We start from the raw sequence: 288,358 nt of genomic DNA on the forward strand, positions 1-288,358 counted from the left end.
CTCGTGGCATCCAGTATGCACACTTATCAATGGAGGAGATTATGGAGGAATTGAAGACGGCAATACATGAGATGAGGAAGCGCAGACCTCTATATAGACAACTCATAAAAGATAGAGGTATCCTGGCTAAGATAGTTCTGGATGACATAAGCATGGAAACTTGTCATCTTGAAAACTCAGTCATCAAAGGGGCATGTGCTGATCTATGGGGAAAAGAAAGTGGATATAAAGGTCTGGATGGCTTCATTACTGACAAGGAGACCCTTAATGAGGTCTTCACAGATCCAATCTCCCTGGGTGAAGTGCAGATGGCTAGGACAAGGCTAAAGAACAACACAGAAGCTGGAGTGGACTGTTTAAGCAATGAGGATGTAGTGAAATGGGATCCCACTGGAGAAAAATTGGCAAGATTATTTACAGCCATTTGGGCGGAAGGAAAAGTGCCTGAGATGTTCAAAGAGTACAGGACAACGCTAATAACGCAAACAAATGATGTGATTAAATGGAGGCCAACCGCCACCGGCTCAGTGCTCCTAAGACTCTTATCATCTGTCCTCACCCAGAGGATGATGGCAGCATGTCCAATAAGTGTGAGGCAAAAAGGATTTGCACACATTCCGGAATGTTCTGAGAACCTCATGATATTAGATGGTTTGATTAAAAGGAGCAGAAGAGAGGGTAAGCCTCTGGTGGTGACTTTCATCGATTTCACAAAAGCCTTTGACTCAGTGTCTCACAAACATCTGCTGGAAGTCTTGGAGCAACGGAAAGTTGATAAACATGTGATACAGTTTATTCAAGACTCGTATGAAGGCTGTCACACCACAATCTTGCTCAGGGGAGGTGAGGCCTGTAACACACAAATTAAAGTGGGAGTGAAGCAGGGCGACCCAATGTCCCCCATCTTGTTCAATCTGGCAATTGACCCACTGCTGGAAACCTTGGAGAGTGATGGGGTCGGAGTAAAAGTGGGGGACCAAGTAATCACTGCAATGGCCTTGGAAAAGGATCTCCTACTGTTAAGTGACTCTTGGAATGGGATGGCACATAACCTAAGAATTCTGAAGGTATTCTGTGATCAAACTGGACTAGAAGTCCAGAAAAGGAAATGTCATGGTTTCATGATGGAGAATATTGGAGGGAGATTCTCCACCAACGAATGCAAGAAGAGGAGCATAGATATGATCACACCTGGTGAATCAGAGCGAGACCTGGGAGTGCAAATCGGCCTACAGGCCATAATAACCCAGCCACGTCTGAGAGGGCAATGTCTGGAATGGATTAAGAAAATAGAAAATCAAATGTCAAATCTAAGACCTCACCAAAAACTCTCCTTACTGAGAGACTATGCAATGCCAAGGTTGATTTGTCAAGCAGATCATGGTATGGTGGCCATGAGGACCTTACACATTTTGGACACTATGATCAGAAAAGCCATTCGCCGATGGCTGCATCTGCCTCAAACTACAGCCAGTGGAATCATATATGCAAGTCATGCAGATGGTGGACTGCAAGTCCCCAGACTGTCACGTCTGATACCAACAAGACGGGCAGAAAGAATATACAAGTTGTTGAAAAGCGAAGATGAACGTACAAGAGCAATTTTAAAGCATATGATCGATCCCAACATGTTAGAAAAACTATGGATCAACACAGGGGGAGAAAAGGAAGACGCCCCAAACCCATCCGCGATCCTACAGGATGAACATCCACACGAGTGGAAAATACCTTGTGAGTGGGGGAAAAAAGAAGCAGAGTCCTGGGCAACATCGCAGGGTCAAGGAGAAGTGAGATGCTTCTTTAACAGCCCAGAGAGTAACACGTGGCTGAGAGACCCGGACCAAGTGGACTTCGGCAGGTATTTCCTAGTCGGTCTTCACCTGAGAGCTAACGCTTATTCCACCAAGGGCTTTAGAGCGAGAGGCGGGAACGCCGGGCAGAGCACCTGTGAGTTATGCGGATCGGGAAGTGAATCCCAATCGCACATACTGACCAGATGCCCCAATATGGTACCCATCCGTATACAAAGACACAACCAAGTCTCTGACATTCTGGCCACGGTGGCCACGCAACAGGGCTGGTCCGTTAAAAGGGAAATGAGCCTTGTGAACGAGAGAAACAAGATTGGTGTCCCGGATCTCATCTTTCTGAAGCAGAAGGACGCTCTCATCGTCGATGTGACGGTGAAATACGAGAAAAGCGAGAAGACTCTAAAGAAGGCGGCAAATGACAAACTCCAGAAATATATGCACTTTAGGAGTGCACTCAGGAAGATGATTGGGAAAGACCTGCACGTGGAAACATGGGGCTTTCCGATGGGTGCTAGAGGACTGTGGTACAAAGGGAACAGCAGGTTGCTCAAAAGACTTGGCGTCAGTGAGCAGAGGACGGAGGTGTTGTCTAGGGTCTTCAGCAGGACCACACTGTTGTTCTCTTCTGTAATCGTAAATGAATATGAAAGTCTGACAAAGTAGGACAAAGTCTTGGGTGTGGGGGACAGGCTGCCACTCACCTCAGCGACAAACTACTAATGAGAAGAGAAGCAAGCGAGAAAGAACGTTTTCCTTGCAATTGTAAACTAGGCATTTCACTCCCAATAGCAGCAAGCCATAAAGATTGCAGACATCCAGGGATCAACGATACAGTCTTCTCCTGGCGTGTTCCAATTGTAGCCTACTTTACAACTTCAAATGCATGAAGGACCCACAGTCCTTAAACAGCTATACATATGCGTATTACCTGTTTTAAATTGCAAAACGATCCATGTGGAGAGGGAGTGAAATCTGCTAGATTTTAATTTTTTTGTATCCACTTTTTTTTTTCTCCCATTTTCTATTTTTCTCCCATCCCAATTTCGTATCATCCAATTCAACCCTCCCCTGTCTCGAACGCTGTTTCTTGCCTCCCACAAGCCGGCTGCAATGTGGACTAAGTCATACATAGCACAAGTCCCCTCCGATACTCGAGGTAACAGCAGTCGCATCTTTTCACCTGCGCTGCGCGATCTTTCAGCGTCAGGGGTCTGCGCTTTGGAGGGGCGCCGCCCCCATCGCTTCCTGATTCTACTGCGCAGGCGCACCAACCGACCTGTGGGAGTCGCTGTCCACAACGCCCGATGCCCACCCATCAGTTTCCCACCCCCTAATACTGCCAATGTGTATTAGTACGGACAACCAGCTAAACTGAAAGCAATGTGGAGCGCTGGGCTCGAACAGGCGAACCCAGCGTCTCCAGTATTCGTGGTGAGCGCCTTGCCCACTGCACCACGTAGCCGCCCTTGCTAGATATCTTTTCAGTGCACATACAGAACGGACAGCTAGTGGACCATAAGGAGATATTCGCTGAATTTGACAAAGTGTATTGGATTACCATCCCTGATTGCACATTTTAAAGATCCCCTCCAGATTTTAAACACTTAAAAAAGTGTTATATATTGAATAATAATCTGTATAAATAGTTTCCACCAAATTGTTCAATAAACTACTGAAAATGGCTTAGCAGCATCTCTACACCTTTACCCTCATTGAGAATGCAAGTATCTATGAATATGCAAATTGGCAACACGCCTCCATTGATATTTACCAGGAATTACAAGTCAACAGCTTATATTCTTTCAAGATGTGTCAATACCTTCTCAGCTTTCTGTGTGTGCTGAAGCTAAAGGTGTCAAGTTACCACATATTGGACCATGAATGATAGGTTTTACCTATTAGTGACATCACACATGCAACTCAGATTTCTGGGAAGTACAGAGAAACTCTTCCCTCTCCAGGGGAGAAATGTTCTGCACAAATAACATTCTGTATAATCAAAGTTATGCCTCCAAGAGGAGTTAACCATAAAAAATTGTTTTATTTCTGAGTGGAGGTGATATTTAAGAATTCACATATGTTCTTCCTGTGCCCCCATGACAGTTCAGTCAGTATTATTGAATGCGCACCACTCTCCTAAAGCTAGGAATCAGAAAGAGGACCCCCCCCCCCCAATCAGGGATGTAACTGGAATGTATCAAATCTGCGGCTGCTCCATAGAAAATGAATGGGGCTCTGACATTGGGAGGCCATAACATTTTTGTGAGCTCTTACACACAAATGGGGTTTATATTCTACCAAGGTCTGAACCATTTAAGAGTTCACATAAACATTGTCTAGCCTCATGAAGTCGGAGCCCCTTTTGCAGCCCCAGATTTTTAATCCCAGTGACATCACGATTGGAGGGTTCTCTGATTACTAGCTTTTGGGAGGAGTTGTGCGTGTTCACAAATACTGACTGAACTGTTCTCGGGCACAGGAAGAACAAGTACATTCTTAAAATGGGTGGCATTCCCCTTTTAACACAATCTGTGCCAAGAACGAGTTAACTCGTTATTGCCCGCCATGCGTTCAGCGCCAACAAGTTAACTCGTTTTTGGGAGGGGGGGGGGGGGGGCACGATGTATGCATGAGGAGATATAATAATGATAATCTAGCGTTGATTTCAGGATGATTAGATAATCAGCCGAAAAATTACAATGTGATGACTGGATTACACTAAAATGCCTTTTTCTCGTCTTTTCCTGGAATTACTCAGAATCACCCAAACCATACTCGTATTCAAAACGGTATCAAACGGAAATGTACAGATGAAAAAACAATCTGTTTTGTGCATGTTGACTGGAAGCAACTCACTGACAATCGACGGGTGTATTAGACCCTATAATATAAGATATATTTTAAGCACTCGCAAATGTCGCAGTCTAAAACTATATCCATTGAATAAAGACCTGGCGCTGAAGGGGAATCAGCACCCCCTGCTGCTGGCGGTCAATGTGTTAAGCTGCACTTTAGTCTGTGCTTCCAGTAGAACTTTCCCTGGCCGTAGGTTTTGGTGAAAGTTACGATTAGGTTTAGCCACAATAAGTTTAGTATTCAATATATAAACCCACAGCTCTCTGAGATTGTACAGCAGTTTGCCTATATTTAATATAAAATCAACAAATGACCATCGGTCGGCTTTCAACATCTTTATGCTGTTTTCTGGTTTCAGCAAGCACAAAAGAAATCCATGCTACCAATTTACGACCTAGGAGCTAATTCTTCTTCCCGAAGCAACAGTTGTGATTGGAGGATTGAGAAAAGAGGGTGTGGTTTGAGATAGGTAAATTCTATGTCTCGGAAACCCAAGTAGTGAAGTTATCGTGGTTGAGCTTAACACTTTGAGGGCAGACGACGTGTTATGTCTGTATTTCATGCCCCCCGCTGAGTGCCGACGACGCGAATTGTCGTTTTATTTTTTTATTAGCGATCTGAATTCATATTTCATCAACCGAGTCTCCCGTTGGTACAGCAGCCCCTCTTGGAGCTCAGATGGGAAAATACCGCCCCCTATCGTCTATCCCTGTGTAACTGCAGGCCATTCGATTATACTGGTGGATGTGTGGTGGATGTGTGTGGGGGGAGCCTACTGGTTCCACTATGCTGGCGAGCCGTCTGATCAAGAGGCAAGTGATCGCGAGATGGAAATATGTATGGAATATATATTTACAGCAGCCAATAATCAATCAATAAACGTGATCGATATTTGGAATGGCGATCAGGAATTTGAATAATCTTTTTGGAGAACATCTGATCTAAGGTAAGGAATCTATGTTACCAGTCTTGGGGTAATCGGAGCTGTTTTGACCTATATCTCAGCGTGTCCCGTATGTGTGTGTGTGTGTGTAATGAGGAAATGAGGTAATCGATTTCTCAGCTCGCTTCTATAGCGTGCATAAGTACACATATACTATCGATAATCTAGCGTTTATTTGAAAACTATTCATAAATAGGCAGACAAATGACAACGTGTCTAGTGTATTCAAGAATATTCCAATAAATGCCGTTTATGAGGGAATCTTTCTATTTTCCGAAAATCTTCGAAAAAAACAATAGCTTTTCGAAATGCTATAAAAAGGATATGAACCGATTAAAAAAAACAATCCGTTTCGACAATGTTGACTGCAATCAAGTCATTGATAAGCGACGGGCAGATTAGACATAGCCATAATTTAAAACATAGATTATGTGTTTTTAACGCTAACATTGAAGTGGATGGCGGCATTCAAGGGGGTAAAAAGGAAAACACGGCCGGCATTGAAAGTGTTAAAGGGAAAATCCACCCTAAAATGGAATTAAACAATGTTATTTCTATAATGCTGTACAGCTCAGTTTCAGATTTGTGAAGATTGACACGTCTCTCCTTAAGCTGAACAGTAGAGAGACTAGACTGTAGTGATGACATCATCAAGAGACAAGTCCTGGAGCTACTTCATAGACGGTGAATAGTGGACATTTTAGGACACCATTACAGTACCCAGGGTGATCTAACTGGGATATATTGTAGGTACCTTTTCTGATTCAGGGCTGTAAGCCTTATGCTGAAATGAAACACATTTGGATGTAAAGGCTCAAACAAAAAGTTATTTGAGCCCACATGGACCGACTTCATGATGACATCACAAATGGAAAGTTTTGATTGCTGTGATTTCTAACATAGAGTTACAGTTGTCTGTGGTTATAGATTAGCTTAAAGGTGGGGTATGCAATTTCAGACAAATGAGCAAGAGTGAGCTTACATGTCCAGCAGAAATGGAGCGAGCTTATAAATATAAAACAAATAGTAAAAACGATATCTCAGCTTCTGATCGGCAGGTGCTTTTGCATAGTGTGTAGATTTCGACGAGAAACATGGTGGTGATGGTTTTCCGATGCGATCCCGGGAACACTACATGGCAGGTTTGTTTTTAATATTCAGGCCTGAAGAGCACAATGTAAATTCTGTTTTAGGCTGGATGTTCTCTTTAATTCTCACCAGTGGCTACAGAGAAAAAACGCCCACAACCATGGGGCGTTGGGCACCCCGGAGCTCAGTTTTGGGAAGAAAAATTACTTTTATAACATTTATTTGAAAATCCTCAGAAATATGCTGCCTTTAAACAAAGGTATAATCTGTAATGTTGTCAAACAGCAACCTCTAGACAAAAGAGCCCCGCTTGATATTGTGCTTTGTTTACTTTATTGTTTTGGTCTGATGTGTGAGTTGGAGTTTAGTAACTTATACTGTGAATTTCTCCAGACCTCTCTTGGTAGAGCCTGAGGTCTTGTCAGATCTTTAAGAGGATGACCTTCCCAGTATTTATTTGTGATGCTAAACCAGTCACCAGATAGCGTGAATGAATTACTGTTAATATTATGTATTTTATATGATGTATTAAAGTGTTATTGGGATTTGTTGTACACATGTATTAGTACTACTGTCATTTATGTTATAATCAAATGTTTGTTTAGATGTTTTATGATTCCAGGTAACATCTCTTTTTTTTTTAACAACACAACAATCAAAACAATACAAGACAATACTTCAACAATATTAACTACAATAATGATAAGACAATCAGAAATAATAAAAATAACAATAAATACAGTACAAAAACATACGGAATATACAAATTATAAATATATAAAATGTTATTATATTATTAAAGACACCACAAGGACAATTCCTCCACCACCAGGTAACATAAGGGACAACAGGTGGAAACTAGCCTTGGCTATAATCTGGCTTGTTTACAAGCTTCTTTTGTAATACATTGTAATACATAGGAATTTTTTTCCATTAACTTACACTGTCCCTTCGCAAATAAACATCAAATCACATAGTTCCAATGTTGAATGGTAAAAAGCTCGACAAACCCGCTAATGTTTCATCAGAGTGTCCTCTGCTATACTGTTGAGTCCTCCTTGGAAGCTCATACTATATTTCCCAGGTTGGAAGTCGTAAATACGACATGTCGCACATTCAACTGCTTTGGTCGGAAAATTGTAAATGACAATATGGATGTCATTTGAGGCACTCCTTAATCATGCAACGCATAAGTAGTCTATATTACACATGGCAAACGTAACTGATGTTTTAATACATTGTTTTTGAGCCAATCATTTACAGTATGTGACCTGAAGCATGTGTGTTATCAGTTTACCCCAAATGTAGGTGTCATGGAAAAATATCTCCCACTCATAATCCCTACTTTGTTAGGTTGTTCATGTGAACTTAAATCGTATATCCGACATGACCTGAAGTCGTTGGTTATTCCATCTCATACCAATATCCATGAATCAAAAACTAAATATTTTTGAAGCAGTGTGAACCAAACCAAGTCTAGAAGATACTTCATATAGCACATATTGTACACACAAAACTGAATTTATACGAACATGCCAACATTTTGGGAAATTAGCTTACCGTCTTTTCCAGAGAGAGACTAGATGGATACAAGTTTCCTCTCTGTGCATTCAGTAGAAAGCTATCTGGCTGCATGTTAGCCTAGCTTAGCACAATGAATGGAAGCAGACATGACCGGTTAGCCTAGGCATTGTCCAAGTCCAACTAACACCTCTCCCGAAGGCTAACCGGTCATGTCCGCTTCCATTCATTGTACTAAGCTAGGCTAACATGCAGCCAGATAGCTTTCTACTGAACGCACAGAGAGTAAACTGGTATATCTATCTTCTTGTCTCTCTCTGGAGAAGACTATAGCTAATTTCCCAAAATGTTGGCGTGTTCTTTTAAGGCTTTGCACATGCAAAAACACTGAAATGGTAACTTTCTTGGTAGCTCTTAAAATGTTTTTCTCCTGACAGTTTATATTGTGAAACAAAAAATATATATATACACGGCATAATGCAGCTTTAGGTTATCTCTAAGACTAAAGCTGTAATGGAATGCAATAAATAAAAATATGCACAAAATGCTGAGGTCAATATTGTTTTGAGTAGGAGTTTATTAAATGATGGGACTATAGATACAACGTTCACATTTGCTAGGTCATCATAATGTAACCACAGTGACTTCTGATGAAACAAAAGCAGTGACTTGCACAGACATCACATCTTTATACAAGAAATCCCCACGGATATGTCCTACATGTCAAAACAAACAAACATAATATATGTAAAAAAAAATAAGGAATGAAAAAAAAAAAATCTTTTCACAATATATAGACAAACTGTTCGTGGTGTTACTAATCTTGTAAGAAGTGGTGATGGTGGTTCAAATGTTCTTCAGTCAGAATGCCATCCTCTATACGGTGAGGGGGAGAAACATACATTAAACAGTGGGACCTGGATATGCATGACCAATACATGCCAAAATGACAATTACACAATTACAATCTTTCATACTAAAATCTAAATGTATGAACGTGTGCAAACCTTTTTTCTGCTGAGCCCGCAGAGCCGTCTTCAACACTTGAATGATGATCTTTCTGAGATCCTGTGCTTCTGATGATCCTGGGATATCTAGATCTCCAAACGAGGACTCCAGATAGGAGCTATCCACAACACTCTTCTTGCCCATGAAATGACCTTGTTTGAATAAAACAACATAATTTCAACCCGAACAATTCAGAAATTAATTAAAAGTCAAATCAGTTGGAGAAAGGAACGTAAATTTATCTTACCTGTCGCCCATAGATTCCCCCTCGGATTCACTTTGAACTTTGAAACTTTATTTCGGAGTTCAGTCAAATCTAGAGTCATTGAAGATGTCATGGCGATGTGCGAGATGAGAATAAATGACAGAAATCCTGTCCTGTAAATTTTTGCCAATGTGCCTCTCATCCCTTGCATGTATTGTGTGCAATTGGATGCTATAGTGAAAGCCTATTGGAATCTCTTCCCTCGGTCACTGCAGGCTGACAGTTATACTGAGAGGGGATGGGCTTAATATTCTAATGATATGAAGTCATTCATCATCAGTGGTTGCTACTATATGCAATGTACATCAGAATATACACCTTTTTACCTATTTATTACTAAAAGGTTTGCACTACATACCTAATTTTAGCATTTGTACTTTAGTTGTATATTGTATAATTTGTAGTGTTTGGTCTTTATTTATTTTTAACTATGAAGTACAATCCCAGGGGGCTCATACAGAACCAAGCATTTCACTATGTATGTACCTTATGTGACAAATAAAACTCAACTTGAACTTAAACTAGTGTGACTGCCATGTAACGATGACCATTACTTATTATCGACAAACATCCACCGGTTCCTCTACAGCCAGTGTTCAACATTTGAGATCAAACACTGAAGAGAGAGAACATAATCCAATGCTCCTATATTTATTTTAAACTATTTGATGTAGACAACAGCGAGGCACAAAGGCCACTGCATGCTGAATAGATGTGGCTTCAGAGAGGCTGCAAATCAAGGGTTCAGCTACTGGACACAATGCAGGTCCGTCGTTACTGTACAGACTATGAAAAGCTAGAGGCGTCTTTTGACAAGCATATAAAAACAACTGGTGTGAAAGTTATTTTAGCCGCTGCTGTGCAAAAATGAGGACAAAAGCTACAGGGAAATAAACGTCTTATAGAAATAGAAAGTTCACTTGCTAGTTAAGTCAATATGACTATATATAGTATATACTGTAAATATCATTCGTTCACTTGCTAGTTAAGTCAATATGACTATATATAGTATATACTGTAAATATCATTCCCCAAAAATAATTTATAAAATTGAACAATGTGGAAGATAATATACATTTTATAAACTCGTTTTTAGTTTTTGTTTACATTGCACTGTGATAATCAGCAACTAGTAAAAGCCATACAATGTTTTAACAATCACTGCCATATACCGTGGAGGTAGGAACTGGTATGTAATCCCATACAACAAAACAAAGCAACTGCTTAACAAATCAGGGCCTGTACTTAAGTATTTTAAAGAAGGAGCTCCAGGGTTCCTACACATCTTCCATTAGACAAATGACACACTTTTTAAAGAGATTGCAGATTTATATATTTGAACAAACAGTCTCTGGGAGTCAAGCGATTTGCAATACCGTGATGAATGTAGACAGACTATACCCAAAGCCCATCCCCAATACTTTTGACCGCCTGCAAATGGACAAAAACAACGTTCCCAAACATTCCAAAGCAGTGTGGGAACCCTGGGGCGCTGATCTGAGAACTGTGTGCATCTGATGTTGTGTTTCCATGGTAACGTAACCTGACCAGTGGTCCAAGATTAGTATTCTTGATGCTTTATGAATATGGGCCCTGGAGGCGATCGGATTTTTAACATGCAGTCGGACATGCCGTCAGCCTTCACTTGTACTTCACAACATCTGTTCTTCAATCTTCAAAATGTACCCTGGTCGTAATAGTGTCCTTTCACTCGCCTGAATAATACCTCGGACGTACGAGGCATTTTAAATACCGCTGCACAACACTTAACGTCTCACCCAATATTCATCACCAAACGCTTCCATTGAACTCATTCAACAACATATGAGAAATTACACAAATTCTGGGACACATGCAAGCCAGAATACAATACATACACAATAAACGCACAGTAATCTTTTTTAGATAGCATAAAAAAACTAAAGTAAAATAATAAAAGTGTGATATTTAAGGATTTAAAAGAAAGCCCTGTACTATGGATAGCTTAATTTTAGTATAGGCTATGCAAGGCAACTTGACACCTGTATTTGATCTCGATTTTCTTTTTTGGTTAACTGTATTCTATATGAATGCAAAATGATTGTTTCTACATAGACATCAAAATACATATTTAATAAATGATGACTATAAGCCTGTGTAAATACTGTGTAAAAACCAAGAAATGGGTATAAATTGCTGTACTGTCCCATCAGTACTATATCCTCCAACCTGAATCTTATTCAGGTAGCGTATACTGAGTTGGTCTAAGTAATGCTTAACATAAATTCAGACAATGAAGGCCATTAATGACAAAAGCAAAGTATACACCCCCCCCCCTTCTTTCATTACAATCAACACTAGACCTAAAAGAAAACATACATTCCTGAGTCTCGTTAGGATGGTTGGAAACATTAATGAACAAATTATTTGAAAAGTTTCTTAACGTGTGACTGGTTATGTCTCAAGGTCTCTTCAATAGGCATCAAATACAATACCAACATGGAAAAGTTCTAGGTTATATGAAAATAACTGGGATTTTTAGCACAGTCTTGTGGCGAATCTATAAATCGAATAAATTAGGGCTGATGTTGGAACTTTGATACCGGTATAGTTGCAAGAAACCCTTTTCAATACCTTTCTTTGTTTAATAAAGGCATATTTAAATATGCAATAAATTAATTTGTATAATCAAGATTATGGCAAATTAATAACTCAATGGAAATGGACAAAGTAGAAGAAAGTCAGAAATATGCAAGAGTCTTAACATTTTGAGCCTTTTTGATGCTTAATCAATATAGGATTGATGGGTATATCATTTTTCAATAACAAGCCCTAAGAGGCTCAAAGTCTGAATTGCTGTATATGACTGAATGGCTTGACACTTGACAGGCATTAAATGTATGTTGTTTAAAGGCCCAAATATTAAGTAGCACTTAAGTGCACAGATAAAACATCCTTAAAGGAGCATTACACCGATTTGTTTACGTTTATAGGTTGCATGTTTAAAGGGGAACTATGCCAAATTCATACATGTTATTCCTCTTGTCCAGAGTTTGAAAACATAGTGGACACAAACTCTCTCCCTAATGCTAAAACTCAAACTTGTGATGTCATCAAGTATGAGCTCTATAGAGCTGCTTCGTGGGAAAGATGTTATAGAATACATTGAGAACACCCAGGGCAAAGTTCCGTTTCAGAAGATAAGATATTTATTTTTTGATCCCCATGGGGACAATCGGGAAAATAACTACGATAGACTAAAGCTTATTTTGGTATAAAACTCCTACAAACGTTCAGTGGGTTGACAAAATCAATCGCCCGTTTATTGACCATGTAAGTGTCACAAAGCTCTGGTTGTTTTTCCCGCCTATGAAAATTAACTGTTTTTCTTTTAGTGTTCACCAGTACTTTTGTCTGTTAAATTGCATTCGGGTTGGTGCTTCCAAACCCACTGCCTTAGCAGATAGAGAAGGCAATATTAGAAGACCTTGTTAAGCTATAGGAGCAATTTATTTATTAACCTTAATTTTCTTATAGCTGCAGATCCTGGAGAGCATCTCTTAAGACTTTATACCTTTAATCCTATACGTTATTCACAAGTTTGAATCTTATTTCTCAGATGTCTGGCTTTGGGAGAGAGAGTAGTTTATGTTTGCAAACATTGACTGAAATGTGCATGGCCATGGAAATAACATTAGAATTTCATTTTGGTGTTCCCCCTTTAATTCTACAAAATTAGACATTACCTAAAATGTGGCCAAAATATTATTTTATTTTATGACCAGTCATGTTTCCGTACCTATATTAAACAGGTTTTCTTTTTATTTATATATAATTCTAGAGACTGCATTTCCTTTTGTTGAGCTTGTACTATTCAAATTTAAGTGGAATTCCCCTTTAATACTTATCACATACTGTATGAAAATGGATATACTGTAGCAGCTTTAAAGAGATTAACAAGTGGTTTTCACTACTCGAGAGACTCTCCTCGTGTCTGATGGGGGGGGGGGCTCAGTGTTTAATCACAGTCCGCGGATCACAGTGCACCCCCCGACAGTTTTGCCGCCTGCGAACGGTCCTTTTCATTGGCGTTCGGTACCGCACCGCTTCCCTCGCTCGCCTCCGCTGACCTCGCGGCTAGATTATCTAGCGCCTTCTTGCCGACCCTCTGTGCCTCCGTCCCCGTCTCCTCCTCGGGATCCTTGACTTTGTGTACGATGAAGAGGTGTCTGCTTAGGGAGGCCGCGGACGTGAAGCACAGTCCGCAGTGGCTACACTGAGGAGTGTTCTCGTCCGTCTTGTGCTGAGGTATGTGCTGCTGAAACAGTGCGTCGTCCTCCGTGGCGAAGCCGCACTTGGAACAACGGAACTGAGTTTTCAGGCGCTTGGCCGAGGAGATGTCTCGACCCGTGGTGTGGTTCTGCCCCCCTCCCGGGGTATCCATGGCGGATCTTTTTGAGGGAAGCCCCTGTTAAGAAAAGAAAATCAGCTTGCGAATGTTCACGTGTTTAAATAGGAATCACAAGTAGTGTCTTTATGACTGGTGTAACTGAATCCCTGAGATGAAGAACCACACAAGTGTGCTTTGAGGTTTTTGGACAATTGACCATATTCACACAAATATTCTTTACAAAATTGCTGCCGCGAAAATGGTAAATGGCGCATTTATATAGCGCTTTTATCCAAAGCGCTTTACTATTTTGCTCCTCACATTCACACACCGACAACCATCGGGAGCAATTAGGGGTTAAGTGTCTTAAGTGCTCAAGGACACTTTGACACACTCGCCCGGGAGGAGCGAGAATCTAACCGGGAACCTTCCGATTACCAGACGATTACTCTACCTCTTGAGCCACTGTTGCCCCATGTGAATGTGGTCAATAGTTGCAGGTGTAAAATAAATCCAAATAATTTAGGCCGTGTGAATGGGATACATCAGCCGAAAGTACTTAATCTCTACCGTCTTAACGAAAAAGTACACATCACTCCAATTTACCATCTTGAGATGAATAGACTTGAAAACATTTGTTCATCTGAAAACCTACAATAGACTTGCATGGTTCTTCATCTGAAGAATTTAATTATTTTCTTCTATGTAAAGATGTAATAAATAAAATTTAATTAGTTACCCCTCCCAAGGACTTGGATTCCCGTACGGTTGCTTTTGGCATTAGGCTCAAGTCAGGATTTTTTATTCCATGCATAAGACTGATGTGATTCTTCAACATCACACTTGCGGTGAATATCGTCTTTGAATCTGTGCAATACCTTTAAGAATAATAAAAGAAAGTTGTGAGGATTAGGTTATCATTTGAAATCAACAGCTTGCTTTAGTCAAATCAGTTGCTTGAAATTTTCTGGTTCCCCCGCAATATTTCCACATTAAAATGCTCAAGGTGTTCACAAGGTGTTTTCTGGTTCTGCTTCTCGAGGCCAGTTTACCTGCAACACTGTAGCGACACTCTTCATTTGACAGTCACTTTTTAACTGGGAGACACGTCGCCACGAGGACTGCAATAGTGCAATTGCTAAACTACAACAGAATAAATCACTGCAAAGAGGGAACTGTTTTGAAGCTGGTGGCAGGAACCAAAGTGAGTATGTGATTTAATTTGTCATGTAAAAGAGTTGGTGAATGAGAGAGAGATGGGGATGCAGGCCTGTGTGTGCGAGGCACAGAATTCTTTGGTGTAAGATGGGAAGGGGGGGGGGGGCAGGCCTGCTTGTGTCAGTAGCCTATGTATAATTCTTGATATGAGGTCATTCTAATAATACATGAACCCTAAATAGAAAGAAACTTGGACTCAACAGAAACACAGAAAATGTCACAAATTGTATTGTAAATCCTGGTGGTTCTGAATAGATTTTTTTTTTTTTATCTTTTTAAATACTATGAAATTCTTACCAACAAGTATATGATTTCTTATTTCCATTATGGTCATTGCGAATATGTCTTCTCAAACTGGTTGAAGAGTTGAAAGACCTCTCACACTGTCGACATGGATACCTCTTCAGTGACTGTGGGGTAGAAAACATATACAGTAGACCATATTGTGACACAATATCGAAATATCGATTATTAAAATATATCGCGATAATTATCGTTATCGTTATATCGCCCAGCCCTACACGAACGGAATCTGCATGTCAAAAAGACTGGTATGGTCCTTTAACAGGACCGTCTGCAGTGATGAGGCAATAATGGATACCATTCAGTAAAGTAATAGATGTGACTAATACTAACGGTTTGAGACTCTGTATTGGTACAAATGGGGCTTCAGTGCATCTCGAGTGTATACAGATTTAATGTGCATTCCAGGATTGTGTTGTTATTTTTTAGATTACAAGAACAGAATTGTGACAAAGATGTGAACTGGAGGGGATATTTATAGTTGAACAAATATATACATATATGTGTGTGTGTGTGTGTGTGTGTGTGTTTGTGTATGTATTTGGAAATTACTTAAATGAAAGACTAAAAGTAATTTGTACTGCATGCAAAACAATTTTAAGTTTTGGCCTAATCCTGCATGTGACCTGCATAAATAAGCCTGGCTGTAAAGAGGAGTCTTGTGTGGTTCCATTGAGACCATTTTCATTCCGATATCTTGAGGTGAGAAATCAAGGGACCCCTTTAAAAATGGCCCGTGGGACTTTCCTCCCATCAAATTTAAACTAACTTTAAATAGCTTAACTTTTAAGCAGAGTATACCCCATTTGCATTCCAGGATTGTGTTGTTATTTTTTAGATTACAAGAACAGAATTGTGACAAAGATGTGAACTGGAGGGGATATTTATAGTTGAACAAATATATACATATATGTGTGTGTGTGTGTGTGTGTGTGTGTGTGTGTGTTTGTGTATGTATTTGGAAATTACTTAAATGAAAGACTAAAAGTAATTTGTACTGCATGCAAAACTATTTTAAGTTTTGGCCTAATCCTGCATGTGACCTGCATAAATAAGCCTGGCTGTAAAGAGGAGTCTTGTGTGGTTCCATTGAGACCATTTTCATTCCGATATCTTGAGGTGAGAAATCAAGGGACCCCTTTAAAAATGGCCCGTGGGACTTTCCTCCCATCAAATTTAAACTAACTTTAAATAGCTTAACTTTTAAGCAGAGTATACCCCATTTGCCAGTGAGCTAGCATGACCTGGCTCATACCGTTAGATTCCTCAAGGTCTCTTGTTTCATATGAAGAAATGAGCCCTTTAACCCTTTCACTGCCACACTACAGCAGGTTAACCCTTTACTATCACACTACCGACGGGTTAACCTGCTGTCGTGTGGCAGTGAGGGTTAACCTTCTGTGTATTGTCGCAGTGAAAGGGTTAAAGACGTATAATCAACTGACGGGATATTGGTAACATTCAGTCAGGTCTAAAAATATTTGGACATCAACGCAATCCTCAGACTTTCAGCTTTGAGGGTATTTACATCCAAATCAGGTGAATGGTGTAGTAATTACAACAATTTGTGCCTCCCCCTTAACACTTTGAGTGCCAGCCACGGCATAATTCGTTATTTCATGCCAACCGTTGAGTGCCAGCCGACGAGATATGCCGTTTTTAAATCGTTATTTTTTTTTATTAGCGATTTCCATTCATATTTCATCAATCTAGCCTCACATTACCAGTGGGGATCTGTCTGAACTCGAATAGGGAAAATACCGCCCCCTATCGTCTCCCGGATGGTAATGCACGCATTGGAATGGACTAAATGAAAATGGATGAGAAAAGAAAAATCCGGAATCCACATTTTACTTCTCAGGCAAGTAACGCGAGCCGATCAGACTCATTGTGGTCCCTCAGAACAGCGTGGAATATATATTTCCAGTACAGGGCTCTACAGTGCGACCAAATTGCTCGCATATGCCCCTAAAAATATTTGGATGCGAACGGTAAAAATCAATTACGCGCACGCTGTGCGAATACAGATTATAGCCTCTCGTCTTTTTTTTCCTCCGCTGCGAGATCGTTAAAAAACTACAAGTCCCACATTGCACTCAAGCCAACGGTCCAATCACAGTAGAGTGAAGTGACTGGTTTCATGGGAAATAAAGCAAATGACCAATCGGAAGCTCTCATTTTTCTTGTTTACTTCCTGAAACTCCGATCAGGGCTCTCGTTTTCCGAGACACCAACTTATTATAGTCGCTCTCTTACCAATAGCAATAGATTTTAGAACACCTAGATTTATCGATAGCAATAGTAATATAACGTTAATGCAACAAAACGAATGCCTTGCTTTGTTAATCATAACGTTGATGCAGTAGCGTATGTCGGTGTGTTGGCTGTAACGGACATGCCAATAACATAACGTGTACACATTAAAATTGCGATAATCTATTCTAACATTTTCAAATCGATGCAGTTGAATTTCCCCCTTAGGATCGATGCATTGTTACACCCCTACACCAAAGTCACTGGCCCACTGTGTATCTGTGTGTATAATAACTTGGCTAGCGTTATCAACAGCAGAGGTGGGCAATGGGTCCAGCTGCAGCGCCGGAGTGCAAGCGATGTGATGTAATTGGCAGACTCGACTGTCAATCAATGGTCTACCTGACACGCAAACTCAAACAATGTTTCTGTACTGGAGGTGTGATTGATTGATTGATTGAAAACTTTATTAACAGATTGCAGAATGGGTACAATACAGTACAGCTCAATACACACAATTGTTAAGGGGATGCAGACCAGAGAAAGACTTTCGTCTTGTTTACATCAGGGTCCCCCATTTCAATTAATCAGGAAAGTGTACAGTAGGAAAGTGTACAGTATTTCAATAGGCAACCCTGAAAGGATTATTTTTCTAGAAGAGCAACACAGCCAAAACATAAGCATTGTATGCATAAAAGGGGCTAAAGTTAAGTGACTGAACCTTTTGTAGCAGTAGTTTGATTTGATAGTTTATTTGATAGGGACAGCACATGTTAATGAACATCAAGTACAAAATACAAAATGTAAACATGCAGGGTTGTAGCAAGAGCTAATTTACACACATGCACGCACAGTACAAATATACATTTATTTTTGAAAAAAAAATTAACTCTGTTACTTGAAATATTTTCACTGTGCTCCTAAATATTTTTGGGTGCTCCTAAATTTCTTTGTGTGCTCCTAAATTTTTTCATTTAGGAGCACCTGTGCCCCTAGTGAAAAAGGTTAGCGTAGAGCCCTGCAGTACCCAGCGTTGGATCAATAAACGCGATCAATATTTGTAATGGCGATCAGGAATTGGAATAATCTTTTTGGAGAACATCTGATCTCAGGTAAGGAATCTATTTTACCAGTATTGGGATAATCAGAGCTATTTTCACCTATATATCAGCGTGTGCCATGTGTGTATGTGTGTGTGTGCGATCAGGAAATAAGAGAATCGATTTTCAGCCCGCTTCTATAGCGTGCAAGTACACATACTATCGATAATCTAGCGTTTATTTGAAAACGATTCATAAATAGGCCGATTTTTCAAATGTTTGCGCCCTCGAACGGCGTGTCGTCCATGAGCGCGGACTCGAGCATATCGCAGTCGGCCTCACCCAAATGCCAGCCGGTCATGCCCCTATATCCAGACAACGTCATCCGCCACCGACTCCGCTGCCTGGAGTGTAACAAGCAGTTGTCCGACTACAGAGCGCTTGCGGGCCATTGTGAAATTGAGAAAATCAATGTCAAATGTCCAAATATTTACATGCCGGTAACGTACATGCCGATACCGATATAATCGGTTGCTCACCTTTCCGTGCTTCCTCTTCATGTGAGAAACGTAGGCATCTCGGTCAGGGAACCACTGGAGACACTCCCCGCACGTCCAGGTAGTGGGCTTTACCCTGGGCTTACTGCCCTGGTCCACCTTCTTCCTGGGAGGATCTACGTGTTTGACGGGACTATGAACCTTTGACTGTTGGGCTGATGAAGTAGCGTCTTGGTGCTGAGAGCTCTTATCTGTCGGCTGACTGTTCCTTTCTGTCTCTGCTCTGAAGATTCCACCGTGGGCACTCTACAGAACAGACGAGGTCATTAGCGAGATGAAAGGGGGGGGGTTACACTTATGCTCTATTTGAAATGAAAAAGGGCCGATACGGTTCAAACAAAACTCACAAATCCACAATATCTATCCAGCCAAACGGGTCACTCACAGTGGGTTCATTTTAAAATGACATAAAGGACCTATATCCGTATTCAGTCATACACATGATGTTTTCACAGAAAGGACAAGCGAGGCCAACCTTGAAGTGCTGCATTAACAGATGCTTTTGGGGGAAAACTGAGTTGCACTCTGGACACTTGAACACACAAGTGACACGCTTGTTGGCACTCTGATGGAAGTGTTGAAACAGTAGCTGCTTTTTCTTGAACACCGTCTCACACGAACACTTAAAGATTAACCTGTAACACAAAGAAAACCATCAAAACAGTAAAAAAAAAAAAAAAAAGGATCATGCAGATGAGATCTTTGAACGTAAAACATTAAACAGGGATTCCTCCGCAGATTCACAAGTGGTTAACTTACTGGGGGGCTGTTTTGCTAGCATTGTGCTTATTCTTCATATGAGTATCGCAGCCATCGGTAGACTTGAAAGCGACGGGACAGATGGAGCACTTGTAGAAGACCTCGCAGTGTTTCTCCTCGATGTGATTCTTTTGACCGTGAATCGTCTTGAAGACCGTCTCGCAGTGAAGACACCTGGAGGACAAGGGAACAGTCTTTTCAGTCACACTTTACACTAGATCTCCCAGGGGGCCAGAGCGCCGCCTACTTAACGAGGCCTGCCGTTTAACCCTTTCACTACCACACTAGACGGTTCACCCCATCACTACCACACTACAGACGGTTAACTATTTCATTACCACACCACAGACTGTTAACCCTTTCACTACAGACGGTTAACGTTAAATAAATGTTAGGGTTAATGACTTACTTGTACCCGGCCTTGCGCGAGTAGTGCAGGCAGTTTTCCTTCACATGCTTCTGGATGTCCGCGGAGCGACTCAGCGCCCCGCACTCGGGGCAGCAGTAAGGGGACTTGTGTGCATGAATGCGTTGGTGGGCCTTGAAGCTGCACTTGTTGGATAGCAACATTGAGCACACCTTACATATCTAGATATGACAAAAGAACACAAAACCATAAATTCATACCTGCATATAATCCTTTTGACATATCTGTAGATACTATATCTATATATGTACATATCCCTTACCTACTCTTACCGGTTACGCTGCCGGCCAGTATGACTACTACCATAGTGTCTTTATACCTGTAACATTAATACAACTCTGTACATACATCTGATTGGCACTATACTCAGTAGTACAAATTTATATATTTTATAGTTTAATCACCTGTACATTATATAATACTATTTCACTTTATATTATATTACTGTGTGCACTCTGGTTGGATGCCAAACTTCGTTGTACTGTACTTGTGCTGTATAATGACTGAATAAATGTGAATCTCACCAGTCCTTCCATGTCCTCCGAGGATCTCTGGTAATGGCCCGCAAGCGCTCTGTAGTCGGACAACTGCTTGTTACACTCCAGGCAGCGGAGTCGGTGGCGGATGACGTTGTCTGGATATAGGGGCATGACCGGCTGGCATTTGGGTGAGGCCGACGGCGAGATGCTCGAGTCCGCGCTCATGGACGACTCGCCGTTCGAGGGCGCAAACATTTGATCCTGCGCTATGGGCTTCATGTAGAGCTGCGTGCACTGCATCACCACGCCGCTGTTCTTGTGCTCCCGCGCGTGCGCCAGCAAGGCGCACTTGTTGAAGAACACGATAGTCTTCGCACAGTGCGTGCACGCCACTTCGATGTGAACGCTCCTCCGGCCGTAGTGATAGACGAGGCTCCTCTCCACCCCGAAGGAGTCCCCGCACTCGAGGCAGCAGAAGCCGCGCGGCGGGAGGTGGATGTCGCTCTCGGGCGGTGGGCTCAGGTTGGGCACGTACGTAGGCACAGGGTTGGCGTTGTTCAACAGTCTGCTCAAGGTTCCCGCCGCCGTGTTGGGAACGGAGGCGCGCGGCTGTGGTGGGGTCGCCGTGTGGGGAACGGAGGCGCGCGGCTGTGGTGGGGTCGCCATGTTGGAAACGGAGGCGCGCGGCTGTGGCGGGGTCGCCGTGTTGGGAACGGAGGCGCGCGGCTGTGGCGGGGTCGCCGGCTTCACCTGATGCACCAGAGGGACGGTGCTGCACACCGTAGGGGGCGGGGGCGTGTGCTGATGGGAGGCGGGGCTCGCTGCGACTGTAGCACTAGCAGCGACACTGTGAGGGACCAGGTTCAGGTTCGCTAAGTGCATTGCTTTAGGAAGGAGGTTTGTATTTGTTGCGGGGGCTGTTTGGGCCGGCGTAATTCTCTTCGATTTTTGCCCTTGCTGTACAAGGGGTCTTTTGACGGGACCGCTAAGATTGTGAAAAACCGCGGGGGATTGCATTGTGCCCGGCTTCCTGGAGTGTCCTTCCGATTTGCTGTGCGAACTCTTCGACGAATGAGGACCCACGGGAGTCGTTTTAATAGGCGTACCAGCACTAATATCACCGGCCACAGTTTGAGATTGATGGGGAGACATATTACAGTAAGAATCCTCGCTAATAATACTCTGGGAAGGAGAGGACTCGCAGGTAGACTGGACGTCGTCGGTCTCCGAGTCGGGCAACACGCTGGTGACCGTGCGCTTGATTTGCCCTGACACGGTTTTGATGGTTTTAATTCTGACCCTTGGTATGGCTGGGGGCGAGCCTGCCGGCATTGCGGGGGAGGCTTTGCCACTACTGTCACTGCAGATGCTCACTGGGCTGTCTGAGGGTTTCATTAGCCGTCTCACGGCTTCCAGGGGACTCCTGGGACTACATGGGGATATAGGCACCTTGGGAGTGGGACCCACCTTCATACAGTCACTCAGAACCACCGATGGTTCTCTGGCATGATACAGCACAGGGAGATCCTTTCGAGAATTCAGAGCCACTAGCGCCTCAAGACAAGAAGATAACTTAGATGTCCGAGATTCGACATATGGATGAGAGGTGGGCATGTTAGGCTTGGCCGCTGTATTGGTGTTGCCCTCAATACTGTTGTGATGATCGTTTAGCGGGGGCAATGTACCGTTCTCACAATCCGCTTTATCCTTCTGGTCATCGGTGCAACTTTCAGTCTGCTCCTCCGTCATCACATTTTCCGCAGTGACGGGTTCTGCTTTGCCCTTTAGAGCATTTCCAGGAGTGTCACATTCATCTGGGGATTCGTCAAATATACTGGGCGACACTTTTTTCTGATTGTCTGAAATCGAAGGTCCCACCAACATAGAGGCGTCAGGGAAGTAGAGTCTATTTAGTCTTGGACATGCATCAACTTGGCTACTTTGAGTGTCTTCCGACTCGGGACTAGATATGGGACTAAATTGGGGAAATGACTGGGAGAAGGTCGGAGTACCTTCTGGCTTTTGCTGAACGGGTGACCCTCCTAAAAGTTCTCGTGAGCCGTCCCCATTCAATGTAGACACAAAGGGTTTGGAGAAGCCACTGTTTGTCAACTGATTGGAGTCAGCGGAGGTCTCCGGTCCCCTGAACCCATTCTGCAATGGCGGTTCTGAGTGTAGGCCATCACCCAGACCTTCCAAAGACTCCTGGCGACTCGTGTTCTTCACAATAACACTTACAACAGGAATGTCCGCCGCGCCGACAGCTTGGTGGACCAATAAGCTGTCGTCCAGACATATCGTGTGTTTCAGCTGGCCCTCTGTCTCCTCATGATTCTCCTGGGTGGGCTCTTTATCCAACCCTGTGGCATCTGGGATGTCAAAGGCAGCTAGAAGATCATCAAAATCTGGGGTTTTCATGTCACCCATGTTTGGACGGTATCAAAAACCTGAAAGCAGGAAAATAGCTATAATCAGTCACCTTATATTTTCAGTTAATTGTTACATATTGTGGGCACTGTAGGTTTAGCTTAACAATGATGACAACACGTTCAAACCGATGGGCGACTGGCAGCTAGCGTTAGTTGTATTGGCTAGCTTTAGCTAGGCTGTTAGCTGAAAGCAACCAACGTTCACCGCTACCTTCAGTTATGTCGCTAGTTGGACTGACTAACGTTACACGGAAAAGTAACTTAAATCAACCAAAACTAGTTGTCTAGTCTACGACCGGTGGCCAAAATCCTCCAAGGCCTCGCTTCTGGAGCAGAGTTGTTTTGGTGTGATATCACTGGTGACACATTAGCCGGAACGTTAGCTATTACGAGTTAGCAAGCTTGCTATCGTTGTTAAGTCAACGCTGGTAAATAACGCCGGAGTTTATCTAGCTAGTAAATTTACGTCACTATGCAACCTTACCATCTGATCCAGCTGCGGTGGGCAACTGGAATAAATTCGGTTTTGCGTATTTAGCTCGCCAGCTATTGTTGACTACAACTGCCGTTTTGAGCTAACATACTACTAGCTTCGTCTTTTTCCTACCTAGCTAGCTGGCCAGTAGTCACGCCCCTTCCTGCTGACTGTCACAACCAACCCGGCCCCGCCCCCCGGCGCCCACTGCCACAAGTAGAGGCAACAAGGTTTGTTATCTCATGTTCATTCATTCAACCAATCAACCTTTATTTAACTCTCAGGAATGCATCGAGGGTGGGCCCTCATTTTCAATGATGCCGAGTTTACTTTAGGCAATAAAAAAAACACAATACTACATATTACAAAGAAAAACAATACAATTAGGCAACAATAAAATTGGAGGGTTTGTGATCATTGTTTTAAATGGCCCATTAGAGAATTGTTGAGGCACTATACATTCCATTGATTGATTGATTGAAATTTGTATTAACAGATTGCAGAATGGGTACAATACAGTACGGCTCAATACACACAATTGTTAAGGGGTTGCAGACCAGAGAAAGACTTTCGTCTTGTTTACATCAGGGTCCCCCATTTTCAATTCATCAAGACATTTATGACATACAGATATACAGTACTGTTACATCCAGACATTTATGACATACAAGATATACAAATATACAGTACTGTTTATTTACAGACAGAATGAAAATGGGGGACCCTGATGTAAATAAGACAAACATCTTTCTCTGGTCTGCATCCCCTTTACAATTGTGTGTATTGAGCCGTACTGTATTGTACCCATTCTGCAATCTGTTAAATAAAGTTTTCATTCATTCATTCATTCATTCATTCATTCATTCATTCATTCATTCATTCATTCATTCATTCATTCATTCATTCATTCATTCATTCATTCATTCATCCATTCAGAGTTTCTAAAAGAGAATATACACACATTCAGACTGTGCTCACAGGACTTTATAGGGGCACTATATCAAAAACAATGCTGATTTGTTTAGCACATAATCTCACACACATCCAAAAACTCTAAGCAGTTTTGCACACATTAATTTAGTTTGACAGTTGAGAGTAAATTAGTTTGAATATGGCCATCAGTAATGTCATCAGGGACATTGATTCCCTGTGGTGTGTTAATTACAGCACCATGAATTAACACAACACAAGGATTCAGTCTCCCAGATGACACCACTAATGGCCATATTCAAACAAATGTATTCTTATTAACTGTCAAACTAAATTAATTATGTGCTAAATTAATCAGCATTGTTTTTTGGTGAAGTGCCCCTTTAAGCACAAGGCAATCATAATGAGCTGGGGTCCAAAGTTCCAATCTAGCATCATTGCGATATACTGTATAGGTTGAAGTTTACTGACAATGGCCTTAGATGAACTTCTAGAGAAGACCAACCCATACCTTATCATACAGGATACAGTAAATAAATTCATTTCTTGATGAATTGAAAATGGGGGACGTAAACAAGACGAACGTCTTTTTCTGAATTAAATTAACATCAATGTAATTTCAAACAGGACCAAATTAATGCCTCCCCCCTATTCATTATATTGTCAAAGGGGCGTACATTAGTGCAATATGTTTGGTCTACAGCCTAAAAAGGCTGAGATAGTAACATTTTCTTATATGTTTGCTTTACATAGTATGCTTTATGTTGCTTTACATGCTAAAAAAAAGTGATAATTATTAATTGTATTTCTCTAAGCAGCCAATGTCCAAGTGCATTAAACTGGTAATTATTTTTGTTTGCAATAATTTTTGATAAAAGTTAGTTATATTGTCCATTTTTAGATGTGTGAGAGTAAAAGTAAAAGACGATGTGTTTTCTGACTATACTGTAAATGTGTGAAAACCGTGAATGTATATCAACTCTGGTAATTGTGTACATTAAGCCAAAGTGTGATAAGCTTTTTCCATTAGTGAATGTTCACATTTAGCAGATTTACCCTGGGAAATGTATAGCCTACAAATGTCTGTTAATGTACATTTGCCATCAGGTTTTTACCCCCACATTATCGGTCTGCATATGAAAGAGATTTAAAATAGAACAAGTGTTAGTTTTATTTAATGTATTATAATGTATACCATATATGCTTCATCCATTTCTGCACAGTATCATAGACCGCAGGTTCTCATCCTTTCTCATGTCAACAACCTCCAAATGGTTTGGCCACGGACCCTCATTTGATAAGATTTTGTCTCAGGGCCCCCCCCCCCCATCTTGAATAGATTAGATAAAAATGTATGTCATTATACAGCACAAGTTTGGCATGCAACCAGAGTGCAAATGTAACAGTAAAGTGCAATAGTAATATACAATGTACAGGTGATTAAACCATGGGTATAAAATATATAAATGAGTACTACTGGGTAATATTAATATATACAGTGATACAAGACAGTATGGTATAGTATATCATACTCAGCATGAATGAATGAATGAATGAATGAATGAATGAATGAATGAATGAATGAATGAATGAATGGATGAATGAATGGATGAATGAATGAATGAATGAATGAATGAATGAATGAATGAAAACTTTATTTAACAGATTGCAGAATGGGTACAATACAGTATGGCTCAATAACAGCGTAACTACGAGTAGGTAAGGGATATGATATGTGCAGGTATGTACAGACAGATGTGGATTGATATATATATACGATAAGAATAAATATATACGGTATATTATGGTATATACAGCATTACATGCTATCATACAGAGTTATAGGAGTTGAACCCTTCCCCACACCCCACATTGAAAACCATTAAACATTTCATAGAGGTAAACAGCCTACTCGACCACAAGTCTTGTCCCATCAAATGCTAAATAATTTTGGGGAATGAACCCATAACAGTCAGTGAACCTACGTTTAATGTTAAGCAGCAACATCTATCAATTGGGTCGTTAACATCTGTTCATGTATTTCAGAGTTCCCTGACACTGACTGAATGTTCGGTCGAAACGGATGAGCCCATACTTTTCATCCACAATGACTGTTTTCTCAGCCCATTACAGATGGACTGAAGCCTCGTTGAGTTTTATTAACCTCATATTATTTCCATTTCCCACAACTGTGTCAGACAATCTGAGATGTTTTCTGTCTGACAATATTAGATTTGAATAGCAATGTGCAGAACAAATAGCCGCCATTAGATGCACAGATACATCGCTGCTCTAAGATTTGGTTTTAAATTGTCCCAAACACAGGGTATTTTCTCTGTAATACTTATTGTAAGAGCTCATTTGGCTCATTCATAAATGGTAAAAAATGGTAAATGGTGCATTTATATAGTGCTTTTATCCTCACATTCACCCATTCACCCACACATCCACACACCGATGGCAGAGGCAACAATGCAAGGTGCCAACCATGTACATCGGGAGCAGTTAGGGGTTAAGTGTCTTGCTCTCCTGAGCCACTGTCACTTATCAATGGGAAAAGGCTTTTTTGGAGCATATCACATTTTTTCAAACATTGTACTAAGCCAAAGAACCAGATAGAACACAAGAATAATTCCCTGATTGTATACCTTATACCTTTATACTGTGGTATAAGTTAACAAATAGGCCTATTCAAACATAAATGTGTGGTTTGAATAACCCTAAACTTGGGGGATATGAATTCATCAGCTAACATAGTCAAGACAAGTATTAATTACAGGATTTACAGTATAGTACAATACTGGCATCTTGTGTACACAAAGTAAATAGCAGTTTTCCTCCCTTAATTTCCATAAGGGGATTTACTGTCTACCTCCTTTTAGGTCAAATTGATCAACAGGGGAGGACAATGATTGATTGATTGAAAACGTTATTAACAGATTGCAGAATGGGTACAAATACGGCTCAATACAAACAATTGTTAAGGGGATGCAGACCAGAAAAAGGCTTTCGTCTTGTTTACATCAGGGTCCCCCATTTTCAATTCATCAAGACATTTATGACATACAGATATAGTACTGTTTCATCAAGACATTTATGACATGCAAGACATACAAATATACTGCTTACGAGAAAGAGATAATAATTTTTTTTAAACATTCGAAGGGGAAGAAACTGTGTACATTGGGGGGGGGGGGGGGGGGGGTAGATGAAAGCCTTCTATTTCATAGAATTAAATCTCTCTGTTCAACAAATATAAGTTTACACCTCCCTGAGGCCTGAATGCATGTTCTATATAGATATGGAATATGCAAGGCTTGCCTTTTTCGACAATTTATGTCATACACTGGAAGTAAGCAAGGCATGCGTTTCCCCATAACTAATAAACTTCCAGTCATAAACTGGGCGGGAAAACACATTAACCTGCTGCAGATTAATCAACTGTGTATGCTCTTACATGCACGTAGAGACACAAAGTCAGCTATGTGTAAGCAACTTGTCTTGGTGACAAAACACCACGTCTTATCTGTTGTGTGGCTGCGTAAGCACAGTATATTCACTGTAGCCCAGATTGCCTCTAATCAAGTACAGTATTACTTTATCAGATTAATTACAACTAAATGTATCATGTTGCTTGGGTCAAGATTAAGAACACCCTGAGACATTGCAGAACGTTCTCAGTTAATTACTGATAAGATCTCTCACGGAGAGCAGAATATATTCTCCTGCCCACAGTATTTTACAACACAGCACTTGTCCCCCGGAGTAAGAGGACGCACAATGAGTAAGCTATTGGCTATACTGTTCCTTCAATTGATCTTTTTGTGTTGCTGCTTTGAACTGCTGTTTTTGTGCACCATGATAAGCGTGAGGACATTGTGGACTTATGTTTAGCCCACGGTGCTTTCATCTCACAGACAAAATACAGCCACCGTTTGTGTCTCTGCTGGGCTTTCCTAATTGTGGTACAGTAGCCAAAACACTTGTGAACATTGATTCTCTTTTTCAGCGGAAGCTAATACCCAACTCAAAGTTGTGACAGAGGCCAGTGGACATGGCGTGGACAATCTGGCTTTTGAAATGCAGGTATATATGAATTAAATAATTTGTTATTGAAATACTACAGTGTGGCAGTCTGAACAAAACCGATTTATTTTCTTAGGAGGATAACATTTCTAACATTTCTGACGTGGACAGCATCCAAAATGAGAAGTCTAAAAGAGGATTGGGATCATGCTTGAGGTGCGTCGATTTACAAGTGATTAAACACAAATGGAAACATAGTAGTTGCACATTAGTGCTGTTCCATGATTCCAGGTTTCCTGTAAAAACATGTGGATTAAATGCAACACGATTTCATTGTGTTTCTTCTTCTATTGTGTTTCAGAAAAAGAAAGTATAAGCTACATCTAGCTATATAGCTTACATGCAGTGTGCCCTATAGGCCCCTAACATGACAATGATTTATTTAGGATTTGACTGGAGGGTAAATGTTTCAAACCCAGATGATGTGTATTTTTGTATTTGTATTTATTTATTAACACAGAGTTAAACAAAAGTAAAAATAAAATAAAAAATACATAATAACCATATTGTGAAGGAGAAGTTAGAAGCCTATAGAGGCGTATCGAGAACTTCCCCTGTTTTGTAAAATCAAAACATATATATTATTTAAAAAATACCAGTAATACATTCAAAAGATATGTGTTAACACAAACATACATACACACAGTACATAATAATACATAACCACCCACCTGCCTACAAACATATCCACATAACCAAATGCATACCTACATGTATGACCTATTTATCTATCTACTACTTTTGGATATGAGCATTTTTTTGTAGTTTACTTTAAAAATAAGCAGAGATGGATATTTCCTCAGCATAGGATCAGCTGCATTCCAAAGATTGGACCCTCTATACCTCACTGAGAACTGAAGTACCACAATAAGGTATATGCATGTCCCTGGACTGACGTGTAACATATGAATGAACATCTGAATTAAAAGAAAAAAAACGATTAAAACCATTTGGTAGATTGTGATGATCATAAATGCATTTGTACACAAATATACATATACAGTATGTAAAGAATTAACCTCAGACACAGTCAGAATGTTTAGTTTCTTGAAAAGAGGAGCAGATGGTTCAAATCGATCTGAGAGGGTTGCCAGTCTAACAAATCTTTTTTGAAGTAAAATTATTTTTTGAAGATGAGATGAATGAGTGCTAGCCCATATTATGTTACAATAAGATAAGGAAAGATCAGACTATAATACAGGATTAAAAAACAACTTCTATTTATCAATGAACACACCTTCCTAATTATACTGACTTCATTGCTTTTTTACAAACATGATCAATGTGTTTTTTTCCAATTGAGTTTATCATCAACTAAGATCCCTACAAACTTTGTTGAAGTTACTTGTTTGATTTCGGTGTCGCTGATTAATAGCTTTGCCTCCTTTTTCAAATCACTTTTACGTTTATTACAAAATACAATAAAATTAGATTTTTCTACATTTAACGATAGCTTATTAGTCTGGAACCAATCTGAGACACAAGATAAACCATCATTGGCTTCCCTAATTAATACTGAAAAATTCTCATGTGACATTATAATGTTGGTGTCATCAGCAAACAAGATCGAGAATACTCTAGGAACAATGATTGTTTGTAATACACAGTGGGACCTAAACACTCATTTGATCTGCCCTTCAGCCAGGTCTTCAAGCCGCTTACAGCAACAGAGGATTACATTAAGGCTCACTCCCAAACGTTCAAACACATTGTGTTGGGGATACTCGGAGCAGGTGATTTCCTTTTTAATTAAGTCCAAACATTTGTTTTATTTTTCCTGTCGAACTTTGTACTGGACTGCGTACACCGGTGGCTCACACGTGTACTGTAGCTCACTAGTCGTTTGTTTATTCATGAAGCAAGATAGGCCTATAACGAAACAGAAATTATGAGCAAATTTATACTTTCGTCACCACATCATTTTTTAAGTCTTCTTGGAGATCACTTATTCGGATGTTTATCTGTTGCACTTTGTTATCAGGTTATGTGGCATACTTCATCACTGCCTGTGTGCTGGACTTCCAGAGGGCCATTGCTCTAGTAATCTTGACCAGTTTGGCAGTCGTCTCCCAAATCTATGATCTGGTGAAGAAATACCAGGGAGAAAGTATCAGCCAGTGCTTCCAACCTGCTCTAAGATTCTTCAAATCCAACCTGAGCTGGATAAAATGGTAAGTAAATGAGTGGCATTGGTTTTTATCTGGCGATCAATCGAGATTGATTGATTGATTGATTGATTGATTGATTGATTGATTGATTGATTGAAAAACTTTATTAACAGATTGCAGAATGGGTACAATACAGTACAGCTCAATACAACAACTGCTAGAGGATGAAGACCAGAAAAATACTTTCGTCTTGTTTACATAAGAGTCCTCCATTTTCAATTTAACAAAACATTTAGAGACATACAAATATACAGTACTATGTAAGAAAGAGAGAACATAATAAAAATAGAAAACAAAAGGAGAATTTTTTTTACATTAGAGGTGACTGGGGTTAGGTGGGAGGCGGGGGTGGTGACATTTACCGGGGCCATTTTCGAATTGCAGCCACCCGTAGGTGCTCTTTGAGAGCGGTTTTGAAGGAGGGTAGGGATTCACATTCCTTTACGACTGTTGGTAGGGCGTTCCACATTATTGTGGCGTAGTTGCGAAACAAGTTGAATCCCTTGTTTATAGATACCGGTAACAGCGGGGTGGGACCTTAAAGGAACATGCCAACATTTTGGGAAATTAGCTTATCGTCTTCTCCAGAGAGAAACAAGAAGATAGATACCCGTTTCCTATGTGCGTTCAGTAGAAAGCTATCTGGCTGCACGTTAGCCTAGCTTAGCACAATGAATGGAAGCGGACAGTGCCGGTTAGCCTTCAGCAGAGGTGTTTGTTGGACAATGCCTAGGCTAACCGGCACTGTCTGCTTCCATTCATTGTGCTGTGCTAGGCTAACGTCCAGCCATAGCTTTCTACTGAATGCACAGAGAGGAAACTGGTATCTATCTAACACAATTAACTTTTTACAGAAGGGATTGTGGCTATGTCTTTTTATCATCCCATAAATCAGAAAATTCTGTCTACAGTCATAAAAAAAAAATTTAGCCAGGTTTTTTGGTATAAAAATTGTGTATGTACTAAAAACCAGGCTGTGAACGATATATCAACAAACCCCTCTGTAAAAAGAAGCAGGATATAGATAGGAAGAAATGTGGAAAGTATGGTGTATGTAGGTGCTAGGGAAATAGATAATTTCATCTCTCAAATGTGTGCGTCATAGCAGCATGGGAGATGGGGGAGGTACAGGTATGGGCAGGGTAATAGAAATACATAAATATATGCAATACAATTTGATCTGAATAAAAATATATGAGAAAAAGAAACAGTGTAAACAATATAATTAACTCTGAATATATATATATATATAAAAACTAAAAGGAGAATACCTTCAAGAGAAAGAAGGGGCCGCACACTCCTCAGGACTGGTTTTTGCTTTTTTATTGTTGCACAACGCGTTTCGCTATCTGCTTCCTCAGGTGCTATATATATATGGGGGCGACAGTGGCTCGGAGATAGAGCAGTCGTCTGGCAATCTGGAGGTTCCCAGTTCGATTCCCGCTCCTCCCGGGCAGCGTGTCGATGTGTCCTTGAGCAAGACACTTAACCCCTAATTTCTCCCGATGAGCAGGTTGGCACCTTGCATGGTTGCCTCCGCCATCGCTGTGTGAATGTGTGAGTGAATGGGTAAAAATGTGAGGAACAAATTGTAAAGCACTTTGGATAAAAGCGTTATATAAAAATGCAGCCATTTATATATAACAGTGTAACAGTGTAAGCAAAGATGCAGATGAGGGTCTGTATGCCCCATCGGTTATATTATATGTTACAACAAATATAGGCATGATATACATCATACGTTGTAGTTCGTGCAGGTTTTGGTGGTTAAGAGTCAGACACACTTAGTGGTCAGACATTCCTAATAGTTCCCGAATTCTGCAGCCGTTAGTTCTCTGGCTGCTGGCAGCAGTCCATGCCCATGGTTGTGGAGCCTGATGGCCGCTGGCACGAAGGACTGGCCGATGTGGTTAGTAGAGTGTCGGGGGTATGAGTTTGTGGCTGAACATGTTCCTCATCTTGGCTAGCTCCTCACAGAGGGTTCTTCAGGATAGTGGCCAGCTTCCTTCTCATCCTCCTCTCTGCCACCACCTCTAGTTTGACCAGCTCAACTCCCACCACGTAGCTAGCCTTCCTCACCAGCTTGTTCAGTTTGTTAGTGTCCCTTGAGTTGATGTAGCCAGCAAAAAACAGTAGCTGGCTGCTACAGACTAGTAAAACAACTGAAGCAGCATATCTTATCTTATCTACTAGCGTTCAGTTTTTAGCTTGACAAGAGCTTCCTACACAGCATCAAAGGAATGTTGAAGGTTTGATTGATTGATTGATTGAAACGTTTATTAACAGATTGCAGAATGGGTACAGTACAGTACAGCTCAATACATACAATTGTTAAGGGGATGCAGACCAGAGAAAGACTTTCGTCTTGTTTACATCAGGGTTTAATCAGGGTCCCCCATTTTCAATTCATCATAACATATATGACATACATAACATACAGATAGACAGTACTGCTACATCTATACATTTATGACATATCAGATTTGCAAATACAGTACTGTTTGTGTCACAAAAAGTGTCCAGAAAAAGAGTGTATATACATTTGACGTAGAAACTGTACATTGGGGAGGTTTGGTGGGTGGGGTGGGGTTGGGTAGGTGGGTGGGGGCTGTACATTGGAGGTGGGGGGGGGACACTGTACACTGTACATTGGAATACTGACAAAGCCATACTTGGTCATTTACTGTACAACTGGGTTAGGACATTTGTAGGGGCCAGTTTTGAATTGCAGTCTCCCGTAGGTGTTCTTTGAGAGTGTTTTTGAAAGTGGGTAGTGGGTTATCCATGGCTAGCTGAGCAGAGTCATAAATGCAATACATTATAGTATCATCTGTATACATATGGGTTTGACAACCAACATAGAAACTATATTAGTTAATATAAATAGTGAAGAGGACACGACCGAGAATTGAACCTTGTGGCACTCCCTTTAGTTATTGGAATTAGAATTCAGGGGTTTTCCACCCGTCTGTTATGTTGGTGTCTACTGTACTGACGGCAGTGCTTTGCGCTCTGTATAGGGTTTTCATCCTAGTGGTGGTGGGTCTGCTGGTGACCTGGCTAGTCCTGGACACAAGCAAACGCCCGGAGCAGCTCATCTCATTCGGGGGCGTCTGCATGTTTGTCCTCCTCCTGTTCATCTTTTCAGCGCACAGGACCGCGGTGAGTTTCGCATCGAGCCCTATTCCAACACCAGGTCCCTCAGGTCAGCCGATCAGAGGCTCCTGACAGCCCGGAGGTCTAACCTTAAGCTCAGGGGGGGGGGGGCCGTGCCTTTGCTGTCGCAGCCCCTGAACTGTGGAACAGCATCCCAACCTCCATTAGGCTTGCCCCCTCGACAGATGCCTTCAAGTCTAGACTCAAAATCCACTTCTAACAATTAGAATTTCCCGATTTACACTGACTCATGCCCTGTTTGCTTGTGTGTCCTCCTGTATAACTGAGATGTGATTGTTGTATATGTGTTGTCTAGATGTATGTGTATCTACCCTCTGTACAGCACTTTGGTTGACATTAGGGCTGATCCCGATTAGTCGAATAGTCGACTAATCGATTGAAATGCGCCGTAGTCGACTGCCAACCTCTTAGTCGAAAGCAAAAGAAAAAAGTATAATATTTTTTTTTTATAATTCTTTCCAAAAGCAAAGAGGCATAGAAGCGTGGCTAACGCTAATGGCGTGCATACCAGAGAGGCTAACTGCCTAAGAAAACGGGCACAGAGGCACTGAAAGAGGATTTCACCCATCTAATGAACACACTAGACTAGACAAATATCAAGATGTATCCATCAGTGGACCAATTGCATGCTTCCACAGAGGACAAGAAGCCTTCAGTCGACTCCTTCAGACATTAAGCACCCCCCACAGGCCCAAATGGAATGATACAAAAAAATAATATATATATTTATAATTATTTTATTTAATTTCTTTGCATTCTGGGGGGGGGGGGGGGGGGGGGTAGTCGACTATCAGTTGACTATCGGCACATTTTGGCCAATCAAAGTCAACTATACAGGCTTAAATGTGCTCTATAAATAAATCTGATTGATTGATTGATTGATTGATTGCTTGAGCGTCGGTCACTCAATCTCCCGGCGCATGCGCAAGTGAGTTCTTCTTCTTCATGCCACCTGTGTTCGACACGTGGTGTGCTCCGGCTTTATCTGCCCCGTTATCGCTGTCTGTTTTCTCTAGACTTTGGATTATCTCTTGGCCTTGGGTCTCTCTCAATTTAAGGTCCACAAAAGGTGCTTCCTGTCAATGACTCACATTTTTATTGGAGACCCCTCGTTATGCAATTTTGCCTTGTGTGCATTTCCCCCCCTCACGGTCCGCTCTCCACAGGTGGCCTGGAGGACTGTCTTCTGGGGCCTCGGCTTGCAGTTCTGCATCGGCCTGTTTGTCATTCGAACAGAGCTGGGACTCACAGCTTTCAAGTGGCTTGGAGACCAAGTGCAGGTACTGTTGTTACTATAACTGTTCTATTCTCCACCCATCGATCATCCATAGCAACACTACTATCACTGACATCCAAGAAGGGGGATCCTCCCTTGAACAGCCCTTCTAAGGTTTCTCTCCTCCACATTGCCTGTGTGGTGCTTTTTTCCTATTGCTAGGTTTTTAGTGCGTTTTTCCTTACCTTCGCTGGGGTATGTCTGGGAGTGTTGCATTTATTTATTTTACATTTATTTTGGATTTCATGGTGTTTTTTTTTCTTCTTGATTTATTGTGATGTCTCTTCTTGACTTGTTTAAAGAAGACTTGTCCGGCCCATGGGGACATTAACTTGTGATTGCGGGCTTTACAAATACATTTGATTTGATTTAGTTGTATAAACTCCTCCTAACTACCAAGAGGACATTATCCGTTAACTGTGGATGTCTGCTTATCTTTAGAGCCCCGTTACTGTAAGATCCAGCCTTATTAGTGGTCCATGTCATAACTGAATTAGTGGCAATTATGCACAAACTGATACTGTATAATCTGTGACAAATACACTCACAGGCCTATAATCTCTTACCATCTACAGTGGCCCGCCGTCTGCCAACTGATTGTATAGCTAATCACCCCTAAGGGCATAATTCAAGCAGTAATTGTCATTGTAAAATAACAAATGTATGAATAAATGCATGTCATAGATTAATGTTTCTGACTATAATATTTCTATTCTGGTTTATTATTTCAGATATTCCTGAACTACACCAAAGCTGGGTCGGAATTTGTTTTCGGAGAGCTGATCGCAAACATTTTTGCATTCCAAGTCAGTACACAGTAATTTGTTATGCCGTAAAACCATGTTTGCTAATCGAGATGATCTGTGGTCAGAATTGAACGTGTTCTTTATTTCCGATTACTTCCTCAGGCTTTGCCCATCGTCGTATTCTTCAGCAGTGTGATGTCAGTACTGTACTATCTTGGAATAATGCAGTGGCTCATTGTGAAGGTAAATCACAAAACATTCAACTCCCTACCTACCACGCATTAGGTTCGAGCGTGTACTACATACCACTCCTGCGGTGTGCCATGACAAAGAGCCATGTGTTTCTAACCAGGTAAAGTTTCAAGTTTCAAGTTTCAAGTTTCTTTAATAGTTGTCATACAGTCTACAGAAGTACAGAATACTTTTATACAAAATGCTTCTTACTGTTACGCTCCAGAGACTGTGCTAGACAAGATAAGTATGAAATAAAATAGTATAGCATGTAAAATAGAAGTAAAAATAGAGGTCACAGTGTTCAGTATAGACATATGTACAATGTTCGATGCAGTTGTCACCACCAGATCTCTGGTTATTGTCATGTTATTACACAATAATCACCCTGTAATCTATGTACTGTGTAGTAAATTCCTACAGAATCCTACAATAATCTAAGGTTATTGTAGTACAGGACAAATGGGATTGCTTATCTGGAAGGAGGAGGAAGGGATCATGTTGATAGAATTGTTGGTCTCTTCATCTGACTTAAAGCAGATGAAGAAATAAACGTGTAGCCAGACAAAGCATGAACTATAGTCAAAATTTATTTGAGCCAGAGGCCAAGGTGAATAAGAAGTTGCCTTTTGCATCCAAAAGATTATCAGAAAACATTAACAGGGCTGCCGTGTACAGAAATCACAATAAGGTTTGCATTCTCAAACCCCAATATGTACAGAAACAGTCCCTCGTTAACATAATTTGAACATACATTGACAATACTGTAAGCCCTTTTTGTATGTAAGTAAGCCTGGTTTCTAAGCTAAGTTTACATTACATTCTAACCAAACAGGGTGTGTCCATTTCGGCTTACTTACATACAACAGCACAGCAGCAGTCTCTCGATGGTGGGGAGCGGGGAGCACGCAGATCGGGGTTGGGATCTGGGCCCCAGTCTAACACTTTGTCGCCCCTTATATCTTATCATTTCTAGCCAATAATAGCACATTTTACTAATATGGTCCTCCAATCCGGCTGGTTCTTCTGGAGGTTGGGTCTTGTCCCACGGGTGGGGGCTGGTGTGATGTCATCTGGTGGGGTGGTGTGAATAGCCCCCTCCTTTGGGCCATAGCTTCTCATGTTTGGACAGAGAGGGGGCCTGCCTATGGCCCCCGTCGTCGTCGTCCTCCCGGGAACAGAAGGGCCTATTACCATACAGAGTGTAATCACCCTTCCTTTCATGTGACATTCTAAATGGTAGTATTCTTTGTAAGTTACCTACACCAACCTTTATTTACCAGATAATATAACAGTGTTAAATATACCAGGATTTAGATTGAGTCCCCATTTCATCTGTGGGGTGCAACTTATTTACATAGTCTTTGTTGTCTCCTGATTACATTAGCCTGAGGGGGCTTTATGACCTGTAACTGTTCTCAGTCTGCTTATGAGAGGGGGTTGGTGTAGAATGTCTGTTTTTCCTACATTATGACTCTCTAATTATTCACACCTATTAATTATGAAATTCAACGTCAATACTACCACACTGCAAAGTAATTTTTTACTATTATTACTTTTCTTCACTGTTTTCATTGATTTAAGATCAATATCTGTCAATATCTGAAATGAAGGAGAATAATCCCGCCCCAAAAACCCACTAATCTTCATACTGTCTTCTACTATGCTAATGTAACTTTGCTACTATGCACTCAACACTGCAGCGCCCAAGTTTCAACACTGTTTGATGAACATTACATTGTACCCTTCCTGCTGACTTGTCGTACAGAACTTGTAAGTCGCTTTGGATAAAAGTGTAAGCATTAGGTTGAAACGTGTACTGTGTACATACCACTCCTGATGTGTGCCATGACAAAGAGCCATATGTTTCTGTCCACACAGATCTCATGGGTCATGCAGATAACGATGGGAACCTCACCCACTGAGACCTTGAGTGTTGCAGGCAACATATTTGTCGGACAGGTACAGTATACCAGACTAGACTTGACGTGCCCTTGATCTTAGTCTGGAAAGTACTCTGGCAATAGCTGCTTTCACAACTCAATAAGCTTGATTAAAAACATTTAATTACATTTTTTTTAACACTTACAATACAGAAGAATGATAATATCGTCATCCATAATGACTACTGCAAAATATAAAACATATTATATACTTATACTTATATACTAAGTATATACTGTACTTACGTAACTTGTGGAAGAATGCTGATATACATTTAAGTAATGAGTCATTTGCTTTTGGTTTAAAAAAATAAGGTTACAAATGTGAATAATTCTTATTTTGTTATTATTATTATTATTATTATTATTATTATTATTATTATTATTATTATTATTATTATTATTATTATTATTATTATTATTATTATTATTATTATTATTATTATTATTATTATTATTATTATTATTATTATTATTATTATTATTATTATTATTATTATTATTATTATTATTATTATTATTATTATTATTATTATTGTTGTTGTGAAGGGCCAGATTAAACTGAGAATCTACCTTTATTGTTTGATATACTTTGTATATTATTTATATATATACACGGAATATCCCTTTACCTGCGTTCAAACCAGAGTAATATTCGCTCTCCTATTGGACAGCGCCCCCAGGCGCCAGCGCGCAAGCCCCCAACGGCAGGTTCAAAGACAAGTGCAGGCATGTCGGAACATGCCCGGAGTCAGCGTAGTGATACCAGACAAGGACTGAGGTTGGGACTAGATATTCACTTAAGTATAAATACAGCGCAAGGTGCGCACACCGTGCTTAGCTTAGCTTCGTGTCTTCATTCAGTACCTTACCCACCTTCACCACGAGTCAACGTGCAGTGAAGTGAGCAACCTTGCGTCTAACAGAGCATTGAGAACCGCGTGCGAATAGAATGGTAAAAGTGTCAGAGTTTAATGAAGTAACGTTGAGTTCGACTTAATCTAATGTGAAGTGAATAATCGTTCATTTATTGTATATCGTGCGGCCACAGTTCGTTCGTGTGTAGCATTACCCAGCGGTTCGTCGTGTATTTAGCTAGTGTACTTAACCAGGGTGTGTGGCCTAAATACGTCGCCCACACCTGAAGAGTCCTAGGCGGAGAACCGTTGGACATGTACACAGGAGAATCGACGTCGGCGATTGCAGAACCATTACTGGTTGGATTATATTGATTTGGAACGTGGTACCCGGAGAGCATCGTTGATTTCCACTATCGTTTGGGATTCAACCTCGTGAGGATTACAACTCGGGCCGGCCTCGTGGACGGAGGCTGGCTAGCTGTCATCAATGCTGTCGAGCATTTGGATTACAATTATTACTTTGCTGCTGATCAAGGGATTTACAAGGACCGACTCCTGTACCTGGAGTCTCTTTATTCCTCATTGAATCAGACGGAGTACCCGAACATTCCTCTACCCTCCAGGCCTTACACCCCCGGAGGGAACCCATTGTCTCCAGGCGGTACCAGTGTTGCCCTATCTAGTTGCTACTATACGACAGGTGGTGTCAACTTAGACCCATCGTAGGATTCCTGCTATTCTTAGTGACTCATGCTATTGACTGACTTTACGTATATTCTTCGCCATACAAGCGCGACCCTAATTCTCATTCTGTAACCTAACGTTGCCTAATAATAATAAATTACCCTCAAATACTATTTCTTTGTCAATGCCGTGTTATTGTGGGTGTTCACCATCTATATTTGATGTACTGTCTGGCTAGTAATTAAAGTACATAACTAGCAGTGGTTTAATCTATCACAATCTTTAATACAGTCAGGGTTTTGTAACCCCTCAGTTACAATTATTATTATTATTTTCTTTTATTTTTATTTTTTTTATTATTGCAAAACAAAAATTATTAAAAGTCAGTACTCAACACATAATGCATAATGAAACTAACAGACAAGGTGGCTAAAATGATATGCAAGTACAGAAACAGAAAACAAACAAAAAAGTCTATAATAATATTTTAACGTATATAGTGTATATCCAACGAAATTACCAATTATACAAATGCCTTATACAGGATATACCACTAATACCTATTTTCTAAAACCCTACACACATATGCTCCAGCTCGAACCCCCCCCTCCCGGACCCCTCCTTGGATAGTACCTCCATTATCCCTCACTCTAACCAGACACTACCATTATAAGCTAGCTTTTATTCTCTCCACCACTTCTAACCACATTGACATTTTGGATTCGTTGAGACCCAGAATTCTTGCTGTAGATATTTCTTGATAAATCACATCGAGATATGTAAGAGACCAAACCTTCCTGCACATTTTTTCCGGTTGAAACCAGCGTGATGCGATCAGTTTTTTTTAATTATTATTATTATTATTATTATTATTATTATTATTATTATTATTATTATTATTATTATTATTATTATTATTATTATTATTATTATTATTATTATTATTATTATTATTATTATTATTATTATTATTATTATTCCTTTTTTTATTTACATTTGTTAAGAATATAGGACAGGCATGTATAGGCATTATACTTTTGCCGGTACCTTTTCAGTCACTGCCAAAATCAAAGACTGTTTGATGATTGTGTATTATTGTATTGTGTGTGATGACTGAATACAACTACTACTACTACTACTACTACTACTACTACTACTACTACTACTACTACTACTACTACTACTACTACTACTACTACTACTACTACTACTACTACTACTACTACTACTACTACTACTACTACTACTATTACTATTACTATTACTATTACTATTACTACTACTACTATTACTATTACTATTACTACTACTACTACTATTACTACTACTATTACTATTACTACTACTATTACTACTACTACTACTACTACTATTGAGCCGTACTGTATTGTACCCATTCTGCAATCTGTTAAATAAAGTTTTCATTCATTCATTCATTCACTACTACTACTATAGAATAATTCAATCAAATTCCTTGTTTCTTTCTTCACAATATCTTGTCACTTGCCCTCAGACTGAGGCCCCGCTGCTGATCCGCCCCTATCTGAAGGACATGACCAGATCTGAGGTCCATGCTGTTATGACTGGTGGATTTGCCACCATTGCAGGGAGCGTCATGGGAGCATTCATTTCATTCGGGGTGAGACTTGAGACTTTAGGCTCTCCGGGGCACATTACACAAGTATATCACGCGTCGAATGCACACCACACACCACAGTGAATACTGATGGAAATAGCACTGTAGGCCTAATGCTAAACCATCTTGCCACATCATCACACCTTTCATTTTATTTATTTTATTTTATTTAACCAGGCAGGTTACAATGACAGCCTGGCGAGAGGACAAAAGGGCCTCTCAAAGGTTAACAGGAAAGAAAATAATAATAATAATAATAATAATAATAATAATAATAATAATAATAATAATAATAATAATAATAATAACTAGAAAAGAGACAGATGAATTTCTTAGACACAGGGAGAAAATGTCCATAGGCTATAGTGAAGAAAGTCCTCCCGACATGTACATTGGGCCTCATGCATGAAGCGATATAAGAACAGATTTTGTTCTAGCATTTCCTCTTACTTTGTTCTTACCTGGGATTCAGCAAAGTTTTCTTATTGTTGCTTTTCTCTCAGGCAAGAACAAATTATAAGAGTGGTCGAGAGCACTCTTACTGAAATAAGAAATTCGTACCCAAAATAAAAATAAAATAAAAAAGCATACCATTGGTTAATTGCCCCCAAATACTTTTCAATAATAATAATAATTATTATTATTATAACTTATTGCATGCGTTCTGTCTGAAATGGATATTGCTGTTAGAACAGTTATGCTCTGGCCGCCCAGGCCATTGATTGATTGAAGATTTTATTAACAGATTGCAGAATGGGTACAATACAGTACAGCTCAATACACACAATTGTTAAGGGGAGGCAGACCAGAGAAAGACTTTCGTCTTGTTTACATCAGGGTCCCCCATTTTCAATTCATAATGACATTTATGACATACACAACATACAGATATACAGATATATATCATGACATTTATGACATGACAGATATGCAGTACTGTATACGTAGCATAGAACGCATATTTAGAGATAGTCTATATCAGTGGTTCCCAAATTCTGTTTTATGCGGACCACTAGATTGTTATCAAGAACATTTGCGGACCACCTCGTATGCAAACAGTAAAACATAAATAAATAAACAACTGACTTTGACCTGCGTTCCGTTCTCATAATGGATTTGAGAGAGATGTGTCATCCAGTCTGACTTGGAGCACGCACTGTACTATGCGCACTGACAGTCATCAGGCTATAGATGCGGAGATATTCAGACTCTAGATCTATTTGCAGAGCCAGATGAGTGGCAACCTGTGCGATTGGCTCTTGACAAGGCACAGTCGTTCAGTATTGAAAAAGCCTACAGTACTTTGCTGGAACGATTCACTGTGCACGTATGTATACAGTACGTGTGTATGCGCGCACTGCGGGAGGTGGCCAGAAGCGGCAATTAGCCAACTACTATTGATGAGAATGGCGCTGCTCCGACCGGCTGCCTTTCTGTTCGCTCCGTCGAGACTGTGCTTACTTTTGTTAATATTTATAGTTTTAAGAGTTTTGTCTGTACCAACAGTAGGTGCATTTAATGTGTATGACCGTCAGTCACTTATAGACATCGGATTACGGGAAACTTACCGATTGGATTACTCACTGGATCAGCTTTCCGAACCGCAACAATGGCCTGAGGAGATTCTCAGGAAAATGGGACCAGATCCCAGGAACAAAGGAACCAGACGGCGTGGGAAGAGAGCTGGGATCCGTAACAGGCTGAGATCCAGACGCCACCGAACGCCATTACCCAGTATATTGCTAGCCAATGTACAATCAATTGACAATAAACTGGACGATATCCGAGCAAGGATTCAATACCAAAGAGACGTCAGAGACTGCAACGTTCTCTGCTTCACCGAGACGTGGCTGGCGCCGGACGTTCCAGACCACGCTATCCAACCGGCCGAACACTTCTTTATCCACCGCAAGGATCGTACAGCAGAGTCCGGCAAACAACGTGGAGGAGGTATCGCCTTCATGTTTAACAACAATTGGAGCGATCCAACTAACGTGAAGGAATTATCCAACCACTGCTGCCCAGACCTGGAATATATAACCATCAAGTGTCGTCCTTTCTTCCTCCCGAGGGAGTTAACGGCGATCATCCTTGTAGGAGTGTATATTCCACCGCAAGCCAGTAACAACGTCGCGCTCTCCAGACTCCACGACGAGGTAAATAGAATACAAGCGGCGAACGTTAACGCCGCCATTTTAGTGCTGGGTGATTTCAATAGCGCCAATCTGAGAAAGGTATTACCTGACTTCTATCAGCATGTGACTTGCAACACCAGAGGCGGTAACATCCTAGATCACTGTTACACGCAATTTAAAGGTGGCTACAAGGCTCATTCTGCTAGTGGCTTTGGTAAATCAGATCACGCGTCCATTTTTCTTTCACCAAAGTACAAACAGAGAATCAAAAGTACTCCTGTAGTCTCGCTAGAGGTGCAGAAATGGGATTTGACGTCAGAGGAGACGCTCCAGGCTGCGTTTGACTGCACAGACTGGAACGTGTTCCGCGACACAGATAACATTAATGTCTACACGGAGACAGTGCTGGACTATGTTTGTACTTTGGTGGAAGAAACAATCCCCACTACCAAAATGAGAGTTTACCCAAATCAAAAACCCTGGGTAGACAAATCCGTCCGTGAAGCTCTGAGAGAGCGCACCAAAGCATACAACGACGGCCTAGTGGCAGGCAACATGAATGACCACAAGGTGGCGCGATACAACGTAAGGAGGACAGTGACAGAGGCCAAACGGCGCTACAGGGATAAAATTGAACTCCAGTTTGAACAAGCTGACTCTAGAGCTATGTGGCAGGGGCTCAAAACGATGACAGACTACAAAGGCGCCTCCCTCAAACTGAACAGTGACATCTCCTTAGCAAATGACCTCAATACCTTCTATGCGAGGTTTGATGCTGGTAATAACAACACCAGCCCACAAGCCACGGCAATGGGGGGGGGGGGGTCGGCTGCTGATGGAGACGCAGTGTTCAGGGTAACAGAGCATGAGGTGAGGCGGACCTTTAAAAAAGTGAATATCAGGAAGGCAGCAGGTCCGGACGGCATCCCCGGCCGCGTCCTAAAAGTCTGTGCCGACCAACTGGCCCCAGTATTCACTGACATATTTAACCTGTCCTTAGAACAGGCTGTCATCCCCACCTGCCTGAAGAAGTCCACTATTATCCCTGTACCCAAAAAATCCAAGCCTGCTTGCCTCAACGACTACCGCCCTGTAGCTCTCACCTCCATAGCCATGAAGTGCTTTGAGAAGCTAGTAAAGGGCTACATCTGCTCCTCCCTCCCCATCAACATGGACCCCCTGCAATTTGCATACCGCCCCAACAGGTCCACGGAGGACGCCATAGCCCATGTGCTGCACACAGCAGCATCACACCTGGACAAGAGGCAGGGGAACTATGTGAGAATGCTATTCATCGACTACAGCTCGGCATTCAATACCATAGTCCCCTCCATACTCATAGCCAAGCTCAGGGACCTGGGCTTGAACTATGACCTCTGCCAGTGGGTCTTGGCCTTCCTGACTGGCAGACCCCAGGTGGTGAGAGCAGGCAACTGCACCTCCTCATCCATCACCCTCAACATAGGGGCCCCCCAGGGCTGTGTTCTGAGTCCCCTCCTCTACTCCCTGTACACACACGACTGTGTGGCTCAGCGGAGTAGCAATACAATCATCAAATTTGCTGACGACACAGTGGTGGTGGGCCTGATCTCTGCCAACGATGAGAGGGCCTACCTGGAAGAGGTCAAGGTCTTGGCGGGATGGTGCCAGGAAAACAGCCTCTCCCTGAACGTCAGCAAAACAAAGGAGATGATTGTGGACTTCAGGAGGTCGGGGGTCAAGGACTACAGCCCCCTCAGCATCGACGGGGCACCGGTTGAGAGAGTCAACAGCTTTAAGTACCTCGGAGCCTACATATCCGAGGACTTGACATGGACCACACACATTGACAGTGTTGTGAAGAAGGCACGACAACGCCTCTACTTCCTCAGGCGCCTAAGGAAGTTCCAAGTCAGTCAGAAGATCCTTAAGAACTTCTACTCATGTACAATAGAGAGCATCTTGACTGGCAACATCACCTCCTGGTTTGGGAATAGCACTGCACAAGACCGAAGCAGACTACAAAGAGTGACACGTTCAGCCGAACGCACAATTGGAGGGGGGCTCCCCACCCTCCAGAACATTTACAACAAGCGTTGCAAGGGCAAGGCTAAGAGAATCATTAAAGACTCCAGTCACCCGAACAACTGCCTCTTTGAACTGCTGCGGTCAGGCAAGCGATACCGGAGTCTCAAGGCGAGCACAGAAAGACTCAGAAGAAGCTTCTATCCCCAGGCCATCAGGCTGCTAAACGAACAATGAACACTACACAACAACAACCACCAAACGCACATAGCACACACATCCACACGCACACACTCACTTTAAACAAACACACTGTAGCACCCACTCCACACACTTTATAGCACACACCCACTTTAAACAAACACACTGTAGCACCCACTCCCCACACTTTATATTTATTGATGAAGGATTGCACTACAACTCGTACACCTTACTGTACCTAAATTGTACCTCATCCCATTTCTGCTTTGCACTATATAGTACTGTACATTAGTACACTGCATAGTATTGTATATTATATGGTAACTCAGAACATTGTACATATGTCTATACCGAACACTGTGACCTCATTTTCTTCTTCTAAATTACATGCTATACTATGTTATTTGATACTATCTTGTCTAGCACAGTCTCTGGAGCGTAACAGTAAGAAGCATTTTGTATGAAAGTATTCTGTACTTCTGTATGACAACTATTAAAGAAACTTGAAACTATTATATTACTACTATATTAATACAGTCTATTCCACTATATAGCTATAGGTGTTATGGTTTGTAACCGACCTCAAACGCAACGGCACAGACAGGGAGTTCAGAGTTAGCCAAATGCTAGGGCGTATTTATTTACAGAGTAAAAAAAAGGGTAAAGTACAATTCTCAAACAAACAGGGAGAATGCCTTCGGCAGAGTCATCTGCCGCTCTGCAGAATCCTCCTGGAGATAGTGGTGGGGAATTGGCATGTGACGTTGCAGCGGCTCTGCAGATACTCCCAGCTTTTACTCTAGGTGGAAATGGAGAGAGAGAGAGAGAGATATCAGAAACAGTCCAACGAAACACAGAGGCAGTGTGGTTCCCTCCTCCCTAGCTGGGTCCAGAACCACTTGACAGTGACAGTCTTCAGTGTTCCCCACAACACACAATTTAGCTGAGTTAGTGCAACAAAACGAAGTCTTCAGTGTCTCTTCTAAAACACACAATCAGAATAATCCAGAACCAATTGACAGTGACAGTCTTCAGTGTTCCCCACAACACACAACTTAGCTGAGTCAGTGCAAACAAAACGAAGTCTTCAGTGTCTCTTCTAAAACACACAATCAGAAATATCCAGAGGGGTTTGGTTCCACTCACCCAAGCGCAACGCGTAAAGCGGGCAAAACGAGGCGCAGCTCCAAACGGGGAACAAGGTTCTCAACAGCGGTTCTCCACAGAAAGGTCCTGGAGAGAAAGTAGACCAGGAACAGCAACGGGGAAAAAACAGGCAAATTCAGTTGTATTCCAGAACGACCCGACAACGATAGAAGGAAGGTCCCGGTATATAAAGCCCTCTGGGGCGCTAATCACAAACTATGACAGCTGCGTGATGAAAGTGGCAATCGCTCAAAAAGCGTGTGGCGGGGAATGCACCAATCAGCACCATACCTCAGGAGAGCGTGTGGCGGGGAACCAACCAAACCTCACAGTACCCCCCCCTCCATGTGAGCCACCCGGCGTCCAGCCCGACCCGGCTCGCCCGGATGGGCACGATGGAAGTCGGTGATCAGGCCGGGATCCACGATGAGCTGGCGGGAGACCCAGCTCCGTTCCTCCGGGCCGTACCCCTCCCAGTCCACCAGGTACTGGAACCCCCGACCCCGCCGTCGAACGCCCATCAACCGGCGGACCTGCCACTGGGGGTGACCGTCCACCATCACGGGAGGAGGTGGTTCCGGAGCAGGAGGCATCAGGGGACTGAGAGAGACAGGCTTAACCCGGGACACATGGAAAACGGGGTGAATGTGCATGGACGCAGGAAGCTTAAGACTCACCGCCGCCGGACTGAGTACCTTCAGAACCTCAAAAGGACCGACGAACCGGGGGTTAAGCTTCTTGGCCGAGGACCGAAGCGGAAGGTCCCTTGCGGAAAGCCACACCCTCTGCCCAGGGTGGTACGTCGGCGCAGGGACCCGGCGCCGGTCAGCCCCACGACTGGCGCGCTCCGATGACCGGAGCAGCGCAGTCCTGGTGATCTCCCAGACCCGACGGCACCGGTTGAGGTGGTCCTGTACGGAGGGAACTGCCACCTCCGACTCCTGTGCAGGGAAAATAGGGGGTTGGTAGCCCAGGGATACCTCAAAAGGTGAGAGGCCGGTGGCGGAACTGACCATGGAGTTGATGGAGTACTCGACCCAGGGAAGGAAACGGCTCCAAGAAGCGGGTTTCTCGGCAGCCACACACCGAAGAGCAGACTCCACACTCTGGTTCATCCTCTCCGTTTGTCCGTTAGTCTGGGGATGATAACCAGAGGAAAGACTGACCGTTGCCCCCAATCCCTTGCAAAAAGCCCGCCATACCTGGGAAGTGAACTGGGGCCCCCGGTCCGAGACGACGTCCTGGGGAAACCCATGGAGGCGAAACACGTGGCGTGTCAGGAGGTCCGCCGTCTCGGCCGCCGAGGGAAGCTTGGGAAGGGCCACGAGGTGAACCCCCTTGCTGAACCGATCCACCACGGTCAGTAGGCACGTGTTCCCCTGGGAAGAAGGAAGACCCGTGACGAAGTCCAACGCCACATGGGACCAAGGGCGGCTCGGAATGGGAAGCGGCTGCAATAGCCCGGAGGGTGCCTGGTGGGAGGCCTTGCTGCGGGCGCAGACTGCACAGGCCAGTACGAACTCCTTGACGTCGTTCCTCATGGTGGGCCACCAGAATCGACGAGCCAGGAAGGAGAACGTGCGATGAACGCCTGGGTGGCAGGCGAACCGGCTGGTATGGCCCCACTGGAGGACCCGGGACCGGACTGAGTCGGGGACGAAGAGACGATGAACCGGTACATTGCCTGGAGCGCGATGGAAGCGTAGGGCACGCCTTACCACCCCCTCGATGCCCAAGGTGACTACTCCTACCACCCTGGCCTCTGGGAGGATGGGAGTCGGGTCCTCAGTGGTTGGAGCCCCCTTGGAGTGTAACCGGGACAGGGAGTCGGCCTTCGTGTTGCGGGAACCAGGGCGAAACGTCAGCGAGAAGTCAAACCGACTGAGGAAGCTGGCCCATCTTGCCTGCCGGCCGTTGAGGCGCTTGGAAGCACGGATGTACGTCAGGTTCTTGTGGTCCGTCCAAATGGTAAATGGCTCCTCGACCCCCTCTAGCCAATGACGCCACTCCTCCAAGGCAGCCACAACCGCCAGCAGCTCCCGATTGCCGATGTCGTAGTTCCTCTCGGCAGGGAGGAAACGACGCGAGTAGAAGGCGCACGGATGTACCTTCTGGTCCGTTGCTGACCGCTGGGATAAGATAGCTCCTAGTCCAGTATCCGAGGCGTCCACCTCTACGATGAACTGTCTCTTGGGGTCTGGATGGAGCAAGATCGGGGCGGAAGTGAACCTCTTCTTGAGGGAGCGGAACGCAGCACACGCCGCTGAGGACCAGTCGAACGGCAGGGCGGGAGAGGTCAGCCTGGTAAGCGGTTCCGCCACCTGACTGTAGTTCCGGATGAATCTTCGGTAGAAGTTGGCGAACCCGAGGAAGCTCTGTAACTCCTTCCGAGAGGTGGGTTCCGGCCACTCCTCCACGGCCCGGATCTTGCAAGGGTCAGCTCGGGTCAAGCCTCTCTCCACGATGAAGCCCAGGTAATCGACGGAGTCGGAATGGAATCGGCACTTCTCTGCCTTGACGAAGAGCCGATTGTGGAGGAGGCGCTCCAGCACACGGCGGACATGCTGGATGTGTTCCTCGAGGGTCTTGGAGAAAATGAGGATGTCGTCTAGGTATACTACCACAAACTCCTCCAGCATGTCACGAAGGACGTCGTTCATGAGCGCCTGGAATACCGCCGGAGCGTTGGTGAGGCCGAACGGCATTACCAGGTACTCGTAGTGGCCCCTGGGAGTCTTGAAGGCGGTCTTCCACTCATCGCCCTCTCGGATACGGACCAGATGGTAGGCACTCCGGAGGTCCAGCTTGGTAAAGACGGTAGCCTGGGTGAGAGGCTCGAAGGTGGAGTTCATGAGAGGAAGAGGGTACTTGTTCTTAATGGTGATCTCGTTGAGCTGGCGATAGTCGATGCAGGGTCGAAGGTCTCCGTCCTTCTTCCCAACAAAGAAGAAACCGGCCGCCACAGGGGAGGAGGAAGGCCGAATGAGTCCTGCTTCCAAGGACTCAGAGATATATTGATCCATCGCTGCCTTCTCAGGGACGGTCAGACTGTAGAGGCGGCTGCCGGGAAGGGGAGCCCCTGAGCGGAGGTCGATGGCACAGTCGTAAGGCCGGTGAGGCGGAAGGGCCTGAGCCCTGGACTTACTGAAAACCTCCTCGAGGTCGTGGTACTCGGGGGGTATGGTCGAGAGGTCCGGAGGCGGCTCACAAACGGATCTCCGGGGCGAGGGACAGGACGCCGCCTGAAGACACTGGGCATGACAGGAGGAGCTCCACCCCCTGATGGTACCGGAGGACCAGGCGATGTGGGGCTCGTGCAGCGCGAGCCAGGGCCGGCCCAGGACTACTGGGACAAGAGGGGATCTGGTGATAAAAAACTGGAGTCTCTCAACGTGGTTACCAGCAATGGTGAGCAGGACAGGACAGGTGCGTTGAGTGATGTCAGCCAGGCAGTGTTGGTCCAATGCGAACACCTCCAATGGCCTCACGAGGTCCTCTAGTGGAATGTTGGCCCGGGTAGCAAACTCGAAGTCTAGGAAACTCTCGTCAGCACCCGAGTCAATGAGTGCCTCCACCGTGGCCCGTTGGTCCGCCCAGGCCAGGGTGACGCTCATCAGACGGCTAGGTGGTGCACGGCTCTGGGAACGAGAAAAACGGCTCACCAGGATCTCCCGGGGTCCCGGCGAGCCTGGTCTTTTGGCCGGGTGGGGCAGTTGGCGATACGGTGTCCATCCCGACCGCAGTAGAGGCAAAGGCCGGACCTGAACCTCGCCTCCCGTTCAGCTTGGCTAAGATGTGAACGTCCCAGCTGCATGGGTTCCTCCCCGGGCACCGAACGGGAGGGGAAGGAACCACCAGTTGTGTAGGGAGCAGGGCGGACCGCAGTACCGTCACGAGTATGGGGGGTCTGGGGAACCTCTGGAGGTCCCGGTCGGGTTCTCTCCTGGAGGCGTCCGTCGATGCGAATGGCGAGGCTGAATAGGTCTTCGAGGGACTCAGGTTCCTCACAGGTTTGATTGATTGTTTGAAAACTTTATTAACAGATTGCAGAATGGGTACAATACAGTACAGCTCAATACACACAATTGTTAAGGGGATGCAGACCAGAGAAAGACTTTCGTCTTGTTTACATCAGGGTCCCCCATTTTCAATTCATCAGGACATATATGACATACATGACATACAGATAGTCAGTACTGCTACATCTATACATTTATGACATACCAGATTTGCAAATACAGTACTGTTTGTGATACAGAAGGAGTCAAGAAAAGGGAGTATATACATTTGACGTAGAAACTGTACATTGGAGGAGGTTGGGTGGGGGGGGTTGGGTACATTGGGATATTGACAACCATACTGGGTCATTTACATTGGAGGTGGTTGGGGGGGGGGGGAGACACACTGTATAAACAAGCAAAACTGTACATTGAGGGGGGGGGGAGGAGACACTGTACAAACAAACAAAATTGTACATTGGACTATTGACAAAACCATACTAGGTAAATGACTGTACATTGGAGGGGGTTGGGTTAGGATATTTACAGGGGCCAGTTTTGAATTGCAGTCTCCCGTAGGTGTCCCTTGAGAGAGGTTTTGAAAGTGGGTAGTGATCCACATTCCTTTACAGCTTTGGGTAGGGCGTTCCACATTGATGTGGCATAATTGCGAAACGTGTTTAGTCCCTTATTTGAGCCGAATCTGGGTTTAACATGATTTGTGGAGCTCCCTCTGGTGTTGTGATCGTGGTATTCACTGACCTTTGGGAAGTATTTTGACATGTACATGGGTACCTTGGTCGTGTAGTGTATCTTGTAGACCAGGCCCATTGCAAGTTGCTGTACTCTGTCGTCTACTCTAAGCCATCCTAGGTTGTCAAAGTGGGCAGGGGTGAGGTGGGTTCTAGGAGTAAGGTCAAGCAGTAGTCTGACCAGTTTGTTTTGAGATGTTTGTAATTTTGTTTTTAGCGCCTTTGAGGTGCTTTGGTACCATGAGGTGCAAGCATAGTCGTAGTACCCCTGAATGAGTGCTCCTGCCAGAGTCTTCAGGGTATTCTTGTTTACCAGAGAGGAGATCCGGTACAAGAATCGAGTTCGTTGGTTGACTTTTTTTATTACATTGGATGCCATTTTGTCACAGGAGAGATTAGCCTCTAGGATGGAACCCAGGTAGGTAATTTCATCTTTCCTTGTGACAATATTGTCACCCACTGTAACTGAGAAGCCGTCGGTCTTGCTGAGTTTGTTATTTGAACCGAAGCGAGCTGGTCCCTGACAGCGTCGTTGAGCCCCCTCATGAAGGTGAGACGAAGCGCTTGATCGTTCCAACCGCTCTCCGTTGCCGCCAGTCTGAACTCCAGCACGTAGTCGGTGACCCCGCCACTGCCCTGCCGGAAGGTGCCCAACCGAGCTCCAGGGTCCTGGCCACGGGCTGGGTGGTGGAAAACCCTGCGGAGCTCAGCCACGAAGTCTGGGTAGGAAAAACAGAAATCAGCCCCCATTGCCCAGGAGGCAGTAACCCACTGGGCTGCCGGGCCTGAGAGCAGGTTAGTCATGTAAGCCACTCGGGCTCCCCTTGAAGTGAATCGGCTGGGTTGATGACGAAAAACCAACTCACATTGCATGATGAATGTGGCACACTCCTCGAAGTTAAGTTTCAAGTTTCTTTAATAGTTGTCATACAGAAGTACAGAATACTTTCATACAAAATGCTTCTTACTGTTACGCTCCAGAGACTGTGCTAGACAAGATAGTATCAAATAACATAGTATAGCATGTAATTTAGAAGTAGAAAATGAGGTCACAGTGTTCAGTATAGACATATGTACAATGTTCAATGCAGAATAGACGTAACTGAGTTACCATATAATATACAATACTATGCAGTGTACTAATGTACAGTACTATATAGTGCAAAGCAGAAATGGGATGAGGTACAATTTAGGTACAATTTACAGTAAGGTGTACGAGTTGTAGTGCAATCCTTCATCAATAAATATAAAGTGTGGGGAGTGGGTGCTACAGTGTGTTTGTTTAAAGTGAGTGTGTGCTATAAAGTGTGTGGAGTGGGTGCTACAGTGTGTTTGTTTAAAGTGAGTGTGTGCGTGTGGATGTGTGTGCTATGTGCGTTTGATGGTTGTTGTTGTGTAGTGTTCATTGTTCGTTTAGCAGCCTGATGGCCTGGGGATAGAAGCTTCTTCTGAGTCTTTCTGTGCTCGCCTTGAGACTCCGGTATCGCTTGCCTGACCGCAGCAGTTCAAAGAGGCAGTTGTTCGGGTGACTGGAGTCTTTAATGATTCTCTTAGCCTTGCCCCTGCAACGCTTGTTGTAAATGTTCTGGAGGGTGGGGAGCCCCCCTCCAATTGTGCGTTCGGCTGAACGTGTCACTCTTTGTAGTCTGCTTCGGTCTTGTGCAGTGCTATTCCCAAACCAGGAGGTGATGTTGCCAGTCAGGATGCTCTCTATTGTACATGAGTAGAAGTTCTTAAGGATCTTCTGACTGACTTGGAACTTCCTTAGGCGCCTGAGGAAGTAGAGGCGTTGTCGTGCCTTCTTCACAACACTGTCAATGTGTGTGGTCCATGTCAAGTCCTCGGATATGTAGGCTCCGAGGTACTTAAAGCTGTTGACTCTCTCAACCGGTGCCCCGTCGATGCTGAGGGGGCTGTAGTCCTTGACCCCCGACCTCCTGAAGTCCACAATCATCTCCTTTGTTTTGCTGACGTTCAGGGAGAGGCTGTTTTCCTGGCACCATCCCGCCAGGACCTTGACCTCTTCCAGGTAGGCCCTCTCGTCGTTGGCAGAGATCAGGCCCACCACCACTGTGTCGTCAGCAAATTTGATGATTGTATTGCTACTCCGCTGAGCCACACAGTCGTGTGTGTACAGGGAGTAGAGGAGGGGACTCAGAACACAGCCCTGGGGGGCCCCTATGTTGAGGGTGATGGATGAGGAGGTGCAGTTGCCTGCTCTCAGTTACCATTGAACAACCGTGGTTCGGAGAGACGGGGCTCCCGAGGTGCGGGATCGGGAGGCGCGGGGCCTGCCACGGCTGCGGGTGATGCTCCGGCCGAGGCTCCTGTAGTAGTTGGGGTTACAAGCAAGGTGTTAACGGCTTCACTCAGCGCTTGTAATTGATGGAGAATATTAGTCTGCTGATCACCCTGGGCTGTCTGCAGGCTAGCCAGAGAGCCAAGGGACTCCTGAATAGGCAGGACCTGGTCTCGGAGCTCCTGTACAGCAGCCGCAGCCGCACCTAGCTGTAGGCTGTGGTCGTTGGTTAACTCAATCTGGACCGCCAACGCTGTTCTGACCCTGTCTGTGTCGGCTGAGGTCGTCATGGTCGGGTCGTAATGTTATGGTTTGTAACCGACCTCAAACGCAACGGCACAGACAGGGAGTTCAGAGTTAGCCAAATGCTAGGGCGTATTTATTTACAGAGTAAAAAAAAGGGTAAAGTACAATTCTCAAACAAACAGGGAGAATGCCTTCGGCAGAGTCATCTGCCGCTCTGCAGAATCCTCCTGGAGATAGTGGTGGGGAATTGGCATGTGACGTTGCAGCGGCTCTGCTGATACTCCCAGCTTTTACTCAAGTTGGAAAACGGAGAGAGAGAGAGAGATATCAGAAACAGTCCAACGAAACACAGAGGCAGTGTGGTTCCCTCCTCCCTAGCTGGGTCCAGAACCACTTGACAGTGACAGTCTTCAGTGTTCCCCACAACACACAATTTAGCTGAGTTAGTGCAACAAAACGAAGTCTTCAGTGTCTCTTCTAAAACACACAATCAGAATAATCCAGAACCAATTGACAGTGACAGTCTTCAGTGTTCCCCACAACACACAACTTAGCTGAGTCAGTGCAAACAAAACGAAGTCTTCAGTGTCTCTTCTAAAACACACAATCAGAAATATCCAGAGGGGTTTGGTTCCACTCACCCAAGCGCAACGCGTAAAGCGGGCAAAACGAGGCGCAGCTCCAAACGGGGAACAAGGTTCTCAACAGCGGTTCTCCACAGAAAGGTCCTGGAGAGAAAGTAGACCAGGAACAGCAACGGGGAAAAAACAGGCAAATGCAGTTGTATTCCAGAACGACCCGACAACGATAGAAGGAAGGTCCCGGTATAAAGCCCTCTGGGGCGCTAATCACAAACTATGACAGCTGCGTGATGAAAGTGGCAATCGCTCAAAAAGCGTGTGGCGGGGAATGCACCAATCAGCACCATACCTCAGGAGAGCGTGTGGCGGGGAACCAACCAAACCTCACAATAGGTGCTGTATGATGACAATACATTTGATTCCTATCTAATTTTGATCCATCGCAAAGCGCTCCAGCGCTTGAATAGGGCCGGGGGATCTGCTCATACAATGCAGACCCACGGCTCTCGTATTATAATGAGCCTGCGATGCGTGTCTCTGTACGCGCATCCAGTTTAGAATGAGTGGGATTCACCATTCAAAAAACCTGGGTAAGAACAGATTTGGACTTTAAGAAAGGCTTGATGAATGTGGCGGTGGCTTTTCTTATTGTTCTCTTAACAGACAGGTAACCAAGAATATAAGAAAAATAATAAGAGAGTATTGTTGAATGAGGCCCATTGTCTTCTTGATTGACCTTTCTCAAACCGCCCTCTTTTCTTGATCCTCCAATCACAACTCTTGCTTCCCTCTGACAAACTTTGTCCTGACCTAGAGAAGCAACAGTTGTAATTGGAGGATCAAGAAAAGAAGACAGGGTTTGAGATAGGTCAATTGCAAATAAAGCTTATTCTAAGGACCGAAACGTTGTATATCAAATAAAGTTTATTGCAGGTAAGCAGACAAGTGAGAATGAGTTCTCCCTCTCTAAGGTAAACCTTGTGACCACCGATCTCTGGTTATTTTCATGTTATAATCAATGTACTGCAAAGTCTTTTTTTTATATATATATATTTTTTTACTATTATTACTTTTCTTCATTGTTTTCATTCCTGTCAATATCTGAAAAAAAAACACTAACCTTTGTACTGTCTTCTACTACCATGTGATTTCCCACTAAATAATCTTCCTTGCCTATATCACTACTATGCTAATGTGCCTTTACTACTATGCACTCAACACTGCAGCACCCAAGTTTCAACACTGTTGGATGAACATTGTTACTCAGCTGAAAGAGTTGTACCCTTCCTGCTGACTTGTCGTACAGAACTTGTAAGTCTCTCTGGATAAAAGTGTTGGCTAAATGACTTAATGTAAATGTAAATGGGAGACGGAAGCTTTGACCATCTTTTATCATCACACAGACAGTAGTAGCAGGTTTTGTCCCATTTATCGCTCGACTTGAATCTATCATCGCAACTCGGACATGACGGAAATGGTACTTCTCCCCCGATGCTCGACAGATCGACGCGTCCTCCCTGATATCGGCCTCTGTGATGGCCGCTCCCTGTGCCCTGGCCATCGCCAAGCTGTCGTACCCCGAGACCGAGGAGAGCAAGTTCAAGTCGGAGAAGGAGATCAAAATAGCTTGTGGGTACGTAAAGGATCCTTCTCCGTCACTTCTCCTGTCGGAATCAGAATCAGAATCAGAAAGTAGTTTACATGGGGCGGCTAAGTGGCACAGTGGGCAAGGCGCTCGCCACTAACGCAGGAGATGCTGGGTTCGAGCCCAGCTCTCTGCGTTGCTACCAGCTTGGCTGGTCATTCATACTAACACAATTGGCAGTGTTAGGGGTGGGAAAGCTGGTGGGTGGGGATTGGACGTTGTGGACAGTGACTCCTACAGGTCGGTTGGTGCGCCTGTACAGCAGAATCAGGAAGTAACGGGGGCACCGTGAGCCTCCCACGCGTTACTCCTCGCCGCTGAGAGATCGCGCTGTGCAGGTGAAAAGAAGCGACAGCTGCCTCCTCGTGTACCGGAGGGGACACGTGATGCAAGGCTTGGTCCTCACTGCAGTCGACCAGTGGGAGGCATAGTCTAGCAACATTCGAGACAGGGGAGGGAAGAATTGAAGGGAGAATTGGCGAGGCGAAATTGGGATGGGAAAAAAAATAAAAAATGTCCCCCCCAAAAATTCAAAGAAAGTAGTTTACACAAGGAATTTGATCTGGTCGTTTGGTGCGACATTAGCAGACAGACAATTAAGGTAGAATAAGATAAAAGGTAGAATAAAATAAAATGGAATATAAACTAAATTAAAATAGAATATAATGTAATTATAAAATAAAACAGGCCAGGGCTGTGCAATTGTATGAACAGTGTATGAATAAGTAAGATGCGTTTTGAGTGTATATACAAATATAGTCCTCAGCCCCTGCATTGGCTTTGTGGCCTTTGAGTTTTTCATGAAGTTCCTTTAACTGCTGCATATACTGTGTATATATATGTTACATTTGCACTCTGGTTGGATGACAAACTTATTTTTGTTGTAGTGTACCTGTACCTGTATAATGACAATACATTTGAATCTAATTGAATCTAACTCTGCAGCGATGAACAGAACATTTTGGAAGCTGCTAGCAGCGGAGCATCTACATCAATAGGCCTGGTCGCCAACATAGCCGCCAACTTGATAGCCTTTCTGGCTATCCTCGAGTTCATAAATGCAGCCCTGAGGTGGCTTGGTGGCATGGTGGGCTACCCTACAATCTCATTTGAGGTACGCTCTACTAAGACATCCCACATGACATTTCCTCAACTTACATCCTGTTCGAGTGAAATGTGACATTTTGACGACGCTATACTGTATGGTGATTATTAATTTACTGTACACTTATCTCAAAACCACTGACGCTACATGGCAAAGCTAGAGGAACAGACACACATAGACAAAAATACATATATATTACTACATAAGACTACAGTACACGCATGCATGCACACGGACACACACACACACCTATAAACATAATGCAAATACACATATATTGCCATGAAACAGGGAACACACACACATGCACACATACGCAACACATGTAAAATGACTGTAATGTGATGGAATTATTGTATGATCATGTAAATAATGTCACTATTAATTATGTGCTCATTTGAACTAATGTACTTTGCATTAGCCAACCCAGGGACAGGGGTTGCAAATTAGCCTTGGCTAGAAATCCTACATGCAATGTATCTGTATCTACAATGTTTTCGTATACATGGTCTGTGACAAATAAATAAATAAATAAACAAACAAACAAACAAACAAATAAATAAACAAACAAACAAACAAATAAATAAATAAATAAATAAATAAATAAATAAATAAATAAATAAATAAATAAATAAATAAATAAATAAATAAATAAATAAATAAATAAATAAATAAATAAATAAATAAATAAATAAATAAATAAATAAATAAATAATAAATAATAAATAAATAAATAAATAAATAAATAAATAAATAAATAAATAAATAAATAAATAAATAAATAAATAAATAAATAAATAAATAAATAAATAAATAAATAAATAAATAAATAAATAGTATATCTCTTTGTGGCCGCAGATGATCTGCTCTTACGTGTTCATGCCGGTGGCTTTCATGATGGGGATACCGTTCGATGAGTGTTTCACGGTGGCAGAGCTTCTCGGCACCAAGCTGTTCCTCAACGAGTTCCTGGCCTACGAGAAGCTGTCGGAGCTGCAGACCAACAGGGTCAACGGACTGGACGAAGTTATCGGAGGTGAAAGGCAATGGCTCTCTGTGAGTAAAGCTTCCTGCACCATGGCCAACATTTGCGCTAGCTATGCTAGACCCGTATAGCCACATAACTAGAGTATGTGAAGAAATACAGTAACAGTATAAATCCCTGTATATCTTCCTGTACATTCCTGCACATTTCACTGTAAATGTTTACTGTATATTACTGTATCTTTGGACTGTATATTTTAGAATGTATCTACATATTTTAGAATGTATATCTCTGACCGTGTACTCTTATTCTTATTCTAGATTTTTTACTACCTGAATGTTCATTGTGAGCGATCTGTGGTGCTGAATTTCCCTCGGGATCAATAAAGTACTTCTATTCCATTCTATTCTAAAAGGGTTGTTGTTCTTACAGGTCCGATCCGAAATCATCTGCACTTACGCTCTTTGCGGGTTTGCCAACTTCAGCTCAATGGGCATCGTCATAGGAGGCCTGTGTGAGTATCATCTTACAGCAGTCAAGTCAAGTCAAGTCAGTTTTATTTGTATAGCACATTTCCAGGCAGCGGCAGCTGACACCAAAGTGCTTCACAAGCAAGTTGATGAAAACAAATTAGTGTGAGGCAAGGTATAAGATTAAAAGAAAGAAAAAAAAACATAGCAAAGCAATGAAAGCAACAAAAACAAACAGTATGGTGCAAGATATAGGATTAAAAACATAATAAAGCAATGAAAGTAATAAAAACTGGTAGGACACAGTAAAACAAAGAGGATAGAAGGGCCAGGGGTCTAGTGGTGGTTAAGTAGGGGGGAAGGCCAAGGAGAACAGGTAGGTTTTCAAGAGTGATTTAAAAGCCTGTACGGTCTGGGCAGTCCGTACGCTGAGCAGTCCTTGCCTTGTCCCATGGCGCTTGCCTCCACTGTATGCTCTTATATGAAAACTATATGTCCTTGATCAGGAGAAAGACGTTTGACTAATGGGTCTTTCTTGTATCAAAGCCTCTATATGTCCATCCAGAAGAGCCGACATTGCCTCGATAGTGATAAGAGCGCTGTTCACCGGGACTTGTGTATCTCTCATTAATGCTTGCGTTGCAGGTAAGTGCTTTTAAATGTACAAATATATCTTTTTATATATGGGGCAGCGGGTGGCCTAATGGTTAGAGAAGCGGGTTTGTGACCGGAGGGTCGCTGGTTTGATCCCCTGGACCGGCAGGAAAAAATCTGGGCTGGGGAAGTGAATTAATAACTCTCTCCCATACCCTTAACACCAACCGCTGAAGTGCCCTTGAGCAAGGCACTTAACCCTCAACTGCTCCAGTGGAGTTGCCCAGTGGCCAACGGTGGCAGACTGTGGTTGTACTGGGCAGCTCCCAGGTGTGAATGGAACTGTGTGAATGTGAAGCAGGGCGTTCCTGAAAAAGAGCATCCGTGCTCAGAGAACCTACCCTGGGTAAATAAAGGTTAATAAATAATAAAAAATCTGTGCTAAAACTTAATTATGTATTGCAGGGTGTTTTTATTTATTTTCCTATATTTATTACTGTGTAACTGTGACTTCTTTCTCAGGCATTCTCTACGTTCCTACCCTCGACTGTGTGGATGTGTTCAGGACATCTGTTTTCAATGCCACAGGCCTGAACATTCAAACCTGCTGTCATGACCTCTTTGGAAGGTAAGTTTTGGATTTGTATGTAAAAAGAAAAAAAAGAAAAGGGAGTCTAAGACCAGTATACACAATTGTAGGCTGAATTTATACAGGCCAAAAATAAAATCTTATTTGAACCCTTTCTGGTAAAAGTGGGATCCAGTTTGTCTCCATGTGGTTAAATTAGATTCTATGTTCCATCGTCCTCCGTTTAGACGGCTATACAAAGATCAGCGGAGAAGGGTGCAGTTATAGGGGAATTCCAGACGTTTTACAAATGCACACGTGTTACTCCTGTCCCAACACACCACTCTCCTGAAGCCAGAAATCAGAGAGACAACCCTGGAATGTGTGACATCACCTTGATATGTAAGATCTGTGGCGGCTCCATAGACAGTGAGTGGGGTGTTGATTTTTGTGGAGCCATGAAATGTTTGTGTGTGAGGTCCTACACCCAAACAAGCTTTCAATTCTGTCCCAGTCCTGTTAGTAATACTACAGCATGAACCTCATTCGGGTACATTTCATGGCTCCACAAACTCAATGGCCCATTCATTGACTGTCCAAGCAGCTCCAGATTTGACATCCAGGTGACAAATCCAAGGGTCCTCTCTGGCTTCAGGAGAGGCAGATGGGTCACAGATATTGACTGAACTCTCCTGGAGAACAGGAAGAATGTCAGATCTTAAAAGAACATGCCAACATTGTGGGGAAATTATGCTTACCATCTTCTTACCTTGTTTTCAGTAGAAAGCTATCCTAGCTTAGCACAAATGAATGGAAGCGGATACATGATACAGACCAGCTATAGCTTAGAACTCTGGGAAAGGTGTTTTTGGCCAACAGTTAGGCTAGCTAGCTGGTCCATATGCTTGCAGCTAGATAGCTTTCTACTGAACGCACAGAGAGGAAATTGGTATCTATCTCCTTGTCTAATGCTGGAGAAGACGGTAAGTTTCCCATAATGTTGGCATGTTCCTTTAAATTTGGAGGCATTCAAAGTTGGTTACATTTCTCTTGATGATGTGCTGTTCCTGAATTTCCCCAAGGGGATCAATAAAGGAATATCTTATCTTCTTAGCCCATTTTGCCCAGTCTTAACATGAAGCAATATTCCTTTACAGCGCTGTGAAGAATGAGACCATCTCATTTGAAGGCTCATGGGAAACAGTGGCAAATGCCACTCTATATTTCACTCAATGTTGTGATCTATTTGATGTGCCAGTTTGTAAATAGATTTTCAATGCCACCAATTGACACAATTTACTTTCATGTATGTATATGAATGTATATTATATATATAAACCAATGTGTTATTCAATTGTTTCCATGAATGTACTTCTGTCAATAATATGCAATACTAATGTAAAAATGTATAGACAACGCAGAACTTGTTTGTCTTTTATATTCTATAATCCATATTGTACATTTCTTAATATATTGCCTTTTATTCAAGGGATTTCAAAAAGTAAAAGCGCATACCTCATGAAATATTCAGATTAACCTTCTGATGAATGTAAATGTTTTTAACTGGGAAATCTAAATGAATAAAATGTATTTTTTTTGGTAATAATTCTGTTTACAATAACACAACTGTGGAAGAATAAATGAAATCTGAGAATAAAAATGTATATCATCCTTGGACAATGTTTGACACTTTTATTTTACAAAATGCAGCTGGCACATATCAAACACAATGACAAGTGACATTACACACGGTCAAAGCACACCTTTCTTTCTCTTTTTCACTCATCAGTCACTCAGTCACTCAGTCACTCAGTCACTCAGTCAGTCACTCAGTCACTCACTCACTCACTCACTCACTCACTCACTCACTCACTCACTCACTCACTCACTCACTCACTCACTCACTCACTCACTCACTCACTCACTCACTCACTCATTCACTCACTCACTCACTCACTTACTCACAAATTATTTCATTCTTGGTACACACAAAAATAACTAGAGAATTAAAATGTTCACACCACGCCTCAACATTAGTATTTTCATCAATATCTTTTCCTAATTTATCTAATAATAATAATAATAATAATAATAATAATAATAATAATAATAATAATAATAATAATAATAATAATAATCTTTATTTATTATTATTATTATTCATTTATCTATTGTTCAGTTTAATTACATTACGGCCAAAATGTTTGTTTCTTTTCACCAATAAATGAACCTCTGTGTCGGAGGGCAGGACAAAGAAACATAACTTGTAATAATTACAAATGAAAACTTTTATGGAGTAAAAAGGATTTGGATATTTGATTTTTGAAAAGATTCTGAGCTGTCTTAACTATTGTCAACGAAGCATCTTCTGATTATTGTCACATTTTGACAGCAGTGTTAAATGGCTTTGAGAATAAGTAAAACTGGTTGCTATGGATTTGAATGGTCTGGTTCCCATTCCCTTACAGCACTTAACACCCACTGAACACTGGCATAAAACCTTTTTGGAGTTCTTTAAAAGAGACTTAAGATCAATAGGCTTCTAAGAAACCTTCAACCTGCTCTTTTAATATCCACTGCTCAATGTCTTTAGTCTACAGGTCCATGGGTCAGGTCCAAACTAACTGACCTCAGTTGGGGAAAATTGGTGAAACTCATTCAGAAGATCTTAATTAGGAGAACTTGCTAATTGAATGGCAATAAGCTTATGCATTCAAAAGTTGATGCGTTTCTTTTCGTAAGCCCCTTACGTCTAATCGATAATAAGGTCTTTACCAGTTACAGCATGTTAAACAACACATTCCTAACCGTTGAGAGACTGAGGTAAGGGGATTGCTGTGCTGTTTAAGCATGTGCACCTGTTCTTCTACAATGAACAGATAGTGTACATAAAGTCTTTTGATAACTACTGAAAAAAGTGTTGGCAAAAAAGTGCACACAAAAATTCCTGACAAGACATACAAATTATGTTGTAATTCAATAACACGTGCATAACTTCACTGCGTAGCTTTCTGACGTACTGCATAACCACTAAGTCTCAACCATATTTAATAATACAAATTTAGTTCCCCAGTCTTTTATGCCCTAGTTGTACTGCACATCACAGATGTACATAGTAGATAAGGCACTCCTTGTAGATATACAGTAGGTACATCATACTGGAGCTCTTCTGTGGGTGAGATGATGCACGTCTATCATTCGTCCATTATAATGGTTTCAATCATAGCAATGGTAAATGGGCTGCATTTATATAGCACTTTTATCCAAAGCGCTTTACAACTTATGCCTCACATTCACCCATTCACTCACGCACCGATGGCGGAGGCGACCATGCAAGGTGCCAACCTGCTCACCGGGAACAGTTAGGGGTTAAGTGTCTGGCTCAGGGACACTTCGACACGCTACCGGGAGGAGAGACGGAATCGAACCTGGGACCTTCCGATTACCAGACGACCGCTCTCTACCTCCTGAGCCACTGTCGCCACGTAGCGCTGGCTCTTCATTTGAAGAGATAAGACCGCACCAGGCTCTAGACCTAGAACCTTGACCTCTGTGCTTTACACATAGTACTGAGTGGTAAGCCTACTGTTCTAAGAACCGGCTCGCTAAGGGGATAGAGCGTAAGCGGAGCGAGAGTAGGAAGTCTTACAGTAATAAGAGAAATTGGGAAATTCACAGTAAACTTACATAACAACCCAGGCGCATACCCACTCACTGATCTGCTCCCTCTCCAACGTCCCCCCCTCCTTCACGTCATAGGTATGCTTACCCTGGCATTTTGTTATATGTTGTTCAAGGCTCTGCTGGCTTTTGTAACTTGAAAAAGAAAAACCTTAAAAAGGTGAAAAAAGTCGTAAAATCGTGAGAGTTTGTTTGAAACACAGGTAGCTGGTTTGGTAAGTCCTTCCTTTTCTACCTCATCTGGTCAACCGGAGTCTCTGCGGTCTTGGTTTTGTTGTCCTCCGTCTCTTCAGTCTTTCTGGGCACCTTCGGGCTGGAGCCCACCTTCTTGGACATCTGAGGGCTGTTCGCTCCTTTCTTCTGCAGCTGGGGGCTGAAGGAGCCCGTGCTGTACCTGCGGTTCATAAGGGGGCTCCTGGAGCCTTTTATCTTGCCGGGCTGCTGCAAACTGTCCATGGTCTTCAGGGTGCGCAGGTCGAGAAGCCCGCAGTAGTAGTTGCACTGGTGATGGGTCAGGAACTGTTCAAATACCTCGGGAGAGCCGTCCTCTGTAAGACCTTGATACCTGAAATACAGAGGACGTTGTTAGAATGAGACCATGATATAAATATACAACATACATATGTATATGTGCAACATACAGCCGGCAGCGTGGCTACATGGGTAGAACTCCGGATTCATGATCGGAAGATCACCGGTTCGAGCCCCGGTCGAGGCCGTTGTCAGAAAGTGGTATTGTTGTCCAGCAGGGATCACTCTGTCCTCTGGACATGTCAGTAACAATGGCCCTGTTACGGTGATAGAGAGACGTACGGCTGCGAGTGCTGTCCTTCGGATGAGACTCCTCCGACTGAATTCGGTTGTTAAAGAACCCTGGGCGTCTATCGCAAAGAGTAGGGAGTTCCCCGACATTCCTGGCCAAATTCCCAATCAGGTCTCTGACATCAAGGCCACCTTAATCATCCCTCCCACCCCTTAATTGGCTGACATCAATCCCTGTCTCCTGAGCCTTTCATCCATTGTGTAGTGTGATGTGTGCCTGGTGCCAGTGTATGGCAGCCATTGAGCCTGCATAGCCCAAGGAGAAAAGTGCTATATAAATGCAATGATCAGTCATTCATTCATTCACAACTTTAACATTTAAATACAAACCCCTTCGACTTGGTCACAACTCGAACATTAGTGATCTTTGCTTCAATACCTACAAAAAACAAAAGAAACACAGAAAAGCATTAACCATTGCATATAACCACTGACCGGTTCAGTCTTCTTATTATAGATATCTTTCTTGGTCCCTTCAGATAACCCCCTTTGATTCTTACCCTCCATCTGAGTGACCAGCAAGTTGCCGTGAGTCCACTGATGAATCCAGTGTTGGAAGGTGCAGCATTTCTGGTCCACCTCAGAGACGGCTCTGCTCACCAGCCTGCGCTTGCCGTCCATGGTGCAGTACTTCCGGTAGATGCCGTCCACATCGGTCTCCACAGTGGCATAGGGCACCGAGTTGGCAGGACGGTACATCAGGTACTGCGGAATTATTCTGTGGGTGTTGCATGAAACCAAATCAGAATCAGAAATCAGAAAGGTCTTTATTGCCAAGTAGTTTACACATACAAGGAATTTGATTTGGTAATTTTTGATGCGACATTAACGGACAGACTTTTACGATAGAATAAAATAATAAGGTACAGTAGAATAAAATAAAATGGAATATAAACTAAATTAAAATAGAAGCACAATAGAATAGAATAGAATTATAAAATAAAATGGGCCAGGGCTGTACAATTGTGCACAGTGTGGTCAAGTACATACACTAAATATAATCAAAATAATAAACAATACAGTGGGATGGAATATTTAGCAGGGATATGCAATTGAGCAGTAATGTGGAAAAAGTATGAACAGTGAAGTATGAACAAGTATGAAGAGTTTTGATTGTATATACAAATTTACAAATAAATATATAAATATAGCCACAAGCGGCAATCAATGGGTTTCAAACCAATATTGATCATTAAGATTGCAATTATAAGTTCACACACATGGTTCAGCAGTCTTATGAAACATGTCCTGCAAGTTTTGTAATGTTTGAATAAGAAAACGTTGAAATATAATCTGATTTGCGTTATTCAACACACATTTTGTATATTTGTAGTGCCCCCTAGTGGTCGATTTGAATGGGATTTTCAGGGTATGTTTTAGGTAGTTAACTGGACATACCCTGCTGATTTGATGATGATTGACCATTCTCTTCGGTTCAAATAACAAACTCAGCAAGACCGACGGCTTCTCAGTTACAGTGGGTTCCATCCTAGAGGCAAATATTTCCTGTGACAAAATGGCATCCAATGTAATAAAAAAAAGTCAACCAACGAACTCGATTCTTGTACCGGATCTCCTCACTGGTAAACAAGAATACCCTGAAGACTCTGGCAGGAGCACTCATTCAAGGGTACTACGACTATGCTTGCACCTCATGGTACCAAAGCACCTCAAAGGCGCTAAAAACAAAATTACAAACATCTCAAAACAAACTGGTCAGACTACTGCTTGACCTTATTCCTAGAACCCACCTCACCCCTGCCCACTTTGACAACCTAGGGTGGCTTAGAGTAGACGACAGAGTACAGCAACTTGCAATGGGCCTGGTCTACAAGATACACTACACAACCAAGGTACCCATGTATATGTCAAAATACTTCCCAAAGGTCAGTGAATACCACGATCACAACACCAGAGGGAGCTCCACAAATCATGTTCAACCCAGATTCGGCTCAAACAAGGGACTAAACACGTTTTGCAATTATGCCACATCAATGTGGAATGCCCTACCCAAAGCTGTAAAGGAATGTGAATCACTACCCACTTTCAAAAGCACTCTCAAAGAACACCTACGGGAGACTGCAATTCGAAACTGGCCCCTGTAAATGTCCTAACACAACCCCCTCCAATGTACAGTAAATGACCAAGTATGGTTTTGTCAATATTCCAATGTACAGTTTTGCTTGTACAGTTGTACAGTTTATGTGCTCAGCCATACCTTTTGAAATTCATTGGTTAATATCTTAAAAACTAAAAAAAGATTTAAACAAGCCTCATAAGACAGTTGATAGGCTTGATGCAATAATGATCCATGGCAAATATGGTCATAATTTGACTTACAGTTTAGGAGGAGATGTCAATAATGTGTTGCCACTCCCATTTGTGCATTTGTAGTGCCCCCTAGTGGTCAATTTCAATGCATTTTTGGGCATTATTCCTGGTTCTTATCTGGATATAACCTGCAATTCTCGCGATGATTGGCCTAATGGTTGTTGACTTGCATTATGTACTTAGCCACACCTTTTTGAAGTTAATTGGTTAATATCTTCAAAACTAAAAAGGATATCAACAATCCTTATACTCGAGACGGCTGGGTGGCGCAGCGGACATTGCGCTCGTCACCAACACAAGAGACACCGGGTTCGACTCCGGCTGTCGGCGTTGCCTCCGGCTTGGGCCGGCCGTCATATTAACTCAATTGGCAGAGTTAGCGGGTGGAAGTCGATGGGTGGTAATCTGGACGTTGTGGACAGCGACTCCTACAGGTCGGTTAGGGACGCCTGCGCAGCAGAGACAGGAAAATGGCGGGGGTAGTGTGAGCCTCCCACACGTTACACCTCGCCGAATGAGTCCGCGCTGGCAGGTGAAAAGATGTGACAGGCTGCCTCCACATGTATCGGAGGGGACATGTGATGCAAGGCTTCTATCCTCCCTATAACCGACCAGTGGGGGGCATATGCGAGCAACGTTCAAGACAGGGGAGGGGAGAATTGGCACGGCTAAATTAGGATGGGAGAAGAAATTGAAAAAGAGGAGAAAAAGTGGATACAAATAAAAAATCCTTATACTCATTTTAATAAGCTTCATCCAATAAGGATCCACAGCTAATTTGGTAGTAATCGGACCTACAGTTTAGGATGAGATGTCAAAAATGTGTTTTACATCAAATCCAAGATGGCTGAAAATCCAATATGGCAGACTTTATGTGTCCTTGAGGCAAATTTGTAGAGGGCAGAGAGATGGATGTCTGCATCATGTTTCGTGTAAATCGGACTCATGGTGTAGGAGTTCTGACCTTTCAACGTAAAACATTTTAACCTAAATTACAGCCCCCATTTAGGCCAATTGGGGTCATATTTGTTGGAAAGCATTTACACACAACTTCCAACCAATGGGTCAAAGTTCATGTTGCTACCATTTACCATCTCACGGGAATTTGCAAAAGCATTTGTGAAGGAGAAAAAAGAAGAAATTCACACAAAAACAATATGGTTTCTGCACTTTGTGTTTGAAACCCTAACCAGAGAACAAGCATGTTCTCAAAGCAGTTCAGTTCACTGTGGCTGTTCTGGGATCAGTTGTGTTACTTACTCTAGCACCAGGCCAAAGCAGTTCAGTTCACTGTGGCTGTTCTGGGATCAGTTGTGTTACTTACTCTAGCACCAGGCCAAAGCAGTTCCGTTCACTGTGGCTGTTCTGGGATCAGTTGTGTTACTTACTCTAGCACCAGGCCAAAGCAGTTCAGTTCACTGTGGCTGTTCTGGGATCAGTTGTGTTACTTACTCTAGCACCAGGCCAAAGCAGTTCAGTTCACTGTGGCTGTTCTGGGATCAGTTGTGTTACTTACTCTAGCACCAGGCCAAAGTTGTCAATAGCCCTCGCTTCTGCGGTGAAGATTTTACAGTACTCCCGAATCATGTTTTGGACTTTGCACTCCTGGCAAAACAAAAGGGGTTGGAAATAATGTAAATATACAAAAGCAAAGACCCAAAACAACTCACCACGGCTCAGCTGGATGCTTCCTGTGCATCAACAGAGGACATTGTCAAAGTATTACATCACAACCTGCTTAATGGCTTGGTGTTAAACAAATCTGTTTATTCAAGTATGACAAAGTACACCTGCCTCTGTGTTGCAACACTGTAAAATATACTGTATATAATATACATATATCCATCCATCTGTCTGAATATACATGTATATAATCCTTCTATATACCTACTTATACACCTGCATATAACCCATATAACTGTATGATAGCATGTACAATAATGCTGTATATACCGTATATATATTTATTCTTACTGTATATCATATACTGTATACATATCCCTTACCTACTCTTACTAGTTAGGCTGCTGGCCAGTATGACTTACTACCATAGTGTCTTTAGTCTGTATCACTGTACATATTAATACTACAACTCTGTACTCTGTAACTCTGATTAGCACTCTCTACTCAGTAGTACTGATGTATATATTTTATACCCAGTTTAATCACCTGTATATTGTATATTACTATTGCACTTTACTGTTATATTTGCACTGGATGCCAAACTCCTTTTCGTCGTACTGTACTTGTGCTGTATGATGACAATACATTTTAATCAAATCTAATCTAAGATAAAAAGAGGTCTCCCGCAGCGTTGCATTGAAAACGTGCAATGGAACCACTACTCACTTGCTTGGTGATTTCAAGGTTTCTCTCTGTGAGGTTACTCTCCGCTTTGGTCCCGTAAGCGATGGGGTTTTTAATCTTCATGATGCATGTGGCTCCGGACTCATAGACGGGGTCCAGCCCGTAGATGACCTTGACCCTGCTGGCCTTGTGTGAGCAGCCCTCCCCGAGGTGCGAATGCTCCGTGATGACGCGGCCAAAGAACTTTTCGCCCCAGCAGCCGGTGTTTGCCAGGCCTTTGGAGAACAGCAGCGGGGTCATCTCTATTTCCTCCCCGACTATAAGGGACAGAGAGAAATGTACAGCCCCCAGATTAACAATATTTACATTTACATTTAGTAATTTAGCTGATGCTTTTATCCAACGCGATTTACAGATTGTGAACAAGGTCACCAGGAAGGGTACCTTGTACCTTGTCCTTTATACCGGCAGCCATCAGGCTCTACAACAAAGGGCTTGGGCGGTCTGCTGCCAGAACTATCACTGCCACAACTCGGGACTTGAGAACTCACATCACCATACTGACTATCTTGTATTTTGCACTAGAGACTAATATCACTGGACTCTCATCACTGGACTATCTTGTGTTTGTACTTTTTTTTTATATATTATATTGTATTTATATCTATACTTTAAGTGTACCTATAATGTATATAGGAGTGTGAAGCTAAAGGCACTAAAAACAAGATTACAAACATCACAAAACAAACTGGTCAGACTACTGCTTGACCTTACTCCTAAAACCCACCTCACCCCTGCCCATTTTGACAACCTAGGATGGCGTAGGTCTAGAGTAGACGACAGAGTACAGCAACTTGCAATGGGCCTGGTCTACAAGATACACTACACCACTAAGGTACCCATGTACATGTCGAAATACTTCCCAAAGGTCAGTGAATACCACGACCACAACACCAGAGGGAGTTCCACAAATCATGTTCAACCCAGATTCGGCACAAACAAGGGTCTAAACACGTTTCGCAATTATGCCACATCAATGTGGAACACCCAGCCGTAAAATAAATGTGAATCCCTACCCACCTTCAAAACCGCTCTTTGAGAGCACCTACGGGAGGCTGCAATTCTAAACTGGCCCCCGTAAATGTCCAAACCCCTAATCCCACCCACCCACCCCCTTCTAATGTACAGTTTCCTCCCCCTCGTATGTATATATTTTCTGTTAGGATCTCTGTTTAACAGTACTGTATATTTGCATATCTTGTATGTCACAAATGTAACAGTACTGTATACCTGTATGTCATAAATGTCATGATATATATCTGTATGTTGCGTATGTCATTAATGTCATTATGAATTGAAAATGGGGGACCCTGATGTAAACAAGACGAAAGTCTTTCTCTGGTCTGCATCCCCTTAACAATTCTTTCTGTGTGGAGTTTGCATGTTCTCCCCGTGCTCGCAAGGGTTTCCCCCCCGATAAGATAAACCCAATGGAAAAACATGCACAACAATAGATCGCTAACGCTGTGGCGTCCTTGACGAAGACGGACAGGAGCACTTGGATTGGTCCCCTGGCGCGGCTCACGTTGACGCCTGTCTGCTCCCGGCTGCCCTTGGGGGGGAAGGACGACGGGATGGGTTAATCGCAGATACGAATTGCATGCATGCATCGCATGTGTGCCGATTGATGACCTCTGAGCAGGTCCTAAATTATTATTATTATTATTATTGTGTGAATTGAGCCGTACTGTATTGTACTCATTCTGCAATATGTTAATAAAGTTTTCAATCAATCAATCAAAAGCATCCCCCACCCTGTATCCCCCCCCCATGCTGCTTTGACACCCGAATTTCCCCAAGGGGATCAATAAAGGATCATCTTATCTTATCTTACATCTCTGGCAGCTAAGGGTCAGTGGCATTGTTCATTCCCCAAGGGGATCATTGGAATATCTTATCTTATATTATCAAATAGTATCAAGCTTGAGTGTTACACTAGGGCCGATTTCGTTTTCAGTTTTCAGTTTCAGTTTCGTTTTTCAGAACGCTACGTAATGGCAGGCAAGTTAGACATCGTTTTGTCTCCTGACCACAGAGTGATGTATATACATGTCGTACAATGCCAAAGCAGTAGGTGGCGATGTAGTTCAAACATGAAGGCCATTTTCAACCAATCAGAAAGGTTGAACGAGTCACTCCACATCCTGCTCAAAATCTCAGAAAAGCCACTATCTTTATACCTCGCATGAGCCATTTAGCTACATAGCATTTATTTTTCTGCAAGAAATAAAGTGCAATAAACAAAAACAGATACATTCACTGTGTGTTCTGCCTCATTTGTTGATGATTTGTTGATGAAACAAAACTAACATAAACACAATTGACCACCAAGAGTGGATTTTAGTCTCACAAAAATATCGCAGATTTTGTTAGCTTACGTGCTAACGTGATTGGGATATGCCATTATAACAGTATAGCATTGTGGCTAGCAGGGTAGTAACGTTAATGCTAGCAGAATGAATGGATGTAAACTGTATTTAACAGATTGCAGAATGGGTACAATACAATACGGCCCAATACAAACAATTGTTATGGGAATGCAAACTGTTGCTTGGACTGGGCTCTTTTCTTGACAACACGTTGGTAGCCGCAGCTACTTGGGACATCTCTGCTGTAAACACTGGAAATAACTAATGGACGGAGTCGAGGTCCAGCCAGGGTAGAATTTGGCGTCGGTCTCTTCTGCGCATGGGCATTGGGCAGAACGGCTCCGTATCCGGCTTGCGCAAATTACATGGCACCATTGTCGGCGAGTTTCGGCGAGTTTTGAAAACGAAAACACCCTTTCAGCGTTGCCACTAGAAAAACGTGTTTTCCTGCCAAAACTGTGTTTCTTTTTAACTTGGACATGCAAACGTAATCATTCGGAAATAGAACGTTGCTGTTATATAGCATACGGTCGTCGCGCCTCGCTCCTGCCATTATGAGATAACTCTTATCTCCTAGCACCTACTGTGCTCATGAACAAACAATTTGCACCCATGCACCTGACCAGGCCACGCCCCAGCGTCCTCCTATAAGACGCCGGACATGGTCACACTCTACCTTCCTCTTTTTTGTTTCCAACATGGACGCTGCAGTGCACTCCATGAACTAGTTATGAAATGCTGAGAGAAATTACACAATATTGGGTTTTCGCCGGAGATTCACCAGCCCCTGGAATCTTCTCGGCACATCCTAACAGCGCATCAGGACTGTCTTGGGGTTTCCTCGTCTCGTGACAGCGGATCGAGGGACGTCGCGTGGCGGCTAGCTGTCGGGCTAGGTCGCGCACAGGTGGTGGGGGAGGTGTTCAGTGGGGGAGCTTTTTTCACCCAGTGTGATGTCAGCTTCCCCCGTATCAAACCGGCCCTTTCTGTCGGGGTTCCCCCTTGGGTGCGATTGCCTTGTTGGTAGTGTCAGGGTGCGGTATCCCAGCTCCACGAGACGCCCTGCTCGCGCGGTTGGCGAGTCCTGGGTTGGCAACGCAAAGTGGGACCGGGCCGCCTATCTACGGTTTCTGGCAGACCAGCGCCAAGTGGCGGCGGCTGCGCTTGGGATTATCATCACATATGGCTACAGCCATATGTCGCGGTGGATGGAGAGAACGCTGAGGCGGAGACTTGTGTTTACACCACCCCACCCGTTTTCAGGTTTGGTACATACCCTATTGTCGGGGTCAACAGCAGTGACAGCTCTGACCAACGCGATCCAATCTCTGTGGGCGAAGCAAGCCATCGTCGTGGTCCCAAAGGAGGACGCGATGCATGGCGTTTCCTCCCGGTATTCTCTGGTGCCCGAGAAATCGGGGGGGGGGGTGTGTCAGACCCATACTGGACCTGTCCCATGGAAGGTTCTCCTCCATAGACCTGTAGGATGCGTATTCGCATCCCGATCTTCCATCCTAGGGCTTACCTACGCTTCTTTTGCAGGGCTTAGCGTACGAGTACCAGAGGCTGCCGTTCGGCTACTCTCTGGCTCCCTGCATCTTCACCAAGTGCGTGGAGACCGCGCTGGGGCCTCTGCGTCATCGGGGGTTACGAATTGTATTCTGCCCTGGACAACGTTCTGGTCCTTGGCCGGTCAGGGTAGATCGCCAGGTCTCATACGAGGCAGGTGGTGTCTCACCAGCTGTTTTGCTGTAGACTGGAAGTAGAGTTCTCCTCTTCCCAGTCAACGGGTGGAGTTCTCGGTGTGCTCGGGAGGTTCCGTCCTAGGATGGTTACGGCGCTGTCCGTGATGCGCCTGCTGCTGGGGTCCCTCTTGGCCTCCTCTTCATGAGGAGGATGCAGAGGTGGTTTTTTCCAGTATGGAAATGGACCCGGTGTGAGACATATGGAAGCGGCTGAAGGTTCCCATGTCAGTACTGGGGGACCTCGTCTTCTGGGGAGTGTCTGGTGCCCTCACCTGCGGGGTCCCCTTGGGCAGCAGGCTATCACACGTCACGGTCTTCACCGACGCCTCCCTCATGGGATGGGGAGGGGGGACGTGTCGGACCAACGCAGTAGGGGGCAGCTGCCATGCTGCCCGGTCTGCGCTACATTCAATGTGTTGGGATTGAAGGCAGTCCTTCTGTTCCTCAAACGGCTCGACCACCTTGTGGTGGGCAAGCGTGTTTTGGTCAGGATGGACAACACGATGTCAGCGTCGTATATTGTCAGACAGGGAGGAGTGCGCTCCCCCTGTCTGCACCGGGCGGCGGTCGGGCTCTGGCTATGGGCGTTCTCCATCTGCTCTGCCTGAGGGCTCTCCACATCCCCGACAGGGTGAATGTGGGTGCAGGTGTGATGTTGCGGGCGGTCCTCACCCTGACGAGTGGGGACTACTCAGGACTACGCAGGTCTGGGACCGATTCCGTGGCCGTCCGGGATTCTGTACGCTTTCCCCCCCCTTACACCTGATAGCTCAGCTGTTGGGGCGGGTATGTCGGGAGCGCGGGACTTGGCCCTGGTCGTGCCGGAGCTCAGCTGTGTGGTCCCCGGCCCTGATTCAGCTCTTGGTGGCCCCGCCGTGGCCTGTTCCGTGGTCACCGCGGGCCCTCTCTCAGGCATGCGTAACTCTGTTCTGCCTTCCTGTTCTGGGGCAGCCTCTAGGCTTGGCTGCTGACAGTGTGAATCTGGTGGGGATGCGTCTTGACTATTCTGTGGTTAATGCTATCCGGTACGCGCATGCTCCGTCCTCTACCGCGGCTTACGCTGGGGAGTGGCGTATGGTCGAGTGTGGGGGCGGAACGTTGTTCAGCCACCCTCTCGTGGGACGTTCTTGCTTGGCGCTCTGCGTCTCAAGCCTGTGGAACGTTCTCTGTCTCCGAGTGGGACCTCCAACTGGTCCTGGGCCGGTTGTCGGAGGCCCCGTTTGAGCCTCTTGAGCAGGCGCCATTGGATCTGCTGTGTTGAAGACCGTGTTCTTTTTGGCCATCACCTCCGCTAAACGCGTGGGTGAGCTGTGTGCTCTCTCGGTCTATTCGGGCCAATAGCCGTGCGACTCTGAGGCCTAATCCAGTCTTCGTGCCAAAGAATATCCGGAGCTCTTTTCGCTTCAGGGATATTGTGATTCAGGCGTTTCATCAGCCTCCTCACGCTAGTGGGTTAGAGGCGAGCCTTCATCTGTCGTGTCCTGTCCGTGGTTCAAGTCAAGTCAAGTCAAGTCAAGAGTTTTAATTGTCACGGCATACAGGTATACAATGAAATGCGGGTGGTCTTGCCCGCAACGATGTGCAATACAGTGGTACATATAATAGAATCAAAAGAAGAAACAACATTGTGCAGTAACAGGTAGCAGGTAACATGGAGTGACATCTCGGTATCTGTACATAGTTATTTACAGCGCATGTGTGACATGCTAGTTAGCTTTGGTAGTGCAATACACTGTTCCTGTTATTCTAATTTAAAGTGTCCTTTCCTTTGGCCATAAGTGTGCGTGTGTGCGACATGAGTGTGTGCCCGCTCATGTTAAAGTGTTAAGTGGCTGCTCGTGTGTGAGCGTGCACAGTGTGCGTGTCGTGTGTGTGTTCATGTGTGCTTGTGTGTGGACAGTTCAATGTTCTGAGCACTCAATGTACATTGTTCATGGCTCTGATGGCCTGGGGGAAGAAGCTGAGCCTAAGCCGCTCTGTCCTAGTAGCTGGGATTTGCAGGCGTCTGCCTGACCTCAGCAGCTGAAACAGGCTGTTATTGTTATTGGTTGGGGGTTTGCCTCAGTTGGACGCAGGATCTCAGGGCTGCCGATCAACTGTTGTTTGTTACGGTGGCCCTCGCGCAGGTAAGGCACTGTCCAAGCAGCGCCTGTCACATTGGTTGTGTGAGGGCATTGCCCTTTGCTACACGTTGGCTGGACAGGTCCCCCCTGGGGGTGTCAGGGCGCACTCCACTCGTGGAGTGGCGGCTTCTGCCGCCTTGTTAGGGGGGGCCTCGGTGGAGGACATCTGTGCTGCGGCCTCCTGGTCCTCCCCGGGTCCCTTCGTTAAGTTTACCTCATGGACATGACAGGCGGTTCTGAGGTCTGGGACCTCCCCTGCGTCCCGCCAGTCGGTGGGCTAGCAGGAGTGTGTGGGTGTGTGCCACGGGGTGCTGTGTCACACGTGGTCCCGCCTGTACTGTGCGTTTTTAGGGGTCCCTGGTTCCCTCTTTTTGCGCACTTTGGTGGAGTTGACTGCCTCCCCCCCTTCGTTAGGACGGGCGGGTGGACGGGACTCCCCTCCTCCCTGGTAGTGGGGCTTACGGGCCCTCAGGGGGTACACTTGTCGGGTCACACGTCTGCTCTGCCCCATATCTCATAATGGCAGGAGCGAGACGCGATGACCAGTATGCTATATAACGAAAGGTTATCCTATAACCTAGTTATATGAATACTGGCAGAGCGTCTCGCTCTCAGCGCCCTGAGGTCCCTTGGTTGGGTTTTCAATGTTGGAAACCTTTTTTTTTTCTTTTTTTTTTGGAAGGTATAGTGTGACCATGTCCGGCGTCTTATAGGAGGACGCTGGGGCGTGGCCTGGTCAGGTGCATGGGTGCAAATTGTTTGTTCATGAGCACAGTAGGTGCTAGTAGATAAGCGTTATCTCATAATGGCAGGAGCGAGACGCTCTGCCAGTATTCATATAACTAGGTTATAGGATAGCCTTTCGTTTTACACCAGTGTAACCATGGTCGTATAGACATACTGTATTAGCATGATAGGTAGTAGTATAAGTATAGTAGCATAGTATACTATACTATCACTTCTCTTGTCAGTCCCTGCATTGGCTTTGTGGCCCTTGAGTTTTTCATGTTTCTTTAACTGTTGTATACCGTGGAGTGTGTATATATATATATATATATTTTTTTTTATCCACTTTTTCTCCAATTTTTTCTATATTTTCTCCCATCCCAATTTCGTATAATCCAATTCAACCCTCCCCTGTCACGAACGCTGTTTCTTGCCTCCCACAAGCCGGCTGCAATGTGGACTAAGTCATACATAGCACAAGTCCCCTCCGGTACTTGAGGTAACAGCAGTCGCATCTTTTCACCTGCGCAGCTCGATCTCTCAGTGGCGAGGAGTAACGCGTGGGAGGCTCACGCTGCCCCCGACACTTCCTGATTCTACTGCGCAGGCGCACCAACCGACCTGTAGGAGTCGCTGTCCACCACGCCCGATCCCCACCCATCAGTTTCCCACCCCCTAATACGGCCAATGTGTATTAGTATGAACGACCAGCTAAACTGAAAGCAATGTGGAGCGCTGGGCTCGAACAGGCAAGCCCAGCGTCTCCGTCATTCGTGGCGAATGCCTTGCCCACTACGCCACGTAGCCGCCATTATATATATATAATATATATATATATATATATATATATATATATATATATATATATATATATATATATATATATATATATATATATATATATATATATATATATATATATATATATATATATATATATACATACATACATACAGGTGCAGCTCAATGAATTAGAATATTGTGGAAAAGTTCATTTATTTCAGTGATTAAATTCAAAAAGCGAAACTCTCATAGATTATAGATTCATTACACACAAAGTGAAATATTTCAAGCCTTTATTTGTTTTAATTTACATGTTTATATTACATAAGTCCAATAAAAATAATATATATATTTTTTTAATATAGAAATGTCAGCCTACTGAAAAGTATGTTCACTCAGTACTTAGTTGGGGCTCCTTGTGCACAAATTACTGCATCAATGCGGCAAAATAAATGGACTTTTCCATGATATTCTAATTAATTGAGCTGCACCTGTGTGTGTCTGTACCAGTGGAGGTTATTGCATGACAACTAGTGAGGCAGTACTTCACTAGTATTTTACAGACAAAAATATATATTACTATTAATATACATATACATATATATATTTTTTTTTATTATTATTTTATTTAATCTTTTTATTATTATTATAATGTTTTTATTAGAAATGTTTTCCTCTGTGAACAATGCCAGTGAATTTGAACAAAATCAATGCCAGCGAATTTTTTTTTTTTCAAAAATGTCCAAGTGACAGCTCTGAGCTCTCTGACCTGACTGCAGTAATGGCCAGCTGTCAATCACTTACTGCAAAAAAAGTTGCACAGGTTGGGCTTAAGAATATAATTATCCAATCAAAATAGGCTATTTGAGTTTAAAAAAGCCGGGTAGTGAGATGGAGCGCACTTGATTGATTGGCGTTCCACATTGTCTGTCAACCCTTGAAATCCAATCAGAGATTGGCCCCAGCTAAACCTACGGACCTGCAGCTAGACCCTATTGACTGTGGCGTCCAATAACCATCTAATGTTCTAGATTTTTCTGTCATCATCTCACCACTGAGACTGACTGTGTGCAATTTGCCTTGAAAGAGACTGACATCGAGAATAAGATCTATATTCAATTGTTCATCAACTTATTGTGCATTGTTTGATGATATATATTTTTTTCTATCTCAGTTGAAGTAGTGTAGTTGACGTGGACGTGCCGGCTTGGACTGTCTGTAAGCTAACTTGTTGTAGCTAACGTAGCTAAAGTGCTACCACCGCAGCTACCAGGGTGGAGTGTTTTGTTACCTGCCCAAGAGGGCTTACCGGAGGGCTACCACCGCAGCTACCAGGGTGGAGTGTTTTGTTACCTGCCCAAGAGGGCTTACCGGAGGGCTACCACCGCAGCTACCAGGGTGGAGTGTTTTGTTACCTGCCCAAGAGGGCTTACCGGAGGGCTACCACTGCAGCTACCAGGGTGGAGTGTTTTGTTACCTGCCCAAGAGGGCTTACCGGAGGGCTACCACCGCAGCTACCAGGGTGGAGTGTTTTGTTACCTGCCCAAGAGGGCTTACCGGAGGGCTACCACCGCAGCTACCAGGGTGGAGTGTTTTGTTACCTTTTTACATATCTGTAGATACTATATGTACATATCCTAACCTACTCTTACTATGCTGCTGCCCCCCCCCCTTCATATTAGCAACCTCTGTGTAGTTGCATTGAGAACTCATCACTCTCATCTAAAATAAAATGGGGCTGATATAATACAAACAGTATCTCCGTGCCCGGGAGACGTACTGTACCTTCCAACTCGTCTTTTAGAAGGATCCCGGACAGAACTGTAAAATAGAAAATGTCCAGATTGTCAGATATGAATGATCACGTGGGTTGATCATAATTCAGAGTTCAATTATGATTTTGACAGGTATGGTTTACCGTCTATGCTGAGGAGGTAGTCGGTGGAGTCAGTCCCAAATTCGTTCTTGATGGTGCAGCCGTACACCCCGCAGTCCTCAGTCGACGCTTGGACAATAGCCAACGCCATCTGGCTTTCATCTCCCCCGCTGGAGGAGGAGGAGGAGGAGGAGAAGAAGAAGAAGAAGAAGAAGAAGAAGAAGAAGAAGAAGAAGAAGAAGAAGAAGAAGAAGAAGAAGAAGATACCCACAAGCTCACCTCAGTCGTTTCCTACTTCAACGTTGGCCCACTAGAGGGCAGTGTGGGACAGACTGTAGAGACGCGTGAGTGTGTGAGGAAGTATTCTGCTGACACAGCAGCCATTAGCACAAATATAGACTTTAATGCCCCCCGGCGATGGCGAAATAGTGTCTCTGTCTGGCCACGGCTTCACCTCTCTGTGTCACAGCTGTGGGGTTCATAGTCACATGAGCGGGCCAGCCCAGCACCACAGTGAGAACGAGGGAAGGACACCGGTGTGGGATGCACTCTGTGGCCCAGTTAAAGCCTAGCTCATCCTCACAACATTATTGTTTCATATTTAGAACCCATCTATCTTAACCAGTCACGCCGTGTGTGTCTGTGTGTGTGTGTGTGTGTGTGTGTGTGTGTGTGTGTGTGTGTGTGTGTGTGTGTGTGTGTGTGCGTGCGTGATAGTGGATTACATCAGATTGAACATAAATGTATTTTCTACGGTCAGGCTGTATTACAGACTAGTCATCCTAATGTTGTGGGATTAGCTGAGGATTTACCTTCTTTTCACCTCCAATATCTCCTCTTCATCCCTGAACCACTTGATGCTGGAGTCGCTGAGCACGTTAAAGAACTGGCACCACAGCTTCAGGTGTCCTGAGGTGTCTGGGAAGGGCTCTCCCCTGATCTTACGGATAACCTGAGGAGCTGGTGGTGGTGGGCGAGAGAGAGAGAGAGTGGGAGAGAGAGAGAGAGAGAGAGAGAGAGAGAGAGAGAGAGAGAGAGAGAGAGAGAGAGAGAGAGAGAGAGAGAGAGAGGGGCCCAGCAGGGAGCACAAGGTAAATATATACTGTAATGGAGCTTGGACACTTTCTAACGTTTCCACGTCCTAACGTTTCCACTTCCTCAAGCTCCAGTGGCCTACTTGTTAGCGATTCACGCCTTTGAACTTTGACAGGACACCACCTTTACAACTTCAAGATGACTTGTGAGACAAACTTAGTCAATGGTAAAAATAATAATAATAAGGTCAAGGTTGAATGTATGAAACCTCAGATAACCACGACACAGATTTAGAATTCACGATGTCTGCTTTACCTTTGAATGGGTCCAGCTTCTCCTTCTCAGCAGGCTTCTCCTCGGGCTTGGTGCTGGCTGAGTCCTCTGTGGAGGTCTCCTCCACAATTTTGGGCACGTCCAGAGTGACCTTTCTGCGGCTCAGCAGAGGCGAGCGTTTCTCCATCGCTGGGGTCTGTACAGTGGGGGGTTGCAGCAGAGTGGCCCTTCGAGCCTGGCTGGGTGACATGACGGGTTTCTCCTGCCTCTCTTCTGGTGGGGTCTGTACAGTAGGGGGTTGCAGCAGAGCGGCCCTTCGAGCCTGGCTGGGTGACATGACGGGTTTCTCCTGCCTCTCCTCTGGTGGGGTCTGTTGCATCGTGGGGGGTTGGAGCAGAGCGGCCCTTCGAGCCTGGCTGGGTGACATGACAGGTTTCTCCTGCCTCTCCTCTGGTGGGGTCTGTTGTATCGTGTGGGGTTGGAGCAGAGCGGCCCTTCGAGCCTGGCTGGGTGACATGAAGGGGTTCTCCTGCCTCTCCTCTGGTGGGGTCTGTTGTATCGTGGGGGGTTGGAGCAGAGTGGCCCTTCGAGTCTGGCTGGGTGACATGACGGGTTTCTCCTGCCTCTCCTCTGGTGTAGTCTGTACGGTGGGGGGTTGGAGTAGCACAGCCCTTCGAGCCTGGCTGGGTGACATGACGGGTTTCTCCTGCCTCTCCTCTGGTGGGGTCTGTTGTATCGTGGGGGGTTGGAGCAGAGCGGCCCTTCGAGCCTGGCTGGGTGACATGACAGGTTTCTCCTGCCTCTCCTCTGGTGGGGTCTGTTGTATCGTGGGGGGTTGGAGCAGAGCGGCCCTTCGAGCCTGGCTGGGTGACATGACAGGTTTCTCCTGCCTCTCCTCTGGTGGGGTCTGTTGTATCGTGGGGGGTTGGAGCAGAGCGGCCCTCCGAGCCTGGCTGGGTGACATGAAGGGGTTCTCCTGCCTCTCCCCTGGAGGGGACTGTTGTCCAGCAGGGCCCTGTAGCAATGCTGCCCTCCGAGCCTGGCTGGGTGACATGAAGGGGTTCTCCTGCCTCTCCCCTGGAGGGGACTGTTGTCCAGCAGGGCCCTGTAGCAATGCTGCCCTCCGAGCCTGGCTGGGTGACATGAAGGGGTTCTCCTGCCTCTCCCCTGGAGGGGACTGTTGTCCAGCAGGGCCCTGTAGCAATGCTGCCCTCCGAGCCTGGCTGGGTGACATGAAGGGGTTCTCCTGCCTCTCCCCTGGAGGGGACTGTTGTCCAGCAGGGCCCTGTAGCAATGCTGCCCTCCGAGCCTGGCTGGGTGACATGAAGGGGTTCTCCTGCCTCTCCCCTGGAGGGGACTGTTGTCCAGCAGGGCCCTGTAGCAATGCTGCCCTCCGAGCCTGGCTGGGTGACATAAAGGGGTTCTCCTGCCTCTCCCCTGGAGGGGACTGTTGTCCAGCAGGGCCCTGTAGCAATGCTGCCCTCCGAGCCTGGCTGGGTGACATGAAGGGGTTCTCCTTCTTCCCTTGGATGTCCAGGGCCCCAGTGCCAACACCCGCTCCCTCTCCCTCCTCTGCTTTAACTTTGGGGATAAAGATCTTACGGCGAGCCCCAGAGGCCAATTCCTCAGGCGTGGCAGAACGGATAAGCGAGAGACTGTCTTTCCGTTTCAGACGAGGGCTGCTCTCACAAGAGAGAGAGGACGTCGGTGTCGATCCTCCACTCAGTTCGTCCCCTGTCTTGTCGCTCTGGGAGTCACCCACGGTGATAGCAGGAACAGCCATCGCAGTGTCCGATCCAGGAGCGGCTTTAGACAGGAACCTGCGGAGACTGCCTGGACTCATTGCAGGAGATGTAGGGGGTTTAACGCCCAATGAAATGGAGGTTTTGTCTCTTTGGAGTCCCTCAACAGTTATATCAGACTCTTTGATCGGTTTCACCTTTTCAGCTTCAGTAATAGTGATTTCTTCAGTCGGTTTACCCAATGAGAGCGCATCTGTGGTTATCTCAGGCGTTCTATTTAACATAGAGGGGTTGCTGTCTGTAATATTGTGCCTCAGTGCTTCTGGGTTCTGGGTTCCCCTCAGCATGGCAACTAACGGTTCTGTTTCTTTTTGAGTCGGCAGTTCGATTTCAGGGGGGCTATCGTCACAGATGATCGAGATGGGTGGCACCACAAACAAAGGCACTTCCTGTGCTTCATCGAGCTGTGGTGTATCTATGACAAGGGGCTTTACAAATACACGAACATCCTCCTTGAGTTTGTTATCATCAGCGCAGGAAACATCTATAATAGGAACCGATGCATAGCTCGTCCGCGGGGCCTGCGGGGCCCGTCGTCGGGTGGTTTGCTTATTCGGCTGCTCTCCACTACGTGTTACCGTCTTGTCATCTGGTTGCGCAATGTCCTGTACTTGCTCTGTCGGCGGAAGGATCTCTCCGTTCTGCACCCCTCTCCGTGGGAGTGTGAAGCCTCCAGTCACCGGAGAGATTGCCACGCCGTGGTATGAGAGCATCTCTTCCGGCACCTCGATTGCGTCACCCCTCTGCAAAATGGGAGGCTCTGATTTTGGTTTGAGTGCAGAGATAGCTAGAGGCCGCACAGGCTCTATATCAGGTTCCATGATTTCAATTTTTGGTATTATCATTTGTTCATTCACCCTTGGAATCTGTTTTTCTGGAACATTCTGTATTGTCCCACCCATGTTGAAGATACCCGTATCTGGGTTTGGCTTTTTAGCGGGTTCCCTACACACACTGACACGGCACCCCTCACACTGTGTCTCTGAGCGGCTCTTTGATTCATCGACTGCTGTTGTCACCAGAGCCTGGCTCTTTTCCTCTGTTTTAAACTCTCTCTCTGCACTAAGGGTCGACGCCTCGTTCCCCTCCGAGGTCTCTGTCCCGTCTCCGGTGCTCTCTAAGCTTTCAACCGCCTGCTCTTGTGTTTTCAGTTCTTCAGGTGAACTGACTTCTATGTTTTCCTGAACAGAAGAAGCAAACGCCACTTGTAACACACCTCCCATTCCCTGTCCTTCCAGAGATTCCTCTTTTGTGTCGAGATCACGGCCCTCTGCGCTTCCCGCCACCATGGGACTGCATTCTTGTGTTATTTTTAGGCCATCCTTCTCTAAATTCTCTGGGACAAGAGCGGCAGACGACTCCACATTTCTCTCCCGAAGACAAGGAGTCGACTTTGCCTCTGTCTTTAAACGACTTCCCTCTTTGTGATCCGTTACCACGGCGTCTTCATCCATTATTAAAATAACGGGCACCTGTTTTGGTGTTTTAGAATCACATGTTTCTATTCTCCCTTCCAAAGAAGGTGTTTCTAATTCGGTGACCCTATTTATATCTGTCTGAGGATGTGTCTCTGATTTCACTTCAGCTTTCTCCCTCCTCCCCAGGTAATCAGGAGAGTTATTCTCTTGTATCTCAATGTCTCTTTCGTTGCCCGTCTCGCCAATATGCGCGTCTTTCCCTCGCAAAGTTTTAGTTGTTACACCGTTGAAGCCCTCGTCCTCTATTGCTGAGACAACGCTAAGAGGGGGAATCGGGCCACCGCTCAGACCGGTGAAGATGGCTGTCGGGGCTTCCCCACTGGCGACTCGGCTCTGTGGCGAGCCAGATTGATTGTGTATGAGCGAAGGCTGCGTGTCATCTGTTGCGGCCTGGTGTTCTGGCTCTGGCAAGACCACCAGCGCACTCCGCTCTTTCTGGGGCACAGCGACCGCTCGAGTATCAGCCACCAACTGAGAGTCTTCTTCTGCAACCTTGGGGGCGAAAAAACAAAGAAAAGATTTTAGTGCTAGATTGCATTCACACCTCACCTCATTCTCACGCGCACACGCGCGCACACGCGCACACACACACACACACACACACACACACACACACACACACACACACACACACACACACACACACACACACACACACACACACACACACACACACACACACACACACACACACACACACACACACACACACACACACACACACACACACACACACACACACACACACTCATTGTGTTTGTATTCACTAATAAACTCCATGAATTAAAATCAACAATTAACTGCATACAAGTTAAACACATTTTCTTGTTTAATCACACTGCGTAAGGGACGTCACCTGAATTGTCAGGGGGGTTGGAGGTACTGTTTGACCGGTTCTATGAAAACTGGGGAATTCCCACATGCTTAAAACAGGTGTGCTGCTTACTGAACGCTGACCGATTGAGCTTGTATCTCTTGGCAGGGGACCACGGAGTCATTCCACAGATATGACTAACTCTCCGAGTTATCTGCGGTGCACATGTTCCCGAAAAAAATAAACTGTGTTGAGAAGGAGGGACATATCTGACTTCAGGGCTTAAACGGTATAGCAACGTTCTTCTGCAGTAGTCATACGTCATACTCGGTGCCGGTGGGTCGACGTGGAACCTGAAGACCCAGTCGGGTTGAATGTTGATGTGAATATATAAAGGTATATTTTGGAGCATCGTGCGTAGGTTCTACATAATTTTTCGTCTTCAGAAATAACATACAGTAGCAACAATGATGTAACTGAGAAAATCTTCATATTTATATTTACTGCATATATACAGTATATATCCATATCTGTCTGAATATACCGGCATACAATCCTTCTATATACACCTGCATATAACGCATATAATTCTGTATGATGGCATGTACAATAATGCTGTATATACCGTATTTCTTACCGTATATATATATATATATATATTATATACGTATATATTAGAGCTGGGCTGTTAACGGCGTTAACGTGCTGCGTTAACGTGATACTAGTATCACGCGATAATATAATTGACACAGTTCATATAAAAAAAAGAAAAAAGAAAAAAAAACTCCCCCCCCCCCCTTTTCCCCCCCCTTTATTTACCCAGGGTAGGTTCGCTGAGCACAGATGCTCTTTTTCAGGAACGCCCTGCTTCACATTCACACAGTTCCATTCACACCTGGGAGCTGCCCAGTACAACCACAGTTGACACCATTGGCCACTGAGCAACTCCACTGGAGCAGTTGATTTGCATTGGCAGGGTTTGGCCCTGTCTGGCACCCAACGGGAAAAATATTATAGGCACTATAAGTAGACACTACATAAAACAAGCTGGTCTGCCTGAGTGACTGGTGGAAGAAGGAGAAATAGAGATTGGACTGATTGAGTCAAGCCATGTCACATAGTTCAAGTTTGAAATGCTTCTTTCTGTTTTGCTCCTGAGAGTGTGCTAGATACTGTACTGTACTGGTAATATTATTTATTTGTGTTAACTTCTGAATAAAACAACTTATTAAACACAAGTACATCTTATTGAACATTATTTTGATATTTCATTACCAATTATCATAGCAAAACAGCTTTTTCAAACAGTCTGTAATGCATTTTGGAAACGGGAGATGGGCTCATGGTGTAATGGGCCACCTGGCCTGAGAAACATAAGGAGGAAAGAAAAAGTAAGGACTTACTTCTGGTCATTATTTGGGTAGAACACACATATTTTGAATGCCTTTGGCAGATTTTTTTTATAGCCATTTTAATCTAGATTAATCTAGATTAAATCCAGGATTGCAGATAGATTAATCTAGATTAAAAAAATTTATCTATGCCCACCTCTAGTATATATACACATCTGTCTGTACATACTGTACCTGCTAATCCTTTTTAAATATCTGTAAATAATCTATCTATATCTGTACATATCCCTTACCTACTCTTACTAGTTACGCTGCTGGCCAGTATGATTTACTACCATACTGTCTTTATACCTTGTTGAAGTCAGAGATTCTGTGTAGGATTGTTAGTAACTGTCTATAACTGCACATATGGCTGTTTACACTAGTAACTGTTTAGTTGCATATATATCTGTTTCCACTAGAGGGCGCTCTAGGCGGAGCCACTCAGGTACACCACCTTGTGACGAGTATAAAAGAAAATGTATCCACCCACTTCCTTCTCTCCCCCATGTCTCTCAGTAAGAGAAGACCTATAGTGACTGCTGCTTAACATGTGATTAAATAAACCACGCCAGTTTGGGCTCAAGATAGAAACCATGCCTCTTGACCACATTATTGTCACCCTATAGCCGAATTCTGTTAACATACCTGTACCTGTATTTATATATTTTATACTATTACTTTTTATCATGTCTATTCTATTTTATTATCTATTCTATTTTATTATTCTATTTTATTATTTGTATTTTGTGCGTCGAATGCTACCAAGTACTAGAATACTTAAGTAAAGGAACTCTGTACTTCTTCCACCACCAGTGGTCGACTTGTTGTCATTAAAGATAGGCCTCCGTGTCTCCAACTGTGAAGGTGGAGTCCCTGCGTGCCGCCTCGTGACCTCGTGTTTGGACAGAGGAGACGCTCGCGGGAAAAACTGAAGTTGCAGCTTTTAATGGAGGGAAACCGGTGTCACATTCAGTCTAAAAATGGAGCTGCGTTCAGAACTCCTGTTTTAACAGAAGTCCCGCCCTGGTAAGCGAACAATGCTCTCGAGTTCCTCCAACCGGTGCCTTAAAAGGCCAACATTAAAAGCACAATCAGTGATCCAAAATAGAAGGAAATGGGTCCAAATAAAAAAATTATTCCTTTATTGATCCCCTTGTTAATAAATAAATAAAATAGCCCTAGTTAGCCATGATTACCTTCTCTGGGCGATTGACTCTCTATAAAATGACTAATACTAGACAATAGGTTAAAAAAAAAGTTTGTTTAATTGTATTTGCTGTGTTTTTTGTTGTTGTAAAAGGTTTGTTTACGTTGGTAACGTTGGAGTGTAATAGACCTAGGCTATACTCTGCTTCATGACAAGTTCCAGAAAGCGTATTCTCACCTACAAATCAACCTCTTCAAGGATGTGTGAGAATAGACCCCACATTGAAAGAAAAAGCCTGGACCGGACCTTTTAAACCATCACAACAGGAAACAGAGAGTTGCAGTTCCACATTATGGTAGATATCTGTCCACAAAGCCATCGCTCGCTGGGGCACGTGCGCTATGTGTGAACAGGAGGGGGGGGGGGGGTCAACCCCCGTTGTACATGTGTTCTTTTAATCCAACACAAACACACCGGGCAGCTCCTCCAGTGGTTAACGCAGTCACACACACACACACACACACACACACACACACACACACACACACACACACACACACACACACACACACACACACACACACACACACACACACACACACACACACACACACACACACACACACACACACACACACACTAGAAATGTTCAATCAACTCAATTTGAATAATTCATATAATAATTCTGTAACTACTTACAATAAGCAATAGTAAGTAATCTACTTCCACCGGGCAAACAGACGGACAGACTCTAAATGATCAAGCACCTTAAGTGACTTACACTTCGACTGCTGCTACTTAGACTGTAGAATAATTCATTTAAATGATCTTTACCTTGTTAAAAACATATACCTTGTATTGTATAGTTTGTATAGATCGTTATGTATTGTTGTTTACAAATCTACTACGGTTGAGGAGCCGGGAAAAAACGAGCATCTGATGTTTTTCTGAATGTATGTACATTTAACAAAGCTGTGACAATAAAATAATCTGAATCTGAATCTGATATACGTTGTATGCAAGCAGTGTTGTATGTAAGGAGAGAAGGTTAGAGCCGGCCCCCGTGGCCTTCAACACACATACGGTTAAGGCACTGCCACTTATTCTGTGGCATCTCTAATCGTAAAATGGCTGACCCTGTGTTCTGACCCTTCCCTGGTGAAATGCATACATGTATGAGGGATTTGCGCAAGAGACAATTTCCTTAAAGGGAAACAAAATCACCCCATTTCACACTCACTGAAATCTGTCCATTTAAAACGTCAAAATGTGCTTGATTATACGTGATTATGAGAGACGTGACTTGCATTGGCATCTGTTTCTGTATTGAGGCCATTATTGATGATCTTCCACCCTACATCCCTTCATTACTGGACTGGAACTCTTGACCTTATCATACTCGCTCTGGTGATTGGCTTACATTTAAGGTTCCTAGAGTTTGCACTGAATTAGGAAAATCTGCTTTTAGCTTCTGTGCCCCAGAAACGTGGGATATTTTGCAATGCACTTTAAAACTAAATTCATTAGTATCTATTGGTCAGTTTAAATATTTAATAGCAAACCACTTCACCACAGTCTGCAGTTGTTTTTAATTATTTAAAATGTTTAATTGATTGACTTTCTGTTTCTATATTGTTTTATTTTTTTCATTGTAAGTGAGAGCTTTCTCTTGATGATCCTTCGAGATTAAATAAAGATTGAACGAATGAATGAATGATTATACAGTAGAACCCCAATAGAATTGCTCAGCCAAATAGGATCACACTGCGGAGTGAAACACACAGCAAAGCAAAAACAATATTCAAATAATACGTGTTCAATTGCTGACATGCAACTAAAAGCCACTATAAAAGCTACTAAAAACTGCATTAATCTAGTTTAGTTTTTTCGCACTAGCTCAATCAACTGTCTTTCCTAAGCAATGTGTATTGTTAGACTGTACACACTCTTTCAAAAAATGTCTTATGTACCCCAGTTGCTATTGCATGTACATATGTGTTTTATTACACATATATGTACATACATACCAACTATTCGCCTGTTTTATTCTCCACCCATCAATCATCCAAAACAACACTATTATCACAACATCCAAGTAGGGGGATCCCCCCTTGAACGGCCCTTCTAAGGTTTCTCTCCTTTAATTGCCTGTGGTGCTTTTTTCCTATTGCTAGAGTTTTTCCTTAACTTCGCTGGGGTATGTCTGGGAGTGTTGCATTTATTTATTTTACATTTATTTTACATTTATTTGGATCTCATGGTGGGTTTCTGTTCTTGATTTATTGTGATTTTCCTTCTTGACTTGTGAAGACTTGTCCAGCCCATGGAGACATTACCTTGTGATTTCGGGCTTTACAAATACATTTGATTTGATTTACACTGAAATGGGAATAATCTTTTTACAGTGTAGGCCAAAGCTCTAGCACAGTATCCACGTCGCTGGCATCACACCACTGGCAACGTTGTATGACGTTGACGGATGTATCTTATTCCAAAGAGACGAAGCGTCACAATGGATTGCGTGAAAGGAAGTGATAGAACGAAACCCCCTATTAGTAAACGACAGGAGTTCCTCCATGGTGGAGCAGTAGACACTCAGGGTCACAGGATTAAATGGGACACAGCCGATGCGACCTCAAAGACCGTCCTAGGGTGACAGTCGAGACCTTAAGAAACACCTATCGGCTTACTTAGTGAACGATCACGACTTTGCACAATCCCCATTACTCATGAAACAACAACAACACCAACGGCAAATACGCTGTCAAGTGATTCTACGAAAGGAAAGGCTTCCGCCCCTCCATTCTGGATGAGAAAGAGGTTTATTTTTAGATATGGGTGTGTGGGTGGGGGGGTGGGTTAAGGAATGTGGTCAATGTGAAAAGGTCCTTCTGCTTCACCTACTTCAAGCTTCTCCTTACCGTTGGTCACTATACCCACTGTCCGCGCGGTTGTTTGTTATATTAGGCCCACTTGTAGCATGTGTTTAATCACTATCTCTAACAGCAGACCCATCACAAGCACTGTTCTAAATATACCTTTAGTGAGGTATGTAGATGAGACACTCACACAATGCACCCACCTACAGTAGTACGCCAATGTTCTGCGCACATTGTCCTACACACACATGCACACACACACGCACACACTGTATTGTGTAAGGTGTTGCTCTTGAGTGACACTGACGCACTGAAACCCCCACTCTCATCTGTCCAGATAGCATAACAGACCCTGGCTGACTCGCTTAGCCTCTCTGATATAGTCTTTAAAGGGATAGTGTGTTCTATCAAACCCGTAATGTGGCCGTTGTAGCACAAATATAAAAGCACATTGCATCGTCAGTCTTCTTAAACTAATAGGTCTCAATCATTGTTTATTATCTACCACATTCTGTAAGAGGAACATGTGTCACAGTTTGCACAGTTTGGGACAGTGGGCCTGAAGTAACTCTTGTCATTGACATACAAATGTACAATATATAAATAACCCTCATCACTGTGTGGCCGATAGTCCCTGTCTGAACAACCAGGAACCACTCACCTCGCTGAGTGCCGGAGGCCCAGGCATGGATGCTGCCTCCTTGGCGCCACTTCTGACCTCCATGACCTCCATGACCTCCATGGCCTCCTCTTCCCCCTGCTCTGTGGACTCAGCAGCCCTCTCGGATGGCGGCTTGTGAGTCGGAGGGAGGCCTTCTGTGTGCAAAACGTTAACTCTGCGCTTGTTTCCTCGCGTTTTCAAGCGCTCCGGTGTCACTGGCGGTCCGTCTGCGACCGCCATGGCCCGCTGTGGTCTGCCCACATCCATGGGCGTGACCTCTCCCGCAAGATGCTCGGACACCTCTTCCGGCTCACGCAGCGCGTGATGGCGGGACGGCGGCGGTGAGGGTCCCGCCGAGACCGCGTCATCGGGGTGATCTGCCTCTCTCTCCCCGTGCCTCCTGTGGTCGTGCGAGTCCTTCTTGTGTTTCCCGAAGAAGAAGTCTTTGACCGAGTGGAGCACCGAGGAGATGGACATGTTATGGTGGTCGTGATCCTTATCTGAGGCGTGGGTCTTGTTCGACGATGCCGCCGCCTGCCTTTGTTTATCTTTCTCCATACTCAATTCTCTCTCTCTGACTTTCTCTTTCTCGCGCCTCCCCGCGAGTGCCCAGTCTTTCTCTTTTTCCTCCCTTTCCGGCTCTCGTTCTCTCTCCTTACCGGCGTCGGCGATAGACGCGTACCTCTCTGCGGGGTTCTTTTCCTGCAGAATCCCTGCACTCCCTGAGTGCTGTTTCTCTTCCTGCAGAGTCCCTGAACGCTGTTTCTCTTCCTGCAGAGTCCCAGAGTACTGTTTCTCTTCCTGCAGAATCCCTGAGTGCTGTTTCTCTTCCTGCAGAGTCCCAGAGGGCTGTTTCTCCTCAGCTGTCTGGAGGGCCTCCGCGAGAAACTGAGCCAAACCGAATCCGCCATCATAAGAGTTTTCACCCCCGTTTCCCATTGCGTTGCTCCTGCCGCTGTTGCTGCTGCGTCGGCTGCTGCCGCTGCTGCTAACCCCGGCATCCAAGCCGTTGAAGATCCTGACCTTCTTGGCCGAGGTCTCGGTGGACGGAGACTCCTTAGGAGCAATGTCCATCTTCTCCGCCTCGTTGTCTGCGGGCGTCACAGAGTTGGCTTGGCTTTCTTCAGCGTTGGGTTCCACGACAGCGGCGACGGCGGCCCCTGGCTGCTCAACAGCCTCGGGCTCCTGGACCGCCAGCATCTCCTCTTGTGGCGGGACGGGCCTCATCCTCAGGGAGCGCTCAGGGCTTCCTCTGGCCGGCTCTCTGCCCTTCCTCTTGCTCTCCTCCAGCTCTCTCTTCTTGTTCTCCGCCTTCTGCTTCAGCTTGGCGAAGAACCGCTGGTGGATCATGAACTCGCTCATGGTGCCCACCTCCAGGACCCCCGAGCAGGACACAATGCCCTTGCTGTTGCTTGCCGAGACCTGGTAGATGGCTGCGTCATCCAAGGTGCAGCTGGGAAGAGTAAGAATCACACACGCATTAATCTCAGATCCATCTAAATGGTAAATTTATATCAACAGCTTTTATCCAAAGTGCTTTACAATTTGTTCCTCACATTTTACCCATTCACACACCGATGGTGGAGGCAACCATGCAAGGTGCCAACCTGCTCATCGGGAGCAATTAGGGGTTAAGTGTCTTGCTCAATGACACTTCGTCACGCTGCCCGGGAGGGGCAGGAATCGAACATCCGGATTACCAGACGACTGCTCTACCTCCAGACCACTGTTGCCCCCATCTACCACCTCTACTGTGATGTACAGTAGGTCAACATGATTAGCTAAATTAAATCATATTGTTCGCTTTAATTCACCAACACGGTGGCCTATTCTTGTCTGGGAAATGAGCTAGTACTGTAGTACTATTGCCGCACATACTTGTAAAGATGAAGGGTGTGCGTCTTTTCATTGCGTCGGATTTCATATTTTGGGAGTCCACAGTAGCGGTCCATCTCCATATCGTCTTTATACCACTTGAGTTCTGGAGTTGGGTAACCTATAAAGACAGATGAAACACATTATAAACAGCAAAATGATGAACACTACATACATTCCCCTCATTCATTCATCAATTTAGTTAGGTATTAAATTAGGTGTGTATGAAAAAATGTGTGTGCATATAGTGTGTACAGTTAAGTATTCTTAGTTATCTCAAACAGTTGATTATTGTATATTGGAGCTTGTCTTTTAAAAGGTTTTGGAACAAAGATGTTTCAGGGTGTTGCGTCATGTTTGCGGTGTGTGAGACAGGAAGTCTGCTGTTTAAATAATGTTATTTGTCATCGTTATGAAATTGCTGATGCCATACAACTTTCTCATCATACCAGTGGTCTCATTAACCAGACACAGCTTACAGTGTGTAACACAATTCACAATGTGTGTGTGTGTGTGTGTGTGTGTGTGTGTGTGTGTGTGTGTGTGTGTGTGTGTGTGTGTGTGTGTGTGTGTGTGTGTGTGTGTGTGTGTGTGTGTGTGTGTGTGTGTGTGTGTGTGTGTGTGTGTGTGTGTGAGACTGCATACAGCAGGAATGTATTGTATACCACTGGTATGACTGTGTTTGGCGAGTGTGAGGTTGTTTGTTTCACTGTATTTCTTCCATCTTGAGCACGGTTGCACCGAAGGAAATTCACATCAATGTTGTTGACATGGCAGTTAATCATCAAATGTAATTTAATTTAATCAGACTGAAGTAAATCGAGTCGAATTTAACTTAAATGATGAAATACCACTTTGTGAGGAAAACACAGAAAACATAGTGCGTTATTCCCAATCAAACATTTCAAGATGACCAATGTTATCAGTTTCTCTCAGTGATCGCCCACCTTCCAAACTGACACGGAATAACAGGCTCCTTCCTCCCTGTCCTTATATAGAAACCCACATCCTGTCTAATCCAGCCGCCTCTCACCACAAGACTCTGTGAAAGCATTCCGTCACGTGTGAGACAAGCAGAGACATGCAGGTGACGAACACACTCGTCCGTTGTTGTACTACGATGCCCACCTGACACCACGCAGCTGAACTTGACGTTGCAGGTCTCCGACACGGCCTTTGATTTCAGGGTGGTATCGAAGGAGGGCTGTATGTCCTCGGTCAGCTGGGCCATAACGCTGCATAATGTGCTCCTGGAGGGGAAGACATCGCTGCTTTAAACAGGTTTCATCAAGCATTGTTATTGGGAAAGGATAATGTTTCAGATTCAGTGTCATTTGAGGAACAGCTTCTTTTCACATCCGATTTATCATGGTTATATTTCATACTGGCTCCGCGTCTTGCTCGCCTATTCTACCTATTGGACTATAATCGCGTGCCTATTGTACTTGCTGAAAAAAACAATCATACACCTTACATCTACCATAGCCACGCCTGCCTCCGGTCACATATATGCCGGATGCAGTGGCCATGCTCGCCCTTCCTCGCGTTTTCACGCGAACCGGCTGCTCATACGCTCCCACAGCAGTGAAGACTCGATTTAGTTGTTAGTTAGAGATGAAAGGAAAGAAGAAAGAGAAGGATACTCCATCGAAGTCCTTTTCAGGACTCTCCCAGCGCATTCGGAAAGAGAAGCGCTTGGTGTCCGCTGCTCGTCACAGAGTTTCTTCAGACCGGCGATTCCTCTCCAGAAGATTGCTGAAGGGGGACAGCGAGCGGCGGTCGGTGGAAGGCTCGAGCTCAAGGTAAGCAGCGGGCAGCCTGTAAAGTTGAAGCCTCCGTTTGGCGTGCTGGGGCTAATTACCCCGGCCCCACAGAGAGAGCCTTTTTCGGGCCAGGGGGAGGACCTGTGTGTCTCCCCTGGGGTGTCCCCGCCTAGCCAGACTGGGGACCCCGAATTCTATTCCCCGTTTGGCACGCTGGGGCTAATTACCCCAGCCCCGCGGGATGTATACGTGGAGGAGCGCAGACAGCAGTCAATGTTACTGCTTGTCTTGCCCAGTATTATGGCTTTTACCGCCTCACACAAGGAAAAAGAGCTTGACCAGCAGCAAAGAGCACCGCTCCACTCGACACACTGGGGCAATCAGGGCAACACGTGGGTAATGTTTCATTTTTGATTAAATATTAAATAATATTTGGCAATATAAGTTCTGTTCGGTTGAATGGCATTACCCATTTGTTAAAATAAGATGATAAGATGTTATTCTTATGCTTAACTGAGAGTGTGCCCGACAGACCCCAGGTGTGTGCCCAAAGACAAAATGTGCATGGTTACATGAGGCTGTCTGAAGGGGGAAAAACCTCGAAAAGGTTTTTTTTCTTATATCAAGACAAAACCTGGCGTTGGATATGATGACAAGCGAAGCCTCCCCAGGTGTGCTGAGAGACCTGTGTGTCTTTTTAGGTGTGTCACCATCTGTGGAGATGGGGGACCCCGTCTCCGATTCCTCGCCCGGCGTGTTGGGCCTAACAACCCCGACCCCGCGAGATGTGTCCCTGGAGGAGGAGAGACAGCAATCCAAGCTTCGTTTCATCTTCCCCAGGCTGATGGCAGTGGCGGCCGCATCCAACCTGGGCGTTATCCTGGACTCCACCCTTTCCTACCAAGCCCATGTCAGTTCTGTCACCAAATCCGCCTTCTTCCACCTCAGAAACATATCCAGACACCGACCATCACTTTCCGACTACACAGCTGAGACCCTCATCCATGCCTTTGTAACCTCCCGCCTGGACTACTGCAACGGGGTCCTGTCCGGGGTCCCAAGCAAAACCCTGGTAGGCTCCAGTATGTTCAAAATTCAGCTGCCAGGGTTCTAACCCGCACCAAACCCTGGCAGCACATCACCCCCACCCAGAGGTGCAGTCGTAATATGGGCGGAGGCCAAACGGTATCCTATTATTATGCAAAGTCTAGGCACTTATCACCTAGACTTTGCATAATAATAGGATGTGCGCACTTCGAAGCCCAAACGCCGTTTGACCGCGGTTGCCCAGCACTGCACCACTGCCCCCACCCTCATCCACCTCCACTGGCTCCCCATCAAATCCTGCATCACCTACAAAACCCTCCTGCTCACCTACAAATCCCTTCACGCTCTGGCACCTCAGTACCTCACTGACCTCCTCCACCCCTACACTCAGTCACGGTCCCTACGATCCACAGACACTGGTCAGCTCTCCTTCCCTCGAACCAGACTGCGGACCTTCGGGGACAGAGCTTTCAGTGTGGCAGCTCCCACCCTCTGGAACTCCCTCCCCGCAGAACTCCGCACCGCCCCAACTCTGGACTCATTCAAAAACTGCTCAAAACCCACCTCTTCAACTCGGCCTTTAACCCCTAATCTCTCACTTTATATGTATATGTTGTGTCTGTCCACTGTCTGTTACTTTGTTATTCCCCCCCCCCCCCTATGTAAAGCGACCTTGGGTCTCTTGAAAGGCGCTATATAAAATTAAGTTATTATTATTATTATTATTATTATTATTATTATTATTCTTATTATTATTATTATTATTATTATTATTATTATTATTATTATTATTATTATTATTATTATTATTATTATTATTATTATTATTATTATTATTATTATTATTATTATTATTATTATTATTATTATTATTATTATTATTATTATGCCCTTTACGTGTGGGTCCCACCCCGTCAGGATGACCTGACGTCATGTTCAGCGTCAGAGTGGATATTACCATATCTTGCTTGTCGCAGGGGGGTTCCCCGTACCCTTCAACTTGAGTTGTGGCATGTGTGGGACCTGCCCAACCCCGGCTTAGCCATCCGGGGTAACTACGTGTGCACTCCCCTAGTTGGGACTAAGGCCCTAACAAGTGGCAGTGGCGTTTGGGGCACTCGTAATTTGGATGGTAGTAATACCGTCACAGTCACAGGGTCCCAGTTTTAAGTTAATTCGTTAAACTGTGGGTTTTCGAGCTGCTTAGCTAGGGTCTCCAGCATATGCTGTTAAACAAAAGTAGACCTAGCTCTTTGGGGTAAACAAACGTTGTCCCCTCTCAAGAGGCGGATACAACGATGGGTGTTTTCCCAGGTTCTGTAAGGAAAACCTATGTCAAGGTCCCAGTGAGGGGCAAGCTACTTGGAAAATGTAGTAAGCTACACTACCAGTTACTCTTGATTAAATATAGCTCAACTACAACGGAAGCTATCCCCAGAGAAATGTAGCAAGCTACACTACAAGCAACATGGCAAAAATAGCTAGCTACATCGGCACTACTTTTTTTTTATTCTTTTTTCTTATCAACTTCATGATCAAGTTTCCACCAAACAAATAGGCAGGCAAAAAATGCTCAGTTTGATTGTTTATTATAAAACGAACTGAAACTGGAAACAAGCCCTCTGTCTGGCTTTTTGTGTCATCCTTTTAACATGTACTTGTACTATTAATGTACCTTGCGGTACCATGTACAAAATGTTAATAAAGTATGAGGAAAAAACTGTGGAAACGTAATAAATAAAAGGCAGTGAAACAATAATCAAATAAACACCAAATCGCTGCTGGCGGGACAAAACCTCATAACTCCAAAAACCCAACTTTTCAGCAGATGAAAAAAACGAACACAGATTTGAGGGTGAATAGAGTTAGGAGGTTTAGACAGATGATCGGTTTAATGCTTTCCCATTGTTTAAACTTTGTAAAACCCACACACACACACACACACATATGGAGGATGATCTACGGAGTTGATTTATATAAAAAAAATATATGTAAAAATGGAGTTATGAGGTTTTGTCCCGCCAGCAGCGAATATACTATCTCTATTGGAATGGAGACTTTTCAGCACAGGATAAATTAGGGATGGGCATTTTACAAAGAAAATCAAGATCGATTGATCACATGATGTACTCGAGTACTCTTGGATTACTCGTGGAGGAAAACGCTGTACAAAATAAACATCTTTTCCGGTGTTTTAGACTTTGCTCTTTTATTTTTAAACCCCCCGACCGAAAGTATTGTTGTTATCCTAGCGGAACCTATGAGCGGACAACTTGTGTTGTCCGGTTCTGTGTTTTTGAGCTAATGTTGAGATTGTTGGTGAACAACTAACTTTAGGTTAGTTTTAACGTTAGCTACTAATGTTGGATGCAGCTACTACAGGCAATCGACGATGAGGAGGAAGGGTCAAAGCCGTATATAATAGAATAGTCCTGTGGTGCGTAGGCACGACAGGGCAACTCGAAACTACCTGTTGTATTAAATTAATTGATGTTTAACTTGTCCCTGTGTCCAGTCCTTTGACTAGCCCCACCTGTTCATTGTAAACAATGATGCATGTAATTGTATTAACGTTAATGTGTGTTGTAGCTATGTTATACATTCTGAATGGCATTAACGTTAGTTGGGTACTGTCATTGTATTTAGTTGGTTAGCTATTTAGCTAATGTTGATAGCATTGAATTGCATCAACGCTAGATCTTTAATCTTTATTTAGCAGTCCAGTTTCTCCGGGCAGTAGCGTATAGCGTTTGTTCACGCTACATCACTACTTGGGTCTAAAAATAGCTACACTACAAAGAACGCTACAAGCCGGGGCGGCTACGATGGGGACACAGGACTCATCCTGGCCGCACCGGACCGGATCAGTCTAGCCTAGTGTCCACCAGGCGACAGTCGTTCTCTGCTCTTGCTAAGGAATCTGTCAGCCTGAAGGCCCTCTGCATTCCCGGGAGGCTCTATGTGGCTTGGCTCGTCAGACGTAGCCCAGAGACTCCAACGAGGAAATAACGGGGCATACAGGGGGCCATTGCGGAGCTGATTTCGCCATGGAGCTGCTTTCGAGCAATCAGTCCCTCTAGCGCCCCCTGTGGTTTACGGTCAGGCGGGGGGCCTGGTACACCAGTTTTAAAGCGGGCGGTTACGTTGGGGACACAGGATTTATCCGGGTGGCGCCAGACCGGACAGGCCCATTGGTTCCCCGTTCCAATCCAATGCCTAAGGGCTCCACCAGGGTCTATGCCCATGGTCTCAGGAGCCCTCTCTCCTGCATGTGGTAAGTGGACTGGTCGCTGATAGGTTGAATATGGAACAAATAGGTATTGATGCTGATACCATTAGCGGGGTGCGCACGCTCCACCCACGGCCGCGGTTCAAGCAGGCTGTGAAGAGTGGTGGCGGGCTGAGGATTTGGACCTGAGGTCATGTCCTCTAGACTCGGTTCTATCCTTCCATAGGGAAACAGTCAATCTTGCTGTTCCTATGTCCCCATGTCATAAGCTTCGAGGGCGCAACCTCTATTCTGCCGTTTTTTTTGCTGGGCGCACAGCATCTCAAGTCTGTTCAAACGTGATTTGTCCCCTAACCGGGACCTCCAATTAGCCCTGGTTAGGCTATTGGGTGTCTTTTAAAGGTCCTGTGTCTTATAAATGGCCTTTTCCAGTGTTTATCATTGTTTTCTAGCAATGGGGGTTTGTATCAATGGGGTCTGTGTCTCTAATTCTCATTTTGGCTAATCAGTCTAGTCTCGAGTTCACAAGATCCTCCCTCACTCAACTAAGCCATTCTGATTTGACTGTTTTGCTGACGTGAGTAAGGCACTGGTTGTTGTCACCGCCCACAATCAACAATTCGCAAATCAAAACAGAGCGAGTGGTATCGAATCCCAGTCTCAGCATTGCCTTCGGCTTGGGCCGGCCGTCGTACTGGCTCATTTGGCAGAGTCAGTGGGTGGAAGTCGATGGGTAGGGATTGGACGTTGTGGACAGCGACCCCTACAGGTTGGTTGGGAGACGCCTGCACAGCAGAGACAGGAAGTGGCGAGGGTAGTGTGAGCCTCCCATGCGTTACACCTCGCCAATGAGAATCTGCGCTGACAGGCGAAAAGATGTGACAGGCTGCCTCCTCGTGTGCCGGAGGGAACACGTGATGCAAGGCTTCTATCCTCTCTACAACCGACCAGTGGGGGGCATAGTTGAGCAACGTTCAAGACAGGGTAGGGGAGAATTGGATACACGAAATTGGGATGGGAGAAAAATTGAAAATAAGGAGAAAAAGTGGATAAAAAAAAAAACAGAGCGAGTGGAATTACTTCCTCAAACGGGTTGACGTGCGCGGGTGCCGACAGAGACAGCAGAGAACGAGCGAGAGAGAGAGGGAGAGAGAGGGAGAGGGAGAGAGAGGGAGAGGGAGAGAGATAGAGATAGAGAGAGAGAGAGGGACATAAGCATTTACACACAACCTCCCGACCACGCGCGGAAGTGTGTGTGTAAATGTGTGTGCGTGTAACGGGGAAGCCCGTGGGTATGTCCACAGTCACGGAAACAGGTGTGTTGACGAGTGACTGTGGCAGTGCGGGCTGGTAAATTAAACTCACTTCCCCATAACAGGGTTAACAGACGCATAGGTACGGTAGTTAGGAGTGAATTCACTTCTTAGTGCAGCGGCCTGTGTCGTCGCCCGCGGACGCGGGAGCCCCCTGTTCGACTCCCCCTCGGGACATTCTCATTTAACATCAAACACAACGCAGACCAGTATGATCCGTCACATGCGCACGGGGATGGAGCTTCTCCACTCGCATATCACTGTCAAAATATCATTGCGCACGCTCCCACGATCCGTGCAATAATATTCACAGGGGTATATATGGTCATTTGAAACAAGTTACCAATGCATTGTCCCGTGGGATTATGCCCCCACGTGGCGAAATTAATTAGTATCCCCCTCAATCTCTCTATATCTCTCTCTGTCTGTGGGTGACTGTCACTCAAAGCGCTTATGGGCGGAGCCCAGCCCAAAACAGCTTGAAATCTTGAAAAGTGGAAAAATGCTGCTTTAGAGTACTTGATTAGAAATACAAAACAATGAATAAAAAAAATAAAAAACTTTACAGATGTGTTCCATAGACTCACAGGAATTGTGTAAAGTTGCCCAAATAGTGAAAGGAATAGCAATGCATGTCCCCTTTAAACCTCTCGAGCGTAAGCTATTGGAGCAGCTGTCTTTCAAAGACTGCATGTCTCCTGGCCATTACCTCCGCTAGACGAGCAGGTGGGTTATACGCTCGCTCGGGTTGACCAGAGAACCTGTTTATATACAGGGGATATTACTCTGGTCAAGCCTGTTAAAACTTAAAATGTGATTTGTCCCCTAACCGGGACCTCCAATTAGCCCTGGTTAGGCTATTGGGTGTCTCTTAAACCTCTCGAGCGTAAGCTATTGGAGCAGCTGTCTTTCAAAGACTGCATGTCTCCTGGCCATTACCTCCGCTAGACGAGCAGGTGAGTTATACGCTCGTTCGGGTCAACCAGAGTACCTGTTTATATACAGGGGATATTACTGTGGACCAGCCTTTGTGCCAAAAATGTCCCTCTTATCGCTCCGGGGCTATGGTGCTAGGGCCGTTCCACCCTCCCCCTCACGCAAGTGAGGTGGAAGACAGCCTCCACCTATTTTTCCTATGCCGTGCGCTGGTGATATGACGCACATAGGACCTCGGGGCTGCCAGTCAACTGTTCGTTAGAATGTCATGGTGGCCCTGATGGAGGTGAGGCGCTGTCAGAAACGCCTGTCACACTAGTCGTACTAGGGCAGTCGCCCTCTGTTACACCTTGGCTGGACAGGTTTCCCCCGCGGGCATCAGGGCACATTCCACCCGTTTGGGTGGCAGCCTCTGCTGCCCTGCTTAGAGGGTCTCAGACATTTGCGCTACGGCTTCATGGTCCTCCCCGAACCTTTCGTCAGGTTCTATCTCATGGACATGACTGAGAGCTCTGTCTCTCATGCAGTCCTTAGTGCTGGGACCTCTTCTGCATCCCGCCCCTAAGCGGGCTAGCAGGGATGTGTGGTGATGTGGATCGTTGGTTGATTACGCACGGTCTACTCACGTGCGTTCTAGGGAAGCTGTGCCCTATTATGCATAGTATCGGAGTCCTATCTTCCTGCTCCTCGTTAGGACGAGTGTGGGGATATGACCCTCTCCGCTTTGATGGTCGTAAGGGACCTCAGGGGGTACATGTATCAGGGCTACGTGCCTTGCTCCGCCCATTAGTTTAAGTTCAAGTTTGTTTATTAATTGTCATAGTGAAATACAGAATACTTTATCATGAAATGCTTTTTTCTGAATGAGCTCCTGAGAGTGTGCTAGATAAAAATAGATAAAAAGTATAAAATAGAAAAAGTCAAAAGTACATAAAATAAAGTGTTCAGTCAATATACATATATACAATATACAATACAGAGTAAAAATAGTAACAGTGAGGTACAATGCAGAAATGGGATGAGGTACAAACTTAGGGTAAGGTGCAATGAGGTATGAATTGTAGTGCAAATCTCTTTACTAATAAATATAAAGTGTGTTAAAGTGTCTAAAGTGAGTAAAGTGGGTTTATTTATGTTTATTTAAAGTGAGTGTGTACGTGTGGATGTGTGTGCTGTGAGTGTATTTGATGGTTTGTTACATAGTGTCATTGTCATTGAGCATCCTGATGGCCTGGGGATAGAAGCTCCTTCTGAGTCTCTCTGTACTGGCCATGAGACCCCGGTATCGCTTGCCTGACCGCAGCTGTTCAAAGAGACTTGTTTGGGTGACTAGAGTCTTTGATTATTCTCTTAGCCGTGGCCCTGCAACGCTTGTTGTAAATGTCCTCGAGAGTGAGAAGCCCACCTCCAATTGTGCGTTCGGCTGAAAGGGCCACTCTCTGTAGTCTGCTACGGTCTTGTGCGGTGCTATTCCCAAACCAGGAGGTGATGTCACCAGTCAGGATGCAATCTATTGTGCACAAATAGAAGTTCTTGAGGATCTTCTGACTCACTTTGAACTTCCTTAGGCGCCTAAGGAAGTAGAGGCGTTGCCGTGCCTTCTTCACTACAGTGTCAATGTGTGTGGTCCATGTCAAGTCCTCGGATATGTGGACTCCGAGGTACTTAAAACTGTTCACTCTCTCGACCGGTGCCCATTAGTCCAATAGGCGAGCAAGACGCGGAGCCAGTATGAAATATAACGAAGGTTATCCTATGAAACCTAGTTATATGATTACTGGCAAAGCGTCTTGCTTTTCGGCCCTGAGGACCCTTGGCTGTTTTCACGTGAAATTCAGACTCGGATGGGCGAGCATGGCCACTGCATCCGGCATATATGCGGCTGGAGGCAGGCGTGGCTATGGTAGATGTAAGGTGTATGATTGTTTTTTTCAGCGAGTGCAATAGGCACGCGAGTATAGTCCAATAGGCGAGCAAGGCGCTTTGCCAGTAATCATATAACTAGGGTTATAACTAAGATAACCTTCATTATCCATTTTAGAATGATCTCATTCAACTGTAATTGAACCCTTTATATGAAGAACCGTGTGTGTCCATTTTACATTTTGAGATGAGCAATGCTTTCAAATCTCGTAAAGACCGCAGGTGTGAATATCATTCCTGAATATCACAATTCCTGAATTTCCCCAAGGGGATCAATAAAGGAATATCTTATCTTATCTCCAAAGTGGGGGTTTTCTGCATTCACAAGTCACGTCTAAAGTTCACACTCCAAATGATTTAAAGGGGCACTCTAAACCGTTTTGCACACATTGGGTTATTGCGAGCTAATGAGTTTCAATATCTCCTCCAGTGATGTCATTAGAAGACAGTGAATCCTTGTAATTACAGCTCAATGTAGATGAGAAAATAAGAGGACTGCAATGGGCATTGCTATTTTTTAATCTACATCATTTAATTGAGCTGTAATTAACACAACTCAATGTCCTCTGATGACATCACTGGAGGAGATATGCAAACGCATTAACTCTCAATAACCTCAATAACTGCCAAACAAAATAAATGTGCGCAAAACAGTTTTGAGCCTTGGGATATGTGTGAGATTATGTGCATAATAGATCTATGTTGTTTTTTTGGTGAAGTGCCCCTTTACGTTGATCATATGACTGTAAAGTGCATGGCTGCTCAAACCAATTGTAAATGGACTTGCATGGTTCTCCATCTGAAAGCCTAAATTAGTGGAAAGGGGAAAAGGATGTTAATGAGAATTAATAATAGTGGGGAAAAAGATTTAATTATGTTCTCCTGATTGGAAAGTGTGAGAGAAGAGAGAGAGAGAAGTTGAATATTATTGTCAATATTCATCAGTAACAGCATCACCAACATCAGTAAAAAAAAATAAAAAAAGAAGAAGAAAATCAGGATACTGTGAACAACATCACTTACGTTATTGTTAAAACGTGTTTTGCTTGTTTCATTCTCGGGTGAAACCGGGATGGGTTATTAAGATGTTAGTCGGGAAGAACGTACAAAAGTGAAGTTTACCTCGCTGGCTTGTAGTGAGAATACCTTGAATAGCTATTCAAAGAGGAGGCAGATGAAGGAACTAGTCAGTCACGTCAGCATTTGCAATTTAGGCCTAGAACCCAGCTTTCCTTGTGAGGTCGACATGTTCATGTACTCAGGCACTGGCAGAGGTGCGGTGGGCAGCCCGCAGGTTCCAACATCCACCTGTCTCCAAAAATATAATAGGTTCTCTTACAGAAAGATTAATAGATTCTATTTTAATAATAAAAAAAAAACTTATTTTAGTTCTTATGATAGCCTCCACATTTGTAACAGAGCCAGACAAAATGTATGCGTTGGACATATCTCCATTATTGTTATGATAGCCTAGTTAACAATATGTTAACAGATATTATATGGTTTTGATTGACAACAGGCCTCTCTGTCCACATGAATGATTTAGAGCATGTCTTTCAAATCTAGTTACTGTTAAAAACTTAATTCACAGTTTGTGATTGTGCGTGTGCGTCTGAGTGTAAGTGTATTTGTACATGTGTTTACCATCTGTGAGCATGTCAATATTTCATGGTTTAGGATTAAACAGCTGAGTGATATTCCTCGACCTTACAAACCAAGAATCTGACCTGCTGGCCCTATACTGTACCGCACAAACACCATTGAATTATCTACACTCTATTTAACAAGAGGTGAAGTACCGTGGGCTACTGTACACATGGAACAATTGTATTTTGTAGTGTTTGGCCTTATTCTTCTTACTTTTTACTGTATTGATTGATTGATTGATTGATTGAAAATTGTATTAATAGATTGCAGAATGGGCACAATACAGTACGGCTCAATACATACAATTGTTAAGGGGATGCAGACCAGAGAAAGACCTTCGTCTTGTTTACATCAGGGTCCCCCATTTTCAATTCATGATGACATTTATGACACACATACATATGTCACAATCACAATCTCAGGGGGCTCATACAGCACCAATCATTTAACTGTAAAAATGTACATGTACATTATGTGTGACAAATAAAACAAAACATGAAACTTGACTTGAACAAAGAGAAAGCTGTGTAGCCTACCGGTTCTCAGGCCTGACATTGGATAGGTAAGTATTGCGGGTCTCTGAGCGGCCAATGGAAGGGCTGCTCTCCTCGTCGTTGAAGCTGCTTGTCCTCCCATTGCCAGAGAAGGACCGAGCCATTGGCCTTCTGGAAGTCATTGTCCAATGGAGCACAAAACAGTAACTTCCAAAAGGAAATAAATGTTGACAGAGAATCTACCGGTCCTCGGTTGAAAAAAAGAACAGCTGGTGTCAGAGCTCAGTGCCCCAGTTTACGGTTGAAATGTGTTACTGGTGTAAAAGCCACTGAGGAGGGGGGGAAAAGAGAAAACAATTAAGAAAAACATTTCATTTTAAGTTGTTGAAAAAATAAATCCACTTTATCAGGAGTTAACAATCACAGCATTCAAACAAGCTGGTCAGAGCCACGGTTTGACCAGGCAAAAGTACAGTACTTGGCTACTTGCATTGGAGAGCAAGTTATAAATAGGATCGGCTATCGGGCTGTTAAGGGGGCTGTTTGTTAGTCGTCAAACACAACTCTGAGATGTTCCGTTTATTATTAAGACGTTAATGTAGAATTCAAATACACGTTAAAAATAAAACAAATGGGACTGAACTTACCATTGAGATGTTTTCCTGTGCACCTTTGGAGAACTGAGTCCCAGAGGCAAGTCCCTGCAATTGTCAATCATAGACATGCATGTGCTGCCAACAGGCCCCTATTTATAGCAGACCTACAAATAGGTGCAAGTGCACATCACATTTTCCAAAACTAGTCCTCTAGCAAAACTAAGACGCCTAAAAGCAAAAGGCGAAAATAAACCAAAAATGTAGATTTCGAATTAAAACGTATTGCTATAATTAATTAATAATAATAAAATAAAAAAAGATCACGTTCATACCCGAAACGTCTCACTGCTGTCCTGTCTAGACTCTCTCTCTCAATCTTGGGGACACACATGGTCACTTGGTCAGTGATGGACCATGTGTTCAGATGTGTTTTGTTCATGGTGTTGTTGGTGACGGGCGGCCTGTGCTCTATAGCTGGTAAGGACAACCCCCCCCCCCCCCCCCCCCCCCCCCCCCCCCATATTGCCACACAGGGTCATAGCGGCTCAGTTGAGGGGAGGCTGCAAAGCTGTGGAATTGCTACACATTTCAAACCAGTTAGACAAAAACAGCTGTCCCCTTCACATAGTATGACTAATCATTTTAGCCTGACAGTCCAAAGAACCGTTGTAACACAATATCTAATCGCCTCTTATATATTTTGTAGTTTAAACACCGGTACATTGCATATTGCTGTTGCGCTTTACTGCATTATTTGCAACACTGGTTGGATGCCATACTTATTTTCGTTATACTGTACTTGCTGTATGATGACAATACATTTGAATCGTATCGATTATAATCTAATCTAATTTCTTGTTGATTTATGCCAGTATGCCTATATGAGGGATAAATTGCTGACCATACAGATACATTTAATAATCTGCTTTATAAGAGGTAAAGCCTTTATAAATGGGGGACCCTGATGTAAACAAGACGAAAGTCTTTCTCTGGTCTGCAATCCCTTAACAATTGTGTGTATTGAGCCGTACTATATTGTACCCATTATGCAATCTGTTAATAAATCCAATCAATCAATCAATCAATCAATCAATCAATCAATCAATCAATCAATCAATAGGCTTTACCCATATAGCAACTCATATTGGCCCAATCGACTCTCACTTTGTACAATAATAAAACAAAAGAAGCATATTAATGCTATGCTGTTGGCAAAAGTGTAGACATACTGTAGCAGTTTACCCTACAGTAGCCCACCTGATATGGGACGAGAAAGAACTTTCGCTTGCTCAATTACCGTAATAGACGTAGCCTCGCTCTATAATATTTGTTTACTTCCATTGCTTCATATGCCTGTATGGATTTTTTTTGCTTCGTTTTTTACAATAAACGTTTTGTAAACTGAGTGTTATAATACAATACATAGGATGTAACTACACATTATCATCATCAAGTAGTAGTGGGTGTTTCTGATTCTAATGAACGAGGGAAAAGCTCCCATATTATAAACGTTACGGTAATGTGGGTGTGCGCGTTATTGTTACGGGAAAGGGTTGTCATTTCATGTCATGGGCTCTCAGTTTGACTGAAATAAAGTAGGTAAGATTGCCTGAGAGAAATATTTTCTGTGACAGAGGTTCGACTGCAACTGTATAGCAGGTATGTACTAAAACCTTAGTTTTGTCGTCATTTTGACACGTTCTTTTTCTTCCCATTGCTGCCACGATAGAAAATTAGGCAGCAGTAATTGAACCGACTTTTTTTTTGCAACGAAAAAAAACGCCGAATAGATAGACATCGAATGTAACGTTAGGCTTACAGGCTGCTAATTTATCTGAATATCACTATTCCCTGTTAGGTGATAATTGGCTAAGGAAGTGGTCAGAAAATACATAATTCATTGTATAGGAAACCGTTATTTATTTATTTTATTTATGTATTTATTTAATTAGTAATGGATCATACTTCTACATTTGATAATATATGTATATGGCCTGTTGTTGATAGATTTGTTCAGCTACTGTATCTGATGCTGCCCAATGCAGCGATGACTGAATCTCCCACCCAAATCTTTCGAATTATGATCAGAGGTAAGTAGCGATGTTACATTTTCACCAACCATCAGAATATAGCCTAACTAACTTTTGAACCAAACATGAACATTTTGATCCAAGTTTCATAGCAATAACTTATATTGTGTATTTTACATAGCCTAACCTACATTTTAATATAATATATGATATGTATATATGAATATAAACCACTTGGCTGGTCAAGTAACCTATATATCTCTACAGGTAAAGTGTAACAGACAGTATACTATCTACAGGGTTATAGTAACAGTTGTGTTACAGAATTATATGCACATTGTGTGCAAAGACATACATGTGCAGGTTGGTGCAAAAAAGGCATATGTTCACAGATTTGCAAGGATAAAGATAGATATATGCATACAGTGCAGTCCGTCTCAAGTCTGAGTACAGTGAAGCATTGGACTTGAAATGGAACAATGAAAGAGCAGACATTCAGCTTTAATTTTACGGTGTTTACATCCATATCGAGTGAACTGTGTAGGAATCTTATACACAGTCCCTCCATTTTAGGGGACCAAATGTGATTGTTGAAATGAATATACATTTGAGATAAAGTCTTCATATTTAAAGGTGCACTATGTAGTGAAAGTGTTAACCTTCTGTAGTGTGGTAGTGAAAGCGTTAACCCTGGTAGTGGACGGGTTAACCTTCTTATGTTAAATCCAATGTGCTGGAGACAGTACATTACCCAAAACAACAAAAACATGTTTCACTGCACTCAGACCTATACGGAATGCACTGTATACGAAAACTAGAACACTGCACATGTTTTGAGTTGTGTGCAAGAGTAGCAGTTTTAACTTTAATTATTCTCTCATTTCAGAAATCACCATAGTGCAGCACCCTGTGTCTGTCTGTGTGCCGGTGAACCACAGGGTGACTCTGAGTGTCCGGGCAGAGGGAACGGCCGCTCTGAGCTACCAGTGGTTTACCGCTGATGAAGAGGAGGTATGTCTTTGTTGAACACCCGATGACTGGCAGACCAGTCCCTGTTGAGTCCCACCAAGATTCTTCACAGTTTTTAAAATATACATACATTCAGAAAAATGTAGTAGATTTGTAAACATAGTACACAACGTATTATTCTATCTATACAAACTATAACTATAAGCTACTACAAATATAAACGAAATAAGCTATAAACTATAAACTACACTATAAAACTAAACATAATACACAACGTATATTCTATCTATACAAACTGCTTTGCTAACTGTATAATATGCTATAAACTATAAACTAAACTAAACTATAGACTAAATATAATACACAATGTATATTCTATCTATACAAATGTATACAATACAAGGTATATGTTAGCAGCAGTGTGTGCGTGTAATAAGTGTGCTTGTGTGGTGTGTAAGTTACTAAGGTGCTTTTGTGTGTATGGTTGTCCAGGTTGTGTGATGTTTTTGTTTTTTCTTTCTTAAAGGAACACGCCAACATTTTGGGAAATTAGCTTATCGTCTTCTACAGAGAGAGACAAGAGGATAGATACCAGTTTCCTCTCTGTGTTCAGTAGAAAGCTATATGGCTGCACGTTAGCCTAGCTTAGCACAATTAATGGAAGTGGACATGGCCGGTTAGCCTAGGCATTGTCCAACTAACACCTCTCCCAAAGGCTAACCGGCACTGTCCGCTTCCATTCATTGTGCTAAGCTAGGCTAACGTGCAGCCAGATAGCTTTCTACTGAATGCACAGAGAGGAAACTGGTATCTATCTTCTTGTCTCTCTCTGGAGAAGGCGATAAGCTAATTTCCCAAAATGTTGGCGTGTTCCTTTAAAAAAGAAAAATGCAACTAACTGTCGTCGCTGGGTGTCTCTGTTTTTACCGATCGATGAATGTCCCCAAGGTGCCGGGTGCCACTCGAGCGGACCTGCCGGTCAGAGCCCAGAGAACTCAACTCTACGTGTGTCGAGTGAACGACCAGTTCTGCAACTGTGTCTTCAGTGAGTGGGTCAAAGTGAAAGTCCTGGACATTGTCAAACCAGGTACGAAATCTTCCCGCTGTCATTCTGTAAAATAAATAATCTGTGGAATCACAACACAGTGTGGAATTTCTACCCTTAGAACAAACGTATTGTTTTTTATGCATGATGTGGGCATATTTGTGTGACGTAGTCCTTTGGTTATAATGTATTCCATTAAGATAAGATAAGATATTCCTTTATTGATCCCCTTGGGGAAATCCGGGCGTCATAGCAGCATGGGGGAGGGGAGGTACAGGTATGGGCAGGGTAATAGTAGAAAGACACAAATATAGGCAATAGAATTATATCTGAATATAAAAATATGAGAAGAAATAAACAGTGTAAACAATATAATTAACTCTGGCATGCGTGTGGCGAGAGCTTGTATGGAACGTACAAGAATTTCAATTGGCAAGCAAGTGCAGCCGCCAGTTCAGTGTTGCTATGTGTGTTTTTTTTCTAGTATGGTTGTGAGATTGGTATTAAACTTAGCTCTAAGTCGTATTAAAAGGTCTTAAATTGAAACTTTCAGATACCCTGATAACATTATGGTAAATGGTAATAGCTGCATTTACAATTTTATATACCTCACATTCACACAGTCACTCACACCGATGGCGGAGGCGACCGTGCAAGGTGCCGACCTGCTTGCGTGTATCGCTTCCGCAACGGAATTCGGTTTCCTGGTTCCTCTGATTGGCCGCGACCCCCACGTGACCCGCCCCCCTATCCACCGCTCTGCCGCTGCCGCGCGCGGCAGAGAGCGGCCGCGGACTCGCTCGCTTCCTCAATTTATACGCATGGAAGTATTGACTGAATGAATGAATGAATGAATGAAAACTTTATTTAACAGATTGCAGAATGGGTACAATACAGTACGGCTCAATACACACAATTGTTAAGGGGATGCAGACCTGAGAAAGACGTTTGTCTTGTTTACATCAGGGTCGCCCATTTTCAATTCATATAGAACGATGCGATATTTTATTTGTTTGTCATGACAAACCAATTACATAATCCAACATATGTGTAAAGGCACAACATATTCCAGTTAACGGTATCTTTTTTTAATGATTTGTTACGGGGCAATCAATACTTCCATGCATTCGGGACCTCCATGTTTGGGGGTATTCATCAGACAAATCGGATGCGGGGATTCGGCTCCCATCAGGCGGGCAAGAACTGCAGGTTTTCAGCCTCTCCCCTCTCTCCTGGAGCTTAAGGGGGAGCTTAGTATTCCTGCCGCGGAGGAGGTGGCTACAACATCAACACACAGTGGGTAAATCGCGATTTTTTTATTTGTTTGTCATGACAAACCAATTACATAATCCAACATATGTGTAAAGGCACAACATATTCCAGTTAACGGTATATTTTTTTAATGATTTGTTACGGCGTAGTCGTTCTATATGAATTGAAAATGGGGGACCCTGATGTAAACAAGACAAACGTCTTTCTCAGGTCTGCATCCCCTTAACAATTGTGTGTATTGAGCCGTACTGTATTGTACCCATTCTGCAATCTGTTAAATAAAGTTTTCATTCATTCATTCATTCATTCAGTCAATACTTCCATGCGTATAAATTGAGGAAGCGAGCGAGTCCGCGGCCGCTCTCTGCCGCGCGCGGCAGCGGCAGAGCGGTGGATAGGGGGGCGGGTCACGTGGGGGTCGCGGCCAATCAGAGGAACCAGGAAACCGAATTCCGTTGCGGAAGCGATACACGCGACCTGCTCATCAGGAGCAGTTAGGGGGTTAAATATCTTGCTCAAGGACACTTCGGCACACTGCCAGGAGGAGCGGGAATCGAACCGGGAACGTTCCGATTACCAAACGACTGCTCTACCTCCTGAGCCACTGTCGTACCCCCCCCGCATTAAGTTCAACGCAAAGCAAATGCTTTCTAGCCATGAGCAAGACGTACAGCAGCTTATTCTCTGACGAAGGCCATATGGTAAATGGACTAAATGGACACATGAGGCCAACACGTTGGTGAAATTAACCCTTTCACCACCACACTATCAGAATGGTTAACCCTTCTGTAGTGTGGTAGTGAAAGGGTTAACCTTCTGTAGTGTGGTAGTGAAAGGTGTAGTGAAAGGTTAAGCTTCTGTAGTGTGGTAGTGAAAGGGTTAATAGGTGGAATTGAAATTGGTCAACTCCGTCTTAGATGATATAAACAGTATCTTTCAGGTAAGAATTACTAGACCATCATGGGTTCGAGTCCCTATGATCATAAATCACAAAAGCTAAAGTTAAAAGGATGTGTATCAGTGATAATCAAACCGTAAACAAAGAGGCCTATTAATTAAGATGTTAGATCCTAATATGAAAAACTGTGTGATTTAATGTTCTATGCCTTGCTTTGACTTTGTCCATTTTGCTGCTGTCTATTTCATGCTTATTTTATGTCTGCACTTTATGCATTGCTCTTGATCTGCCAATTTTGTGCACATCATTAAGCCTAAGTCTTTCTTTGCTGCTGTGAAGCACTTTGAGCTGTAATTCTTGTATGAAAGGTGCTATACAATGTGTCCCTTTCCGTGGGTTTCAATGCTCCTCTCTTCCCCAACAGCCTCAGGTCTCCCAGGAGGACTGTGGGGGGGCGAGCCTCACATCGCCATCAACCCCAAACCCCAGACCATCCGGCAGGGGGGGAAACTAGCTCTCCACTGCTCCGCCTTCGGAATGCCCGCCCCGCGCTACCAGTGGTACAGGAACGGACAACCGCTACAGGGCAAGGCTACCAACATGCTGCAGGTGAGGACGAGAATCCACCCTTTTTGGCCCTGATGGCAGGACGGTTGAATGCGCCCTGCCCTGGGTTCACTCCGTCCTCTTAACTGGCCGAGGGCCAAACATAATCAATTCCCCAGCCTCATATCTTAGGATGGATTTAGACAAATAAATGTGGTTAATATTCTACCAGAGGCTTAATTTGAAGTTAGGTGATTTACAGTATGTGCACTGACTTAGTCAGTAAAACAAAAAATTATGGGAATGTGTTCCATTGTATTCCTCATAGGTGGACCATGCGACGGCGGACCATCGAGGGTCGTACCTCTGTTCTGTGTCTAATGTACTAGAAGAGAGGTGGACGGAACCTGTCGATGTTGACATAGGTAAATAAAAGTGACGTCATCGTGACACACACCACTAAGATACCTCATTGATCTTTTATCAACTGTCGCTTTAATCAATGGCATAGCAAGCCTTATAAACCTAACTCTACTTAACTTAACCCTAGCCTTAACCTCACTGGAGACATCACGCCCCACCCTAACCTAATATAGAGATGAGATAGAGAGATTATTTTGTGATAACTGGTTTTCAAAGATAACCAGCGCAGGGTATTAAAAAGTCTTAAATTGATAATTCTCTGTTTAAGGCCTTAAAAGGTATTTAAAAGTCTTAAATTCCATTTGCACAGGTATTCAATTTGGGGGGGGGGGGGGGGGGGGGGGGCAGCAGCCCGGCTGTTGGGAGATGAAATCATATTAGATACATGAAATGGCGAGAGTGTGTGCGCAGCCGTCAGTTCAGAATCGCTGTGTGTTTTTTTTGTGTATGGTCGTGAAATTGGTATAAAATGTAGCTCTAAGGGGTATTAAAAAGGTCTTAAAAAGTCATGACACACACCACTGAGATACCTCGCAATCTTTTATCCACTGTTGCTTTAATTGGTGGCATAGCGAGACATGCTGGGTTTCTTCCATCCAACAAATAATTTCCTACATTTTCATTGAGATCCATGTTTACCACTGAATTTACCTATCTCAAGCCCCTTTTCTTGATCCTCCAATCACAACCGTTGCTTCCCTCGGAGCTTGAGGTCAATTCTCCCACGGATTTAGTAGTCGGGCATGTATTGCTTCCATTCTGCAGAGGATTCTTGGTACTTTCCCCGTTTATTTAGAAAACAGGAAGTAGTGAGACACTGTTTACTCAGAGACATAGACAAATGACAGGAGAGTTAAAGTGAAACTATAAATCTAGCAAGGTTTCTCCTTCTTTCTCTTCATTAGATTAGATTAAAATGTATTGTCCTTATACAGCACAAGTACAGTACAACAGAAAGAGGGTTAGCATCCAACCAGAGTGCAAATGTAACAGTAAAGTACAATAGTATATTATACAATTTGCAGGTGATTAAACTGGGTATAAAATATATAAGTACTACTGAGTGTAGTGCTAATTAGATGTATGTACAGAGTTGTAGTATAACATTATTGTACATGCTATCATACAGAACTATGGGTTATATGCAGGTGTACAAGTAAGCATATAGAGGGATTATATGCAGGTATATTCATATGACCTATATTTTAGTTTGTACATAAAATAAAAAACAAAACAAACAGACAACAGATATTATATACTGTGTTTAATTGTGTTCAAAAGTGACCCCTAGACTTTATCATTTACATTACATTTACATTTGTCATTTAGCTGACGCAAAGAGACTTACACATTTTGTACAACAAGTCACCAGGAAGGGTACAACTCTTTCAGCTGAATAACAATGTTCGTCAAACATTCTTGAAACTTGGGTGCTATAGTCTTGAGTGCATAGTCTTCTTCTTCTTGGCCCCTTAACTCCAAGCGGAGCATAGGCCATCGACGACTCTTCTCCATCCAGCACGGCTTTGGGCTGTCTTCTCCGCCTCTCCCCAGCTGGTACCACGTCTCTTCAGCTCTGCCTCAGTGTCCCGCCTCCAGCTGTTTTTGGGCCTTCCTCTCTTCCGCTTCCCCTGGGGATTCCATGTCAGGGCCTGGCGTGTGATGGTACAGTAGCTGCTGGTTTATGCAATGTGTGACCAATCCATCCCCACTTCCATCTCCGGATCTGGCTCTCTACTGGGTCCTGGCTCCCTCTCTGCCACAGCTCCTTATTGCTGACTTTATCCGGCCACCTGATTCTGAAGATGCGCCTCTGACAGCTGTTTATGAATTTCTGGATCTTCTGCCATAGAACCATAGAGAAGGACGCTTTTAAATAACATTGGAGTTGAAGATGCGCACCTTCGTTGGTGTAGAAGCTATTTCCCTTGTGGCCCAGATGTTCTTCAGGATAATGAAGGCTGTTCTAGCTTTGCCTACCCTGGCAGTGACATCGCTGTCTGTGCCACCCTGCTTATCGATAATGCTGCCAAGGTAGGTGAAGGAGTCGACTTCTTTGATGGGTCTGTCATCTATGGTGACAGGTATGGTGGTCGGGGTGTTAATCCACATCAGTTTAGTCTTCTCCTTGTTTATCCTGAGGCCTGTTCCAAGGGATGTTGTTGATAGCTGGGTGGTCTCGTCCTGCATGTGCTTATGGTTGTGTGACAGGAGGGCCAGATCGTCAGCAAAATCCAGGTCATCGAGTTGTGCCCAGAGGGTCCACTGTATGCCGTCTTTCCTTCCTATTGTGGTGGTCTTCATTATCCAGTCGATAACAAGGAGAAACAGGAAGGGCGACAGTAGATATCCCTGCCGAACTCCAGTCTTGACCTAAAAACTGTCTGACATCTGGCCTGCATGTAAGACCCTGCAGGACATTCCCTGGTAGGTGTTCTGGACCAGGGAGATGATCTTTTCAGGGACACCATAGTGCCTCATTAGCTTTCACAGGGTCGCTCTGTCCACGCTATCAAATGCATCAAATTGATGAAATTGATTTAGAGGGAGGAGTTCCATTCTATTGATTGTTCTACTATGATGCGTATTAGTGATGCACCGATGTGAAAATTGTGGCCGATACCGATAACCGATATTAATATTGCTGTTCTGGCCGATACCGATATTTACCGATGTCGATATCTCTGTATAGAAAACACTTTTTTATGATAATCATATAAAGAGCTATTTTCCAAAACGCATACTTTTTTTTACTTTTGTAACTTATTTTCAGAAATTACTGATATTTTGAAACTATTTAAGGCCAAAACATGTAAAAAGAAAAAAGAAAGATTTAAAAAAAAAAAAAAAAAAAAATAGTTTTTTTTTTTTTTTTTTTTTTTTTTTAATATCGGCCCTATCTTGATATCGGACCGATACCGATGTGTAAAAAAACGGCCATATCGGCCGATATTATATCGGCGGCCGATATATCGTGCATCACTAATGCGTATGGTGGCATTCTGATCAGTACAGGATCTATTACTCCGGAAGCCTGCCAGAGTAAGCAGGTCTTGAAGCAGGGGATCAACTGCTGTTTTCATTCTCTCCAGTAGAATTCTGTTCAGGACTTTGCCTGGTACTGAGAGCATGATTCCCCTGTAGTTGTTACAGCTGGTGAGGTCTCCACCGTCTCCTTTTTTTGGGAATTTTGATGATCGTTCCCTCCCTCCAGTTCTCCGGTACTTTCTCTGCCTCCCATACTTTGGTGAAGAGGCTGTGGAGCATGTCCGTGGTGGTTGTTAGGTCAGCCTTGATTGCCTCTGCTGGTATTCCATCCGGCCCTGCTGCTTTTCCTGTCTTCAATGCCTTGATAGCCTTTCTGATCTCTGCCTTGCTGGGTTTCTCACAGTTTATTGGCAGAACTGTGTCTGCTGGTGGTATGTCTGGTCTTTCTACTGGGTCAGGTTGATTCAGGACTTCTTTGAAGTGTTCGGCCCATCTTCTCTGCTGGTCCTGAATGGTAGCAATTGGGTTTCCTTGTTTATCCTTCACTGGCTTGTCTGTCTGATGGAACTTGCCTGCTAGCTTCCTGGAGATCATGTAGAGGTCCTTATGAAGCGGCACGTGGTGTAGTGGTTAACACTGTCGCCTCACAGCAAGAAGGTCCAGGGTTCGATTCCCGCTCCGGGGCCAGGTTTCCATGATGCCAGTTACCCAGGTGGGGTATCTCCCAGGCCTTTCTGTGTGGAGTTTGCATGTTCTCCCCGTGCTCGCAAGGGTTTCCCCCCGATAAGATAAACCCAATGGAAAAACATGCACAACAACAGATCGCTAACGCTTTTGCGTCCTTGATGAAGACGGGCAGGAGCACTTGGATTGGTCCCCGGGGCGCGGCTCACGTCGGCGCCTTATCTGCTCCCGGCTGCCCATGGGGCGAAGGACGACGGGATGGGTCAAGTGCAGAGACTCAATCGCATTAGGCGACACAAGAAAATTGCATGTGTGTGTTCCTGTGTGTGTGTGCCGCCCATCGCATGTGTGTGTCGTTTGCATGCCAAATAAAGACTTCCTAAGTCCTGCATTATTATATATGATCTCCAGGAAGCTAGCAGGCAAGTATATTATATTCCTGTGCTACAGCTGTTTCTGCCTGTTGGGCCAGGTTGTCTATGTGGGCCCTTTTGTCCTTTCTAATACTTTTCTTTACCTCTTTGTTAACCTGTGTGTACTGTTGAGTGCATAGTAGTAAAGACATATTAGCATAGTAGGTAGTAGTATAGGCAAGGAAGATTATTTAGTGGCAAAGTGTATGATAGTAAAAGACAGTACGAAGGTTATTATTATTATTATTACTAAAAATGCATGAAACATCATGATGTGTTTTACCTCCTTGGTCTAAACTTCCTTCTCTCATGTCTTTTAGTGCCATCAGACCAGCTTCCTCCCCCGACACCCACAGGTATACTTCAACGGAAATAAAATACAGCGTCAGACTATTTTGAGAATGCGCTCGTTTTGTTATTGTGTACCGTGCAGAACGGAAAACCGCTTTGCGTCAGTATTTCCCCTGCGTTACTATAATTAGAATTCCATGTTTTTGTCTTTCAATCCAGCGACCGACAAGGTGGCCCTGCTGATTGGAAACCTGAACTACTCCCACCACCCCGGCCTGATGGCCCCGACCATGGACGTCCACGAGCTGGCCAACCTGCTGCAGCAGCTGGGCTTCAGGGTGGTGTCGCTCCTGGACCTCACCAGGGAGGAGATGCTGGCCGCCATCGAGAAGTTCATCCACTTGCTGGACAAGGGAGTGTATGGTGAGTGTGCAGTGTTTCATTTTCATCTTATTGGTTAGGCGCAGGGTTTGTGACCCGGAAGGTCGCCGGTTCGATCCCCCGGACTGGCAGGAAAAATCTGAGCGGAAATGAATGAGCAAGGCACTTAACTAACTGCTCCAGTGGAGTTGCTCAGTGGCCAACAGTGTCAGACTGTGGTTGTACTGGGCAGCTTCTAGTGGTCAACAGTGTCAGACTGTGGTTGTACTGGGCAGCTCCTAGTGGTCAACAGTGTCAGACTGTGGTTGTACTGGGCAGCTCCCAGGTGTGAATGGAACTGTGTTAATGTGAAGCAGGGTGTTACTGAAAAATAGCATTATGGGCTCAGAACCTACCCTGGGTAAATAAACTAAATAAACTTATGAGACACACAAAGTTACCCTCATTTACAGTGACAACTAGCTTTAGTAGTTTTGTTTTATTTGTCACATATAAGGTACATGTACAATAGTGAAATGCTTGGTTCTGTATGAGCCCCCTGAGATTGTGCTTCATACAGTAAAGTTAAAGTTACAGTTAAAGAATAAAGACCAAACACTATACAAAATAATATACAATATACAAAACTAAAAATGTACAAAATGCAAAAACAAAACAGGACACAGTTAACAGTACATACATATAGGCACAAGACATTTTATTTAATTTCAAACCTTTATTTAAGGGGCATCATAGCAAAATGCAGATTTACCCTGTTCAGAGCAAACTCGGGGGACCAACCACTTAACTGTCACCGGGTCCTATAGGACCCGTTTTGCACTTGCGGCACTTAAGGCGATCCAATGCTTTTATGCCAATGAACCAATACATTGCTTGAAAGCTAAGATTGTCACTGTTCGATTGATACCCTACTCAAGGTATTAGGTGCTTGCATAAAATAAATAATTTTAATAATATATATTTTTATTATATATTTTTTATTATTATATATATATATATATATATATATATATATATTTTTTTTTATAAATAATGTGTAACTATGTGTAACCTTTCATTAGAGCCTGATATTTTTAATGTACGTTGAAGCGTTCAAGAGTTATAGCGTTTGGAGACAGGGTCTCCAAGTGGCCATTTATTTTTTTATTGCTGGGAAGGTCAGGGTCTAAATGTATATATGTTCCAGTTTGATGTACTGTGTAGAGCTTCAATACACTCTATACCAATCACAAATACCACCAACCTGGTTGTGTGGCAATACATTTATCTTGTATCTTGTATCTTGTATCTTGTATCTTGTATCTTGTATTTGGGAGACTCCAAGTGGCCATTTTGGAAAAACGCATTGACATACCATTATAATTTCTGTAGTATTGTTATCAACTTTGGACCTGTACTAGATAAGGCTTTAGGCTATGGACCCATTGTGGTTTCCAGGTCATACCTATCAGCTGGAACCTGTAAGAGGTTCTGTTTGCAAGATAATTCAAATGGGAGTAAAAAAATAAACTTACAAACTTAACTTAACTCCTTTTCTTTCATTTAGAATTCATGTCTTTTGAATTATTTGTATGCACGTAGAAGATATGTATGCACATATGTAGGTGTGCATGTTTGTATGAAGGTATGCATGTTGTGTACATATGTGTGCGAAGATATGTATGCACATATGTATGTGTTGCGTGTGTATGTGTATATATGCATGTTGAATGTTTCTGTGTGCGTATGTGCATGTGCATATGTATGTGCGTGTACCTATTTGTACATATACCTATGTATTTCTGTATGCACTGATATCATTGTCCATCCGATCTCTCTCTCTCTCTCTTTCTCTCCCCCCCCCCCCCATCTATATTCTCATCTTTTGGCTAGGGAGTTGTGGTTATTGTTAGGCTACTCACCCAAAATCCTTGGACCTATGTGGTTAAGGTTAAATGGGCTGGGTGGTTCTGTATCGTTAGTGGCTTAGCTTGGCATCGCCTTCTGCACTATCTCGCGTACGTGCACGCGTACTGAATAAACCACAAATGTACCTCTAATACCAGTATTAGTCTGACCACACCCCTCATCAGCTTACCTTCATAAGCAGGTGTGTGGTCACCTGCTCTCCTCCTTCTCGCTTTCACCACAAGGAAGAGGTGCCTCGGTAGATCCCCACACTTGACACCATGATGGAAGAAATTGGATTAGGAACAGCTTGGGAAACAAGGATACGTTGACATCATATCTTTATTTTCTCTCTCACTATTTTCGAGAAAATACGGCGATATTGTCTTCGTACTGGAGTGTCTAGAAGATGATGATCATTCTACAAACCCTCCACCGGTTTTCGTATTGGGAGCACGCCGCTGCATGCTTCTCAACTGCAGTTCCTTGCTGTGTTTGTTGGGGTGAAACCTGTCAGGCCACAGCTGAACTGTCGGACATGCCGCTGTTGTGAGGAGCGGTGCGTTCCAGGTTGGGTGAGTAGTGTTTGCTGGCGGGCTCCACTTGTCTGTTAGTGCTATGGGGGCTACTAGACAAAGTTTATGGAAACCGGCCCCAGGCTAGGGTCCTTTGTTTAGCCGTCTAGGCGACAGAAGGCCTTGGTCTGGCGACCATTATAGTTTTAACTAGTGGGCCGCGACCATTGACACTGGTGATCCCTGTGTGTTCTGGACGAGTGGATTCTCTCTGTCACCGTGTTAAGACCCCATCTTTCATATCCAAATGAGAGTATTCCTTCACGAGGGGATATGTGCATGTAATGTGCGATAGCGGCAGATTCATGTTCAAAGTCAGCTATACAGGCCAGTTGGTACTGTGCTGATTCCGCCGGACGTGTTAATGTCACCGTTGTGAAGCGGTGTTGACGTCTTGTTTTCTCTTTTCTCTTAAAAAGTGAGGAGGGTTCAGAACGGCGGCCTGTCTGGGTGAGTGTTATGTCATTGTTTACATGTTCATAGCTTACGGTTAGCCGGTCGGTGGCCTGGCGCGGGGTAGCTTGGCTTCTCGCGCGCCGCCGGGAGCTCGCTCCTGATCGCGTGCGTCGTAGATCGGCGTCTCGCGAGCGGAAGCGATAGCACCCGAACGGTTGGAGCAGCCGTTAGCTTGATGCTATTCTGTTGAACGTGCTTTGATTTTTAACATGTTTTACACTCTTGACCACGACGTCATCCTTGACAGGGGATGTTCGTCAACCCTGCCTGAGCCTAGACGGGGATTGCGTCAACAAAGAGGGCTGTGTTCTACGGTGGCTTGTGACTGCACTTCGCTGATCTGCGTTCCGGGCAGGTACGGGGTTGGCCAGACCCTCATAACACGTCTTCTGGTTTTACCTTGCTAAATGTATTGTGAATGACGGTGTTTTTTCCCAAAACGTGTGTTGTTGCAATGCATTTGAGATACGTTGCGGGTTGTGTGTGAGCTGTTTTTGTCACTGGCAGTAGCTTCTCCGTGCAGGTCGTGATGTATTGATCTGGTTGTTGTGTGAGAAACATCATGGTGTTTATGTGTACCGTGTACTCACTACTAAGGCAACTAACCTATGAAGCTATGCTTGGTGACGAGTGAGTAAAAGAATGTTCTTTCTCAGACTGTAATGACAATGGACAGTGAGTTCACACATTAACAGGTTTTCCTGTTTTAACTGGCCGTATTGAGGGTAAAATAGGAGGATTGTGTTTTTCCCCCCCCGGTTCCCTGGGGACTTTATCACCTCCTATCAGACATGTTGTGCATTAATTGTGTCTTTTGTGTGGTAGGGATACGATGTAACTCTCAGCTTGATTGCTGAGGTTGTGCTAAATCTGCTGGAGAAACTTATTTCCTAAAGGGAAATTGGTTTGGTTGCTGTCATGTGTGCTTAGCAAGGCCTGTGGTCGATACTAATCAAGAATGATGTATTCTCTCATTGTGATGATGATGGGTTGTGTGTGTCATGTGACCTACAACTGGGTTGTACTGGCCACAGAAGCACATGTGTATGTTGGACCGGGGTTCTTAGAGCCCTCTCTATTCTGTGTTTTTCCTTAGTAAAAATCAGATAGCAGGTTAGCTCGTGCGCTGTGTGGAGCTGTGAAACGCTTCATAGAGCTGACTATGACTGTGTCATATTCTCTTTTTGTCGTTACGTCGTATCATGGGTGTGGGGTCGTAAAGGGGTGAACTGGTAACCTTTCCTCTCCCCATTGTTCTGTCGGTCAGGGGTACACCCCCTGTCCTTCAAGGTTCCCGTCACGTGGCGGTTCGGCACGTTACGGGGGGGGGGGGGGGGGGGGGGGGAGGGAGTTCCTGGTCCCACGGCCTGGTATATTGGGCGTGTGCACCGCAGGAATTCCCCCGCCATAGAGTACGTCACCGTGCGCGTCTCTGTTGGTAGGACTTCCGTGTGCTGTTCAGGTCCATGTGATGGATCTGTTTTCAGGGGGGGTGGTCAGGGCTCCTCCTCACCAAGCGCCTACTCAGGCCTTCTGTGAGTTCGGACTCCTTCTTCCATGTGATCCATGTGAGGAAGCCTCCATCAGAGTACAGAGCCTTCCTCCTCAGATTGTCAAAGTGAGTGGACCCTCTAGAAGGGTCCTTTTCTATTGTATGTATATTCGATTCAATTCGTTTATTGAGTGTGTATGGGTTCGGTGCCTCTTCCCCGGAGGCCCTAAAACCAGTTTTTTACATGGCTCAAGGTGCAATATATTCTTTTCAATCTGTACAGCTCACGTGGGAAGTCTCTCTGGGGATCCCCGTCTCTTTCCTATGGGAGGGTGGTGGGATGTAAAAATGTGAACATTTTTTACCCCGGCTGTGTAGACTGGGATACATACTGTTGATGCTTCCTTCTTTCTATTCCAGAAGTGTTGGAGTTAGGGAGTGTCACACCCCTCTTGTCGTTCCCCTGGGCGCCTTGGGGATTCAATGACAGGTCTAAATAGCCTGTTCATTGATGGGGGTGTGTCCCGACGCACGTATAGTGCTAGCTCGCTGTAAACAGGCGATTGACTGGCACGCCTTAGTTGCTTGTGGTTGAAACAGCGTTTTTATAAAGCAACTGAGATGGGGGTTTTTCCTCTTCCGGCGACCACATCCCATGACCTGGGTGGGTTGTCGACGGATCCTCGTTCATGTCTGGGGGATGATGACGGGATGGATCTGAACATATGTAGTGGGGTCTCACGCCCTTGGGGTGGGCCACCAGGCGCGGTTCGTCCCGACGTCTGGGTGGCGCCTTCTTTTCATGTTAAGATCAACACGCATATCTGCCCTTCTCCTGGAGTAGGCATGTCGGCGTGGTTAGGGCACGGGACTGGTTCTGGTCACGCTGGTCCAGATCAGTTGAACCCGTTGTCCGCCGGGGATGCAGATCTGCTGTTCTGGTACCCTGAGGGACTTGGGCTTTTTTCAGGGGGAAAAATGCCAGGTCGGTCTGGGTGTCACAGGGTTAAGCGCTATGGAGACCCTGGTTGGGTATGTTTTTACTCAGCACTGTCGTCATGGCTTACAGCCATGCCATTCTGTACGCGCTCGATCTCGTCGGATCTCGGCCGCTACACAGGTTGGTCCTGGTTAGTACTTGGTTGGGAGACCGCCGGGGAATACCAGGTACGGTGTGCTTAGGGGCTGGTTCTCCATTGTTTTTCGCTCCTCTCTCACGCATGGCGAAGAGGGGCCTGTGGGGGTGGTTTTTTGACCTCCTCTGGTGACCCTGTGCTTCCCGTACCGCCAGGCCCGGTCCGAAGTGATGTTTGCGACCCGTAGGCCTGGGTTAACCCTTTTTGGAAACTGAAACGCTTGTACTGCGGTATAGCCGGTGTATACCCGCAGGTGTGTTTTGGAGTTTTTTCTTGAGGGGTTATAGGAACAACCACCGCATTGGGTAACACCGAGGTGGTTGATTCCCTGGTGTGTTGGAGCAGTGTCAACTCCCGGGTTCACCGGTTGAGGGTGCCCCTGCACGTTCATGACGTCTGCCAATCGTGTCAGCCTTCTCTGCCTCGACCCCTCTGGGTGGGGGTTGTTAAATGGAGGCTTGGTCATGCAACACCGCCAGCTTACGCTCCTTCCGCCGGGGCGGCTGTGTTCAGCTGTCCCCTCTGGCGCCTGTCTCGTCCGCAGTCTCCAGGCTAGGGTTAACAGCCTGTTGCCTGGTTTTTCCCCGGTGCGCTGCCTGCTTCCGTTGGTTAACCTTTTTTGTGTGCTTACGGCCATGCTGACTGCCTATTCTGCAGGGTCAGTGTGCCAGGCGGTGTACTATTGGGGGGACGGGGCCCGCTCGGCTTACTGGCCTGGTTGGTTCCGCCTGGGAATACCAGGTGCAGTAACTGAGGGGCCTTTGTCCGAATACGCTGGCGATGTGGGGGGCGGGGCACTACGTGCCCACCTGGTGGGGTCTTGATGCTGGCATCATGGACTTCTCCGGGCCCCCATTCCAGGGAGTCCAGTCCTTTTGGTGGGTCTGGGTCTTCCTTCGTGCTCCGCTGCTACGGCCTTGCCACGGGGTTGGGTTTGCCCTTGACCCCGTGATTCTGGGGGCAGTAACGAGGTTGTTCCTCCGTTCGTTCCCGGGTGGCATGCGGGTTGTGCGTGTGTGTAGTCGTGGGTCAAGCCACGGTCTGCTCACCCTGTGCGTTGAGTTGCTTGAGTGCCTCTTCGCACGGTCGGGTCCGTCGCCCTCCCGTGACGTCCCTAATAGGGGGGCTACCCTCCATTAGGGGGGGTCGGGGGGGCTCGGCCCTCCCTGTTCTGATGGTTTTGGGGGGCTGTCAGCGGGGTGTATTTGTCAGCCAAGTGGCTCCGCTTGGCCTCCCTTGTGCAGAAGGCGATGCCAAGCTAAGCCACTAACGATACAGAACGTTAGGTTATGACTATAACCAAGTTCTGTTAGTTAGGGGCGATGCTTGGCATCGGACGCCGCTGCAGCCCTTGTCCTCACCTTGTGGTGAAAGCTTGGGAAGGAGGAGAGCAGGTGACCACACACCTGCTTATGAAGGTAAGCTGATGAGGGGTGTGGTCAGACTAATACTGGTATTAGAGGTACATTTGTGGTTTATTCAGTACGCGTGCACGTACGCGAGATAGTGCAGAAGGCGATGCCAAGCATCGCCCCTAACTAACAGAACTTGGTTATAGTCATAACCTAACGTTCTGTGTTGGTTGTTTTGATATTGTCTGTCTGTGTCTTGTCTGTTCGTCTTGTCTTGTCTTGTCTTGTTATGTCTTGTCTTGTTATGTCCTGCCATGTTCAGTATAATCGATGTTACTCATGAGATGTGGTTTATGTTGTCTTGTTCATATATTATTAATATGGGTTCTATTTGCAAGCATAGCAAATTTTTTCCTGTGGAACAGTGATTGTTGTTGGATTAATGATGGAACAGATTTAAACACTAAATATCAATCTGGATAGCGCAAAAGGAATTAAAATCATACATTTGAATATTAGGAGCCTTGTACATAAAATTGACCTACTTAGGGTATGGGTTGAACTGCACAAACCTCATGTAATTACTCTATCAGAAACCTGGCTTACCAACAATATATCCAATAATGAAATAAAATTAACTAACTATACTCTATACAGAGCTGACAGGGGCACAAGGGCTGGTGGTGTTGCCACATATGTCATATCCAATCTTGTCTCTGAGATAACGGTGCCTACAATTGAGCCTTTACATTTTGAGAGCATTTTCATTAAGATATTTTTCCATAAGAACAAGTCCTTAACCATTGGAAACATTTATAGACCTCCTTCATCTCCTGCTGAATCATTCAACTGCATTATTTCCACCATAAATTCTATCAAAGAAAAACATGAACTTATAATACTTGGTGATTTCAATAAGAATTGGTTGGACAAATCCTGTAATAAAGTTAAAAACATAATCCGAAATGTGAACCTAACTCAGCTAATTGACGAGCCTACTCGGGTCACTCCCACATGTCAAACACTACTTGACTGGATATTGGTCTCACATCCAAATAGGTTTTCTAATTCAGGGACCATGTCAGACTGCTTTAGTGACCACCACATTGTATTCTGCATCTGGAAAATTAAACTACCCAAACTTCCACCCAAATTTATAAAAATTAGGCAATACAAGAAAATGAATACTGATCAATTTATTAATGACCTGCTTTTAGTCAATTGGGACCGGTACCAAATCATTTCAAAACCTCAAGACGCCTGGAATTTCTTGCACTCAGAACTTACAAAAATTATCGATCACCATGCACCTTTCAAAACCATGAAGGTTAAGGGCATTCATCTTCCTTGGGTCACATCTGATTTAATTCATATATTCAAGCAGAGAGATGAGGCCTGGGCCTCATTTCGCAGGACAAAAGATCCTGAGGAATGGGAAAAATATAGATTGTTGAGAAATAAAAGTAAAACTATGACTAGAAATGCCAAATCCAATTACTATAAAGATTCTCTCACTCAGGATTTTAAAAATCCTAAACAATTTTGGAAAAATATAAAAAAATTAACAAATGCACCAGATAAAACTCTTCGTAACAATCAGCTAAAAGTAAATAACATAATACTACACGATCCTCTTTCAGTTGCTCAAGCTTTTAACCATCATTTCTCCTCTGTCTGTACTCCAACAACACCTGATCATTTATCTGTACCATTTAATACACCACCTTGTCACAGCTCCTTCTACTTCAGGAAAATCACACCAATTGAAGTTCTCAATACTATTAATGATCTCAAAGTGAGCAGCAGCCCTGGATTAGATGGCATTGAAAACAAATTTCTCAGACTAGCTTCACATATTCTGATGTATCCACTCTGTGATCTGTTTAATATGTCTCTATCTACTTATGAAATGCCCTCAATTTGGAAATGCTCACGTATCACTCCGTTGCACAAAACCGGCAGTGAACTGGATCCTAACAATTACAGACCCATTTCCATAATCTGCTCTATAGCAAAGATTTTTGAAAAATTAATCTACAAACAACTTTCCGACTATCTCACCAAACACAATATTTTATCTCCTTACCAGTCTGGTTTTCGTTCAGATCATTCCACAACTACTGCTTTATTAAAACTCACGAATGACATACTATATGCATCTGATAACAGCAAAATTACAGGAGCAATTTTTATTGATTTAACGAAAGCATTTGATCTAGTCGATCACTATCTTCTCTTGGACAAATTATATTCTATTGGTCTTTCCCGTAATGCTCTACTGTGGTTCAACTCCTACCTACATAACAGAAAACATTGTGTTTCAATACAAGGTAACAACTCAAGTTTAACTGTGCAGCAATGAGGTGTGCCACAAGGCTCAACTTTAGGTCCACTTTTGTTTTCTATTTTCATCAATGACCTTCCTTTAATTTTTTCTGAATGTAGTGTTCAACTCTACGCAGATGATACCGTTTTTTACACATCACAAACTAACTTGCCAAAAATACAGTCAATTTTACAATCAAACTTTAATGGTCTTCAATTCTGGCTTTCAGCTAACAAATTAATCCTCAATAAAACCAAAACCTATGCAATGCTCTTCGGTACTTCTCAAAATATTAAATCTAAAACAATAAATCTACCTTATAATATTACTTGTCATGATAGTTCATCACTGCGTAGAGTAGAACACTTCAAATACCTTGGTGTATGGCTTGATCAACAACTATCTTTCAAATGTCATATAGATAACATCATCAGGAAAATTAACTTTAGCATGGGTGTTCTTTACCGCAATAGAAATAGTTTTACATTTACGGTCCGAAAAAAACTAATCTCACAACTCATACTACCCATAATGCTGATATAGTATATATGATTGCAGCCAAAACTACCCTTGTTACGCTTAACACCATTTACAATCGTATATGCAGATTTGTTCTTGGCTGTTCATACAACACTCATCACTGTATCATGTATGAAAATCTCAACTTCCCTTCTCCCACAATAAGAAGGCAACAACATTGGTTACAGTTTATTTTTAAATGTATTTACTTTAATTATCCTCATTACCTTGTATATGGTACCTTTCACTTCTAATTATCAACTTCGTCATTGTACTCAACACTTTTTTTCTTTTCCAAAAACCTTTAAATCAGCTGGTAAAAAATCTTTTATGTTTAAAGCTCCATCCGACTGGAACAATCTACCTGTCCACATCCGATCAACATCATCTTTTAAATTGTTTAAAAATATGTTGTCCTCTCATGGTGAGACTATCTGCCTATGCTTTGCTTTGGACCTCAATAGAATAATATTAGATAGATTAAACATAGCTGGTGTTACAATTCATGTTCTTGTCGTTGTGTTGTTGTTGCTGTTATACTGTTGTATGCTTTTTATCTTTGGATTACTTTATTTTCTTGGCTGGCGTTGCTTACTCTGTTGTTTTGTTGTTTTTGTTTCTGTTTTGTTTTGTCTAGTTTTTTGTTGTTTGTTGTTTTTGTTATATATTATTGTCAAATAACTCTGTATTGTCTTTGCGGACCCCCTTGAAAACGAGATGGTTTCATCTCAAGGGGTTATTCCCAATAAAGAAATTTCAACATAACTTAAAAATTTCAAACACACTCAGAGTGATTCCTCCTGTTGTGGATGAAAATTCAGAATGTTTCCTTTCAAAATAGACCAGACTCATGCATGTGCTATAAGTATAAAGGATAATAAATTGCTGATTACTTTGGGTATGCAATTTTCAGGTGTTTTCTGAAAAATGTGCCCGTCAGTTAAGTAGTTTTAAGGACCAGCGAAATAAGAATAAACAATTAAAATCAGACAATTACTGTACAACACACAGTGGTCGGAGATCATACTTTTTAAACGCAGCGAGAGAAGGAAGAACCCCCGAACTTTAGGGTCAGTTGGAGGGCAAATTGGAGGAACCCTAAGAACCAGCCAGTCATTTGAATGTGTAGAATAGGTTCACAATGTCTAGAACAGGGGTCTCAAACTCAATTTACTTGGGGGCCGCTGGTCGCTGGAGGTAGAGTCTGGGTGAGGCTGGGCCGCATCAAATATTCCACAAAAAAGGGGGTTCAAGTATTCCAAAGAAAAGTATAACTGATCCAATCTTCTCAATCTTTAGCAATAACATTTCAGAACATGAACAGTTCTTCAGAACATGAACGGTTCTTCAGGACATAGGCTTCTCAGTGGTGTCAGTGGACAGCTATGGAAATGCACTGTGCATTTTTTTATTCTATCACAAAGCTGTTTAATCAAATCACCAGCCAGTATTTCAGTTATTCTGGTTGCTGTGCTATCTGAGGGGGATTTGCTTTTGTTTGCCTTCAAACATAGTCTCCATCACTTCAGTCATACATTATTTTATTATGTATGCATCAGAGAATGGCTTCTTGTGTTTAGCCAAAACCCATGCCACTGTGTGAGGACTTTGTTGCTTTTTCTCGTTGTGACATAGATTTAACAATAATTCTGCTTGCAGCTCGATATGATGATTTCATTCCATTTATTTTTGTGGTTCTTAGCACTGAATTTTGAGGAAAGGTTGTATCAAAATAACTGTTTGTTTCGTAGTGGCGTTTCAAATTGCCACTCTTCACAAGAGCTACCATTTCTTGGCATATTAGGCACATTGGTTTGGTGCTGGGAGGATGCACGCATATTTTTCAGTCCATTCACCTTTGAATTGCAGCGATTTTCACTGTCAACTTTTCTTTTACTGGCCATCTTTGAACATGCCACATTTTTCTACTAGCTGCCTGCTGGCGAAACTAGGCTACTAGCTACATTTATCTCACAGAGATAAAACTGGGAACGAGGTTACTAGCTACAGTACCTGCAGATTAGACTACCTGTAGATGCGCTGTCAACTCTCGCTCTGACTCGAACCGTTGAAAGAGACAACACGCATTCCGTGAAGACCCGCCATACTCTGATTCGCAGACTGTGGGTGGGGGGGAAACGCTGACGGGACGCTGAATGTGATTGGACTCAGACAGTGGAGCAGTGCTTGCAGAGGAGATAGCGGAGAATTTTGAGGATGCCTGCCATATGCACTGGATGACAGGATATATTTTCCTTCCACTTTACTTGGTATCACTCCGGAATCACGTTTCAACCAAGTCACTAACGTAATGTTGCTGTCATGAGCCTGCGCTATGGTAGCCTTAGCCTACAAGTGATAAAATAAATAAAACTTCCAACTCGCGTAACGACTTGGCAAAAAGTTGCACGCGGGCCGCACTAGGGCTGTCTTAAATACTTCGAAGCTTCGAAGCTTTGTTCGATGGGCATGGGATTCGAATATGAAAAGAAAATTCGATTATTAACACTTTGTATGCCACGCCGGGTTTTCCTTTTTACCCCCTTGATGCCACCATCCACTCCCAATGTTAACGTTAATATCGCCTAATCTATGTTTTAAATTATGGCTATGTGTCTAATCTGCCCGTCGCTTATCAAAGACTCATTTTCCAGTCAACATTGGCAAGGTAAATTGTATTTTTATCGCTTCATTTCCGTTTGATAGCATTTTGAAAATCACCTGTTTTCCGGGGAAAAACAACCCATGCCTATGATAATCGCCTTTTACTGGATTATTCCAGAACGTTGTCATTTGTCGGCCTATTTATGAATCGTTTTCAAATAAACGCTAGATGATTGATAGTATGTGTGCGCACGCACGTTCGTGCCGCGCGCTGATAATAGCTGCTCTCATTTCCTGATCGCTTTTACAGTCAAAACAGCTATATCACATATCACATAAACGCTTATATCTCTGTGAAAACGAGTCTGATTATCCTAACACTGATAACATAGATTCTTTACCTGAGGTCAGATGGTATCCAAATGGTTTATTCCAATTTCCGATCGCCATTCGAAAAAATCGATAAATGTATTGATCCATCGTGTGTACAGTATAACCCATATTCGCCGTGGCTCAGAGGCTCCAGAATGAACTCTGGTAGACCCCGGCTGCATCAGTGAGAAGTAAAATGTGGAGTCAGAAATCCGTTCTCCCATTCACTTTCATTGAGTCCATTCCAAAAGGGTGATTTACCATCTGGGAGACGATAGGGGGCGCTTTTTTCACATCTGATCGCCGGCGGTCCCTGGATCTCCAACGGTAGGCTCGCGTGATGCAATATGATTTCAGATCGCTAATAATTTTTTTTATAAAAAACACCCGAGAATAGCCGGGACGTGGCATTCAACGGTCGGGTCGTAAACCCGAGAAAAGCCGTGAGTGGCGCTCAAAGTGTTAAAAAAAAATATATATATATATGATTTTTTTTTATTTATAAATTTTTTGTGCAAAATCAACTCTGCCTTTCTTTGTTAACTACTGTACAACAAGCAATGCTGTTTGTTATTTAAGATGAGGTCGGACTCGGCACTGACAGATTTGTGTTCATTGTGCTGCTTTTATAAAGCCTCAAATGACGGCTTACAATATTTCATGAAAGCAAAGTGTTTTGTTTGTCTAACATTTAAAAAGGTTTAAACTTTACAGCACTGACAAAGTTGAACAAAGTGCTGTACAAGTCCCACAACATAGTTTTTTTTAAAAACTTTGATGTCAAGTAGGGGGCCGCAAAATATCATCCAGCGGGCCCCAATTGGCCCGCGGGCCGCGAGTTTGAGACCCCTGGTCTAGAATGTTGTGTACATATTTTTTTTTACTAAGGATTTTAGATTTTCTTTTTAAAATGTTAGATAAGGAAAGACAACAAAATGCCATAGGATTATAGAAAGGTTTCTTTGAATCTTCAACATTCCAGACCAGGTTCCTCTGAGCTTCTTTTGATCTGTTGATCTGGGCCCCGTTCCCCGTACCTGGATAACTGAGTTAGCCGGATAACTTTAACTGGATAACTGAGTTAGCCGGACTTTCCGGTTCCCCGTACCTGGATTTTCCAAATCACCATGACAACAGATCCAAAAGTTTGAGCCTGGTCGAAAGCAGAGTTTAAGTTCAAGTTAGCCTGAACCATCGCCACGCCCCCGCAAAGAAGTGACAGCCCGTTTCCTGAAATTATTCCCACAGTCTACGATCTGCATTATACCATTCTGAATTACGTTTTTGTGCTCCATTCTTCCAGAGGGGGCTTTTGAAATGTAAAATAGACCCAAAATGCTGATACTAAATTCACTTTGTCCTAAATAATGCACGTTATATATACCGTGGCGCTCGCTCGTGCGATGTACACATTATGTGGTTATTTTAATTGTAACTGGGATTAAGATGTCTGATGAGATGCGCTGTTTGACGGATTTGAGAAATTGAATGAGCCGTTGACGTCACATTAATGAATGAGGATAAAGAGATAAAACTTCCTTCAAAACAAATAATATTCTAAACACGGGTCTCTCGTTCATTAATGTATAAACAATGAATTTATCCCATCTGGCACAGTGGCTCAGCGGTAGTGCTCAATCCTGGCAACCCGGCGACCGGGGTTCGAATCCCCGTCTTTCCAATATACATTTTTGGAATATAATATTAATGATTATACGCAAAGGTAGCATAGTTTTAAGTTAAAATATTATAAATCTACATGCATTGAGGATGTCATTCTTTATATAGCTCTCAACGTGCACCAAATTGAATTATTCCTATATTGCAAAAAGAAGGAGACGACTGGGTCTCGAACCCCGGTCGTCTGCGTGAAAGTCAGAAGAACAACCCGTTAGACCACAGAAGATAAGTAAAAGATCGACCATACATCAATCAATGGGTAAGGGAGCCGTATCGTTATTCTGTATGACAGTTTTACTAATTATTTTCGCTAGCAAGATCTCATTTGATTATTCAATCCAGCAGGCAAGTTTAAAGAAATATAATCTGATTGATTGAGGTAATGAGGGACTTGAAATTAGCCTATAGATAACGCATTTAACTTGTCGGCGAGGCGATTGAGCCGTACTGCATTATGTTAATAAAGTTCTAAATCAATTAATCAATCAATGCCGCTAGAGAATCAGATTCTCTGCTATCGATACGTGCTGGCTTTTCAACTGAAGCGGCCGCGCGCATTTAGCCTGGGTCGCAAGTCTGGCTTGAGTTAACGAGACTGAATCCACCTTCGAGGAACAGGAAAATCCCGGCTTCAAACATCGGGTTAACTGAAGCTGGATAATGACATCTTGATCGACTTAGTTGAACCAGGTACAAGAAACAGGGCCCTGTTGATCGCGGGTCATGACCTCATGCGGCTAGCAAGAAGAAACCCTGCGTGTGTCTCAGTTCAGATCTGTGGCTGAGTGGAAGATAAGGCGCAGGAAGAAGAAGCGTGGACCCCACCTTCTGTTTAACCAGAGCTTGATCCTGTACACGCTTCACTATACATAGCTGTTTCTGAAGGCCTGCATCACTGTGGCACATTTATTTACCATCTGCAACGAGTGTTTAGCACCAGAGAGCTGTCAGCAGCAACTCCCCTTATCCCTCTAATACTGTTGCCCTCAGGAAACAAACCATATTTTTGGCCCTGACACTGCCCCTTTAATAATAATAATAATAATAATAATAATACTAATAATTGTTATTATATATCGTATATATATATATATATATATATATATATATATATATATATATATATATATATATATATATATATATATATATATATATATATATATATATATATATATATATATTTAATTATTATTATTTTTACAATATTACCAGATTGTCCAATAAAACCAGGGGCTGAAGTGGGTGTGGGCTTTTGTCTGGGGGTGGAGCAGGAAGCAAAGCCACATGTGACACAGTGTCAGCAAAATATGAGATAAATATCACTTCTCTACGTAACTTAGTAGAAAGAATATGTGAATGTGCATGGATATGTGAAGAAGCATAATCGTCGCTGGCGGAAGAAAACCTCGTAACTCCAAAAACCCAACTTTTCAGGAGATGAACGAAACTAACACAGATTTGAGGGTGAATAGAGTTACGAGGTTTAGACAGATGATCGGTTTAAACTTTGTAAAACCACACACACATGGAGGATGATCTACTGAGTTGATTTATAAAAAATATATATATATATAAATAAAAAATGGAGTTACAAGGTTTTCTTCCGCCATCGACGATATTTGTTTCGTTTAAATATGTTTTTAGTTTGTATTTATATACTAAAACTGTTTTTTCATCCATTGCCTCAGGGCAACATAGGCTTTATTAACATTAGGGGGGTTGTTTTATGATTGATAATATTATCAGGGACCCACAAGCTCTCAAAAGATTTTGTGAAATACTTCCCCCCCCTAAAATAAAAAGGCATGCCATGGAGGGTTCATTTGGTGTCTGAGGGGGAAAAAAACATAATTACCAACATGTTGTGAATTTGTTGTGGAAAATAAAGAACTATTGTATTAAAGCAGCAGTTACATTAGTCATATTTAGTCATTAGCTTTAGGTTGTTGATGTCACACAATTTAGTTTAGTTTAGTAATTGTTTTTGCTTTATTTCGTCTTTATGTGAGGGACAGCTGTCTATTTCATCTTCCTGTGAGGGACAGCTGTCAATCACTGTGGTTAATTGCCTCATGGTAGGGCAGGTGTGTGGGCTTGATTGTACCTGATTCAGTGCAGCTGTGACTATGGTAGCTGATCAATTTCCTTTTGTGTTGGCTATCCTTCCGATCAGGCTTTTTTATATTAAAGTGTAGCACTGATCTCTGCCCTATTTAGCCTTTCTCTGTAGCCATTCTGGTTTTAGGCTACCGGCTTATTTACTGTAGAACTTTATTTTCTAGTAGCTGAGCCTTTTATTGTGCCGTGTTTCTTTTTATAACAGTTTTCTTTTGTTTCCGTTTGAACTGTCATTACTCCACTACTACACATAAACTCCCTTAGTGGAGGTTTATTGTTATTTAGGTTATTTGTATGAACTACGTTATTAGGAGGTGCCTTTGTGGCTTATTTCAGTTGTTCTACATCTTTATGAGTGTTGTCCTGTTTTTTGGACTTGATTTATTTTCTTAAAATACTCATTTTGAGGCTTCCACCTCAAACACTTTGTTATAGGTTATTTTTTGTTGTTTACTTTCCCCCTTCTCCTTAATATCTGGGCCCCGTTCCATGTACGTGGTTCAACTAAGTCGATCAACATGTCCATTATCCAGCTTCAGTTAACCCGATGTTCGAAGCCGGGATTTTCCTGTTTCACAAACCTGGATTCAGTCTCGTTAACTCAAGCCAGACTTGAGAGTCAGGCTAGATGCGCGCTCCCGTTTTAGGTGGAAAGCCAGCACGTATCGATGGCAGAGACCCTGATTCTCAACGGCATTGATTGATTAATTGATTTAAGACTTTATTGACAGATTGCAATAGGCTCAATCGCCTCGCCGACAAGTTAAATGCGTTATCTATAGGCTAATTCTAAGTCCATCATTACCTCAATCAATCAGATTATATTTCTTTAAACTTGCCTGCTGGATTGAATAATCAAATGAGATCTTGCTAGCGAAAATAACTAGTTAACTGTTATACAGAATTACAAGACGGCTTTCTTGCCCATTGAATGATGTATAGTCAATCTTTTACTTATCTACTCTGTGGTGTAACGGGTTGTTCTTTTGACTTCCACACGGACGACCCGGGTTCAAGACCGGGGTCCTTCTTTTTGCAATATAGGAATAATTCAATTTGGTGCACGTTGAGAGCTATATAAAGAATGACATCCTCAATGCATGTAGATTTATAATATTTTAACTTAAAACCAGGCTACTTTGGCGTATAATCATTAATATTATATTCAAAAAAATCATATTGGAAACTCCGGGATTAGAACCCGGGTCGCAAGATTGGGAGTCTTGAGCACTACCGCTGGGCCACTGTGCCAGATGGGATAAATTCATTGTTTATACATTAATGAACGAGAGACCCGTGTTTAGAATATTCCTTATTTTGAATGACGTTTTATTTCTTTATCCTCATTCATTCATGTGACGTCAACGGCTCATTCAATTTCTCAAATCCGTCAAACAGCGCATCTCATCAGACATCTTAATCCCAGTTACAATTAAAATAACCACATTTTTGTGTACATCGCACGAGCGAGCGCCACCGTCGCCACGGTATATATAACGTGCATTATTTAGGACAAAGTGAATTTAATATCAGCATTTTGGGTCTATTTTACATTTCAAAAGCCCCCTCTGGAAGAATGGAGCACAAAAACGTAATTCAGAATGGTATAATGCAGATCGTAGACTGTGGGAATAGTTTCAGGAAACGAGCTGTCACTTCTTTGCGGGGGCGTGGCTCTGCGTGATCGGGCTAACTTGAACTTGAACTCTGCTTTCGAGCAGGCTCAAACTTTTGGATATGTTGTCATGGTGATTTGGGAAATCCACGTACATGAAATCGGAAAGTCAGGCTAACACAGTTATCCAGCTAAAGTTATCCGGCTAACTCGGTTATCCCGGTACATGGAACGGGGCCCTGCTTAGCAGTTTAGTGGTTATTCGTTATACTCACAAGTTTAGTTTAGTTTAGTTTATTAGGATCCCCAATTAGCTACAGCATTGCAGTAGCTATCCCTGGGGTCCACAAATAAAAACGTCCATTGTAACTGTACAACATAATACTTACATCATAACATATAACATAACCATTATTATTATTATTATTATTATTATTATTATTATTATTATTATTATTATTATTATTATTATTAAACATGACAAAGGACTAGTACACACACACACACACACACACACACACACACACACACACATACAGTAATACTTAATAATATGTAATGTTACAATTAGGACCAGGGGCGTATCTAGACCCAGCACTCTACTGGGGCACAGGGGGGCACAGAAGTATATGAAGCTAAATATTTTTTTGCCGGTTTTTTGGGCGAAAATGGGTGGATTTTGTAACTATTTTTTTTTTTTTTACTTTATTTCGGTTTTAGGGTTAGGTTAGGGTTATGTTATTTAATTATTTTGGGGAGCCAGCCCCCCAAACTCCTGAAATGCATAGAAATCTATGAAATAAATAAAACAATCTGACATTTATATTAAAAAGAGCTAGCCCCCCAAACCCCTAAAATACATAGAAATCTATGCATTTTGGAACAGTTACTATATATATAGTCAAGAAAGCATTTAGTCATACTTAAAGTTTAAAGTGCTTTACTTGCATTGAACATTGAACATTGAGGAGACATTATTAGAAAGCACAATGTATGTTTCCATAGTAACGCAGATGACACACAATTGTACATCTCCGCTGAACCAAATGATCACACAGCTATAAACTTCATTTCCGCCTGTCTCTTAGCAATAAACAAATGGATGACGAACAACTTCCTAAAATTAAATGAGGGCAAAACTGAAATCCTACTAGTCGGTCCTATAACAAAAAGAGAAATGTTACAGAGTAATATGGGGCAACTTACTCCTTGGATCAAACCCGAAGTTACAAGTAAGTAACCTACACTGGCTTCCGGTAACATTTAGAATTGATTTCAAGGTCCTCCTCCTTATATACAAAGTATAAACATTGCGATCATCTACTACTGGTCTATTGAAGGTTCCAAGCCACAGTCTAAAGAAAATCGGGGATGCAGCCTTTGCTAACTATGCACCAAAGTTTATATTTTAGCTTATTTTCAGAAATAAGCTAAAAACGTACCTCTTCACCATAGCCTTCTAATACACCCCGCTGTTGATTGTACTGTAGCACTTTACTCTGGCCATTCTATTGCATAATTTTACTATCTATTCTATTCTATTATTGCACTGTATTATTGGTGTGCAAACCAGTCAACTTACAAAAAAGAGCCTGTTGGAGGATTTCAACAAGATAAATGCGACAACAGTGCAAAATATTTCACCATAATATTTCAAAGCGAAGTAAAAAATATTATAATAATGATTTGATCATGTTAAAAAAGGGAAAATAAAAAACATTTGTTAAATTTTTTATTTATTTTTTTATTTTATTTTTCTATCAGTGGGGCACAGATGATCATCAGTAGGGCACGTGCCCTACTGATAGTGGTCTAAATACGCCGATGATTAGGACAAAGGAGTAGAGACTTGGACTAGTACACACACACACACACACACACACACACACACACACACACACACACACACACACACACACACGAGACGAGCTCCAATATACAATAATCAACTATGTGAAATAGCTAAGAATACTTTACTGTACTATATGCCCACACATTTGTTCATACACACTCACAGCTCATGGTATAATCACACAGTGAAATAGGTCATGAAAGAACCACACAGCTTTGTGAAAGTGATATTCTCTGTCATTACCAAAAAACTAAACATGCATTGTGTAGGCTTTTGAAACGAGGACTAGCAGGTCAGTGACCTTTCCATGAGCTCACAACGTTTCTCGTTAGGGACTTCAGCTTGCCCTGCGGTTCCACTTCCCAGAGTCTTTCTTATTTACTCATTTATGTCCTCCCTGGGTAATTACAATCGGTTAAAGGAACACACCAACATTTTTGGAAATTAGCTTACCGTCTTCTGCAGAGAGAGACAAGAAGATAGATACCAGTTTCCTCTCTGTGCGTTCAGTAGAAAACTATCTGGCTGCATGTTAGCCTAGCTTAGCACAATGAATGGAAGCGGACATGGCCGGTTAGCCTTTGGGAGAGGTGTTAGTTAGATAATGCCTAGGCTAATCGGCCATGTCCGCTTCCATTCATTGTGCTAAGCTAGGCTAACGTGCAGCCAGATAGCTTTCTACTGAACGCACAGAGAGAAAACTGGTATCTATCTTCTTGTCTCTCTCTGGAGAAGATGATAAGTACATTTTCCCAAATGTTGGCGTGTTCTTTTAATGGTACTGTAATAAGAGCCATAAATTGTGTATATACTGTGCATGTTCCCTTTTTGCATGATAACTAAACGTGTATTTTATCATCCATCACAGGCCTTTTCTACTATGCAGGCCATGGCTACGAGTGCTCCGGGAGGAACTACCTGGTGGCCGTGGACGCTCCACAGCCGTACCGCCCAGAGGACTGTGTGTGCGTGCAGAGGGTCATGCTCAGCATGCAGCAGAGAGGGGCCGCTCTGAGCGTCATCCTGCTGGACACCTGCAGGAAGTGGTAGGTGTCACGATGAACGTGTCTATCTTCCAAGTTTGAAGTTGTCAAGTGTAGTTTTATTTGTCACGTATAAAGTACATGTACATTACAGTGAAATGCTTGGTTCTGTATGAGCCCACTGAAGGGCTAGATCCACAAAGAATAGATTGCACGGTGCTAGTTGCACCCTACTTACAATTCATTATGAATTGAAAATGGGGGACCCTGGTGTAAACAAGACAAACGTCTTTCTCTGGTCTGCATCCCATTAACAATTGTGTGTATTGAGCCTTACTGTATTGTACTCATTCTGCAATCTGTTAATACAATTTTCAATCAATCAAATTAGATTGATTGAAACTTTTATTAACAGATTGTAGAATGGGTAGAATACAGTAAGGCTCAATTCACAAAATTTTGTTTTTGAAAAAAAGAAAAGTTTGATGTTTTACTCAAAACTGTACTCCTGATTTATTTGATCCTTTAAGGCTTTTTTAAATCTCCCCTGAGAAGTACACAACGTCAACCCACCACTAAGGCTATTCCATAATTTAACTCCCAAAATTTAAACACATCTAGCTTTTACATTAGTTCTTACCTTTTTACATGTTTTAAGAATACATAACCCTCTTAAATTATACTTTCCTTTTCTTGGTTTAAAGAGACATTGAATACAAACTGGTAGGCTTTACTCTTAGCATGAACAATTATTTTCAAGGTTTTTATGTACACCATATCTACAAATTTTAATGTGCAGGAATTTATGAATAATGGATTTGTCGATTCAAGGTAACTAGCTTTGTTTATTATTCTAATAGCTCTTTTCTGTAGTTTAATATAGGATCTATATTTGTTTTATAAATATTCCCCCAGACCTCAACACAATATGACATGTATGGCACAACAAGTGAAAAATACAATATATGTTTTGTACAGAATGCCAACAGATTTGGCTAATTTACCTTTGATATATTATGTGGCTTCCAATCACACCTAAGAATTTTGTTTCATATACTCTTTTAATTTCAGTTCCATTTAAATGACGGGTTACGTTTTTTTGTATTTTAAATTTGTATTGTCTGGTATGATGTTGACTATAATTTATGCTGTAGTTTCACTGATCGCTTCAGTGTTGAGAAACTTTGTTTGTTTACATGCTCTGTGCTGCATCCTCTCACAGGCTCCAATCCAACCCAATGAGGGAGGAGTTTTAGCCTTCAATACATGTCCTTTTAAAACCACAATACATGTCCTTTTAAAGCCATGATACATGTCCTTTATAAACCACAATACATGTCCTTTTAAAGCCATGATACATGTCCTTTATAAACCACAATACATGTCCTTTTAAAACCACAATACATGTCCCTTTAAAGCCATGATACATGTCCTTTATAAACCACAATACATGTCCTTTTAAAACCACAATACATGTCCCTTTAAAGCCATGATACATGTCCTTTATAAACCATGATCCATGTCATTTTAAAGCCTTGATAAATGTCCTTTTAAAACCATGATCCATGTCCTTTTTAAAACCATGACACATTAATTTTAAAACCATGATCCATGTCATTGTAAAACCATGATACATGTGCTTTTCCAAAACAGGAAGCTCACAGTATAATCGGATGTGTCTTCACATTTTCTACTGAGGAATGAGTTTTATATTTATATCAAATTTGCCCAGTTACATGCCAAGTTTATCGACACTAAAGCGATCAGTGAAATTGACCTATCTATAGTCTACTAGTCAATGTCATGCCAGACAATATTAGAGCCTGGGTTAAATAAAAGTGAACACGTCATTAAATTACTATATCTTTTTTTGTTTTATGTAATTTTTCCCTCCTTTTTTTCTTTTTCAAGGTACAACCAGGACTGCATACCATCAGACATCATGCCCCTGGAGCCCGTTGGCAATACTGTTTATGGATATGCCACGTATGTACAGCACGATAACTAATGAGTTTTCCACAAATCACTAATCAATCTATCCTAATGCAATGGTTATGTGTAAGGTTCAAGGGTGTGGTTGATTTATGAGCACAGATATTCACAATATAAATAAAATAGAAAATAATAAAACAAAAAAGAGAACTTTTTAGTTTTGTATATTGATTGATTGATTGATGTTTTTTATTTTTGTGTCTTACATACAGATGTATGCCCAGCCCATATGGGCTTACAAGACACATAAACAATAAGTACTTAACACTATGATCGCCGTGGACGAGTTTACACGTCATTCCTAGCCATGCTCATTCTGCCTAAGACGCCGTAACTCGTCTTTGATGTCAATATTTCAAAAATCTGTCATCGAAATCATATTTCCTTTCCGGAGCCCTGAGACACACTGCAAAGCTCCACTCAATTCTCTAGCGGTTCAAGAGCGCCATCTGGTGGCCGATCGGCAGATCGCCAACCGGAAATTAACCTTTGAACCGGTAGTGCTCATCCATATGTGGTCCGGGCACTCGCTATCGTTAGAGAGACTCCGTATTGACACAGTGAACATCGATCGGTGCAAATAACTCGAAAAAACAACATGATTTGGACGTATATACTATTATACAACCTGGAAATGGATCAGGCATTTCTCCATCCCATAATAGAAAAAATTCTGTTCCACGCTCATCTGCCAGCGGCGCGAGGAAGCCACGGTAAGATTCAGCGTTATTTTCTAACGTCTTCTATACTAACTGATCTGATGAACATATGACCCACTCTGGATGAATCATCTAAGGCTGCCCACGGAATTATAAACTTCTAGAACCACGTCCAGTTGAAATTTTTTATCTCGCACAGATTCCTACCAAACTGTATTTGATCATCAATATAATGCATTTAGGGCTATAAATCACGTTCTGAAGAAAGCTGCAGAAAACGATAAAAACATACTTATACTTTAGACCATATTTTAGTATTAATATGTGAATGAAAAAGTTTAACGTTGCTACACCCTGAACAATACATATAGGACATTGAATGGGCCATAATAATGGCAATTTAGCAATAGAATTTAAAAAGTTATAGCCCTGCAAAGAAGGGGAACTTCTCCATAGACAAATAGAGCTGGCGAGGGATGGTAAATTATGAATTTAACCCATGGCGATTAAAGTGTTAACAATAAGTATATAGACCAAGATGGCCACAAAAAAGAAAACAAAAGAAAACATAACATAACAAGCTGTAAACAATGTACTGTACTTCAAAGAGACAAAGAGGAATTCATATAAAATTTAATTATATAGGATATAATGTGTTTTGTCTCAAATGCCATGCTTTCTCCAAAAATCCTGCAAAACTGAAAATCTCCTCCACAAAAAACAAACTCAACATACAACTCTCAGACTGCCAAAACAAATCCGGATTTACAAATTGAATTTTCTCAAATAAAACCCTCCTCAAGTTGGTGTAAAAGGGGCAGTGAAAAACTAAATGAAATTCATCCTCCACCACTCCCAGATCACAGAGAACACACAACCGCTCCTCCTCAGGTGTACCTTGGAATCTACCCACTTCCACAGCCAATGGCAGGGTGCCAGACCTTAACTGGGCACACAGAGACCTCTGTCTTCTCTTTAAATTTAACATTACATAAGGTTCAGTAAAAAAAATCATCTTTAATTTCAACATATTTTCTAAGTTTCCACCTTCCACTTATCCTGATGGATTGTTGATAATTTTGTTTTAATTATGTGAACCTTACACTGCAGATTGTTCGTAAAAATCATACAGAAGAACAAATCATTGGGCCTCATTCAACAATACTCTCTTATTATTTTTCTTATATTCTTGCTTACCTGTCTGTTAAGAGAACAATAAGAAAAGCCACCGCCACATTCATCAAGCCGTTCTTAACGTCGAAATCTGTGTGTACCCAGGAGATTTGCATGATGAATCCCACTCATTGTTAAACTCAAAAGCGTGTTCGCGCAAAATTCATTTGCATACAGACACGCCCACCATCTCCTTATAAGGCGAATGAGGCGTGTGTAAAACAGCCGTGGTTCGGCATCTGATCTAACCTCGTTCCCAGTCTTATCCCTGTCTGATATTCAACAGGAAGCGATTTGCGATCTCAAAATGACTCACACACACACACACGTCTCACGACTTGCGACTCAGTGCATGTGTGTGCGTTCCTGTGGGTCGCTCATCGCATGTGTGTGTGTGTGTTAATCTGATGACAAATAAAGACTTATACTTGTACTTATACGTATACATACTGTATAGTGCGAAATAAATCGTTTGAGCAAAGTAGGCTTTGTCAATACTGAACGACTGGCTGCATGCTTGTCAAGAACCAATCGCGGCACGCAGTATACTGATATATATGCCGCTGATCCATATGCTCTCTCCTTTCAGAACCTATAGGTTCGGAAATACCGGATCTGTCACCTGTCATCTCTCTCTGAAATGTCCGTGGCTAAAACTCAGAGTGCGCTCAGAACTTTAGGTGTGGAGCAGAGTTTTGATTGATTGATTGAAAATGTTATTAACATATTGCAGAATGGGTACAATACAGTACAGCTCAATACACACAATTGTTAAGGGGATGCAGACCAGAGAAAGACTTTCGTCTTGTTTACATCAGGGTCCCCCATTTTCAATTCATCATAACATATATGACATACAGATAGACAGTACTGCTACATCTATACAGAGAAGAGAAGAGAGAAGAGGAGAGGAGAGGTTGTAAATATGCGTTATATGCGTACGGCCTGGGCAGCCAGCATCTAACTTTTTTTTTTTTTTTTTTTTCTTTTTTTTTTTAACTTTATTTTTTAGCGTTTATCGCTTTTCTGGTCAAGCATGACCGACAGTTGTAGGGTGAAACGGGAGAGAGAGCAGGGGGAGACATTCGGCAAATGACGGCGAGTCCGGGAATCGAACTCGGAGTCAACCAGATCCGTGACGCAGCACGGAGTCCCGCGACGCAGCGCGGTAACATGGTGTGCTACTGGAGCACCCCACATCTAACTGTTCTAACAGCAATATATAATCCATTTCAGAAGCAGAACGCACGCAATAAGTTATAATAATTATTATTATTATTGAAAAGTTCTGGGTTTATAAAGTCGTATTTGGGGGTACTGTATTTGGGGGCAATTGACCAATGGTTTGCTTTCAACCCATGAACTCCTTCCTCTCTCACCATTTTATATATATTTTTTTATTTTATCTACTAAAACTGTATTGTATTATATTGTTTGTTTTGTAAAGTGTCTTTGAGAATTAGGAAAAGTGCTATATAAATCTTATGTATTATTATTATTATGAATGGTAGGCTTTTTTAAATGTTTCTCATCTGGGTAAGAATTTCTTATCTGGGTAAGAGTGCTCTCGACCACTCTTAGAATTTGGTCTTGCCTCAGAGAAAAGCAACAATAAGAAAACATTGCTGAATCCTACGTAAGAACAAAATAAGAGGAAATGCTAGTTAAGAACTAAATCTGTTCTTATATCGCTTCATGAATGAGGCCCATTGACATCTCGCTTGACCAGAGATCAGTGTGCTCTGTCCCAGTTAAATATCCTTTTAGTCACCCTATCATCTGGCAGCTGGACCAGGCGGTTCCATAACCTAACAATTTCAAATTCTTTCTTGACCAAACATCAGTCCCAACCCATGTCCCCTTCTATAGCCCCTTTTGCTGTATATTTATGGACTCCCAAGAAGTATCTCATGGCACGGTTCTGGATAGCATTACATTCAGGTGCATCATCAAAACCCCATACTCCAGCAACATAAAATAAAATGGAACCAACCATTGAATCATATAGTTGTGTAAATGTTGAAAACCCAAAGTCAGTGCACACTTTCATTTTACTCAACCCATCCCCTAGTGTATACATTTGTCTCAAGTTTCAAGTTTAAGTTTCAAGTTTCTTTAATAGTTGTCATACAGAAGTACAGAATACTTTTATACAAAATGCTTCTTTCTGTTACGCTCCAGAGTCTGTGCTAGACAAAAGATAAGTATGAAATAAAATAGTATAGCATGTAAAAATAGAAGTCGCGTACATAGACACAGTGTTCAGTATATACATATGTACAATGTTCGATGCAGAATAGAAGTAACTGAGTTACCATACAATATACTATGCAATATACTAATATACAATACTATAGTGCAAAGCAGAAATGGGATGAGGTACAATTTAGGTACAATTTACAGTAAGGTGTACTGAGGTATGGGTTGTAGTGCAAATCCTTTACCAATCAATATAAAGTGTGTTTAGGTGCTCTAAAGTGTGGAGAGTGGGTACTGCTGTGTTGTTTGTTTAACGTGAGTGTGTGCGTGTGGATGTGTGTGTTGTGAGTGCATTTGATGGTTGTTGCATAGTGTTATTGTTCATTGAGCAACCTGATGGCCTGGGGATAGAAGCTTCTTCTGAGTCTTTCTGTGCTTGCCATGAGACTCCGGTATCGCTTGCCTGACCGCAGCAGTTCAAAGAGGCAGTTGTTTGGGTGGCTGGAGTCCTTGATGATTCTCTTAGCCTTACCCCTGCACCGCTTGTTGTAAATGTTCTGGAGAGTGGGAAGCCCCCCTCCAATTGTGCGTTCGGCTGAACGTGCCACTCTCTGTAGTCTGCTACGGTCTTGTGCGGTGCTATTCCCAAACCAGGAGGTGATATTGCCAGTCAGGATGCTCTCTATTGTACATGAGTAGAAGTTCTTAAGGATCTTCTGATTGACTTGTAACTTCCTTAGGCGCCTGAGGAAGTAGAGGCGTTGTCGTGCCTTCTTCACAACACTGTCAATGTGTGTGGTCCATGTCAAGTCCTCGGATATGTGGGCTCCGAGGTACTTAAAACTGTTCACTCTCTCAACCGGTGCCCCGTCGATGCTGAGGGGGCTGTAGTCCCTGACCCCCGACCTCCTAAAGTCCACAATCATCTCCTTTGTTTTGCTGACGTTCAGGGAGAGGCTGTTCTCCTGGCACCATCCCGCCAGGACCTTGACCTCTTCCAGGTAGGCCCTCTCGTCGTTTGCAGAGATCAGGCCCACCACTACTGTGTCGTCAGCAAATTTGATGATTGTGTTGTTGTTCCGCTGAGCCACACAGTCATGTGTGTACAGGGAGTAGAGGAGGGGACTCAGAACACAGCCCTGCGGGGCCCCTATGTTGAGGGTGATGGATGAGGAGGTGCAGTTGCCTGCTCTCACCACCTGGGGTCTGCCCGTCAGGAAGTCCAAGACCCACTGGCAGAGGTCATAGTTCAAGCCCAGGTCCCTGAGCTTGGCTATGAGTTTGGAGGGGACTATGGTATTGAATGCTGAGCTGTAGTCGATGAATAGCATTCTCACATAGTTCCTCTGCCTCTTGTCCAGGTGTGAAAAAGATTTTATTTATTTTGCTGCTGTCTATTTTATGCAAATGTTATGCTTATTTTATGTCTGCTCTTTATGCATTGCTCTTGATCTGCAAATTTTTTGCACATTTTATGCCTGTCTTTTTTTTCTTTTTACTGCTGTGAAGCACTGAGCTGTAATTCCTGTATGAAAGGTGTCTGTGTTCCATTGTGTAAAACCTCATAGATTCACAGGGATGTAAACCACTTGTCTTTCCAGATGTGAAGATGCAGAGGCTTTCGAGGTCCAGGATGGAGGCAAAAGCACTGGGATCTTTACCAAGTACCTGAACAAGCACATCCTACAGTCTGAAAAGGTCACCCACATCTTGGAGCAGGTTTCTGAAGGTCAGTGTCCCAAAGAGGGCTATGGTTTTGTTTTTTTCTCTTACCTGTTTAAACTGGACTTTGAAGAAGTCTTTATTCATAGCACACATTGCAACGTAGTCATGCAGTGACTCACATAGGAAACAAACACATGCACATGCACATCTCGGTTTCTGGAGGGAAAACCCTTGCGAGCACGGGGGAGAGCAAGGCCCGGGAGATACCCCTCCTGGGTACCTGGCAATCTGGCAACCTGGTCCGCAGGCAGGAAATCGAACCCAGGATCTTCTTGCCGTGAAGCGACAGTGTAAACCACTACACCACCATAACACTGAGGAATCTTTCCACGAATGATGATGTTTCATGCCCTGCCAACGAGTTCTTATTAAAGCATACCTGCATTCTTTGGACCAGGCTGTGATTTCATAGACCTGTTCAGACCCGGCATTAAAATCCGATCCGGGTGATCCGATCACAAGTGGCCCGGCTCGAAATATGTCTGTCTCCTCGTGTGTCTCTCGAGTGATTGAGGCTCCTAACGGCGCATGTGAATTAGATGCAATAGTGTTTCCACTATATTTTACAAGGTTACTGTGATATCCGTTTTTTCTAATTTAGAGAAACTACTGTACACGACTTTTCAAATGCTTCCAGACAGTGAGAATGGAGGGGCATCACATTAAATAAACTGCTGGCATCAGTTATGATTTTCATTATAAAACACTATGTATCTCTCTCTTTCTTTCTCTCTTTGTTTGTTTGTTTGTTTGTTTGTTTCTTTCTTTCTTTCTTTCTTTCTTTCTTTCTTTCTTTCTTTCTTTCTTTCTTTCTTTCTTTCTTTCTTTCTTTCTTTCTTTCTTTCTTTCTTTCTTTCTTTCTTTCTTTCTTTCTTTCTTTCCTTCTCTCTCTCTCTATCAACTACTGTCACGTTTTGAAATTAATAAGGAGGCAAGATCATCCGCACACAAAATGCATGGATATATGGGGGCAGGCTATACTCATGATCAGATCACCCAGATCGGATCTTAATGCCAGTGTCTGAACAGGGAGCGTGTGTCAGGATTGAACTGGTAGTTTTAGCAAAAATAACCCGAAGTGCAAAATGCAGAAATACACGTCTGTTGTATAGGTAGATTTCAACGATGTATAGCCTTTCTTTTTACCCCTAAAAGGGGCAGTGAGGGCAGTGATTTCTTGCTGTAAGTCTTGCCTGGTTCCATCAGCTGCCGTCCAGATGTAAGGTAAACATGTTGTTGTTTGTTCTTCCGCCGCTCAGACCACATGTTGACATCTCGCCTCTCATTGGCTACTCTCCCTCGGTGTTGTTAGTGCAGGTGACTCTGACAGGGCAGGGGGGTGTGGGAGGAGTTACTGTGCCTACACAGGGCCTGGGGCGTGGGAGGAGTTACCGTGCCTACACAGGGCCTGGGGCGTGGGAGGAGTTACCGTGCCTACACAGGGCCCGCAGGTGGCTCTGACGGGGCAGGGGGGTGTGGGAGGAGCTACCGTGCCTACACAGGGCCCGCAGGTGGCTCTGACGGGGCAGGGGGGTGTGGGAGGAGCTACCGTGCCTACACAGGGCCCGCAGGTGGCTCTGACGGGGCAGGGGGGTGTGGGAGGAGCTACCGTGCCTACACAGGGCCCGCAGGTGGCTCTGACTGGGCAGGGTGGTGTGGGAGGAGTTACCGTGCCTACACAGGGCCTGCCAGGCGTGTGTTTCGTTGTTTGACAGGTCTGTCTGGTAACATGATTTCGTGGGGCAGTTACTGCATTAGCATGTGACCTCATTCTGTGGAAATTCACACTGCTGGCTGGAGAAGCGGCAGGAAACCTGAGAGCTGCAGAGTCTGGGACAGCTGCTCGGCCGTTTGTCCCCCCCCCACCCCCCGTCCTGTCCCCGTCCTGCCACAGCACTCATGGGATCACTCACTAGTCAACACGGTGAGTCTGGTGCCCCGGTGACGACACGGTGGGTGTAGATCTGTATTAAAGGTGACTGACAAATGAACCGTGGCAACTAACATTAGGCTTTGTCTCGTTCTGCCTCCTCGCGTATAGATACACTGTGGGGCGCAGTGTGAGAGCTAGTGTCAGTGGCATTGCGAAAGAGAGTGTTTCACATGCAGCAGTAGTGAAATGTTTATTTCAAATGTGTTGTTGGTGTTTTTAAGATATCGTTTAATCACAATGAGCGACAATATGGACAGCGACTTTGTTGGCCTTTGATCTGTGTCCATCTTATCCGGGGGCGTGTTTAGAGATGAAAGAAGGGTTGTTGTTGATGACCTGCTGTCCACTCGATCTAACAGGAACACACAGTGAAGACATGCTTGACGCTTGCTTAAAATATTACCGAAGCCAGATCTACCGCCGCTACCCAGGGCTTTGATTATGGTTTCAGGGTATCAGTTTCCTCTTCTCCTCTGGTCAATCTCTGGCCATCCTATTAACCTTCTCCTGACAGTTCTCACTCTTGTATTTATTTAACTCACAAATACTCGAGCTGCGAATAATTACTTGACACTCTTTAAAAGAAAAATAACATTAAACGCCTTTCACGTTGCTATACAGATATGGCCTCACCAATTCCTGGGGAAGTATTATTAATCTGTGCTTCTCATGTGTCCTTCCCCCAGATCTAGGCAGAGATCCTCTGGTCACGGGCAAGCAGGCGGTGGAGATCAAACACACACTAAAGGAGCCTCGCTCCCTCTCGGACCCGGTCAGAACCACTGGCCACACCAGGGAGCTGCGTCAGCGAGACGCCTGCTGGAGACAGGCCAACGGTAAGCTGAGGAGAAGCACCACAAATGCCCTAAACCTGCTCCGTGCTGCCCCGCGGTCGGCTGCCATGGCCTAAACGGTGTCTGTGAATGTCGGGTCGTGTCGTAGTTACTGGGTCAGAGCGGCGGCGGAGAATGGAGTGCATGTTCCATCGCCATGGCGATGACCCCCCCTCGTCCGCGTGGGCACCCGGGCCGTGATTACGCAATGTCACCTTGTGGACCGCGCCGTCCGCAAGGAGCATGAAGCGGGTTTTAATGTCTCCCAAGCCTCTCACTGCTTGCTTTTATGCTAAGTATTAATAAATGACGATAGCATCTAATCCAACTGATGTGAATTGATTGTATGTTTAGTAAGCAGAACGTTGGGGCTGTCCTCGATGAAAGACATCCTTTGTCGACTATAGTCATAGAACGTTGTCGACTAATAGTCATAGAACTTTGTCGACTAATAGTCATAGAACTTTGTCGACACTAGTTGTCGACTAATAGTCATAGAACGTTGTCGACTAATAGTCATAGAACTTTGTTGACTAATAGTCATAGAACTTTGTCGACTAATAATCATAGAACTTTGTCGACTAATAATCATAGAACTTTGTCGACTAATAGTCATAGAGCTTTGTCGACTAATAGTCATAGAACTTTGTAGTCATAGAACGTTGTCGACTAATAGTCATAGAACGTTGTCAATTAATAGTCATAGAAAGTTGTCGACTAATAATCATAGAACTTTGTAGACTAATCGATTTGTTGATTTATTCGACAAATCCATTATTGTTACTAAATTGTGTTTCCTACAGTATGCAAAAGGACCTCTTTAAATCCAGTCCTTACAGAAGTGCCTATAGCTCATTCAGCATGGAATCTAACTCTATGATCAAGAACAACTAACAAAGTATTGGTCAACGGTGACCAAATCAACCCATTGGTGGAATAACTGACTGAACACGGGGGCAGCCCAAGAACTACTCTGGATGATCTTTTAGCTGACCACATTAGGAAAGTGTTTTCCCCTCGAGGAAAGCGTCAACATAATATGATATTATGTCATCACCTCAGAGAGAGGAAGGAGGAAGCCCTGTACTCTTTGCTCTTCCCTCACGTCTCTCCCCAGCTGTGTTTCTTTTGCACGATAGAGGCACCACCATCATCACAAGAATCATGTCATCGTTACTGCTAAAGAGAATGGGGGAACTGGTTCATTTTGCTGACTGGGTTATGTGTTTCCCTCTTCTTCTTTTAAAACATTCAAACTTCCCCATAATGTTTTGACTTTTTTGCAATTATTGTGTCCTCGTCGTGGTGATTCATCTCAGAATCTCCTCCAGACCAGATGAAAGATAATTCTGTAGCTGAAACACCCTGGTGTTATTAATAAATTAATTAGGTTAAAGGTCCCGTGTCTTATAAATGGCCTTTTCCAGTGTTTAGCATTGTTTCCTAGCAATGGGGGATTATATCAATGTGGTCTGTGTCTCTAATTATCATTTTGACTCATCAGTCTAGTCTCGAGTTCACAAGATCTTCCCTCACTCAACTAAGCCATTCTGATTTGACTGTTGTGTTTAGCTGATGTGAATAAGGCACTGGTTGTAGTCACCGCCCACAATCAACAATTCGCTCAACAACAGAGCGAGTGGAATTACTTCCTCAAACAGAGGGTGCCGACAGACAGCAGAGAACGAGCAAGCAAGAGAGAGATAGAGAAGGAGAGAGAGAGATAGAGAGAGAGGGACACACACAACCTCCCGACCGCGCGGGAGTGTGTGTAAATGTGTGTGTGCGCGGGGATGGAGCTTCTCCCCCGCAGTCGGGAGCACTCGCATATCACTGTCAAAATATCGTTGCGCACGCTCCCACGCGCACGCCCATATTCCGATCCGTGCAATAATATTCACAGGGGTATATATTGTCATTTGAAACAAGTTACCAATGCATTGTCCTGGGGATTATGCCCCCCCCCCCGCGGTGAAATTAATTAGTATCCCCCTCAATCTTTCTATCTCTCTCTGTCTGCCAGTTAGGGTGACCAGATCCCAATAAACCAAATGTGGGACAAATGGTATGTTTGTGAGGGACAATGTGGGACCCCCCCCCCCCCCCCCCCCCAGTGCATCCCCCTCCCCTTTTTTTGGTGGACTGTCCCTGTCGCCTCCTTCAAGGCTCATCCACCACTGTCCTCATTAAAATTACCACAAGCCTAATATGTTTTGCCCTTATTCATATTTTCTTTTTTTCCCCTTTTGTCTCTAATGGGTGTTAAGTACTCAAAATAAATAAAATTACCACCCAGACTTACTATCACTTATGATTATAGGTCTGGACCCGCAGTCTTATCACACGCGCACACACACACACACACACACACACACACACACACACACACAGCTCTCCCCCCTCTCTCTTACTCTGCCCCCCACAGATTCTGGACTAACCCCCTCTGACACACAAAGTAAAGTGTCTGTGTCACACACACAGACACACACTGCCACTTTACTTTACTGCCATTAATTAGTTTATTTATTTAGTGTACATCATATTAGTTTACTGCCATATCCATCATCTCACTGCCACTTTACTGCCATTATTGTATTATTGTATTTTACTGCCATTATTTATTATTCAAATGAAAATGGAGAAAAACAAAAACCACCATATGCTGTGATATATACAAAGATGCTTTAACTGCTTATAATAAAACCATCCGCTTAGCAAGGAAAGATTACTTCTCTAAAATCTAAATTCTCTAAAATTCTCCCAGATGCCTTTAAAACAGCAGTTGTAAAGCCATTACTAAAAAAAACTAACTTGGATAGTAATGAAATGGCAAATTATCGTCCAATATCCAACCTAAAGTACTTGAAAAGATAGTTTCAGTTCAAATAAATTCCTTTCTTGAAGAAAACAACATCTTAGAAGAATTTCAGTCAGGATTCAGAAAATATCATAGCACCGAAACTGCCCTCACCAAAATAATCAGTGACCTCAGACTAAACTCTGACGAGAATAAGATCTCCATCCTTATCCTGTTAGATCTCAGTGCAGCATTTGATACAATCGATCACGATATTCTAATCGATCGTCTTGAAAACCATGTCGGTTTCTCAGAACATGTGCTGGGCTGGTTTAAAACATACATCTTACTTAAACCCTTTTGCTCTTTGGGGAGCATAGGTCATTCATGAAATCTCTCCAGCTGGTTCGGTGTTGGGCGATTTTCTCTGCTTCCTTCCATGATGTTCTTTCTTCCTTGAGATCCGCCTCGACAGACCTTCTCCAGCTGTTTCTGGGTCTTCCTGGCTTTCTCTTCCCCTGTGGGTTCCAGGTTAAGGCCTGCCTGGTTGTGTTGGAGGATGGTTTTCTCAGGGTGTGTCCAATCCAGCCCCATTTCCTGCGTTTGATTAGGGTTTCAAGTGGTTCTTGTTGAGTGGTTTGCCAGAGCTGTTCGTTTGTGATGGTGTTTGGCCAGTAGATTCCCAGGATGTGTCGTAAACATCTGTTTATGAAGGTTTGCAGTTTGTTTGAGGTTGCTTTTGTTGTTCTCCATGTTTCTGCTCCGTATAATAGAACTGATTTGACATTGGTGTTGAAGATGCGGAGTTTGGTCTTTGTGGAGATGTGGTTTGAATTCCATGTTTGCTTCAGTATTAAAAATGCTGTTCTTGCCTTCCCTATTCTTGCTTTGATGTCTTTGTCGCTACCTCCGTCCTTCCCCATGATGCTTCCCAGGTATGTGAAGGTGTCCACCTTGTACGGCCTCTTCTAAATTGTGGTTCATCTTCATCGCCTTTGTTTTTGCTTTATTGATGTGTAGTCCTGTGGTAGCTGCAATTGTGGCAAGTTTTGTGAGTTTGGTCTGCATTTGTGTTTGTGTGTGTGAGAGGAGGACTATGTCGTCGGCAAAGTCTAAATCCTCTAATTGAGACCACATTGTCCACTGAATGCCCAGATTTTGTACGGCTGTGGTTTGTTTCATGATCCAGTCGACTGCCAGAAGAAAGAGGAAAGGGGACAGTAGGCAGCCCTGTCTGACTCCTGTCTCTACTGTAAAGCTGTCTGTGAGCTGGCCGTTGTGTATTACTCTGCAGGATGATTGTAGGTACAGCTGTTGGATGATGGTTATGAACTTTGTTGGGATACCGTAATGTGCCATGAGTTTCCATATAGTGTCTCTGTCTAGACTGTCGAATGCTTTGTGGAAGTCGATGAATGTGAGGTGGAGAGATGTGTTCCATTCCAGGGTCTGTTCTATGATAATGCGGAGGGTGGCAATGTGATCTGTACATGATCTGTCCTGTCGGAAACCTGCTTGTTCTTCTCGGAATTCTTTCTCCACTTCTTTGGACAGTCTTTCCAGGATGATCCTGCTCAAAATCTTCCCTGGCACAGATGTGAGCATGATGCCCCTGTAGTTGTTACAGTCCTTCAGGTTGCCTTTTTTGGGGAGCTTCACCAGGTATCCCTCTGCCCAGTCGCTTGGCACCTTTTCTTCATCCCAGATCTGTCCAAAGAGTTTGTGGAGTAGTGTTGTTGCCATTTCTGGGTCTGCTTTTATGGCCTCTGGGGGTATTCCGTCAGGTCCTGGTGCTTTATTGTTTTTCAGTTTTTGAATGGCCTTTTTTATTTCTTGTTTATTGGGCTTGTTGGTATTGACCGGTAGGGAGTGTACCGCTGGATGTATGTTGGCTAGGGCTGTCGGTTTGGGTCTGTTCAGTATGTCTCTGAAATGTTCTGCCCATCTCTTCAGCTGAGCCTCTTGCTTTGTGAGTGTTTTTCCTTCTTTGTCTAATATTGGTCTGTCCGGAGTTTTGCGTTTATTAGCCAGTTTCCTTGTGATGTCGTAGAGTTCCTTCATGTTGTGTTGAGCTGCTGCTTCTTCTGCTTGAGTTGCCAGGTTGTTGATGAATTGTTTTTTGTCGTTCTTGATGCTCCTTTTTACCCGCTTGTCTGCCGTGGTGTAGTCTTGTTGTGCTTTTACTTTTGCAGCTCTTGTGCGACTATTGTTGAGAGTGTCTTTGGCTTGTTTGCGAGTCTGAATTTTCTGTAGTGTTTCTCCTGTCATCCACTCCTTGTGGTGCCTTGTCTTCCTCCCACATGTGTCCTCACATGTCTACGTCCATGCCCTCTTCATGTTCTGCCAACGTTCATCGATGGATTGATGTTCTTCCAGTTGGCTCAGGGGGTGGAACCGGTTTGAGAGACTGATTTTAAATTTCTCTCTGGTGTTCTGATCTTGGAGGAGGCTGACATTGTACCTTGTACTGACTTTTTTTGCAGTGTTGGTGAATTTCTTGAGTTTTAACCGGAGAGTTCCTATCAGGAGGTGGTGATCTGTAGCTGCATCGGCTCCTCTTTTCACTCTGACGTCTTGGAGGGATCTCCTGAATTTCTGTCTGATGCATATATGGTCAATCTGGTTCTCTGTTTTGTGGTCCAGTGAAATCCATGTGGCTTTATGAACTCTTTTGTGCGGAAAGACGCTGCCTCCTATGACCAGGTTATGAAATGCGCAGAAGTCTGTGAATTGTTCACCATTGTTGTTCATTTCCCCTAGACCATGTTTGCCCATTATTTGCTCTTTTCCTGTGTTGTCTTGTCCTATTTTTGCGTTGAAGTCTCCTGTCAGGATGATGATGTCTTTCTTTTTCTGCCGGTTGATGACTTGCTGTAGTATATCGTAGAAATGATCTTTTGCTTGCTGTTCTGCCTCGTTAGTGGGTGCGTAGCATTGTATGATTGTGATTTTTTTTTTTTGCTTTTGGTGAAAAATCTAGCTGTGATGATGCGTGCCCCTCCTGGAACCATCACCTTATCGCGGTGGAGAGGTTTGCGTGTCTTTATGATCCTGAGAGCTATGTTGTCTGGAGCCTAGTGCTCCTGGTAGGGTCACCCATGACAAACTGGTCTCGGGTGAGGGAACAGACGAAGAATGGTCCAACCACTGCCCAGTGGGCCTGAGAGGGCAAAGGGCTAAGGGAGCAATACCCTGACAAAAAAGCACCTCTAGGTGGGCCAATCACCCGCTTAGCGGAACAAAACGATTACAGAAACATTCATGGAAAATACACAGCGAAGTTTGGACGTGGAAGGTGTCTCTCCCCAGACAAGTATGGTGCTGGACAACTCAAGCCGAAAGGACGTTGCCCAGCTGATCCCCCTTCTCACAACTAAACACATTACAAAGATCGGCTCCTGGAACATTCGAACAATGTACCAAGCCGGTAAAGCCGCCCAGATAGCATCGGAAATGAAACAGTACAACCTTTCTTTAATAGGACTCAGTGAAACAAGATGGACTCAATCAGGAAAAGCACAACTTTCAAGTGGAGAAACAATAATATACTCAGGTCATGAGCAAGACAATGCCCCACACACAGAGGGAGTAGGACTCATGCTCTCAAGAGAAGCAGCTAGGTCCCTCATGGAGTGGGAGGCAATAAAAACATACATCAGAGGGAGGAAATTCTATGTTAAACTAGGAGATCACATGTCTGATATATACGACAACAACTATGGAGTTGCACAAGGGAGTTGCTTAGCAGGGGCGTTTCTAGGGTTAGAAAACATTGGGGGCTTCAGAAATACGCAATTTTAGAGTAATTAGAGATGAATACTGAATAACTAGAATCATTAGAGGTTCTCAAAGTGAGGTCCAGGTCCATGAGAGGGATCTGGGCAGTCCCCATATAAAATTCAAAGTTAACGGGACCAAATCATCAGTTTCTTATTTATTTAGCCAGATAAAACATTGATCTGGTCCAAGAAGCCCCAACAGGAGTACAAATATACATATATACATATACTGTACATACATACACATATACACCAATAACAAAATAAAAACACAGTTAAGAATCATACACATAAGCAAATAAACAAACAAACAAACATATGCACAGCCTATGTACAAAATAAATAAACAGTTCATCTCTAGTCTTTAGTTTTCTTCAATTGCATAAACACTCAAATCAAAAGTATTACACAATTATCAAAAACTTACACTCAAGGAGCAAAATATAGGCCCAGCTTTGCACCCCTACAATGTCAGCCTCACTTTTTGCAAAACAATACACACAGTGATTTGCAAAACACTAAACACACTTGCATTACATTAGACACAGAATGTCAAAATACCACACATATGAGCCAATTGGTTAAACACAGCCATCAGATGCACAAACACACCATTGCTTAATTGTAGATACACAATCAGGTTTAAGCACTATAAAAATGCAGCAGGTGAGTTCACCTGTCTTCAACCAAAATGGAAGGAGAGTGAAGTACTGTACACAGAGAACGTGAAAATATACAATACATTCACCAAACACTACACAAGACAACCAATGATGCAGACTGATGAAAATATACATTTTCTCCCATTTTCCCAAATCAGTCAACATGTCAACATGGAGAATCACAACAAAAAATTATCTTGCCAGATCCAGCTAGGCAAAGAGATAATGTCTAGTATTTTCTGTTTAAATTAAAAAAAAATTAACCTGTACTGGATACAGTATTTTATATTTATCTGATATTTGCTGAGCTTACAGTGTTATGCACATAGTAGCATGAAAACTGGGACATGTATTGTTGTGATTCTCCATGTTGAAATGTTGACTGATTTGGTTATATGGAGAGAACATTTATATTTTCATCAGTCTGCATCATTGATTTGGGTATATGGAGAGAAAATGTAATTTTTTTCATCAGTCTGCATCATTGATTTGGGTATATGTAGATAAATAAATTATATTTTCATCAGTCTACAGCATTGGTCTTGTGTAGTGTTTGGTGAATTTATTGTATATTTGCACATTCTCTGCGTACTTCACTTACAGTACTCTAATCACTGAGAAGTAGAATTGCTAAATGTGTTTTAGGTTAAGCACAGCAGTGTGTGTAACTGGTTCAAACAGAATCAAGTCATTATGTAACGTGTGTTTCATATGGTAACAAAATTAGTGTATGGTTTTGACAAGTGTTTAATTTAGCAAAGGATCTGAGGTGTTCTGATAATTGTGTGTGTGGTTGTGCTAATTGTGTGTTTTGAAACACCGGGCCCCGTTTTCAAAATCATGCTTAGGCAATCGAAAAAAAACTATTGTGTGTTTCATTATATACATATGTTTCAGTCTTCTCATAAAAAAATATTAGATTTTTGGGTCTTTTCCTGCCTTTGGTCCGCTTTGCATTCACATCTCAAATGAACCGCAGCAGGGTTCACTTGCAAGAGTGAATGAGCTTTCACACCACCCCAAACCAACCGGACTATCCGAGGTTCGATTAAAGCTTATTATAGGACACTGGACATGGGTATGGATGGCTCCAGGTGCTGCTGCGTTAAAGTGCACATCTTCAATATCTGTACTATTTAAAAGCACAGTGCAGGACACACTCAAAGGTTATCGCACCTCAGAGATGGCAGTGGACATGTATGACAGGACAAAGGCCATATGTAATGGCCTTTGGATTGAGGAACATACTACCAGCCAAAGGAGGAAGCAGAAAAGGATGGACGAGTATGTAGTTGAGTCATCTTGTGGCACAAGCTCAGACCTCAGCTCAGGAGATCAGCTGAGACAGAGACTGTCGACAGAATGCTGCAAGAGCTTGAGAGCAGGTTCTCATGAGTTGGATAACAACTTATGAGAGGCATACAGGCATGTTATCCAGCCTCAGACCAGGGCCCCGTTCCATGTACGTGGTTCAACTAAGTCGATCAACATGTCCATTATCCAGCTTCAGTTAACCCGATGTTCGAAGCCGGGATTTTCCTGTTTCACAAACCTGGATTCAGTCTCGTTAACTCAAGCCAGACTTGAGAGTCAGGCTAGATGCGCGCTCCCGTTTTAGGTGGAAAGCCAGCACGTATCGATGGCAGAGACCCTGATTCTCAACGGCATTGATTGATTAATTGATTTAAGACTTTATTGACAGATTGCAATAGGCTCAATCGCCTCGCCGACAAGTTAAATGCGTTATCTATAGGCTAATTCTAAGTCCATCATTACCTCAATCAATCAGATTATATTTCTTTAAACTTGCCTGCTGGATTGAATAATCAAATGAGATCTTGCTAGCGAAAATAACTAGTTAACTGTTATACAGAATTACGAGACGGCTTTCTTGCCCATTGATTGATGTATAGTCAATCTTTTACTTATCTACTCTGTGGTGTAACGGGTTGTTCTTTTGACTTCCACACGGACGACCGGGGTTCAAGACCGGGGTCCTTCTTTTTGCAATATAGGAATAATTCAATTTGGTGCACGTTGAGAGCTATATAAAGAATGACATCCTCAATGCATGTAGATTTATAATATTTTAACTTAAAACCAGGCTACTTTGGCGTATAATCATTAATATTATATTCAAAAAAATCATATTGGAAACTCCGGGATTAGAACCCGGGTCGCAAGATTGGGAGTCTTGAGCACTACCGCTGGGCCACTGTGCCAGATGGGATAAATTCATTGTTTATACATTAATGAACGAGAGACCCGTGTTTAGAATATTCCTTATTTTGAATGACGTTTTATTTCTTTATCCTCATTCATTCATGTGACGTCAACGGCTCATTCAATTTCTCAAATCCGTCAAACAGCGCATCTCATCAGACATCTTAATCCCAGTTACAATTAAAATAACCACATTTTTGTGTACATCGCACGAGCGAGCGCCACCGTCGCCACGGTATATATAACGTGCATTATTTAGGACAAAGTGAATTTAATATCAGCATTTTGGGTCTACTTTACATTTCAAAAGCCCCCTCTGGAAGAATGGAGCACAAAAACGTAATTCAGAATGGTATAATGCAGATCGTAGACTGTGGGAATAGTTTCAGGAAACGAGCTGTCACTTCTTTGCGGGGGCGTGGCTCTGCGTGATCGGGCTAACTTGAACTTGAACTCTGCTTTCGAGCAGGCTCAAACTTTTGGATATGTTGTCATGGTGATTTGGGAAATCCACGTACATGAAATCGGAAAGTCAGGCTAACACAGTTATCCAGCTAAAGTTATCCGGCTAACTCGGTTATCCCGGTACATGGAACGGGGCCCAGTTTCTCTCAGTGGAATTGCTGCAACCCCTCACCACACATTACAATATCCAACTATTGCCAGAGGAGATCACAGTTGCAAAGTGTTTCCTGGTCAGGACAGGCAGAGATGCAGTCCCTACTATCCAAAGTGTCTTTTCCCTCCTGGATGATAATAATAATAATAATAATAATAATAATAATAATAATAATAATAATAATAATAATAATAATAATAATAATAATAATAATAATAATAATAATGCATTTGATTTATAAGGCGCCTTTCAGGACACTAAAAAAAAGTCCACAAATTGGTGAATGAAAGAATTATACGATCAAATGAAAACTACTTACTAAAAATGTTTAAAAGTACTAAAAACCAACAAAAAATACCAAACACTAACAAACATTCAGCACAGACAATGGGGATGCTGACATTTTTTTTTTAGATCCGGGGCTAGGAGAAAAACATCCGGGGCTAAAGCCCCGGAAGCCCAGGGCTAACGACGCCACTGTTGCTTAGGTCCTTTACTCTTCTCCCTTTACATGTTACCGCTGGGTGATATCATCAGAGAACATAATGTAGATTTCCATAGCTATGCGGATGATACACAACTGTACATATCTGCTGAACCAAATGATACAGCGATTAGCTCCATTACAGACTGCTTACTGGCAATAAATAAATGGATGAGTAAGAACTTCCTGAAACTAAACGAGAACAAAACTGAAATTCTAATTATCGGCTCCAAAACTAAAAAAGAAACATTAATAAAGAACCTGGGGGGACTAACCCCTTGGATCAAATCTGAGGTCACTAGTCTTGGGGTTATCATAGATTCAGAACTGAACTTCAATTCTCATATTAGCAAAGTGACGAAAACATCGTTCTTCCATCTCAGAAATATAGCAAAAGTACGACCATTTATTAATCAGAACGATGCTGAGAAGCTAATTCATGCATTCATATCTAGCCGGTTAGACTACTGTAATGCACTTTTCACAGGTCTCCCTAAGAAAACCACAGAGAGGCTTCAGCTAATCCAAAACTCTGCAGCCCGACTGCTAACTAGAACCAAAAGGAGAGAGCACATTAGTCCAGTCTTAGCTGCTTTACACTGGCTTCCTGTAACATTTAGAATTGACTTTAAGGTCCTTCTCCTTACATACAAAGCTCTAAATGGACAGGGACCTAGCTACATCGCCAACACTCTAATAAATTACACACCAGCAAGAACACTGCGATCATCAGCTGCTGGACTACTAGAGGCTCCCAGAAGCAGTCAAAAGAGGATCGGTAATGCAGCCTTTATCAACTATGCCCCAAAACTATGGAACAAACTACCCCAAAACATCAGGGAAGCCAACTCGCTAGACATCTTTAAAAGACAGCTTAAAATCTCTTTGCGCAGGCATTTCACTGATAGATATCTGCTACCACCTAGTGGCAAGAGGAAACATCAGGGATATCCTGACACAACTTGTATTTACCTGCACTATTCTTACCCTGCCTACTCTTGTACACTGCCTATCAAATTCATGTGTCGGTTATTGCACTTTTTACTTCTTACTGATGACTATTTTTAAACTGAATCATTTTAAAGGGGAACTATTTTACTATTTCTTTCACTATTTGGGCACTTTTACACAATTCCTGTGAGTCTATGGAACACCTCTGTAATATATATATATTTTTTATTCATTGTTTTGTATTTCTAATCAAGTCCTCAAAAACAGCATTTTTCTACCTCAAGATCTCGAGCTGTTTTGAGCCTGGGCTCCTAAACCACTGCGCCGGGCCGGCCCCGCCTGAACATTAACATGCAGCGGTGTCTTTATGACATCACATATAGGGCACATTTTCAAATGACTCAGTTCAGTGAGGGTGAATATTGTGAGAGGAGAATTGGAAGAATGCGCCAATATGAGAATTTTGAGACATAGATCATATTAATATAAGTTCACATAGCTAGGAAACAATGCTAAACACTCAAAAAGGCCATTTATAAGATAGTTCCCCTTTAAACTATTTTTATTATTTGCTAGATCCAAATGTGAAACACTGTGATTATTTGTATTAATGAATAGAGAGCCTATTAGGATGCTAGATCCTAATGTGAAACACTGTGATTTGCCATATCTTGCTATGCTCGCTCATGCCTGTATTTTTTTATGTCCGTTCTATTTTATAATTTTTTGACTATTTTTAAACTGAATCATTTTAAACTATTTTTACTATTTGTGTTACTGAAAACTGTAAGCGGAGAGCCTATTGGGATGCTAGATCCTAATGTGAAACACATGTGATTTGCCATACCTTGCTACCTGTCTATCTTTTTATGCTCGCTTATGCCTGTATTTTTTACTGTTGTGAAGCACTTTGAACTGCAACCCCTGTATGAAAAGTGCTATACAAATAAAGTTATTATTATTATTATTATTATTATTATTATTATTATTATTATTATTATTATTATTATTATTATTATTATTATTATTATTATTATTATTATTATTATTATTATTATTATTATTATTATTATTATTATTATTATTATTCATACTTACTATGTACCACTGCTGCTAAAAGTGTTGCACTAAGTTCTCGTTTACCTCTATTTACATTCACTCATACATTCACTTTTTTTAGCTACTGTCTACATTGTATATAGTCCTGTATACTGTCCATATGTTACTTTATAGTGTACTATGTTACTTTATGTTTATAGTGTACTATATGTTACTTTATGTTTATATTAGATCTTGTTCTTTATATACAACGTGGGAAGGGGGAAATGCAATTTAATTTATCTGTATGTCTTGCACATTACGAGAGGTGACAATAAAGCTGACTTTGACTTTTGACTAACAAAAGTAACTCACCAAAACAACTCACAAGCCCAGGGATTCACACTGGCACTACTGCAGTGATGAGAGCAGGAACAGTAATGGCACAATAATAAAGTACAGAATACAATTATCTTCCACCTGCACTGATTTGGGGGGGGGGGGGGGGGGTGGTTACCGGTTACATGAACGGCTACTCGCATCTTATTTATTGCTATCATTAGTTTTCAATCTAAACCCTTTGGGATTGCTTTCCCCTTTTCAAACTTGGACCAAGCGCTATTCTCTCGTGCTGAGCAGCGGAGATACTGTAACAGCAGTGTGTGGACCTGATCTGATCCGTAGCGCGCGTGTATCCCTTGCCTGGGTTCGTTGCGCCAGGCTCGAACGGATCCTCCGCGCGCAACAGCGTTAGGACTTGTTGTCATGTCGCCAGGATGCCCAGGATGCGGTGTCACTCGCGGTCAGATACTAGTAACGTTACGGGACGCATAGAGGTTCTTCACTTTGGCTGGGGGGGGGGGGGGGGGGCGTTAGTGCGGATGACAACCAATCATGCGGGACATGGTCTCAATTTGCATGACGCGTGAAAAGAGACAGAAATGCTGTGCAATCACGCGCAATGCGTGACGTCTGGTCACCCTACTGCCAGTCGCAGACTGTGGGTGACTGTCACTCAAAGCGCTTATGGGCGGAGCCCAGCACAAAACAGCTTGAAATCTTGAAGTGGAAAAATTTTGCTTTAGAGTACTTGATTAACCCATTCTCCGCCAATCACGTGTTAAGGCGGGTTTCTCCGCCATGCGTAAGGCGTGTTTGAGATCAATATTTCATATTTTTGTCATGGTATTCATATTTCACCCACGGAGTCTTGGCTGATGCTGTCTGAGCCATCACAACTCTGCAACGCTTCAATACCGCCACCTGGTGGCCGGTCGTCGAGTTGCCAAAACCGGAAGTGCCCATTGGAGCTCGGTCCGTCCCCTATTTTCGTCCGGCCACTCGTTTATCGTCCCGGGGCTCAATACAGACACTGTGGATATGGATCTTTGCCATAACTCAATAATCAACATGATTTGGAAGTGTATTAGTAATATACAAACCGGAAATGGATCGCATCGATCAACATCCCATAATTGGGATCTGTTTGCTCCACTCTCATCTCCCAACGCTACGAGGAGACTGACCTGAGTTTCAGCGCTTTTCTTTATCATTTTCGATACAAACTACTCTGATCAATATATCACCCATACTACATAAATCATTTAACGTCGGTCATTGAATTATAAACGACCCCCCCCCCCCCCCCTCCGTTCACCCGCAGATGATCAGTCATGTCGTTTAGGACCATGTACAGTTGACATTTTTTATATAGCATGGATCGGTATCAAACTGCATTTGATAATCTAATATATGCATTTATGCCTATATCTCACGTTCTATGAAATACTGCAGAAAACGATAAAAACATATTTATACTCTAGACGGTATTTTAGTATGAATGTGTGAATGAAAAAGTAAAATGTTCCTACATCCGATAGATACAAAAATAATAATCACAAATGTACATATTCAAGGCAAGCTCACACAAAATCCAAAATCAACGACCGAAAAAAAGGAATAGGCTGAAGCACATGCTTATTTTTGCCTATCCTTTACAAATTCTTAAAAAATAAATATATTTTCATATAAGAAAGAAAAACTTAAAATATGCTGCAAGAAATAATTCTTTGAAAGAAAAAACAAATGTTTGATGTTTACTCAAAACTGTACTCCTGAAATATTTGATCATTTTAAGGCTTTTTTAAATCTCCCCTGAGAAGTAATAATAATAATAATTCATTGTATTTATAAAGCGCTTCTCAGGAACCCGAAGTCGCTGACATTAGGTGGGGAAAACAAAGAAACAAAAGGAACATAAGACCACAGGGAAACAGGGAAAACAGCATGATACACAGAAAACATAAGGCCACAGTAACAAAGATCAAAACAGGTTGGAGGGGTTAAGGTTGGGGAAGGTTGAAGGCTAGGGCGAACAGGTGGGTTTTGAGGCGGGATTTGAAGGTGGAGAGTGTGGGGGAGTCTCTGATGGTCTGAGGGAGGGAGTTCCAGGGTCGAAAAATTATTTCCAAGGTTTTTATGTACACCATATCTACAAATTGAACTACTCTTTTCACCATATCTACAAATGTAACTACTCTTTTCTGTAGTTTAATAATAGGATTAGGGGTGCACGATATTGATTTTTTGACCCCGATATCGACATCGATAACTTTCTGCTCCTCCAGGTCGATACCGATACCAATAACCGATAATATATATATATTTATTGTATTATAATATTTTTTTTTTTAAATGTATATTCCTGTAGTTTGACCTAACTAGATTTATCATGACATGAGCGTTACTACTATGAACAAAACAAAGCCAAGAGAGCAGTTTTGACTCTTCAAATAAAGTGACCATATTTCTTTTTCCAAATAAATATAATTTGAGTCAATCACAAATTTCACAATCCGTCAATGTCATTAACAATTTGTTTCCCTGAACAATGAGTGAACTAAAAACCAACAAGTATTGTGCTTTGTCAGCAGATAAAACATTTGACGCTATAGGAGAGGAGACTGTTGATTACTTAGCATTTATAGGACAGCACGCCTCAAAAAGAATTAAATAAACCAAACAAAGTTAACATCACAGGTCCATATGTCCGCGGTGAAACTTATGTGCTGTGCATCTTTGTCTATCAGAGTATGAAGGAGTAAGGCGATCTCATCATACTTGGCTTGTAAACACTCCTCTGCTAAGTGACGGCGGAAATTATTAACCTGGGCTCTAAATGACGAAGTAGCCGACAGAATCCTTTGTCTTCGACGAGGGAAACGGGCTGGTCGTCAAGTGCCATCATTTCTGTGATCAAGTTAGAGATCGCTTGAGCCCTTGAGTCATCTCTGTCAAACGTATTTAATTTTGCAAACGTCTCGTCAATAGGTACAAGCCCCGCCGGTTCCTTTGCAGCTGGCTTTGGATTTGCAGCAGCTTTAGCTGCTCGCGCGTCATCGTCGGATTTTAATACACCATCGTAGCGGTGGTGATGTTTCAGGTGACTTATTAGGTTGGATGTGTTATAGCTTGTTGCCCTTTTCCCTCCTCGTGGAACTTCTGCATTTGTTACAAATAGCAAGCAAACTGTTTTCCTCTGAAACTTTGAAAAAGTCCCACACTACCGACGCCATATTTGTTTACTATCCGTGCTGCTTCTGAAAGTTACGTGACTACGTCACAGCCATGGCATGAGAAAGGGAGCGCTGGATTTGTGAAAAACTCCCTCTTCCTAAACCACACGCTATCAGTCGTACCACAGTACTGGCAAAACGGGAGGAGCCTACAGAAAAAGAAACGCCCTTCATCCCAATCCACCCACACCGGATTTCTTTTAACCAAAAAGTGTATTATATATTATCGGAGCTATCAATAATTGTATCGGGTTTATCGGGATGACGTCATAATTGCTGATATCGGCCAGATAATTATCGTGCATCCCTAAATAGGATCTATATTTGTTTTATAAACATTCCCCCAGACCTCAACACAATATGACATGTATGGCACAACAAGTGAAAAATACAATATGCAAACATTTCTGATTTAACAGCTCCCTTGTTTTGTACAGAATGCCAACAGATTTGGCTAATTTACCTTTGATATATTGTATATGTGGCTTCCAACAGAGTTTGTGATCTATAATCACACCTAAGAATTTTGTTGCATACTCTTTCAATTTCAGTTCCATTTAAATTCAGTTTGGTAGGAACACCACCAAATACCATACATTTAGTTTTGTTTTCATTAAGAGACAACTTATTCCTATCAAACCATTTCTTTAACTTTATCAATTCCCTTTCTACTGTTTTCAATAATTATTTTATGTCATCCCCTGAACAAAGTAAATTAGTATCATCAGCAAACGTAAACATTTTCAAAATATTCGATACTGTAAAAATGTCATTTAAATAAAGTATAAATTACTTTCATGTATTCATGACTATTACTGATGACAGACATCACTTTCGGCCCTTGGCCCTCCATGTCGAAAGGTTTGGACAGTCTGGCTGTATTGGGAATTACTGTATATTTTCATATATAGGCATAAGGAACAGCACGTTTCAAATCCATTATCACTGGTCTCAACCGCCTCTCAGAAATTCTCTTTTGGTGTGTTGAAGAACTTCTCTTCTCTTTGTACATCCCCCTGTCTCTTCAGAGCTACCGTGTCAGAAGCGTCTGGCATTTCCTTGTGGAGTGGAGGTGGAGCTCAGCTTCTCTGCACTGTTCTCCAACGTCATGGTGGCCTTTGCTATCGTGAAAACTACAGGCCCCAGAGCCCAGGACTGCACGGTCACTTTGAGAAGCACACCTGTAAGTATCTCTATTCCTACTCGGAACTGTCCAACCTGCTCTCTGAATGCAGGCACCTGCTATCTCATAGGAAGTGTTACGTGTGCTAAACTATAACACGAGGCTATAGAAAGGAGCAGGGACGTGCACAGGACTTTAGAGGGGCAGGTGCTCAAAGGCTGAAAAGGGCACTATACCTGTGTGTGTTATAACCGAGCGCGCATAGCGCGCAAGCCAGATTTTTTATATGCTTTTTGGGGGGTTTTGGTGATCAAATATTAAAAAAAAAGAAAAAAATATATAATAATCAGTGCAGGAGCTCACTTATCCTTGAAAGACACTTTTATCACTGACTTAAAAGGCCCATACAGTACATCTCCATAAATGTTCAAGGGGGAGGGAATAAGTGCTTACCCTACAGACCAAGAAGTGCTGTATATTCTGTATTGTTTAATATAAATGCATTTTTTATTCCAATCCCGATTTGTATTTGAGATTCCCAAATCCCATCGGACTTGACTTCTTCGTGTCCCTCAGTGAGTGTAATACCAGCATTCAACTGTATGCGCCACAGCGTTTTCTATCATCATCACCACCCACGCTATGCATAAAATATATAGGTATATATATAGGTATATATATATAGAGGCACGCTGAGGAGGCCGTGCAAACTGCAATGGAATATGGGGCATCTCTCTCTCTCTTTACCTAATATTTTGATTCTATCCTGACATTTTTCAGTTGGAAGGGCAGTCTATATGCGCAACTTGTAAAAAAAAATATTTGTTTTATTTTATTTTTAAAGGGCACTTTTTTTACGAGGCTCAAAAGCACCCCTTGGGCTCTATGTGTGCACGTGCCTGGAAAGGAGCCAAGTAGGTCTAGTTATTGTCTACTTGGGCTTATAGGACAGAAAGACCAGTCGATGTTGGTGGGTCTGCAGGATGTCCAAATTAATTTATTGTTATAGCACCACTGATATGAACAATTGCCTGGTGATATACTGTAGATTTAGTACATGGTCTACAGTGTTGACCTTCACTACCACACTACAAAGGGTTTACACTTTCACTACTACACTACAAAGGGTTAACGCGTTCACTACCACACTACAAAGGGTTAACGCTTTCACTACCACACTACAAAGGGTTAACGCGTTCACTACCACACTACAAATGGTTAACGCTTTCACTACCACCCTACAAAGGGTAACGCTTTCACTACCACACTACAAAGGGTTAACACTTTCACTACCACACTACAAATGGTTAACGCTTTCACTACCACACTACAAAAGGTTAACCCTTTCACTACCACACTACATAGAATAGAATAGAATAGATCTTTATTGTCATTGTTACAGTTGTTACAACGAAATTTAAAAAGGTTAACCTTCTATGGTGTGGTAGTGAAACCACTAACTTCCATCCATGTTTATATGTAATTCCATAACTGCTTAGGGATCAAATCAAAACAAGCCGTTCAGATGTTTACCAATTCATTACCAAGCTTCACATCCGTGAGGAGATCTAGCCCATATTTAGACTTCCAGGTCAACCGGTTGAAGACAAGTGAGAATGTACATAGATATATAGATATATTATATAATGAGAATGTAAACGTGAAGCAGGAAGTTTAGTCTCTGTTCTCAGGAATCACCAATTGTTGGGAGCACACTGCCATCTGGTGGCGGTCCTCGGTACCTGTCACAGAGGTATAATTTATCTTGCATTGTAGTAGTAATACAGTACACTGCACTACATAAATGTATATGGAGTAGAATAGATAACTAGGGAGACTAGCTATACTTCCACATGTTATGTCTAATGTTCTGATGGTATTAAAAATGATTACAGATGAAAGCAATGACTTATTTCCTCCCGTCGCTCCTCTGAACCCCCAGGTGATGGAGGACATATTCTCTGGCCCTGGCAGGTCAGACAAGATGGACTCTCTGCTCTTCAACAACTCGGATAATGCTAACTGTAACCTGCGACTGTGCGGCCTTCAGAAACTACAGGTATGTTAACCATAACCATAACGTAGGTGTTAGGGACGGGGGAATGAATGAATGAATGAATGAATGAATGAATGAATGAATGAATGAATTAATTAATTAATTAATTAATTAAGTAATTAATTAATTAATTAATTAATTAATGAAAACTTTATTTAACAGATTGCAGAATGGGTACAATACAGTACGGCTCAATACACACAATTGTTAAGGGGATGCAGACCAGAGAAAGACGTTTGTCTTGTTTACATCAGGGTCCCCCATTTTCAATTCATAGTGACATTTATGACATACACAACATACATGACATCATGACATTTATGGCATAGGGACATACATGACATACAGGTATATAGTACTGTTACATTTGTGATATATATGATTATGCAAATATACAGTACTGTTACCCATAGATCCTGACAGAGAGTATATACATATGATGGGGAGGAGACTGTACCTTAGGAGGGGTTGGGTGGGTGGGAGAGAAATATACATACGGTGGGGAGAGAATATATACTTGCGGTGGGGAGGAGACTGTCTATTAGGAGGGGGTGGGGGTGGGGGGGGTTTGGACATTTACAGTGGCCAGTTTCGAATTGCAGCCTCCCGTAGGTGCTCTTTTAGAGCGGTTTTGAATGGGTACCATTCACATTTGAACCAATACCAGTACCAGTACCAGTTCGGTATCAGTACCCAACGGTACAGAGTCCAAACTTCTCAATTTCAACATTGTTATTTATTTAGAACATTTAGAACAATTATTTATTGTTGTAACACACCACACAAAATAAATTCCATGATCATGTATTGTGTAAAATGTTAAATATCAACATTATCTGGCCATCCTCAGTAAATATTATCAAACTCCTGTGACCTCGTCTGATATTTCCAAAGACCCAAGAGACGGGACAGTAATATATATATTTGTGGAAAAGGCTCCCTGTTGTCTAGTAATATTACACTAAACATGTAAAGGTACCGAAATTGTATTGATCTAGCGTGAATCAGTACTCTGTAGTACTTTCGGTCAGTACCCTTAAAAGTACAGAGTTCGGGTACATGACAGTATGTGTTAACCTATCATTCATCCTATGGTTTTTTATTTTTTTTGTATTTAATTTTTTTATAATTTTTTAAACATAACATAAAATTAGACACACAAGCATTAACAGTAAACATCCAATGTAAATCACCATTTGAATCAATATAAATGTAGTTTACGAGATATATACCTAATACTTGCTATCTAATACAATACATACATATGCTCTTGCTCGCTCTCCCCCCCCCGGACCCCCACTTGGATAATCCATCCATTTTCATTTGTTTCTAACCAGGCACTACAATTCATATGCTAGCTTTTATTCTCTCCACCACTTCTAACCAGATTGCAATGTTGGTTTCACTGACACCTCAAATTCTTGCTGTAGATATTTCTAGATAAATCACATCGAGATAGGTAAGAACCCATACCTTCCGGCACATTTTATCCGGTTGAATCCATCGTGATGCTATATCCTATGGTTTTCTATAACAAAGACGGACACTACACTGAGTCAAATGCAGACTGGTGTTGTTACTCTTACAGTAGATCAAGTTTTGTTTTATCTGTCACATATAAGGTACATAATAGTATAGTGTATAGTGAAATGAGTGTTTAAAGTGAGAGTGTGTTCGTGTGGAAGTTGTGTGCAATGAATGTAGAATGGATGAATTACGTTACATTGATCAGATTGATTAGATACATAGATTCCCGTCTGTAATGTAGGTCCATAGGTCCACTGATGATGCAGTCTCCCAAGTACTGCACAGCACCCTCTCTCACCTAGACCGCCAGAAGGGGGGCTATGTGAGACTGTTGTTCATTGACTACAGCTCAGCGTTCAACACCATAGTCCCCACCAGACTGGTGGACAAGCTGATCGAGCTGGGTCTGAGCTCTGCCCTGAGCGCCTGGATCCTGGACTTTCTGAGTGAAAGGCCCCAGGCGGTCAGGGTGGGGGGTCAGACCTCCAACACCATCACCCTGAGCATCGGGTCCCCCCAGGGCTGTGTTCTGAGCCCCCTGCTGTACTCACTATACACACACATGACTGTGTGGCCAAGTTCAGCTCCAACTCCATAGTGAAGTTTGCGGACGACACAGTGGTAGTGGGGCTGATCTCGGACAATGACGAGAAGGCCTACCGGGAGGAGGTTGAGGTAATGGAACGCTGGTGCCAGGACAACAGCCTGCTCCTGAACATTGGTAAAACCAAGGAGCTGATCATGGATTTTAGGAGAAGACAGCAGGGGACACACACACCACTGAGGATAAACTGGGCTACCATGGACAGGGTGAGTAGCTTCAAGTACCTGGGGGTCCACATCTCAGAGAATCTGACATGGACAACACACATAGACTCGGTAGTAAAAAAGGCGAAGCAGCGCCTCTACCACCTGAGACAGTTAAGGAAGTTCAGAGTATCTGGGAAGATACTCCAGTCCTTCTACTCCGGAGCTGTAGAGAGCATCTTGACTGGAAACATCACTGCCTAGTATGGAAACAGCACGGCACAGGACAAGAAGGCCCTACAGAGAGTGGTACGCTCAGCCGAGCGTACCACAGGTATTGCACTACCACCCCTGCAGGTCCTATATAACAAGAGGTGCAAATCCAGAGCCTGCAGAATAATGAAAGACCCTCACCACCCCAACAACAGCCTGTTCAAGCTGCTGCGGTCAGGCAAACACCTGCGAACACCAGCAACTAGGACAGAGAGACTTCGGCTCAGCTTCTTCCCCCAGGCCATCAGAGCCTTGAACACTGAACTCTCCACACACAAGCACACATGAGCACACACACAACACACACACTGTACACGCTCACACACTAGCAGCCACTTTAACATGAGCACACACACACTCATGCTGCACACGCTCACACTTATGGACACTTTACAGAAGGAAAGGTCACTTTAAGAATAGTATAGTATAACTTGAGATTGTATAATATGATTTGATTTTATTTTTATTTAGTACATACAATTGTATACAATAGTATAAAAACAAGGGGTACAAGGATAACATGTGAAAGTCTGTCGACTTGTTTCCAACATGGTCCCAAGAAGAATACAATAAATCACAAAGAAAGAGTTATGAAGATAAAATAGATACAACAAGTAGATAAAATAGACAACACAATTTTCTGAACAGTATAGCATTGTATAGCAGTGTACATAAAGACCCAGTGCCTCATCCGTAGCTAACAGTGTATTGCACTATCACAGGACCTAGCATGTCCTACCATGCTCTGTAAAAACTCATGTACATATACCGATATGCCCTACTTTGATTACTTGTATTATTGCACAATGTCGTTCTATTGGATTCTTATTATATTATTATTATTGTATTATGCACAATCGTTGCGGGCAAGACCCCCCGCATTTCATTGTATACTTGTATGCCGTGACAAATAAAACTCTTGACTTGACTCTTGACTTGACTTGAATGTGATACATCAATAATGTGAATTCCTGTTTTGGATCTTTTTCTCAGGGGTCGCTGCTGATCGAGGTGGACCTACACTACACTCACACGGACAGTGTGCTGCGCCTCAAAGAGACCCAGCAGCTGGACATAGGAAAGCCTTTGGTGGCGTCCTGCCAACTGTCCAAGAGGAAACCCACAGGGACGGTCAAGAGACGAGAAGGGACCCCGGCTCAGAGCGCGGGAGACGTCCCGAGCGGCAAGCAGCCTCCACGTCAGGAGCACGGCGGTCCCTTCACAAGGAAGGCAGAGTGTGTGTCTAAGATGACCGCTGCCAGGGGCAACGAACCCGAGGAGAACGACGAGACGGAGCTTCACGGCTTCACCCGCTTGTTAAACCTGCTGTCCCTCAAATAGACTCCATTTCACATCCAGATCACTGTACATACTGTGTATATTACATGTTGTAAATTTCTTAAATTTTTTTATCACTGTAATTATGTAATATTTAGTCATTATTCAATTGACCATGTTCATGTGGCGGCCATTTTGTCATGCTCAGCCCAACCTGAGCGGCGTTTATACTTTCCGTAGCCGCATTTCTGCAGGACGCTCTCTGATTGGCCGACGTCAGTTTCTACACTGGTTAGGCTTAGGCACTCTTTCGAAGTTGGTTAAGGTTAGAGTTTGTCTTAGAGCGTGACGGCAAGTTCTTTCGACGGTTAAGCTTAGGCACTCTTTAGAAGTTGGTTAAGGTTAGAGTTTGTCTTAGAGCATGGCGATAGAACGCCAGGTAGTTTGCAGGCTGTTCGACGCAGAAATGGGCAAAGACACAGCTCGTCACGCGATTGGGCAAACATGTCAGTGGCCAATCGGAGAGCGTCAGTCAGTGGCCAATCAGAGAGCGTCCTGCAGAAATGCGGCTACGGAAAGTATAGACGCACCTGAGCGTGACATAAGAGCAAAATGGCTGCCATGTGAAAAGGGTAAATTGGGGTTTGTTTGTACAACATTCCTTCTAATAATTATATTTTCTGTGAATGGGCGACTTGATTGACTGACTACGAGAGTGTGTCGGGGTGCTTATGTACCGGTATGTGTTTGTTGTTGGTGGCGGTGCACTCTTATGTATGATGGTGCACTCTTTTTTTTTTTTTTTAGTTTTTCTATTTTTCCTCCCATCCCAATTCCACTGTGCCAATTCTCCCCTCCCCTGTCTTGAACGTTGCTCGCATATGCCCCCCACTGGCCGGTTGTAGGGAGGATAGAAGCCTTGCATCACGTGTCCCCTCCGATACACAAGGAGACAGCCTGTCACATCTTTTCACCTGCCAGCGCGGACTCTCATTGGCGAGGTGTAACGTGTGGGAGGCTCACACTACCCCCGCCATTTCCTATCTCTGCTGTGCAGGCGTCCCCAACCGACCTGTAGGAGTCGCTGTCCACAACGTCCAGATTACCACCCATCGACTTCCACCCGCTAACTCTGCCAATTGAGTTAGTATGACGGCTGGCCCAAGCCGGAGGCAACGCCGACAGCCGGAGTTGAACCCGGTGTCTCTTGCGTTGGTGACGAGCGCAATGTCCGCTGCGCCACCCAGCCGCCCCATGATGGTGCACTCTTATGTATTATGGTTCACTCTTAAGTATGATGATTCACTCTTATGGTGCACTGTTATGTATGATGATGCACACTCATGTATGATGGTGCACTCTTATGTATGATGATGCACACTCATGTATTATGGTGCACTCTTATGTATGATGGTGCACTCTTACGTATTATGGTGCACTCTTATGTATGATGGTGCACTCTTACGTATTATGGTGCACTCTTTTTTTTTTTTTTAAACTGAAATTTTTATTGAACATTTATAGACAAACAACACAACATATACAATAACATCAACAACACTATTAAACAGACATAAATAATAAAGAAAAAATGTAATACCCAAAAAGACGGAAAAAAAAATTATTGACTTAAGCAAATATTCACATACATAAATAATGAAGTGGAAAAAACATAAAACAATTGTCATATCTTAAACAAAAATAAAATAGAAAACATTAAGTGTGTGACATGGGTTCAGAGACCCTCCTTGAACCTCTTTCCTCCTTTACCCTTCGCCCTCTTGTGTTTCATTTGTTCCTTCCTTTGTGATGTCGTTTTCGTTCCCCTTATAATCCTCCCACTTTCCCCATCTTTCCCCAAATTTCTCTTCCTGTAGCCTCAGCATGAATGAATGACCTTTATTTATATAGCACCCTTCACAGCACGAATGCACAGGGTGCTTTACACTACAGCTTAATATAAAAACATAATAAAACAAATCAGAAATAAATGACAACAAACAAACAGCAGTTAAAAACAGTGAAACCAGATAGAAAAAGTAGAATAAAAGAATTTGGATAAAATCATGAGTCACAAATTAAAACAAAACTATAGAACAGTGAGGGCAAGAAAAGGCGCCTATGTATGATCAAAAGCCTGCCTGAACAAATGTGTTTTGTTGTTTTTTTCTCAGCATGTGTGTTATTCTCTCCATATCCTGTATCTCCTCTACTATTCCTACCCATTGTGCTATTGTCGGTGGGTCTTTGTACCACAGTCTCGTTATTGCTTTTCTGGCCGATATCAACATTATCTTTATTAAATACTTGTCCCCCCCTTGTATTCCCTCGTGTGTCAGGTCCCCTAAGTAAAGCACCAGTCCCGTTTGTGGTAACCCGTATCCTAATATTCTGATCATTGCCTCCCCTATCTCCTCCCAATACCCCTTCAGCTTCTGATATCCCCAGAATATGTGTGTGTGGTTTGCCCCCTCCTTCCCACACATCCTCCAGCATGCCCTTTGTGTTGGTGCATATTTTCCCTTCAACTCTGGGGTTATAAAGAATCTGATTATGTTTTTCCATCCAAATTCTTTCCATATCCTCGATCCTGTTGTTGAATGTTGTACCTCGCATATGTTACCCCATTCCTTCTCTGTTATTCCTATCTCTAGTTCTCTCTCCCATTTCTCCCTTATGTAATCGGTCGTGTGTCCCTTGCTGTTCATTATAGCCCGGTATATTGCTGATATTACTCTTCCATGCCCCCCTTCGTATGCCCATATTATCATCTTGATTATTCCATTCTGTTCTTCGTCTTTGGCCCCCCTTATTTCTTTGTTGTAGTAGTCTCTAACCTGTAGATATCTGAAGTGGTCCCTGTTTTCTAGTCCAAATTTCTCCTTTAATTTTTGTAGTGTTTGCATTTCCCCCTTCTCTATCATTTTGCATATCGCTGTTGCCCCCCCCCCCCCCCCCCCCCCCCTCTCCCACCTTCTGAATCCATGGTCCAACCTCCCTGGTTTGAATCTCTTGTCATGTGCTACCCATCTTAGAACCCCTGACTGCTTCTCCAATTTGTGTGTTTTTACTACTCTGTTCCATATGGTCAAGGTGCATTTGGTGATTGGATCTAACAGTCCCTCTTTTTCTTTGAATAGTTCCCTATCTCCCACCAGAGCTTGTATCTTGTATCCCTCCCCTTCTTTTTCAATGTCTTTCCATCTTGCCTCATATCTGTCGTTACACCAGCACGTCACTGCTCTCAGTTGTGCTGCATAATAATAATCTTGTAGGCTGGGTACTGCCATCCCTCCCTCTTCCTTTGGTAGTTGTAGTGTTTTATATCTGACCCGTGGTCTTCTCCCCGCCCATATGAACCTCGATATCAGTCTGTCCCACTCCCTGAATTGATTCTGTGGTATTTGTATCGGTAGTGACTGGAACAGGTCAGCTCACACTGTCGAATGCTTCTTCTGCATCTAGGCTAATCAGTACCGCACTACCACCTTGTTTTTGCATTTCCTCCACTATGTGTAATGTCTTTCTCACGTTGTCCTGTGTCTGTCTCCCTTTAATAAATCCAGTTTGATCTTCATCTATAATGTCTGGCATAAACGTCTCGAATCTCTTTGATATTATTGATGTATACATCTTGTAATCCACGTTGAGTATGGACACAGGTCTGAAACTACTACATAATTCTCTATCCTTCCCTTCCTTCGGTATCGTGGTGATTACGGCTTCCTTCCACAAGGGGGGCATTTTGCCCTCTTCCATCGTGTGTCTGAATGCCGCCCCTAACATGGGTGTTAATTCTGTTCTAAATGTCTTGTAGAATTCCGATGGGAATCCGTCGCTCCCCGGAGATTTGTTGTTTTTAGCTCTACTAATTGCCTCTTCCAGTTCCCGTTCCGTAATTATTTTATTTAATTCTTCATTCTGTTCTTTCCCTATCGATGGTAACTCTAGCTTCTCCAGATAAGCTTCTATTTCCTCTTCTCCCGCTGCCTTTGGCTGTGTGTATAGTTTCTCATAGTATTCTCTAAATGCCCTCTCTATTTCAGCTGGGTCCCTCAATATTTCATTAGTCTTTGTATACATTATTGTGTGTATCGTGTTTAACTTCTGTTGCGTCCTGATTCTCCTAGCCAACAGTCTGGTCGCTTTTGGACCCGTTTGTTTCATAAACCTCGCTTTCTTTTCTATTTCCGTCAATAATTCCCTATTTATCCTGGCCTTTACTTATTTGATTTCTCCGAGCGTTTCCTGTTCTTTTGATATCGGGTGTCTCCCCTCTAGATCCTTCAGCTTCCCTATCATATGTCTCCGTTCTGGCTTTCTTCAGCATTGCTGTCTTCTCCATCAATTTCCCCCTTATCACCACCTTCAGTGTGTCCCATAGAATGTTCGGGTTTACCGCCCGTTGTCATTTTCCTCCTTATACCTGGCTATCTCCTCCTTGATCTGACTCACCACCCCCTTGTTATTTAGTATTCCTACATTTAGTCTCCAGATCGTGTTCCTCCGTCTCCCTTCTAGATCTACTGTCAGATATATGGCGCTGTGATCCGATATGTCCGCTACTCCTATTCTGCTCTCCCGTACCCTATAACTGTCCCCTGTCATCATCAAAAAATAGTCTATTCTCGCATATGTCACGTGTGGGTGTGAGTAATGTGTGTATTCCCTGTCCATGGCGTGCATCCCCCTCCAAACGTCTGTAATTCCCATTTCCGTCATTTGAATATTCATATATCTGCTGATCTGTGGCCATCTTTTCCTAGTACTCGTGGTGTCTAAGTCGTGATTCAGTACCACATTAAAATCTCCCGCGCATATCAATATCCCTTCTAGTTCCATCACTATCATATCAAAAATGGTCTCATATAAATTCCTCTCACTCTCTGGGGGTGCATAAACATTCACTAACGTAACCATTTGACCCTCCATTTTCCCCTTCACCAGAACAAATCTCCCCTCCTTGTCTCTTACTTCTTTGATCAATTCAAATTTGACTGTGTTCTTGATTAACGTGGCTACTCCTCTCCTCAGGGTCCGTTTAAAGGAACTATAGTATGCATTTTCATTTCCAAATCTTTTCAGTTTCTCATGATCCTGTGCTATCAAATGTGTCTCCTGCAAAAAAATCACTTGCATCTCACTTTTTTTACATTTCAACATCACTTTGCCCCTCTTTATCGGATTATTCATTCCATTAACGTTTAACGACATCATTTTTATACCTTTAACCTTTGTCATCTTTCTTCTTCTTTCGTCTGTCATTCCCCCCCATGTCACACTTATTTCCCCCTCCGGTTGTAGCCTCCGCTCTCTTCACCGAATACATATAATGATTACCATAAATAAAAAACATAAACTCTACATAAAGTGCTCCCAAGGCGTTCGGGGGGTCCCTGTGTCCCCCCCTGTCCCCTGCTGGTGGGTGAGGAGTAACTGCTCTCCTAGTGAGAGGCCTCCTCCTGACGGCTTGGGGGTCTGAAACCCTTGCCCCCAACCGCTCGTCGTATTTGTCCAGCCTTCTTGCTGTTTTTAGTGCTGTCGAGCTCCTCGTCAAAAGCGCGCTGTGTCTTTCTTTCTGTCCCAAGATCCCCATTTCCTAGGTCTCTCTCAATGTGGCTCACATGTTCCAATGTCCCTCCTTCCTCCCAAACAAACGTGTGGCGTCCTCTGTGTACCCCTCTTACTCTCTTTTCCTCCCCTTTATTTTCTATGTGATGTTTATTTATCCCCTTAATTCCTTCCAACTGTGTTACTCGCAGCGTGTGTCTATGTATTTGTTTCTTTATGGTGCACTCTTATGTATTATGGTGCACTCTTATGTATTATGGTGCACTCTTATGTACTGTATGATGGTGCACTCTTATGTACTGTATGATGGTGCACTCTTATGTACTGTACTGTATGATGACGCACTCTTATGTACTGTATGATGATGCACTATCGCTTTTCTGGTCAAGCATGACCGACAGAAACAGGTTGAAATGGGATGTAGAGCAGGGGAAGACATTCTGAGAAATGACGGCGGGTCCGGGAATCGAACTCGTGTCCCCCAGATCCGTGACGAGCACGGTTTTCCCCGACGCAGAAATAGCGCCAAGATATGCGGTGAGCTACGGGAGCTCCCGATGATGCACTCTTACGTATGATGGTGCACTCTTATGTATGATGGTGCACTCTTACGTATTATGGTGCACTCTTATGTATGATGGTGCACTCTTATGTACTGTATGATGGTGCACTCTTACGTATTATGGTGCTCTCTTATGTATGATGGTGCACTCTTATGTACTGTATGATGGTGCACTCTTATGTAATATGGTGCACTCTTATGTATGTTGGTGCACTCTTATGTATGTTGGTGCACTCTTATTTATGATGATGCACTCTTATGTACTGTATGATGATGCACTCTTATGTACTGTATGATGATGCACTCTTATGTACTGTATGATGATGCACTCTTATGTATGTTGGTGCACTCTTATTTATGATGATGCACTCTTATGTACTGTATGATGATGCACTCTTATGTATGATGATGTGCGTGTTTGTGTTTAAGACACCGGCTGTTTCACTTCCCAGCCTATAACACTCAAGAAGCAGTTAAACTTACGTGGCTATGAAGTTTCTAAGAATTCTAAGAATAAATTATGAAAGATAATGTGATCTTATTTTTGTACAGCGTCAGCAATCTCAGCAGCCTCGTGATTGAGTTTTATAATCTGATAATGGCCTGCTAATGGCGACATTAAAAAGGTAATAAAGAATTCAGCTCAAACTAATTATCACCTTTTGAACCCCGTCATCAACTCTGGTATCGGCCTTTTAAATGATGCTATGTGTTTTATTGAAGTTCCAGGAGTTCCAGGAAGTTACACTAATCAGTACTCGGATTATGAATCTGATACAGACGGGTTTATTAGTGTTTAACCAGTTTTGTAACGGAATAACGGTAATCTGATTTAAAAGATATTTCCAATCGCTGTAAAAACAAAATCAAAACTAGAAATCTGATCTCCACCATTTTATTGATTGATTGATTGATTGAAAATGTTATTAACAGATTGCAGAATGGGTACAATACAGTACAGCTCAATACACACAATTGTTAAGGGGATGCAGACCAGAGAAAGGCTTTCGTCTTGTTTACATCAGGGTCCCCCATTTTCAATTCATCATAACATATATGACATACATGACATACAGATAGACAGTACTGTTACATCCAGACATTTATGACGTACCAGATTTACAAATACAGTACTGTTTGTGATACAAAAAGATTTAAAAAAAAGAGAGTATATACATTTGATGAAGAAACTGTACATCGGATGAGGTGGGGTGGGGTTGGGTAGGTGGGGGGGGGGGGGGGTAGGCAAGTGGGGGGGGGGGGGGGGGGGTAACTGTACATTGGATTATCAACAAAGCCTTACTTGGTTCTAAGAAGAGGGTCTTGTGTATTATTGGGTTAGGACATTTACTGTACATTGGAGGGGGTTGGGTTAGAATTGCAGTCTCCCGTAGGTGCTCCTTGAGAGTGGTTTTAAAGGTGGGTAGTGATTCACATTCCTTTACAGCTGTGGGTAGGGCGTTCCACATTGATGTGGTATAATTTCTAAACGTGTTTAGTCCCTTGTTTGAGCCAAATCTGGGTTTAACATGATTTTTGGAGCTCCCTCTGGTGTTGTGGTCGTGGTATTCACTGACCTTTGGGAAGTATTTTGACATGTACATGGGTACCTTAGTCGTGTAGTGTATCTTGTAGACCAGGCCCATTGCAAGTTGCTGTACTCTGTCGTCTACTCTAAGCCATCCTAGGTTGTCAAAGTGGGCAGGGGTGAGGTGGGTTCTAGGAGTAAGGTCAAGCAGTAGTCTGACCAGTTTGTTTTGTGATGTTTGTAATTTTGTTTTTAGCGCCTTTGAGGTGCTTTGGTACCATGAGGTGCAAGCATAGTCGTAGTACCCCTGAATGAGTGCTCCTGCCAGAGTCTTCAGGGTATTCTTGTTTACCAGAGAGGAGATCCGGTACAAGAATCGAGTTCGTTGGTTGACTTTTTTTATTACATTGGATGCCATTTTGTCACAGGAGAGATTAGCCTCTAGGATGGAACCCAGGTAGGTAATTTCATCTTTCCTTGTGACAATATTGTCACCCACTGTAACTGAGAAGCCGTCGGTCTTGCTGAGTTTGTTATTTGAACCGAAGAGAATGGACTCTGTTTTACCCAGGTGTAATGATAGTTTGTTGTCAGCGAGCCAGGTGCAGATTTTGCCTAGTTCCGAGCTGAGGGTTTTTTCAACCTGTAACTTGTTCTTGTCAGAGACCAGCAGGGCTGAGTCGTCCGCGAACAGGAACAAGTTGCAGTCACAAGCTGACGACATGTAATTTGCATAAATTAGGAACAGTAGCGGTCCTAGTATGCGTCCTTGTGGAACACCACAGTTCACTGGGAGGGGGGGGGGATAGGGTACCGTTTACCTCCACCATCTGTTCTCTCCCCTCCAGGTAGGATTGCATCCAGCTCACTGATAGACTATCAAAACCAATTGCTTTTAGCTTGTCAATCAGAATGGAGTGATTGACAGTGTCGAAGGCCTTTTGTCGGTCGAGCATGATCATGCCGCAGTATTTGCCCGCGTTCACCTCTTGTTTGATGTGGTCGTTCAAATAGAGAAGGCATGTTTCAGTGGAGTGGGATGTTCTGAAGCCAGATTGGAATTAGAAGATTAGATTTTTTCCCGCGAGGTACTTTTTGACCTGTTCGTATACAATTTTTTCCATGACTTTCGAGATGGAGGTAAGAATAGAAACAGGGCGGTAGTTGCCTGGGTCTAATTTGCTGCCCTTTTTGTGCAGGGGGGGTTACTCTCGCAATTTTGAAGTCTTTGGGTACGTGTCCCTGTTTTATGGAGAGGTTTATTATGTGTGTGATGACTGGGGTGATGGCGGCTGCTGAGTCTCTGAGGAATTTGGAGGGGATATTGACATGGCCAGTGGCCTTGTTAGGTTGGAGGGCACTCCGTTTTTTGAGTACCTCAGCTGTTGTTACCATTTCTAGTTTGAAATCGTTTTTGTGGACCCCTAGGCTATTGTATGATTGATTGATTGAAAACTTTATTAACAGATTGCAGAATGGGTACAATACAGTACAGCTCAATACACACAATTGTTAAGGGGATGCAGACCAGAGAAAGACTTTCGTCTTGTTTACATCAGGGTCCCCCATTTTCAATTCATCAGGACATATATGACATACATGACATACAGATAGTCAGTACTGCTACATCTATACATTTATGACATACCAGATTTGCAAATACAGTACTGTTTGTGATACAGAAGGAGTCAGGAAAAGGGAGTATATACATTTGACGTAGAAACTGTACATTGGAGGAGGTTGGGTGGGGGGGGGTTGGGTACACTGGGATATTGACAACCATACTGGGTAATCTACATTGGAGGTGGTTGGGGGGGGGGGGGGCACACTGTATATACAAGCAAAACTGTACATTGAGGGGGGGGGGGGGGGGAGACACTGTACAAACAAACAAAATTGTACATTGGACTATTGACAAAACCATACTAGGTAAATGACTGTACATTGGAGGGGGTTGGGTTAGGATATTTACAGGGGCCAGTGTTGAATTGCAGTCTCCCGTAGGTGTCCCTTGAGAGAGGTTTTGAAAGTGGGTAGTGATCCACATTCCTTTACAGCTTTGGGTAGGGCGTTCCACATTGATGTGGCATAATTGCGAAACGTGTTTAGTCCCTTATTTGAGCCGAATCTGGGTTTAACATGATTTGTGGAGCTCCCTCTGGTGTTGTGATCGTGGTATTCACTGACCTTTGGGAAGTATTTTGACATGTACATGGGTACCTTGGTCGTGTAGTGTATCTTGTAGACCAGGCCCATTGCAAGTTGCTGTACTCTGTCGTCTACTCTAAGCCATCCTAGGTTGTCAAAGTGGGCAGGGGTGAGGTGGGTTCTAGGAGTAAGGTCAAGCAGTAGTCTGACCAGTTTGTTTTGAGATGTTTGTAATTTAGTTTTTAGCGCCTTTGAGGTGCTTTGGTACCATGAGGTGCAAGCATAGTCGTAGTACCCCTGAATGAGTGCTCCTGCCAGAGTCTTCAGGGTATTCTTGTTTACCAGAGAGGAGATCCGGTACAAGAATCGAGTTCGTTGGTTGACTTTTTTTATTACATTGGATGCCATTTTGTCACAGGAGAGATTAGCCTCTAGGATGGAACCCAGGTAGGTAATTTCATCTTTCCTTGTGACAATATTGTCACCCACTGTAACTGAGAAGCCGTCGGTCTTGCTGAGTTTGTTATTTGAACCGAAGAGAATGGACTCTGTTTTGCCCATGTGTAATGATAGTTTGTTATCAGCGAGCCATATGCAGATTCTGCCTAGTTCCGAGCTGAGGGTTTTTTCAACCTGTAACTTGTTCTTGTCAGAGACCAGCAGGGCTGAGTCGTCCGCAAACAGGAACAAGTTGCAGTCACAACCTGACGACATGTCATTTGCATAAATTAGGAACAGTAGCGGTCCTAGTATGCTTCCTTGTGGAACACCACAGCTCACTGTGAGGGGGGGGGATAGGGTACCGTTTACCTCCACCATCTGTTCCCTCCCCTCAAGGTAGGATTGCATCCAGCTCACTGATAGACTATCAAAACCAATTGCTTTTAGCTTGTCAATCAGAATGGAGTGATTGACCGTGTCAAAGGCCTTTTGTAGGTCCAGCATGACCATGCCGCAGTATTTGCCTGCGTCCACCTCTTGTTTGATGTGGTCATTCAAATAGAGAAGGCATGTGTCAGTGGAGTGGGATGTTCTGAAGCCAGATTGGAATTCGTAGATTAGATTTTTTTCCGCTAGGTACTTTTCGACCAGTTCGTAGACTATTTTTTCCATGACTTTCGAGATGGAGGTGAGAATAGAAACAGGGCGGTAGTTGCCTGGGTCTAATTTGCTGCCCTTTTTGTGCAGAGGGGTCACCCTCGCAATTTTGAAGTCCTTGGGGACGTGTCCCTGTTTTATGGAGAGGTTTATTATGTGTGTGATGATTGGGGTGATGGCGGCTGCTGTAGTAGGCTATGATGTGTTCTACCCCAAAAAGCCCTGAGTGGGTGGGTAGTTTATTTACCAGTGTTGTGGCTATGTTAGTGAAGAAAAATGTTTAAGTAGTTGGCCACATCCAGCTTGTCTGTGATGAGCGTGAAGTCCGTCTTTATGTTTATGTTTGAAAATCTGGTTTTAAGTTTTTTACTGCAGCCTAGTTGATTATTGAGTAATTTCCAAAGTTCACATGGTTTATTTTTGTTTTCCTCAGTTTTGTCATTGATGAAATTCTTTTTTGCAGTTTTGATCATGGAGTTTACTTCATTTCTTAGTCTGTTTCTTTGCAGTTTGAGTTCAGTCACGTGGGCTTGGAGTTCACTGCTTGAGCTTTTGGTAAGCTTTGACTGACGTTTATGAAACTCAGAGCATTTTTTTGTCTCTGGTTTTCATAGCGTGCCTCGTTTGTAGTCCAGCCTTCCTTGCTAGAATACCTTTTTTGTAGTCCAGCCTTTTCTTCCTCATAAACAGTTTACCAAAATGTATTGTACATGTAAATGTATTGTACACATTCTGCAATCTGTTAATACAGTTTTTAATCCATCAATCAATCAATCAGCAAACGCTACGTTAACAAGTTTGACTTTCATTCGCTGTAAGCACATGTGGAAAATAGCCATGACTGCATAACATAATGAACATAGTGGGATATTGGCTTTTTGACGTGCATTTACCCTCTGTCTGCACATTCAAAATAAAGCACAGCAGACTGAGGGTAACTGAGTTTCAAAAAGCCAACATCCCACCATGTTCTTCACCAGCCCCGGTAGCTCGCCGTGATCGTATAGTGGTTAGTACTCTGCGTTGTGGCCGCAGCAACCCCGGTTCGAATCCGGGTCACGGCATTGCGAATACAATGTCACGGCATACGGGCTGTCTTTTGATTATAGGAGAGTCAACACTTTGCTGATATTTTCTTTTGTTCTCTCAACGCACATTTATAAACTATAAACGGCGTTCTTATTTGTAATTGTGTTCTTGTATAACAATATTGTATCCACCAGCAGGGGGCACTAGTGACTTTGCAAAGCATAATCAATGTCAGTGAAGGTTGCCTAAGATGTTTCCCTAACAGTGGCATTGTTCCATGTAGACTGTGTGTATCATTTCAATTCATACAAATATAAAGAGTATTCATATAGTAAATTATAGTTGATTAGTGCAGCAGCAAGACCTAAACCTGAAAGCTAGCTCATGGAGTGCGTTAGGCCCATGATGAGGAGCGCTTACTCAGCCTGGTGGTTGTTTGAGTTTTTATCCAAAATATCATAGTCAACATGTACAAATGTGGAACTACTTCATAAAAATATATTGGGAAAGATGGTAGTCGACAAATCATATAGATTTGCAGTAGGCAGGCTTTTTATTTGATCAACAGAAAAATAACACTTTGTTAGAGAGTATCTTCCAAAGGCATATTGGGAGAGTATCTTCCAAAGGCATACAGCACAGTGGAAACTCAGTCTTTAGACCAAATATAAATTTCTGAGGAAAAAGAAAGCACATTTGGGTGAGTGATGGCATAATTATGTGGCATATAATAATAATTGACAGTGCGACACCTGCTGGTCAGTTTCTGTAAGTATAGTTTTAGATTAGATAATTATGTTTTTCCACACTTTACTGTAGTGTACGTGTATTTACACAGTTAACAAAGTCCATGTAATATTTTACTGCACGTTAGAATACACAGAAGTAACGGCATACAGGCGCGGCGGCTCTGTATTGCACTGATGAAATACCGGAGGCTATACTAATGCGCCAAAATACCTAGATTATATGTAGTTACGATTATTTTTCTGTTGATCAAATAAAAAGCCTGCCTACTGCAAATCAATATGATTTGTCGACTATGTCACGGCTTATTGATCCATTCAAGAATCGAGGTTGTCATAAATGTTGCATGTTGAAAAAACCCTCAGCTCGGATCTAGGCAAAATCTGCATATGGCTCGCTGATAACAAACTATCATTACACATGGGCAAAACAGAGTCCATTCTCTTCGGTTCAAATAACAAACTCAGCAAGACCGACGGCTTCTCAGTTACAGTGGGTGACAATATTGTCACAAGGAAAGACGACATTACCTACCTGGGTTCCATCCTAGAGGCAAATCTTTCCTGTGACAAAATGGCATCCAAGATAATAAAAAAAGTCAACCAACGAACTAGATTCTTGTACCGGATCTCCTCTCTTATCCCCAGAACCCACCTCACCCCTGCCCACTTTGACAACCTAGGATGGCTTAGAGTAGACGACAGAGTACAGCAACTTGCAATGGGCCAAGATACACTATACGACTAAGGTACCCATGTACATGTCAAAATACTTCCCAAAGGTCAGTGAAGGAAGCTCAACAAATCATGTTAAACCCAGATTCGGCTCAAACAAGGGACTAAACACGTTTCGCAATTATGCCACATCAATGTGGAACGCCCTACCCAAAGCTGTAAAGGAATGTGAATCCCTACCCACATTCAAAACCGCTCTTAAAGAGCACCTACGGGAGGCTGCAATTCGAAACTGGCCACCGTAAATGCCCAAAACCCCCACCACCTCCTAATAGACAGTCTCCTCCCCACCGCATGTATATATTCCCTCCCCGCCGTATGTACATTTCTCTCCCACCCACCCACCCCCTCCTAATGTACAGTCCCCTCCCCATCATATGTATATACTCTGTCAGGATCTAGGGGTAACAGTACTGTATATTTGAATACCGTTTATGTCACAAATGTATCAGTACTAAATACCTATATGTCCCTATGCCATAAATGTCATGTATGTTGTGTATGTCATAAATGTCTATATGAATTGAAAATGGGGGACCCTGATGGAAACAAGACAAACGTCTTTCTCAGGTCTGCATCCCCTTAACAATTGTGTGTATTGAGCCGTACTGTATTGTACCCATTCTGCAATCTGTTAAATAAAGTTTTCATTCATTCATTCATTCACTGTATTGTACCCATTCTGCAATCTGTTAATAAAGTTTTCAATCAATCAATCAATCAAACAATCAATCAATCAATCAATCAAAAAATCAATCAATCACACGGACCACACAGGCTATAATATCCATATTAGGCTATTACTTCACATAAAATATAATGTCTAAATGAAATGCACAAAACAAAAAATGTATGTATCATAACGTTACCCTGGTATAGATCTGTATGCATGTATTTATGTATTTATTCATAACGTTATACATACATTCGTTAACGTTAGATCGTGCATGGCTTTTACATTGAAAAATGTACTTGTCACGTGGTCCCGTTCTCCATTCTTCACATCAAAAACGAAAAACGAACTATCAAAACGTACACGGCCCATTATTGATTCCTTTTTTTCATTTGATTCTGACACCAAAATACGAAAAACAGCTCTGTATTTCTGTTTTTCCCCTTTTTTTCGATTTAATTTTCAACCGGAAATAGGAAACACCTCGTATTTCCGTTCTATTTTTCGTATTTCCGTTTGAAACGAAAAACGAACTATCAAAACGTACACGGACCCTGCAAGGGTTTTCCCTCCCAATAAGATAAACTCAATGGAAAAACATGCAGAACAGTTCGCTATGTCGCCCCGACGAAGAGCACATTTTCAACATTGGATTGGTCCCCGCGCGCGGCCCACGTCTTCGCACCTGACGGCTAATTTCAGAATTAAAGCACTCAAATCTAATTTTGAGTATACATATTTTAACCCTTTCACTACCACACTACAGAAGCTACACTCTACTATACCAGCCCCGTAAGCTCGCCGTGATCGTATAGTGGTTAGTAGTCTTTACTACTGTGCACTCAACACTGCAGCACTCAAGTTTCAACACTTTGATGAACATTGTTACTCAGCTGAAAGAGTTGGACCCTTCCTGCTGACTTGTCGTACAGAACTTGTAAGTCGCTTTGGATAAAAGCGTCAGCTAAATGACTAAATGTCATAAGAGTTCCATTATATATCAGGTTTACCCTACAGGCGGACAAGTTAACACTGTTTCTGCATTGTGATTTAAATGAACAGTGTATCTTAAAGTGTAATGACGAGCATAACTCACAATGGCCTGCTTATGTCACTATTGCCCATCAGGTCAGGCCTATTTGGACGTGAATGTAACCTAGGCCCATGAGGTGTGCCTACTCAGCCCGTTGGTTGTTTGAGTTTTTATCCAAAATAATATGTATAGTCAGCATGTAAAAATGTGGAACTACTCCATAAAAATGTATTGGGAAAGATGGTAGGCTATTTATTTGAGGTGGTTTGTCTGGGGATTTCCATGGAGGTATAGTCGATATAGCCTGCATCATGGTTCAGAATCATTAACACTACCAAAGAATAAAGCAAATTTCAGAATTAAAGCACTCAAATCAAATTTTGAGTATACATATTTTAACCCTTTCACTACCACACTACAGAAGCTGCACTCTAATATACCAGCCCCGGTAGCTCGCCGTGATCGTATAGTGGTTAGTACTCTGCGTTGTGGCCGCAGCAACCCCGGTTCGAATCCGGGTCACGGCATTGCGAATACAATGTCACGGCATACGGGCTGTTTTTTAGGCTACAAGGTCCTGGGAGAACCCTGCTCGCAAAGGGTTTACACTCCCAATAAGATCAAATGGAAAAACAATGGTTGGCTATGGTTTGATATATGAGAATTATAAAATATTAATTTGGCTTATTACTTGATCTTGTAAACAAGTAATAAGGACTCACTATGACAATGACTTGAAGGACTCACTATGACAATTTCAGTCAAATGCCCTACTGTGTTTAGTCATAAACACATAACATCTTTACTACTGTGCACTCAACACTGCAGCACTCAAGTTTCAACACTTTGATGAACATTGTTACTCAGCTGAAAGAGTTGGACCCTTCCTGCTGACTTGTCGTACAGAACTTGTAAGTCGCTTTGGATAAAAGCGTCAGCTAAATGACTAAATGTCATAAGAGTTCCATTATATATCAGGTTTACCCTACAGGCGGACAAGTTAACACTGTTTCTGCATTGTGATTTAAATGAAGTGTATCTTAAAGTGTAATGACGAGCATAACTCACAATGGCCTGCTTATGTCACTATTGCCCATCAGGTCAGGCCTATTTGGACGTGAATGTAACCTAGGCCCATGAGGTGTGCCTACTCAGCCCGTTGGTTGTTTGAGTTTTTATCCAAAATAATATGTATAGTCAGCATGTAAAAATGTGGAACTACTCCATAAAAATGTATTGGGAAAGATGGTAGGCTATTTATTTGAGGTGGTTTGTCTGGGGATTTCCATGGAGGTATAGTCGATATAGCCTGCATCATGGTTCAGAATCATTAACACTACCAAAGAATAAAGCAAATTTCAGAATTAAAGCACTCAAATCAAATTTTGAGTATACATATTTTAACCCTTTCACTACCACACTACAGAAGCTGCACTCTACTATACCAGCCCCGGTAGCTCGCCGTGATCGTATAGTGGTTAGTACTCTGCGTTGTGGCCGCAGCAACCCCGGTTCGAATCCGGGTCACGGCATTGCGAATACAATGTCACGGCATACGGGCTGTTTTTTAGGCTACAAGGTCCTGGGAGAATCCTGCTCGCAAAGGGTTTACACTCCCAATAAGATCAAATGGAAAAACAATGGTTGGCTATGGTTTGATATATGAGAATTATAAAATATTAATTTTTGCTTATTACTTGATCTTGTAAACAAGTAATAAGGACTCAATGACTTGAAGGACTCACTATGACAATTTCAGTCAAATGCCCTACTGTGTTTAGTCATAAACACATAACATCTTTACTACTGTGCACTCAACACTGCAGCACTCAAGTTTCAACACTTTGATGAACATTGTTACTCAGCTGAAAGAGTTGGACCCTTCCTGCTGACTTGTCGTACAGAACTTGTAAGTCGCTTTGGATAAAAGCGTCAGCTAAATGACTAAATGTCATAAGAGTTCCATTATATATCAGGTTTACCCTACAGGCGGACAAGTTAACACTGTTTCTGCATTGTGATTTAAATGAACAGTGTATCTTAAAGTGTAATGACGAGCATAACTCACAATGGCCTGCTTATGTCACTATTGCCCATCAGGTCAGGCCTATTTGGACGTGAATGTAACCTAGGCCCATGAGGTGTGCCTACTCAGCCCGTTGGTTGTTTGAGTTTTTATCCAAAATAATATGTATAGTCAGCATGTAAAAATGTGGAACTACTCCATAAAAATGTATTGGGAAAGATGGTAGGCTATTTATTTGAGGTGGTTTGTCTGGGGATTTCCATGGAGGTATAGTCTATATAGCCTGCATCATGGTTCAGAATCATTAACACTACCAAAGAATAAAGCAAATTTCAGAATTAAAGCACTCAAATCAAATTTTGAGTATACATATTTTAACCCTTTCACTACCACACTACAGAAGCTGCACTCTACTATACCAGCCCCGGTAGCTCGCCGTGATCGTATAGTGGTTAGTACTCTGCGTTGTGGCCGCAGCAACCCCGGTTCGAATCCGGGTCACGGCATTGCGAATACAATGTCACGGCATACGGGCTGTTTTTTAGGCTACAAGGTCCTGGGAGAACCCTGCTCGCAAAGGGTTTACACTCCCAATAAGATCAAATGGAAAAACAATGGTTGGCTATGGTTTGATATATGAGAATTATAAAATATTAATTTGGCTTATTACTTGATCTTGTAAACAAGTAATAAGGACTCACTATGACAATGACTTGAAGGACTCACTATGACAATTTCAGTCAAATGCCCTACTGTGTTTAGTCATAAACACATAACATCTTTACTACTGTGCACTCAACACTGCAGCACTCAAGTTTCAACACTTTGATGAACATTGTTACTCAGCTGAAAGAGTTGGACCCTTCCTGCTGACTTGTCGTACAGAACTTGTAAGTCGCTTTGGATAAAAGCGTCAGCTAAATGACTAAATGTCATAAGAGTTCCATTATATATCAGGTTTACCCTACAGGCGGACAAGTTAACACTGTTTCTGCATTGTGATTTAAATGAACAGTGTATCTTAAAGTGTAATGACGAGCATAACTCACAATGGCCTGCTTATGTCACTATTGCCCATCAGGTCAGGCCTATTTGGACGTGAATGTAACCTAGGCCCATGAGGTGTGCCTACTCAGCCCGTTGGTTGTTTGAGTTTTTATCCAAAATAATATGTATAGTCAGCATGTAAAAATGTGGAACTACTCCATAAAAATGTATTGGGAAAGATGGTAGGCTATTTATTTGAGGTGGTTTGTCTGGGGATTTCCATGGAGGTATAGTCTATATAGCCTGCATCATGGTTCAGAATCATTAACACTACCAAAGAATAAAGCAAATTTCAGAATTAAAGCACTCAAATCAAATTTTGAGTATACATATTTTAACCCTTTCACTACCACACTACAGAAGCTGCACTCTACTATACCAGCCCCGGTAGCTCGCCGTGATCGTATAGTGGTTAGTACTCTGCGTTGTGGCCGCAGCAACCCCGGTTCGAATCCGGGTCACGGCATTGCGAATACAATGTCACGGCATACGGGCTGTTTTTTAGGCTACAAGGTCCTGGGAGAACCCTGCTCGCAAAGGGTTTACACTCCCAATAAGATCAAATGGAAAAACAATGGTTGGCTATGGTTTGATATATGAGAATTATAAAATATTAATTTGGCTTATTACTTGATCTTGTAAACAAGTAATAAGGACTCACTATGACAATGACTTGAAGGACTCACTATGACAATTTCAGTCAAATGCCCTACTGTGTTTAGTCATAAACACATAACATCTTTACTACTGTGCACTCAACACTGCAGCACTCAAGTTTCAACACTTTGATGAACATTGTTACTCAGCTGAAAGAGTTGGACCCTTCCTGCTGACTTGTCGTACAGAACTTGTAAGTCGCTTTGGATAAAAGCGTCAGCTAAATGACTAAATGTCATAAGAGTTCCATTATATATCAGGTTTACCCTACAGGCGGACAAGTTAACACTGTTTCTGCATTGTGATTTAAATGAACAGTGTATCTTAAAGTGTAATGACGAGCATAACTCACAATGGCCTGCTTATGTCACTATTGCCCATCAGGTCAGGCCTATTTGGACGTGAATGTAACCTAGGCCCATAAGGTGTGCCTACTCAGCCCGTTGGTTGTTTGAGTTTTTATCCAAAATAATATGTATAGTCAGCATGTAAAAATGTGGAACTACTCCATAAAAATGTATTGGGAAAGATGGTAGGCTATTTATTTGAGGTGGTTTGTCTGGGGATTTCCATGGAGGTATAGTCGATATAGCCTGCATCATGGTTCAGAATCATTAACACTACCAAAGAATAAAGCAAATTTCAGAATTAAAGCACTCAAATCAAATTTTGAGTATACATATTTTAACCCTTTCACTACCACACTACAGAAGCTGCACTCTACTATACCAGCCCCGGTAGCTCGCCGTGATCGTATAGTGGTTAGTACTCTGCGTTGTGGCCGCAGCAACCCCGGTTCGAATCCGGGTCACGGCATTGCGAATACAATGTCACGGCATACGGGCTGTTTTTTAGGCTACAAGGTCCTGGGAGAACCCTGCTCGCAAAGGGTTTACACTCCCAATAAGATCAAATGGAAAAACAATGGTTGGCTATGGTTTGATATATGAGAATTATAAAATATTAATTTTTGCTTATTACTTGATCTTGTAAACAAGTAATAAGGACTCAATGACTTGAAGGATTCACTATGACAATTTCAGTCAAATGCCCTACTGTGTTTAGTCATAAACACATAACATCTTTACTACTGTGCACTCAACACTGCAGCACTCAAGTTTCAACACTTTGATGAACATTGTTACTCAGCTGAAAGAGTTGGACCCTTCCTGCTGACTTGTCGTACAGAACTTGTAAGTCGCTTTGGATAAAAGCGTCAGCTAAATGACTAAATGTCATAAGAGTTCCATTATATATCAGGTTTACCCTACAGGCGGACAAGTTAACACTGTTTCTGCATTGTGATTTAAATGAACAGTGTATCTTAAAGTGTAATGACGAGCATAACTCACAATGGCCTGCTTATGTCACTATTGCCCATCAGGTCAGGCCTATTTGGACGTGAATGTAACCTAGGCCCATGAGGTGTGCCTACTCAGCCCGTTGGTTGTTTGAGTTTTTATCCAAAATAATATGTATAGTCAGCATGTAAAAATGTGGAACTACTCCATAAAAATGTATTGGGAAAGATGGTAGGCTATTTATTTGAGGTGGTTTGTCTGGGGATTTCCATGGAGGTATAGTCTATATAGCCTGCATCATGGTTCAGAATCATTAACACTACCAAAGAATAAAGCAAATTTCAGAATTAAAGCACTCAAATCAAATTTTGAGTATACATATTTTAACCCTTTCACTACCACACTACAGAAGCTGCACTCTACTATACCAGCCCCGGTAGCTCGCCGTGATCGTATAGTGGTTAGTACTCTGCGTTGTGGCCGCAGCAACCCCGGTTCGAATCCGGGTCACGGCATTGCGAATACAATGTCACGGCATACGGGCTGTTTTTTAGGCTACAAGGTCCTGGGAGAACCCTGCTCGCAAAGGGTTTACACTCCCAATAAGATCAAATGGAAAAACAATGGTTGGCTATGGTTTGATATATGAGAATTATAAAATATTAATTTGGCTTATTACTTGATCTTGTAAACAAGTAATAAGGACTCACTATGACAATGACTTGAAGGACTCACTATGACAATTTCAGTCAAATGCCCTACTGTGTTTAGTCATAAACACATAACATCTTTACTACTGTGCACTCAACACTGCAGCACTCAAGTTTCAACACTTTGATGAACATTGTTACTCAGCTGAAAGAGTTGGACCCTTCCTGCTGACTTGTCGTACAGAACTTGTAAGTCGCTTTGGATAAAAGCGTCAGCTAAATGACTAAATGTCATAAGAGTTCCATTATATATCAGGTTTACCCTACAGGCGGACAAGTTAACACTGTTTCTGCATTGTAATTTAAATGAACAGTGTATCTTAAAGTGTAATGACGAGCATAACTCACAATGGCCTGCTTATGTCACTATTGCCCATCAGGTCAGGCCTATTTGGACGTGAATGTAACCTAGGCCCATGAGGTGTGCCTACTCAGCCCGTTGGTTGTTTGAGTTTTTATCCAAAATAATATGTATAGTCAGCATGTAAAAATGTGGAACTACTCCATAAAAATGTATTGGGAAAGATGGTAGGCTATTTATTTGAGGTGGTTTGTCTGGGGATTTCCATGGAGGTATAGTCTATATAGCCTGCATCATGGTTCAGAATCATTAACACTACCAAAGAATAAAGCAAATTTCAGAATTAAAGCACTCAAATCAAATTTTGAGTATACATATTTTAACCCTTTCACTACCACACTACAGAAGCTGCACTCTACTATACCAGCCCCGGTAGCTCGCCGTGATCGTATAGTGGTTAGTACTCTGCGTTGTGGCCGCAGCAACCCCGGTTCGAATCCGGGTCACGGCATTGCGAATACAATGTCACGGCATACGGGCTGTTTTTTAGGCTACAAGGTCCTGGGAGAACCCTGCTCGCAAAGGGTTTACACTCCCAATAAGATCAAATGGAAAAACAATGGTTGGCTATGGTTTGATATATGAGAATTATAAAATATTAATTTGGCTTATTACTTGATCTTGTAAACAAGTAATAAGGACTCACTATGACAATGACTTGAAGGACTCACTATGACAATTTCAGTCAAATGCCCTACTGTGTTTAGTCATAAACACATAACATCTTTACTACTGTGCACTCAACACTGCAGCACTCAAGTTTCAACACTTTGATGAACATTGTTACTCAGCTGAAAGAGTTGGACCCTTCCTGCTGACTTGTCGTACAGAACTTGTAAGTCGCTTTGGATAAAAGCGTCAGCTAAATGACTAAATGTCATAAGAGTTCCATTATATATCAGGTTTACCCTACAGGCGGACAAGTTAACACTGTTTCTGCATTGTGATTTAAATGAACAGTGTATCTTAAAGTGTAATGACGAGCATAACTCACAATGGCCTGCTTATGTCACTATTGCCCATCAGGTCAGGCCTATTTGGACGTGAATGTAACCTAGGCCCATAAGGTGTGCCTACTCAGCCCGTTGGTTGTTTGAGTTTTTATCCAAAATAATATGTATAGTCAGCATGTAAAAATGTGGAACTACTCCATAAAAATGTATTGGGAAAGATGGTAGGCTATTTATTTGAGGTGGTTTGTCTGGGGATTTCCATGGAGGTATAGTCGATATAGCCTGCATCATGGTTCAGAATCATTAACACTACCAAAGAATAAAGCAAATTTCAGAATTAAAGCACTCAAATCAAATTTTGAGTATACATATTTTAACCCTTTCACTACCACACTACAGAAGCTGCACTCTACTATACCAGCCCCGGTAGCTCGCCGTGATCGTATAGTGGTTAGTACTCTGCGTTGTGGCCGCAGCAACCCCGGTTCGAATCCGGGTCACGGCATTGCGAATACAATGTCACGGCATACGGGCTGTTTTTTAGGCTACAAGGTCCTGGGAGAACCCTGCTCGCAAAGGGTTTACACTCCCAATAAGATCAAATGGAAAAACAATGGTTGGCTATGGTTTGATATATGAGAATTATAAAATATTAATTTGGCTTATTACTTGATCTTGTAAACAAGTAATAAGGACTCACTATGACAATGACTTGAAGGACTCACTATGACAATTTCAGTCAAATGCCCTACTGTGTTTAGTCATAAACACATAACATCTTTACTACTGTGCACTCAACACTGCAGCACTCAAGTTTCAACACTTTGATGAACATTGTTACTCAGCTGAAAGAGTTGGACCCTTCCTGCTGACTTGTCGTACAGAACTTGTAAGTCGCTTTGGATAAAAGCGTCAGCTAAATGACTAAATGTCATAAGAGTTCCATTATATATCAGGTTTACCCTACAGGCGGACAAGTTAACACTGTTTCTGCATTGTGATTTAAATGAACAGTGTATCTTAAAGTGTAATGACGAGCATAACTCACAATGGCCTGCTTATGTCACTATTGCCCATCAGGTCAGGCCTATTTGGACGTGAATGTAACCTAGGCCCATGAGGTGTGCCTACTCAGCCCGTTGGTTGTTTGAGTTTTTATCCAAAATAATATGTATAGTCAGCATGTAAAAATGTGGAACTACTCCATAAAAATGTATTGGGAAAGATGGTAGGCTATTTATTTGAGGTGGTTTGTCTGGGGATTTCCATGGAGGTATAGTCTATATAGCCTGCATCATGGTTCAGAATCATTAACACTACCAAAGAATAAAGCAAATTTCAGAATTAAAGCACTCAAATCAAATTTTGAGTATACATATTTTAACCCTTTCACTACCACACTACAGAAGCTGCACTCTACTATACCAGCCCCGGTAGCTCGCCGTGATCGTATAGTGGTTAGTACTCTGCGTTGTGGCCGCAGCAACCCCGGTTCGAATCCGGGTCACGGCATTGCGAATACAATGTCACGGCATACGGGCTGTTTTTTAGGCTACAAGGTCCTGGGAGAACCCTGCTCGCAAAGGGTTTACACTCCCAATAAGATCAAATGGAAAAACAATGGTTGGCTATGGTTTGATATATGAGAATTATAAAATATTAATTTGGCTTATTACTTGATCTTGTAAACAAGTAATAAGGACTCACTATGACAATGACTTGAAGGACTCACTATGACAATTTCAGTCAAATGCCCTACTGTGTTTAGTCATAAACACATAACATCTTTACTACTGTGCACTCAACACTGCAGCACTCAAGTTTCAACACTTTGATGAACATTGTTACTCAGCTGAAAGAGTTGGACCCTTCCTGCTGACTTGTCGTACAGAACTTGTAAGTCGCTTTGGATAAAAGCGTCAGCTAAATGACTAAATGTCATAAGAGTTCCATTATATATCAGGTTTACCCTACAGGCGGACAAGTTAACACTGTTTCTGCATTGTGATTTAAATGAACAGTGTATCTTAAAGTGTAATGACGAGCATAACTCACAATGGCCTGCTTATGTCACTATTGCCCATCAGGTCAGGCCTATTTGGACGTGAATGTAACCTAGGCCCATAAGGTGTGCCTACTCAGCCCGTTGGTTGTTTGAGTTTTTATCCAAAATAATATGTATAGTCAGCATGTAAAAATGTGGAACTACTCCATAAAAATGTATTGGGAAAGATGGTAGGCTATTTATTTGAGGTGGTTTGTCTGGGGATTTCCATGGAGGTATAGTCGATATAGCCTGCATCATGGTTCAGAATCATTAACACTACCAAAGAATAAAGCAAATTTCAGAATTAAAGCACTCAAATCAAATTTTGAGTATACATATTTTAACCCTTTCACTACCACACTACAGAAGCTGCACTCTACTATACCAGCCCCGGTAGCTCGCCGTGATCGTATAGTGGTTAGTACTCTGCGTTGTGGCCGCAGCAACCCCGGTTCGAATCCGGGTCACGGCATTGCGAATACAATGTCACGGCATACGGGCTGTTTTTTAGGCTACAAGGTCCTGGGAGAACCCTGCTCGCAAAGGGTTTACACTCCCAATAAGATCAAATGGAAAAACAATGGTTGGCTATGGTTTGATATATGAGAATTATAAAATATTAATTTGGCTTATTACTTGATCTTGTAAACAAGTAATAAGGACTCACTATGACAATGACTTGAAGGACTCACTATGACAATTTCAGTCAAATGCCCTACTGTGTTTAGTCATAAACACATAACATCTTTACTACTGTGCACTCAACACTGCAGCACTCAAGTTTCAACACTTTGATGAACATTGTTACTCAGCTGAAAGAGTTGGACCCTTCCTGCTGACTTGTCGTACAGAACTTGTAAGTCGCTTTGGATAAAAGCGTCAGCTAAATGACTAAATGTCATAAGAGTTCCATTATATATCAGGTTTACCCTACAGGCGGACAAGTTAACACTGTTTCTGCATTGTGATTTAAATGAACAGTGTATCTTAAAGTGTAATGACGAGCATAACTCACAATGGCCTGCTTATGTCACTATTGCCCATCAGGTCAGGCCTATTTGGACGTGAATGTAACCTAGGCCCATGAGGTGTGCCTACTCAGCCCGTTGGTTGTTTGAGTTTTTATCCAAAATAATATGTATAGTCAGCATGTAAAAATGTGGAACTACTCCATAAAAATGTATTGGGAAAGATGGTAGGCTATTTATTTGAGGTGGTTTGTCTGGGGATTTCCATGGAGGTATAGTCTATATAGCCTGCATCATGGTTCAGAATCATTAACACTACCAAAGAATAAAGCAAATTTCAGAATTAAAGCACTCAAATCAAATTTTGAGTATACATATTTTAACCCTTTCACTACCACACTACAGAAGCTGCACTCTACTATACCAGCCCCGGTAGCTCGCCGTGATCGTATAGTGGTTAGTACTCTGCGTTGTGGCCGCAGCAACCCCGGTTCGAATCCGGGTCACGGCATTGCGAATACAATGTCACGGCATACGGGCTGTTTTTTAGGCTACAAGGTCCTGGGAGAACCCTGCTCGCAAAGGGTTTACACTCCCAATAAGATCAAATGGAAAAACAATGGTTGGCTATGGTTTGATATATGAGAATTATAAAATATTAATTTGGCTTATTACTTGATCTTGTAAACAAGTAATAAGGACTCACTATGACAATGACTTGAAGGACTCACTATGACAATTTCAGTCAAATGCCCTACTGTGTTTAGTCATAAACACATAACATCTTTACTACTGTGCACTCAACACTGCAGCACTCAAGTTTCAACACTTTGATGAACATTGTTACTCAGCTGAAAGAGTTGGACCCTTCCTGCTGACTTGTCGTACAGAACTTGTAAGTCGCTTTGGATAAAAGCGTCAGCTAAATGACTAAATGTCATAAGAGTTCCATTATATATCAGGTTTACCCTACAGGCGGACAAGTTAACACTGTTTCTGCATTGTGATTTAAATGAACAGTGTATCTTAAAGTGTAATGACGAGCATAACTCACAATGGCCTGCTTATGTCACTATTGCCCATCAGGTCAGGCCTATTTGGACGTGAATGTAACCTAGGCCCATAAGGTGTGCCTACTCAGCCCGTTGGTTGTTTGAGTTTTTATCCAAAATAATATGTATAGTCAGCATGTAAAAATGTGGAACTACTCCATAAAAATGTATTGGGAAAGATGGTAGGCTATTTATTTGAGGTGGTTTGTCTGGGGATTTCCATGGAGGTATAGTCGATATAGCCTGCATCATGGTTCAGAATCATTAACACTACCAAAGAATAAAGCAAATTTCAGAATTAAAGCACTCAAATCAAATTTTGAGTATACATATTTTAACCCTTTCACTACCACACTACAGAAGCTGCACTCTACTATACCAGCCCCGGTAGCTCGCCGTGATCGTATAGTGGTTAGTACTCTGCGTTGTGGCCGCAGCAACCCCGGTTCGAATCCGGGTCACGGCATTGCGAATACAATGTCACGGCATACGGGCTGTTTTTTAGGCTACAAGGTCCTGGGAGAACCCTGCTCGCAAAGGGTTTACACTCCCAATAAGATCAAATGGAAAAACAATGGTTGGCTATGGTTTGATATATGAGAATTATAAAATATTAATTTGGCTTATTACTTGATCTTGTAAACAAGTAATAAGGACTCAATGACTTGAAGGACTCACTATGACAATTTCAGTCAAATGCCCTACTGTGTTTAGTCATAAACACATAACATCTTTACTACTGTGCACTCAACACTGCAGCACTCAAGTTTCAACACTTTGATGAACATTGTTACTCAGCTGAAAGAGTTGGACCCTTCCTGCTGACTTGTCGTACAGAACTTGTAAGTCGCTTTGGATAAAAGCGTCAGCTAAATGACTAAATGTCATAAGAGTTCCATTATATATCAGGTTTACCCTACAGGCGGACAAGTTAACACTGTTTCTGCATTGTGATTTAAATGAACAGTGTATCTTAAAGTGTAATGACGAGCATAACTCACAATGGCCTGCTTATGTCACTGTTGCCCATCAGGTCAGGCCTATTTGGACGTGAATGTAACCTAGGCCCATGAGGTGTGCCTACTCAGCCCGTTGGTTGTTTGAGTTTTTATCCAAAATAATATGTATAGTCAGCATGTAAAAATGTGGAACTACTCCATAAAAATGTATTGGGAAAGATGGTAGGCTATTTATTTGAGGTGGTTTGTCTGGGGATTTCCATGGAGGTATAGTCGATATAGCCTGCATCATGGTTCAGAATCATTAACACTACCAAAGAATAAAGCAAATTTCAGAATTAAAGCACTCAAATCAAATTTTGAGTATACATATTTTAACCCTTTCACTACCACACTACAGAAGCTGCACTCTACTATACCAGCCCCGGTAGCTCGCCGTGATCGTATAGTGGTTAGTACTCTGCGTTGTGGCCGCAGCAACCCCGGTTCGAATCCGGGTCACGGCATTGTGAATACAATGTCACGGCATACAGGCTGTTTTTTAGGCTACAAGGTCCTGGGAGAACCCTGCTCGCAAAGGGTTTACACTCCCAATAAGATCAAATGGAAAAACAATGGTTGGCTATGGTTTGATATATGAGAATTATAAAATATTAATTTGGCTTATTACTTGATCTTGTAAACAAGTAATAAGGACTCACTATGACAATGACTTGAAGGACTCACTATGACAATTTCAGTCAAATGCCCTACTGTGTTTAGTCATAAACACATAACATCTTTACTACTGTGCACTCAACACTGCAGCACTCAAGTTTCAACACTTTGATGAACATTGTTACTCAGCTGAAAGAGTTGGACCCTTCCTGCTGACTTGTCGTACAGAACTTGTAAGTCGCTTTGGATAAAAGCGTCAGCTAAATGACTAAATGTCATAAGAGTTCCATTATATATCAGGTTTACCCTACAGGCGGACAAGTTAACACTGTTTCTGCATTGTGATTTAAATGAACAGTGTATCTTAAAGTGTAATGACGAGCATAACTCACAATGGCCTGCTTATGTCACTATTGCCCATCAGGTCAGGCCTATTTGGACGTGAATGTAACCTAGGCCCATGAGGTGTGCCTACTCAGCCCGTTGGTTGTTTGAGTTTTTATCCAAAATAATATGTATAGTCAGCATGTAAAAATGTGGAACTACTCCATAAAAATGTATTGGGAAAGATGGTAGGCTATTTATTTGAGGTGGTTTGTCTGGGGATTTCCATGGAGGTATAGTCTATATAGCCTGCATCATGGTTCAGAATCATTAACACTACCAAAGAATAAAGCAAATTTCAGAATTAAAGCACTCAAATCAAATTTTGAGTATACATATTTTAACCCTTTCACTACCACACTACAGAAGCTGCACTCTACTATACCAGCCCCGGTAGCTCGCCGTGATCGTATAGTGGTTAGTACTCTGCGTTGTGGCCGCAGCAACCCCGGTTCGAATCCGGGTCACGGCATTGCGAATACAATGTCACGGCATACGGGCTGTTTTTTAGGCTACAAGGTCCTGGGAGAACCCTGCTCGCAAAGGGTTTACACTCCCAATAAGATCAAATGGAAAAACAATGGTTGGCTATGGTTTGATATATGAGAATTATAAAATATTAATTTGGCTTATTACTTGATCTTGTAAACAAGTAATAAGGACTCACTATGACAATGACTTGAAGGACTCACTATGACAATTTCAGTCAAATGCCCTACTGTGTTTAGTCATAAACACATAACATCTTTACTACTGTGCACTCAACACTGCAGCACTCAAGTTTCAACACTTTGATGAACATTGTTACTCAGCTGAAAGAGTTGGACCCTTCCTGCTGACTTGTCGTACAGAACTTGTAAGTCGCTTTGGATAAAAGCGTCAGCTAAATGACTAAATGTCATAAGAGTTCCATTATATATCAGGTTTACCCTACAGGCGGACAAGTTAACACTGTTTCTGCATTGTGATTTAAATGAACAGTGTATCTTAAAGTGTAATGACGAGCATAACTCACAATGGCCTGCTTATGTCACTATTGCCCATCAGGTCAGGCCTATTTGGACGTGAATGTAACCTAGGCCCATAAGGTGTGCCTACTCAGCCCGTTGGTTGTTTGAGTTTTTATCCAAAATAATATGTATAGTCAGCATGTAAAAATGTGGAACTACTCCATAAAAATGTATTGGGAAAGATGGTAGGCTATTTATTTGAGGTGGTTTGTCTGGGGATTTCCATGGAGGTATAGTCGATATAGCCTGCATCATGGTTCAGAATCATTAACACTACCAAAGAATAAAGCAAATTTCAGAATTAAAGCACTCAAATCAAATTTTGAGTATACATATTTTAACCCTTTCACTACCACACTACAGAAGCTGCACTCTACTATACCAGCCCCGGTAGCTCGCCGTGATCGTATAGTGGTTAGTACTCTGCGTTGTGGCCGCAGCAACCCCGGTTCGAATCCGGGTCACGGCATTGCGAATACAATGTCACGGCATACGGGCTGTTTTTTAGGCTACAAGGTCCTGGGAGAACCCTGCTCGCAAAGGGTTTACACTCCCAATAAGATCAAATGGAAAAACAATGGTTGGCTATGGTTTGATATATGAGAATTATAAAATATTAATTTGGCTTATTACTTGATCTTGTAAACAAGTAATAAGGACTCAATGACTTGAAGGACTCACTATGACAATTTCAGTCAAATGCCCTACTGTGTTTAGTCATAAACACATAACATCTTTACTACTGTGCACTCAACACTGCAGCACTCAAGTTTCAACACTTTGATGAACATTGTTACTCAGCTGAAAGAGTTGGACCCTTCCTGCTGACTTGTCGTACAGAACTTGTAAGTCGCTTTGGATAAAAGCGTCAGCTAAATGACTAAATGTCATAAGAGTTCCATTATATATCAGGTTTACCCTACAGGCGGACAAGTTAACACTGTTTCTGCATTGTGATTTAAATGAACAGTGTATCTTAAAGTGTAATGACGAGCATAACTCACAATGGCCTGCTTATGTCACTATTGCCCATCAGGTCAGGCCTATTTGGACGTGAATGTAACCTAGGCCCATGAGGTGTGCCTACTCAGCCCGTTGGTTGTTTGAGTTTTTATCCAAAATAATATGTATAGTCAGCATGTAAAAATGTGGAACTACTCCATAAAAATGTATTGGGAAAGATGGTAGGCTATTTATTTGAGGTGGTTTGTCTGGGGATTTCCATGGAGGTATAGTCGATATAGCCTGCATCATGGTTCAGAATCATTAACACTACCAAAGAATAAAGCAAATTTCAGAATTAAAGCACTCAAATCAAATTTTGAGTATACATATTTTAACCCTTTCACTACCAGACTACAGAAGCTGCACTCTACTATACCAGCCCCGGTAGCTCGCCGTGATCGTATAGTGGTTAGTACTCTGCGTTGTGGCCGCAGCAACCCCGGTTCGAATCCGGGTCACGGCATTGCGAATACAATGTCACGGCATACGGGCTGTTTTTTAGGCTACAAGGTCCTGGGAGAACCCTGCTCGCAAAGGGTTTACACTCCCAATAAGATCAAATGGAAAAACAATGGTTGGCTATGGTTTGATATATGAGAATTATAAAATATTAATTTGGCTTATTACTTGATCTTGTAAACAAGTAATAAGGACTCACTATGACAATGACTTGAAGGACTCACTATGACAATTTCAGTCAAATGCCCTACTGTGTTTAGTCATAAACACATAACATCTTTACTACTGTGCACTCAACACTGCAGCACTCAAGTTTCAACACTTTGATGAACATTGTTACTCAGCTGAAAGAGTTGGACCCTTCCTGCTGACTTGTCGTACAGAACTTGTAAGTCGCTTTGGATAAAAGCGTCAGCTAAATGACTAAATGTCATAAGAGTTCCATTATATATCAGGTTTACCCTACAGGCGGACAAGTTAACACTGTTTCTGCATTGTGATTTAAATGAACAGTGTATCTTAAAGTGTAATGACGAGCATAACTCACAATGGCCTGCTTATGTCACTATTGCCCATCAGGTCAGGCCTATTTGGACGTGAATGTAACCTAGGCCCATAAGGTGTGCCTACTCAGCCCGTTGGTTGTTTGAGTTTTTATCCAAAATAATATGTATAGTCAGCATGTAAAAATGTGGAACTACTCCATAAAAATGTATTGGGAAAGATGGTAGGCTATTTATTTGAGGTGGTTTGTCTGGGGATTTCCATGGAGGTATAGTCGATATAGCCTGCATCATGGTTCAGAATCATTAACACTACCAAAGAATAAAGCAAATTTCAGAATTAAAGCACTCAAATCAAATTTTGAGTATACATATTTTAACCCTTTCACTACCACACTACAGAAGCTGCACTCTACTATACCAGCCCCGGTAGCTCGCCGTGATCGTATAGTGGTTAGTACTCTGCGTTGTGGCCGCAGCAACCCCGGTTCGAATCCGGGTCACGGCATTGCGAATACAATGTCACGGCATACGGGCTGTTTTTTAGGCTACAAGGTCCTGGGAGAACCCTGCTCGCAAAGGGTTTACACTCCCAATAAGATCAAATGGAAAAACAATGGTTGGCTATGGTTTGATATATGAGAATTATAAAATATTAATTTGGCTTATTACTTGATCTTGTAAACAAGTAATAAGGACTCAATGACTTGAAGGACTCACTATGACAATTTCAGTCAAATGCCCTACTGTGTTTAGTCATAAACACATAACATCTTTACTACTGTGCACTCAACACTGCAGCACTCAAGTTTCAACACTTTGATGAACATTGTTACTCAGCTGAAAGAGTTGGACCCTTCCTGCTGACTTGTCGTACAGAACTTGTAAGTCGCTTTGGATAAAAGCGTCAGCTAAATGACTAAATGTCATAAGAGTTCCATTATATATCAGGTTTACCCTACAGGCGGACAAGTTAACACTGTTTCTGCATTGTGATTTAAATGAACAGTGTATCTTAAAGTGTAATGACGAGCATAACTCACAATGGCCTGCTTATGTCACTGTTGCCCATCAGGTCAGGCCTATTTGGACGTGAATGTAACCTAGGCCCATGAGGTGTGCCTACTCAGCCCGTTGGTTGTTTGAGTTTTTATCCAAAATAATATGTATAGTCAGCATGTAAAAATGTGGAACTACTCCATAAAAATGTATTGGGAAAGATGGTAGGCTATTTATTTGAGGTGGTTTGTCTGGGGATTTCCATGGAGGTATAGTCGATATAGCCTGCATCATGGTTCAGAATCATTAACACTACCAAAGAATAAAGCAAATTTCAGAATTAAAGCACTCAAATCAAATTTTGAGTATACATATTTTAACCCTTTCACTACCACACTACAGAAGCTGCACTCTACTATACCAGCCCCGGTAGCTCGCCGTGATCGTATAGTGGTTAGTACTCTGCGTTGTGGCCGCAGCAACCCCGGTTCGAATCCGGGTCACGGCATTGTGAATACAATGTCACGGCATACGGGCTGTTTTTTAGGCTACAAGGTCCTGGGAGAACCCTGCTCGCAAAGGGTTTACACTCCCAATAAGATCAAATGGAAAAACAATGGTTGGCTATGGTTTGATATATGAGAATTATAAAATATTAATTTGGCTTATTACTTGATCTTGTAAACAAGTAATAAGGACTCACTATGACAATGACTTGAAGGACTCACTATGACAATTTCAGTCAAATGCCCTACTGTGTTTAGTCATAAACACATAACATCTTTACTACTGTGCACTCAACACTGCAGCACTCAAGTTTCAACACTTTGATGAACATTGTTACTCAGCTGAAAGAGTTGGACCCTTCCTGCTGACTTGTCGTACAGAACTTGTAAGTCGCTTTGGATAAAAGCGTCAGCTAAATGACTAAATGTCATAAGAGTTCCATTATATATCAGGTTTACCCTACAGGCGGACAAGTTAACACTGTTTCTGCATTGTGATTTAAATGAACAGTGTATCTTAAAGTGTAATGACGAGCATAACTCACAATGGCCTGCTTATGTCACTATTGCCCATCAGGTCAGGCCTATTTGGACGTGAATGTAACCTAGGCCCATGAGGTGTGCCTACTCAGCCCGTTGGTTGTTTGAGTTTTTATCCAAAATAATATGTATAGTCAGCATGTAAAAATGTGGAACTACTCCATAAAAATGTATTGGGAAAGATGGTAGGCTATTTATTTGAGGTGGTTTGTCTGGGGATTTCCATGGAGGTATAGTCTATATAGCCTGCATCATGGTTCAGAATCATTAACACTACCAAAGAATAAAGCAAATTTCAGAATTAAAGCACTCAAATCAAATTTTGAGTATACATATTTTAACCCTTTCACTACCACACTACAGAAGCTGCACTCTACTATACCAGCCCCGGTAGCTCGCCGTGATCGTATAGTGGTTAGTACTCTGCGTTGTGGCCGCAGCAACCCCGGTTCGAATCCGGGTCACGGCATTGCGAATACAATGTCACGGCATACGGGCTGTTTTTTAGGCTACAAGGTCCTGGGAGAACCCTGCTCGCAAAGGGTTTACACTCCCAATAAGATCAAATGGAAAAACAATGGTTGGCTATGGTTTGATATATGAGAATTATAAAATATTAATTTGGCTTATTACTTGATCTTGTAAACAAGTAATAAGGACTCACTATGACAATGACTTGAAGGACTCACTATGACAATTTCAGTCAAATGCCCTACTGTGTTTAGTCATAAACACATAACATCTTTACTACTGTGCACTCAACACTGCAGCACTCAAGTTTCAACACTTTGATGAACATTGTTACTCAGCTGAAAGAGTTGGACCCTTCCTGCTGACTTGTCGTACAGAACTTGTAAGTCGCTTTGGATAAAAGCGTCAGCTAAATGACTAAATCTCATAAGAGTTCCATTATATATCAGGTTTACCCTACAGGCGGACAAGTTAACACTGTTTCTGCATTGTGATTTAAATGAACAGTGTATCTTAAAGTGTAATGACGAGCATAACTCACAATGGCCTGCTTATGTCACTATTGCCCATCAGGTCAGGCCTATTTGGACGTGAATGTAACCTAGGCCCATAAGGTGTGCCTACTCAGCCCGTTGGTTGTTTGAGTTTTTATCCAAAATAATATGTATAGTCAGCATGTAAAAATGTGGAACTACTCCATAAAAATGTATTGGGAAAGATGGTAGGCTATTTATTTGAGGTGGTTTGTCTGGGGATTTCCATGGAGGTATAGTCGATATAGCCTGCATCATGGTTCAGAATCATTAACACTACCAAAGAATAAAGCAAATTTCAGAATTAAAGCACTCAAATCAAATTTTGAGTATACATATTTTAACCCTTTCACTACCACACTACAGAAGCTGCACTCTACTATACCAGCCCCGGTAGCTCGCCGTGATCGTATAGTGGTTAGTACTCTGCGTTGTGGCCGCAGCAACCCCGGTTCGAATCCGGGTCACGGCATTGCGAATACAATGTCACGGCATACGGGCTGTTTTTTAGGCTACAAGGTCCTGGGAGAACCCTGCTCGCAAAGGGTTTACACTCCCAATAAGATCAAATGGAAAAACAATGGTTGGCTATGGTTTGATATATGAGAATTATAAAATATTAATTTGGCTTATTACTTGATCTTGTAAACAAGTAATAAGGACTCAATGACTTGAAGGACTCACTATGACAATTTCAGTCAAATGCCCTACTGTGTTTAGTCATAAACACATAACATCTTTACTACTGTGCACTCAACACTGCAGCACTCAAGTTTCAACACTTTGATGAACATTGTTACTCAGCTGAAAGAGTTGGACCCTTCCTGCTGACTTGTCGTACAGAACTTGTAAGTCGCTTTGGATAAAAGCGTCAGCTAAATGACTAAATGTCATAAGAGTTCCATTATATATCAGGTTTACCCTACAGGCGGACAAGTTAACACTGTTTCTGCATTGTGATTTAAATGAACAGTGTATCTTAAAGTGTAATGACGAGCATAACTCACAATGGCCTGCTTATGTCACTATTGCCCATCAGGTCAGGCCTATTTGGACGTGAATGTAACCTAGGCCCATAAGGTGTGCCTACTCAGCCCGTTGGTTGTTTGAGTTTTTATCCAAAATAATATGTATAGTCAGCATGTAAAAATGTGGAACTACTCCATAAAAATGTATTGGGAAAGATGGTAGGCTATTTATTTGAGGTGGTTTGTCTGGGGATTTCCATGGAGGTATAGTCGATATAGCCTGCATCATGGTTCAGAATCATTAACACTACCAAAGAATAAAGCAAATTTCAGAATTAAAGCACTCAAATCAAATTTTGAGTATACATATTTTAACCCTTTCACTACCACACTACAGAAGCTGCACTCTACTATACCAGCCCCGGTAGCTCGCCGTGATCGTATAGTGGTTAGTACTCTGCGTTGTGGCCGCAGCAACCCCGGTTCGAATCCGGGTCACGGCATTGCGAATACAATGTCACGGCATACGGGCTGTTTTTTAGGCTACAAGGTCCTGGGAGAACCCTGCTCGCAAAGGGTTTACACTCCCAATAAGATCAAATGGAAAAACAATGGTTGGCTATGGTTTGATATATGAGAATTATAAAATATTAATTTGGCTTATTACTTGATCTTGTAAACAAGTAATAAGGACTCAATGACTTGAAGGACTCACTATGACAATTTCAGTCAAATGCCCTACTGTGTTTAGTCATAAACACATAACATCTTTACTACTGTGCACTCAACACTGCAGCACTCAAGTTTCAACACTTTGATGAACATTGTTACTCAGCTGAAAGAGTTGGACCCTTCCTGCTGACTTGTCGTACAGAACTTGTAAGTCGCTTTGGATAAAAGCGTCAGCTAAATGACTAAATGTCATAAGAGTTCCATTATATATCAGGTTTACCCTACAGGCGGACAAGTTAACACTGTTTCTGCATTGTGATTTAAATGAACAGTGTATCTTAAAGTGTAATGACGAGCATAACTCACAATGGCCTGCTTATGTCACTATTGCCCATCAGGTCAGGCCTATTTGGACGTGAATGTAACCTAGGCCCATGAGGTGTGCCTACTCAGCCCGTTGGTTGTTTGAGTTTTTATCCAAAATAATATGTATAGTCAGCATGTAAAAATGTGGAACTACTCCATAAAAATGTATTGGGAAAGATGGTAGGCTATTTATTTGAGGTGGTTTGTCTGGGGATTTCCATGGAGGTATAGTCGATATAGCCTGCATCATGGTTCAGAATCATTAACACTACCAAAGAATAAAGCAAATTTCAGAATTAAAGCACTCAAATCAAATTTTGAGTATACATATTTTAACCCTTTCACTACCACACTACAGAAGCTGCACTCTACTATACCAGCCCCGGTAGCTCGCCGTGATCGTATAGTGGTTAGTACTCTGCGTTGTGGCCGCAGCAACCCCGGTTCGAATCCGGGTCACGGCATTGCGAATACAATGTCACGGCATACGGGCTGTTTTTTAGGCTACAAGGTCCTGGGAGAACCCTGCTCGCAAAGGGTTTACACTCCCAATAAGATCAAATGGAAAAACAATGGTTGGCTATGGTTTGATATATGAGAATTATAAAATATTAATTTGGCTTATTACTTGATCTTGTAAACAAGTAATAAGGACTCACTATGACAATGACTTGAAGGACTCACTATGACAATTTCAGTCAAATGCCCTACTGTGTTTAGTCATAAACACATAACATCTTTACTACTGTGCACTCAACACTGCAGCACTCAAGTTTCAACACTTTGATGAACATTGTTACTCAGCTGAAAGAGTTGGACCCTTCCTGCTGACTTGTCGTACAGAACTTGTAAGTCGCTTTGGATAAAAGCGTCAGCTAAATGACTAAATGTCATAAGAGTTCCATTATATATCAGGTTTACCCTACAGGCGGACAAGTTAACACTGTTTCTGCATTGTAATTTAAATGAACAGTGTATCTTAAAGTGTAATGACGAGCATAACTCACAATGGCCTGCTTATGTCACTATTGCCCATCAGGTCAGGCCTATTTGGACGTGAATGTAACCTAGGCCCATGAGGCGTGCCTACTCAGCCCGTTGGTTGTTTGAGTTTTTATCCAAAATAATTAGGGATGTCCGATATTATCGGCCGACCGATATTATCGGCCGATATCGGCAGTAAAATGTGATATCGGAAAATATCGGTATAGAAAAAAAAAAAAAAAAAACATTAACAATTTCTTTTTTTTTTTTTTTAACCTTTATTTACCCAGGCAAGCAAGTAAGAACCAATTCTTATTTTATTTATTGTCAAAAGTATGCATGTTGGTTTAATTCAACAACAAGAGATATGTAATGTTAATCTTTACTTTTTTAATTATCATATTTTGCACAGATAATGCTTACATTTAGAAAGCCTTTTGAATGCATCCAGTGAAATTATTAGTTACCTGAAATTATTCAGTTTTTTTGGGGGGAAACCCTGCATATATCGGTATCGGTTGATATCGGTATCGGTATCGGTATCGAAATTAAGAGTTGGACAATATCGGAATATCGGTATCGGTAAAAAAGCCAATATCGAGCATCCCTAAAAATAATATGTATAGTCAGCATGTAAAAATGTGGAACTACTCCATAAAAATGTATTGGGAAAGATGGTAGGCTATTTATTTGAGGTGGTTTGTCTGGGGATTTCCATGGAGGTATAGTCTATATAGCCTGCATCATGGTTCAGAATCATTAACACTACCAAAGAATAAAGCAAATTTCAGAATTAAAGCACTCAAATCAAATTTTGAGTATACATATTTTAACCCTTTCACTACCACACTACAGAAGCTGCACTCTACTATACCAGCCCCGGTAGCTCGCCGTGATCGTATAGTGGTTAGTACTCTGCGTTGTGGCCGCAGCAACCCCGGTTCGAATCCGGGTCACGGCATTGCGAATACAATGTCACGGCATACGGGCTGTTTTTTAGGCTACAAGGTCCTGGGAGAACCCTGCTCGCAAAGGGTTTACACTCCCAATAAGATCAAATGGAAAAACAATGGTTGGCTATGGTTTGATATATGAGAATTATAAAATATTAATTTGGCTTATTACTTGATCTTGTAAACAAGTAATAAGGACTCACTATGACAATGACTTGAAGGACTCACTATGACAATTTCAGTCAAATGCCCTACTGTGTTTAGTCATAAACACATAACATCTTTACTACTGTGCACTCAACACTGCAGCACTCAAGTTTCAACACTTTGATGAACATTGTTACTCAGCTGAAAGAGTTGGACCCTTCCTGCTGACTTGTCGTACAGAACTTGTAAGTCGCTTTGGATAAAAGCGTCAGCTAAATGACTAAATGTCATAAGAGTTCCATTATATATCAGGTTTACCCTACAGGCGGACAAGTTAACACTGTTTCTGCATTGTAATTTAAATGAACAGTGTATCTTAAAGTGTAATGACGAGCATAACTCACAATGGCCTGCTTATGTCACTATTGCCCATCAGGTCAGGCCTATTTGGACGTGAATGTAACCTAGGCCCATGAGGTGTGCCTACTCAGCCCGTTGGTTGTTTGAGTTTTTATCCAAAATAATATGTATAGTCAGCATGTAAAAATGTGGAACTACTCCATAAAAATGTATTGGGAAAGATGGTAGGCTATTTATTTGAGGTGGTTTGTCTGGGGATTTCCATGGAGGTATAGTCTATATAGCCTGCATCATGGTTCAGAATCATTAACACTACCAAAGAATAAAGCAAATTTCAGAATTAAAGCACTCAAATCAAATTTTGAGTATACATATTTTAACCCTTTCACTACCACACTACAGAAGCTGCACTCTACTATACCAGCCCCGGTAGCTCGCCGTGATCGTATAGTGGTTAGTACTCTGCGTTGTGGCCGCAGCAACCCCGGTTCGAATCCGGGTCACGGCATTGCGAATACAATGTCACGGCATACGGGCTGTTTTTTAGGCTACAAGGTCCTGGGAGAACCCTGCTCGCAAAGGGTTTACACTCCCAATAAGATCAAATGGAAAAACAATGGTTGGCTATGGTTTGATATATGAGAATTATAAAATATTAATTTGGCTTATTACTTGATCTTGTAAACAAGTAATAAGGACTCACTATGACAATGACTTGAAGGACTCACTATGACAATTTCAGTCAAATGCCCTACTGTGTTTAGTCATAAACACATAACATCTTTACTACTGTGCACTCAACACTGCAGCACTCAAGTTTCAACACTTTGATGAACATTGTTACTCAGCTGAAAGAGTTGGACCCTTCCTGCTGACTTGTCGTACAGAACTTGTAAGTCGCTTTGGATAAAAGCGTCAGCTAAATGACTAAATGTCATAAGAGTTCCATTATATATCAGGTTTACCCTACAGGCGGACAAGTTAACACTGTTTCTGCATTGTAATTTAAATGAACAGTGTATCTTAAAGTGTAATGACGAGCATAACTCACAATGGCCTGCTTATGTCACTATTGCCCATCAGGTCAGGCCTATTTGGACGTGAATGTAACCTAGGCCCATGAGGTGTGCCTACTCAGCCCGTTGGTTGTTTGAGTTTTTATCCAAAATAATATGTATAGTCAGCATGTAAAAATGTGGAACTACTCCATAAAAATGTATTGGGAAAGATGGTAGGCTATTTATTTGAGGTGGTTTGTCTGGGGATTTCCATGGAGGTATAGTCGATATAGCCTGCATCATGGTTCAGAATCATTAACACTACCAAAGAATAAAGCAAATTTCAGAATTAAAGCACTCAAATCAAATTTTGAGTATACATATTTTAACCCTTTCACTACCACACTACAGAAGCTGCACTCTACTATACCAGCCCCGGTAGCTCGCCGTGATCGTATAGTGGTTAGTACTCTGCGTTGTGGCCGCAGCAACCCCGGTTCGAATCCGGGTCACGGCATTGTGAATACAATGTCACGGCATACGGGCTGTTTTTTAGGCTACAAGGTCCTGGGAGAACCCTGCTCGCAAAGGGTTTACACTCCCAATAAGATCAAATGGAAAAACAATGGTTGGCTATGGTTTGATATATGAGAATTATAAAATATTAATTTGGCTTATTACTTGATCTTGTAAACAAGTAATAAGGACTCACTATGACAATGACTTGAAGGACTCACTATGACAATTTCAGTCAAATGCCCTACTGTGTTTAGTCATAAACACATAACATCTTTACTACTGTGCACTCAACACTGCAGCACTCAAGTTTCAACACTTTGATGAACATTGTTACTCAGCTGAAAGAGTTGGACCCTTCCTGCTGACTTGTCGTACAGAACTTGTAAGTCGCTTTGGATAAAAGCGTCAGCTAAATGACTAAATGTCATAAGAGTTCCATTATATATCAGGTTTACCCTACAGGCGGACAAGTTAACACTGTTTCTGCATTGTGATTTAAATGAACAGTGTATCTTAAAGTGTAATGACGAGCATAACTCACAATGGCCTGCTTATGTCACTATTGCCCATCAGGTCAGGCCTATTTGGACGTGAATGTAACCTAGGCCCATGAGGTGTGCCTACTCAGCCCGTTGGTTGTTTGAGTTTTTATCCAAAATAATATGTATAGTCAGCATGTAAAAATGTGGAACTACTCCATAAAAATGTATTGGGAAAGATGGTAGGCTATTTATTTGAGGTGGTTTGTCTGGGGATTTCCATGGAGGTATAGTCTATATAGCCTGCATCATGGTTCAGAATCATTAACACTACCAAAGAATAAAGCAAATTTCAGAATTAAAGCACTCAAATCAAATTTTGAGTATACATATTTTAACCCTTTCACTACCACACTACAGAAGCTGCACTCTACTATACCAGCCCCGGTAGCTCGCCGTGATCGTATAGTGGTTAGTACTCTGCGTTGTGGCCGCAGCAACCCCGGTTCGAATCCGGGTCACGGCATTGCGAATACAATGTCACGGCATACGGGCTGTTTTTTAGGCTACAAGGTCCTGGGAGAACCCTGCTCGCAAAGGGTTTACACTCCCAATAAGATCAAATGGAAAAACAATGGTTGGCTATGGTTTGATATATGAGAATTATAAAATATTAATTTGGCTTATTACTTGATCTTGTAAACAAGTAATAAGGACTCACTATGACAATGACTTGAAGGACTCACTATGACAATTTCAGTCAAATGCCCTACTGTGTTTAGTCATAAACACATAACATCTTTACTACTGTGCACTCAACACTGCAGCACTCAAGTTTCAACACTTTGATGAACATTGTTACTCAGCTGAAAGAGTTGGACCCTTCCTGCTGACTTGTCGTACAGAACTTGTAAGTCGCTTTGGATAAAAGCGTCAGCTAAATGACTAAATGTCATAAGAGTTCCATTATATATCAGGTTTACCCTACAGGCGGACAAGTTAACACTGTTTCTGCATTGTGATTTAAATGAACAGTGTATCTTAAAGTGTAATGACGAGCATAACTCACAATGGCCTGCTTATGTCACTATTGCCCATCAGGTCAGGCCTATTTGGACGTGAATGTAACCTAGGCCCATAAGGTGTGCCTACTCAGCCCGTTGGTTGTTTGAGTTTTTATCCAAAATAATATGTATAGTCAGCATGTAAAAATGTGGAACTACTCCATAAAAATGTATTGGGAAAGATGGTAGGCTATTTATTTGAGGTGGTTTGTCTGGGGATTTCCATGGAGGTATAGTCGATATAGCCTGCATCGTGGTTCAGAATCATTAACACTACCAAAGAATAAAGCAAATTTCAGAATTAAAGCACTCAAATCAAATTTTGAGTATACATATTTTAACCCTTTCACTACCACACTACAGAAGCTGCACTCTACTATACCAGCCCCGGTAGCTCGCCGTGATCGTATAGTGGTTAGTACTCTGCATTGTGGCCGCAGCAACCCCGGTTCGAATCCGGGTCACGGCATTGCGAATACAATGTCACGGCATACGGGCTGTTTTTTAGGCTACAAGGTCCTGGGAGAACCCTGCTCGCAAAGGGTTTACACTCCCAATAAGATCAAATGGAAAAACAATGGTTGGCTATGGTTTGATATATGAGAATTATAAAATATTAATTTGGCTTATTACTTGATCTTGTAAACAAGTAATAAGGACTCAATGACTTGAAGGACTCACTATGACAATTTCAGTCAAATGCCCTACTGTGTTTAGTCATAAACACATAACATCTTTACTACTGTGCACTCAACACTGCAGCACTCAAGTTTCAACACTTTGATGAACATTGTTACTCAGCTGAAAGAGTTGGACCCTTCCTGCTGACTTGTCGTACAGAACTTGTAAGTCGCTTTGGATAAAAGCGTCAGCTAAATGACTAAATGTCATAAGAGTTCCATTATATATCAGGTTTACCCTACAGGCGGACAAGTTAACACTGTTTCTGCATTGTGATTTAAATGAACAGTGTATCTTAAAGTGTAATGACGAGCATAACTCACAATGGCCTGCTTATGTCACTATTGCCCATCAGGTCAGGCCTATTTGGACGTGAATGTAACCTAGGCCCATGAGGTGTGCCTACTCAGCCCGTTGGTTGTTTGAGTTTTTATCCAAAATAATATGTATAGTCAGCATGTAAAAATGTGGAACTACTCCATAAAAATGTATTGGGAAAGATGGTAGGCTATTTATTTGAGGTGGTTTGTCTGGGGATTTCCATGGAGGTATAGTCGATATAGCCTGCATCATGGTTCAGAATCATTAACACTACCAAAGAATAAAGCAAATTTCAGAATTAAAGCACTCAAATCAAATTTTGAGTATACATATTTTAACCCTTTCACTACCACACTACAGAAGCTGCACTCTACTATACCAGCCCCGGTAGCTCGCCGTGATCGTATAGTGGTTAGTACTCTGCGTTGTGGCCGCAGCAACCCCGGTTCGAATCCGGGTCACGGCATTGCGAATACAATGTCACGGCATACGGGCTGTTTTTTAGGCTACAAGGTCCTGGGAGAACCCTGCTCGCAAAGGGTTTACACTCCCAATAAGATCAAATGGAAAAACAATGGTTGGCTATGGTTTGATATATGAGAATTATAAAATATTAATTTGGCTTATTACTTGATCTTGTAAACAAGTAATAAGGACTCACTATGACAATGACTTGAAGGACTCACTATGACAATTTCAGTCAAATGCCCTACTGTGTTTAGTCATAAACACATAACATCTTTACTACTGTGCACTCAACACTGCAGCACTCAAGTTTCAACACTTTGATGAACATTGTTACTCAGCTGAAAGAGTTGGACCCTTCCTGCTGACTTGTCGTACAGAACTTGTAAGTCGCTTTGGATAAAAGCGTCAGCTAAATGACTAAATGTCATAAGAGTTCCATTATATATCAGGTTTACCCTACAGGCGGACAAGTTAACACTGTTTCTGCATTGTAATTTAAATGAACAGTGTATCTTAAAGTGTAATGACGAGCATAACTCACAATGGCCTGCTTATGTCACTATTGCCCATCAGGTCAGGCCTATTTGGACGTGAATGTAACCTAGGCCCATGAGGCGTGCCTACTCAGCCCGTTGGTTGTTTGAGTTTTTATCCAAAATAATTAGGGATGTCCGATATTATCGGCCGACCGATATTATCGGCCGATATCGGCAGTAAAATGTGATATCGGAAAATATCGGTATCGAAAAAAAAAAAAAAAAAACATTAACAATTTTTTTTTTTTAACCTTTATTTACCCAGGCAAGCAAGTAAGAACCAATTCTTATTTTATTTATTGTCAAAAGTATGCATGTTGGTTTAATTCAACAACAAGAGATATGTAATGTTAATCTTTACTTTTTTAATTATCATATTTTGCACAGATAATGCTTACATTTAGAAAGCCTTTTGAATGCATCCAGTGAAATTATTAGTTACCTGAAATTATTCAGTTTTTTTGGGGGGAAACCCTGCATATATCGGTATCGGTTGATATCGGTATCGGTATCGGTATCGAAATTAAGAGTTGGACAATATCGGAATATCGGTATCGGTAAAAAAGCCAATATCGAGCATCCCTAAAAATAATATGTATAGTCAGCATGTAAAAATGTGGAACTACTCCATAAAAATGTATTGGGAAAGATGGTAGGCTATTTATTTGAGGTGGTTTGTCTGGGGATTTCCATGGAGGTATAGTCTATATAGCCTGCATCATGGTTCAGAATCATTAACACTACCAAAGAATAAAGCAAATTTCAGAATTAAAGCACTCAAATCAAATTTTGAGTATACATATTTTAACCCTTTCACTACCACACTACAGAAGCTGCACTCTACTATACCAGCCCCGGTAGCTCGCCGTGATCGTATAGTGGTTAGTACTCTGCGTTGTGGCCGCAGCAACCCCGGTTCGAATCCGGGTCACGGCATTGCGAATACAATGTCACGGCATACGGGCTGTTTTTTAGGCTACAAGGTCCTGGGAGAACCCTGCTCGCAAAGGGTTTACACTCCCAATAAGATCAAATGGAAAAACAATGGTTGGCTATGGTTTGATATATGAGAATTATAAAATATTAATTTGGCTTATTACTTGATCTTGTAAACAAGTAATAAGGACTCACTATGACAATGACTTGAAGGACTCACTATGACAATTTCAGTCAAATGCCCTACTGTGTTTAGTCATAAACACATAACATCTTTACTACTGTGCACTCAACACTGCAGCACTCAAGTTTCAACACTTTGATGAACATTGTTACTCAGCTGAAAGAGTTGGACCCTTCCTGCTGACTTGTCGTACAGAACTTGTAAGTCGCTTTGGATAAAAGCGTCAGCTAAATGACTAAATGTCATAAGAGTTCCATTATATATCAGGTTTACCCTACAGGCGGACAAGTTAACACTGTTTCTGCATTGTAATTTAAATGAACAGTGTATCTTAAAGTGTAATGACGAGCATAACTCACAATGGCCTGCTTATGTCACTATTGCCCATCAGGTCAGGCCTATTTGGACGTGAATGTAACCTAGGCCCATGAGGTGTGCCTACTCAGCCCGTTGGTTGTTTGAGTTTTTATCCAAAATAATATGTATAGTCAGCATGTAAAAATGTGGAACTACTCCATAAAAATGTATTGGGAAAGATGGTAGGCTATTTATTTGAGGTGGTTTGTCTGGGGATTTCCATGGAGGTATAGTCTATATAGCCTGCATCATGGTTCAGAATCATTAACACTACCAAAGAATAAAGCAAATTTCAGAATTAAAGCACTCAAATCAAATTTTGAGTATACATATTTTAACCCTTTCACTACCACACTACAGAAGCTGCACTCTACTATACCAGCCCCGGTAGCTCGCCGTGATCGTATAGTGGTTAGTACTCTGCGTTGTGGCCGCAGCAACCCCGGTTCGAATCCGGGTCACGGCATTGCGAATACAATGTCACGGCATACGGGCTGTTTTTTAGGCTACAAGGTCCTGGGAGAACCCTGCTCGCAAAGGGTTTACACTCCCAATAAGATCAAATGGAAAAACAATGGTTGGCTATGGTTTGATATATGAGAATTATAAAATATTAATTTGGCTTATTACTTGATCTTGTAAACAAGTAATAAGGACTCACTATGACAATGACTTGAAGGACTCACTATGACAATTTCAGTCAAATGCCCTACTGTGTTTAGTCATAAACACATACCATCTTTACTACTGTGCACTCAACACTGCAGCACTCAAGTTTCAACACTTTGATGAACATTGTTACTCAGCTGAAAGAGTTGGACCCTTCCTGCTGACTTGTCGTACAGAACTTGTAAGTCGCTTTGGATAAAAGCGTCAGCTAAATGACTAAATGTCATAAGAGTTCCATTATATATCAGGTTTACCCTACAGGCGGACAAGTTAACACTGTTTCTGCATTGTGATTTAAATGAACAGTGTATCTTAAAGTGTAATGACGAGCATAACTCACAATGGCCTGCTTATGTCACTATTGCCCATCAGGTCAGGCCTATTTGGACGTGAATGTAACCTAGGCCCATGAGGTGTGCCTACTCAGCCCGTTGGTTGTTTGAGTTTTTATCCAAAATAATATGTATAGTCAGCATGTAAAAATGTGGAACTACTCCATAAAAATGTATTGGGAAAGATGGTAGGCTATTTATTTGAGGTGGTTTGTCTGGGGATTTCCATGGAGGTATAGTCGATATAGCCTGCATCATGGTTCAGAATCATTAACACTACCAAAGAATAAAGCAAATTTCAGAATTAAAGCACTCAAATCAAATTTTGAGTATACATATTTTAACCCTTTCACTACCACACTACAGAAGCTGCACTCTACTATACCAGCCCCGGTAGCTCGCCGTGATCGTATAGTGGTTAGTACTCTGCGTTGTGGCCGCAGCAACCCCGGTTCGAATCCGGGTCACGGCATTGTGAATACAATGTCACGGCATACGGGCTGTTTTTTAGGCTACAAGGTCCTGGGAGAACCCTGCTCGCAAAGGGTTTACACTCCCAATAAGATCAAATGGAAAAACAATGGTTGGCTATGGTTTGATATATGAGAATTATAAAATATTAATTTGGCTTATTACTTGATCTTGTAAACAAGTAATAAGGACTCACTATGACAATGACTTGAAGGACTCACTATGACAATTTCAGTCAAATGCCCTACTGTGTTTAGTCATAAACACATAACATCTTTACTACTGTGCACTCAACACTGCAGCACTCAAGTTTCAACACTTTGATGAACATTGTTACTCAGCTGAAAGAGTTGGACCCTTCCTGCTGACTTGTCGTACAGAACTTGTAAGTCGCTTTGGATAAAAGCGTCAGCTAAATGACTAAATGTCATAAGAGTTCCATTATATATCAGGTTTACCCTACAGGCGGACAAGTTAACACTGTTTTTGCATTGTGATTTAAATGAACAGTGTATCTTAAAGTGTAATGACGAGCATAACTCACAATGGCCTGCTTATGTCACTATTGCCCATCAGGTCAGGCCTATTTGGACGTGAATGTAACCTAGGCCCATGAGGTGTGCCTACTCAGCCCGTTGGTTGTTTGAGTTTTTATCCAAAATAATATGTATAGTCAGCATGTAAAAATGTGGAACTACTCCATAAAAATGTATTGGGAAAGATGGTAGGCTATTTATTTGAGGTGGTTTGTCTGGGGATTTCCATGGAGGTATAGTCTATATAGCCTGCATCATGGTTCAGAATCATTAACACTACCAAAGAATAAAGCAAATTTCAGAATTAAAGCACTCAAATCAAATTTTGAGTATACATATTTTAACCCTTTCACTACCACACTACAGAAGCTGCACTCTACTATACCAGCCCCGGTAGCTCGCCGTGATCGTATAGTGGTTAGTACTCTGCGTTGTGGCCGCAGCAACCCCGGTTCGAATCCGGGTCACGGCATTGCGAATACAATGTCACGGCATACGGGCTGTTTTTTAGGCTACAAGGTCCTGGGAGAACCCTGCTCGCAAAGGGTTTACACTCCCAATAAGATCAAATGGAAAAACAATGGTTGGCTATGGTTTGATATATGAGAATTATAAAATATTAATTTGGCTTATTACTTGATCTTGTAAACAAGTAATAAGGACTCACTATGACAATGACTTGAAGGACTCACTATGACAATTTCAGTCAAATGCCCTACTGTGTTTAGTCATAAACACATAACATCTTTACTACTGTGCACTCAACACTGCAGCACTCAAGTTTCAACACTTTGATGAACATTGTTACTCAGCTGAAAGAGTTGGACCCTTCCTGCTGACTTGTCGTACAGAACTTGTAAGTCGCTTTGGATAAAAGCGTCAGCTAAATGACTAAATGTCATAAGAGTTCCATTATATATCAGGTTTACCCTACAGGCGGACAAGTTAACACTGTTTCTGCATTGTGATTTAAATGAACAGTGTATCTTAAAGTGTAATGACGAGCATAACTCACAATGGCCTGCTTATGTCACTATTGCCCATCAGGTCAGGCCTATTTGGACGTGAATGTAACCTAGGCCCATAAGGTGTGCCTACTCAGCCCGTTGGTTGTTTGAGTTTTTATCCAAAATAATATGTATAGTCAGCATGTAAAAATGTGGAACTACTCCATAAAAATGTATTGGGAAAGATGGTAGGCTATTTATTTGAGGTGGTTTGTCTGGGGATTTCCATGGAGGTATAGTCGATATAGCCTGCATCATGGTTCAGAATCATTAACACTACCAAAGAATAAAGCAAATTTCAGAATTAAAGCACTCAAATCAAATTTTGAGTATACATATTTTAACCCTTTCACTACCACACTACAGAAGCTGCACTCTACTATACCAGCCCCGGTAGCTCGCCGTGATCGTATAGTGGTTAGTACTCTGCGTTGTGGCCGCAGCAACCCCGGTTCGAATCCGGGTCACGGCATTGCGAATACAATGTCACGGCATACGGGCTGTTTTTTAGGCTACAAGGTCCTGGGAGAACCCTGCTCGCAAAGGGTTTACACTCCCAATAAGATCAAATGGAAAAACAATGGTTGGCTATGGTTTGATATATGAGAATTATAAAATATTAATTTGGCTTATTACTTGATCTTGTAAACAAGTAATAAGGACTCAATGACTTGAATGACTCACTATGACAATTTCAGTCAAATGCCCTACTGTGTTTAGTCATAAACACATAACATCTTTACTACTGTGCACTCAACACTGCAGCACTCAAGTTTCAACACTTTGATGAACATTGTTACTCAGCTGAAAGAGTTGGACCCTTCCTGCTGACTTGTCGTACAGAACTTGTAAGTCGCTTTGGATAAAAGCGTCAGCTAAATGACTAAATGTCATAAGAGTTCCATTATATATCAGGTTTACCCTACAGGCGGACAAGTTAACACTGTTTCTGCATTGTGATTTAAATGAACAGTGTATCTTAAAGTGTAATGACGAGCATAACTCACAATGGCCTGCTTATGTCACTATTGCCCATCAGGTCAGGCCTATTTGGACGTGAATGTAACCTAGGCCCATGAGGTGTGCCTACTCAGCCCGTTGGTTGTTTGAGTTTTTATCCAAAATAATATGTATAGTCAGCATGTAAAAATGTGGAACTACTCCATAAAAATGTATTGGGAAAGATGGTAGGCTATTTATTTGAGGTGGTTTGTCTGGGGATTTCCATGGAGGTATAGTCGATATAGCCTGCATCATGGTTCAGAATCATTAACACTACCAAAGAATAAAGCAAATTTCAGAATTAAAGCACTCAAATCAAATTTTGAGTATACATATTTTAACCCTTTCACTACCACACTACAGAAGCTGCACTCTACTATACCAGCCCCGGTAGCTCGCCGTGATCGTATAGTGGTTAGTACTCTGCGTTGTGGCCGCAGCAACCCCGGTTCGAATCCGGGTCACGGCATTGCGAATACAATGTCACGGCATACGGGCTGTTTTTTAGGCTACAAGGTCCTGGGAGAACCCTGCTCGCAAAGGGTTTACACTCCCAATAAGATCAAATGGAAAAACAATGGTTGGCTATGGTTTGATATATGAGAATTATAAAATATTAATTTGGCTTATTACTTGATCTTGTAAACAAGTAATAAGGACTCACTATGACAATGACTTGAAGGACTCACTATGACAATTTCAGTCAAATGCCCTACTGTGTTTAGTCATAAACACATAACATCTTTACTACTGTGCACTCAACACTGCAGCACTCAAGTTTCAACACTTTGATGAACATTGTTACTCAGCTGAAAGAGTTGGACCCTTCCTGCTGACTTGTCGTACAGAACTTGTAAGTCGCTTTGGATAAAAGCGTCAGCTAAATGACTAAATGTCATAAGAGTTCCATTATATATCAGGTTTACCCTACAGGCGGACAAGTTAACACTGTTTCTGCATTGTAATTTAAATGAACAGTGTATCTTAAAGTGTAATGACGAGCATAACTCACAATGGCCTGCTTATGTCACTATTGCCCATCAGGTCAGGCCTATTTGGACGTGAATGTAACCTAGGCCCATGAGGCGTGCCTACTCAGCCCGTTGGTTGTTTGAGTTTTTATCCAAAATAATTAGGGATGTCCGATATTATCGGCCGACCGATATTATCGGCCGATATCGGCAGTAAAATGTGATATCGGAAAATATCGGTATCGAAAAAAAAAAAAAAAAAACATTAACAATTTTTTTTTTTTAACCTTTATTTACCCAGGCAAGCAAGTAAGAACCAATTCTTATTTTATTTATTGTCAAAAGTATGCATGTTGGTTTAATTCAACAACAAGAGATATGTAATGTTAATCTTTACTTTTTTAATTATCATATTTTGCACAGATAATGCTTACATTTAGAAAGCCTTTTGAATGCATCCAGTGAAATTATTAGTTACCTGAAATTATTCAGTTTTTTTGGGGGGAAACCCTGCATATATCGGTATCGGTTGATATCGGTATCGGTATCGGTATCGAAATTAAGAGTTGGACAATATCGGAATATCGGTATCGGTAAAAAAGCCAATATCGAGCATCCCTAAAAATAATATGTATAGTCAGCATGTAAAAATGTGGAACTACTCCATAAAAATGTATTGGGAAAGATGGTAGGCTATTTATTTGAGGTGGTTTGTCTGGGGATTTCCATGGAGGTATAGTCTATATAGCCTGCATCATGGTTCAGAATCATTAACACTACCAAAGAATAAAGCAAATTTCAGAATTAAAGCACTCAAATCAAATTTTGAGTATACATATTTTAACCCTTTCACTACCACACTACAGAAGCTGCACTCTACTATACCAGCCCCGGTAGCTCGCCGTGATCGTATAGTGGTTAGTACTCTGCGTTGTGGCCGCAGCAACCCCGGTTCGAATCCGGGTCACGGCATTGCGAATACAATGTCACGGCATACGGGCTGTTTTTTAGGCTACAAGGTCCTGGGAGAACCCTGCTCGCAAAGGGTTTACACTCCCAATAAGATCAAATGGAAAAACAATGGTTGGCTATGGTTTGATATATGAGAATTATAAAATATTAATTTGGCTTATTACTTGATCTTGTAAACAAGTAATAAGGACTCACTATGACAATGACTTGAAGGACTCACTATGACAATTTCAGTCAAATGCCCTACTGTGTTTAGTCATAAACACATAACATCTTTACTACTGTGCACTCAACACTGCAGCACTCAAGTTTCAACACTTTGATGAACATTGTTACTCAGCTGAAAGAGTTGGACCCTTCCTGCTGACTTGTCGTACAGAACTTGTAAGTCGCTTTGGATAAAAGCGTCAGCTAAATGACTAAATGTCATAAGAGTTCCATTATATATCAGGTTTACCCTACAGGCGGACAAGTTAACACTGTTTCTGCATTGTAATTTAAATGAACAGTGTATCTTAAAGTGTAATGACGAGCATAACTCACAATGGCCTGCTTATGTCACTATTGCCCATCAGGTCAGGCCTATTTGGACGTGAATGTAACCTAGGCCCATGAGGTGTGCCTACTCAGCCCGTTGGTTGTTTGAGTTTTTATCCAAAATAATATGTATAGTCAGCATGTAAAAATGTGGAACTACTCCATAAAAATGTATTGGGAAAGATGGTAGGCTATTTATTTGAGGTGGTTTGTCTGGGGATTTCCATGGAGGTATAGTCTATATAGCCTGCATCATGGTTCAGAATCATTAACACTACCAAAGAATAAAGCAAATTTCAGAATTAAAGCACTCAAATCAAATTTTGAGTATACATATTTTAACCCTTTCACTACCACACTACAGAAGCTGCACTCTACTATACCAGCCCCGGTAGCTCGCCGTGATCGTATAGTGGTTAGTACTCTGCGTTGTGGCCGCAGCAACCCCGGTTCGAATCCGGGTCACGGCATTGCGAATACAATGTCACGGCATACGGGCTGTTTTTTAGGCTACAAGGTCCTGGGAGAACCCTGCTCGCAAAGGGTTTACACTCCCAATAAGATCAAATGGAAAAACAATGGTTGGCTATGGTTTGATATATGAGAATTATAAAATATTAATTTGGCTTATTACTTGATCTTGTAAACAAGTAATAAGGACTCACTATGACAATGACTTGAAGGACTCACTATGACAATTTCAGTCAAATGCCCTACTGTGTTTAGTCATAAACACATAACATCTTTACTACTGTGCACTCAACACTGCAGCACTCAAGTTTCAACACTTTGATGAACATTGTTACTCAGCTGAAAGAGTTGGACCCCTCCTGCTGACTTGTCGTACAGAACTTGTAAGTCGCTTTGGATAAAAGCGTCAGCTAAATGACTAAATGTCATAAGAGTTCCATTATATATCAGGTTTACCCTACAGGCGGACAAGTTAACACTGTTTCTGCATTGTGATTTAAATGAACAGTGTATCTTAAAGTGTAATGACGAGCATAACTCACAATGGCCTGCTTATGTCACTATTGCCCATCAGGTCAGGCCTATTTGGACGTGAATGTAACCTAGGCCCATGAGGTGTGCCTACTCAGCCCGTTGGTTGTTTGAGTTTTTATCCAAAATAATATGTATAGTCAGCATGTAAAAATGTGGAACTACTCCATAAAAATGTATTGGGAAAGATGGTAGGCTATTTATTTGAGGTGGTTTGTCTGGGGATTTCCATGGAGGTATAGTCTATATAGCCTGCATCATGGTTCAGAATCATTAACACTACCAAAGAATAAAGCAAATTTCAGAATTAAAGCACTCAAATCAAATTTTGAGTATACATATTTTAACCCTTTCACTACCACACTACAGAAGCTGCACTCTACTATACCAGCCCCGGTAGCTCGCCGTGATCGTATAGTGGTTAGTACTCTGCGTTGTGGCCGCAGCAACCCCGGTTCGAATCCGGGTCACGGCATTGCGAATACAATGTCACGGCATACAGGCTGTTTTTTAGGCTACAAGGTCCTGGGAGAACCCTGCTCGCAAAGGGTTTACACTCCCAATAAGATCAAATGGAAAAACAATGGTTGGCTATGGTTTGATATATGAGAATTATAAAATATTAATTTGGCTTATTACTTGATCTTGTAAACAAGTAATAAGGACTCACTATGACAATGACTTGAAGGACTCACTATGACAATTTCAGTCAAATGCCCTACTGTGTTTAGTCATAAACACATAACATCTTTACTACTGTGCACTCAACACTGCAGCACTCAAGTTTCAACACTTTGATGAACATTGTTACTCAGCTGAAAGAGTTGGACCCTTCCTGCTGACTTGTCGTACAGAACTTGTAAGTCGCTTTGGATAAAAGCGTCAGCTAAATGACTAAATGTCATAAGAGTTCCATTATATATCAGGTTTACCCTACAGGCGGACAAGTTAACACTGTTTCTGCATTGTGATTTAAATGAACAGTGTATCTTAAAGTGTAATGACGAGCATAACTCACAATGGCCTGCTTATGTCACTATTGCCCATCAGGTCAGGCCTATTTGGACGTGAATGTAACCTAGGCCCATGAGGTGTGCCTACTCAGCCCGTTGGTTGTTTGAGTTTTTATCCAAAATAATATGTATAGTCAGCATGTAAAAATGTGGAACTACTCCATAAAAATGTATTGGGAAAGATGGTAGGCTATTTATTTGAGGTGGTTTGTCTGGGGATTTCCATGGAGGTATAGTCGATAATTATAGCCTGCATCATGGTTCAGAATCATTAACACTACCAAAGAATAAAGCAAATTTCAGAATTAAAGCACTCAAATCAAATTTTGAGTATACATATTTTAACCCTTTCACTACCACACTACAGAAGCTGCACTCTACTATACCAGCCCCGGTAGCTCGCCGTGATCGTATAGTGGTTAGTACTCTGCGTTGTGGCCGCAGCAACCCCGGTTCGAATCCGGGTCACGGCATTGCGAATACAATGTCACGGCATACGGGCTGTTTTTTAGGCTACAAGGTCCTGGGAGAACCCTGCTCGCAAAGGGTTTACACTCCCAATAAGATCAAATGGAAAAACAATGGTTGGCTATGGTTTGATATATGAGAATTATAAAATATTAATTTGGCTTATTACTTGATCTTGTAAACAAGTAATAAGGACTCAATGACTTGAAGGACTCACTATGACAATTTCAGTCAAATGCCCTACTGTGTTTAGTCATAAACACATAATATCTTTACTACTGTGCACTCAACACTGCAGCACTCAAGTTTCAACACTTTGATGAACATTGTTACTCAGCTGAAAGAGTTGGACCCTTCCTGCTGACTTGTCGTACAGAACTTGTAAGTCGCTTTGGATAAAAGCGTCAGCTAAATTACTAAATGTCATAAGAGTTCCATTATATATCAGGTTTACCCTACAGGCGGACAAGTTAACACTGTTTCTGCATTGTGATTTAAATGAACAGTGTATCTTAAAGTGTAATGACGAGCATAACTCACAATGGCCTGCTTATGTCACTATTGCCCATCAGGTCAGGCCTATTTGGACGTGAATGTAACCTAGGCCCATGAGGTGTGCCTACTCAGCCCGTTGGTTGTTTGAGTTTTTATCCAAAATAATATGTATAGTCAGCATGTAAAAATGTGGAACTACTCCATAAAAATGTATTGGGAAAGATGGTAGGCTATTTATTTGAGGTGGTTTGTCTGGGGATTTCCATGGAGGTATAGTCTATATAGCCTGCATCATGGTTCAGAATCATTAACACTACCAAAGAATAAAGCAAATTTCAGAATTAAAGCACTCAAATCAAATTTTGAGTATACATATTTTAACCCTTTCACTACCACACTACAGAAGCTGCACTCTACTATACCAGCCCCGGTAGCTCGCCGTGATCGTATAGTGGTTAGTACTCTGCGTTGTGGCCGCAGCAACCCCGGTTCGAATCCGGGTCACGGCATTGCGAATACAATGTCACGGCATACGGGCTGTTTTTTAGGCTACAAGGTCCTGGGAGAACCCTGCTCGCAAAGGGTTTACACTCCCAATAAGATCAAATGGAAAAACAATGGTTGGCTATGGTTTGATATATGAGAATTATAAAATATTAATTTGGCTTATTACTTGATCTTGTAAACAAGTAATAAGGACTCAATGACTTGAAGGACTCACTATGACAATTTCAGTCAAATGCCCTACTGTGTTTAGTCATAAACACATAACATCTCTACTACTGTGCACTCAACACTGCAGCACTCAAGTTTCAACACTTTGATGAACATTGTTACTCAGCTGAAAGAGTCGGACCCTTCCTGCTGACTTGTCGTACAGAACTTGTAAGTCGCTTTGGATAAAAGCGTCAGCTAAATGACTAAATGTCATAAGAGTTCCATTATATATCAGGTTTACCCTACAGGCGGACAAGTTAACACTGTTTCTGCATTGTAATTTAAATGAACAGTGTATCTTAAAGTGTAATGACGAGCATAACTCACAATGGCCTGCTTATGTCACTATTGCCCATCAGGTCAGGCCTATTTGGACGTGAATGTAACCTAGGCCCATGAGGCGTGCCTACTCAGCCCGTTGGTTGTTTGAGTTTTTATCCAAAATAATATGTATAGTCAGCATGTAAAAATGTGGAACTACTCCATAAAAATGTATTGGGAAAGATGGTAGGCTATTTATTTGAGGTGGTTTGTCTGGGGATTGCCATGGAGGTATAGTCTATATAGCCTGCATACTGGTTCAGAATCATTAACACTACCAAAGAATAAAGCAAATTTCTGAATTAAAGCACTCAAATCTAATTTTGAGTATACATATTTTAACCCTTTCACTACCACACTACAGAAGCTACACTCTACTATACCAGCCCCGGTAGCTCGCCGTGATCGTATAGTGGTTAGTACTCTGCGTTGTGGCCGCAGCAACCCCGGTTCGAATCCGGGTCACGGCATTGCGAATACAATGTCACGGCATACGGGCTGTTTTTTAAGGCTACTAGGTCCTGGGAGAAAGCCTGCTCGCAAAGGGTTTACCCTCCCAATAAGATCAAATGGAAAAACAATGGTTGGCTATGGTTTGATATATGAGAATTATAAAATATTAATTTGGCTTATTACTTGATCTTGTAAACAAGTAATAAGGACTCACTATGACAATGACTTGAAGGACTCACTATGACAATTTCAGTCAAATGCCCTACTGTGTTTAGTCATAAACACATAACATCTCTACTACTGTGCACTCAACACTGCAGCACTCAAGTTTCAACACTTTGATGAACATTGTTACTCAGCTGAAAGAGTCGGACCCTTCCTGCTGACTTGTCGTACAGAACTTGTAAGTCGCTTTGGATAAAAGCGTCAGCTAAATGACTAAATGTCATAAGAGTTCCATTATATATCAGGTTTACCCTACAGGCGGACAAGTTAACACTGTTTCTGCATTGTAATTTAAATGAACAGTGTATCTTAAAGTGTAATGACGAGCATAACTCACAATGGCCTGCTTATGTCACTATTGCCCATCAGGTCAGGCCTATTTGGACGTGAATGTAACCTAGGCCCATGAGGCGTGCCTACTCAGCCCGTTGGTTGTTTGAGTTTTTATCCAAAATAATATGTATAGTCAGCATGTAAAAATGTGGAACTACTCCATAAAAATGTATTGGGAAAGATGGTAGGCTATTTATTTGAGGTGGTTTGTCTGGGGATTGCCATGGAGGTATAGTCTATATAGCCTGCATACTGGTTCAGAATCATTAACACTACCAAAGAATAAAGCAAATTTCTGAATTAAAGCACTCAAATCTAATTTTGAGTATACATATTTTAACCCTTTCACTACCACACTACAGAAGCTACACTCTACTATACCAGCCCCGGTAGCTCGCCGTGATCGTATAGTGGTTAGTACTCTGCGTTGTGGCCGCAGCAACCCCGGTTCGAATCCGGGTCACGGCATTGCGAATACAATGTCACGGCATACGGGCTGTTTTTTAAGGCTACAAGGTCCTGGGAGAAAGCCTGCTCGCAAAGGGTTTACCCTCCCAATAAGATCAAATGGAAAAACAATGGTTGGCTATGGTTTGATATATGAGAATTATAAAATATTAATTTGGCTTATTACTTGATCTTGTAAACAAGTAATAAGGACTCACTATGACAATGACTTGAAGGACTCACTATGACAATTTCAGTCAAATGCCCTACTGTGTTTAGTCATAAACACATAACATCTCTACTACTGTGCACTCAACACTGCAGCACTCAAGTTTCAACACTTTGATGAACATTGTTACTCAGCTGAAAGAGTTGGACCCTTCCTGCTGACTTGTCGTACAGAACTTGTAAGTCGCTTTGGATAAAAGCGTCAGCTAAATGACTAAATGTCATAAGAGTTCCATTATATATCAGGTTTACCCTACAGGCGGACAAGTTAACACTGTTTCTGCATTGTAATTTAAATGAACAGTGTATCTTAAAGTGTAATGACGAGCATAACTCACAATGGCCTGCTTATGTCACTATTGCCCATCAGGTCAGGCCTATTTGGACGTGAATGTAACCTAGGCCCATGAGGCGTGCCTACTCAGCCCGTTGGTTGTTTGAGTTTTTATCCAAAATAATATGTATAGTCAGCATGTAAAAATGTGGAACTACTCCATAAAAATGTATTGGGAAAGATGGTAGGCTATTTATTTGAGGTGGTTTGTCTGGGGATTGCCATGGAGGTATAGTCTATATAGCCTGCATACTGGTTCAGAATCATTAACACTACCAAAGAATAAAGCAAATTTCAGAATTAAAGCACTCAAATCTAATTTTGAGTATACATATTTTAACCCTTTCACTACCACACTACAGAAGCTACACTATACTATACCAGCCCCGGTAGCTCGCCGTGATCGTATAGTGGTTAGTACTCTGCGTTGTGGCCGCAGCAACCCCGGTTCGAATCCGGGTCACGGCATTGCGAATACAATGTCACGGCATACGGGCAGTTTTTTAAGGCTACAAGGTCCTGGGAGAAAGCCTGCTCGCAAAGGGTTTACCCTCCCAATAAGATCAAATGGAAAAACAATGGTTGGCTATGGTTTGATATATGAGAATTATAAAATATTAATTTGGCTTATTACTTGATCTTGTAAACAAGTAATAAGGACTCACTATGACAATGACTTGAAGGACTCACTATGACAATTTCAGTCAAATGCCCTACTGTGTTTAGTCATAAACACATAACATCTCTACTACTGTGCACTCAACACTGCAGCACTCAAGTTTCAACACTTTGATGAACATTGTTACTCAGCTGAAAGAGTCGGACCCTTCCTGCTGACTTGTCGTACAGAACTTGTAAGTCGCTTTGGATAAAAGCGTCAGCTAAATGACTAAATGTCATAAGAGTTCCATTATATATCAGGTTTACCCTACAGGCGGACAAGTTAACACTGTTTCTGCATTGTAATTTAAATGAACAGTGTATCTTAAAGTGTAATGACGAGCATAACTCACAATGGCCTGCTTATGTCACTATTGCCCATCAGGTCAGGCCTATTTGGACGTGAATGTAACCTAGGCCCATGAGGTGTGCCTACTCAGCCCGTTGGTTGTTTGAGTTTTTATCCAAAATAATATGTATAGTCAGCATGTAAAAATGTGGAACTACTCCATAAAAATGTATTGGGAAAGATGGTAGGCTATTTATTTGAGGTGGTTTGTCTGGGGATTTCCATGGAGGTATAGTCGATATAGCCTGCATCATGGTTCAGAATCATTAACACTACCAAAGAATAAAGCAAATTTCAGAATTAAAGCACTCAAATCTAATTTTGAGTATACATATTTTAACCCTTTCACTACCACACTACAGAAGCTGCACTCTACTATACCAGCCCCGGTAGCTCGCCGTGATCGTATAGTGGTTAGTACTCTGCGTTGTGGCCGCAGCAACCCCGGTTCGAATCCGGGTCACGGCATTGCGAATACAATGTCACGGCATACGGGCTGTTTTTTAAGGCTACAAGGTCCTGGGAGAAAGCCTGCTCGCAAAGGGTTTACCCTCCCAATAAGATCAAATGGAAAAACAATGGTTGGCTATGGTTTGATATATGAGAATTATAAAATATTAATTTGGCTTATTACTTGATCTTGTAAACAAGTAATAAGGACTCACTATGACAATGACTTGAAGGACTCACTATGACAATTTCAGTCAAATGCCCTACTGTGTTTAGTCATAAACACATAACATCTCTACTACTGTGCACTCAACACTGCAGCACTCAAGTTTCAACACTTTGATGAACATTGTTACTCAGCTGAAAGAGTCGGACCCTTCCTGCTGACTTGTCGTACAGAACTTGTAAGTCGCTTTGGATAAAAGCGTCAGCTAAATGACTAAATGTCATAAGAGTTCCATTATATATCAGGTTTACCCTACAGGCGGACAAGTTAACACTGTTTCTGCATTGTAATTTAAATGAACAGTGTATCTTAAAGTGTAATGACGAGCATAACTCACAATGGCCTGCTTATGTCACTATTGCCCATCAGGTCAGGCCTATTTGGACGTGAATGGAACCTAGGCCCATGAGGCGTGCCTACTCAGCCCGTTGGTTGTTTGAGTTTTTATCCAAAATAATATGTATAGTCAGCATGTAAAAATGTGGAACTACTCCATAAAAATGTATTGGGAAAGATGGTAGGCTATTTATTTGAGGTGGTTTGTCTGGGGATTTCCATGGAGGTATAGTCGATATAGCCTGCATCATGGTTCAGAATCATTAACACTACCAAAGAATAAAGCAAATTTCAGAATTAAAGCACTCAAATCAAATTTTGAGTATACATATTTTAACCCTTTCACTACCACACTACAGAAGCTGCACTCTACTATACCAGCCCCGGTAGCTCGCCGTGATCGTATAGTGGTTAGTACTCTGCGTTGTGGCCGCAGCAACCCCGGTTCGAATCCGGGTCACGGCATTGCGAATACAATGTCACGGCATACGGGCTGTTTTTTAAGGCTACAAGGTCCTGGGAGAAAGCCTGCTCGCAAAGGGTTTACCCTCCCAATAAGATCAAATGGAAAAACAATGGTTGGCTATGGTTTGATATATGAGAATTATAAAATATTAATTTGGCTTATTACTTGATCTTGTAAACAAGTAATAAGGACTCACTATGACAATGACTTGAAGGACTCACTATGACAATTTCAGTCAAATGCCCTACTGTGTTTAGTCATAAACACATAACATCTCTACTACTGTGCACTCAACACTGCAGCACTCAAGTTTCAACACTTTGATGAACATTGTTACTCAGCTGAAAGAGTCGGACCCTTCCTGCTGACTTGTCGTACAGAACTTGTAAGTCGCTTTGGATAAAAGCGTCAGCTAAATGACTAAATGTCATAAGAGTTCCATTATATATCAGGTTTACCCTACAGGCGGACAAGTTAACACTGTTTCTGCATTGTAATTTAAATGAACAGTGTATCTTAAAGTGTAATGACGAGCATAACTCACAATGGCCTGCTTATGTCACTATTGCCCATCAGGTCAGGCCTATTTGGACGTGAATGGAACCTAGGCCCATGAGGCGTGCCTACTCAGCCCGTTGGTTGTTTGAGTTTTTATCCAAAATAATATGTATAGTCAGCATGTAAAAATGTGGAACTACTCCATAAAAATGTATTGGGAAAGATGGTAGGCTATTTATTTGAGGTGGTTTGTCTGGGGATTTCCATGGAGGTATAGTCGATATAGCCTGCATCATGGTTCAGAATCATTAACACTACCAAAGAATAAAGCAAATTTCAGAATTAAAGCACTCAAATCAAATTTTGAGTATACATATTTTAACCCTTTCACTACCACACTACAGAAGCTGCACTCTACTATACCAGCCCCGGTAGCTCGCCGTGATCGTATAGTGGTTAGTACTCTGCGTTGTGGCCGCAGCAACCCCGGTTCGAATCCGGGTCACGGCATTGCGAATACAATGTCACGGCATACGGGCTGTTTTTTAAGGCTACAAGGTCCTGGGAGAAAGCCTGCTCGCAAAGGGTTTACCCTCCCAATAAGATCAAATGGAAAAACAATGGTTGGCTATGGTTTGATATATGAGAATTATAAAATATTAATTTGGCTTATTACTTGATCTTGTAAACAAGTAATAAGGACTCACTATGACAATGACTTGAAGGACTCACTATGACAATTTCAGTCAAATGCCCTACTGTGTTTAGTCATAAACACATAACATCTCTACTACTGTGCACTCAACACTGCAGCACTCAAGTTTCAACACTTTGATGAACATTGTTACTCAGCTGAAAGAGTCGGACCCTTCCTGCTGACTTGTCGTACAGAACTTGTAAGTCGCTTTGGATAAAAGCGTCAGCTAAATGACTAAATGTCATAAGAGTTCCATTATATATCAGGTTTACCCTACAGGCGGACAAGTTAACACTGTTTCTGCATTGTGATTTAAATGAACAGTGTATCTTAAAGTGTAATGACGAGCATAACTCACAATGGCCTGCTTATGTCACTATTGCCCATCAGGTCAGGCCTATTTGGACGTGAATGTAACCTAGGCCCATGAGGTGTGCCTACTCAGCCCGTTGGTTGTTTGAGTTTTTATCCAAAATAATATGTATAGTCAGCATGTAAAAATGTGGAACTACTCCATAAAAATGTATTGGGAAAGATGGTAGGCTATTTATTTGAGGTGGTTTGTCTGGGGATTTCCATGGAGGTATAGTCGATATAGCCTGCATCATGGTTCAGAATCATTAACACTACCAAAGAATAAAGCAAATTTCAGAATTAAAGCACTCAAATCAAATTTTGAGTATACATATTTTAACCCTTTCACTACCACACTACAGAAGCTGCACTCTACTATACCAGCCCCGGTAGCTCGCCGTGATCGTATAGTGGTTAGTACTCTGCGTTGTGGCCGCAGCAACCCCGGTTCGAATCCGGGTCACGGCATTGCGAATACAATGTCACGGCATACGGGCTGTTTTTTAAGGCTACAAGGTCCTGGGAGAAAGCCTGCTCGCAAAGGGTTTACCCTCCCAATAAGATCAAATGGAAAAACAATGGTTGGCTATGGTTTGATATATGAGAATTATAAAATATTAATTTGGCTTATTACTTGATCTTGTAAACAAGTAATAAGGACTCACTATGACAATGACTTGAAGGACTCACTATGACAATTTCAGTCAAATGCCCTACTGTGTTTAGTCATAAACACATAACATCTCTACTACTGTGCACTCAACACTGCAGCACTCAAGTTTCAACACTTTGATGAACATTGTTACTCAGCTGAAAGAGTCGGACCCTTCCTGCTGACTTGTCGTACAGAACTTGTAAGTCGCTTTGGATAAAAGCGTCAGCTAAATGACTAAATGTCATAAGAGTTCCATTATATATCAGGTTTACCCTACAGGCGGACAAGTTAACACTGTTTCTGCATTGTAATTTAAATGAACAGTGTATCTTAAAGTGTAATGACGAGCATAACTCACAATGGCCTGCTTATGTCACTATTGCCCATCAGGTCAGGCCTATTTGGACGTGAATGTAACCTAGGCCCATGAGGCGTGCCTACTCAGCCCGTTGGTTGTTTGAGTTTTTATCCAAAATAATATGTATAGTCAGCATGTAAAAATGTGGAACTACTCCATAAAAATGTATTGGGAAAGATGGTAGGCTATTTATTTGAGGTGGTTTGTCTGGGGATTGCCATGGAGGTATAGTCTATATAGCCTGCATACTGGTTCAGAATCATTAACACTACCAAAGAATAAAGCAAATTTCTGAATTAAAGCACTCAAATCTAATTTTGAGTATACATATTTTAACCCTTTCACTACCACACTACAGAAGCTACACTCTACTATACCAGCCCCGGTAGCTCGCCGTGATCGTATAGTGGTTAGTACTCTGCGTTGTGGCCGCAGCAACCCCGGTTCGAATCCGGGTCACGGCATTGCGAATACAATGTCACGGCATACGGGCTGTTTTTTAAGGCTACTAGGTCCTGGGAGAAAGCCTGCTCGCAAAGGGTTTACCCTCCCAATAAGATCAAATGGAAAAACAATGGTTGGCTATGGTTTGATATATGAGAATTATAAAATATTAATTTGGCTTATTACTTGATCTTGTAAACAAGTAATAAGGACTCACTATGACAATGACTTGAAGGACTCACTATGACAATTTCAGTCAAATGCCCTACTGTGTTTAGTCATAAACACATAACATCTCTACTACTGTGCACTCAACACTGCAGCACTCAAGTTTCAACACTTTGATGAACATTGTTACTCAGCTGAAAGAGTCGGACCCTTCCTGCTGACTTGTCGTACAGAACTTGTAAGTCGCTTTGGATAAAAGCGTCAGCTAAATGACTAAATGTCATAAGAGTTCCATTATATATCAGGTTTACCCTACAGGCGGACAAGTTAACACTGTTTCTGCATTGTAATTTAAATGAACAGTGTATCTTAAAGTGTAATGACGAGCATAACTCACAATGGCCTGCTTATGTCACTATTGCCCATCAGGTCAGGCCTATTTGGACGTGAATGTAACCTAGGCCCATGAGGCGTGCCTACTCAGCCCGTTGGTTGTTTGAGTTTTTATCCAAAATAATATGTATAGTCAGCATGTAAAAATGTGGAACTACTCCATAAAAATGTATTGGGAAAGATGGTAGGCTATTTATTTGAGGTGGTTTGTCTGGGGATTTCCATGGAGGTATAGTCGATATAGCCTGCATCATGGTTCAGAATCATTAACACTACCAAAGAATAAAGCAAATTTCAGAATTAAAGCACTCAAATCAAATTTTGAGTATACATATTTTAACCCTTTCACTACCACACTACAGAAGCTGCACTCTACTATACCAGCCCCGGTAGCTCGCCGTGATCGTATAGTGGTTAGTACTCTGCGTTGTGGCCGCAGCAACCCCGGTTCGAATCCGGGTCACGGCATTGCGAATACAATGTCACGGCATACGGGCTGTTTTTTAAGGCTACAAGGTCCTGGGAGAAAGCCTGCTCGCAAAGGGTTTACCCTCCCAATAAGATCAAATGGAAAAACAATGGTTGGCTATGGTTTGATATATGAGAATTATAAAATATTAATTTGGCTTATTACTTGATCTTGTAAACAAGTAATAAGGACTCACTATGACAATGACTTGAAGGACTCACTATGACAATTTCAGTCAAATGCCCTACTGTGTTTAGTCATAAACACATAACATCTCTACTACTGTGCACTCAACACTGCAGCACTCAAGTTTCAACACTTTGATGAACATTGTTACTCAGCTGAAAGAGTCGGACCCTTCCTGCTGACTTGTCGTACAGAACTTGTAAGTCGCTTTGGATAAAAGCGTCAGCTAAATGACTAAATGTCATAAGAGTTCCATTATATATCAGGTTTACCCTACAGGCGGACAAGTTAACACTGTTTCTGCATTGTAATTTAAATGAACAGTGTATCTTAAAGTGTAATGACGAGCATAACTCACAATGGCCTGCTTATGTCACTATTGCCCATCAGGTCAGGCCTATTTGGACGTGAATGTAACCTAGGCCCATGAGGCGTGCCTACTCAGCCCGTTGGTTGTTTGAGTTTTTATCCAAAATAATATGTATAGTCAGCATGTAAAAATGTGGAACTACTCCATAAAAATGTATTGGGAAAGATGGTAGGCTATTTATTTGAGGTGGTTTGTCTGGGGATTGCCATGGAGGTATAGTCTATATAGCCTGCATACTGGTTCAGAATCATTAACACTACCAAAGAATAAAGCAAATTTCTGAATTAAAGCACTCAAATCTAATTTTGAGTATACATATTTTAACCCTTTCACTACCACACTACAGAAGCTACACTCTACTATACCAGCCCCGGTAGCTCGCCGTGATCGTATAGTGGTTAGTACTCTGCGTTGTGGCCGCAGCAACCCCGGTTCGAATCCGGGTCACGGCATTGCGAATACAATGTCACGGCATACGGGCTGTTTTTTAAGGCTACAAGGTCCTGGGAGAAAGCCTGCTCGCAAAGGGTTTACCCTCCCAATAAGATCAAATGGAAAAACAATGGTTGGCTATGGTTTGATATATGAGAATTATAAAATATTAATTTGGCTTATTACTTGATCTTGTAAACAAGTAATAAGGACTCACTATGACAATGACTTGAAGGACTCACTATGACAATTTCAGTCAAATGCCCTACTGTGTTTAGTCATAAACACATAACATCTCTACTACTGTGCACTCAACACTGCAGCACTCAAGTTTCAACACTTTGATGAACATTGTTACTCAGCTGAAAGAGTTGGACCCTTCCTGCTGACTTGTCGTACAGAACTTGTAAGTCGCTTTGGATAAAAGCGTCAGCTAAATGACTAAATGTCATAAGAGTTCCATTATATATCAGGTTTACCCTACAGGCGGACAAGTTAACACTGTTTCTGCATTGTAATTTAAATGAACAGTGTATCTTAAAGTGTAATGACGAGCATAACTCACAATGGCCTGCTTATGTCACTATTGCCCATCAGGTCAGGCCTATTTGGACGTGAATGTAACCTAGGCCCATGAGGCGTGCCTACTCAGCCCGTTGGTTGTTTGAGTTTTTATCCAAAATAATATGTATAGTCAGCATGTAAAAATGTGGAACTACTCCATAAAAATGTATTGGGAAAGATGGTAGGCTATTTATTTGAGGTGGTTTGTCTGGGGATTGCCATGGAGGTATAGTCTATATAGCCTGCATACTGGTTCAGAATCATTAACACTACCAAAGAATAAAGCAAATTTCAGAATTAAAGCACTCAAATCTAATTTTGAGTATACATATTTTAACCCTTTCACTACCACACTACAGAAGCTACACTATACTATACCAGCCCCGGTAGCTCGCCGTGATCGTATAGTGGTTAGTACTCTGCGTTGTGGCCGCAGCAACCCCGGTTCGAATCCGGGTCACGGCATTGCGAATACAATGTCACGGCATACGGGCAGTTTTTTAAGGCTACAAGGTCCTGGGAGAAAGCCTGCTCGCAAAGGGTTTACCCTCCCAATAAGATCAAATGGAAAAACAATGGTTGGCTATGGTTTGATATATGAGAATTATAAAATATTAATTTGGCTTATTACTTGATCTTGTAAACAAGTAATAAGGACTCACTATGACAATGACTTGAAGGACTCACTATGACAATTTCAGTCAAATGCCCTACTGTGTTTAGTCATAAACACATAACATCTCTACTACTGTGCACTCAACACTGCAGCACTCAAGTTTCAACACTTTGATGAACATTGTTACTCAGCTGAAAGAGTCGGACCCTTCCTGCTGACTTGTCGTACAGAACTTGTAAGTCGCTTTGGATAAAAGCGTCAGCTAAATGTCATAAGAGTTCCATTATATATCAGGTTTACCCTACAGGCGGACAAGTTAACACTGTTTCTGCATTGTAATTTAAATGAACAGTGTATCTTAAAGTGTAATGACGAGCATAACTCACAATGGCCTGCTTATGTCACTATTGCCCATCAGGTCAGGCCTATTTGGACGTGAATGTAACCTAGGCCCATGAGGTGTGCCTACTCAGCCCGTTGGTTGTTTGAGTTTTTATCCAAAATAATATGTATAGTCAGCATGTAAAAATGTGGAACTACTCCATAAAAATGTATTGGGAAAGATGGTAGGCTATTTATTTGAGGTGGTTTGTCTGGGGATTTCCATGGAGGTATAGTCGATATAGCCTGCATCATGGTTCAGAATCATTAACACTACCAAAGAATAAAGCAAATTTCAGAATTAAAGCACTCAAATCTAATTTTGAGTATACATATTTTAACCCTTTCACTACCACACTACAGAAGCTGCACTCTACTATACCAGCCCCGGTAGCTCGCCGTGATCGTATAGTGGTTAGTACTCTGCGTTGTGGCCGCAGCAACCCCGGTTCGAATCCGGGTCACGGCATTGCGAATACAATGTCACGGCATACGGGCTGTTTTTTAAGGCTACAAGGTCCTGGGAGAAAGCCTGCTCGCAAAGGGTTTACCCTCCCAATAAGATCAAATGGAAAAACAATGGTTGGCTATGGTTTGATATATGAGAATTATAAAATATTAATTTGGCTTATTACTTGATCTTGTAAACAAGTAATAAGGACTCACTATGACAATGACTTGAAGGACTCACTATGACAATTTCAGTCAAATGCCCTACTGTGTTTAGTCATAAACACATAACATCTCTACTACTGTGCACTCAACACTGCAGCACTCAAGTTTCAACACTTTGATGAACATTGTTACTCAGCTGAAAGAGTCGGACCCTTCCTGCTGACTTGTCGTACAGAACTTGTAAGTCGCTTTGGATAAAAGCGTCAGCTAAATGACTAAATGTCATAAGAGTTCCATTATATATCAGGTTTACCCTACAGGCGGACAAGTTAACACTGTTTCTGCATTGTAATTTAAATGAACAGTGTATCTTAAAGTGTAATGACGAGCATAACTCACAATGGCCTGCTTATGTCACTATTGCCCATCAGGTCAGGCCTATTTGGACGTGAATGTAACCTAGGCCCATGAGGCGTGCCTACTCAGCCCGTTGGTTGTTTGAGTTTTTATCCAAAATAATATGTATAGTCAGCATGTAAAAATGTGGAACTACTCCATAAAAATGTATTGGGAAAGATGGTAGGCTATTTATTTGAGGTGGTTTGTCTGGGGATTTCCATGGAGGTATAGTCGATATAGCCTGCATCATGGTTCAGAATCATTAACACTACCAAAGAATAAAGCACATTTCAGAATTAAAGCACTCAAATCAAATTTTGAGTATACATATTTTAACCCTTTCACTACCACACTACAGAAGCTGCACTCTACTATACCAGCCCCGGTAGCTCGCCGTGATCGTATAGTGGTTAGTACTCTGCGTTGTGGCCGCAGCAACCCCGGTTCGAATCCGGGTCACGGCATTGCGAATACAATGTCACGGCATACGGGCTGTTTTTTAAGGCTACAAGGTCCTGGGAGAAAGCCTGCTCGCAAAGGGTTTACCCTCCCAATAAGATCAAATGGAAAAACAATGGTTGGCTATGGTTTGATATATGAGAATTATAAAATATTAATTTGGCTTATTACTTGATCTTGTAAACAAGTAATAAGGACTCACTATGACAATGACTTGAAGGACTCACTATGACAATTTCAGTCAAATGCCCTACTGTGTTTAGTCATAAACACATAACATCTCTACTACTGTGCACTCAACACTGCAGCACTCAAGTTTCAACACTTTGATGAACATTGTTACTCAGCTGAAAGAGTCGGACCCTTCCTGCTGACTTGTCGTACAGAACTTGTAAGTCGCTTTGGATAAAAGCGTCAGCTAAATGACTAAATGTCATAAGAGTTCCATTATATATCAGGTTTACCCTACAGGCGGACAAGTTAACACTGTTTCTGCATTGTAATTTAAATGAACAGTGTATCTTAAAGTGTAATGACGAGCATAACTCACAATGGCCTGCTTATGTCACTATTGCCCATCAGGTCAGGCCTATTTGGACGTGAATGTAACCTAGGCCCATGAGGCGTGCCTACTCAGCCCGTTGGTTGTTTGAGTTTTTATCCAAAATAATATGTATAGTCAGCATGTAAAAATGTGGAACTACTCCATAAAAATGTATTGGGAAAGATGGTAGGCTATTTATTTGAGGTGGTTTGTCTGGGGATTTCCATGGAGGTATAGTCGATATAGCCTGCATCATGGTTCAGAATCATTAACACTACCAAAGAATAAAGCAAATTTCAGAATTAAAGCACTCAAATCAAATTTTGAGTATACATATTTTAACCCTTTCACTACCACACTACAGAAGCTGCACTCTACTATACCAGCCCCGGTAGCTCGCCTTGATCGTATAGTGGTTAGTACTCTGCGTTGTGGCCGCAGCAACCCCGGTTCGAATCCGGGTCACGGCATTGCGAATACAATGTCACGGCATACGGGCTGTTTTTTAAGGCTACAAGGTCCTGGGAGAAAGCCTGCTCGCAAAGGGTTTACCCTCCCAATAAGATCAAATGGAAAAACAATGGTTGGCTATGGTTTGATATATGAGAATTATAAAATATTAATTTGGCTTATTACTTGATCTTGTAAACAAGTAATAAGGACTCACTATGACAATGACTTGAAGGACTCACTATGACAATTTCAGTCAAATGCCCTACTGTGTTTAGTCATAAACACATAACATCTCTACTACTGTGCACTCAACACTGCAGCACTCAAGTTTCAACACTTTGATGAACATTGTTACTCAGCTGAAAGAGTCGGACCCTTCCTGCTGACTTGTCGTACAGAACTTGTAAGTCGCTTTGGATAAAAGCGTCAGCTAAATGACTAAATGTCATAAGAGTTCCATTATATATCAGGTTTACCCTACAGGCGGACAAGTTAACACTGTTTCTGCATTGTAATTTAAATGAACAGTGTATCTTAAAGTGTAATGACGAGCATAACTCACAATGGCCTGCTTATGTCACTATTGCCCATCAGGTCAGGCCTATTTGGACGTGAATGTAACCTAGGCCCATGAGGCGTGCCTACTCAGCCCGTTGGTTGTTTGAGTTTTTATCCAAAATAATATGTATAGTCAGCATGTAAAAATGTGGAACTACTCCATAAAAATGTATTGGGAAAGATGGTAGGCTATTTATTTGAGGTGGTTTGTCTGGGGATTTCCATGGAGGTATAGTCGATATAGCCTGCATCATGGTTCAGAATCATTAACACTACCAAAGAATAAAGCAAATTTCAGAATTAAAGCACTCAAATCAAATTTTGAGTATACATATTTTAACCCTTTCACTACCACACTACAGAAGCTGCACTCTACTATACCAGCCCCGGTAGCTCGCCGTGATCGTATAGTGGTTAGTACTCTGCGTTGTGGCCGCAGCAACCCCGGTTCGAATCCGGGTCACGGCATTGCGAATACAATGTCACGGCATACGGGCTGTTTTTTAAGGCTACAAGGTCCTGGGAGAAAGCCTGCTCGCAAAGGGTTTACCCTCCCAATAAGATCAAATGGAAAAACAATGGTTGGCTATGGTTTGATATATGAGAATTATAAAATATTAATTTGGCTTATTACTTGATCTTGTAAACAAGTAATAAGGACTCACTATGACAATGACTTGAAGGACTCACTATGACAATTTCAGTCAAATGCCCTACTGTGTTTAGTCATAAACACATAACATCTCTACTACTGTGCACTCAACACTGCAGCACTCAAGTTTCAACACTTTGATGAACATTGTTACTCAGCTGAAAGAGTCGGACCCTTCCTGCTGACTTGTCGTACAGAACTTGTAAGTCGCTTTGGATAAAACCGTCAGCTAAATGACTAAATGTCATAAGAGTTCCATTATATATCAGGTTTACCCTACAGGCGGACAAGTTAACACTGTTTCTGCATTGTAATTTAAATGAACAGTGTATCTTAAAGTGTAATGACGAGCATAACTCACAATGGCCTGCTTATGTCACTATTGCCCATCAGGTCAGGCCTATTTGGACGTGAATGTAACCTAGGCCCATGAGGCGTGCCTACTCAGCCCGTTGGTTGTTTGAGTTTTTATCCAAAATAATATGTATAGTCAGCATGTAAAAATGTGGAACTACTCCATAAAAATGTATTGGGAAAGATGGTAGGCTATTTATTTGAGGTGGTTTGTCTGGGGATTTCCATGGAGGTATAGTCGATATAGCCTGCATCATGGTTCAGAATCATTAACACTACCAAAGAATAAAGCAAATTTCAGAATTAAAGCACTCAAATCAAATTTTGAGTATACATATTTTAACCCTTTCACTACCACACTACAGAAGCTGCACTCTACTATACCAGCCCCGGTAGCTCGCCGTGATCGTATAGTGGTTAGTACTCTGCGTTGTGGCCGCAGCAACCCCGGTTCGAATCCGGGTCACGGCATTGCGAATACAATGTCACGGCATACGGGCTGTTTTTTAAGGCTACAAGGTCCTGGGAGAAAGTCTGCTCGCAAAGGGTTTACCCTCCCAATAAGATCAAATGGAAAAACAATGGTTGGCTATGGTTTGATATATGAGAATTATAAAATATTAATTTGGCTTATTACTTGATCTTGTAAAAAAGTAATAAGGACTCACTATGACAATGACTTGAAGGACTCACTATGACAATTTCAGTCAAATGCCCTACTGTGTTTAGTCATAAACACATAACATCTCTACTACTGTGCACTCAACACTGCAGCACTCAAGTTTCAACACTTTGATGAACATTGTTACTCAGCTGAAAGAGTCGGACCCTTCCTGCTGACTTGTCGTACAGAACTTGTAAGTCGCTTTGGATAAAACCGTCAGCTAAATGACTAAATGTCATAAGAGTTCCATTATATATCAGGTTTACCCTACAGGCGGACAAGTTAACACTGTTTCTGCATTGTAATTTAAATGAACAGTGTATCTTAAAGTGTAATGACGAGCATAACTCACAATGGCCTGCTTATGTCACTATTGCCCATCAGGTCAGGCCTATTTGGACGTGAATGTAACCTAGGCCCATGAGGCGTGCCTACTCAGCCCGTTGGTTGTTTGAGTTTTTATCCAAAATAATATGTATAGTCAGCATGTAAAAATGTGGAACTACTCCATAAAAATGTATTGGGAAAGATGGTAGGCTATTTATTTGAGGTGGTTTGTCTGGGGATTGCCATGGAGGTATAGTCTATATAGCCTGCATACTGGTTCAGAATCATTAACACTACCAAAGAATAAAGCAAATTTCTGAATTAAAGCACTCAAATCTAATTTTGAGTATACATATTTTAACCCTTTCACTACCACACTACAGAAGCTACACTCTACTATACCAGCCCCGGTAGCTCGCCGTGATCGTATAGTGGTTAGTACTCTGCGTTGTGGCCGCAGCAACCCCGGTTCGAATCCGGGTCACGGCATTGCGAATACAATGTCACGGCATACGGGCAGTTTTTTAAGGCTACAAGGTCCTGGGAGAAAGCCTGCTCGCAAAGGGTTTACCCTCCCAATAAGATCAAATGGAAAAACAATGGTTGGCTATGGTTTGATATATGAGAATTATAAAATATTAATTTGGCTTATTACTTGATCTTGTAAACAAGTAATAAGGACTCACTATGACAATGACTTGAAGGACTCACTATGACAATTTCAGTCAAATGCCCTACTGTGTTTAGTCATAAACACATAACATCTCTACTACTGTGCACTCAACACTGCAGCACTCAAGTTTCAACACTTTGATGAACATTGTTACTCAGCTGAAAGAGTTGGACCCTTCCTGCTGACTTGTCGTACAGAACTTGTAAGTCGCTTTGGATAAAAGCGTCAGCTAAATGTCATAAGAGTTCCATTATATATCAGGTTTACCCTACAGGCGGACAAGTTAACACTGTTTCTGCATTGTAATTTAAATGAACAGTGTATCTTAAAGTGTAATGACGAGTGTAACTGAGGGGTACAATTCCCTGACTGTATTACTAGATATGATACTTACTACCACTACCTTTGTACTTAATATTCGGCCACCCAGTACACGGCATAAATATATTATCATGAACACTCTCACGTAGATGAAACGGATCCAACACAAATGTACGAATTAGAAACAGGTCTTTATTTCCTACACAGCGATGGTGTGTAGAATAAGCACTTAATCACTTAATTACATTTATGAATTGAAATAGTATGCACTTTTATGGCAAGGAGTATTCGTCGGTATATCAATAGATAATGTCCAATCTCTGAAGGCGCAGGTGGTAAATATACGACCTGGAATAGTTAAGGAATAACAGCAATGATACTTTAATGATTATAGGCTGGATACACTAGAGGGGGTTAATCCGGTCGCTTGTAAGCCGACAGGAGTAGGAGGGGGGGGGGGGGTAGAATCCAGCTGCCTCGTCCGGCCAAGGGTATCCCAGGAGAACCCACTGTAGTGCCGTTCAATGCGCCGGCGATCCTTGGACCACAGATGAAAGCAGGTGGACTCTTTGTGGGCCGGCTCTCTCCGGTCCACGGGGGAGAGATGTGGAGAGACCTCGTCTTGCAGAGCGTCTCCTCACCTTGCGTCCTCTCCAGGGGGGGGGGGTCCAACACACGGTAGTGTCGGGGGTCTTTATCCATAGAATAATCAAAGTATCCAAAGCATAATCCGTGCCTGGGAAGGCGGGCTGTCGTCGGTAGAATAATCCGGTATACAGGTCCACTCGCTCGTCGGCTCTGGGGCTCCTCGGGTGCAGCTTCACATAGGGTCAACCACCCTGGGTAAGCAGCCAGTTCTCTGCCCGAAACGATGGGGTACTGACTACGGTAGTATTCTCACCGCACGAAGCACTATATATTAACAGACTATTATTAGCTTAATAGACTATGTCCAACTCGACGATATAGTGCCAAATATGACTATTCAAATATTAATATACACGATGTCTCAATACCGATGGTAGGCCGAACTTGGCCTTACTCCCACACGTGGCATCGCGGGGAGGCTTTACGTCTGTGACTCTATTTGAGGGTAAGAAACTGGACTGAAAAGAAAGTCCTACTTTAGTAGCGCAGTATATATACGCACTATGAACAAATAGTCCCATTAGTGGTGCGGTAGCCAAATTCCTACGCGGAACTAGGACTTGTTCGTACATGTCGAGCGGTACGTTTGAACTGGGTCTGAGGGGTATGGCAGCCTGGCACCAAGGTCTCGACCAATAGTAGAATGGAGACTATTATGGGATGTTCAGTAGGCTAGAATGGATATTCAATGCATATTGTACAAGGAATATACAAGGGATATCAGGGAATATTAGAGAATATACAAATACAATTAAATATATATATATAAATAAATATATATATTCGGTTTAATCTGGCCCTTCACAACAGCCACCCCCTGAATAGGTCCCAGACCTAATCAGTTAAACGGAGACAGATTAATCGCGTTGTCCATTTACACATAAGGGTTTGCTGTAGGGGTCAGTCAACTTCACAAAGTCATAGGGTTGTAGGGTCATGGTCATCATCGATTGTGTCTGGGAGTCGAGGCAGTTCTATGAGCCTTGCCACGGGACGGGTGTAAGTGCGACCCTGGACGAGCACTTCAGCTGCTCGGACCTTGCCGTCGGCACCGGTGATCACTTTGCTTACGCGGCCGGCCGGCCACATAGCTCTGGGCAGTGATTGATCAATAATCATGACGACTGTTCCTTCTGTCAAATTGTCTCTCTCCTTTACCCACTTCTGGCGGGTCTGTAGAGACGGTAGGTAGTGCAGTAGGAAACTGTTCCAAAACTTGTCGGCTAATACTTGGCTGTACCTCCACATTCGTCGGCCGTTCGCTTCTTCAGGCCGGTACATTGTCTGGGGTAATGTGGGATCTAGCCGCCCCATCAGGAGTGTGTTGGGGGTAACTGGGTCGATATCCGCCATATCACTGGAGACATATCCGAGGGGCTTCGAGTTAAGTACTCCCTCAATCTCCGTGAGGACTGTCATTAGGACTTCTTCCGCCACAGTCTGGGCCCCAAGTACTGCGTACAGGGCTGTCTTTATGGAGCGCACTTCTCGTTCCCAAGTGCCACCGAAGTGGGGTGCATTTGGGGGGTTGAATTGGAAATCAACCTGTGCTGGAGCGAGGTGGGTCTTAAGTTCTGGGCCCATAGCTTGGAAGCTCTCTCTCAGCTCTCTTTCGCCGCCTTTAAAGTTTGTCCCATGATCGGACAATAGGGTAGACGGTCTTCCTTTCCGTGATATGAATCTACGGAAGGCCATAAGGAATGAGTCTGTGCTCATGGTCGGGAGAAGCTCGATGTGTATCGCTCTGGTGGTCATGCATTTGAATACAATACCCCACCGCTTCTCGGTTCCTCTTCCTTTCTTTATGTGCAGCGGGCCAAAGCAGTCCATACCCGTTGAGTGGAATGGCTTGTCACCGATTCGGAGGCGACATGGAGGAAGGTCAGCCATCCTTGGTATGCTGGGCTGCGCGCGCCACTTGCGGCAGTCTAGACATGTTCGTTGGAAGCGTCGTACCGCCTCTCTTCCTTGTAGGATCCAGTAACGACGTCTGATTTCCGCGAAGACTCTTTCTGCTCCTGCGTGATGTACATCCTCATCGTATTTCTTTATAATCAGCTCTGTGACCTTGTGTCGGCTGTTCAATACGATCGGGTATTTAATGTCATCCGGTAGATTGGGGGCTCTGCGTAGGCGACCACCCACTCTGATGAGGGTGTGAGCGTCGCTCTCGGGGGCCAGGTGAATTAATCTGCTGTCGGATGGGACGGGCTTTCCTCCCTGTAGACAGGCCAATTCATCGGGGAACGAGTCTCTCTGGGCTCGCTGCAGTAGAAGCAATTCTGCTTCCTCGTAGTTAGCTGCTGACATATCAGCGGGGGACTTGCACTCCGGGTGGTACCGCAGGAATGTTCTTTGTTGTGCACTCTCTATGGACGTGCAATCGTTTATGTTAGGGTCGGTGGAGGCTACGGTGCTCAATCCACAGAACACAGACTTCTTAATTTCCACCTCCTCTGGACTTGCTTCCCTCGGGATAGGCATGGGCCACTGTCCTTCCGGGAGTCTTAGGAATGCGGGGCCGTCACTGTAGACATTGCGACGGGTGAGGTCATCCAGGGGCATCCCCCGGGTGATGACGTCAGCTGGGTTCTGTTTTGTATCAACGTAGCGCCACTCTGTTTCTCCGGTTAACTCTTCGGTTAAGTCTTGAATCTCGGTGACTCTGACTCCCACGAAGACTTTGTACTTGCATGAGTCCGATTTGATCCAGGCGAGTACCGTCGTGGAATCTGACCACAGGATTGTTCTAGACACCGGTATGGTGAGCTCACGTTGGATGAGCGTGGCTAGGTGCGCTCCGGCTAGGGCTGCGCAGAGCTCTAGACGTGGGATAGATTGTTGCTTGCGTGGGGCTATTCTCGAGCGGGCGAGGACAAATGCTGTGTAGATCTCTCCCCCCTGGTCTTGGGCCCGCAAGTAGGCTACTGATCCGTATGCGACCTCTGAGGCGTCACTGAAGACGTGTAAGTCCATTTTACATGTCTCTGGCCTCACCGTGGGTGGGAAGTAGCTTCGGCGCATATTAACGCCTGGGAGTGAGTGGAGCTCCATCTCCCACTCTCTCCAGGTGGATGCAAGGTGTGCGGGAATGGGGTCGTCGCAGCCCTGGTCCTTGTCCCACAATGCTCGTACAATCATTTTTGCCCTGGTGGTGTACGGTAGAATACATCCTAGCGGGTCATATTGTCGGGCGAGTGTTGTGTACACACTCCGTCTGGTGGTCGGCGCCGCCGCCGGCCTTCCCTGCTCCGTAGTCAGGGGCTTGTGTCTGTAGTGAAGCGAATCTGTTTTGAATCGCCACACCAATCCCAGGGTCATCTCCTGGGCTTCTCCCGGGATTGTAGCCATCCAGGTCTCGCTGCTGGCTGCCTTGTCCTCGGAGGAGAGGCTGCGCAGTACTTGCGGATCGCTGCTGGCCCACTGCCTGAGATCAAAGCCGCCTTTGATCAATGAGGCGCGGAGTTTAATCAGGAGAGCCTCGGCTTCTTCCTGGGTTGAAAGGCTTTGTAGACAGTTGTCTACGTAGAAGCTGTTCTTTACGCTGTGTCGGACCTCTTCGTCCGCTGCTGGGTCCTCTGCTACATGTTTCTGTAGTGCAAATGTCGCACAGCAGGGGCTGCACGTCGTTCCGAAGGGGAGGACTTCCCATTGGTAGATGGCTGGGTGCTCATCTCCTGGCTTCTCTCTCCATAGGAACCGTAACAGGGGCTTGTCCGCCTCTACTAATCTCACCTGCAGGAACATTCCTTTAATGTCCCCGCTGATGGCCACCTTTTCCTGGCGGAAGCGGAGTAGAACGCAGAGTAGGGAGGGGCCGAGTGTGGGACCGGGCAGTAACTCTTTATTCAGATTTTGGGATCCGATCTGGTAGCTGCAGTTAAATACTATGCGGTCTTTACCGTTGTGATGGACCTTGTGGTGGGGCACGTACCACGATTCAGTGGTCTGGTCAGCCTCTTTAATGTCCATCTTTGTGACGTGTCCCGCTGTGATGAGCTTCTCAATCTCAGCGCGGTATACACTCTCTTGGGCGGGGTTCTTGGCTAAGCGCCGCTCCGTGTTCAGCAGGTACCGTTCTATGGCGTCTGTCTTGGCGTGGAAAGTAGGCATTCCTTCTCGCCGCAGGAGTGGCGTGGCGTATCTCAACACGCCGTTGACCGGGACTCTCTTGGTCCCTGTCTCGAGGAGGTGAATGGCGTAAATGTCATCTTTAGAGCGAATGTCTTTCTTTCCATTCTTAAAGGGCATTTGTTCCAAGCTCCATAGCCGCTCTACGTGTTGCAGGAGTGCGGTTTCTCCCTCTGTGACTCGGGAGTGGAGACATCTAGTGGCTGTACTTCGGTTGAGAGATTTGGCGAGCGGGCCTTGGAGAGTCCATCCCAAACGGGTCTCGACTGCTGCAGGACAGCCTCGGGGTCCGGTATGAACCCGGTCTATCGGGACAATGAGGTCTGCATGGTCGGAGCCTATCAACAGGGTCGGCATAGCATTGTCTATGAGCGGGATCGGTAACTTGCGCAGATGTGCATATTTCTCCATCAGCTTGGCGACGGGGTATGTGTACCGCGACAGTCCTATTTCTTGGCTGGTGAAAGCGTCTGCAATCTGGTACCGTCGCTCAGGCTGGCCGCTTGCTGCGATAGAGAATGAGACATTCTCGCCCTTTATCGTCTTCAAATCTCGTCTTATTGTCCGAATTGTCATTTGGGTTTCGCTTCCCCGCAGCCCTAGCTGGGCCGCAGCGGAGGCGAGCAGCAGGGTCTTCTCTGACCCGTCATCGAGGACGGCGTAAGTGTCCAGGACTTTATTCTGGTAGCTTAGTGTCACACGCACTACTTTTAGGAGTACTCGGGCTCCACTGCTGCTGGCGGGATCGATGTACATGACGCTCGCTTTGCGGCTGGATGGTGCAGGTGAAGGGCGCCGTCTGTTACTGTCGTGAAGTATGTCCAGATGGGCTCCATCGCACTTGGTGCACCTTTTCTTTAAGCGGCATTCGGCTGCCATGTGTGAGCGCGCACAGCGAAAACAGCGCTTGTTGGACTTTATCCATTGACCTGCTTCCTCCGCGTTCAGCTTGGGGAAGGAGTCACATTGCGCTAGCCAGTGTTCTTTCTCACAGTAGGGGCACACTATCTTCCACTTCTCCGTTCTGGAGGGGGTACTGTGGCTCCTGCTGCTCGGTACTGACTCCGATTGGTGCATCACAGTCACCGATCTTCTTCCATCATTTAGTCGTCTGGTTCCTTCTCTGGAGCCAGGGGTGCTCCGTCCGAATGTATCTAGCCGTAGGCTGCTGACTTCTCTCGCCAGGAAGTCTGCTAGATCGAGGAGGTTCGGTTCGGGGCCATTCGGGTCTCTGTGGTCCCTCTGCCGCCTAAAGCGCTCCTGACGAGCGGGCGGCAGCTTCTCCAGGATCCTTTCCACATTTGAGTTGGCGTAAAGTTCATACTTCCCCTTCTCTCTTTGCGCTCCCAACATCCCTACCAGGGACTGCACTCTGATGGACAGGTCGTCCAGTGCTCGATTGTCTATTGCTGGGGGTAAGCGGTCGATGTGTCGGATCTCCTGGATCACGTAATCCCATATGCGCCCATACCTCTGGTCCAATGCTACCAGCGCTGCTGTGTATGGGGTGGTGGAAGTCGCGTAGGCGAGCGCTATATTATGTGCGCGGGGCACCTTTAAGTGCTGCAGTAGGATGGCGTATTTGTGGCGTTCATCCAATACATCCACCAACATGGTCTCCAGACACATGCGGAGTTCTGTATACTGGGCCCGGTTCTCTTGGGTGAAGTCGGGTACCATAGGCGTGCCAATGTATGACGCTGACTGTGGATACATCGGCGAGCGTTGGGGGAGAGGCCTCCTAGGCGAGTCTCCTCTCGCTCCTTGGTATGGGCTGGTACCGGCAGTGTACCATGGCCCGCTTGTCCAGGTGCTGTTCCTCGGTGCGGGTCGTGCGTCGTGCTCACCCGTGTATAGAGTCGGGGGTCTGTAGCGCAGCTCCGCGGGAGTATAGCCTGGGCTGTACCGGACCTCCTGGTCCGGTAGAGTACTGTGCTGTCTTCGGGCGCGGTTCTCCTCCTCTTCCTCTTCGTCTTCAGTTAGGTCATCCAGTGCTTGTAGTCTCTGGTTTAGCCTCTCCACAGGATATGCTGCTCCTTCCCGGTTGCTAGGTCTCGCTTGGACCGGTGGGGGGAGGTGGTCTGTGGGGGGTATAGACCTCGTCTGTTGGTCAAGTTCAGGGTTGTTTACTCGGCTAGGGGATGCCGCCCTGGAGGTGTGTCTAGACGAGTTCCTGGAGCCTCTGGCGGAGGGAGAGGGTGTTGTCCGTCTGATCAGCTGTTCTATTAGTTGCGCTTGCTGTCTATCGCGCTCTGCGTCCCGTAGAGCACCAGCAGCTGCTCGCTGGCTGTCTGCTCGGTCTCGGGCCACATTCTCTTCCATCTGAATGCGTCTTATTTCCAGGCGTATGTGCTCTTCTTCGCTCCGTTGCTGTAGCTGCAATCGATCGCGTTCACCCTGGAGTCTATCGCGTTCAGTAGAGGCTTTCAGGCTGACGAGGAATGCCTGCTGTAGGGTCCTCTCTGCCTCGCTGGGAGAAGGCGGTTGTATAGGGGAGCCTTCCCTCGGGGTACTCCTTGCGGAGCCTTGGAGCTCTATCTCCACGGTGCTCTCCCCGTCTTCTTCCGTGCCGAGTTCTCTCTCGGTAGCGTTGTATTCCTCCCGGGACTCATCGGGGACTACTTCTTCAGTACTGGCGGGGTGTGAAGTCATGTCTGGTTCCCACTGGTCCCCATCGTGAACTTGGTCAGTTACATTAGAGCCCGTAGGGGCCTCTATGGTCGGGGTAGTCTGGGCGTTGGGGTTAGACATACTTTTACTTTCTATTTTTACCGCGTTTACTGTTAGTAGAAGACTAGGTTGTTGACTGACAGCGTAAGCCTCTAAGTACTGAGGGAGCCGTCGTTCGCGCTGCGGGCGTTGGTTAGGAGGATCGTTTCGTGGAGTGTTCATCATAGGCCATTTCAATATTAATAACACTATATTAATATTACACTAATTACCATCCGGCTCGAAGGACCAATTGTAACTGAGGGGTACAATTCCCTGACTGTATTACTAGATATGATACTTACTACCACTACCTTTGTACTTAATATTCGGCCACCCAGTACACGGCATAAATATATTATCATGAACACTCTCACGTAGATGAAACGGATCCAACACAAATGTACGAATTAGAAACAGGTCTTTATTTCCTACACAGCGATGGTGTGTAGAATAAGCACTTAATCACTTAATTACATTTATGAATTGAAATAGTATGCACTTTTATGGCAAGGAGTATTCGTCGGTATATCAATAGATAATGTCCAATCTCTGAAGGCGCAGGTGGTAAATATACGACCTGGAATAGTTAAGGAATAACAGCAATGATACTTTAATGATTATAGGCTGGATACACTAGAGGGGGTTAATCCGGTCGCTTGTAAGCCGACAGGAGTAGGAGGGGGGGGGGGGGTAGAATCCAGCTGCCTCGTCCGGCCAAGGGTATCCCAGGAGAACCCACTGTAGTGCCGTTCAATGCGCCGGCGATCCTTGGACCACAGATGAAAGCAGGTGGACTCTTTGTGGGCCGGCTCTCTCCGGTCCACGGGGGAGAGATGTGGAGAGACCTCGTCTTGCAGAGCGTCTCCTCACCTTGCGTCCTCTCCAGGGGGGGGGGTTCCAACACACGGTAGTGTCGGGGGTCTTTATCCATAGAATAATCAAAGTATCCAAAGCATAATCCGTGCCTGGGAAGGCGGGCTGTCGTCGGTAGAATAATCCGGTATACAGGTCCACTCGCTCGTCGGCTCTGGGGCTCCTCGGGTGCAGCTTCACATAGGGTCAACCACCCTGGGTAAGCAGCCAGTTCTCTGCCCGAAACGATGGGGTACTGACTACGGTAGTATTCTCACCGCACGAAGCACTATATATTAACAGACTATTATTAGCTTAATAGACTACGTCCAACTCGACGATATAGTGCCAAATATGACTATTCAAATATTAATATACACGATGTCTCAATACCGATGGTAGGCCGAACTTGGCCTTACTCCCACACGTGGCATCGCGGGGAGGCTTTACGTCTGTGACTCTATTGGAGGGTAAGAAACTGGACTGAAAAGAAAGTCCTACTTTAGTAGCGCAGTATATATACGCACTATGAACAAATAGTCCCATTAGTGGTGCGGTAGCCAAATTCCTACGCGGAACTAGGACTTGTTCGTACATGTCGAGCGGTACGTTTGAACTGGGTCTGAGGGGTATGGCAGCCTGGCACCAAGGTCTCGACCAATAGTAGAATGGAGACTATTATGGGATGTTCAGTAGGCTAGAATGGATATTCAATGCATATTGTACAAGGAATATACAAGGGATATCAGGGAATATTAGAGAATATACAAATACAATTAAATATATATATATAAATAAATATATATATTCGGTTTAATCTGGCCCTTCACAACAACGAGCATAACTCACAATGGCCTGCTTATGTCACTATTGCCCATCAGGTCAGGCCTATTTGGACGTGAATGTAACCTAGGCCCATGAGGTGTGCCTACTCAGCCCGTTGGTTGTTTGAGTTTTTATCCAAAATAATATGTATAGTCAGCATGTAAAAATGTGGAACTACTCCATAAAAATGTATTGGGAAAGATGGTAGGCTATTTATTTGAGGTGGTTTGTCTGGGGATTGCCATGAAGGTATAGTCTATATAGCCTGCATACTGGTTCAGAATCATTAACACTACCAAAGAATAAAGCAAATTTCAGAATTAAAGCACTCAAATCAAATTTTTAGTATACATATTTTAACCCTTTCACTACCACACTACAGAAGCTACACTCTACTATACCAGCCCCGGTAGCTTGCCGTGATCGTATAGTGGTTAGTACTCTGCGTTGTGGCCGCAGCAACCCCGGTTCGAATCCGGGTCACGGCATTGCGAATACAATGTCACGGCATACGGGCTGTTTTTTAAGGATACAAGGTCCTGGGAGAAAGCCTGCTCGCAAAGGGTTTACCCTCCCAATAAGATCAAATGGAAAAACAATGGTTGGCTATGGTTTGATATATGAGAATTATAAAATATTAATTTGGCTTATTACTTGATCTTGTAAACAAGTAATAAGGACTCACTATGACAATGACTTGAAGGACTCACTATGACAATTTCAGTCAAATGCCCTACTGTGTTTAGTCATAAACACATAACATCTCTACTACTGTGCACTCAACACTGCAGCACTCAAGTTCCAACACTTTGATGAACATTGTTACTCAGCTGAAAGAGTTGGACCCTTCCTGCTGACTTGTCGTACAGAACTTGTAAGTCGCTTTGGATAAAAGCGTCAGCTAAATGACTAAATGTCATAAGAGTTCCATTATATATCAGGTTTACCCTACAGGCGGACAAGTTAACACTGTTTCTGCATTGTGATTTAAATGAACAGTGTATCTTAAAGTGTAATGACGAGCATAACTCACAATGGCCTGCTTATGTCACTATTGCCCATCAGGTCAGGCCTATTTGGACGTGAATGTAACCTAGGCCCATGAGGTGTGCCTACTCAGCCCGTTGGTTGTTTGAGTTTTTATCCAAAATAATATGTATAGTCAGCATGTAAAAATGTGGAACTACTCCATAAAAATGTATTGGGAAAGATGGTAGGCTATTTATTTGAGGTGGTTTGTCTGGGGATTTCCATGGAGGTATAGTCGATATAGCCTGCATCATGGTTCAGAATCATTAACACTACCAAAGAATAAAGCAAATTTCAGAATTAAAGCACTCAAATCTAATTTTGAGTATACATATTTTAACCCTTTCACTACCACACTACAGAAGCTGCACTCTACTATACCAGCCCCGGTAGCTCGCCGTGATCGTATAGTGGTTAGTACTCTGCGTTGTGGCCGCAGCAACCCCGGTTCGAATCCGGGCACGGCATTGCGAATACAATGTCACGGCATACGGGCTGTTTTTTAAGGCTACAAGGTCCTGGGAGAAAGCCTGCTCGCAAAGGGTTTACCCTCCCAATAAGATCAAATGGAAAAACAATGGTTGGCTATGGTTTGATATATGAGAATTATAAAATATTAATTTGGCTTATTACTTGATCTTGTAAACAAGTAATAAGGACTCACTATGACAATGACTTGAAGGACTCACTATGACAATTTCAGTCAAATGCCCTACTGTGTTTAGTCATAAACACATAACATCTCTACTACTGTGCACTCAACACTGCAGCACTCAAGTTTCAACACTTTGATGAACATTGTTACTCAGCTGAAAGAGTCGGACCCTTCCTGCTGACTTGTCGTACAGAACTTGTAAGTCGCTTTGGATAAAAGCGTCAGCTAAATGACTAAATGTCATAAGAGTTCCATTATATATCAGGTTTACCCTACAGGCGGACAAGTTAACACTGTTTCTGCATTGTAATTTAAATGAACAGTGTATCTTAAAGTGTAATGACGAGCATAACTCACAATGGCCTGCTTATGTCACTATTGCCCATCAGGTCAGGCCTATTTGGACGTGAATGTAACCTAGGCCCATGAGGCGTGCCTACTCAGCCCGTTGGTTGTTTGAGTTTTTATCCAAAATAATATGTATAGTCAGCATGTAAAAATGTGGAACTACTCCATAAAAATGTATTGGGAAAGATGGTAGGCTATTTATTTGAGGTGGTTTGTCTGGGGATTGCCATGGAGGTATAGTCTATATAGCCTGCATACTGGTTCAGAATCATTAACACTACCAAAGAATAAAGCAAATTTCTGAATTAAAGCACTCAAATCTAATTTTGAGTATACATATTTTAACCCTTTCACTACCACACTACAGAAGCTACACTCTACTATACCAGCCCCGGTAGCTCGCCGTGATCGTATAGTGGTTAGTACTCTGCGTTGTGGCCGCAGCAACCCCGGTTCGAATCCGGGTCACGGCATTGCGAATACAATGTCACGGCATACGGGCTGTTTTTTAAGGCTACAAGGTCCTGGGAGAAAGCCTGCTCGCAAAGGGTTTACCCTCCCAATAAGATCAAATGGAAAAACAATGGTTGGCTATGGTTTGATATATGAGAATTATAAAATATTAATTTGGCTTATTACTTGATCTTGTAAACAAGTAATAAGGACTCACTATGACAATGACTTGAAGGACTCACTATGACAATTTCAGTCAAATGCCCTACTGTGTTTAGTCATAAACACATAACATCTCTACTACTGTGCACTCAACACTGCAGCACTCAAGTTTCAACACTTTGATGAACATTGTTACTCAGCTGAAAGAGTTGGACCCTTCCTGCTGACTTGTCGTACAGAACTTGTAAGTCGCTTTGGATAAAAGCGTCAGCTAAATGACTAAATGTCATAAGAGTTCCATTATATATCAGGTTTACCCTACAGGCGGACAAGTTAACACTGTTTCTGCATTGTAATTTAAATGAACAGTGTATCTTAAAGTGTAATGACGAGCATAACTCACAATGGCCTGCTTATGTCACTATTGCCCATCAGGTCAGGCCTATTTGGACGTGAATGTAACCTAGGCCCATGAGGCGTGCCTACTCAGCCCGTTGGTTGTTTGAGTTTTTATCCAAAATAATATGTATAGTCAGCATGTAAAAATGTGGAACTACTCCATAAAAATGTATTGGGAAAGATGGTAGGCTATTTATTTGAGGTGGTTTGTCTGGGGATTGCCATGGAGGTATAGTCTATATAGCCTGCATACTGGTTCAGAATCATTAACACTACCAAAGAATAAAGCAAATTTCAGAATTAAAGCACTCAAATCTAATTTTGAGTATACATATTTTAACCCTTTCACTACCACACTACAGAAGCTACACTATACTATACCAGCCCCGGTAGCTCGCCGTGATCGTATAGTGGTTAGTACTCTGCGTTGTGGCCGCAGCAACCCCGGTTCGAATCCGGGTCACGGCATTGCGAATACAATGTCACGGCATACGGGCAGTTTTTTAAGGCTACAAGGTCCTGGGAGAAAGCCTGCTCGCAAAGGGTTTACCCTCCCAATAAGATCAAATGGAAAAACAATGGTTGGCTATGGTTTGATATATGAGAATTATAAAATATTAATTTGGCTTATTACTTGATCTTGTAAACAAGTAATAAGGACTCACTATGACAATGACTTGAAGGACTCACTATGACAATTTCAGTCAAATGCCCTACTGTGTTTAGTCATAAACACATAACATCTCTACTACTGTGCACTCAACACTGCAGCACTCAAGTTTCAACACTTTGATGAACATTGTTACTCAGCTGAAAGAGTCGGACCCTTCCTGCTGACTTGTCGTACAGAACTTGTAAGTCGCTTTGGATAAAAGCGTCAGCTAAATGTCATAAGAGTTCCATTATATATCAGGTTTACCCTACAGGCGGACAAGTTAACACTGTTTCTGCATTGTAATTTAAATGAACAGTGTATCTTAAAGTGTAATGACGAGCATAACTCACAATGGCCTGCTTATGTCACTATTGCCCATCAGGTCAGGCCTATTTGGACGTGAATGTAACCTAGGCCCATGAGGTGTGCCTACTCAGCCCGTTGGTTGTTTGAGTTTTTATCCAAAATAATATGTATAGTCAGCATGTAAAAATGTGGAACTACTCCATAAAAATGTATTGGGAAAGATGGTAGGCTATTTATTTGAGGTGGTTTGTCTGGGGATTGCCATGAAGGTATAGTCTATATAGCCTGCATACTGGTTCAGAATCATTAACACTACCAAAGAATAAAGCAAATTTCAGAATTAAAGCACTCAAATCAAATTTTTTGTATACATATTTTAACCCTTTCACTACCACACTACAGAAGCTACACTCTACTATACCAGCCCCGGTAGCTTGCCGTGATCGTATAGTGGTTAGTACTCTGCGTTGTGGCCGCAGCAACCCCGGTTCGAATCCGGGTCACGGCATTGCGAATACAATGTCACGGCATACGGGCTGTTTTTTAAGGATACAAGGTCCTGGGAGAAAGCCTGCTCGCAAAGGGTTTACCCTCCCAATAAGATCAAATGGAAAAACAATGGTTGGCTATGGTTTGATATATGAGAATTATAAAATATTAATTTGGCTTATTACTTGATCTTGTAAACAAGTAATAAGGACTCACTATGACAATGACTTGAAGGACTCACTATGACAATTTCAGTCAAATGCCCTACTGTGTTTAGTCATAAACACATAACATCTCTACTACTGTGCACTCAACACTGCAGCACTCAAGTTCCAACACTTTGATGAACATTGTTACTCAGCTGAAAGAGTTGGACCCTTCCTGCTGACTTGTCGTACAGAACTTGTAAGTCGCTTTGGATAAAAGCGTCAGCTAAATTACTAAATGTCATAAGAGTTCCATTATATATCAGGTTTACCCTACAGGCGGACAAGTTAACACTGTTTCTGCATTGTAATTTAAATGAACAGTGTATCTTAAAGTGTAATGACGAGCATAACTCACAATGGCCTGCTTATGTCACTATTGCCCATCAGGTCAGGCCTATTTGGACGTGAATGTAACCTAGGCCCATGAGGCGTGCCTACTCAGCCCGTTGGTTGTTTGAGTTTTTATCCAAAATAATATGTATAGTCAGCATGTAAAAATGTGGAACTACTCCATAAAAATGTATTGGGAAAGATGGTAGGCTATTTATTTGAGGTGGTTTGTCTGGGGATTTCCATGGAGGTATAGTCGATATAGCCTGCATCATGGTTCAGAATCATTAACACTACCAAAGAATAAAGCAAATTTCAGAATTAAAGCACTCAAATCAAATTTTGAGTATACATATTTTAACCCTTTCACTACCACACTACAGAAGCTGCACTCTACTATACCAGCCCCGGTAGCTCGCCGTGATCGTATAGTGGTTAGTACTCTGCGTTGTGGCCGCAGCAACCCCGGTTCGAATCCGGGTCACGGCATTGCGAATACAATGTCACGGCATACGGGCTGTTTTTTAAGGCTACAAGGTCCTGGGAGAAAGCCTGCTCGCAAAGGGTTTACCCTCCCAATAAGATCAAATGGAAAAACAATGGTTGGCTATGGTTTGATATATGAGAATTATAAAATATTAATTTGGCTTATTACTTGATCTTGTAAACAAGTAATAAGGACTCACTATGACAATGACTTGAAGGACTCACTATGACAATTTCAGTCAAATGCCCTACTGTGTTTAGTCATAAACACATAACATCTCTACTACTGTGCACTCAACACTGCAGCACTCAAGTTTCAACACTTTGATGAACATTGTTACTCAGCTGAAAGAGTCGGACCCTTCCTGCTGACTTGTCGTACAGAACTTGTAAGTCGCTTTGGATAAAACCGTCAGCTAAATGACTAAATGTCATAAGAGTTCCATTATATATCAGGTTTACCCTACAGGCGGACAAGTTAACACTGTTTCTGCATTGTAATTTAAATGAACAGTGTATCTTAAAGTGTAATGACGAGCATAACTCACAATGGCCTGCTTATGTCACTATTGCCCATCAGTTCAGGCCTATTTGGACGTGAATGTAACCTAGGCCCATGAGGCGTGCCTACTCAGCCCGTTGGTTGTTTGAGTTTTTATCCAAAATAATATGTATAGTCAGCATGTAAAAATGTGGAACTACTCCATAAAAATGTATTGGGAAAGATGGTAGGCTATTTATTTGAGGTGGTTTGTCTGGGGATTGCCATGGAGGTATAGTCTATATAGCCTGCATACTGGTTCAGAATCATTAACACTACCAAAGAATAAAGCAAATTTCAGAATTAAAGCACTCAAATCTAATTTTGAGTATACATATTTTAACCCTTTCACTACCACACTACAGAAGCTACACTCTACTATACCAGCCCCGGTAGCTCGCCGTGATCGTATAGTGGTTAGTACTCTGCGTTGTGGCCGCAGCAACCCCGGTTCGAATCCGGGTCACGGCATTGCGAATACAATGTCACGGCATACGGGCTGTTTTTTAAGGCTACAAGGTCCTGGGAGAAAGCCTGCTCGCAAAGGGTTTACCCTCCCAATAAGATCAAATGGAAAAACAATGGTTGGCTATGGTTTGATATATGAGAATTATAAAATATTAATTTGGCTTATTACTTGATCTTGTAAACAAGTAATAAGGACTCACTATGACAATGACTTGAAGGACTCACTATGACAATTTCAGTCAAATGCCCTACTGTGTTTAGTCATAAACACATAACATCTCTACTACTGTGCACTCAACACTGCAGCACTCAAGTTTCAACACTTTGATGAACATTGTTACTCAGCTGAAAGAGTTGGACCCTTCCTGCTGACTTGTCGTACAGAACTTGTAAGTCGCTTTGGATAAAAGCGTCAGCTAAATGACTAAATGTCATAAGAGTTCCATTATATATCAGGTTTACCCTACAGGCGGACAAGTTAACACTGTTTCTGCATTGTAATTTAAATGAACAGTGTATCTTAAAGTGTAATGACGAGCATAACTCACAATGGCCTGCTTATGTCACTATTGCCCATCAGGTCAGGCCTATTTGGACGTGAATGTAACCTAGGCCCATGAGGCGTGCCTACTCAGCCCGTTGGTTGTTTGAGTTTTTATCCAAAATAATATGTATAGTCAGCATGTAAAAATGTGGAACTACTCCATAAAAATGTATTGGGAAAGATGGTAGGCTATTTATTTGAGGTGGTTTGTCTGGGGATTGCCATGGAGGTATAGTCTATATAGCCTGCATACTGGTTCAGAATCATTAACACTACCAAAGAATAAAGCAAATTTCAGAATTAAAGCACTCAAATCTAATTTTGAGTATACATATTTTAACCCTTTCACTACCACACTACAGAAGCTACACTATACTATACCAGCCCCGGTAGCTCGCCGTGATCGTATAGTGGTTAGTACTCTGCGTTGTGGCCGCAGCAACCCCGGTTCGAATCCGGGTCACGGCATTGCGAATACAATGTCACGGCATACGGGCAGTTTTTTAAGGCTACAAGGTCCTGGGAGAAAGCCTGCTCGCAAAGGGTTTACCCTCCCAATAAGATCAAATGGAAAAACAATGGTTGGCTATGGTTTGATATATGAGAATTATAAAATATTAATTTGGCTTATTACTTGATCTTGTAAACAAGTAATAAGGACTCACTATGACAATGACTTGAAGGACTCACTATGACAATTTCAGTCAAATGCCCTACTGTGTTTAGTCATAAACACATAACATATCTACTACTGTGCACTCAACACTGCAGCACTCAAGTTTCAACACTTTGATGAACATTGTTACTCAGCTGAAAGAGTCGGACCCTTCCTGCTGACTTGTCGTACAGAACTTGTAAGTCGCTTTGGATAAAAGCGTCAGCTAAATGTCATAAGAGTTCCATTATATATCAGGTTTACCCTACAGGCGGACAAGTTAACACTGTTTCTGCATTGTAATTTAAATGAACAGTGTATCTTAAAGTGTAATGACGAGCATAACTCACAATGGCCTGCTTATGTCACTATTGCCCATCAGGTCAGGCCTATTTGGACGTGAATGTAACCTAGGCCCATGAGGTGTGCCTACTCAGACCGTTGGTTGTTTGAGTTTTTATCCAAAATAATATGTATAGTCAGCATGTAAAAATGTGGAACTACTCCATAAAAATGTATTGGGAAAGATGGTAGGCTATTTATTTGAGGTGGTTTGTCTGGGGATTGCCATGAAGGTATAGTCTATATAGCCTGCATACTGGTTCAGAATCATTAACACTACCAAAGAATAAAGCAAATTTCAGAATTAAAGCACTCAAATCAAATTTTTAGTATACATATTTTAACCCTTTCACTACCACACTACAGAAGCTACACTCTACTATACCAGCCCCGGTAGCTTGCCGTGATCGTATAGTGGTTAGTACTCTGCGTTGTGGCCGCAGCAACCCCGGTTCGAATCAGGGTCACGGCATTGCGAATACAATGTCACGGCATACGGGCTGTTTTTTAAGGATACAAGGTCCTGGGAGAAAGCCTGCTCGCAAAGGGTTTACCCTCCCAATAAGATCAAATGGAAAAACAATGGTTGGCTATGGTTTGATATATGAGAATTATAAAATATTAATTTGGCTTATTACTTGATCTTGTAAACAAGTAATAAGGACTCACTATGACAATGACTTGAAGGACTCACTATGACAATTTCAGTCAAATGCCCTACTGTGTTTAGTCATAAACACATAACATCTCTACTACTGTGCACTCAACACTGCAGCACTCAAGTTCCAACACTTTGATGAACATTGTTACTCAACTGAAAGAGTTGGACCCTTCCTGCTGACTTGTCGTACAGAACTTGTAAGTCGCTTTGGATAAAAGCGTCAGCTAAATGACTAAATGTCATAAGAGTTCCATTATATATCAGGTTTACCCTACAGGCGGACAAGTTAACACTGTTTCTGCATTGTGATTTAAATGAACAGTGTATCTTAAAGTGTAATGACGAGCATAACTCACAATGGCCTGCTTATGTCACTATTGCCCATCAGGTCAGGCCTATTTGGACGTGAATGTAACCTAGGCCCATGAGGTGTGCCTACTCAGCCCGTTGGTTGTTTGAGTTTTTATCCAAAATAATATGTATAGTCAGCATGTAAAAATGTGGAACTACTCCATAAAAATGTATTGGGAAAGATGGTAGGCTATTTATTTGAGGTGGTTTGTCTGGGGATTGCCATGAAGGTATAGTCTATATAGCCTGCATCATGGTTCAGAATAATTAACACTACCAAAGAATAAAGCAAATTTCAGAATTAAAGCACTCAAATCTAATTTTGAGTATACATATTTTAACCCTTTCACTACCACACTACAGAAGCTGCACTCTACTATACCAGCCCCGGTAGCTCGCCGTGATCGTATAGTGGTTAGTACTCTGCGTTGTGGCCGCAGCAACCCCGGTTCGAATCCGGGTCACGGCATTGCGAATACAATGTCACGGCATACGGGCTGTTTTTTAAGGCTACAAGGTCCTGGGAGAAAGCCTGCTCGCAAAGGGTTTACCCTCCCAATAAGATCAAATGGAAAAACAATGGTTGGCTATGGTTTGATATATGAGAATTATAAAATATTAATTTGGCTTATTACTTGATCTTGTAAACAAGTAATAAGGACTCACTATGACAATGACTTGAAGGACTCACTATGACAATTTCAGTCAAATGCCCTACTGTGTTTAGTCATAAACACATAACATCTCTACTACTGTGCACTCAACACTGCAGCACTCAAGTTTCAACACTTTGATGAACATTGTTACTCAGCTGAAAGAGTCGGACCCTTCCTGCTGACTTGTCGTACAGAACTTGTAAGTCGCTTTGGATAAAAGCGTCAGCTAAATGACTAAATGTCATAAGAGTTCCATTATATATCAGGTTTACCCTACAGGCGGACAAGTTAACACTGTTTCTGCATTGTAATTTAAATGAACAGTGTATCTTAAAGTGTAATGACGAGCATAACTCACAATGGCCTGCTTATGTCACTATTGCCCATCAGGTCAGGCCTATTTGGACGTGAATGTAACCTAGGCCCATGAGGCGTGCCTACTCAGCCCGTTGGTTGTTTGAGTTTTTATCCAAAATAATATGTATAGTCAGCATGTAAAAATGTGGAACTACTCCATAAAAATGTATTGGGAAAGATGGTAGGCTATTTATTTGAGGTGGTTTGTCTGGGGATTTCCATGGAGGTATAGTCGATATAGCCTGCATCATGGTTCAGAATCATTAACACTACCAAAGAATAAAGCAAATTTCAGAATTAAAGCACTCAAATCAAATTTTGAGTATACATATTTTAACCCTTTCACTACCACACTACAGAAGCTGCACTCTACTATACCAGCCCCGGTAGCTCGCCGTGATCGTATAGTGGTTAGTACTCTGCGTTGTGGCCGCAGCAACCCCGGTTCGAATCCGGGTCACGGCATTGCGAATACAATGTCACGGCATACGGGCTGTTTTTTAAGGCTACAAGGTCCTGGGAGAAAGCCTGCTCGCAAAGGGTTTACCCTCCCAATAAGATCAAATGGAAAAACAATGGTTGGCTATGGTTTGATATATGAGAATTATAAAATATTAATTTGGCTTATTACTTGATCTTGTAAACAAGTAATAAGGACTCACTATGACAATGACTTGAAGGACTCACTATGACAATTTCAGTCAAATGCCCTACTGTGTTTAGTCATAAACACATAACATCTCTACTACTGTGCACTCAACACTGCAGCACTCAAGTTTCAACACTTTGATGAACATTGTTACTCAGCTGAAAGAGTCGGACCCTTCCTGCTGACTTGTCGTACAGAACTTGTAAGTCGCTTTGGATAAAACCGTCAGCTAAATGACTAAATGTCATAAGAGTTCCATTATATATCAGGTTTACCCTACAGGCGGACAAGTTAACACTGTTTCTGCATTGTAATTTAAATGAACAGTGTATCTTAAAGTGTAATGACGAGCATAACTCACAATGGCCTGCTTATGTCACTATTGCCCATCAGGTCAGGCCTATTTGGACGTGAATGTAACCTAGGCCCATGAGGCGTGCCTACTCAGCCCGTTGGTTGTTTGAGTTTTTATCCAAAATAATATGTATAGTCAGTCAGCATGTACAAATGTGGAACTACTCCATAAAAATGTATTGGGAAAGATGGTAGGCTATTTATTTGAGGTGGTTTGTCTGGGGATTGCCATGGAGGTATAGTCTATATAGCCTGCATACTGGTTCAGAATCATTAACACTACCAAAGAATAAAGCAAATTTCTGAATTAAAGCACTCAAATCTAATTTTGAGTATACATATTTTAACCCTTTCACTACCACACTACAGAAGCTACACTCTACTATACCAGCCCCGGTAGCTCGCCGTGATCGTATAGTGGTTAGTACTCTGCGTTGTGGCCGCAGCAACCCCGGTTCGAATCCGGGTCACGGCATTGCGAATACAATGTCACGGCATACGGGCTGTTTTTTAAGGCTACAAGGTCCTGGGAGAAAGCCTGCTCGCAAAGGGTTTACCCTCCCAATAAGATCAAATGGAAAAACAATGGTTGGCTATGGTTTGATATATGAGAATTATAAAATATTAATTTGGCTTATTACTTGATCTTGTAAACAAGTAATAAGGACTCACTATGACAATGACTTGAAGGACTCACTATGACAATTTCAGTCAAATGCCCTACTGTGTTTAGTCATAAACACATAACATCTCTACTACTGTGCACTCAACACTGCAGCACTCAAGTTTCAACACTTTGATGAACATTGTTACTCAGCTGAAAGAGTTGGACCCTTCCTGCTGACTTGTCGTACAGAACTTGTAAGTCGCTTTGGATAAAAGCGTCAGCTAAATGACTAAATGTCATAAGAGTTCCATTATATATCAGGTTTACCCTACAGGCGGACAAGTTAACACTGTTTCTGCATTGTAATTTAAATGAACAGTGTATCTTAAAGTGTAATGACGAGCATAACTCACAATGGCCTGCTTATGTCACTATTGCCCATCAGGTCAGGCCTATTTGGACGTGAATGTAACCTAGGCCCATGAGGCGTGCCTACTCAGCCCGTTGGTTGTTTGAGTTTTTATCCAAAATAATATGTATAGTCAGCATGTAAAAATGTGGAACTACTCCATAAAAATGTATTGGGAAAGATGGTAGGCTATTTATTTGAGGTGGTTTGTCTGGGGATTGCCATGGAGGTATAGTCTATATAGCCTGCATCATGGTTCAGAATCATTAACACTACCAAAGAATAAAGCAAATTTCAGAATTAAAGCACTCAAATCTAATTTTGAGTATACATATTTTAACCCTTTCACTACCACACTACAGAAGCTACACTATACTATACCAGCCCCGGTAGCTCGCCGTGATCGTATAGTGGTTAGTACTCTGCGTTGTGGCCGCAGCAACCCCGGTTCGAATCCGGGTCACGGCATTGCGAATACAATGTCACGGCATACGGGCAGTTTTTTAAGGCTACAAGGTCCTGGGAGAAAGCCTGCTCGCAAAGGGTTTACCCTCCCAATAAGATCAAATGGAAAAACAATGGTTGGCTATGGTTTGATATATGAGAATTATAAAATATTAATTTGGCTTATTACTTGATCTTGTAAACAAGTAATAAGGACTCACTATGACAATGACTTGAAGGACTCACTATGACAATTTCAGTCAAATGCCCTACTGTGTTTAGTCATAAACACATAACATCTCTACTACTGTGCACTCAACACTGCAGCACTCAAGTTTCAACACTTTGATGAACATTGTTACTCAGCTGAAAGAGTCGGACCCTTCCTGCTGACTTGTCGTACAGAACTTGTAAGTCGCTTTGGATAAAAGCGTCAGCTAAATGTCATAAGAGTTCCATTATATATCAGGTTTACCCTACAGGCGGACAAGTTAACACTGTTTCTGCATTGTAATTTAAATGAACAGTGTATCTTAAAGTGTAATGACAAGCATAACTCACAATGGCCTGCTTATGTCACTATTGCCCATCAGGTCAGGCCTATTTGGACGTGAATGTAACCTAGGCCCATGAGGTGTGCCTACTCAGCCCGTTGGTTGTTTGAGTTTTTATCCAAAATAATATGTATAGTCAGCATGTAAAAATGTGGAACTACTCCATAAAAATGTATTGGGAAAGATGGTAGGCTATTTATTTGAGGTGGTTTGTCTGGGGATTGCCATGAAGGTATAGTCTATATAGCCTGCATACTGGTTCAGAATCATTAACACTACCAAAGAATAAAGCAAATTTCAGAATTAAAGCACTCAAATCAAATTTTTAGTATACATATTTTAACCCTTTCACTACCACACTACAGAAGCTACACTCTACTATACCAGCCCCGGTAGCTTGCCGTGATCGTATAGTGGTTAGTACTCTGCGTTGTGGCCGCAGCAACCCCGGTTCGAATCCGGGTCACGGCATTGCGAATACAATGTCACGGCATACGGGCTGTTTTTTAAGGATACAAGGTCCTGGGAGAAAGCCTGCTCGCAAAGGGTTTACCCTCCCAATAAGATCAAATGGAAAAACAATGGTTGGCTATGGTTTGATATATGAGAATTATAAAATATTAATTTGGCTTATTACTTGATCTTGTAAACAAGTAATAAGGACTCACTATGACAATGACTTGAAGGACTCACTATGACAATTTCAGTCAAATGCCCTACTGTGTTTAGTCATAAACACATAACATCTCTACTACTGTGCACTCAACACTGCAGCACTCAAGTTCCAACACTTTGATGAACATTGTTACTCAGCTGAAAGAGTTGGACCCTTCCTGCTGACTTGTCGTACAGAACTTGTAAGTCGCTTTGGATAAAAGCGTCAGCTAAATGACTAAATGTCATAAGAGTTCCATTATATATCAGGTTTACCCTACAGGCGGACAAGTTAACACTGTTTCTGCATTGTGATTTAAATGAATAGTGTATCTTAAAGTGTAATGACGAACATAACTCACAATGGCCTGCTTATGTCACTATTGCCCATCAGGTCAGGCCTATTTGGACGTGAATGTAACCTGGGCCCATGAGGTGTGCCTACTCAGCCCGTTGGTTGTTTGAGTTTTTATCCAAAATAATATGTATAGTCAGCATGTAAAAATGTGGAACTACTCCATAAAAATGTATTGGGAAAGATGGTAGGCTATTTATTTGAGGTGGTTTGTCTGGGGATTGCCATGAAGGTATAGTCTATATAGCCTGCATACTGGTTCAGAATCATTAACACTACCAAAGAATAAAGCAAATTTCAGAATTAAAGCACTCAAATCAAATTTTTTGTATACATATTTTAACCCTTTCACTACCACACTACAGAAGCTACACTCTACTATACCAGCCCCGGTAGCTTGCCGTGATCGTATAGTGGTTAGTACTCTGCGTTGTGGCCGCAGCAACCCCGGTTCGAATCCGGGTCACGGCATTGCGAATACAATGTCACGGCATACGGGCTGTTTTTTAAGGATACAAGGTCCTGGGAGAAAGCCTGCTCGCAAAGGGTTTACCCTCCCAATAAGATCAAATGGAAAAACAATGGTTGGCTATGGTTTGATATATGAGAATTATAAAATATTAATTTGGCTTATTACTTGATCTTGTAAACAAGTAATAAGGACTCACTATGACAATGACTTGAAGGACTCACTATGACAATTTCAGTCAAATGCCCTACTGTGTTTAGTCATAAACACATAACATCTCTACTACTGTGCACTCAACACTGCAGCACTCAAGTTCCAACACTTTGATGAACATTGTTACTCAGCTGAAAGAGTTGGACCCTTCCTGCTGACTTGTCGTACAGAACTTGTAAGTCGCTTTGGATAAAAGCGTCAGCTAAATGACTAAATGTCATAAGAGTTCCATTATATATCAGGTTTACCCTACAGGCGGACAAGTTAACACTGTTTCTGCATTGTGATTTAAATGAATAGTGTATCTTAAAGTGTAATGACGAGCATAACTCACAATGGCCTGCTTATGTCACTATTGCCCATCAGGTCAGGCCTATTTGGACGTGAATGTAACCTAGGCCCATGAGGTGTGCCTACTCAGCCCGTTGGTTGTTTGAGTTTTTATCCAAAATAATATGTATAGTCAGCATGTAAAAATGTGGAACTACTCCATAAAAATGTATTGGGAAAGATGGTAGGCTATTTATTTGAGGTGGTTTGTCTGGGGATTTCCATGGAGGTATAGTCGATATAGCCTGCATCATGGTTCAGAATCATTAACACTACCAAAGAATAAAGCAAATTTCTGAATTAAAGCACTCAAATCTAATTTTGAGTATACATATTTTAACCCTTTCACTACCACACTACAGAAGCTACACTCTACTATACCAGCCCCGGTAGCTTGCCGTGATCGTATAGTGGTTAGTACTCTGCGTTGTGGCCGCAGCAACCCCGGTTCGAATCCGGGTCACGGCATTGCGAATACAATGTCACGGCATACGGGCTGTTTTTTAAGGATACAAGGTCCTGGGAGAAAGCCTGCTCGCAAAGGGTTTACCCTCCCAATAAGATCAAATGGAAAAACAATGGTTGGCTATGGTTTGATATATGAGAATTATAAAATATTAATTTGGCTTATTACTTGATCTTGTAAACAAGTAATAAGGACTCACTATGACAATGACTTGAAGGACTCACTATGACAATTTCAGTCAAATGCCCTACTGTGTTTAGTCATAAACACATAACATCTCTACTACTGTGCACTCAACACTGCAGCACTCAAGTTCCAACACTTTGATGAACATTGTTACTCAGCTGAAAGAGTTGGACCCTTCCTGCTGACTTGTCGTACAGAACTTGTAAGTCGCTTTGGATAAAAGCGTCAGCTAAATGACTAAATGTCATAAGAGTTCCATTATATATCAGGTTTACCCTACAGGCGGACAAGTTAACACTGTTTCTGCATTGTGATTTAAATGAATAGTGTATCTTAAAGTGTAATGACGAGCATAACTCACAATGGCCTGCTTATGTCACTATTGCCCATCAGGTCAGGCCTATTTGGACGTGAATGTAACCTAGGCCCATGAGGTGTGCCTACTCAGCCCGTTGGTTGTTTGAGTTTTTATCCAAAATAATATGTATAGTCAGCATGTAAAAATGTGGAACTACTCCATAAAAATGTATTGGGAAAGATGGTAGGCTATTTATTTGAGGTGGTTTGTCTGGGGATTTCCATGGAGGTATAGTCGATATAGCCTGCATCATGGTTCAGAATCATTAACACTACCAAAGAATAAAGCAAATTTCTGAATTAAAGCACTCAAATCTAATTTTGAGTATACATATTTTAACCCTTTCACTACCACACTACAGAAGCTACACTCTACTATACCAGCCCCGGTAGCTCGCCGTGATCGTATAGTGGTTAGTACTCTGCGTTGTGGCCGCAGCAACCCCGGTTCGAATCCGGGTCACGGCATTGCGAATACAATGTCACGGCATACGGGCTGTTTTTTAAGGCTACAAGGTCCTGGGAGAAAGCCTGCTCGCAAAGGGTTTACCCTCCCAATAAGATCAAATGGAAAAACAATGGTTGGCTATGGTTTGATATATGAGAATTATAAAATATTAATTTGGCTTATTACTTGATCTTGTAAACAAGTAATAAGGACTCACTATGACAATGACTTGAAGGACTCACTATGACAATTTCAGTCAAATGCCCTACTGTGTTTAGTCATAAACACATAACATCTCTACTACAGTGCACTCAACACTGCAGCACTCAAGTTTCAACACTTTGATGAACATTGTTACTCAGCTGAAAGAGTTGGACCCTTCCTGCTGACTTGTCGTACAGAACTTGTAAGTCGCTTTGGATAAAAGCGTCAGCTAAATGACTAAATGTCATAAGAGTTCCATTATATATCAGGTTTACCCTACAGGCGGACAAGTTAACACTGTTTCTGCATTGTAATTTAAATGAACAGTGTATCTTAAAGTGTAATGACGAGCATAACTCACAATGGCCTGCTTATGTCACTATTGCCCATCAGGTCAGGCCTATTTGGACGTGAATGTAACCTAGGCCCATGAGGCGTGCCTACTCAGCCCGTTGGTTGTTTGAGTTTTTATCCAAAATAATATGTATAGTCAGCATGTAAAAATGTGGAACTACTCCATAAAAATGTATTGGGAAAGATGGTAGGCTATTTATTTGAGGTGGTTTGTCTGGGGATTGCCATGGAGGTATAGTCTATATAGCCTGCATACTGGTTCAGAATCATTAACACTACCAAAGAATAAAGCAAATTTCAGAATTAAAGCACTCAAATCTAATTTTGAGTATACATATTTTAACCCTTTCACTACCACACTACAGAAGCTACACTATACTATACCAGCCCCGGTAGCTCGCCGTGATCGTATAGTGGTTAGTACTCTGCGTTGTGGCCGCAGCAACCCCGGTTCGAATCCGGGTCATGGCATTGCGAATACAATGTCACGGCATACGGGCAGTTTTTTAAGGCTACAAGGTCCTGGGAGAAAGCCTGCTCGCAAAGGGTTTACCCTCCCAATAAGATCAAATGGAAAAACAATGGTTGGCTATGGTTTGATATATGAGAATTATAAAATATTAATTTGGCTTATTACTTGATCTTGTAAACAAGTAATAAGGACTCACTATGACAATGACTTGAAGGACTCACTATGACAATTTCAGTCAAATGCCCTACTGTGTTTAGTCATAAACACATAACATCTCTACTACTGTGCACTCAACACTGCAGCACTCAAGTTTCAACACTTTGATGAACATTGTTACTCAGCTGAAAGAGTCGGACCCTTCCTGCTGACTTGTCGTACAGAACTTGTAAGTCGCTTTGGATAAAAGCGTCAGCTAAATGACTAAATGTCATAAGAGTTCCATTATATATCAGGTTTACCCTACAGGCGGAAGTTAACACTGTTTCTGCATTGTAATTTAAATGAACAGTGTATCTTAAAGTGTAATGATGAGCATAACTCACAATGGCCTGCTTATGTCACTGTTGCCCATCAGGTCAGGCCTATTTGGACGTGAATGTAACCTAGGCCCATGAGGCGTGCCTACTCAGCCCGTTGGTTGTTTGAGTTTTTATCCAAAATAATATGTATAGTCAGCATGTAAAAATGTGGAACTACTCCATAAAAATGTATTGGGAAAGATGGTAGGCTATTTATTTGAGGTGGTTTGTCTGGGGATTGCCATGGAGGTATAGTCTATATAGCCTGCATACTGGTTCAGAATCATTAACACTACCAAAGAATAAAGCAAATTTCAGAATTAAAGCACTCAAATCAAATTTTGAGTATACATATTTTAACCCTTTCACTACCACACTACAGAAGCTACACTCTACAATACTAGCCCCGGTAGCTCGCCGTGATCGTATAGTGGTTAGTACTCTGCGTTGTGGCCGCAGCAACCCCGGTTCGAATCCGGGTCACGGCATTGCGAATACAATGTCACGGCATACAGGCTGTTTTTTAAGGCTACAAGGTCCTGGGAGAAAGCCTGCTCGCAAAGGGTTTACCCTCCCAATAAGATCAAATGGAAAAACAATGGTTGGCTATGGTTTGATATATGAGAATTATAAAATATTAATTTGGCTTATTACTTGATCTTGTAAACAAGTAATAAGGACTCACTATGACAATGACTTGAAGGACTCACTATGACAATTTCAGTCAAATGCCCTACTGTGTTTAGTCATAAACACATAACATCTCTACTACTGTGCACTCAACACTGCAGCACTCAAGTTTCAACACTTTGATGAACATTGTTACTCAGCTGAAAGAGTCGGACCCTTCCTGCTGACTTGTCGTACAGAACTTGTAAGTCGCTTTGGATAAAAGCGTCAGCTAAATGACTAAATGTCATAAGAGTTCCATTATATATCAGGTTTACCCTACAGGCGGACAAGTTAACACTGTTTCTGCATTGTAATTTAAATGAACAGTGTATCTTAAAGTGTAATGACGAGCATAACTCACAATGGCCTGCTTATGTCACTATTGCCCATCAGGTCAGGCCTATTTGGACGTGAATGTAACCTAGGCCCATGAGGCGTGCCTACTCAGCCCGTTGGTTGTTTGAGTTTTTATCCAAAATAATATGTATAGTCAGCATGTAAAAATGTGGAACTACTCCATAAAAATGTATTGGGAAAGATGGTAGGCTATTTATTTGAGGTGGTTTGTCTGGGGATTGCCATGGAGGTATAGTCTATATAGCCTGCATACTGGTTCAGAATCATTAACACTACCAAAGAATAAAGCAAATTTCTGAATTAAAGCACTCAAATCTAATTTTGAGTATACATATTTTAACCCTTTCACTACCACACTACAGAAGCTACACTCTACTATACCAGCCCCGGTAGCTCGCCGTGATCGTATAGTGGTTAGTACTCTGCGTTGTGGCCGCAGCAACCCCGGTTCGAATCCGGGTCACGGCATTGCGAATACAATGTCACGGCATACGGGCTGTTTTTTAAGGCTACAAGGTCCTGGGAGAAAGCCTGCTCGCAAAGGGTTTACCCTCCCAATAAGATCAAATGGAAAAACAATGGTTGGCTATGGTTTGATATATGAGAATTATAAAATATTAATTTGGCTTATTACTTGATCTTGTAAACAAGTAATAAGGACTCACTATGACAATGACTTGAAGGACTCACTATGACAATTTCAGTCAAATGCCCTACTGTGTTTAGTCATAAACACATAACATCTCTACTACTGTGCACTCAACACTGCAGCACTCAAGTTTCAACACTTTGATGAACATTGTTACTCAGCTGAAAGAGTTGGACCCTTCCTGCTGACTTGTCGTACAGAACTTGTAAGTCGCTTTGGATAAAAGCGTCAGCTAAATGACTAAATGTCATAAGAGTTCCATTATATATCAGGTTTACCCTACAGGCGGACAAGTTAACACTGTTTCTGCATTGTAATTTAAATGAACAGTGTATCTTAAAGTGTAATGACGAGCATAACTCACAATGGCCTGCTTATGTCACTATTGCCCATCAGGTCAGGCCTATTTGGACGTGAATGTAACCTAGGCCCATGAGGCGTGCCTACTCAGCCCGTTGGTTGTTTGAGTTTTTATCCAAAATAATATGTATAGTCAGCATGTAAAAATGTGGAACTACTCCATAAAAATGTATTGGGAAAGATGGTAGGCTATTTATTTGAGGTGGTTTGTCTGGGGATTGCCATGGAGGTATAGTCTATATAGCCTGCATACTGGTTCAGAATCATTAACACTACCAAAGAATAAAGCAAATTTCAGAATTAAAGCACTCAAATCTAATTTTGAGTATACATATTTTAACCCTTTCACTACCACACTACAGAAGCTACACTATACTATACCAGCCCCGGTAGCTCGCCGTGATCGTATAGTGGTTAGTACTCTGCGTTGTGGCCGCAGCAACCCCGGTTCGAATCCGGGTCACGGCATTGCGAATACAATGTCACGGCATACGGGCAGTTTTTTAAGGCTACAAGGTCCTGGGAGAAAGCCTGCTCGCAAAGGGTTTACCCTCCCAATAAGATCAAATGGAAAAACAATGGTTGGCTATGGTTTGATATATGAGAATTATAAAATATTAATTTGGCTTATTACTTGATCTTGTAAACAAGTAATAAGGACTCACTATGACAATGACTTGAAGGACTCACTATGACAATTTCAGTCAAATGCCCTACTGTGTTTAGTCATAAACACATAACATCTCTACTACTGTGCACTCAACACTGCAGCACTCAAGTTTCAACACTTTGATGAACATTGTTACTCAGCTGAAAGAGTCGGACCCTTCCTGCTGACTTGTCGTACAGAACTTGTAAGTCGCTTTGGATAAAAGCGTCAGCTAAATGTCATAAGAGTTCCATTATATATCAGGTTTACCCTACAGGCGGACAAGTTAACACTGTTTCTGCATTGTAATTTAAATGAACAGTGTATCTTAAAGTGTAATGACGAGCATAACTCACAATGGCCTGCTTATGTCACTATTGCCCATCAGGTCAGGCCTATTTGGACGTGAATGTAACCTAGGCCCATGAGGTGTGCCTACTCAGCCCGTTGGTTGTTTGAGTTTTTATCCAAAATAATATGTATAGTCAGCATGTAAAAATGTGGAACTACTCCATAAAAATGTATTGGGAAAGATGGTAGGCTATTTATTTGAGGTGGTTTGTCTGGGGATTGCCATGAAGGTATAGTCTATATAGCCTGCATACTGGTTCAGAATCATTAACACTACCAAAGAATAAAGCAAATTTCAGAATTAAAGCACTCAAATCAAATTTTTAGTATACATATTTTAACCCTTTCACTACCACACTACAGAAGCTACACTCTACTATACCAGCCCCGGTAGCTTGCCGTGATCGTATAGTGGTTAGTACTCTGCGTTGTGGCCGCAGCAACCCCGGTTCGAATCCGGGTCACGGCATTGCGAATACAATGTCACGGCATACGGGCAGTTTTTTAAGGCTACAAGGTCCTGGGAGAAAGCCTGCTCGCAAAGGGTTTACCCTCCCAATAAGATCAAATGGAAAAACAATGGTTGGCTATGGTTTGATATATGAGAATTATAAAATATTAATTTGGCTTATTACTTGATCTTGTAAACAAGTAATAAGGACTCACTATGACAATGACTTGAAGGACTCACTATGACAATTTCAGTCAAATGCCCTACTGTGTTTAGTCATAAACACATAACATCTCTACTACTGTGCACTCAACACTGCAGCACTCAAGTTTCAACACTTTGATGAACATTGTTACTCAGCTGAAAGAGTCGGACCCTTCCTGCTGACTTGTCGTACAGAACTTGTAAGTCGCTTTGGATAAAAGCGTCAGCTAAATGACTAAATGTCATAAGAGTTCCATTATATATCAGGTTTACCCTACAGGCGGAAGTTAACACTGTTTCTGCATTGTAATTTAAATGAACAGTGTATCTTAAAGTGTAATGATGAGCATAACTCACAATGGCCTGCTTATGTCACTGTTGCCCATCAGGTCAGGCCTATTTGGACGTGAATGTAACCTAGGCCCATGAGGCGTGCCTACTCAGCCCGTTGGTTGTTTGAGTTTTTATCCAAAATAATATGTATAGTCAGCATGTAAAAATGTGGAACTACTCCATAAAAATGTATTGGGAAAGATGGTAGGCTATTTATTTGAGGTGGTTTGTCTGGGGATTGCCATGGAGGTATAGTCTATATAGCCTGCATACTGGTTCAGAATCATTAACACTACCAAAGAATAAAGCAAATTTCAGAATTAAAGCACTCAAATCAAATTTTGAGTATACATATTTTAACCCTTTCACTACCACACTACAGAAGCTACACTCTACAATACTAGCCCCGGTAGCTCGCCGTGATCGTATAGTGGTTAGTACTCTGCGTTGTGGCCGCAGCAACCCCGGTTCGAATCCGGGTCACGGCATTGCGAATACAATGTCACGGCATACAGGCTGTTTTTTAAGGCTACAAGGTCCTGGGAGAAAGCCTGCTCGCAAAGGGTTTACCCTCCCAATAAGATCAAATGGAAAAACAATGGTTGGCTATGGTTTGATATATGAGAATTATAAAATATTAATTTGGCTTATTACTTGATCTTGTAAACAAGTAATAAGGACTCACTATGACAATGACTTGAAGGACTCACTATGACAATTTCAGTCAAATGCCCTACTGTGTTTAGTCATAAACACATAACATCTCTACTACTGTGCACTCAACACTGCAGCACTCAAGTTTCAACACTTTGATGAACATTGTTACTCAGCTGAAAGAGTCGGACCCTTCCTGCTGACTTGTCGTACAGAACTTGTAAGTCGCTTTGGATAAAAGCGTCAGCTAAATGACTAAATGTCATAAGAGTTCCATTATATATCAGGTTTACCCTACAGGCGGACAAGTTAACACTGTTTCTGCATTGTAATTTAAATGAACAGTGTATCTTAAAGTGTAATGACGAGCATAACTCACAATGGCCTGCTTATGTCACTATTGCCCATCAGGTCAGGCCTATTTGGACGTGAATGTAACCTAGGCCCATGAGGCGTGCCTACTCAGCCCGTTGGTTGTTTGAGTTTTTATCCAAAATAATATGTATAGTCAGCATGTAAAAATGTGGAACTACTCCATAAAAATGTATTGGGAAAGATGGTAGGCTATTTATTTGAGGTGGTTTGTCTGGGGATTGCCATGGAGGTATAGTCTATATAGCCTGCATACTGGTTCAGAATCATTAACACTACCAAAGAATAAAGCAAATTTCTGAATTAAAGCACTCAAATCTAATTTTGAGTATACATATTTTAACCCTTTCACTACCACACTACAGAAGCTACACTCTACTATACCAGCCCCGGTAGCTCGCCGTGATCGTATAGTGGTTAGTACTCTGCGTTGTGGCCGCAGCAACCCCGGTTCGAATCCGGGTCACGGCATTGCGAATACAATGTCACGGCATACGGGCTGTTTTTTAAGGCTACAAGGTCCTGGGAGAAAGCCTGCTCGCAAAGGGTTTACCCTCCCAATAAGATCAAATGGAAAAACAATGGTTGGCTATGGTTTGATATATGAGAATTATAAAATATTAATTTGGCTTATTACTTGATCTTGTAAACAAGTAATAAGGACTCACTATGACAATGACTTGAAGGACTCACTATGACAATTTCAGTCAAATGCCCTACTGTGTTTAGTCATAAACACATAACATCTCTACTACTGTGCACTCAACACTGCAGCACTCAAGTTTCAACACTTTGATGAACATTGTTACTCAGCTGAAAGAGTTGGACCCTTCCTGCTGACTTGTCGTACAGAACTTGTAAGTCGCTTTGGATAAAAGCGTCAGCTAAATGACTAAATGTCATAAGAGTTCCATTATATATCAGGTTTACCCTACAGGCGGACAAGTTAACACTGTTTCTGCATTGTAATTTAAATGAACAGTGTATCTTAAAGTGTAATGACGAGCATAACTCACAATGGCCTGCTTATGTCACTATTGCCCATCAGGTCAGGCCTATTTGGACGTGAATGTAACCTAGGCCCATGAGGCGTGCCTACTCAGCCCGTTGGTTGTTTGAGTTTTTATCCAAAATAATATGTATAGTCAGCATGTAAAAATGTGGAACTACTCCATAAAAATGTATTGGGAAAGATGGTAGGCTATTTATTTGAGGTGGTTTGTCTGGGGATTGCCATGGAGGTATAGTCTATATAGCCTGCATACTGGTTCAGAATCATTAACACTACCAAAGAATAAAGCAAATTTCAGAATTAAAGCACTCAAATCTAATTTTGAGTATACATATTTTAACCCTTTCACTACCACACTACAGAAGCTACACTATACTATACCAGCCCCGGTAGCTCGCCGTGATCGTATAGTGGTTAGTACTCTGCGTTGTGGCCGCAGCAACCCCGGTTCGAATCCGGGTCACGGCATTGCGAATACAATGTCACGGCATACGGGCAGTTTTTTAAGGCTACAAGGTCCTGGGAGAAAGCCTGCTCGCAAAGGGTTTACCCTCCCAATAAGATCAAATGGAAAAACAATGGTTGGCTATGGTTTGATATATGAGAATTATAAAATATTAATTTGGCTTATTACTTGATCTTGTAAACAAGTAATAAGGACTCACTATGACAATGACTTGAAGGACTCACTATGACAATTTCAGTCAAATGCCCTACTGTGTTTAGTCATAAACACATAACATCTCTACTACTGTGCACTCAACACTGCAGCACTCAAGTTTCAACACTTTGATGAACATTGTTACTCAGCTGAAAGAGTCGGACCCTTCCTGCTGACTTGTCGTACAGAACTTGTAAGTCGCTTTGGATAAAAGCGTCAGCTAAATGTCATAAGAGTTCCATTATATATCAGGTTTACCCTACAGGCGGACAAGTTAACACTGTTTCTGCATTGTAATTTAAATGAACAGTGTATCTTAAAGTGTAATGACGAGCATAACTCACAATGGCCTGCTTATGTCACTATTGCCCATCAGGTCAGGCCTATTTGGACGTGAATGTAACCTAGGCCCATGAGGTGTGCCTACTCAGCCCGTTGGTTGTTTGAGTTTTTATCCAAAATAATATGTATAGTCAGCATGTAAAAATGTGGAACTACTCCATAAAAATGTATTGGGAAAGATGGTAGGCTATTTATTTGAGGTGGTTTGTCTGGGGATTGCCATGAAGGTATAGTCTATATAGCCTGCATACTGGTTCAGAATCATTAACACTACCAAAGAATAAAGCAAATTTCAGAATTAAAGCACTCAAATCAAATTTTTAGTATACATATTTTAACCCTTTCACTACCACACTACAGAAGCTACACTCTACTATACCAGCCCCGGTAGCTTGCCGTGATCGTATAGTGGTTAGTACTCTGCGTTGTGGCCGCAGCAACCCCGGTTCGAATCCGGGTCACGGCATTGCGAATACAATGTCACGGCATACGGGCTGTTTTTTAAGGATACAAGGTCCTGGGAGAAAGCCTGCTCGCAAAGGGTTTACCCTCCCAATAAGATCAAATGGAAAAACAATGGTTGGCTATGGTTTGATATATGAGAATTATAAAATATTAATTTGGCTTATTACTTGATCTTGCAAACAAGTAATAAGGACTCACTATGACAATGACTTGAAGGACTCACTATGACAATTTCAGTCAAATGCCCTACTGTGTTTAGTCATAAACACATAACATCTCTACTACTGTGCACTCAACACTGCAGCACTCAAGTTCCAACACTTTGATGAACATTGTTACTCAGCTGAAAGAGTTGGACCCTTCCTGCTGACTTGTCGTACAGAACTTGTAAGTCGCTTTGGATAAAAGCGTCAGCTAAATGACTAAATGTCATAAGAGTTCCATTATATATCAGGTTTACCCTACAGGCGGACAAGTTAACACTGTTTCTGCATTGTGATTTAAATGAACAGTGTATCTTAAAGTGTAATGACGAGCATAACTCACAATGGCCTGCTTATGTCACTATTGCCCATCAGGTCAGGCCTATTTGGACGTGAATGTAACCTAGGCCCATGAGGTGTGCCTACTCAGCCCGTTGGTTGTTTGAGTTTTTATCCAAAATAATATGTATAGTCAGCATGTAAAAATGTGGAACTACTCCATAAAAATGTATTGGGAAAGATGGTAGGCTATTTATTTGAGGTGGTTTGTCTGGGGATTTCCATGGAGGTATAGTCGATATAGCCTGCATCATGGTTCAGAATCATTAACACTACCAAAGAATAAAGCAAATTTCAGAATTAAAGCACTCAAATCTAATTTTGAGTATACATATTTTAACCCTTTCACTACCACACTACAGAAGCTGCACTCTACTATACCAGCCCCGGTAGCTCGCCGTGATCGTATAGTGGTTAGTACTCTGCGTTGTGGCCGCAGCAACCCCGGTTCGAATCCGGGTCACGGCATTGCGAATACAATGTCATGGCATACGGGCTGTTTTTTAAGGCTACAAGGTCCTGGGAGAAAGCCTGCTCGCAAAGGGTTTACCCTCCCAATAAGATCAAATGGAAAAACAATGGTTGGCTATGGTTTGATATATGAGAATTATAAAATATTAATTTGGCTTATTACTTGATCTTGTAAACAAGTAATAAGGACTCACTATGACAATGACTTGAAGGACTCACTATGACAATTTCAGTCAAATGCCCTACTGTGTTTAGTCATAAACACATAACATCTCTACTACTGTGCACTCAACACTGCAGCACTCAAGTTTCAACACTTTGATGAACATTGTTACTCAGCTGAAAGAGTCGGACCCTTCCTGCTGACTTGTCGTACAGAACTTGTAAGTCGCTTTGGATAAAAGCGTCAGCTAAATGACTAAATGTCATAAGAGTTCCATTATATATCAGGTTTACCCTACAGGCGGACAAGTTAACACTGTTTCTGCATTGTAATTTAAATGAACAGTGTATCTTAAAGTGTAATGACGAGCATAACTCACAATGGCCTGCTTATGTCACTATTGCCCATCAGGTCAGGCCTATTTGGACGTGAATGTAACCTAGGCCCATGAGGCGTGCCTACTCAGCCCGTTGGTTGTTTGAGTTTTTATCCAAAATAATATGTATAGTCAGCATGTAAAAATGTGGAACTACTCCATAAAAATGTATTGGGAAAGATGGTAGGCTATTTATTTGAGGTGGTTTGTCTGGGGATTGCCATGGAGGTATAGTCTATATAGCCTGCATACTGGTTCAGAATCATTAACACTACCAAAGAATAAAGCAAATTTCTGAATTAAAGCACTCAAATCTAATTTTGAGTATACATATTTTAACCCTTTCACTACCATACTACAGAAGCTACACTCTACTATACCAGCCCCGGTAGCTCGCCGTGATCGTATAGTGGTTAGTACTCTGCGTTGTGGCCGCAGCAACCCCGGTTCGAATCCGGGTCACGGCATTGCGAATACAATGTCACGGCATACGGGCTGTTTTTTAAGGCTACAAGGTCCTGGGAGAAAGCCTGCTCGCAAAGGGTTTACCCTCCCAATAAGATCAAATGGAAAAACAATGGTTGGCTATGGTTTGATATATGAGAATTATAAAATATTAATTTGGCTTATTACTTGATCTTGTAAACAAGTAATAAGGACTCACTATGACAATGACTTGAAGGACTCACTATGACAATTTCAGTCAAATGCCCTACTGTGTTTAGTCATAAACACATAACATCTGTACTACTGTGCACTCAACACTGCAGCACTCAAGTTTCAACACTTTGATGAACATTGTTACTCAGCTGAAAGAGTCGGACCCTTCCTGCTGACTTGTCGTACAGAACTTGTAAGTCGCTTTGGATAAAAGCGTCAGCTAAATGACTAAATGTCATAAGAGTTCCATTATATATCAGGTTTACCCTACAGGCGGAAGTTAACACTGTTTCTGCATTGTAATTTAAATGAACAGTGTATCTTAAAGTGTAATGATGAGCATAACTCACAATGGCCTGCTTATGTCACTGTTGCCCATCAGGTCAGGCCTATTTGGACGTGAATGTAACCTAGGCCCATGAGGCGTGCCTACTCAGCCCGTTGGTTGTTTGAGTTTTTATCCAAAATAATATGTATAGTCAGCATGTAAAAATGTGGCACTACTCCATAAAAATGTATTGGGAAAGATGGTAGGCTATTTATTTGAGGTGGTTTGTCTGGGGATTGCCATGGAGGTATAGTCTATATAGCCTGCATACTGGTTCAGAATCATTAACACTACCAAAGAATAAAGCAAATTTCAGAATTAAAGCACTCAAATCAAATTTTGAGTAAACATATTTTAACCCTTTCACTACCACACTACAGAAGCTACACTCTACAATACTAGCCCCGGTAGCTCGCCGTGATCGTATAGTGGTTAGTACTCTGCGTTGTGGCCGCAGCAACCCCGGTTCGAATCCGGGTCACGGCATTGCGAATACAATGTCACGGCATACGGGCTGTTTTTTAAGGCTACAAGGTCCTGAGAGAAAGCCTGCTCGCAAAGGGTTTACCCTCCCAATAAGATCAAATGGAAAAACAATGGTTGGCTATGGTTTGATATATGAGAATTATAAAATATTAATTTGGCTTATTACTTGATCTTGTAAACAAGTAATAAGGACTCACTATGACAATGACTTGAAGGACTCACTATGACAATTTCAGTCAAATGCCCTACTGTGTTTAGTCATAAACACATAACATCTCTACTACTGTGCACTCAACACTGCAGCACTCAAGTTTCAACACTTTGATGAACATTGTTACTCAGCTGAAAGAGTCGGACCCTTCCTGCTGACTTGTCGTACAGAACTTGTAAGTCGCTTTGGATAAAAGCGTCAGCTAAATGTCATAAGAGTTCCATTATATATCAGGTTTACCCTACAGGCGGACAAGTTAACACTGTTTCTGCATTGTAATTTAAATGAACAGTGTATCTTAAAGTGTAATGACGAGCATAACTCACAATGGCCTGCTTATGTCACTATTGCCCATCAGGTCAGGCCTATTTGGACGTGAATGTAACCTAGGCCCATGAGGCGTGCCTACTCAGCCCGTTGGTTGTTTGAGTTTTTATCCAAAATAATATGTATAGTCAGCATGTAAAAATGTGGAACTACTCCATAAAAATGTATTGGGAAAGATGGTAGGCTATTTATTTGAGGTGGTTTGTCTGGGGATTGCCATGGAGGTATAGTCTATATAGCCTGCATACTGGTTCAGAATCATTAACACTACCAAAGAATAAAGCAAATTTCAGAATTAAAGCACTCAAATCTAATTTTGAGTATACATATTTTAACCCTTTCACTACCACACTACAGAAGCTACACTCTACTATACCAGCCCCGGTAGCTCGCCGTGATCGTATAGTGGTTAGTACTCTGCGTTGTGGCCGCAGCAACCCCGGTTCGAATCCGGGTCACGGCATTGCGAATACAATGTCACGGCATACGGGCTGTTTTTTAAGGCTACAAGGTCCTGGGAGAAAGCCTGCTCGCAAAGGGTTTACCCTCCCAATAAGATCAAATGGAAAAACAATGGTTGGCTATGGTTTGATATATGAGAATTATAAAATATTAATTTGGCTTATTACTTGATCTTGTAAACAAGTAATAAGGACTCACTATGACAATGACTTGAAGGACTCACTATGACAATTTCAGTCAAATGCCCTACTGTGTTTAGTCATAAACACATAACATCTCTACTACTGTGCACTCAACACTGCAGCACTCAAGTTTCAACACTTTGATGAACATTGTTACTCAGCTGAAAGAGTTGGACCCTTCCTGCTGACTTGTCGTACAGAACTTGTAAGTCGCTTTGGATAAAAGCGTCAGCTAAATGACTAAATGTCATAAGAGTTCCATTATATATCAGGTTTACCCTACAGGCGGACAAGTTAACACTGTTTCTGCATTGTAATTTAAATGAACAGTGTATCTTAAAGTGTAATGACGAGCATAACTCACAATGGCCTGCTTATGTCACTATTGCCCATCAGGTCAGGCCTATTTGGACGTGAATGTAACCTAGGCCCATGAGGCGTGCCTACTCAGCCCGTTGGTTGTTTGAGTTTTTATCCAAAATAATATGTATAGTCAGCATGTAAAAATGTGGAACTACTCCATAAAAATGTACTGGGAAAGATGGTAGGCTATTTATTTGAGGTGGTTTGTCTGGGGATTGCCATGGAGGTATAGTCTATATAGCCTGCATACTGGTTCAGAATCATTAACACTACCAAAGAATAAAGCAAATTTCAGAATTAAAGCACTCAAATCTAATTTTGAGTATACATATTTTAACCCTTTCACTACCACACTACAGAAGCTACACTATACTATACCAGCCCCGGTAGCTCGCCGTGATCGTATAGTGGTTAGTACTCTGCGTTGTGGCCGCAGCAACCCCGGTTCGAATCCGGGTCACGGCATTGCGAATACAATGTCACGGCATACGGGCAGTTTTTTAAGGCTACAAGGTCCTGGGAGAAAGCCTGCTCGCAAAGGGTTTACCCTCCCAATAAGATCAAATGGAAAAACAATGGTTGGCTATGGTTTGATATATGAGAATTATAAAATATTAATTTGGCTTATTACTTGATCTTGTAAACAAGTAATAAGGACTCACTATGACAATGACTTGAAGGACTCACTATGACAATTTCAGTCAAATGCCCTACTGTGTTTAGTCATAAACACATAACATCTCTACTACTGTGCACTCAACACTGCAGCACTCAAGTTTCAACACTTTGATGAACATTGTTACTCAGCTGAAAGAGTCGGACCCTTCCTGCTGACTTGTCGTACAGAACTTGTAAGTCGCTTTGGATAAAAGCGTCAGCTAAATGTCATAAGAGTTCCATTATATATCAGGTTTACCCTACAGGCGGACAAGTTAACACTGTTTCTGCATTGTAATTTAAATGAACAGTGTATCTTAAAGTGTAATGACGAGCATAACTCACAATGGCCTGCTTATGTCACTATTGCCCATCAGGTCAGGCCTATTTGGACGTGAATGTAACCTAGGCCCATGAGGCGTGCCTACTCAGCCCGTTGGTTGTTTGAGTTTTTATCCAAAATAATATGTATAGTCAGCATGTAAAAATGTGGAACTACTCCATAAAAATGTATTGGGAAAGATGGTAGGCTATTTATTTGAGGTGGTTTGTCTGGGGATTGCCATGGAGGTATAGTCTATATAGCCTGCATACTGGTTCAGAATCATTAACACTACCAAAGAATAAAGCAAATTTCAGAATTAAAGCACTCAAATCTAATTTTGAGTATACATATTTTAACCCTTTCACTACCACACTACAGAAGCTACACTCTACTATACCAGCCCCGGTAGCTCGCCGTGATCGTATAGTGGTTAGTACTCTGCGTTGTGGCCGCAGCAACCCCGGTTCGAATCCGGGTCACGGCATTGCGAATACAATGTCACGGCATACGGGCTGTTTTTTAAGGCTACAAGGTCCTGGGAGAAAGCCTGCTCGCAAAGGGTTTACCCTCCCAATAAGATCAAATGGAAAAACAATGGTTGGCTATGGTTTGATATATGAGAATTATAAAATATTAATTTGGCTTATTACTTGATCTTGTAAACAAGTAATAAGGACTCACTATGACAATGACTTGAAGGACTCACTATGATAATTTCAGTCAAATGCCCTACTGTGTTTAGTCATAAACACATAACATCTCTACTACTGTGCACTCAACACTGCAGCACTCAAGTTTCAACACTTTGATGAACATTGTTACTCAGCTGAAAGAGTCGGACCCTTCCTGCTGACTTGTCGTACAGAACTTGTAAGTCGCTTTGGATAAAAGCGTCAGCTAAATGTCATAAGAGTTCCATTATATATCAGGTTTACCCTACAGGCGGACAAGTTAACACTGTTTCTGCATTGTCATTTAAATGAACAGTGTATCTTAAAGTGTAATGACGAGCATAACTCACAATGGCCTGCTTATGTCACTATTGCCCATCAGGTCAGGCCTATTTGGACGTGAATGTAACCTAGGCCCATGAGGCGTGCCTACTCAGCCCGTTGGTTGTTTGAGTTTTTATCCAAAATAATATGTATAGTCAGTCAGCATGTACAAATGTGGAACTACTCCATAAAAATGTATTGGGAAAGATGGTAGGCTATTTATTTGAGGTAGTTTGTCTGGGGATTGCCATGGAGGTATAGTCTATATAGCCTGCATACTGGTTCAGAATCATTAACACTACCAAAGAATAAAGCAAATTTCAGAATTAAAGCACTCAAATCAAATTTTGAGTATACATATTTTAACCCTTTCACTACCACACTACAGAAGCTACACTCTACTATACCAGCCCCGGTAGCTCGCCGTGATTGTATAGTGGTTAGTACTCTGCGTTGTGGCCGCAGCAACTCCGGTTCGAATCCGGGTCACGGCATTGCGAATACAATCTCACGGCATACGGGCTGTTTTTTAAGGCTACAAGGTCCTGGGAGAAAGCCTGCTCGCAAAGAGTTTACCCTCCCAATAAGATCAAATGGAAAAACAATGGTTGGCTATGGTTTGATATATGAGAATTATAAAATATTAATTTGGCTTATTACTTGCTTATGTCACTATTGCCCATCAGGTCAGGCCTATTTGGACGTGAATGTAACCTAGGCCCATGAGGCGTGCCTACTCAGCCCGTTGGTTGTTTGAGTTTTTATCCAAAATAATATGTATAGTCAGCATGTAAAAATGTGGAACTACTCCATAAAAATGTATTGGGAAAGATGGTAGGCTATTTATTTGAGGTGGTTTGTCTGGGGATTGCCATGGAGGTATAGTCTATATAGCCTGCATACTGGTTCAGAATCATTAACACTACCAAAGAATAAAGCAAATTTCAGAATTAAAGCACTCAAATCAAATTTTGAGTATACATATTTTAACCCTTTCACTACCACACTACAGAAGCTACACTCTACAATACTAGCCCCGGTAGCTCGCCGTGATCGTATAGTGGTTAGTACTCTGCGTTGTGGCCGCAGCAACCCCGGTTCGAATCCGGGTCACGGCATTGCGAATACAATGTCACGGCATACGGGCTGTTTTTTAAGGCTACAAGGTCCTGGGAGAAAGCCTGCTCGCAAAGGGTTTACCCTCCCAATAAGATCAAATGGAAAAACAATGGTTGGCTATGGTTTGATATATGAGAATTATAAAATATTAATTTGGCTTATTACTTGATCTTGTAAACAAGTAATAAGGACTCACTATGACAATGACTTGAAGGACTCACAATGATAATTTCAGTCAAATGCCCTACTGTGTTTAGTCATAAACACATAACATCTCTACTACTGTGCACTCAACACTGCAGCACTCAAGTTTCAACACTTTGATGAACATTGTTACTCAGCTGAAAGAGTCGGACCCTTCCTGCTGACTTGTCGTACAGAACTTGTAAGTCGCTTTGGATAAAAGCGTCAGCTAAATGTCATAAGAGTTCCATTATATATCAGGTTTACCCTACAGGCGGACAAGTTAACACTGTTTCTGCATTGTAATTTAAATGAACAGTGTATCTTAAAGTGTAATGACGAGCATAACTCACAATGGCCTGCTTATGTCACTATTGCCCATCAGGTCAGGCCTATTTGGACGTGAATGTAACCTAGGCCCATGAGGCGTGCCTACTCAGCCCGTTGGTTGTTTGAGTTTTTATCCAAAATAATATGTATAGTCAGCATGTAAAAATGTGGAACTACTCCATAAAAATGTATTGGGAAAGATGGTAGGCTATTTATTTGAGGTGGTTTGTCTGGGGATTGCCATGGAGGTATAGTCTATATAGCCTGCATACTGGTTCAGAATCATTAACACTACCAAAGAATAAAGCAAATTTCAGAATTAAAGCACTCAAATCTAATTTTGAGTATACATATTTTAACCCTTTCACTACCACACTACAGAAGCTACACTCTACTATACCAGCCCCGGTAGCTCGCCGTGATCGTATAGTGGTTAGTACTCTGTGTTGTGGCTGCAGCAACCCCGGTTCGAATCCGGGTCACGGCATTGCGAATACA

At 42.4% G+C, this 288,358-nt stretch overlaps 4 protein-coding genes across 4 annotated transcripts; 2 read left to right on the top strand and 2 right to left on the bottom strand.

Moving 5' to 3' along the window:
- Positions 1-10,669: 10,669 nt before the first annotated feature.
- znf592 (zinc finger protein 592) lies at positions 10,670-23,928 on the bottom strand. The gene is made up of 9 exons (XM_084335494.1): positions 23,812-23,928; positions 20,944-23,345; positions 20,402-20,580; positions 19,993-20,166; positions 19,709-19,868; positions 19,216-19,479; positions 15,378-15,490; positions 14,602-14,740; positions 10,670-13,940 (listed from the first exon to the last, which is right to left on the bottom strand). The coding sequence occupies exons 2-9, from the start codon at positions 23,323-23,325 to the stop codon at positions 13,509-13,511; spliced, it is 3,843 nt and encodes a 1,280-aa protein (XP_084191620.1). The 5' UTR covers positions 23,326-23,345; positions 23,812-23,928; the 3' UTR covers positions 10,670-13,508.
- Positions 23,929-28,786: 4,858 nt separating this feature from the next.
- On the top strand, positions 28,787-61,537 carry slc28a1 (solute carrier family 28 member 1; the record flags this gene model as incomplete). Its single annotated transcript, XM_084335221.1, has 16 exons — positions 28,787-28,818; positions 30,460-30,551; positions 30,800-30,989; positions 34,007-34,148; positions 35,330-35,443; positions 36,171-36,245; positions 36,348-36,428; positions 38,298-38,378; positions 41,417-41,542; positions 56,404-56,534; positions 57,492-57,660; positions 58,510-58,707; positions 59,069-59,150; positions 59,653-59,751; positions 60,223-60,328; positions 61,426-61,537. 16 exons carry the CDS (start codon positions 28,787-28,789, stop codon positions 61,535-61,537), a joined length of 1,830 nt encoding a protein of 609 aa, XP_084191347.1.
- Positions 61,538-64,180: 2,643 nt separating this feature from the next.
- Positions 64,181-104,983, bottom strand: alpk3a (alpha-kinase 3a; the record flags this gene model as incomplete). Its single annotated transcript, XM_084335222.1, has 15 exons — positions 64,181-64,514; positions 65,102-65,150; positions 65,272-65,489; positions 68,619-68,707; positions 69,452-69,726; positions 79,001-79,036; positions 79,134-79,261; positions 79,904-80,051; positions 80,442-80,721; positions 81,889-84,171; positions 90,575-92,027; positions 92,453-92,570; positions 93,578-93,699; positions 103,783-103,815; positions 104,844-104,983. The coding sequence occupies 15 exons, from the start codon at positions 104,981-104,983 to the stop codon at positions 64,181-64,183; spliced, it is 5,706 nt and encodes a 1,901-aa protein (XP_084191348.1).
- A 1,993-nt stretch (positions 104,984-106,976) lies between these two features.
- On the top strand, positions 106,977-173,442 carry malt3 (MALT paracaspase 3). Its single transcript, XM_084335628.1, has 15 exons — positions 106,977-107,056; positions 107,405-107,487; positions 108,314-108,438; positions 109,345-109,483; positions 112,036-112,220; positions 112,486-112,582; positions 116,986-117,021; positions 117,176-117,379; positions 138,193-138,370; positions 140,219-140,293; positions 145,932-146,059; positions 148,675-148,824; positions 165,978-166,132; positions 168,015-168,131; positions 171,669-173,442. Exons 2-15 carry the CDS (start codon positions 107,427-107,429, stop codon positions 172,014-172,016), a joined length of 1,998 nt encoding a protein of 665 aa, XP_084191754.1. The 5' UTR covers positions 106,977-107,056; positions 107,405-107,426; the 3' UTR covers positions 172,017-173,442.
- The last annotated feature ends 114,916 nt before the right edge of the window (positions 173,443-288,358 follow it).

The sequence above is a fragment of the Notolepis coatsorum genome, assembly GCF_963971535.1.
Source record: "Notolepis coatsorum genome assembly, chromosome: 18".
Taxonomy (NCBI): Eukaryota; Metazoa; Chordata; class Actinopteri; order Aulopiformes; family Paralepididae; genus Notolepis; species Notolepis coatsorum.

Excerpts from the sequence above, each read along its gene's own strand:
- znf592 (XM_084335494.1), bottom strand. The coding sequence starts at position 23,325 with ATGGGTGACATGAAAACCCCAGATTTTGATGATCTTCTAGCTGCCTTT. Across the intron at positions 15,491-19,215 it reads TGAAGAGGAAGCACGGAAAG|TCACTGAAGAGGTATCCATG; the intron begins GTGAGCAACCGA and ends TCTACCCCACAG. Across the intron at positions 13,941-14,601 it reads AATCCAAGTCCTTGGGAGGG|GGGCTTCCCTCAAAAAGATC; the intron begins GTAACTAATTAA and ends TTTTCTTAACAG.
- malt3 (XM_084335628.1), top strand. The coding sequence starts at position 107,427 with ATGCTGCCCAATGCAGCGATGACTGAATCTCCCACCCAAATCTTTCGA. Across the intron at positions 107,488-108,313 it reads CTTTCGAATTATGATCAGAG|AAATCACCATAGTGCAGCAC; the intron begins GTAAGTAGCGAT and ends CTCTCATTTCAG. Across the intron at positions 112,221-112,485 it reads AGGCTACCAACATGCTGCAG|GTGGACCATGCGACGGCGGA; the intron begins GTGAGGACGAGA and ends TATTCCTCATAG.